The sequence below is a fragment of the Dama dama genome, chromosome 20 (genome assembly GCF_033118175.1).
Source record: "Dama dama isolate Ldn47 chromosome 20, ASM3311817v1, whole genome shotgun sequence".
Classification (NCBI taxonomy): Eukaryota; Metazoa; Chordata; class Mammalia; order Artiodactyla; family Cervidae; genus Dama; species Dama dama.
The window spans coordinates 15,135,165-15,417,060 of NC_083700.1; the positions used below are offsets into that span (position 1 = coordinate 15,135,165).

The window sequence follows — 281,896 nt, forward strand, 5'->3', positions numbered from 1 at the left end:
GGGGCAGGAGAGGACTTGGTCTGCAAACAGCATCTGCATAATGTAGAAGGTGAACAAGATGGCACTTGTGTGTGCATGTGTGTGCTTCTGCAGTGCCTATTCTCTGTGCCCCAGGTGTTTTCCTAACAGCCAGAAGAAGGTGTGTGCTAGGGTGTTCTCCTTCTAAGTCGTGATTTTTTTCTTCTTTCCTTAAAGTATTAGCAGCCCAGATTTTTGCTGCAAAATCAAGACCTGTTATTATAATGATGGTGATTTTTTTTAATTGTGCCAATGAACCTGGTCTTAATGCATTACTGCAAGCACATTAGCCAAGCCCATTACAATAATCTATTGTTGAGAGAAAAATATCCTGGCAGTACATGTATCTAGAAGTCCGCCTTCTGAATTGATGCCAAAATATGATAGATTTCCAGTTCCTTATGATGTCCAACTACTGTACATGAACTCCCACCCCACCTCCCTGCTGCCAACATAATGACGAGCTTCACTTTGATGCTCTCTGCTTTCACAGGGGCTTTAACTCTCTGCCAGACTCCCATGCACTAGGCACTCTGCTGTTTGAAATCCCATTACCTGCAACTCTGCTAACTGGCATCTCACAGATCAAAGGTATCATAATTGAGGAGACACTGCAGTGACTTCTGAACCATTTAGAAAATACTTGATTATGTTTAGAATAGCTTAACATTGGCCTTTCAGAAATGCAGAAAATATTCTGCATTTTTTCAGATGCAGATACAGTTGCCCCAAATACAGTTTATCAACAAATGACACCATAATATACTCTAATAAATCAAGATGATGTAGACAGGCTGGAATGAATAACAGATCAAAACAGGTCAAATAAAGATTGACAAGAATTAATGTAACTTAAAGTCTGGCATTTAGATTTTGAAACTACTTAACAGAAGAGTCCTGAGTAACAGTTCCCAAAAGAAAGCCATGAGTATTCTGACTGTCCTATTCAGCAATGTGGCTTCCCAGGTGGCTTAGTGGTAAAGAATCCACCTGCCAATGCAGTAGACACGGGTCAGTCCCTGGGTCAGGAAGATCCCTTGGAGGAGGAATGGCAACCCACTCCAGTATTCTTGCCTGGAAAATTCCATGGAGAGAGGAGCCTGGTGGGCTACAGTCCATGGGATCGCAAAGGGTCGGACACGACTGAGTGAGCACACACACATCCCCTCAGCAGTGTACTGTGGCCTCTGAAAAAGTCAATCCTATCCTCCCCCCCCCCCCCAATAAAAGGAGGGTGGAGAGCATATGAATAAAGGCAGCAGAATAGTTTTACTCTCTACTTTGCTCAGACCAGGTCTGTGAAGGACAGTGTCTAGTTATTGAAGCCGCATTTGCAGAGAAAAGGAACTAAGGAGGTTTGTTTTTTTTTTCCAGCAATGGCTAATGGAGGCATAATACTTGTCTTCAAATAACTTGGTGAACTGTCACACAGAAGAAACATTAAATTTAATCTTCATAGCCCCAGTGCCCAGAACCAGGAGTCATGGCTAGTCATGTCAGTGGAACACATTTCAGCTCCATATAAGGAAGAACTTTCTATAATGAGGGTGATCTAAACATTGAATTTGGATGAATCAGGAGGTACAAAAGAGGACTTCTAGAGTATGGTAATTTCTGTTCTCTGCCTGGGTGGTAGGTACTTAAGGACTTTGTTTTATTATTGTTCTGCATCTGATACATGTATACTTTCATATGCTCTTCTGTAGATGTAATATATTTTTTAAAATATTGAAAAAATACAGGTGTCTAGCAAAGCAGTGACCTCCTTATCATCATGAGGGTCCAAGAAGAGGCTGGGAGCACTGAGAGAAAGGATGTGATAGATGACCTCTGACACTCATTCCATCTCTAAGATTCTACACATATAAAATATATGTGCACAATTATTAAAGGAATGCTTTAAAAAATATTCTTAAAGTGATTACCTGTTAATTAACTAGGTCTGAGGCCTCACTCCATTTTCACTACAACTATTATTGGTGTTTGTTAGACTATGCTCTCCAAGTCTATTACAGTGATTATCACTTTTATTGGCCATTATATAATGAGAATTAGATAGATACAGTCTTTGCCCACTTAAGATGACAAACGATGTGGACAGTCATAAAGAGAATATAGTGAGAGCCGGATATGAACAGTGAATAAATACAAAAGATAGCAAAAGGTTTATATGGCAAACAGGTCAAGGTTCAGCTTGGGGAACAAATATCCTAGGGTCTTAGAAAAAAACATCCTATATAAGTTAAGACCAGGGAATCTAGCCCTCTGCTCCAGTTAACTTCAGCAGGCTTTCTGAAAGAAATGAACCTTCAGAAATAGATGGATTCTAGGAATTCCCTGGTGGTCCAGTGGTTAGGACTCCCCACTTTTGTTACTGGAGGACATGAGTTCACTCCCTGGTCCCAGAACTAGGATCCCACAAGCCATGCAGCATGATTCTGGCAATCAAACATTTGGTTAGGGCAACCTTTCTCCTAGGCTGTCAGGGGGCAAGAAAGTCAGAATAACTTAAGTGGCCATTTCCTCGTGTTAATCTTGTTCTCCTGATCTGTTCCTTCTTGATCTCTCACTACCTTCTCCACAGTGCTGATTTGACATGAAGGAACCAAGACCTAGAAAAGGGAAATGAGAGGAAGGGGTATTTGTGGATTGTGATGGACGTGGAATCGGGGAGAGTCCTTGAGTCCCTAAGTCACTGCTAAATAAACAATCAGGCTCTCTACTCCTTCTGGCTGAGCTGTGACTTTGGGCAAAGTTACTTCTGCTTTGGACTCACTTAACCTTTAATCTGGGGATCCCCACTCATATTACTGACATTAACTCCTCTAGCCTCACAACAACCTTGAGTTGATGGGAAAACTAAACCAAAACACAAAATCCTATGAGACACTTGAGTCCAATGTGGTAAAATGCAAATAATACTTAGTCAAAATTTATTCTCTTATTATCATTTCTCTTCACTTTACCGAAGAGGAAACTGAGCCACAATGAATGGGAATAAGTTAATTTTATATATACCCTTCAGTCTTTGCCCTCATCAGTGTAAATAGTTTAAAGTGTTAGCCATATCAGACTTTTTGGGACCTCGTGGACTGTAGGCAACCAGGATCCTCTGTCCATGGTATTTTCCAGGCAAGAATACTGGAGTGGGTTGCCATTCCCTTCTCCAGGGGATCTTCCTGATCCAGGGATCAAATCCAGGTCTCCTGCACTGCATGCAGATTTTTTACCGTCTGAGCCACCAGGGAAGACTGTAAATAGTCTAACGTTACAGTATTTTTCTTTCTGGAATTTCCTGTCATGATCACTTTATAAATGGGGAAACCAAGGCACAGAGTGATTGAAATGTACTGCCTCAATGTACTGTCTTCATAAGATAGTGCCTAGATGAGAAACTCAAGAACACTAATTCTCATGGCAAAATTCTTTTTCCATTAGATTCCTACCCAAGTTTGAAACATTAAATCCACTCAAAGTTTGTGAAATTAGGTGATAAGTGCTGTAAAGTTTGAGTTCTTGATACCAAGAACAGAGTAGGGTCTGGGGTGGCAACAAAAGTAATCAGGATCCTTGACTTTTATAAAGGGTTTCACAGTTGACAAGCACTCCACAGACACTGTTACACTCTGTCCTCATCAAGGACATCAATAGCATGCCCCTGTTACAGATGAGGAGGCTGAAACACAGAGGCTAGTCAGAACACAGTTCATTAGGAAGGGGCAGAAATGAGATGGAAACTCGGGTCTTCTGAATCCAAGTTTACTGAAGACACACTTTGGGGAAAAGAGGCTACCTGATTTTTCCTGGGAGAATTGGAGGACTCTGAGGGAGATTGGAAGAAGCTAGTCTCAGCAGCACATTCACAGAAAAGGAAATCATCATTATTAGGCATTTCAAATGATGACACAGAACTGCTCTGGGCACTGTGGGGACCTATCAACTGCAACTCTAACCTCTGAGGGCCTGCAATCTAAGACAAACACACTAAGAACAAATATGTACATGACATACAGATGGTATCTAACAGCAGAGCTACTACAGTGATCTACAACAAGAATAGAGAGGAAAGCCTGTGAGTGCATAAATACAAACGGGAACAATAAAGAAAAGTGAGCCAGGGGAGAAAGAAACACACACACCAATTCAGAAGGGGTTTTTTGGAAGGAAAAAAAATTTTTTGAATTCTTTTTTCCCCTCTCTTTTAAGTTAAGAAGCAATGGATTAGCTGTGTTGCAGCCAGAGTAGAGTTGAGAGTGTGAGATTTAAAACAGAAATTTATCCTCAGGCCTATAGAACAATCATAAAGATGGGTGGAAGGAGAGGTGGAAGGCAGTGAGTGGACAAAGAGGGCCTTTGAGCAAGTGGAAACTCAAGAGATATTTACCTGTCTTGACTCCCAGACTGTATCTAAGTGTTTCCACCCCCATGCTTTCAGGAAACTCAAGCTCTCCACACTTCAGGAACAAGAAATTCCAAGTTGTGAAACCTGTTTGCAGCAGATGAAGAAGGCAGCAGTGCCATGGTGGAGGAGATAGGAACCTTGGATACATGAAGCCAAGGTTCCAACATGAAGGCAAGAAGTCCCTATCTTGCCCTCAAACTCCATCTCCCCAGATTCTAACTCCACAGGAGAGGTTATCAGGGCAAAACTCACTTATCCGGATTCACAAATTGTTAGCGAGTTTTCAGTTTGCTTTAAACAGACCCAAATTGACCTGTTGAGTTTCAGGTCAGTGATCAGATTCTTAATGTAAAAACTCTGTTGAGCTCTGCTGGCATATGAACATTTCTCAACATATCAAATCAAACTCCAGCCAGGTAGAGATACCTGTTGGTCTCTGCTAATTTTTGTTAACTCAAGTCATCCTCTGGGGCCTTAATTAGCAAGAGAAGCTGCAGCAGGGGACCTGTAGGAGACTGGGCCATGTGCTTGTGCTTAGTCGCTCAGTTATGTCTGACTTTTTGTGACCTCATGGACTGCAGCCCACCAGGCGCCTCTGTCCATGGAATCCTCAAGGCAAGAATAGTAGAGTGGGTAGCCATTCCCTTCTCCAGTGGGATCTTCCTGACCCCAAGGTCGAACCTGGGTCTCCCGCACTACAGGCAATTTCTTTACCATCTTAGCCACCAGAGAAGCCCGGGGGATTGAGCTAAGAATATGCAAAGAGTCCTATACTCTGATGCTGGCTCCTTGTAGAACGTAAGATCTTTTGAGGTGAAGTGCTGGCTTATCCACGACAATTTGAGACATGAGTCAAAGGTTAGCAATTGCATACTTTCAGAGGAGGATGCTCATCCTAGTTTCTGAGTTGACACAAATACTAAGATTTGTGTGGATGGTATGAGAATTTGAGGATTTTTATGATGGTTCTTATGACTATTTTCACCAACATTTGTTTCTCTGCCGTATTTATAAAGTGCCATTTTGTTCTCTAACCACTCTACATATATTAACACATTTAATACAACCACGTGAGTAGACACTATAGGTATTATGTTCATAGAGAAGTTGAGTAACTTAGCCAAGATCACACAGCTAGTCAGTGAAGGCACTAGGACCTGCCTACAATTTACATCATTTAGCTAAATCCCTTTTTTTTCCCCCCATACTGCTCAGCTGCAGGATCTCAGTTCCCTGACCAGGGAGAGAACCTGCGCCCTGGCAGTGAAAGCCTGAATCCTAACCACTAGGCAACCAGGGAACTCCACAAATTCCAATACATTTAAAAGAATGTTTAGCCAAATCTACATATAAAGCATTGTTCTAGGTACTATGCAGAAGATACAAAGGATATATAGACAGTTCCTGAACTTAAGGGACTCACTGTATAGCTGAAAATATTGGTAAAATGTTACCAAGCCCAAGTTCATAGTGCTCACAGTATGACAGGGCAATATATCAAGAGATGAGCTGTTGGGGCAAGGAAGAGCAACTTTTATTCAGAAAGCCAGGAGACAGAGAAGATGGTGGACTAGTGTCCCAAAGAACCATCTTCCCTGAGTTAGAATTCAAGCTTCTTTTATATAAAAAAGGGATGGGGGTAAAGTCCTGATTTCAGGATGTGTTAACTTCTTCCTTCCTGCAGCCATTTCCAAGAGAGCCTAGTCAGGAGGTTTCCTATGTGCTAAAGAAAGATGCTTCAGGTTAACACTCATTACATGGCAGGCACAGTTCCCAGAGGTGGTCCACTATTTACAATTTAAGACTACAGGCAGCATTTCTTGAGTGATTAACTTGAAGAAAAGCAATAGAATACAAAGGTTAAAGCAATCTATTCTTCCCTGTTACAGTAATCTATATATGGCACTTAAATTTTTCTCATTTTATTCACCTACATAGGATTTTCTCACTAGAAAAGACCTTGTATCACCAACGCCATTCTCTTTTTAAACAGAAAAGGCAACTGTAGGCCCAGAAGGGCCCAACTTACTAGCTAATTTACAGTAACTAGAGAACAGCGAGTGGAAAGCCCAAAACTGGAAGCCAACTTTTCTAACTAATGGTGATGTTTCATGTTCTTCTTGGCATTCAGGACATAACCGTATAGTTAGAACAGCGGTACAAAACAGTTTACTCCTTTATCCAAATTGTCATTCAGTTCCATTTCTCTTCTTCACTTCTGGCACATTCTTACTGATCAATTCACTTCAACTTTACTGATCCCCATTCCTCCCTTTTTTTTTTTTTTCTTTAGGGTAAAACTAGGCCTTGACATCACTCAAACATACGGGGCAGGGATGGAGCTAATGTTGAACTGTTTGAGGTCCTTTACTATTAAAGAACCTTAAAGGAAGAACAAAAAGTGCTTTGGACAAGATGATTGTCATTGCTTGAGCAGGAACAAAAGAGAAAAAGAAAGGGGAGGTGTATTTGAATGACTTAGGGAGACGTGCAAGTTGTTTTAGAAGAGGACAAATTAAGACTAAATGCAGAGGGACAGGGATCAGCGAAGAAACATCACAATCCCCTTATGGGTGGGCGGAGGGAGTTAAAATACCGAAGCAAGGATTCACAGAAAGCCTCACGGAGTCTTTTCAAAGTATCTGAAAAGGCTCTTTCTTAAGAGGGTAAAGAACTCCCTCTGAGGTCCGCGGGTCTCTTCCCATTGTGAAGGCTCTCCTCTCTGGGAGGTCGCAGGCCCCTTTTAAGGAGAAACGGGGCGGAGGACCCCCCCACCCCACCCCGCCCAGTGGTCTCGAGGAAGCTTTCCGTCCAGTGAGAACTGCGAGGTGCCCTCCGGCGACAGGTGAGGCCCCCAGGGCACAGCCTCATCCACACCGAACCGGCGGGAAAACCCGCCGCATCCCCCTACGAGTCCCTCCGACCACAGGCCCGCCGCCCGGCCACCGGCCGCGAGCGTGCGTAACGTGCCCCCGCAGCGTGACGCACGAGCCGCGCCGGGGAAGCTGCGCGGGCTGCGCGGCGGGAGGAGCGCGCGGCGGGGGCGGGGTGCGGGCGGAAGCCGGCGTCTGCGGAAAGGAGAAAGGAAAGGGAGACGCGGCTGGGTGCGGCGGGGCGCGGCTGGGAGACCGGCGGGAGGGCGCCGCCTCCTCCCCCGCCCTCTCCGCTGAGGATGGAAGTGACGAAAGCAGCCGAGGAGGTCACTTCCTGCTGGGGTGGATGAGGAGGAGCCGGAGACGCCGCGGAGGAGACCGGACCGAAGACCGACCGTGCCGGGGAGAGGTGAGTCCCGGCCTCGCCGCCGACCCGTCCGGGCCGACCCCCAAGCTTCGGCGGGGACGGCGTCCCTGCTGCCTGGGCCGCGGGGAGAGCCACGTACTAACCTTGCTGGGCCTCCCCCTGCGCGGGGGCGGGGAAGGGAGGGGGCCCCCATGGCTTAGGGACGACAGGGACCCGGGCAGCGTTCTTGCGGCGGCTCCGCGGAGCCCCGAGACCACGGGGAGAGGAAGGCCCGGTCGGGAGGCAGGTAGATAGGAGGCTCCGGGGGCTGTGGAAGCCGGGACGCGGCACCAGGCTCTGCAAGCCTCACTCTATGGGGAATGGTCGAAATCCGAGGGAGGGCGAGGGGCCTGCCGGGCTGTGCAGAGTTAAGATGAGTGACCCTACTTCGACAGTGTGTCCTCGGAGTGAATTTGCGAAAGGCATGAAGAGGCGCCTCCGGACTCCTGGGAGGAAGGCCTTTATAGGTGAAATCGGAGAGTTGGGATGTCAGGAGAGAGCTTCCTGGGCACGTCATTGTTGCGGCGGGATTTGAACCCCAGAGTCGTCGTGAGTGAAGGCATTCCCGTGTCAGGATAAAGACCCTGCGACCTGACAGAGCAACCTAGTTGTTAACGTTCAAGGCAGCTTCCTGGAGTCTTGGGGAAATTAGTGTTTTTCCTCCCTCATTGTCACGGAGATGGAAGCAGCCAGGAGAGGAAACTCCTGCCTCAGCTCTGGGGCCTTGTTATTGTGTATCTTGTGTATGTAACTGTGTGTTTCTGTTTATGTTTGTTTTCCCCCTCCTTTGGGGCATTTATCCATCCTCATTCCTTGGTAATTTCTTAGACCGAAATTTGCTGATCTTCTAAATGTGTATGGTGAGGAGAAAAAAAATTTTTTTCAAAGGATCTAGAGGAATCCTAGGTTAGATGAAATTTCAAGATTAGGAATTTGTATCCACCCCGCCCTAGGGTCACCAAGGCACCTACATTCCCTCTAGACTCCTGCTAATGTTGGTGCTGAGGGCCTGTCATTCACCCTGGGGAACTGCCTGAGTAAGGGTAAATCTGCCTTCTCCTGCTTGCATATCTCTCTGGCTGTTTTACTCTTCTTTGCTTTTTGCTAAAGGAGTAACTGATACAGGCTGCTTGCTGCTAGGAGCAGGAAATTTATTAAGGAACTGTAAATCTGGATGGAATGAATTGAAATCACAGCCAGACTCCCTCCACTTGTTGAACAGAAGGTTCCCAAAAATGCTTGCTTCTTTTTTCCTTTCTGTTAAAGGGAGAAAATGTAAATTTTTTTCTCAGAGAAAAATTGGAGGAGTGTGAATTTTCATGTATAAAGTAACTGTACATATATGGTGTATTTACTTCCTGTATCCCAGGGTGTTTTTCAAGGAGGAAGGGGCAGTTTCTGACTGGGAGGAGTTTTCCTTTTCCCATCTCACATAATTCAGGAAAGTAAATCAAGATCAGATGTTCCTTCTTGAGTGGCAATCAGATGGATTTGGGTTTTGGGGGGAGGTTTTTTGTTTTTTTGGTTTTTTTTTTTTTTTTTTTTTTTACTCTTTAAACTGGTACATCTGGGTGAACTCAGGCTTGTGTATCTTGGCATCTAGGCCTGTCTAGTAATAGAAGACAAACTGTTTGACTTGTTCTGGCTGCCTTTTTGGACTCATTTCACCATACCCTTCCTTTTTTTACGTTTGAAGGATTGGTCAGGAGGGAGAAAGCAAATATTAAAAACAGTGTTTACTATTTGTGGTTTAAAGTCAGGTGAGAGATGAATTATGGTCTTTGAAGTTGATGACTTGAGGATCATTTCATGACTTGAGGATTAGCACTCTGGAAGTGACATGTTTGAAAGACGGTTACATAAGAAGGGAAAGATGAGGAAATGGAAGTTTGGGAAAAGGCTGTGGCAGAAAACCTTGGGAGGATAATAAACACAGAACACCTTAAAGTAATTGATGTGGCTTGTATCTCTCAGCAGGAGGGTGAAAATGAAAGCAGGCTGTAGCATCGTGGAAAAGCCAGAAGGAGGTGGAGGTGAGCAGAAGTTAATCAGTCATTTTCTGATGTACCTGGAATGTCCCTCAGTGGTTCCTTTTCTCTTCACTCGGGCTTGGTTCACAAATGCCAGACTGTGACTGACCACCTCTTGACAGGGTAGATACCGCTAGGACAGTTGTATGCTTTTTCCTATGGATGAATGTTAACAGATGTGGTCACCACACCCTTATTTCCAAGCTTTCAAGTCTCTTTCCTCTTAGAGAAACAATTCCAACCTTGGGGAAAAGGTGCTCTTTTCTAAAACATTGTCTTTCCTGTGTGTTCCCTTTGGAACTTTCATGTCCTCACAGGAAGTAGGCATGAGATTTAGTAAAGTCTGAAAGGGGAAAAGATTAGAACACCTGGCTGCTGCTGCCCAGCTCTTATCAAATTTAATGATTGCCCCAAGGAAAGGTAACTTCTGTCTGCCTTCCTCTGCGCAGTGGATTAGCCCCAGTTGACTGAAGGGTGTTCATGGCATGTTTGCACAGCACTCTAGAGATTCTGAGCGTTGGAATGTGAAGCTAGGGAAACTGGTATGTATGTTTCTAGCTCCTGACTACCTTGATCTTGCCCTTTTCATATTAAAGGGTATCAGTTTCCTGATTGGGCCTATAAAACAGAGTCGTCCCCGGGCTCCCGGCAGATCCAGCTGTGGCACTTCATTCTGGAGCTGCTGCAGAAGGAGGAGTTCCGCCATGTCATCGCCTGGCAGCAGGGAGAGTACGGGGAATTCGTCATCAAGGACCCAGACGAGGTGGCCCGCCTCTGGGGCCGCAGGAAGTGCAAACCACAGATGAATTACGACAAGCTGAGCCGGGCCCTGAGGTAGGGGAAAGAACTCCCAGATCCATTGTGTTAACAGATTGGAAAGAGGCTTAAGTAGTTTGATACATGTTAGGTAAAAAGGTATCAGGTGATGAGAGACTACACTAGTGAATAATGTGTAGCTTTACAGTGGGAGTAGAAGAGCTGTTAAATCTGGGTGGCACAGGAGAAAAGGCATATCTTTGGTTGTATGTAGGAGGGAATTCCAACGTGGCTGGCACTGGATCCTGACAGCCGATTATGCTCTGTAGTGGGCGAGAAAGTGTGGTGAAACCTGGATTGGAGCTAATTGGTAATCCAAAAGATTAGTTTAGACTTAGCTGTTGGAAATCTATTAGAATGTCTCTCCTTTCGGCTCTCCTGAAAGAAACTAGAAAAAGAGTGAAGCAGGCGCAGAAGAGGAGCGCTCAGCGCTTGGTGGGCCACACTGCTGAGGGACCCATGAGCTCAGTGGGTTGTCGGCTCGCAGGTTGCTCCAGCTTGTCTAAGGATCGGTCACTTAAGTTTTCTCAGGTTCTCGTTTCCCCTTGTCAGTCTTTATATTTCATAACCTTTTACCCCTCCAGGGCTGTGTATCATCTATGCCACTGAATATATTCAAGGTTCTGGGTACATTGAAATTCCCCTGCCTGCCTTCATTGTGTGACCCTGAATGTAGAATCTGAGCAGCAACATTGCTGGAGCCTCTCACTTCTTTTGAAAGTGAAGTAGGCCAAGCTGACTGCTGTTTTCCAGCTCAGAATGTACCATTATTTGACATGCCACCATAAAACAGTTCTACATTCCTTTGTCTATGCCTTGAGCTTAGGCCTCCAGACTAACCACATCAGGCCTCCCAAGAGATTTGTCTGCCCCCACCTGGGGAAGGCAGAAAAGAGAAATGAAGCAGTGACGTGTAGTGGAACAGGAAGGAAACGGACTAAAGAATTGAAACCATAGAGAGATAGAGAAGAAAAGTGGTTGGGGCTCGAATAGGTGTACAGGATCTCAAAGAGAGACTGTCTTTGTAAAGGACTAGAATCTTGTTGAAAATTGAATCAGAAAAGTTAGCTCTTAGGTCTCCCAGCTCTAACCTGAGGGCAAAGCTACAAAAGAATGATAGTGATGTTCACAAGTAATACTCAGAGCAAGAACTGTTGATTGTCGTGGTTACCTAAGTATATCAAAAACGGTCAGTAGCTAGAAGACGATTTGACATGCATTCTTGTTTTTCCAGATACTATTACAACAAGAGGATCCTTCATAAAACAAAAGGGAAAAGGTTTACTTATAAATTTAACTTCAACAAGCTGGTGATGCCCAACTACCCATTCATCAACATTCGGTCAAGTGGTAAGATGCAAACTCTCTTGGTGGGGAGTAAATTTTGAGTTAAAAAAGAATTTTAAAAACCCAAGTCTTAAGATTTGTCATGTTTAAGGGGTATTTAGAAACACCAAAGTAATATGATCCCCTGGATTCCCTCTGCCACGTATTCTCATTCTTCTCACAGGAAGTGATAGACTGTGCAGCACTGAGATAGACTTGGTTTATTTGGGTCTATTTTCTGCATATTATCTGTCATCTCCTAGATATTACTACATTGTCCTCTTTAGGAATAATATTCCATAGGTTTGTGTTGATCCTTAAGTTCAGGATTCAGAATTTCAACACCCAGCCCAGTGGCTCTTTCACAGACAAGAACTAGTTTCTAAAACACTTCCGATTTTCTATGAAACAACCAAGCTCACCCTTATCAAGTGAATCTCATCAAAACCACAGCATCCTTGATCACAGGAGGGGAGGTTCATATGTTTGCAGTGAAAAGCAGTGCCTTTGATCTGCACCAACAACGCCTCAGAGAACAGGACTCTGGGGTTAGTTGACCTTCTCTCCTCTGAAGTGTTGCAAGGCTTCCCCTTTAGGCTCTCCACAGGATAGCTTTCCATTACAGCTTTTCACAGAGGTTTTGGGTCTGCCTCTTAGCGAAGAAGGCAGTCTCTGATAAGGATGTTTGTTTGTTTTAAGATGCAAATCACGCCCCTGCCTAAGAAAATAGAATGTATTTTACTAATTTCTGAGCAGTCCATCAGTGCTCTGTCTTTGTGGAATTGCGTAAGGCAAAGAAATCTGCTTATGACTCTGTAGTATTACAACTTCTCAGAGAAAAGTTGGAAGAAACCTGAAAATTTAGAGCAGGGGTGTGGCTGAGAGAATATGCTGAGATCCGTGGTAGATATGTAATTACTACACACAACAAGTTAGGGCAGTTTTAGCTTGATGCTGCTATCATTACTGTTCCATCTCCCCTGTAACCACTCCCTCCTGTCCCTGGGGCATGCATTAAAAAAAAAAAAACTATTGGAATGCATCTCTCTAATTACAACCTGTTTTCTTTCCTTGTGCCTGAGGGAGAGGTGTTAGGAAATCAAACCTGTTCTAACCACTGGCATCTCGTTTCCTCTATTTTTCACTCTTGCCCCCTCCCTATGTACCTAGAGGAATTTTGACTCTAGGAGTCAGTTCTTTGCATCAGGTGGCCAAAGTATTGGAGTTTCAGCTTCAGTCCTTCCAATGAATATTCAGGGCTGATTTCCTTTAGGATTGACTGGTTGGATCTCCTTGCAGTCCAAGTGACTCTCAAGAGTCTTCAACACCACAGTTCAAAAGCATCAATTCTTCTGCCCTCAGAAGAATTTATAGTTCAACTCTCACGTCCATACATAACTACTGGAAAAACTACCATAGCTTTGACTAGACGGACCTTTGTTGGCAAAGTAATGTCTCTGCTTTTTAATATGCTGTCTAGGTTGGTCATAACTTTTCTTCCAAGGAGCAAGCCTCTTTTAATTTCATGGCTGCAGTCACCATCTGCAGTGATTTTGGAGCCCAGGAAAATAAAGTCTCTCGCTATTTCTATTATTTCCCAAACTCTCGCTGGTTCTGTATTATTTCTATGAAGTGATGGGACTGGATGCCGTGATCTTAGTTTTCTGAATGTTGAGTTTAAGCCAACTTTTTCACCTTTCTCTTTCACTTTCATCAAGAGGCTCTTTAGTTCTTCACTTTCTGCCATAAGGGTGGTGTCATCTGCATATCTGAGGTTATTAATATTTCTCCCGGCAATCTTGATTCCAGCTTGTGCTTCTTCCAGCCCGGCATTTCACATGATGTACTTTGCATATAAGTTAAATAAGCAGGGTGACAGTATACCCTTGAGGTACTCCTTTCCCGATTTGGAACCAGTCTGTTGTTCCATGTCCAGTTCTAACTGTTGCTGCTTGACCTGCATACAGATTTCTCGGGAGGCAGGTCAGGTGGTCTGGTATTCCCATCTCTTTCAGAATTTTCAGTTTGTTGTGATCCACACAGTCAAAGGCTTTGGCATAGTCAGTAAAGTAGAAGTAGATGTTTTTCTGGAACTCTCTTGCTTTTCTGATGATCCAGCAAATGTTGGCAATTTGATCTCTGGTTCCTCTGCCTTTTCTAAATCCAGCTTGAACATCTGGAAGTTCACAGTTCATGTATTGCTGAAGCCTGGCTTGGAGAATTTTGAGCATTACTTTGCTGACATGTGAGATGAGTGCAATGGTGTGGTAGTTTGAACATTCTTTGGCATTGCCTTTCTTTTGTATTGGAATGAAAACTGACCTTTTCCAATCCTGTGGCCACTGCTGAGTTTTCCAAATTTCCTAACATACTGAGTGCAGCACTTCTACAGCATCATCTTTCAGGATTTGAAATAGCTCACCTGGAATTCCGTCACTTCCACTGGCTTTGTTCGTAGTGATGCTTCCTAAGGCCCACTTGACTTCACGTTTGCATTTTTTCTATTGAAAACCCACAAATCCAGCCACTTGGATAACCTGAATTGGGACCAATGTGCTTTTCCAGGAAAAGGAAATCTAGACCGTCACTCTGTGAAGACTCTGGCCTAGCAGCCACACAGTAGTGGCCTAGAACCACCTTTTGGCCCAGAAGGCAGTTGAATCAACTTTGATTCTTAACCAAGCTCAAGATCCTGATCAGAAAATCATGGGGAAAGCAAAAAGTCCATTTCTTTTAGGGATACAACTAGTTTTTTCCATCCTGGATGCAGATAACCCCAAAGAACTAGAGTCAATAGTTCATAGAGAACTTTTACCCAAATAGACCAAACATTTCAGGTTAACTTCTAATGATGACAAAGAAATATAACATTTATTGAACATCTACTTAATGGAGATAGTTTTGCCCGGTGTTTTTGTGAGTTAACTCATGCCACTCTCACAGCTTAGTAAAGTATACGTTTTAGTATCCCTATTTCACAAATGATAACATTGAGGATGACAGCAGAGTCAAAGATTGATCAGGGTGGCTTGAATACAGTTACCTGTTGGACAGTTTCTCAGGAAACAATTCTTGAGCCATTGAGCTATTGAAATCTAGCTCATATTTAATAGATCATTCATTCCTTCCCTGGATTTGGGATTCATTCATTTGTTCAACAGATAATGTGTTAAGACTTAAAAACAAAGAAAAAGATTATGGGGGAGTTATTTCCCTCAAGGAACTTAAAATTTAGCAAGAGAGATAAGATATCAATGTGGAATGTGATAAATGCTCTAAGAAGCAGAGCTGTGTGGATTTAGATCCTGGAGGCTAGAGTGATCTTGTCTAGATGGTGGGTTGATACAATTGAGCTATTTTGAACTGTGTGTTTTTGAACATAGAAGCAATAAATTTTTTAATGTATTTTTAAGTTTTTAATATTTACATTAAAATGTATTTTTAATGGACTTATAAGAAACATTGGAAAGATACAGAAGATATGTAGTAAAAATGCTTACTTGTCAGGGTTTGGGGGCAGGGCAGACTAGTTCAAGGATGAACTTGAGACTCCTCTACCCCATCCCAGTTTTTTTAATATTTATTTTAGAAAACTTTCAAGCTACAAAAAAATTGAGGGGGAGAAAATAAAACTGCGAACACCCATATATCCTCTACCTACAATCACTAATGGATAACATTTGCTTTATCTATATATATAACTTCTAAATCTTTCAAGATTAAGTTACAGATGTGACACTTTATCCCTGTGTACTTCAGTATGTATCTCCCATGCACAAGGACATTCTCCTAATCACAATAACATTACCATACTCAGGAAATTTTAACATTGCTCTAATATTGTTATCTAATAAATAGTCCATATGCCTTTAAAAAGTTTTAGCTTCTTAAACCATGATTATTTTCTAATAAAAAATCATGTATTTTAACAAATACATGGAATTTGCTATATGCTGGTACTAGTTTAAGGACTTCACAAATATTAACTCTTGTAGTTTTCATAGCATGAGGATTAGTCTTGTTATCTGTTTTACAGGTAATGAAACTGAGACTTGGAAAGGTAAGTAAGTTACCTAGAATAACATAGCTATTAAGTGGTAGGGCCAGGGTTTAAAGCTAGGCAAGGGCCTTATTCCCATTTTGCCAAAGGGGTTCAAAAACCCATTGGTTACTTGTACTGGGCTACAAAGTAGAAGGTGCTAGAACTAAGATTCAAACCCACATTTTCCAGCCCTACTAAAGTAGGACTGCTGCACCTAGTTAAAGGGATCCAAAATGCTACCTCCAGATTGCCCTCCTTCACTCCCTCTAAATGCACTTGGAAAATGCTCTGTATTCTATCTCCATTTTTGCAAATTGACAGTGTATCTTTAGCCCATGTAGAGACTGAGATACCTGTCTTCCAGTTTGGAAAAACCAAAACAAATAACTGAATTGTTCAGGAGACAGGACCTTCTTTATCACCGCCCTTTCTCTCCGTGTTATACTTATTCAGTCCACCAGCACACAGAAAAGTGTTGGGGGAGGGGGGTGTTTTGGTTTTTTTCTTTTGCTTTTGAATAGATGTGCTCTTAATGCAAAATCAAGATCCAAGAGAATCAAAAAAGAATAGAATCATAGCCACTATAATAGGCTGGTAACAGAAATATTTTGGAGACCCCTGAGTCTGCTGAAATTATATACAGGTCCATCCCTCTGTTTTTCATGATCACACAGTTAAAATCAGTGGTTTTAGGGAAAAAACCTGCAGAACAGTTTTCTGCAGAACATCAGTTTGGGAGATGCTGCTCTGGCACAGTGTTCTTCAGACACGTGTGCCAAGAAAGCTACACAGTCTTGCACTTACCAACTGACTCCAGGGTCCTATCTGAAGATGACTCAATTGTAACAAGAATAGAAGAACACAGCTGATTGCTGGCAGTTCCTACCCACATCATATCTTGTGCACCTTTTTGTTTCTTCTCCTGTGTCGCCACACTTTCACTTATTTGGGTTTTTCTTACTTTTTCTTCTCCTTTATCCTTCCTTCAAGGTAAAAATAGCCCTCCTGACATCATCAGTGATAGAAGACACTGATACCTCCCAGGAGCCCACAGGGTCCCTGAGGCCTCACACCTCTTATGCTCTGATTATCAGAAGGACTTTTGAGGGCAGTAAAGAACTTGTGAGCCTCTGAAGTTGACTTGTGTAGCGCAGTGTTGGTTTCTGCTTAGAACTTCAGATCTCAGTCCACAAATTTGATAGACAGGTGGTAGGTATGGGACTTTCTTCCAGCCTCCTCAGTGGTTGAAAGGCATTGAAAGCAGGATGGGAATGGAGATTGTTATACAGAATTTGTATATTAGAAAATAGATTTGGAGAGATTGAAAAATATTAGACTCTCTATAAAGAAGTGGTTGTATGTCAGAAATGAGAAAAGATACACCATGAGAACCTGCCTTAACAAACATGGTCCTTTCTTGTGTCCTGTTTTTGTTCTTAAAATGTGGTCTTGCTCATGTTCATGTTTGTGAGGTACAGGGTCTTCAAGCTTTTAATGCATTGTTTACATACATATTATCCCCATTTTTGTTGTTGGTTTTAGTTTGTTTGCTTACTTTATAAGACATGGCCCAAATAACGAAAATAAGAAAAGACCATTTGCAAACCTGAGAATTGAAGCAGGTGATACACACTGTATATACACACTCTTACATTCATTCATTCAACTGATAGTTATTAAGAGCCTACTAATTATTCAGCCCTGAACTGCTGGAAATGTACTTGCAAATAAGAAATCCCTGCCTTCATGGGATTTAGGAAACAGATAAACAAGTAAATGATATTTTAGATAGTAATGAGTACTAGGAAAACAAAGTGAGTAAGAGGCTAGAGAAAGGCGGCAACTAAGTTGAATGGAGGAAGCTGAAGAGACAAACAGGTGAGCGATTCAGCCCAGCTGGAATGTTTGTTTCCTGTTGCTCTTCAACATTTTGTACTTAGCGTCAATAAAATTGCCGATCATGCATGACTGTACCTCTAAAGTGGCCTTTTGTCTCTTCCACCCTCACAGGTGTGGTTCCCCAGAGCGCGCCACCAGTGCCAACAGGCTCTTCCCGCTTCCATTTCCCACCTCTGGACACCCATTCTCCAACTAGCGATGTGCAGCCAGGGCGGTTCTCTGCTAGCTCCCTAACTGCTTCTGGCCAGGAGTCAAGTAATGGCACTGATAGAAAGGTGGAGCTTTCAGAGCTGGAGGATGGCCCAGCCGCTGACTGGCGCCGGGGCGTGGATCTCATGTCCTCCCGAAGTGCCGTGGGTGGAGGGATTGGCCATCAGAAGCGCAAGCCTGACATCATGCTTCCTTTGTTCTCCAGGCCAGGGATGTACCCTGACCCCCATAGTCCCTTCGCCGTCTCTCCGATCCCAGGCCGTGGAGGCGTCCTTAACGTCCCCATTTCACCAGCCCTCTCCCTGACTCCCACCATCTTCTCCTATAGCCCCTCACCAGGCCTGAGCCCCTTCACCAGCAGCAGTTGCTTCTCCTTCAACCCTGAAGAAATGAAACACTACCTTCATTCTCAAGCCTGTTCTGTGTTCAACTACCACCTGAGCCCACGGACATTTCCTCGTTACCCAGGCCTCATGGTCCCACCACTGCAGTGCCAGGTGCACCCTGAGGAGTCGTCACAGTTTTCTATCAAGCTGCAGCCCCCACCCGTCGGGCGCAAGAACCGGGAGAGGGTGGAGAGCAGCGAGGAGGCAGCCCCTGTCCCTGTGCCCACACTGACTCCTGTCCCGCCAAGAATTAAAGTGGAACCAGCCTTGGAAAAGGATCCCGAGAGCCTCAGGCAGTTGGCACGGGAGAAGGAGGAGCGCTCTCAAGAAGAGGGCACGGTGCCGAGCAGGACCATGGAAGAGGGGAAAAGCACCATCTTCGCCCGCCCAGCTGCACCGCCTGTGTGGCCTGCTGTGCCCATTAGCACCCCAAGTGAAGAGCCCCTGGAGGTGTCTGAAGACAGTGAGGACAGGCCTGGCAAAGAGCCTGGGGCACCTGAGAAGAAAGAAGATGCCCTGATGCCCCCCAAGCTTCGGTTGAAGCGGCGCTGGAATGATGACCCCGAAGCCCTGAGTAAGAATGGCAAGTTTCTCTGGAATGGGTCCGGACCCCGGGGCTTGGCAACAGCCGCTGCTGATGCTTAGAACTGGAAGAGGATTGGGAGCTGTTTATACTATAATCCAACACATACATGTATTTATGTAGCAAGATTTCAGGGTGGGGGGTGGGGAGGGAATTAGACTGGTTTGATCATTCTAGGGGTGTAGACTTGTATTTTTGTTTTGGGGATAGGATGGGGTGTCTTCTGTTGTAAATTAGGTGGGATGTGAACACACTTTTTCCTGGTGAGTAGGACACGGGAAGGGTATTGAACTGAAAAGAGAAAGAGTCTCTGTTTCCTATTGAGGCTTTCACTTTGACAGACTCCCAGAGGGCCAAGAAACTGTTTGGTCCCATAATAGTTCAGGTTCCAGACTTATTTCTTTTCTATTGTATTTATATATGGAAAGCCATTAATGAATTTATTTTGCTCTGAGAGACATAAAAGGGAAAGGGGTATGGTTGGGAGGTTGAGCAGTGAGAGACCATTAATACTAAATATTTTGCCTGAAATGTTTCTTTATAATTATTTCAGGGGAGGAATAAGATAATCTATCTTACTGGGGCAGGGGGATGTTCACGTGTTGCTCTTTTTCTTTTTCCCTTTGTTGTTGTTTGGCTTTTTTTTTAATATAGAATGTTTTCAGGAAACATGAAATGTACTGCCAGTTAGAGCGGGGCTGGGAAGGCACAGGCACCAAGCCTCAGCTACGTGGTTGAGACAGGAAGCCCTGCTGTGAATTTCTTGGACATTTCACCTACTTCATCTATTAAGAAGCCATGAGGAGTTGTAAACTCGTTCAGGGAAGAAAGAAGAGGACAGAAGGAAGTAACCTGATGCCTTTAAAAACAAAAACACAAAAATTATCTTTTTTTTTTTTCCACCGTGGGTTTGGGGAGCCAAACCAATGTGTGACTGAGCGAGTTGACTGAGAGACACGAGCTGAAGATGTCTCTGTTGTGTCTGCTGCTCTTAACCGTTTTCTTAAGTCAAAGCCTTAACAATGAACACACTTCAACATGATACGGGTCTGTCAGCGTAAACCTGTAAAAGGGCATGGACAACTTTTCAGATAATCCAGAAGTGTTGGAAAATGGTTAAACTTTAAGCTGGTATTAATCATCCCCACTTGATGTTATTGGGATGGGTAGCAGAAAGGCAGGATTGTGGGCTTTAAGGGCAAATTATACTTGGAGATGCAGAAGGTAGCTGGGGGTATAAGTGGATGTGTATGAGGCTGAAGGAAGAGGTGGACAGGAAACACAGAAGGCAGACAGATGCCACAAAAGCTGGTGGAAGTGAACAGTGGATGTCTGTCCTGATGTGGTGTTGCCATTCTTGCCATACCCATTCCCCTAGATCGTACTAATTCTTAAGATCAATGGACTGTCCATGAAACTCCAGGGATTGTTTCTTCATGGGAAGTTCTGTTCCATCAACTTCAAAGGAATCAGAAGGTATTGATCATATATGAAGCAAAAGGAACCTGGACTAAGGGCAGACAGAATCCGCAGCCAGCTGTGTGTGTGTGTGTGCACATGTAAGTACATAGTGCACAGAAATACCTAACATGGCTCAGATCCACGAGCAGCAGAGAGAGAAATAACTGCATATCTGGTTGGGGCAGGAACTGGGCGCAGGGATGCTTTCGAGAAATTCCTGACTCCCATCTTAGCCCAGGTGAACTATATGTACTAAGAAGCACTTGAGGGTTGTCTTTTTATGGTGGGGGTGGGGGGTCTTTTTTAAACTGGAGTGCATGCTTGAGAGAGGAGCCCAGGAAAGGTTAGAGCAGGTGAGTGAGTTATTAGATGGCTTAAGATGACTTGAGTCCATCATGCCTTTTTTTTGGCAGTTGCCCTCCCCGTTGGTTGATTTAGATTCCATGAGTGATTTGTCTTTTCCTGGAAAAAGGATTAGGAGAGTGGTCCCTAACAACTCAGGCTGCCTTTGGTTGTGTTTTTGTCGGTTCCTTTCTCCGTACCTTGACTTACCTCGAATCAGAAAAGCAAGCCCAGGCAGGTGGAAGAGGCATCTCTGCTTGGCATTGCCCAATCTAACCAGGGAGGCTGGTTGCCCACCACCTCTGTCCACTAGAGCGGAGGCGCCGGCAGGTGTCGGTATGAACTCAGGAATAGACATGAGGCCTTTAAAAAAAAAAGAGGGAGAAAAATCCATGATGCGTACCTGTAACCCCCTAGAACCCAAGTGCCAGAATTAATTCCTAGATGCTGCTTCTGTTTGAATAAAAAGTCACTGCTTTTACACTTGAAAAACACTCAAAAAATGTTCAACTCCATGAAAACTGTTTTTGGCTTTAAGAAACTGTTTGATGTTTAACTGTTTCCTTTGATTGCCATTCCACCAGTAAACTGTTGGCTGATTTGCACTGCACACTGGGGTTAGGGGAGGGTACTAAGAGCTGAACTTGGGATCGCCTGGGGCATGGACCAGGGGATGTGGAGGTCGTTGATACTTCCTGGGGCAGAGGGGTGGGAGATAGTTTTTCTCCCCTGAGTCCACTCCTGGCAGCACTTGTCACAAGCCTGGCGCAAAGCCAGGTCATTCTCTTCTGTGAACATCTCATCACTGACAGCATGTGGAAAGAGGGGGACAACACCAGGTCTATTTTCCCTCCCCATTTTTTCCAACTTTTGCTGTGCCAAATGTTTAAGAATTTGCAAATACAGATTTTGAAGTTGTATTAATCAAGAACCTGTTCTTGCAAGCCGTTTGCTTTTCTGGCTATAGAGAAGAAAATAGTCTAGAGATCTCTTCAGGGCATTCAGCCTTGCTGAGTGTTTTTATTTTCTAAGAACCGCTAAGAGTGAAAAATGAACAAGTTCCTCCAACCCCAGTTTTCAAGCTGCACTGCATTAAACCCAGCTCGCTAACAGGGAATCGTCCTCAGTGGGCCAAGAGACTTTCAGAAGCATTAAAAGAAAAACATAGTGAAGTATATCACTTCTTACCAAGCGGGTAGAGTCAGTCAGTTGGCTGTTTGTCCCTTGTTTTTTATTTATTCCATAAATATGTTTGTGTTCTTTGTTTTATAGACAGTAATGGAATATACTTTTAAATTTGGGGGGGGGAAGAACTGATCCAGTCTTTCAAAAACTGTTCGATTTTTTGTTCCTGGCGGGGGGGTGGAGGGGGGTGTTACAAAACAAAAATATTTGTTTTGAAATATTTAGGCATTCTTTGAGTTATAAAATTGTGATGCAGGGATTTTTGGAAATTCACATGTGAAAGGTGACTTCACTAGTTACCCGCTTAAGCAGAATAGTGTGTATATGTACATAATGTGTAAGTAATCTTAACTCCATTGTGCAGTGCCTTTTAGATGTTCTGCTTTCTATAAAGTCTTCAAATTTTTGCATATATATATTATATATATATGATGTAATGTTATAGAAATATATGTATAATATACATATTTTTTCCAGGGGTATCTGATAGCTCTGTATTTTGTTATGGAAGTTGAAAGAAAAAAAAAGTATTTTACCTCAGAAGTTAAAGTTAAATAAAAAAAGAAAAAAATACTTTTAAGCAATGTTTGCAGAGTGTTGGTTTTGTTGTTGACACACCAAGCCAGGGTGTTTGTGCCGGAGAATTTGCTGCGTGCATACTAGTTCACCCACCCCGACACTTTATTCCCGTTGTGCAGGGGACCAGCATAGTGAGGGTAGGTCCCTTAACAGTTTTGGAGATGGTCAATTTCCCTATGTCGATGGCTGCTGCTGGATAGAAGACCACTGAAGCCAGAGACAAGTTGGCTGGGAAATTTCACCCTCAAAATTGATTTGAGAATTCATTCAGAGTACATGCATGGCAAAGCCAGAAAGAGTAGGCCTGCTATGTATGAATCTACTCATATGAAGTCTTCAAAATAGGCAAATCCATAGAGAAAACATAGGTTAATGGTTGCTATGTAGAGTGGTAATGGGTCACATTTTCTTTTGGGGGGTGATAAAAATGTTCTGGAGTTAGTGATGATAGTTGTACAATTTGAATAGAAAACACACTGAATTAGCCACTCCTAAAGGGCTGACTTTTCTGGTATGTGAGTAATAATTGCAATAAAGGTGGTTGTATTGATTCTCTTTTTTGGCTGCAGATCTCAGAATCTTACCCAACCAGGGATTGAACCTGTACCCCCTGCGTTGGGAGCACAGTCTCAACCAGTGGACTATGAGACAGGTCCTCTGTTTTGTTTTTTAAGTATATGAAAGGCCAGTGTGAGGGAAACCTAGTATTTTCCAGAAGAGGACAAGAGTCAAGAGAAGAAGGAGGAGAACTTAAGTATGACATGACACCCGAACAAAAATGGTGCCAGGCTTTTTGTTGTTCAGTCGCCAAATTGTGTCCGACACTTTGCAACCCCATGGACTGCAGCATGCCAGGCTCCTGTGTCCTTCACTATCTTCCGGAGTTTGCTCAAATTCATGTCCATTGAGTTGCTGATGCTATCTAACCATTTCATCTTCTGACGCCCCCTTCTTTTGCCTTCAATCTTTCCCTGCATTAGTCTTTTCCAAAGAGTCAGCTCTTCACATCAAGTGGCAAACATATTGGAGCTTCAGCATCAGTCCTTGCATTGAATATTCAGGGTTGATTTCCTTTAGGATTGACTGGTTTGATCTTGCTGTCCAAGGGACTCTCGAATCCAGACTAAGTAATCTCATGTTACTCTTGAGATAGGCAAAGTGATCTAAGGAGCCCAACATTTGTAGTCACAACCAGGTGTTAAATTTGTCTTCTACGAAAGGATCCTGTGAGTTCGAGAAGGCTGGAATTTATGAGGGGTAAGGCCAAAGAGGCAAACTAGGATGGATTATGAAGGGTCTTAGGAGTCTAGAGTTTACATTTTATTCTACTAGCAGTGGTCATCCCCAATATGCAGAAGAGTTCGGGCTAGGCCAAAGAGCAGGAAGGCCAGCTTGTGAAGTGAACATCTCTGCTATCATGAGACTATTAACTCATTTTGGCAGGAAAAAGTGATGTGGCAGAGGCTGACTGGTTGACTCCCTCAATTCAGTTCAGTTCAGTTGCTCAGTCATGTCCGACTCTGCGACCCCATGAACCACAGTACGCCAGGCCTCCCTGTCCATCACCAACTCCCGGAGTTCACCCAAACCCATGTCCATTGAGTCAGTGATGCCATCCAACTATCTCATCCTCTGTCGTCCCCTTCTCCTCCTGCCCTCAATCTTCCCCATAATCAGGGTTTTTTCAAATGAGTCAGCTCTTCACATCAGGTGGCCAAAGTATTGGAAGCAACCCAAATCAAGCTGGGAATGAATGGGCTTGGATGCAGACCCTCTGAGAGAGCCTCCTGATTCCCATCCTCAGGCTGCTAAAAGCAAAGTGAGGCTTGTTAGGAGTGAAACTGGATTTAGTTTTGAGATCAGGATCCCAGGCCACCAGTTCTGCCACCCCATGTTGGCCATTCAATGCACAGAATTGTAGAGCAGTTAGTCAAATTCTGAGCGAAGAGAGGAGTGAGTGATGGTGAGCAGGGGGAAGAAGTAAGGGAAGATGGAGCTTCAGAATGAGAACACAGGCAGGGGAGGGGGTATCAGGGTGTGAGAGATGAGAAAGTGTGACTCTCAGAGCCTGTCAAGATGAGTGAGCCGGTATACCTATGGCTGATTCATGTTGGTGTATGGCAGAAACCAACATCACATTGTAAAGCAATTATTTTCCAATTTAAATAACTTTTTAAAGATGAATGAATAAGGAATTAACCCTTCAAAGTCTCCTCATCACCTCCCTGTTTACAGTCCTTAGTTTAGTTTAGAAGGCCCTTCATAATCTGGCCTCCATTTACCCTTCCGGCCTCGTCCTTAACCCCACACATGCACACACAGACTCAGCCACCCCACACGTAGCCTGAGCTGCAACCGAAACAACCAGGGCAGCGCTAAGTCATAGAGACGTTAACTGGTATGACCAGGGTTCAGGCCCCAATACCTGTGTTCTTAACCGCTCGTGCCATAAGGCCTCTTGGCCCCACTGAACTCACTGCCAGAAGAGAGACTTCTTCCCTCCACTTCACCTGACCAATTACATCTTATTCAGAATTCAACTCAGATGCCATTGCCTCCAGGGCCTTTCCTGGGCTTACCTCTGTCCTCCACCCTCACACACTGTTATCAGTGCTCTGCCAGTGTGGTTTCTCACAGGATGGTCTGGAAGCCAAGGGCTGGTACAGGGTCAGCTCATTTGTCTGCAGTGCCTAGCACACTGCCTGGAGCCTGAGGATGCTTGATGAGTGTTTACTGGCTGAACGAATAACAAGAAGTACACGAAGGAGGTTTGATTGTCTGGATAGAGAATGCTGGTTTGGAGTATTGAGAATGGGGAGGACTGCTGTCTCAGACATCCCCCCACTCCACCACCCCTACTCCTCTTGTCACAGTTTCTGCTTCCCTTCTCTCTCAGGAGCTGGGCGTGTTGACTCCCTGAGGAAGGGAGATAAACTGGAATTGGCTGAAATCCCATAGTCCCACCCCTGCCATTTTACTGACTGTAGGTCCTTGGGCAGATTATGGAGCCTCTCCATGCCTCTATCTATTTTATAGGATTGTTGTGAAGATTAAATGATACACATAAAGCATTTAGTCCTCGAGTCCTTTTTTATGATATTTATGCCTGGACTCTATATGTGGAGGCTTGTACCTTCACATCACTTCCGTTGGCCCCTCTCAGGAGAGGTGAGATACTTGGTACAGGAAGGGGGACCCTTTCAGGGCCCGAGAGCGTGCTCTTGACTACCACTTGGAAATGAATTATCCGAGGAGACACATGTGCTGAGAAAGTAAGAGACTTCACTGGGAAGGGGCGCCTGGGTGGAGAGCAGCGGGGTCAGGGAACGCAGGAGGACTCTGCCGCGTGGCTCATAGTCTCAGGTTTTATGGTCATGTGGTTAGTTTCCAGGTTGTCTCTGGCCAATCACTCTGACTCAGGGTCCTTCATGGTGGCCCGTGCATCATTCAGCCAAGATAGATTCAAGTCAGAAGGACTCTGGGAGGTTGGTAGGACATATGGACTGGAGTCTCCTTTTGATTTTTCCACAAGTCTTCGGGTTGATGGTAGCTTGTTAGTTCCACGTTCCTTACCAGGACCTCCTGTTGTAAGATAACTCATGTAAGTGCTTACTATCAGGCCTAGCCAGGATGGGCAGTTTCGGTCAGTCGTTCCCCTAACACAATGATCCCTGTTTTACAGATGAGAAAAATGAGGTCCACTGTTGGTGACCCTCCCACTGATTCAAACCTATCTCATGAGTCTGAATCCCATACTTTGCCCGCTCATGGCCTTGGATCGCTGAGGCAGGGTGAAGACCCTTTAATCAGACACACAGAATCAGGGTGCTGCAGGGGACCCCGACTTAGGCGTTTCCCCAGGCATCAGGCCTTGTATTTCAATCTGGAGGGCAGAAGGAAAGTCAGCACCCAGGGGACAGGGCATTTATCTGGACAAACAGATTCCTGGAGCTGGGCTGTGAGGACTGACCAAAGAGGGATAAAGATCAAAGATGAAAGACTTCCCCGAATTCAGGGAAGCCCCACCCTGATTCCCAGGGCCCAGGTTGAGGGGGAAGCCCCATATCTCCAATCCCAGGCTCCAAGATCTGGGAATCTGGTCTAGGCAGACAATGGGGAGGGTGCAGCCCAAACAGTGGGTGAAGACTGGGAAATGAAGGTCTAGAGCCAAGAGGCAGCAGGCCCTTGCCCCAGCATCACTTCCTATTGCCTCAGTTGTCAGGTCCTGGCTCCATCCCAGCTTCAGCCCAAGGACTGGTTTAGAACAGTCAGGACCTCACAGCCTTGGTCCCAGAGAGCTAAGGGCCCGTGAGGGAGGCGCCTCTGGCCTCTCACCCTGGGCCCTGCAGGGACCTGACCAGGGAAGAGAGGGAAAGGGGGAGGAGGATGGAGGGACTCCTCTCCCCAGGAGACAGGTCAGACTTGAAAACACAATTCTAGCTGTAAGGTCTTTTGTTCTAGGGTGTCTTTTTTGTCCTTCTGTTCCTCACCCCCACCCCCAATATTTCTCCAAGAGTAAACAGGTAGAGGGTGGGGTAGAGATGTCTTTATGATTTTGACCTTGCAGCAACTAACTAGAAGGAAAAGGGAGGGAAAACTCAGATTTGCAGCGTAGGTATCCAGAATATCACAATAAAGAAGTTTGCTTTGGTTCTCCCACTCAATTGGTTTCCCAATTCAGAAAAATCTTTATCTGCATATGTTGACATTTTGGTGACCAACTCCTCCAGCCCCCCTGTTGACAATAACAAGTAACATTTGTATGTTCTTGTCACTTGCCTTAACTTACTTGATCCACAGATTGATCCACAAAATTGTCCTCTATGGATTATTATTACTATTATTATCTCCATTCTGCTGATGAGGAAAACAAGGGTCAATGAAGTTAAGTGAATCACCCAAGATCAACACAGCTAGTAAGTAACCAAACCAGGACTCACCGCGTTTGTCCTGGTGTTTGAGAAAAAGACTCCATGCTTTCTCTCAAATACCTCCCTGCCCCTCAGTAAGGGACAAAGACTAGAAGGAAGAGGCAGGGAATCGAGCTGCTTTCAAGAGGCCCCTAGACTTCTCTAAGGGAAACATGGAATCATCGCCAGTGTGAGCTGCCCTGAGATGACCTCCAGGCCAAAGAGGGAGAGACCAAACATGTATTCAGTCATTCATTCATTCCTGAAACTGACATGATGGGCCGCATGCCCAGAGACGCAGTGGGTCCCTGCTTGCAGGAGATTCACAAGGGCTCAGTTTCCTGGGGAAAACAAGTCAACATAATGAACTGAAATACAAGGCAGATTGTGCCTAGATGACAATAGTCATTCATTTATTCAGCTAACATTTCCTGAGTGCCTGCTGGAGGCCAGACTCTGTCTTGGAATTTCGCAGTCAAATAAAGACACTCTGAGTCCACCAGGAGCCTCCAGTCCAAAGACAGGTAATTAGGAGGCTCCAGCTCCTTCTCCAGTGCTCTCCCCACAGTGCCACAGCCTTTACCTGCATTCCGCAGTGAGCTGTAACTTCCCCAGTTACCAGAGAATTTTCAGTACTGATGGGCAGGCAAGAACTCAGATATCCCCACAATACTGGGGGGTTCTCACTCTCCTCCATGCCCCTTCTGAAAAAGAAAAAAGAAAAGAAACCAAGACCCCTTCTAAACACAGGCATAGTCCCCACATGAACTGGTGCCCTTCATCAGTGGCATCCACACCACCACCCTTGGATCAGCAGGAACCAGGGTCCTCCTCCTAGCCTCCTGCCCCAGAGTCCAGCTTGGCCAGCACCTGACATGTAAGGCATGCTCTATAGATAGAGCAGGTAGGTTGTATTGCCAATAACAGTGAAGCAGGAGGCATAGCTCCCTCTCCCACAGTTAGATCAGGCTGATGGGGACGACTTGGTCCTTGCAAATCTAGTTCTCAGCCTGAAAGAGCTCCTACCTGATGGAGGAGAGGGGCGCGGGGATCCCCTTATCTGTACTCGCCCTCAGGACACAGATGTGGGCAACTGACTATCCATCTGGCTAGGGCCATGGCCCCCACCTAGGGGGTAAGGAGGTGGGAGTGGAGAAGATAGAAAATGAGTGGGGCTATAATCCATCAATCTAGAAGGACTATAGAGAGTGGATCAGTTTGGGAAGGGAGGACAGAGAATGAATGAGGGTGTATGAGATGAAGAGGGGGTCCTGGGTGTTGGGGGGGCGAGTGGCAGCCCTAGCACAGGTTGGGAGCTGGGAGGGGCAGGGGGTGATACTTTGGAGGACAGAGCACAGAGGCTGAAGTAGAAGGCAGACTTAGAGACGAATTCCCAAGGAGGTAAGGTGGGGGGAACTGAAGCAAGTGGGTGGGGGCTGCAGAAGGAGTGGGCAAGGGAGGGGGGCTGAGAGCAAGGAGCAGCCCCCCAACCTCCTGCCCATGGTATTGATCCACTAGATTACTCAATTTCACCCGTATTGATCAGGTAATTGCTTTATCTCGGGTCTCATTTGAGCTCTGCATTCTCCTGGCTTCCCCATCTCTCTCCCTCATTTTTTTTCCTATCAGCCTGACACAAGGCTTCTTAACACAGAAATATATATATACATATATGTGTATATATATATACACATATATATATATATATATGTGTGTGTATAAAGGTTTGGTTAGCCTGCCCAGGATTGGTGTTGGGGCGGGGGATGGGAGTGGATAGAAGGAGGTGAGACCAGCCTCCCCTCGGAGCCCCTAAATTCTCTTTCAAGAAATCCTTCCTGGCTGCAGATAGTGGAAATGTCTGCCCATCCCAGGGTCTCCAAGGTCCAGGTAAGAGCTGGAGGAAATAGACACCAAAGGCCCTGAGCTCAGCCTCTCTCTCCTCACCATCCCATCCACCCTGCTCCCCTAACCACAAGAGCTGGAATCCCCCAGCACCCCAGCCAGGCTCTCGGACATCACTTCAGTAAGTCTGCAGAGTCTTGCCTCTGTCTGTCCCTCTGGCTGCTGCTCACTATGTATCCTGCCACTCTACCCCTGCCCTCTCTGGAGCCCAATATATGGGTCCCTCCTGCCCATCTTCCTCACCCCCTCTGACTCTCCTTGGCCCTGGCCCAGTTCCCCACCCCTGGGGACCCAGGCATCCTACCTTCAGCTGAAGGGAAGGAAAACTAGGGAAGGAGCCTCAGTCACTCGCCAGGGAATCCACAGACAGTTCCCCCAGGGAGGCCCTAATCTGAGAGGCAACACCTCATGACTTCCTGAAGCCTCCAGTCTAAGAGAAGGGACCAGACCCATCTGAGGACAGGACTAGGAGAACCACACAAAAGATAAAAGGACAAGGTCCAGGGAGCGGAGGGAATGCTGGGAGATCCCAGACGAGATCCAGCTCTCTCCCCAGCCTCCCAAAGCTCAGCCCTGGTCAGCTCACAGACCAGCTGGGCAGAAAGGCAGTAGACACTGAAACTGTAATTTGCCAACAGTAGCATCCTGAGTGTGGGTGTGGAGTCAGTGTGGCCAAGGGGACCTGTCCACCTGCAGCGCACACCCTGGGCTCCTGGCGCCCTGGAATTCTCTGCGTGGTAGCCAGGGAGTAGCCATGGGCCTCCACCCTGGACGCACCCTCCTGAGCATAGGCCTGGGGACAGCTGTCCATCTGTGCTCTTGCACATGCCTGCTAAGTCGCTTCAGTCATGTCCGACTCTGTGCAACCCCATGGACTATAGCCTGCCAGTCTCCCCTGTCCATGGGATTCTCCAGGCAAGAACACTGGAGTGAGTTGCCATGCCCTCCTCCAGGGGAATCTTCCTGACCCAGAGATCAAACCCACGTCTCCTGCATTGGCAGGCGGGTTCTTTACCACTAGTGCCTGGCACCTGCAAATGTCAAGAGTGGGCCCAGGATGCAAAGATTCTTTGCCATGGAGCTCAATTTCCAAGACTTCCACTGAGACACTGAGTCAGGCACTGAGGTGGAACTGGGAATTCCATGGTGAGCACAATGGATAAGACTCAGACACTCCCCAGGAGCTTAGAGACGCTAGGACACTATAAACCATCTCTGCACCTGTAAGCTCTGGACCCCTCGCCCAATGCCATGCACACCAGTCAGGGCCTTGCAGGCCCACTCTGTCTCCTTTGAGGAAGGGAGCCCCCAGACAGAGAGAGACAAGGACTCAAAGCCGTGTGTCCAGACACGATCTGCCATGGGGAGGGGGGTAATCCCAACTCCGAGCCCCACAAACTCATCCCCACCCAGTGTGGAGCCAGCGGGAGAAGTAGCAGGTGTGCGAGAGGGCATGAGCCCCCACAGGGTCCATCTGGCTACATCTTACCTGACACGAGGTGGCAAGCACCAGTGTCCCCCACAGAGCCCAACACAACTCTTCACCAGAGTTTTTCCTGAGCAGAGGACAACCAATCTCTTTCCTTCCTGTCATAGTTTACAGAGTCCCTCTCTGTGCTCTGGGGAAGCTGAGTCTAACCAGCATTCCTCCTACTGCTCCCACAGTCTTTTTTTTTTTTTCCTAGTTCCTCTTCCATTCAAATGCCTCAACTTTTCCAGCTTCTCCCTCAACTCTCCTCACCCCATCTCTCTCTCATCCTTCCTTCCCTGACACCTGCACCCATTCACTTTGGCCTCCTGGTACCCAGGCTTGGAAGGAGCGTGACCCACTGTCCCAGTTTGTCTCTGACTGTCCCAGTTCTAATACTGAAAGTCCTGAGTTTGAGAGAACCTCTGTGTCCCAGGGACAGGAATGCACCCTACCTGGAAGGTAAGATACTACATGAGGCCCAGATGGGAGCAGGGTTTGGGTGCAAATAGGAAGAGGCCAGCAGCATTTTCCCACATGTCTGCAGAGACAAAGACAGACACACATACACACTATACACAGAGATACCCATAAACAGTCTCCAAAACAAAAACACAGCCCACACACCCAGAAGCAGACATTCACAGACACACAGACACACGCACTCAGACTCACACACAGACAAGCCCAGACTCATACACCCACACTCCCAGAGACAGGTGTGTGTGGACACAGATAGGCACATACAGTATACCAACAACACACAGTGGAAACACAAGAACTGACCCAAACACCCACGCACAAAAACACACGGCCATAGAGACAGACATCCACAGGGAGACGTACACTCATTTTACGACTCCTCAGAGACACACAGACACACATTCAGACACCCACAGAGAGGCAGGAAGGAGACCCAGGAGCACAAAGACGCCTTCACCTGCGCCCACGAGCTGAGCCGAGCAACAGATTCCAGACCTTTTCCCTGTTCTGCCCTGGAAATACTCACAGGGCTGGGGGTGGGGGGCAGCTCCTCCTCACCCCCCAGAGGAGAAGGTGAACCAGCCCCAAGGTCTCCATGGACCCCAGCTCGAGATTCACAGAACCAAACCAAGAGCACGCACCCCCCACCCTCCTGAAGGTCCCTCTGCCTGGGGGGTGGGGGTCCTGCCCCCGACCAGGAGCCAGGGCTGGGGACAGCTCTGAGAACAGCCTCTCTGGAGACCGGGGGTGGGCGTGGGAAGCCCTGGCTCCCTCTCTTGGGGTCGGGTGGTGGGGGTGGAGAAGTGTGAGTGAAATGGGTTTATTACTGGGAGTCTGTTGCCTCGATTGGTATCGATCCCCACATGTCACCTTCCATTGCCACTAATGGGACATGAAGAGTCGCCACCGACAGCAGCCCCCGGCAGCACGCACGAACCCACAGCTCCCCTCCCCCGTCCCCACATCCCAGAGCCGCAGCCCAGGCTGCCTCAGCCCTGCTACCAGCTGCACCTCCTCCTCCCTCCACCTCATCAACTCCTTCTCCTTGTCTTCCTCTCCTTCTGCCTCTTCTTTGTCTCCTTCTCTTTGTCTCCTTGAGTCTGATTCCAAAATCTCCCCACACCTCCTTTCCTTTCCGCCTTTATGGCCACCTGAGGACCCTATCCCCACATTCAGGGATGTCCCTTTTCCCTCCCTTCACTTCCTCTCTCCTCCCTCCTTCTGGGTCCAGAATCAGTCACCATTACTCCCCAATAAGGGTGCAATGGGTCCCAGCCAGTCTTGGGGAACAATGGGGAGTCAAGGGAATGAGCCAGTGGGAATGACCCCTCTTTCACCAACATCTGGCAAGGAGTGCTTCTCAAGGGATAATCTCCCTCTATCACACCAACCTGGCCAGACAGAACATCCTGGAACAGCCAAGTCCCCCCAAACAGACCTTCCTGGAACAGCGGGGTCCCCCACCTTCAGTCCACTGGCTGCCACGACCGCAGGACAAATCCTGGTAGAAGAACAAGGAGAGAGTGAAGATGAGGAGTCTTTTCTTCTTTTCTCTTATCCTGTTCCTCAGGGAGGAGATGGCACCACCTGCCTGTCTCTACCCCACCTGGCAAGCCCCACATCCCCTACAATGTCTGGTGAAGCCCTCCCCAGGGCCTGATCCCATCTGTGGGTCTTCAGTCCTGCCCATGTTAATGTCAGATGGTCACAAAGGCACAAATGATACCTGAAAAGACCCAGCCAGGGTGATGAGGTCTTGATACAAAGTATGTCAGACAGTGTCGATAGGCTGGGAATTTAGCCTATCGTGCTGGTTACTCAAGTATGAAAAAAAGTCACTAACTAGAACAGGAAAAGTCCACTTGAGGCGCAAATAGAGCATCCTTGGTTTTGCTGCTGGGAAAGCAGTCTGCATGCCTGAGTCTGTGCCATTAAGCCCTGGGGACTGGAAGGGGAGCTGAGGAGAGGGACTCCTCTCAGCCCCACCCTGCACCACACTCAGCCCTAAGGGACTCCTCCCCAAGTGGACCCTGGGAAACACCCGGGGCCATAAAAAGCCCCAAAGTAAAAAGGGCGGCCTCTTGTCGATTCCTGTCACCATAAAGGATGGGGTCTCCACCCCGCCTCACTTGGCCCCATTACTGTGTCGCGTCCGGGGTGTTTAGGAGGCTGGACCAGGCCACGTAGAGGTACTAGATACAAAGCTAGGGGTTTGAAGGTAGCTTCAAAAGTTGAGGCTGCTTGAACCTAGATGTCCATCGACTGATGAAGGGACAGCTCAATAAGGCAGCTCATAAAACTATTCAGCCATCAAAAGGAATGCATTTGAGTCAGTTCTAATGAGGTGGATGGACCTACAGCCTATTACACAGAGTGAAGTCAGAAAGAGAAAGATAAATATCGTATACTAACGCATCTATACGGAAACTGAAAAGATGGTACCAAAGAATTTATTTGCAGGGCAGCAATAGAGAAACAAACATAGAGGACAGACTTATGGACATGGGGAGAGGGGAGGAGAGGGTGAGATGTATGGAGAGAGTAACATGGAAACCTACATTACCATATGTAAAATAGACAGCCAACGGTAATTTGCTGTATGTCTCATGGATCTCAAACAGGGGCTCTGTATCAACCTAGAAGGGCGGGGTGGGGAGGGAGATGGGAGGGAGTTCAAGAGGGAGGGGAACGTATGTATACCTATGGCTGATTCATGTTGCAGTCTGACAGATAACAACAAAATTCTGTAAAGCATTTATCCTTCAATTGAAAAATAAATTATTTTTTTTTTAAAGTTTGAGGCTACTTTTTGCCAAGATAGGGTAGTTGGAGGGTCTAGAGTGCGGGGAGCCGGTGGGATGTTCATTTCTGGTTCACCCTGCAATCATTGGTAGGACAGCCCCCGCGTCCAGGCACTGCAGCAGGCACTTGATGCTCACAGAGATGCTCAGAAAACCAAAGGAAGCGACTTCCCTGGTGATCCAGTGATTAGGACTCCATGATCCCACAGCAAGGGGGCATGGGTTCAACCCCTAGTGGTCAATCTAAGATCCACACACCTTATTGAGCTGCCATAAAAAAAAAAAAAGAGCAAAGGAAAGGGCTGGATTTGGCCAGCGGACACCCTTCCCCAAAGGGCATCAGGCCATTTGCCTGTGTCTTGGGGAAGAAACAGAGGAGGCCCAGGGTCCCATCCTAGAAGCCAAAGTCTGTACCAAGTGCCCGGGGTTCCTAATTCCAGCCAACCTCCTCGAGGAGGCCCAGCAATCAAAATGTGCATTAGCCAGAAAGGGTGGGGGTGGTGAGGCGGACACTTTGATCAGGTTTACGGGAATACAAGAGGAAGTGGGTAGGGACAGCGTGTGGAGCAGCAGAAGAGAAAAGGTGAAACCCTAATTGTCTCAGAAGCAGCTGCTCTGATTCTCGAAAGGACTTGAAGTTAACAACATGAGGGACTTTCCTGGGAGTTGGGACGGTGGCAGGAAGTAGGAAAGCAGAAGAGCCTTGATCCTCCCTTCCTGGAGCCTGTCAGATGTGGCCCTCGCAGGAGAGCTGTGGTGGCATCAGGTGGTCCAAAAGACCCTTGGGGTCCAGGCAAGGTGGAGGTCCCAGTCCTCCCACTAAAGATTCTGCCACCACCTGCTCTTCCAATGGGGAATGCTTCTTCCTCCCCAGAATCCTCTCCTTGGCCTTGGCTTCTTCCTGCTTTGAACTCAGATCATCCTAAATCCTTAAATGAAGGAAATGGGATAGAGTGAAGGGGAGCAGGGGGCAGAGCCAGCTCTTCAGGTGGGAAAACACAGTGACACCTGAGGGAGATACCCAGAGTAAGCTGTCTTGGCACTAACCCAGGTCGTCCTGGTTGTAGCTCTCTGTTTTCTATAGCAATCAGGTTTACCTCATCCTGGCTAATATTCCTCCCTTCTCCCTGCACCCAACTCCCTGGAACAATGTTCTGGACCATCCCTCCCTTTGCAGCTTCTTTCCTTTCTGCCCTTGATGGGCTCCAGGCCCCGTCCTTCTGCCTCTCCGCCCCCGACAAGGACTCTCTCTTCGTGGCCCCCCAGCTCCTGTCTCTTCCATCAATCAACCTCTCTCTCTCACCTTTCCATCATGTTAGCTTCGGTTGATTTAACCAGAAAACAACCCCTAGAATTTAATTCCATGGCCCTCCATTCCCATCTCGATCAGCTCGAGACTGGGAGGGGCTGTGTAATGACGGGGGAGTAGCAAGGGATAGAGAGAGAAACTTGGCCTCCTAGAGTCAGGGAGAGAAAAAAAAAAAAAAAAGAAAGAAAATCATATTGATTCCCCAATGACAGCCATCAATCTTTTCCTCCCCATAGGGACTGCAGAGATTGGACACGGGCCCAACAGGCTCCAGGGTCCCCTGGTCCCCAGGACTTAAAAACAGAGGCTGCGGTCTTTGACATCCTCACTCCTCTAGTTCCCCCTGAGGTCAGTTACCTAAATTCTCCACACCCTCCCCAGTGTAAGCTGGAATCCTACTACCTTCTCTTGTTCCTGCTGTTTTAGTGGGACACCCGATGCCCCTGCAGTTCCTTTCTCCCCTCTGGTTCAGGATTTAGGTGGCAGTTCTTCTTGCTGTCTAACTGAGTAGTATTTATAAAGAAAAGGAAAGTAAAAAGTCTATTTTCTATAGCCCTAAGAGGAAAGAGACATAACAAGTGCTTTAAAACCCTTAGAGAAAAGGTGATTGGGTAAACTATCAGTTTCATGTTAGTACTTGAGACTAAGAGGAAAATTACAAATTATGACAGTTCATCCCCAGTATGGGAGCAGAGGTGGGACCTGGGACTCCAAGGGAAAAACAGGGAGTGAGGTAGTGTTAAGAGCCAGAGGTTGTGAAGAGGGGATTCTTTACCAGGCCGGGACTCATCTCCACAGGACCGTCTGTGAGAGAAGCACTGATGCAGAGGGAAGGGTAGACAGCTGGAAAGACTTCCAGGCCGTTCTGTCCCTTTTCCTAAAACTGAGGCAGGAGTAGTCCTCTCATCAGTCTCTCTGTTGGTCAGATGTTTCAGGAGCCATCTGCCCCAGAGGTGGACTGTGGATGCAAAGGACCCAGTGGAAGACATTCCCTCCCACGCCACCCCCCCACTCACACAGAGGTGGAGAGGGCGCAGGCCGTGGTACCACTGGCCCCCGAAGGGTTAAAGCTATTGTCTGAAAAACCACATCGGCTCCCCCGGGAGCTTGGAGATCCCGCTCTCATTTTAAGTAACCCTAACTCAGCGTGTGATGAGCGAGGGGTCGCTGGGCGAGGAGTGCGACTGGAAGGAGCCGCTGGACAGAGCCCGGACCGGCTGGCTGATGCCGCAAGGTAAGGGGGTCTGGGGGCCGGCCAGGGGGTCGATCCTTCTCCGCCCCCACCCTCATCCCCACCCCAGCTGGGGAGCCAGTTGTGGGGTAGCTGGGAAGGGGAGAAGAAAAGAGACACAGGCATCAGGTGAAGCTGAGAACCCGAGGGCCACGCTGAAACTGCCTGGAAGGGGCCGGGCTCCTCCACACAGACGCGGGGCAGAGCAAAGGCAGGTGTGGGGCAGGCAGGGCAGAGAGAGGGGTCGAAAGACTGCGGGTCTGGCATGGCACCAGGCTCTTCTCCTCAGATGGGGCGCAGCTGGGGTCAGATGCCGGCTCCCTGGGGCAGAGAAGACTCCTGGGATTCACGGGGCTGAGTCAGGCTCTGGGCGCTGAATGAATGAGGGTCTCAGCCATCTCCGCGCCCTGCTGTCTCTGCCTACAGGGAGTTCAGCATCTCAGCATGTCACTGCTGCCATCCCCCTGACACTGAGGGGGTGGGCATCACAGCCTGGGCATGGGAAGGAGCAGCAGGTGGCCCAGCGAGGGCAGAGTTAAGGTTGTGCTCCCATCTGAGCCAGGCTGGGATGAAGTGACATCTCTGATGGGGTGACGGGATTCTGCCCCGTCCGTCTGCTTCCCTCGCTTCCTCAGACACCTGGCTCCCTCCCAGAGAACGAGATCCAAGAAGCCTGAAATCTAAGAACTTGGGTGCCCCTTGGCAGGAGCACCCCCTCAGTGGTGGGGACAGATGTGGGCTGTGTGCAATGGGAGAGGCACTGAAGGTGATGTTCCTACGGCAGAGAGAGGTCCCGTGACTCCCAACCCCTTCCCAACTGACCAGAGGAGACGGGGAAGGGAGTGGTGCCATCTCCAGCCCCTCTCTGGCCCTGCTCAAGGGCAGCGGGGCCCCATAGGGAGAGGGTCCAGGGCACATGGATGGGGTCTTCAGCTGGGTTGAGTGGAAGTTGAAGTTAGGGCTCATGGAAAGACTGGGGATGAGGACGAGGGCTGAGGCAGAGGCTGGAAGCAACGCAGCACTCAGGGCTAGGGACTGAGTCAGAAGGCATCAGAGGCCCCCAGCTGAGGAGAGCGTCCCAGAGGCCCGCTGCCCACAGCTGCATTCCTGGTCCCTGTTACTCAGCCCCAGGGAGGTCTGCCAGCTCATCCCAGCTCAGCACTTGGCCGGGAGCTTTCACTTCCTCTGGCTGGCCTGGCTCCTCAGACACCTCAGCAGCGCCTGCTGGAGGGGATTTCTTGTCCCCTGGGTGGGGGGATGAAGGGAAGGATCAGGGGGTGTCCAGACAGGGGGATCCCCTGAGGCCCTGCTGATGGGAATGAGATGAAAGGAACTGACACTGAGTTTGTGCTGGGGGAGAGGGCAAGGGGCCACTGGAGGGCTGGCGGCGGGGAGGGAAGGAGGGAAGGGGCTGTAGAAGCCAGGTCAGGAGGCTGGGAGCCTGGGTTTGACTTGCAGCTCTGAAGCATAGGTGAGAGACAGGAGGGCAGGAGAAAGAACAAGAGGCAAGAAAAAAGAAACAATAAGGAGAGGCAGGGTCGGAGACAGGGCAGGCCGGGTGAAGGTGGGGAGGCACTCGTAAGAAGGAAAACAGGCTCAGCGGAGGCAAGAGAGACGGACCGCTTGGTTTGTAGACACGAGACAGTATGATTTGTAGACGTAAGATGTAAGGAACAGAGAAACTAAGGGAAACTGAAACAGAAAAGGATGGACCACAGAGAGTAAATAAAATGGTGGTGCTGGGGAAGTGAGGCAAGGGAAGGCTTGGCAGACGGGAAGTGGAAAGAAGGAGGAAGAAGGAGACTTGAGTGGGGAGAGGAGAGAAACTGCAAGGAAGGAGGAAACAGTTGAAAATTAAAGGTCAAACAAAGTGAAACAGAGACTTGGAGGGGCCAGACCAAGGCAGGGGTGGGTGTGGGGCTGGAAGCTGGTCTCCTGACGCCCTAATTCACATCCCCCAACCCATGGGTCCTTCTGGGATCTGGGACTTCCCCCACGACTTTTAACCGCCCTTCCTGCCAGATCTGGGGGTGGAGCATGGAGGTGTCTGGGTTTGGGTTTCTACTCCATGGAGTTACACAAACCTTTTAAATCCCATGGCCCCCAGGGACCATGGAGGCAAAAGTCAGATTCAGTCTGCAAGGGGCTGGAGGGGCTGAGGGGAAGAGGAGGTAAAGATCTGAGACCCCTGGGCATGGGGGTGGGGCGGGGAAGCTGACAACAGGAGCAGGTTGAGATGGAGCCTGGAGATGGAGCTCAGGGCTGGGGAGGAGGAAGGAAGGGCTCAGGAGAAGTAGGGTGAACCTGGCAGGAGCAGTGGCGGAGAAGGCGGTGTCTCTCACAGGCGTGGGCTGATGGCCTGAGGGAGGGAGACAGGGTTCAGCTGGCTAGATTCCCAGCCAGGAAGCATCCAGAAGGGGTCCTCTGCCCTAGAGTCTCTAGGTTTGACAGAAGGGACAAGATGTCCTTGGTGAAGGAGGACAACTATCCCAGCTCCTTCCCCAAACTCCCCAAGGTAAAAGGTGTTGGCTTTGCCCTTCCCAGGCCCCCAGCCCAGTCTTGCTCGCCCACCTAAGCTGCTTTCACTAATAGCATTAAGGAAGGTCTCAGGACTAACACTCCCTACTTGGGGCTGAGATCAAGGGGAGAGACTAGAGGCTTCTAATCAGATTGGGGATTTGGTGGAGGGCTGAGGGATACACAGTTTGCTCAGTGCTCGCCAGCAGAAAACACTACCCACCCCACCCCACCCCCAGCCCACCAGCCTGTATTTCCCTGGTTGCCCCTCTGGGCTGGTTTCTCCACTCTGCTCTTTCGGTCTCTCCTGGGGTGGTATCTGGACCTCACCTGTGTCCACAGCATCCAATTTCCACAATGCTATTTGTCTGCCTCATCCTCTCTGATTCACTCTCTTCCTCACTGACTCACTTGCCCTCTCTTTCAGCTGCCTTTGAATTTACAAACAGTTTGTCTTCCCACTGCATCAACCAAGCAGTCGCTGAGAAGACGTGGTTGTGTCCAAACAATCAGATTATGGGGACAATCCATTTTAGCCCTTTAGAAGGGCCAACAACAAAGTGTCTTTGAGGCATAAATTTCCTACTTTGCATGGAGGCAACCTTGGTCTTGAACTCTGAGGGTTTTTTAGTTCTGGGTGTGTTCCTGTCTTTCTCACTGTCACTGTATTCCACCCTGCCTGTCTGATGTCCTCTGGCTTCCTGGGGTCCCCATTGATCATCTTTCAGTCAAAGAGCCCACTCCTTAGGTTTAACTGGAACGCCTCTTTCAGGACCCCAGGGCCTCCTGCCAGCCTCGCCCCTGCTCCCAAGTTTTCTGCCCTGATTAATTACAGCTGGGAGCCTGGAGTCAGACAGACCTGTTTCCATCCGGCTCCACCACTTGCCCTGGGATCTTATGCAAGTCTCCTAATCTTTTGAACCTCAATTTCCTCAGCTTGCAAAATGAAGATAACGATACCCACCACAAAGGATCGTTGTGAAGATTCAATGAAGTAACTAACATAAGGAGAAAAAATGTCAAGCCCAATGCTAGGTGCATGATAGGGGCCCAATTCATATTTACAAGTAAACCCTTGAAAAGGTAAAATCTGCTTGGGACGTTTTGTTTGGCTCCAACCACCAGGCTAAGACTTACTCTCTATTTTATCATTGTTATCTCTGTTGCTTTTCTTAAATAAGGACCTAAAACCTACATGTGTTGCAATGGGCCCTTGCCGTTGGTCAAGGGGATTAATCATATTATTAATAATCAGAATAGTGGTAATGACAACAATAATAATTGCTTGCTCCTATAACCCATCAGGAAATACAAAGCCCTTAAGAGCAGGCTCTCTGATCATTCAAGATTGGGTTATGATCCTTTGTGATTTATGGTTCTCAATACTCATCCTCTCAGGCCATTGCACTGGTCCTGTTGTAGGGGCGGGAGGGGCTGTTCAAGGCCTGTTAGAGCTGCCCCTGCCTCGATCCCCAGCCCACGGGGCAAGAAGGAGGGAGCTGGGAGATGGGGGGAATAGGCAGAGTAGGAACACCTCCCCCCAGCCTTGGGGAGCATTGCCACCAGAATGTGGGTTACAATCAGTCCTAATGAGCTGGATGCACCTAAAGCCTATTAAACAGAGTGAAATAAGTCAGAAAGAGAAATACGGTATGTTAACGCATGTGTATGGAATCTAGAAAGATGGTACTGATGAAACTATTTACAGGGCAGCAATGGAGACGTAGACATAGAAAACAGACTTGTGGACACAGTGGAAGAAGGAGAGGGCAGGGTGAACTGACAGAGAATAGCATGTGTAAAATGTAAAATATACATCACCATGTATCAAATGGATAGCTAGTGGGCATTTCTGTGTGATACAGGGAGCTCAACCCGTGCTCTGTGACCACCCAGAAGGGTGAAAGGAGGAGGGAGATGGGAGGGAGGTTCTGGAGGGAGGAGATATGGGTATATCTGTGGCTGATTCACTCTGATATATGGCAGAAACCAGCACAATAAGGAAAGCAATTATCCTCCAATTAAAACAATTTTTTTTTTAAGTATGAGGAATTAAGGTTAAACAGCCAGAGCAATTCTTGGATGTGAAGGTAGAACTAAAACCCACTCCTCTCTGAGGGTTCCCCATGGCCAGGTCAGGGACTCCAACAGAAAAGCATGGACTAGAGGGAAGACATTTGGCAGGACTTAACCAGCAGTGAGGATTTCCACACCCAGAACCAGCAAGCTCCTCAGATATGTGAGGATCCAGGAAGGACTCTCACAAACATGGGAGAAGCCAAGGAGGAGGCTGAGGCATTTAGGAAACCCAGAGTTTGACCTACTTTGACTTAGTATTTTTAATTTTTTCTTTGAAGGAGCAGGAGAGAGGGTGTGGGTAGCCTACCTAGGTGGCTGAATATCATAAATGTTGAATTAAGGTCTTGCTTTCCACTCTTTCACTTAAGAGCTGTGTGTGCGACCCTAGAAAAGTCACTCAGCACCTCTGAGTTCCATCTCAGCTGATAACTTCCTGTGAGGTTCAAGATGTGTCAATTCCTCCGCATAGTGCAGGGCGCCCTGAGTGTCTGCTCTGTAGTGGGTTTATTGTTCCCTTCTTGCCAGATCCTAAACCTGAGATCTCAAACCCTCCAGATCAGGAAACTTTATCAGATCCAGCAGGCACGGCAGCCCTAGGCATTATATCTGCTTCCTCCAAGGGACACTCCTCCTTCGGCATCTGTCACCTCTGCACCCCCTGTTTCCCCATCCGTTCTCCTGAGGTGAGGTAGGAGAGATCCTCAAGCAGCTGGAGGTTAGACAAAGGAGGAACTTCCCAATGAGTTGCTTCCCAGGTGGCCCTAGTGGTAAAGAACCCTCCTGCCAATGCAGGAGACCTAAGAGACACGGGTTCCATCCCTGGGTTGGGAAGATCTCCTGGAGAAGGAAATGACAACCCACTCCAGTATTCTTGCCTGGAGAATCCCATGGACAGAGAAGCCTAGCAGGCTACAACTATAGAGTTACAAAGAGTTGGACACGACTAAAGCGACTTAGCATGCTTGCATCTGACTCCCAATAGATAGAGCAGGAAAAGAGTGTGGGAGAGGAGTACGGGCATGTGCTTCAGGGGAGGGGAGGAAGGAGAGAAGACCCTAGAATATCAGCTATCAGTTTAGAGACAGACAGGTGGGAAAACCTATTCACCCAGATTCAGAGTGGGCATGGACGTACTCACAGGGCACGGACCTGTCTCCCTTAATTTCTGCAGATTCTCTGCTCAGGCTGGACTGGTGACCCCTGAACACACTTGTCATCAACAGGCTGTAGGTTTGTCAGTTGGCCTACCCTGGAGCAGAGTGTTCCCTGAGACAAGGAGAGCAAGAGACCCAATGACCTCTGGGTGTGGGGGTAGAGAGGGCAGGGATGGAACTCCTTGACTTCTTTATTTTATTTTATTGAACTATAGTTGGCTTCCCTGGTGGTTCAGTCGGTAAAGAATCTGCCTGCAATGCAGGAGACCACCTACAATGCAGGTGGGGTTCGATCCCTGGGTCAGAAAGATCCCCTAGAGAAGGAAATGGCAACCCGCTCCACTATTCTTGCCTGGAGAATCTCATGGACAAACAGAAGAGCCTGGCGGCTACAGTCCCTGGGATCACAAGAGTTGGACACGAATTAGCAACTAAACCACCACCACCATAGTTGGTTAACAATGTTGTGTTCATTTCTGCTATGCAGCAAAGTGGTTCCGTTATTCATAGATACACATCCCTTTTCATATTCTTTTTCACTATGGTTTATCACAGGGTGTTGAATAGCTCCCTGTGCTCTACATTACGACCTTGTTGTTGGGATTCCTCAACTTTTCAACACCCACAGCCCCCTGATGCTGTTTTCCATGGGTTCTTGCTACTCACAGTACAGCCCACAGACCAGGAACATTGGGATCACCTAGGAGCTTGTTAGAAATGCAGAATCTCAAATTCCACCAAGTCCCACTGAATTAGAATCTGCATTTTAAAGAGATCCCCAGGCGACTCTTATGCACAGTAGAGTTTGAGAAGCACTTTTACAGATGATTTAAGTCTTAAGGCAGCAGAGTGTAGGAGAAAGTGCTGTGGAATAGGAGTGGGGCGGTGGGGAGCAGCCACACGTGGTGTAGCAAGTCACTTTCCCTCTCTGAGCCTCATCTGGCAAGTGAGCAGGCTACTCCAGATAAGCTCTCACTTGCCCCCAGACCTGACGGCCTAGGAAGTTCTAGTTGAGAACAGCGCTTGCCTCGTGCTAACTGCAGTGAAGATGGAAACTCAGAGTCCAGGTGGTGTGAGCCGGTCCCCTGCTGGTGAGCGAGTTGTCCGAAACAGTCAGGTAACCCCATGCGTCTGGCCCAGCCTGAAGCAGGCCTCTCATTCTGCCGGACCCTCCCCCCTCCCATCTCTCCTTGTCCTCTGGCCTGTTGGTTCTTCCTGCACTCGTGACATGACGGTGGAAGCCAGCCAGCCTTTCACACCATCCTCAGTTCCATCTAGAAGGCTTTGGGACAAAGACAACTCCTCTCCTCCCCTCACCTGCAACAGGCAAGTTTATCTCACTAGGGCTGGTTCCCCAGTCTTCTCCCATCTCACCAGCTACCCCTATCCCACCCCAAGCTAAATTGGGAACCAGCAAGATTTCTTCTTCCTTGTCCATGGTTCATTAACTCAACAAATATTTATGTCTGTGAGTACAAGCCCCTCGGTTAGGCTGAGATCTGGGGAGCCAGCAGTGAAAAAGACACCCAGGTTTCCTGACCACAGGGAGCTGACACTCCGAGGGGGAAGACGTAGGTTAAACACAAAGTGACATCCTTGACACATTCATCACCATTCACTGATTCTACCAAGAATCATTTCTTAAATATCCGTGAAAAGTTAGGTACTCTGCTAGGCATTTGAGACGTCTCAGTGAGTAAACACACAACAATCCCTCCTCTTCTCAAATGTAAAATTGTTCTAAGCACTATAAAGGTATGGGTCTGTCAATCTGCCACCTCCTTCCCTTCCAGGTTTAGAAAGAGCCGATTAATTACATTTTAGCTTGTCTTCTCTTGGGAAAAACCTCAATCCTGTTAAGCCCTGAGAAGAGATCTCATTCTCTGTCTAAATCCCCCAGCAGGGGGAGAATCTAGGGGGCAAGATCTAGGACCCTTTGCATTCCTCTCCATCTATTTAAGTGGCTCAGCCTCAAACCCCGAGTCCTGGGTCAGCCCCTGGCCAGTGAGGAGGTCCCCAGGGGAGGTTTGACCCAGCCTGGCCGCAGGGGAAGTGTCCTGCTCAGACCCCTCTGCCCTTGCCCAGTCTCCCCCCTCTTCTCTCTTTCCTTCCTCTTTCACTTCCTCCTCCCCTGCCTTCCTCCTTCCTTCCTGCTAAGGGGACTCTTTCCCCCCAAGGCCCGGACGCAGCCCTCGCTCCCTGGGAGTGGACCATGCACTGCAGCTGCCTGGCCAAGCACCTCCCTGCCATCTCCGCGGCTGGCAACGCCTGGATCCCAGGTGAGCCTCTGCCAGGGGTCCCAGCGGCGCCCCAGAGGAGGCCTCGGGGAGCGGTGCGGTGGTGCTGACTCCCCTCTCCACCCCAGGCCTGGCCTTCCCCGACTGGGCCTACAAGGCCGAGTCGTCCCCGGGCTCGCGGCAGATCCAGCTGTGGCACTTCATTCTGGAGCTGCTGCAGAAGGAGGAGTTCCGCCATGTCATCGCCTGGCAGCAGGGAGAATACGGGGAATTCGTCATCAAGGACCCAGATGAAGTGGCCCGCCTCTGGGGCCGCAGGAAGTGCAAACCACAGATGAATTACGACAAGCTGAGCCGGGCCCTCAGGTGAGAGGAGGCGGCCGTCGGGACCAGAGAGGGCAGAGTTCAGAGAAAAAGGCGGTGGTTTCTGGCACCCCTGTCCAATTCCCGCCCCTCCGAGGCTTGGGAAATGCTCTGGAAGGTGACAGGGTGTCTAGCGGTTATCCAAGAACAGCTAGGGGTCAATCTTGCCAACCTGGGGAGCAGGGATGTGGCTGGGTCTCTTGAAAGCATCCTCCCTGCCAACCTCCTGCTCTCATCCTTGGGATCTCCAGATATTACTACAATAAGAGGATCCTGCACAAGACCAAAGGCAAAAGGTTCACTTACAAATTCAACTTCAGCAAGCTCATCGTCGTTAACTACCCTCTATGGGAGATCCGGGCACCCCCGTCCCCCCACTTGCTGCTGGGGGCCCCTGCTCTATTTCAGCCAGCGCTGCTACCCATGCGTGTACAGAGTGAGGTAGGCACGAAAGCCGGTCCCGTCCCCAGAGCTCCACCAGGCCCTGCCTCTCCATCCAGAATGCCCCCACCCTCCTCTCTGCCTTGGGGGCCCATCAGCTTTCTATATTCTTCTCCCCCTGCATCCTAGTCCCTGAGTGTCCCAGGGGCAGAAGTGATACTCTGAATCACCCCTCCATTTTTAACAATCCCTACAATATAGCCTGTGAGAGAGGGCAACTCCTTCTGCACCAGGCGTGACTCCTTTAATGGTGGGTCACAAGGAAGGGGGTGGGGTCTCCAGAGAAGGTGCGGGACATGTGGGCAGTGCTGACTTAAGAACCATTATGAGACTATTTCATTACTTTAATGACTGGTTGTTAAACAATGTGTGCTGTGGAATACATACCAAGGAGGACCCGTTCCGCCCCCGTGCCTGCCTCTCCTCACTCCCCAGCTCCTACACAGCATGCTGTTCGCCCATCGGGCCGTGGCGGAGCAGCTGGCAGGACAGCGGACCCCTCAAGGGCCACCAGAGGCCTCTGGGAACAAGAAGGGAAGCAGCAGCAGCGCCCACCGTGAGTGCTTGCGCCTGGAGAGGGCCCAGGGAACTTTGAACAGAGGAGGGGAGAACCCTTCAGATTGAGCACTTGGAAGAGGGGGCATGAGTCAGGGGATGCATCATGTATACAGTCAAAAAACATTTAATGCACACCAGCTATTTTCTCGGAGAAGGCAATGGCAACCCACTCCAGTACTCTTTCCTGGAAAATCCCATGGATGGGGGAACCTGGTGGGCTGCCGTCTATGGGGTCACACAGAGTCAGACACGACTGAAGCGACTTAGCAGCAGCAGCAATTTATTAGGTGTGGGGATCCACGTATGAAAGACAGCCCTCAGGATGCTGAGAGACCAGTGAGGAGCAGAAACAGGAGGGTGGTCAGTGACCAGTACTGGAATTCAGGGAAGCACACGGTACTACTAGAATGCAGAGGAGTTGGGGCTTCCTGGAGGAGGCTACGCCTGAGCAGGTGAAGAAGATGGAGAAAGATGTCCAGGCAGAGGGAACAGCATTTATAAAGGAAAAAGCTGCAAATGGGTGTAGTCAAATCTGAAGATCTGCTGGTAGCTTACATGGTCAGAGTGAGGCATGTGACAGGAGCAGGGATGAGGAGGAAGAGGAGAGACATGGCTGGCAAGATGATGCTGGCAAGGGAAATGGGCATTTAGTCCCAGCCCAGAGGGCCTCAGAAGCCATGCTGAAGGGCTTGGACTTAATCCTGAAAGCAAGAGGAACCTAGAGGGAGAAACGTGTCCAGATGTTCATTTTACAAAGACAACTTGGGATGTATGTAGAGTTTGGGATGTAGGACACCTACAACTGGTGCTGGAGGCTTTTAAAGATCTAGGTAGCTGGTGATGGAGCCAGAACCAAGGCAAGGGCCTTGGTGGAGAAGGAGGCCCAACTGAAGAGAAATTGGAAAGATAAAGTTCGTTCATTCATTCATTCATTCATTCACTCATTACTTCTTTCAACAGATAGCTCATGAGCTCCTGTTGAATGTGCCAGGCCCTGTCCTAGGGCTTGGGGTGCCAATGTGAGCATATTGCCTTTATAAAGCTTGTAGGCAAGAGGGGGTTTGCAGATATTCAGTTAATAATCCAGCAAACTGACAAGTATTGGTATCTGTACCAAATGCTACAGAGAAGTTCAGGGTGCAGACAGCAGCCAGGAAGACTTGCTTGACAAAGTGACATTTGAGCTGAGACCCAGAATGTAAACCGGTGCTAGATTAGTTCAGAGGGAGAGAGGAAAGCAGAGGGCAAGCAGAGAGCACATGGTGTGCAAAGGTCCTGGGGCAGGAAAGAGGCCCTGGGAGCTCACCAGTGTGGCAGCACAGGGCGATTGAGGGGCACATGGTAAAAATGCAGGCAGGGGCCACCTCTTCCAGGGCTGTAACCTGGGAAACAGCAAAATCAGAATTTTCTGTGAAAACGATCACAGAGATCCTTGACATGTCCCTCCACTTCTGACAATTTCGTGGAACAAAGACCCTTGGCCTTAGCCCCACTCTGGTGCAGCTGGGAGTCCAGAGGTCCCACCTCCCAGAGAACTCAGAGCACCTGGCCGCAGGCCCTTACGAGCGCAGCCAAGGCTGTGGGCGGGGGGCGGCCCGAGGCCTGCCAGGACTCGCAGGGCCACAAGTCTGGCAGCCTAGAGCAAGACAGCACCTGAACACCTCCCTGTTCTTCCACTCTCACCCACCCCTTCCTCGTTCTGGGAATGCCCTGGGCACAGACCTTCTCTCTTTGAGAAACTATCAGGGGAAAAAAAAAGTATTCCCTGGCGAGCCCCAGCTTGGGGTTGTTTTGCACCTCCCTGCCCTCTGTGGGTACAGGCCCTACCCGTCCTGGGGCCCTGAGGCCTGCTCAGCAGGTTAGGTCACCAGAAGGCCAGCAGCACCCACATGGCCCACTTCTGGACTGGGATTCCAGAAGGCAGTGCCAACCCCTCACTCCGCCTTCACTCAGAACTGCTTCTGGGCAGCAGAGAGGCCAGGACTACTGAGCCAGCAGCAGGAAGCCACAGGGTTAGAGCTGGGAAGGGGAGGAGACGGGGAGGAGGACTCTTAGAACCATCTCCTCCACTTGCCTGCTCAGCTGTAGGGCTCTGAGGGAGACGCTGTCTTCAGAACCCCCAAGGGATCCAGCCTTCCTGGGGGAAAACAACAGTCCCCACTTCACCTAAGAATCCAAGGAAAGGACAATGATTCAGGAGAAGGTACATGCTGGGCTTCCCTGATGGCTCAGGTGGTCAAGAGTCCACCTGCAATGCAGGAGACCTGGGTTCAATCCCTGGGCTGGGAAGATCCCCTGGAGAAGGAACTGGCTACCCACTCTGGTACTCTGGCCTGGAGAATGCCGTGGACAGAGGAGCCTGGCGTTCTACAGTCCATGTAGGCTGCATTCCATACTTGTATGACCTTTGCTTACCTGGTGGCTCAGATGGTAAAGAATCCTCCTACAACACAGGGGACCCGGGTTCAATCCCTGGGTTGGGATGACTTCCCTAAAGGAGGAAATGGCAACCCACTCCAATATTCTTGCCTGGAGAATTTCATGGACAGAGGAGCCTGGAGGGCTACAGTCCAAGGGTCGCAAAGAGTCAGGTACGACTGAGCGACTAACATATACACGCTGGTAGGGGTGTCCATGCTTTGCCTCATGAAGAATTATCTTATCTGTTTTCCCCTTTCACAGATCCAATGTCAGAAATTTGTTCTTACCAAATAAACTGGATGAATTAAGTAATAACTAAATGATTTTTCCAGTTTTTACCAGCTATAGCCCTGCTAGTGTTACTACTACCTTGAGTTCATACTTGACCTCGCTAAGAAAAAATGTGGAACTGGGCTTAGATTTTATTTGTTTGTTTGTTTGGTTAGTTGTTTTCAATAATTTTATTTCTTTGGCTGTGCTGGGTCTTCATTGCTGTGCAGACTTTTCTCCAGTTGTGGTGAACGGGGGCTACTCTTCAGCTGTGGTGCACAGGCTTCTCATTGCGGTGGCTTCTCTTGTTGCCAAGCACAGGCTCTAGGGCACGCGGGCTTCAGTAGCTGTGGCCCATGGGCTCAGTAGCCCCAACTCCCGGGCTCTGAAGCACAGGCTCAATAGCGTGGCGCATGGTCTTAGTTGGGCTTTCCAGGTGGCTCAGTGGTAAAGAATTCACCTGCTGACACAAGAGACCCAGGTTCAATCCCTGGATCTGGAAGATCCCCTGGAGTAGGAAATGGCAACCCACTCTAGTATTCTTGCCTGGAAAATTCCATGGACAGAGGCGCTTGGAGGGTTCCAGTCTATGGGGTCTGGAGAATTGGACATGACTGAGTGTGCACACATGCACACACACAGGCTTCGTTGCTCCGCTGCATATGGGATCTGCCCAGACCAGGGATTGAATTCACGTCTCCTGCATTGGCAGGCACATTCTTCACCACTGAGCCACCAGGGAAGCTCTGGAGTTAGGTTTTTTGAACTATAGGAAGTGGTATGAAATTCTATATAATCATTCCCAGAGATCCCAGGCTAGGAACCCCTATTGAAGGATCCTGGGGAAATAGGGTAGATTTGGAAAGAATGGAAGGAGGGAGAGCTTCTTGGAGGAAGAGAGCTATGGGCCAGAGCCAGCCAGAGCAAGGGAAGGCTGGGGCTCACCCCACACACATTGGCCTCACAGCTCTGCAGGCCCCTTTGTACCCGTGACACTGCTTGATCGTAGCTGGGAGAGGAGATTTCATGGATGAAGAAACTGAGACCTGGGGATTTAATGACAAACCCAGAGCCACACAGCCAGCTCTTTGCCAGACAAGAATAGAGCTAGAGTCGTCTTCTACAGGGATGAGGAGAGAGAAGACTGGATCCACTGAATTATGGCAAAGAATATCCTCAATTCATTCAGCCAATGCCTTTTTATTGAGCACTTAATACACGCCAGGCTGGGCTGGATCCCAGGATCCAAAATAAAACAGACACAGTTCCTGCTCCCACAGTGTCGGGGACACAGGTATTAAGCAATCTCACAAATGACTCCTGATTCTGAACAACAGGCCCTGGAGGAGAGGACCAGGAAGGAGGGCGAGAGGGTTGTCCAGGGGCTTTCACCCAGGCTGGGGAGGCACGGAGGCTTCCCCAAAGAAATGACATTTATGATGAGATGTGAATCATAGAAAAAAAGAAAGTGCCCGGGTGGGGAGAGAAAGTTTCAAGCAGGAGCAAAAAGAAATAGGAAGTGGGCGGTAAAAGGGGGCATCTCCAACGGTGGACACTCACTGACTCTTTCTCTCTCTCTCCCTTTCTCCCCTTCTCTCTCTCTCTCTCTAGGACTTGGCTCTGCCCCGGTCTCCTGCCGGTTTGGCTCTTGCTGCCATCTGGGGAGCCCCCTAGACGACCCGCCCAGTTTTGCCCCCTTCACCCCTCCCCTACCATTCCCTGTCCCGTCCAACTGGCCCCGCCTCTCAGCACCCTTCTTGCCCCCTGTCGCCCCAGAGCAGCACTTCCCAGGGTCCTCCACACCAGGCACCCTGCTCCCAGGACCCATCTGTGCCCCAGCAGCCCAGCATTTTCCAGAGCTTCCACTGTTGGCCAGACTGGCGCAGGGGGCTGAGGAGAGGCTCCGACTCTGGTCCCTGAGGCCCGAGGGGCTGGAGGTAAAGCCCGAGACCACGTCGGCTCCCAGGGAGGGCTTCTCCTCAGAGAGGCAGGGAGCCAGCACTGGAGAGGAAAGCCCCGCATACCCCAGTCTGGAGAGCTTCAAAGCAGTGTGGCCCCTGGACCCTCCTTAACGGGGGAGGAAGATGTGAAGTTGCAGGGAGTCCCCCAAACTCCATCTGTCCTCTTGTCTACCTCCCTTCTGGCTTTGCACCTTCCCCTGGCTGGAAGCAGGATGATCTGAGTTGGACCCACAGGGACCGGGGCATCGCAGGGAAGGAGTATACGTGAGGCTGGGAAACCTGAGGCAGAGTGCCCCCTCACCAAACAGCTCACCACATTAAGGAGACATTCTTAATCTCAATTTTTTTCTTGTCTGAGGGAGATGAGAAAGAAGTTCCCATCATTTGAAAGACCCCATACCTGCCCGCACAAGAGGGGAAATTAAGAGTCTAAGTTGGGGAGGGGTCAGGAGGCTTGTTTTGTTCCCCAGGTCTCAGGGCAATTGCTTTCTTCCATGGGCACTTGTCCCTCACCCAGGCTAAGGTCTCCCGTCTCTCTCCTGTGCCTCCATGTGCCTCTCTCCCACCCCTCTGCTTTCTGTGACCCTGGGAGCTTCTGTCCCCTTCTTTCTCCAAGACCTAAGCAGGTGGGATCAGGAGGGACGGGCCTCCTCAGCTCCGTAACACTCCACAGCAAACCACAAATAAAATGCCCTTGGCAAACCACCCTCCTGGCTGACCACCCCCTGCTGCCCTCTATCTGGTGTGGAGCTAAAGGCCACCCAAGATTTCTGATGGGAAGAGGTGGGAGGAGGGGGTCTGGGAGGGGTCCTGAGGCCTAGTAGAAATCGATCCAGCCCGTCTCCTCCCTCTGCCACCTTCATGTCCCAGAGAGAAAGGCTGAGACTGCAGCCCCAGCTGCTCCCCAGACCAGTGGGAAACCAGCCTCAAGGAAGGAACTTCAGAGCAGAGCAGAGGTCTTCACAGAGCAACCCCAGGTCCCTGCCGTGGACTTCTAAGCAGAGTTCTAAGGGGATGAAGTAGGGTGTTGGCAGGGGTCCCCATTGAAGCATCAGGTGGCTGGGGGAAGAGGAGAGAGGGGTCTTTTGTTCAACCAAGGAAAAGCCATCAGAAAAGAAGAACGTTCCAGGAGCCAAGGCAACAGAACCATATGGCTCTGCTATCTCTAGGCTGCCAATTACAGGTTTAGGATTTATCTCTACTTCCTCCCCACGATGGAGAGCAGAAACCAAGGAGGCTCAGAGGGTGCCTTTTGTCCCTTGTTTGTCCCTGCCTCTCATCCAAAGAGTAGGGGAGCATCCTTCTCTCGGAGCTCCCTGTTCATTCTGCTTTTCACTGTCGCTCAGGCCTTATTTGTGGCAGATGCATGTCCTCATGGATGGAATGGGGAAGAAGAGACCCAGAGAAAGGTGGGGCTAAGCCCTCATCCCACAGAAAGGTTAAGATGATCAAGGAACCAGCCCCCAGGCTTCCAAGATGGAGAGAGGCTGGGAGAAAGCATCTGTGAGTGGTCTTCATCTCAGTCTCTCTCCCTTACCCCAGATGCCAAAAAGGGGGACCTCAGACTGTCTCTCCCAGGAGATCCTAGGAGCTACAGTGAAAACTGCTTCTCATTCTCACCCAAAGTCACAGGCCCATCCCCAGTCCTATGAGAAGGATGAACCCCCAGCCTGGGGCTTTCCCATCATCCTGCCCAGTTGAGGGAAACAAAGAGCTAATGTTGTCTGCTTCGACACAAGGAAATGGATCTCACTGTCACAGGGCTAGTGTCCTCTTCAGAGAGGCCAGTCTCAAGGACAGGGTCCCATAAACAGGGACCCCCGTGTGCCTTCTGCCTGACCCCTCCTCCTCTTCGATGGTTTGTTTCTATGATCCCCACGTTTCAGACAATAAAAAATGCTTTGTGGTCACTTTTCTAAAGTTTGTTTTTGGAGGAGGTGAACCCAGGAGACTGAAAGCTCAGCTTCAGAGGACATAAATTTCCAGGCGGTGCACTCTGCCATTTAGACAACAGATTCAAGTTGAGCAGAGGTTCTCAGCCTCAACACTATTTGACATTTGGGGCTGCAAAATTCTCTGTTGGTAAGGAGCTACCCTATGCATTCCTGGCCTCTAGGTACCAGTAGCACTCTCCCCATCTCCCCTCTTCTAGACCTGATGAAATGTCCCCCCAGGGGAAGAAACCGCACCCGCTTGAGAATCACTTAAGAATGGCTTCTGCAAGTCCAGATGTCCTGACTAAGATGGGACCCTGGCTCCACCAACGGCCAGAGAACTATTGATGTCCACATTGCAGGAGTGCCCTCTGGTGGCCAGAATCAAGGTTCGCGATCAGAAGGGCTTAGAGCTCCCGACGAGGAGGAATGAGTAAAGCCCGCCAGGAGCGCAGTTTGAAGTGAAGGGGTGATGAGCACCTTGGAGTCTTCTTAGGGGAGGAAGAGAGTTGCAAGATAGAAATCCCATTTGCAAGCCATGGACTATTCACAAAAGGATCCACAAATCTCATGGGAAAACAGAGGGTAGATTGTCGATTCCTCTGGTACAATCTGCAGCAGCGATCAACCCTAGACGACCCGCTCTGGCCCTCTGGGGCTGTTAGGCTTCCCCTGGGAAGATCACCAAGCAGCTACTCAACCTTCTTCTAGAAGGAGTGGGAACTGGGCTGAAACGCAGCAAAGTGAGCTCACCAACTGCCTCTGATCCAGGGTCCTGGGCTCTTCACACCAGACGCAGCGACAGAAGCACGCCTGGGTTCCAGCAGAGTTTTAGGGTGTCAGAACTCCCAGACTTCATGAACCAGACGTTAATAGCCAGAAGGGACCTTTGAGATCATCCAGTTCAACACTATAATTTTATAGGCCCAGAGAGAAGAAGGGACTTGTTCAAAATCATACATGTAGGGGAGCCAAATTTAGAATATAAATTTCCTAATTATCAGTTAATGTTCTTTCCATCTCACCATAATCACTTGGATTGAGACTTGAGGCCCTTAAAATTCCTTAGAAATAAGAGCATATTATATATTAACAGGGAAGTTTTTTAAGTTATTTCTGTGTGTTTTTTTCCTAATTGAATTATAGTTGATTTTTACACTTTTTTACATAGCTGATTTACAATGTTGTTTACAATGTTTACAAATTTAGATAATTCCATTTTATATATTCTTTATATATATATATATATATATATATATATATAATTCTTTCTCAGATTCTTTTCCATCATAGGTTATTACAAGATATTGACTATAGTTCCCTGTGCTGTATAATACATCTTGTTTGGAATCCATTTTCTATATAGTAGTGTGTATCTTTTCATCTCAAAATCCTTATTTATCCCTCACCCACCCCCTTTTCCCTTTGGTAGCCATAAGTTTGTTTTCTTTGTCTTGAGTCTATTTCTGTTTTGTAAATAAGTATTTTGTAATTTTTTCCCACTGCACCTCGCAGCGTGTGGGCCTTGGTTCCCTGACTGGGGATCGAACCCAGACCACTGCAGTGAAAGCATCGAGTCCTAACCCAGGACCACCGGGGAATCCCCAAGTCTCGTGTGATTTTTAATATGATCATAGTAGCAGACAGGTGCCTCTCTGTGTGCATTTTGGCACATGATTACATATGGTCTGGGGCTGTCCTCTACTTGCCTGATGGGTGGTAATGTCGTGTCCACATAAGGCTGGTTTTCTCAGGGTGATGCCACACATACTGTTAAAGCGAAGCTATTTGTCGCTAGAACACTTGATTAGCGTATGGAAGAGGCCTTGAAGACATAAAAGCAAAAACAAAAGCAAAGTGTTTGCTGCCCTGAATCATTGCTGGCAATGAGGATAATCCCTGTCCTCTCCCTTTTCTCCGCTAATGAAGACGTTGACCAAGACGGGAGAAAAAAATTCAAATACTGTATATGTTTATACACGCACGTATGAACACATGTATGTATAATTCAACAAACATTTCTTAAATGCTCACTGCCTGCCAAACACTGGGCTGCCCTGGTCTGAGGTGCTCTTAAGACACTTCTGTCTGTGACGGATCACAGACAGTGTGGCCGAGTCGGTGCCTTGCACAGAAGGTAGGTGACCTGGCCCCGGAGAGGAGGGTGGAGTGGTGTTGTCAGGGCTTGGCAGTCACGGTAGGTGACTGAGTACCAAGCACTTGAGAGGCAAGGTTTCTGCATACGTGCCCGACACCTAATGTAAACATAAATTTTGTTTGGTATTCAACCTACTTTAAAATACCTGAAAGTAGGCCGCTCTCACTTTCTGAAACAAACTTCATTCTCCCTATGGAATGTGTAGCTCTTTAAATAAACTTGTTTCCACTTTAATTAATTAATTAATTAAAATGCCTAAAGGTAAATCTTAAGAAGTCCTTTCTAATCTCCAAAAGTACAGGCAACATGTGTCGACTGTTTATAAAGTTATAAAAACAGACATACAATTCTGTGATCGCTTTTTTCATCAAATATTACTTCATAAACACTTCACTATGCTATGCATTTGGGAAAGATCGAGGGCAGGAGGAGAAGGGGGGCAACAGAGGATGAGATGGTTGATGGCATCACTGACTCAGTGGACATGAGTTTGAGCAAACTCAGGGAAACAATGAAGGAGGGGGAAGCCTGGCGTGCTGCAGTTCATGGGGTCACAAAAAGCCGGACACGTCTTAGCAACTGGATAATACATTTGTAATTAATGTCACTCACCTTAACCTGAGGCTGGGAAAGATTGAGGACAGGAGAAGGGGGTGACAAAGGATGATATGGCTGGACGGCATCATCAGCTCAGTGGAAATAAGTTTGAGTAATCTCCAGGAGATAGTGAAGGACAGGGAAGCCTGTGCTGCAGTCCGTGAGGTTGCAAAGCATCGGACATGACTAAGCAACTGAAGAGCAACAACAAATCTTAACCGGGGCAGACTGTCCTACCATGCTGATACAACACCGATTTTACCATTACCCTTTGGGTGACTTTTTGGGTTGTTTCTTGTTATTTGCTTTGTAAGTAAAATTGTTTCAAAACTTTTGTCCATAGTTTTAATCTTTTTTTTCCCCTTAAATTGGTTCTTTGAGATTCATTCCCAGGAGTGAAATAACTGGGTCAAGGATTATGACATTTCAATACATATTGCTCAACTGTCCTCTGAATAAAGATTATAATATTTTTAAAAGTTACATTTACACACTGCTTACCATGAGCCAACTGTGTCATAAGAGCTTCAGATACATCAGTTCATACAAAAGCCACAATAGTTTTAGGAGGTAAGTACTATTATCATCACATTTTACAGGACACCAAGGCATAACGAGGTAAAACAACCTGTCCAAGGCCACTTTTCCGGCAAGTGGCAGAGCCAGGTTCAAATCCAAGCCATCTGGCTCCATAATCCTGCCTCGAATGCTTGTCTATGATGTCAGCTGCAAAGGATGAGTTCTTCTAGACCCTGGGACCTCTCCCCGCCTTCCCCCACTTTGATTAATAAGAGCAAACTCTTGCATCGTTACTGTCTTCTTTGGTATGTTTTTAGTAAATGGTGAGGAAACTGAACATTTTTATGTTCATATGCTATTTATAACTTGGACTCTCCTGCTTTAAACCTGGGAACAAAGGCAGCCTCACTAATACAATATTTTAAAAATAGTTTGTGTGTGTGCTAAGTTACTTTAGTCATGTCCGCCTCTTTGTGATCCTATGGATCATAGCCCACCAGGCTCCTCTGCCCATGAGATTCTCCAGGCAAGGATACTGGAGTGGGTTGCCATGCCCTCCTCCAGGGCATCTTCCCGACCCAGGGATGGAACCTGTGTCTCTTATGTCTCCTGCTTTGGCAGGCAGGTTCTTTACCACTAACGCCATCTGGAAAGCAAAGCCCAAAAATAGTTTACATTATATATTATGGCTGGCAAAGGATGAAGGTAGAAAATAGGGTTAGCCAAAATGAGAGCTTTTCAGAAGGTTTTGAGGAAAGAGAGGAAGAAAATGTTCCAGGCACCAAGCAAGAGATCACTTATCTCATTTAGTGTTAATTGCTTATCATAATTACCTACAAAAGTAATTTATCTGGTCACCTGGCTGGGAGGTGTTAATTCCATTTGAAATGTTAACACTATCACTAATTAATACTGTTTTTAATTCTTTCATTGCTTTGTTCTAACCCTTTCAGAGGCTCAGATCAGTCAGAGCAACCCATCAGGTGAGCTCGGCAGTAATTACCTGAAGGGTTCACCCTGAGGAAAGCAAGCAGTGGGTGAGATTTGGTCTCTGGGCCAGAGGTTTTGCATCCAAATGGAATGAGACCCAAACAGCACAATTACCACGGACCATTGCCAGGAAATCAGAAATGAAGCCAGACAGAGCATCCATCCAACCCATCTGTTTTTCAGTTGAGGATTCAAAGGTCACCAAGAATAAGTCATCCTGGGTCACTTGGAGCCACAGACTCTCGGTATCAACTCCTATGTACTAGTAATCGATCCCATTCACTTTTCCCACCCCCAGCTTGCCACGGACTGATGGAGAAAATCCCACAACTGCAGGGCAGGGTGCTACCATGATGCTACCCTGTCCAACCTCATCTAGGCCCGCATGAATCTCCTGATGGTCCCACATCAGCTCTTAGCATCTATTCTAAATCTCCTCGTACCTATTTCCTGCTCTTTTCCTCTCATTCTACTTCACGTCCCCCTAGGGCTTCCCTCCCCTGCCCTGGTCTTTTCTTCCAGTCCTAGAAATGGATTGTCTCCCCAATCCATTGTCTCCCCAATGATGTAATCCTAACCTAACAAGGAAGGTCAGGCAGGTGTCAACTCTTGTGCCAACTCCAATTAATTGACCGGGGCCACTGCAAGGAAGCACACAGTTGAGAAGGACTCCAAGGTTGTGCTGGAGCTTAGGAAGGGAACTAGTGCCGTATTTTTCTGTGACTTTCATAGTACTAAATCTAGTGACCACACTTTGGTCCTCATCTTATCCATTCTCTTCTGCATGCAACATTGTTGACAACCCTTTGTTCCATTAGTTGCTAAGATCCATCCACTGCAACTCTCCCATCCCTATGACTGTTCCTTTTCAAACTTCTTTCTGGGCTTCTCTCTGTACCCTCACCTCCAGTGTTCTCCGGAACACCAGCCACAGCTCTGCTTAGCCTACACATGCTTCCTAGATGGCTTCAGTTTGGTCTTCTCTCCTTGTCTTAACCACCACCACATCTCCACAGCCAGCACCAACCTCTGACTCAAGCTTCAGGCTCATTGGTCCAGCTGCCCACCAAGCATCTCTGCCTGACTGTCCCATAGGCAACTCACACATATCATGCCCCAAATGGAATTCTTTGTCTCATCATCCAGTGCTGCTCCTCAATCCCTTTTACTCTCCGTTTCTAACTTTATTAATAGTTAATGATACCACAATAAAGCCAATTACACCCAAGTAGAAATTACAGAGTGTCAGGCCATGCTTTCTTCTTCCTTACTTCCTACCCCCAGTCAGCCACCAAATCCTACTAGTTCCACCTCCTAAACATTTCTCAAATCTATTCTTTTCTGGACAATGCTGCACTGACCTAGTTTAGGCCCCCACCGGCCTCTTAGAGAATCTAAGCTTTTCTCTTTCCAGTCCATAATCCATACTGCCAGGATGTTCTGTTAAAAAGCCAGTCTAATCATGTGCCTCAAAACCCTTCAGTATCTCCCCTAAAAGGAAAAAAAGGCTTCTGTACCCCCAGTGATGGTAATTTATCTGTATGATTATGTCATTTAAATAGATGTAGGCTTAGAACTAGATATAAATATATACTTACGGCACATATAACTATAAAAGTAATGGCAATTTACCAATTAAATAGAAACAAAACTATACACCCAATGCATCTTAAAATAATAACATTAATTTATTGTGACAGACGATGTCTGCTGAAACCAATTCTTGCACAAAACGTGACTGTGGAACTGATCCCTCCCGCACGGGGTCTCTGGAGTTTGGCAGGCATGGGATGACTCACTTCTCCCACCACTTCTCTCTATTGGAACTTCTGCTAGCCCTTTGTTCACTCAGCCTGCTGGGAGGACATTTGGCCTCCTGGAGGCACAAATGCATCATTTACATACTGAGTCCTCTGTTCTCATCTCATTAGCTGAGACAATTAAAGCAGGACTGCTCGATGCCAGCTCATCACAAAGAAAAAGGCGAATGCAGACACGGGAGTCGTTTGGCAATATAGGTTATTAAGCACCACCCAGATAATCCAGCACATGGTCGTCTCTCTCTCTTTTCTTTTTATATTATCTTAAAAGTTAAGACATGAAAGTTAATCTTCTCACAGAAATCCCATCCACTCCAAGTTGAGACCTAAAGAACCAAGTCCAAGTTCAGTATAGCCTGGAATCTAGGAACTAGCACCCATCAAAAACTCAGAGACACTTCTTCTGTAGCTGCTTCCCACCACCCACTTGACATCCTGCTGGCACTGAATTGCTTGTGCCTTGGGGATTTGGGTGCCTGTTTGTCCCACAGACTGAAAAGTCCTGTCTTGCCCACTGCTTAAGCTAATTCCTCCCCATCCTTTAGGATTTCGCTCAGAAGCTCATTTTGATCCCGTCAGCAGGATCAAATAGGTCTTTCCCCATCTCTGCATGCCAGTGTCTAGGGAAGACTTGGCTGTGGCAGCATGATGCAACAAATGTTGAACTAAAATCCAGGCTCCACGTGGTAGTAGAAGGAAACTCTCACTGTGCCTGGGTCATAGAACTTGCTTTGATGCTCGTTTGTGACCTTGGACATGTCATTGCATCACCTTGAGCCCCAGCTGTCCTATCTATGAAACAGGGACAATGCAGATAAACTGGCACTGGTGCAATATTACAAGGGAATTCGACGCAGCATGGTTTCAAAAGCAAAATAATGGAAGCAACCGAAATGTCCGCCTGCAGTGTTAAACCAACAAATTATAGTACATCTGTAAAATGGAATGCTGTGCGAAGACAGAAAGAAGAACCTTGTGTAGTGATGTTGAAATACCTCTGAGACATAGTAGTATGCATGGGATGTTATTATTTATCCAAAAGGGGGAAATACATACTCATGTTTACTTGATTAGGCATTTGTAAAAAATTAATTAATAGAAATCGCAATTAAATAGAGCGGGAAGACCAGAAGGGGGAGCTCTTACTCCCCGTGATAGTAGCAGAGCCCGGCAAGAAGAAAGACCCCTCTTCTTTCCTGGAAATAACTCAGCCAATGAAAAGCTATGGAGGTTTTGTTTACTATAGCTCTCCCAATTTCCTTTTCCTCTCTCTAAAAATTGTTCTCTTTCCCTTGCCATTTAGATGGCTCATCAAGGTTATGAACCCTGAATTGTAATTCTCTGCTGATCCTGAATAAATCCATCTTTGCTGCCAAATAGCTAGCAAACTCTTTGTTTTAGGTCAACTCATTTAAATGTCTGGAAAAATAAACAAGAACTAATATCAAAGGTTACTTATTTGGGGAGAAGAAAATGAGTGGCTGGAGGACAGATGAGAACATAGATTTTTCACTGCAAATATTTTATTCGTATTCATTTTTTTAGGTAAGAAGTCAATTTACTTAGAGAGAAAAAAACTCCACAGATAGGGTGTGAGCCATCGCAGAAGGTGAGTCCGGTGGCTGCAAATATTTTATACTTGCAATTCTTCTGAACTACAAGACTGGATTATTTATATTAAAAGTAAGCAAATTTTAACATAAAATCTGCCATAACTACATCATAGGATCAAGTAGGAAGATCAAATAACGATTGTAAAAGTGTGTGTTATTGTTATATAAGGTGTAAAGTAATAATGGCATTTTTGTGGTGAAACTATTACACTATCCTATAGTACTACTGATAATTATAATGACAAATATGTGGCATACCTTCCCTTCTCCAAACCCACATCCCACCAGTACATACTCATTGAGGGAGGATCAAGTTTTACTATCATTTTGCAGAAGAAAGGAGACTGGAAAAAGGGAAATGACAACGAGAATGAATAATGATCTTATACCTGCTTACAATATCCAGAGGGTCCCACACTGAAGCCTCCACCCAACAGCCTCCTAAAGGCATCCTCTTCAACAAGAGCCTGCCTCCTTCCTACCCTCCCTGTCCACACCCCAGTCTCATCCCTACCTTTTCATGGGCCCTCACAGTCAGGGGCTCTTCCACATCTAATATCAATTCCACACATCGTTTTCTCATTAGCCTAGTACACACACTGAGTCGCCTGACCTGTCACTTACTCGGACATCCTCACAGATATCTCAAGACTGCACAGCCCAAATAGCAGCCTTTCAGCAGTTTCTGCACATAGATACTGGATGCTGACTCTGAGACCCTAGACCAGCCCAGTTCCTCAGAATGAGTCTCCTTGGATGGTCTTCCTGTTTTGTGTCCCTCTTCCCTTTTGTCAAATATTTCCAAGAAACCAAAACTGGAAGGGACATATGCCAAGGTTTGCTTCTGGAGAGCAGCCAGGTAACACGCAAGTAATACCCCAGTAATGCACACAGCAAGGGTCTCCTGGGATAAGAAATTCCACACTGAGCCTTATTCCATTCAAGGTGTGCTGAAGAGACCTTAATGAAATAATGTGGTTATATGTTTATTCACTGAACAAATATTTACTGAGTGCCAAATAAGTGCCAGGCGTTGGGCTAAATGATGGCATACCAGTAAACCAACTCTCCAAAAACAAACCAAAAAAATCCCTGATTTGAAGCATTAGCCAAATTACGGGGGTGTAAATACTCCCACCATAGTCAATATCAAGCTCTATGACATCTCTGACTGTGGAATTGGGATAAAATGGGCACAACTGGTTACTCTGAGTCAGTTCAAGCTGGTCCTAGAACATCACTGGACAATAAACAAGATATATATTGACCCTACATTCATGACCTTATATTAATAGTATAACAGCAACTATCCTATGCTACTACATGCCAGCTAATATTCTAGTAACTTCATAGTTATAAACCGTTCAATTGTTACCAAAACCCTATACGGTTCGATTTTTTTAAAAGATATAGGCCTATTCAGATTGTCTATTTCTTCTTGTGTGAGTTTTGGCAGATTGGACGTTTCAAAGAACTTGTTCATTTCATCTAATTATGGGTATAGAGCTATTCATAATACTCCTTTATTAACCTTTTAATGCCCATGAGTTTTGAGATGATGTCCCCTCTTTCATTTCTGATATTAGTAACTTGTGTCATCTCACTTTTTCCTTAGTCTTGTTAGAGGTTTGTCCATTTTATTGATCATTTCAAAGGAACAGATTTTGGTTTCATTGATTTTCTTTATTGATTTCTTGTTTTTGATTTCTGCTTTAATTTTTATTTGTTTGCTTCTTCTCATTTGGAATTTAATTTGCTCCTCTTTTTCTAGTTTCCTAAAGTGGAAGCTTAGATTATTGATCTTTTAGATCTTTTGTCTTTTCTAATAAATGTATTCAATGCTATAAATTTCTCTTTAAGCACTGCTTTTGCTTCACTCCACAAATTTCAATAAATTGTATATTTAGTTCAGAATATCTTTTAATTTACCTTGACATTTCTCCTTTAACCTTTTGTTATCTACAAGTACGTTGTTAAGTTTCCAAGCATTTTGGGATTTTCCAACTATCTTTCTGTTATTGATTTCTAGCTTAATTCTATTGGTGTATGAGAGCAAATACTGTATGATTTCTATTCTTTTAAACTTGTTACGATGGGTCTTATGGCCCAGAATGTGGTCTACCTTAGTGGATGCTCCATGAGCTAGAGAAGAATATATAATCTGCTCTTGTTGGATGAAATAGTCTACAGGTGTCAATTACATCCAGTTGATTGATGATACTGTTGAATTAAACTATGTCCTTAATGATTTTATGCCTGCTGGATCTGGCCATTTCTGATGGAGGGGAATTAAAGTTTTCAACTACAACAGTGGATTCATCTACTTCTCTTTGCAGTCACACTGGGTTTTGCCTTATGTATTTTGATAGATGCATACACACAAAGATCATTACAGCTTTTTGGGATACTGACCCCTCTATCATTATGTAATGCCCTTCTTTATCCCTGATACTTTTCTTGCTCTGAAGTTGACTTTGTCTGAATTGAGTATAACTACTTTTACTTTCTTTTGATTAGTATTTGCATGGCATGTCTTTCTCCATCTATTACTTTTTAAATAAAAAATATTTTATTGTTAACAAGATATATACAACAGGAAAGTAAGTGAATCTTCTTCATTTACTTTTAACTTATATATGTCTTTATATTTATTTATTTTTTGGGGGGGTAAAAATTGTATGTGATTTATTTTTATATTAGCATGCTTTATTCATTAAGCACATAAATAGTATATAATCATATCCAAATATATATCAAATTGATACATTCAAGCATTCCATAAAACATATTCCAATTTTAGTCAATCCTCACCTTATTTTAGTTTATAAAATATTTATTATATTCTCTTACTAGCAAGAAATGAACTTATATGAACTTATGATCAAAATTATATATATTAAATACATGCAAGGGAACACATATTTTCCAAAATTTTTATATACTGTGCATAGCTACAAGGTTTTGTTTTGTTTTTCTTTTTCCATTTATTTTTATTAGTTGGAGGCTAATTACTTTACAATATTGTAGTGGTTTTTGCCATACATTGACATGAATCAGCCATGGATTTACATGTGTTCCCCATCCCGATCCCGCCTCCTGCCTCCCTCCCCATCCCATCCCTCTGGGTCTTCCCAGTGCACCAGCCCTGAGCACTTGTCTCATGCTCCCAACCTGGGCTGGTGATCTGTTTCACCCTTGATAGTATACTTATTTCAATGCTCTTCTCTCAGAACATCCCACCCTCGCCTTCTCCCACAGAGTCCAAAAGTCTGTTCTGTACATCTGTGTCTCTTTTTCTGTTTTGCATGTAGGGTTATCGTTACCATCTTTTTAAATTAAATATATATGTGTTAGTATACTGTGTTGGTCTTTATCTTTCTGGCTTACTTCACTCTGTATAATGGGCTCCAGTTTCATCCATCTCATTAGAACGGATTCGAATGAATTCTTTTTAATGGCTGAGTAATATTCCATGGTGTATATGTACCACAGCTTCCTTATCCATTCGTCTGCTGATGGGCATCTAGGTTGCTTCCATGTCCTGGCTGTTATAAACAGTGCTGTGATGAACATTGGGGTGCACGTGTCTCTTTCAGATCTGGTTTCCTTGGTGTGCATGTCTTTATATTTAAAGTGGGTTTCTTGTAGATAACATATTGGATCTTGTTCTTTGTTCCACTTTGACAATCTCTGTCTTTCTTAGCATATTTAGGTCATTGACGTTTAAAGTGATTATTAATGTAGTCAGGTTAATATCTACCATATTTGTTACTTTTCTATTTGGCATCCTTGTTCTTTGTTCCTATTTTTGTCTTCCATACTTTTTTTGCCTTTTGCGGTTTTAATTAAACATTTTATTATTATATCATTTCATTTTCTCTCTTCTCTTAGCATATCAGTTGTATTTCTTTTTCTACATTTTTTAGCTGTTGCCCTAGAGTTTGCAATATATACTTCCAACTAATCCAAGTCCACTTTCAAATATACACAGGAAGTACCTCATAATCATAATATTCCTAATCCCTCTCTCCTGTCCCTTTTATCATTACTGTCATTCATTTCTCTTATACATGAGTACATATATACATATTCTTGTGTGCACATACATGTATAATAATTGAATACATTGTTGTTGTTACTATTATTTTGAACAAAATGTTACCTGTTAGATCAATTAAGAATAAGAAAACTAAAAATTTTTATTTTACTTCACTTACTCATTCTTCAATGCTCATCCTTCTTTTTATAGATTAGAGTTTCTGACCTATATTACTTTCCTTCACTCTGAAAAACTTTTTAAAACATTTCTTCCAAGGAAAATCTAATGGCAAGAGATTTCCTTAATTTTTGTTTGTCTGAAAATGTCTTTATTTCTCTCTCTCTCTCTCTTTTTTTTTTTTTTGGCTACACGATGCAACTTGTAGGATCTCAGTCCCCCCGCCACTCTGGGGATTGAACCTGGGCCCCCTGCAGTGGAAGCATGGAGTCCTAACCACTCCTTCATTTTTAAAGGATATTTTGCAGTGTACAAAATACAAATTGTAGGCTGGTGGGTTTTTTCCGTCAACACTAAATATTTCACTCCACTCTCCCTTTGCTCACATGGTTTCTGAGGAGAAGTTTATCATTTTTATCTTTGCTCCTCTATAGGGTGGTGGTGCTCTCCACCACCCTCATCACAGCTTCAGCTTCTTTTAAGATATTTTCTTTCTTTGATTTTATGAAGCTTAATATTATATGCCCATGTGTAGTCTTTTTTGGCTCTCTGAGCTTCCTGGATCTTGGTTTAGTATCTGACATTAATTTGGAGAAATTCTTAGTCATTATTACTTCAAACATTTCTTTCTTCTTTTTCTAATATTACATGCATGTTACATTTTTTTACTTTTCCCACAGCTCTTGAACATTCTGTTCCATCTTTTTCAGCCTTTATTCTCTTTGCTTTTCTATTGTTGTATTCTCAAACTTGGAGATTCTTTCTTCAGTTAAGTTCAGTCTACTAATGAGTTAATCAGAGGTCTTCTTCATTTCTGTTACAGAAAATGTGTTTTTGATCTTTAGCATTTCTTTTTTAATTCTTTCTTCCATCTCACAGCTTACATTATCCATCAGTTCTTGCTTGTTTTCTATTTTTTTTCATTAAAGCCCTTAGCATAGTAATCATAGTTTTCAAATTCCTGGTCTGATAATTCCAACGTTCCTGTCATATCTGACTCTGGTTATGATACTTATTTGATCTTTTCAAACTGTTGTCTTTTTGTCTTTTAGTATGCCTTGTAGTTTTTTGTTGAAAGGTAAACATGAAGTCCTGGGTAAAAGAAACTGAGGAAAACAGGTCTTTAGCAGCATAGTAGTAAGGTCTGGTAGGAGGGTAGTTGTTCTATAGATTAGGTTTCTGTCTTTTAGTGAGCCTGTGCCCTTGAGCTGTGAACTTCACCAGTGTTTCTCAAGTTTTCCCCTTTCCTAAAGGGGGCTGGAGTTGGGTATTTTCCCTCCCCCCCAGATAGGTTAGGCTCTGATGAAACCCCAGTAGGATAAGTCCTGGTAAGATAGTTTCTCCTAAAGGCACACCCTATTAAGACAGATTAGAAAATACTCTTAATGTATTTAAAAATGCCTCTTTTTCTGACCCCCCAACCCTCTGCCAGAACACAAGGGGCTTTTTCTCCAGTATTCACTGTGAGGATCTGATAGAGTTCCTTGAGTCAAAACTCACAGAAATGAGTGCCCCCCTTCCACTCGTGACTGGGTACCCCTAGAGTCTTTAACTTACAGACATCCACACTGAGCCTGCAGCAATTTATCAATTACAGGTCAGGTTTTCCTACCCCAGCTCTAGTTCCAATGGAAGTTTCTGCTCATGGGTTTCTGCTCTGGTAAGACGCATCTCTTTATCTATGTATCTATTTCTTCAATTGGGTAGAGCAGCAATTTGCCTTGTGATGTCCCTTATTTGGTAGATCTAAGAACTTGGTCTTGCATTTTGTCCCGATTTTACCTTTTTTTTTTTTAATTTAAGGTGGAGTGGTGATTTTTAAGCTCCTAACATGTCACACTGTTTTTTTTTTTTTTCATCAAACAAGAGTGAGAAGGGATACGATGGGGAAAACACCTGAGGCAAGAGGGGAGCTTTACAATAGTTGCTATGACGAAGAAGGGAGGATTTGATACCTCTCAAAAACACACAAGATCACAGGAATTCATCATAAGAGACCATAAATCTGTACTGGTGTTAAATTTCATGTTTGGATGACTCCCTAGCAGTCCTCAGCAGCACAGATATAGTGTTAGAAAAGAGGCACAGGTGTGCTGCGCTTTGGTTAAAGTTTACAAGAATGCAATGCATTTGGGAGTATGGATAACTGAGTTATTGAAGTGATAGTTCATAGATCTAGAACAATTGACTAGAAAAACTGGAGGCGTGATAAGGCAGGAAGTTGTAGCCAGGGGTACTGGAAGAATCAGGTGATAATAAGGCCCATGATATGGGCATAAGAGTAAGTGGATGCAATAGAGTAAAAGGAAAAGGGGTTGAACATAAGAATGTCAAAGGACATAAAGAGCTTGAATATTGGACACTCATTATCTTGACCCTGAAACTGTGCAGGATGATGGTAGCATCCACAAAATATAGAAAGACTATGAGCAAGATTCCAGAATCTTAGATATGACCAGTTCCTTACATGTCAATTCCCCTGTAACAAATAGGAGCATATGGTCATGTAGCTAAATGGTAAGGGTCTCAAAGAGTATGGACAACTTATGATCATCTCTTGGGGCTTCTATTTTCTCCTCTAGGAAAAAAAGGGGGAGGCATTAAATTGAGTCATATTTAAGAAAGTTCACAGCTCTAAAAATCTGTGAACCCCTGAAGATGACAGCCTCGAGGTTGCTCCCAACCTCCCAATATGGTACTCACTGCCTCTGCTGCCCACACTCTGCCAGGATTCTCACATATCACTGCTCAGCGTTGGGCACTCCTCAGGCATGACCATGTGTTTCCCTGGCCTGTGGGCTAAGCTCTACCACCTCAACTCCATGGACTCAACTTGGGCGCTCCTTGCTGTCTGTGCTAACCTGGCTTACCTAGCTTGGTCCATCTGCTTAGCACAGCAACGGCTCTCTTATTAACTGTCCATCTTTGTACCCATAGCCTCCACAGCCTTCCTTCACTCAACTCCACTCAGGTAACTGGTCTTCTGCTGACTCCTTCTGTTTCTCACTGCCACCAACTTGAAGACTTGTAACACCATAAATTCTATGCTGCCAAAGGCTTCTCCCTCACCCACCTGAGAACCCCAGGACTGTCTCTTGTTTGATTAGAGTCGCCCCTTTCATCCAATGCCCATTTCACTCCAGTTAATCTCTGCTTCTCCACCTTCATTCATTTTAAAGCTGAATTTTTGCCTGCCCCACATACTCATTTTAGAACTCCCAGTTTCAGCTTCAGCCTTCAGCCTATCTCACAGCACAGCCATTCAGCCTCTCACTTCTTCTTTCTTAATATTTATTTATTTATTATTTGGCTGGTCCGGGTCTTAGTTGTGACATATGGATCTAGTTCCCCTACCAGGGATTGAACCCGAGTCCTCTGCACTGGGATCTCCACGTCTTAGCCACTGGACCTCCAGGGAAGTCCCCTACTCTGACTTCCTTTATGCTAACCTACTTTTCAGAAAAGGCTGGGTCTCTCCTCTTCTTGGAGTCCTTACGATCTTGATGGAGAATCTCTCCAGTCTGACTCCTGTGTGCTTACCAGCTGTGAGGATTAGTGAGGCATCAGAATAGTCTGGCAGCCACGCTGCACTCCCCCTACAGCCGCCATACCTGCTTCTCAGAAGCCACCCAGCAGGGAACCTCTCCTGCCAGCAGAGAGCTGCAGGCAGGAGCAGCTCCTTGTGATATTCCTCTCAAAACGCAGGTGGGGAAAGTCAGCATGTGTGTAAGTCCTTGTGCAGGACTCCCCAAAAGCTTCCAGTGAAACTCATCAAGTACATAAAGAAGCAGTCATCAGAATATGTGAGTTTTATCCATCCCATTCCACAAACTGCTGCTAGAAGTAAATTACCATATTTACCCTTTTCCTTCACCAGGTAATATTGTTGTTTCCCTGCTGTCCTATATTAAAATTGAAATCATTTAAAATATATAGGAGATGTTTTTATTCTTAACGAAGTTATTACAGAACAGTTGGAAAAGACAAAGTATAAAGATAATATAAATCACTTGTGTGATATCATGATTTACAATAATACATATTTAGTCTTGGTCCAGTTTCTGGCACAGAGCTCCTAAAACCCTTGAATATCCTAAGTGATGAGAGCAACAAGTGTGTCTTTTGTTATGTTACTGAAGCCACTTTTAGACCACACCTAAGGACAGGGGCTGGTTGCCAATGGAACCAGCCTTATGACTAGAGGAACTCTCACAATCTCCCCACTTAGCTCCCACTACCTCCAGGGAGAGGAGAGGGGCTGGAGATTGAGTTCAACCATCAATGGCCGATGACTTAATCAATCATGCCTGTGTAATAAAGACTCCATAAATCCCTGAAAAGACACGGTTTGGAGAGCTCCTGGGTTGCTGAACACATGGGTGTTTGGGGAGAGTGGCATTCAGAGAATATGGAAGCGCCAAGGCCCTTCCCACACATGTTGCCTTTGGCGTCTCCTCCATCTGGCTGTCATCTAGCAAGTAAATTGTTTTCCTAAGTTCTGTGAGCTGCTCTAGCAAATTAGTAGAATGCAAGGCACGGGGTGGGGGGTAGGGGGGGCGGGGGAGGGGAGTGGTAATGGGAACCTCTGATTTATAGCCACTTGGTCAGGAGCACAGGACTTGCAACAGGTCAGGACAACATGGACTTGTGATTTGCATCTAAAGTGGAGGGCAATCTTGTGGGACTGAGCCCTTAACCTGTGGAACCTGATGCTATCTCTGGGTAGATAGTGTCAGAATTGAAATGAATTATGGGACACTCAACGGGTGTTGGGCTTCCCAGGTTGTGTTAGTGGTAGAGAACCCACCTGCCAATGCAGGAGACATAGGAGATACAGATTCGATCCTTGAGTCAGCAAGATCCCCTGGAAGAGGACATGGCAACCCACTCCAGTATTCTTACCTGGAGAATCCCAAGGGCAGAGGAACCTGGTGGGCTACAGTCCATGGGGTCGTACAGAGTCGGACTTGACTGAAGCAACTTAGCACACACGCACACAACTGGTAATTCCTTGGTGTGCGGAACCAAGCCTACCAGTCCCCACTTTGGAATTGGGTGGCAGAAAGATAATCTGTCATCCCATCTCCTAGAAATAGGATAATATTTTGGAATACTGCCTAGCAGCTGTGTGTGCATGTTTGTAGGAATATTTGTGTGTTTCTTGTCTGTTTTAGACACTTAGGATATCTAATACTATTCCAGGATACAGCTGGACTGTAACTCAATTAATTGTTTCATATCATCAGGTATTTTTCCAACTCCTCCTTACTATAAACAATGCTGCTACAATGAACATCCTTGAGGAATTACTGGATCAAAAGACGTGAGCAATACAATGGAATATTATTCAGTCATTAAAAAGAGGGAAATCTTGCCATTTGCTATGACATGGATGAAACTCGAGGGCATTATGTAAAGTGAAATGTCAGAGAAAGACCAAACTGTGTGATTCCACGTATATATGGAGTCTAACAACACTGAACTCATAGACACAGAGAATAGAATGGCAGTTACCAGGGACTGAGGGGATGGGTAGAGGTTAGTCAAAAGGTACAAACTTGCAGATATAAGATAAATAAGCTCCAAGGATCTAACATATAGCATGGTGACTATAGTCAACAATAGTGTACAGTATACTTGACAATGTTATTATAGTAGTACTTTTATGTTCTCAACATAACAATAACAACAAAAATGTTACCATTGTGTGAAGGAAAGGATGTGTTAACTGATCTTGTTGTGGTAGACATTTCACTATATATACGTGTATCAAATCATCACATTGCACACCTTAAATTTACACAGAGTTGTGACTTCCCTGGTGGTCCAGGGGCTAAGATTCCTTGCTCCCAATGCAGGGGTCCCGGGTTCAACCCCTGGTTAGGGAACTAGATCCCACATGCTACAACTAAGAGTTTGAATATCACTTCCTGGCACAGCCAAATATATAAAAAATTAAATAAACATTTTTAATACATATATTAAACATTTCATATATATAAGGTTATATGTAAATCATAATTCAATAAATCTGAGGAAAAGAGATATGTCCTCTTTAAGACTTTTTATTCATTGTACCAAATTGTCCCCCAAAAAGTAAAAATTAATTTTTTACTTCATTCACTGAGAGTTTTTGTTTCCTGGAATCCTTCTTGCCCACAATAGATAATTTCGTTTTTCCAGTGCTTTGCCAATTTGATATTTATAAGTAAACAGAATATTCATTTGTACCCCTTGTTAGGAATTGTCTGTTTTTTTCATGTGCTTATAGGTCTATCCTATCTCAATTAAACTCACTAGTACAATCTCACTTCTTCCGCTGCACCCATCCAGCTTCCTAATTTCACTTCTTATGACTTCCCAGCAATCTGTGGCCTACACTAGTCAAGCTCATCTTTTTGCACTCTTCACACATATGACCAGCTAACATATAACAATCACCTGCTGTGTGTTAGGCAATGCACAGTGCTTTACAAGTATTAACTCATTTAATTCTCACAAACACCTTATAAGGAAGGTATTATGTTGTTGTCGTTCAATGTCTTTGCAACCCGTGAACTGCAGCACACCAGGTTTCCCTGTCCTTCACCGTCTCCCAGAGTTTGCTCAAACTCATGTCCATTGAGTCGATGATGTCACCCAACCATCTCATCCTCTGTGGCCACCTTCTCCTCCTGCCCTCAATCTTCCTAGCATCAGAGTCTTTTCAAATGAGTCAGCTCTTTGCATCAGGTGGCCAAAGTATTAACATGGACACATGGGACTTCCCTGGTGGTCCAGTGGCTAAGGCTCTGCACTCCCAATGCAGAGGGCCTGAGTTTGATCCTTGGTCAGAGAAATAGATCCTACATGCCACGGCTAAACAGCCCACATGCTGCAATGAAGACTGAAGATCCTGTGTGCCACAGATGAGACCCGGCACAGCCAAATAAATAAAGAATATATATAATAAATATACATGTGATAAAAATATATAATAAACCAAAAGTGTGGGCACCGGCATAAATAGATTAATTAACATTCCCAAGGCCCCACAGCTTGAATCTTGAATCTTGGGGCATCCAAAATTCAAATCCAGAAAACCGGCTCAAACACCCACAACAGGCTGCAATGGTAACATGACAAGTCTTCCTTTAATTCCATCAATGAGAAAATTTTTCAAATGTTAAGTATAGAGTTGGGATTTAAACTTGAAGATAAAGGGCAAGCCAGCATTTCCACATCTTGCTAAAAAGGTATAACAAGGGCTGAGTTCAGTTGTTTCAACTGAAACAACTGAAAAAACAGACAAATAGAGCATGCAATTATCTTTAAGTTCAGCCAGTGTTTGGGCTTTCCAGGTGGCTCAGTGATGAAAAAAAAAAATCTGCCTGCCAATGCAAGAGATATAAGAGACGCAGGTTCAGTCCCTGGGGTAGGAGGAATCCCTGGAGGAAGGCATGGCAACCCACTCCAGTATTCTTGCCTGGAAAATCCCAAGGACAGAGGAACTTAGCAGGCTATAGTTAATGGGGTCACAAAGAGTTGGACACTGAGTGACAAAGCGTACATACACACACACACACACACACACACACACACACACAGTAGTTACTGCATATCAGTTTTACTCAGGCACTGCCAGTCACATGCTCTATTTCCCCATATGAGTAGAATATTCTACATGGGTTAGCTCAGTAATTTAACGCCAAGCTAAATTTTGATGAAGAATATCCTATCATTGATCCACAAACTAAAATTTATGATATTTCATTTGTATTAACCTGTATTTTATAAAAAATGATTCATGAGGATAATGGACTACATGTGATCAGTTCAATTCAGCTCAGTCGCCCAGTCGTGCCTGACTCTTTGCGACCCCATGAACCACAGCATGCCAGGCCTTCCTGTCCATCACCAACTCCCGGAGTCCACCCAAACCCATGTCCATCAAGTCAGTGATGCCATCCAACCATCTCATCCTCTGTTGTCCCCTTCTCCTGCCCTCAATCTTTCCCAGCATCAGGGTCTTTTCCAATGAGTCAGCTCTTTGCATCAGGTGGCCAAAGTATTGGAGTTTCAGCTTCAACATCAGTCCTTTCAATGAAGACTCAGGATTGATCTCCTTTAGGATGGACTGGTTGGATCTAATACTGAATATATAAACTTATATAAACTTTATATATTTTGTAATATATAAAGTTTATTTTTAAATATCAAGAAATGAAGTCAATGTGTATACGTGTATATATCACATATGGCTTGTATATCATACATGTATGCTATGTACAACCTTTTAACTGGAAATAGAGTATATATTTTTAACAAAAAAGAAAATAAAATGACAAAGTTCATCATTGGAGAGGAAACATACAACACAGTTTATTACTTCTCAAAAATAGCATCCTAAGCCAGAGTCTCTTGAAAGAATTTGTATTAACTATAACATTTTAAGCAGAAATATTCAACTTTACAGTTTTTTGTTTTTTTTTTTTTTTTGAGATCTTAGGTAAGTAACTTTTTGAGATACGTTTTCTGTCAGGATAGCATGTTAAATACTGTAAAACTTTATCTGACTCTATTAAAAATGAAAGTGAAAGTGAAAGTCTCTCAGTCACGTCCGACTCTTTGCGACCCCATGGACTGTACAGTCCAAGGAATTCTCCAGGCCAGAATACTGGAGTGGGTAACCATTCCCTTATCCAGAGGATCTTCCCAACTCAGGGATTGAATCCAGGTCTCCCACATTGCAGGAGGATTCTTTACCAGCTGAGCTACAAGGGAAGCCCATAAAAATATGTAATAAAAATAAAATAAAATAAATAATATTAAAAACAATAAAAATATATAATTTAAAAAACAGACAAAAAGGTACGAAACAATGGTTCTCAAGACACTGGCAACCAGGCAATGCAGGATAGCGATTCTTGGGAAATGGAATACAAATGAGGCGAGTCCTATAGTTGCTCCAGCTTACTTCCTGGACAAAGTTTCCAGGCCAGCGTACAGGAGAGGGAGCCCAGGTGGAGTGCAGCAGTGCCCCAGAATTGAGATAAAGTGAGAGTCCTGGAGGGCCAGGTGGTTTGCCAGAGGCCAGAAAATCAGAAAGGAAAAAGCTGCATCAAATGAGGACTCCAGAGATCTGCACTGGGCCCCCTTAAAGTATACAGCTGAGTTTAGAACAGTGCATGTGTATGAGGAAATAATCCTAGATTGATGAAAGAACAACCTGAAAGGATTAGAAAGAATCCTTGAAACACACAGGCCCAGGAAAGGTGCCTGTTCCTACTGGTCAGACTGAAAGATCTCATGATTCATAGGACATCCTACAGTCAATTGGAAGATCGAGCCTCAGCAGCTAGGATGGGGGAGATCAGCTTTAGACTAAATAATGTCCTTGTTCTGCCTAACAAAGCTTAAATGTAAGAACTGAAAGGGCAAAACTGCTTCCAAGAAACTTCACTGGGTTCTATAACAAAATTTGAGAATATATATAGGAATATAAAAATATCTAGCATTCAACTAAAACTTGCCAGGTATGCAAAGAAGGGGGACATTAAGACCTATAATATCAACTGGAATATATCAATCAACTGAACCTGATCCAGAAATGACATATATGATAGAATTAGGACACAGAAATAGTTATTATAATTGTATTCTATATGTTCAAAAAATCAGAAGACGGGGCATACTAAGTATAGGTATACAAGAAACTTTAAAAAGAATGTAACTGAACTTCTTGGAATGAAAACTACAAATGTTTCACATGAAAAATACACTGGATATGACTAATGGTAAATCAGAGAAAGCAGAAGAAAAGATTAATGGATTTTTAGAAGAGCAATGGAAACCATCCAAAATGAAACATGAAGAGAAAAAAGGAAGAGTATCAGTGAGCTGTGAGACCCCTCAGTGGCCTAATATACATGTTATCTTTGAAGAAGAAGAAAGAGATGGGGAACAGACAAAAATAGCTGAAGAAATAATTAACCAAAAAAATTTCCAAATTTAACAAGAACCATAACCCACAGATCCAAGAAGCTCAGTGAACGCCAAGCACAGTTCAGTTCAGTTCAGTCGCTCAGTCGTGTCCGACTATTTGCGACCCCATGAATTGCAGCACGCCAGGCCTCCCTGTCCATCACCAACTCCCGGAGTCCACCCAAACCTATGTCCATCAAGTCGGTGATGCCATCCAACCATCTCATCCTCTGTCGTCCCCTTCTCCTCCTGCCCTCAATCTTTCCCAGCATCAGGGTCTTTTCCAATGAGTCAGCCCTTCGCATCAGGTGGCCAAAGTATTGGAATTTCAGCTTCAACATCAGTCCTCCCAATGAACACCCAGGACTGATCTCCTTTAGCATGGACTGGTTGGATCTCCTTGCAGTCCAAGGGACTCTAAACAGTCTTAGCCAACACTACAGTTCAAAAGCATCAATTCTTCGGCGCTCAGATTTCTTCTTAGTCCAACTCTCACATCCATACATGACTACTGGAAAAACCATAGCCTTGACTAGACAGATTTTTGTTGGCAAAGTAATGTCTCTGCTTTTTAATGTGCTGTCTAGGTTAGTCATAACTTTCCTTCCAAGAAGTAAGCGTCTTTTAACTTCATGGCTGCAATCACCATCTGCAGTGATTTTGGAGCCCAGAAAGATAAAATCTGCTACTGTTTCCACTGTTTCCCCATCTATTTGCCATGAAGTGATGGGACCAGATGCCATGATCTTAGTTTTCTGAATGTTGAGCTTTAAGCCAGCTTTTTCACTCTCCTCTTTCACTTTCATCAAGAGGCTCTTTAGTTCTTCTTCACTTTCTGCCATAAGAGTGATGTCATCTGAATATCTGAGGTTATTGATATTTCTCCCAGCAATCTTGATTCCAGCCTGTGCTTCATCCAGCCCAGCGTTTCTCATGATGTACTCTGCATATAAATTATATAAGCACAAGAAAGTAGAAAAAAAATTACACCAAAGACATCACCTACACCAGCACCTACACAGGAAATAACGATAAAGGAAGCATTTCAAACACAAAGAATGATACCAGATAAAATTCCAATTTACAAAAAGGAATGAAGGGCATCAGAAATAGTTACTATGTAGATAAATACATTAACTTCCATTTTAAAAAATAGTTATTTATTTGGTAGCACTGGTTTAGTTGCAGCACACAGGATCACTGATCTTCTTTATGGCAAGCTGGATCTTTAGGTGCTGTATGAAAGAACCCTTAGTTGCAGCATGTGGGATCTAGCTCCCCCATCAGGGATCAAATTCAGCCCCCTGCACTGGGAGTGCAGAGTCTTAGTCACTGGACAGGGTTGGATCCCTGTGTTGGGAAGAGCCCCTGGAGTAGAAAATGGCAACCTACTCCAGTATTCTCGCCTGGAAAACCCCACAGACAGCGGAGCCTGGCGAGCTACAGTCCAGCGGGCTGCAAAGAGTCAGATGAGACTCAGTGGCTAAGCACAAACACACGCACATCTTAGTGAACTAGAAAACAATGGGCAAACTAAACCCAAGGCTGTGAAAAGAGAGAAATAAAACAGAATTTTAAAAATAGACAAAGTCAATGAAACTTAGTCAATTTGGGCTGCTATAAAAATTATCATAGACTAGTTTAAACAACAGAAATTTATTTCTAACAATTCCAGAGACAGGAAATCTGAGACAGGAAATCCAAAATCAGAGTACTGGTATAGCCAGGTTCTGAGAAAGATCTCAAATCAAAGATCTCAACTTCAACTGTAAGGAACTAGAAAAAGAGGAGCAACTGAAATCCAAAGCAAGCAGAAGAAAGGAAACAATAAAGATCAGGACAGAAATCAACAAAACAGAAAAACAACAGAGAGAAAATTCAGTGAATCCAAAAAGCTGGTTATTTGAGAAGACTAATAAAACTACACACCTGTAGTCAGCTTGGCTGGGTCCAGTTGGAAGCAGTGGGAGGGAAGACTTAGAAAAGAGCAAGAGCAATGTGTGAAAGGTTTTGATTTGTGGTGATTGTTTCATGTATATCAAAACTTACCAAGTTATATAGATTTTAAATATGTGTAATTTATTGTATGTCAAATCTTTTAAAGGACAATTTTTTCCATTTTTAAAGCAGGCTTTGGGGACTTCCTTGGTGGTACAGTGGATAAGAACCTGCCTGCCAGTGCTGGGGATACAGGTTCAATCCCTTGTCCGGGAAGATTTCATGTGCCACAGAGCAACTAAGCCTGTGCACAACTACTGAAGCCCACGTGCCTAAAGCCTGTGCTCCACAACAAGAGAAGCCCCCGCAATGAGCAGCCAGTGTGCTGCAATGAAGAGTAGCCCCCATTCAACGAAGCTAGAGAGAGCCCGAATGCAGCAACTAAGACCCAAGACAGCCAAAAATAAAAATAAATAAATAAAACAGGCCTTGAGTAATTTTTCTATCTTCCTCTTGATATCACTCTTTTTGTATCTTACATTTGATCCTGGTTACTTTTTCTTATTGGGATAAAAAAAAATAACACACATACAGACCCAACTTCCAAAAATATTAGCCTTCAATCTAAAACTGATTTTCTTTCACACATTTTCCTTTACAACTTATCTTGGCACCTTCCCGTGTTATTCAGTTTGTCTCAGCTACTAGGGGTGTTGACGGGAGAGAGCTGGTTTCTAAGGTAACCACAGACAGGACGGTACCCCGCTTAGGAGGCTGGGGTGCACACCTAAGAGGTGACACCTCAGACAATGCAGATCTTCTCTCAGTGGGAGTCAAGGAGAGGAGCCCCTTCTCCACTGAATGCCTTGAGATCCTCAAAAGTAAAGAGCGAGCAACTTTCCAGGGGTGACTTCTGGAGGGACACTGAGAAGGGAGACAAAGAAGTGAGAACTCGAGGGTAAAATCTGCTGGTCACCGCTTAATGGAGAAAACGACTCTCTGGAGGGCTGAGGAGTTAAACCGCTGACCTCTACTTCCAGCTCCACGCTCCCCAGTTTCTCCTTCTTTCTGATAAGGTTTTGCCTATGTGTTGTTTCTGCTTTTTGCTTGTTTGTTTTGCTTTCACCAATGCCTGCAGCACACAGGCTGCAGCATAGACTTCACTGTGCTTAACAGCAGTTAAGCATAGACTCTGTGGCCAGACTGCCTGGTTCCCCAACTCTGAGACCCTGAGCAAGTTATTTCACCTCCTTGAGCCTCTGTTTCCCATCTGAAAACAAGGATGATAATAATAACCACCTCCAAAGGCCGCTGAAATGACCTAGTGGTTAACACTTGCAGTTTGTTTAGAAGAGTATTTACCCAGTAAGCACTATGTATGTTTGGGGTGTTATTATTTTTTCACATTAAAATTTTATTGGGAACTCAACAGGTTAAATGGAGAAGGCAATGGCACCCCACTCCAGTACTCTTGCTTGGAAAATCCCATGGATGGAGGAGCCTGGTAGCTGCAGTCCATGGGGTCTCGAAGAGTCGGACACAACTGAGCGACTTTACTTTCACTTTTCACTTTCATGCATTGGAAAAGGAAATGGCAACCCACTCCAGTGTTCTTGCCTGGAGAATCCCAGGGACGGCGGAGCCTGGTGGGCTGCCGTCTATGGTGTCGCAGAGAGTCGGACACGACTGAAGTGACTTAGCAGCAGCAGCAGCAGTAACAGGTTAAATGACCAGAATATTCTGAGTGACAATGAAATGATGTCTATGACAGTTTAATGTTGGTTATTCTGGCTATCCAGCAATATACTAGAGAAATCTGAATCAGCTAAAAATAAATCACAAAATTTTCTCACCCTTAGGACTAAACAACTTAATTAAGCGAAACTGTGAACATCATCTTTCCAACTGATAAAGGTTGAAGGGGGATAGAAGATCACCGACAAACCGTAGCACCATGTTTTTATTTGCTAGGCCTGTCTCCTAACAGCATCTCCGAAGGAGAATGACTGAAATCTGTCTTTCTGAGTCCATCTTTCTAAGACAATACATTTGGTTTGGACTGGGGATATCTGCGCAGGAAAAAGTTGCTTCTCTACAACTTACACTGTGAACCATTCAAGTTTCTCCACCACAGCTTCCAGCCAGCTATTCAATTAAATACCAAGTTTCTAGAATCTGTCTCTACAAAGAAAAAAAAAAAAAAGAGGTTTTTTTCTCTTTGCTTCTCACACCTAAAAATAAAGAGGTATAAACTCAAGCCTAACAATCAGACTAATGGAATTTCATGCAAATCACCTAAAACCCTTCTCTGCCATAGCTTCCTGAGGTGTAAATAAATTTAACATAACAACTAATGAACAAAACAAGAATGTTGGACAGAGACAGTTCATTTATTAACAAAGTTCTTGGGAAAAAGGTAAAATAATTATTAAGATAATATTTTTAAAAGTTTAGTCATGTTTTCCTGCCCAGCGTGCTATAGTTTATAACAGCGCTCCCCAGCCTTTTTGGTACCAGGGACTGGTTTCGCAGAAGACAATTTTCCCATAGACTGGGAGTAGAAGGGGGATGGTTTCCAGATGATTCAAGAGCATCACATTTATTATGCACTTTATTTCTGTTATTACTACATCAGCTCCACCTCAGATCATCAGGTACTAGATCCTAGAGGTTGGGAACCCCTGGTTTACAGAGCCCAGGCTTGACTTTATTTAATCCATACAACCTGCAAACATCAGATTACAAAGCTAGAAAGGGATACACCCCAGAACAAACTCAGTTCTTTGGAGTCCTAGTCTAGAGCTCTTTTCATTCACCAACAACTGCTTCCAGACTCCTACAACCTGGTTTGTCTTGGGTACAATCTAATTTTTTTTTTTTTTCCTCCCCTGAACTGAGATTTAGCAGTTCACTTACATGGCCAGCTAACTTCAGGGAGTTCTATCCTGCTAAGGTCACTCCCCACAACCCCACAGTCTTCAAGGTGGAGTAGACAAAGAGATGCATTGCTCTACAAGAGGAAAATACTTAAGCGCATTCACAGTACCATTTAACTATAGCAAAAATAACTTCTTATTTAAGCTTTGTATTAATAGGTATTATTGTTTGTCTTTAATATACAGACTGACCTAGCACTCTCACAGGATCACTACTTCTGAAGTCATCTGTCATGTGCAGTATGGGAGATGTTTCCAGGAACCAGCCATAATGCCACACATGGTTCAGGCATTCAGTTTCTTTATTACCTATGCCATTCACGGGATTAAAAATAAGCCTCTTAATTGCTACAAATGTTACAACTTTTAGTAAACTCAGGGAAAATGACCATGAAAATTCTTGTTCTGTGAGATTTATTGGTTATCTCCTGAGAGAGGCCTAAAAAGAGATACTGAACAAAGCAGGGATACACATTTTCATTTCACCAAGTTCCACCTGATAGAACATTTTACAGAGTCCTATCAGAAATGGCTGGCAAGAGTATACTATCAAGCATTTATTAAAAAAAAAAAAAACAGCAAAAACCCACTTAATCTGTCCCTTCAAGGTGAAGATGAGTCTATCAATTAGTGAGAACGTTACTGTTTTTCTAAACTCATGCCTATGGAGAAAATATTTTGAAAACCTGACTGAAATGGTTCCAAAATTGCTATTTTTAAATTTATTTTTGGCCACCCCATGTGGCGTGTGGGATCCTGGTTCTCCAACCAGGGATCAAACCCACATCCCCTGCATTGAAAGCTGCAAGTCTTAACCACTGGACTGCCAGGGAAGTCCCTGTTATTTTTTTAATGATCAAAAAGAGTGTGTTTCATCAGTAAAAATTTTGTCTGCACACTTGAAAACTAAGAAACAAAATTTTAAATGTTTAAAAAATCTAAATGATACTTTCCAAGTGGGTTTGAACCCATATGCTAAAATATAAAATGTAAAACCTTCCCATCATCCAAGAAGGACTGATTGACTTAAGCTGTAAATTTACTAGTTGAATTTCAATCAAAAGTCTTTGCATCTTGGTGAATGGGACTGGAAGATGAGTATCATAATTTAATAAATGCAATCAAGAATGTACTTCTGCTTGAGTCTACCTCTTTGACAAGTATCTTTTCCAGTCATGATTCATTCCAGTCATTAACATTCACTAAAAAATATGATTTTAAAACATACTTCATCTTTATTTTAAATAACCTTTCAATATTTCTACTCTAGAGCAAGATTTATAAGGTATGTAATAAAATATATGCAGGCTTCCTGGTGGCTCAGAGGTAAAGAATCCGCCTGCCAATCAGGAGATGTGGGTTCAATCCCTGCATTGGGAAGAGCCCCTGGAGAAGGAAATGGCTACTCACTCCAGTTTCTTGCCTGGGAAATCCCAGGGACAGAGGAGCCTGGCGGGCTACATTCCATGGGTTGCAAAAGAGTTGGACACGACTTAGGATCTAAACAACAATAAAATACATGTAAATAATTGCTTAAAAATATTACATAAAGAAGCATGATAAGAAAAATGTTTGGTGACCACTGATCTATCACTACAGAGTGTACACAATTGGGACCATTGTTTTGCAGGTAGTATAGGAAGGGAATAAACAAGGTCATTAGCAATTTGGACTGTGTTGCCTGATTCCCGGCAGAACTCCTGTCTTTGGGGGGTTTGGCTTATGGGTTGGTAGAGTTGGGGTGCAAGTCTTTCTTTTATATACCAACTTGTATCTGGTATAATTCAGGTTATTAGTTTCTTTTTCCTCTTGCTATTTGCAAACTCATCACTTCTAACAGTGATGAGTCCTGAGATCACTCAGCTTTATGGATGTGTATGGGTAAATACACATACACATGTATTTCACCCCAGAACAATCAAGGTGGTGTGGAAGGAAGAGACCACGAGCAAACACACCACCGCCCGCAGGGTATTTTACGATAGCATTCACCCAGGCGCAAAGACCAAGTTCACTTCCTAGTCCTATTAAAAAGCTTCCTTTTGGTCTTAATTATTTTTAATCATAACGCTTGGGACCTTCTGACTAATGTCATGTTACTTGGAAAGATTTAGAAACTGTGATTCTATGAGAGGAGGTTATGAAAATAGAATTGTCCCTGAAAGGATTTTCCATCGAGTTCAAAAACACTTGACCCAGACTGGTAGCAAGATGCCCAAACAATCGGGGCGGCAAGACCAGAAGGGTCTCTTCCGTGGGTCTAAGAAATGAGAAGGGCCATCGAAACGGGAGAAAACTGTTGAGAGCTCCTGGCACCCGGGCAGGAGGCCGCGACAAATGTCTGAAAAATGAGGAATGCGGCGGAGGTAAAGCGAGCGGAGGCGGGGGCGGGGTGGGAGCAGAGGTGACGACGGTGCACGCCGAAACTGGCCCACGTGGGGAGGGGGCCTAGGCGCGCCGGGCACCGCAGCAGGGGGGCCAGGGGGGCAGCAAACAAAGGTCAGGTCTTGTGAATTCAGGGCAGTAAAAAGGGGGAAAGCACCCAAGGGAAAGCAGCGAGTAGGTGGCCGCAGTGGTGACGGCGGCGGGGACTGCGCGCCGTGATTCTCGGGGTCCGGGCCGGGGTCGCCGGCGAGCCAGGCCGGGAAAAGCCGGGGATCCGGCTAAGCCCGGGATCGGTTAGGCCGCACCAAAGGGCAGGGCCGGCGACTGTGGGGCCGCGGCGGGGACCGGCCGAGGACCAGCGGCGAGGGGTCGCGGCGGGGCAGGGCGCGCAGGGAGACCGGGAGAGAGGCGGGGGGGCGGGAGCCGCGGCCGCAGCGCCCAAAGAAGGGAAGGGCGGTCGGCTTCCCGCCCCCGCCCCCTGCCGCGGCGTGAGTGCGGGGGAAAGGCCGGCGGGCAGCGCTGGGAGGAGGGGCAGGCTGCGGCCCCGCCCCCGCCGGAGCGAGGGTAGGAGAAAGGCTCGCGGGGAAGGCGGAGGGCGGGCAGCGCGGGGAGGGGGCGGCCGGCCGGGCCTGCGCCCGAGCGAGCGGCGAGCCGGGGGGGAAGGGGCCCGGAAGGAGGCGAGCGCGGCCGCGACGCCGGGAGCCGGACGCCCGCCGGTGCCGGCCTGCCGCCGCCGCCTTTCCTGCCTGCGCCCGAGCGCGGAGTCTCGCGGCTGCGGAGGCCGGAGTGCGGCGGTCGGGCGTGGGGCGAGCGGGCAAGCGGGGCCGGGAGCCGGAGGCCGCCGGCGGTCCTGCGCCAGGCGCGGTGGGCTCTTGCCTGCGAGGTTAGGCGAGGGGCGGAAAGGGAGGAAAAAGAGAGGCCGAGCGAGAGAAGCCAGGCGATCGGATTGTCCAGGAGGCTGGTGTGGAGGAATATCCCACCCCGAAGTCAAATCCACAATAATAATCCAAACTATTAATAATAAGGGGCAGTTTTCCTGGCCAGGCGAGAGGGAGAGCAGGCGAAACGGGAAGAAGCGAAAGCTTCGTTTCATGGAGGCTGAGGCTAGAGAAAATTTCGGAGCCTGGATGTGGAGGAGCAAAACAGAACTAACTCAGGAAATTGTCTTTCAGAAAAAGGCCGAACCTAGGCTGGGAATCAGGCTGGGGTAGGTGGAGAAACCTGCAAGTTTAAAGGAAAAAAAGAATATTTTCAGAGATTTGTCTCTGGTTTGTGGTATTGCTTTCATTTTAAAGGTAAAAAGCATTGCATTCAGGTGTCTTTTTTTTTTTTTTGGTGCGATTGGCTCATTTAAGAATTTCAGAACCTTTTCATCTAAAAGCTTTTTTTTTTAAGGAAATTTATAATTTTCATTTCCCAGGGTTGCACTGGACTTGTAAGGAGTGCTGTTGTGTACATACTATTGTATGATTTTATTTATTTTTTTACTGTGCAAATCAGCTGGAAGATTTTTTTCCAGGTGTCACTTTGGATTTTTTTCATCTTTTTTTTTTTTTTGGTCCTTCAGTATATCTGTTGTCGTTTTAAGCATTGGAGACCAGAGAATTATTTTTTTCTGCTTTGGAGCTTGAGGCTCTTGCCAACGTAAGGACAGCTGGAAAAACTGGATTAAAAGAATGTTTTTAATCTATATTTTGCAGTTAAGATTGATATTTTGAAGGCACATTCTTTCTGTGATTCTTTTTTTTTTTTTTTTAAAAGCCCATAGCGCTAACCTTGAAGAGATTTGTGGTTGGGTTTTTGGTTTCTAAGAAGGTCATAGTTTTTTTCTCTTTTTCTTTCGGTTTTTTTTTTTTTTTTTTTTTTTTAAGGAGGGTAGGGGAAAGGGGGGCTAAGAAAGGAGACCATGTTAACTGGTAGAAGTAGAATGGAGCTTCAGTCACCCGGGTCCTGAGAGCTGGAGGAAAAAGGATTGTCTTCAAGTTGGGAGGCCCTCCTCTCACCTTTCTTAAAAATTGCAAGCGATTCAATCCTGATCAAGACATCACAACTACAAGATTCTGAAACCGTGGAGACACCGAGAAACCATGAGTGTAAGGTTACCCCAGAGTATAGACAGGTAAGTTTGCTAATAATGTGGTTTTTCAACACTTGATTAAGGAAAGACTGGGAAAGAAGGTGTTGCATTTTGATAAAAGATTGCAAAATAAGGGTCTGGGTGGGCTGTGGGTATTGGTGGGGTCCCTGGGGACTGTCTGGGCATGTGTGTTTATGTTCCCACTGTGTGTGTCCATGTTCAAAAGGTATCTCCTGAATCAGTGTTTTTTAAATGCAAGCAGTAGACAGTGACGCAAGGAGTGGGGAAAGAGGGGGAAACGCTTTCTAGCCGCCTTTGACTTTTGCCAGGCCAGAGGCTGAATCTGAGTCCCTAACTTGCCAGCTTCGGGGTGGGAGGCGGGCACAAGCCTGGTCACGTGAGACCCCTAGGGTGATCGGGACTGGCTTTAGGTGTTGGAGCCGCGGGGGGAAGGGCCCTGGCAGGGGCGTGGGCCTCCACCGGCTGGTTGTTGTGGAATGGTGGGGCTTGGTGATGGGGTGGATCCCATTTCTAGAATGAGGAGGATGTTCTTGGCCTGAATGATGGGACAGAAACACACTTTGCACCCGTACAGTTCTGGATTTTTACCAGTGGCTGATAATGGCCTGCAGAATAGCATAGGTCAACCCTAGAATTTCTTCTTCTCCAAGCTTGGGGTTTAAATTGAAATCGGCCAACCAGCTAATGCTCTAGGTTTAATCTGCCAAGCCGTTTTTAATAAGCTTGACTCTGCAAAATGGGCCTTCCCTCTGCCTAGAGCCGGAAGGATTTGTTTTGGGCTCTTAGGCCTGATATGCAGAGGCACTGGCCGTTAGAGTCTGAGCGCAGGATGTCCCAGACCCTCTCCCCTCCCCCCCCCCCAGCCACCCCCACCAGAGTGTGCCCAGCCTCCTCATCAGTACATTACAGTTTACAACTTCGTAAGGTATCTGCCTTTTCTTTTCCTCCCCTCCTCTTCAACCCTTAGAGAACCTAGAGAGAGGGTAGTTTTGTGGGTGCTGCACACACCCTAACTGGATGGATGGGTGGTTGGCGGACTGAACAAGCAAATGAAAGAACTGGGCCTGGGGGCTGGGAATTACTGGAGAGATAGGGAAGAATATTTGCAAAGGAGCAATGAGTTGTTTTCTCCCTGTCCAGTTAACCTTTGATTATCCATGCTGATAATTTCTTTTTGGCAGTGGAATGTGGCCTGAAATGCACATAATCTCTCTCTCTCTCCCAAACACTAATCTCTGTATTGCCTCTGAGCCCCGTTTAGATTAGTTCAGCAGTCCCTAGACAGGGACCTGACTTGGCAGTGGAGAGAAGGCAGACAGCCACAAAGGACAGATAATGTACGTGACTGCTTAAACCTCCATCTCTTCCCCTTTTTGTGGCTTCTCTTTAGTTTGATTCTTGTCAAGGCAGGGAGTTGAAATGGTTACATGACTGCCCTTCTCTTTTACCCTCTTGAAATTTGGGGATTAACACACTTGGCAAAGAGATTCGGGGTGAACTGTTCCTCTGAATTCAGAGTTGTGAGAAGGTGGAAACCCAGATGTTGGGGGTGAAAGATGGAGGCAATGAAGGTTCCTGGGCTGGAGTGAGACGCTCCTCTGGGAGTTTGGACACCCTCACAATCTTCTCAGGAGGTGTATAGCATGGTTTTTCTGAGTACTTTCATAGGAATGTATCTATTTGAACCTCCCAATATTTCCGTGAGGCAGACAAGACAGAGGTTTTCATTCCCATTTTACAGAAGGGGTGATTGAGGCTCAGCGAGGATACCTGGCTAGCCCAGTGCCGTCTTCCCTGACTAGTGGCAGAAGCTGGACTCAGATGCAGGTCTTCTAAACTGGAGGCTCTTACTGTTATCCTACCCTAAGTATTGGGTTGGCCAAAAAGGTCATTCCAGTTTTTCCCTATAGTCTTATAAACCCAAAAGAACTTTTTGGCCAGCCCAGGATATTTGTCTACTAGTCCTGTGAAACAGGAGTGGGGCACAGTTTTATTCTTTCTGGCAGCAGAGTACGATGCTTTTTGGCACCCCCTTGCACTTGGGATAGTGCAGCTTTGCAGGTTGAGAGCATTCTTCACTTCCACTCCCACCCCAATTCTCTTCCTCATCAGAGGGTCAGTTCTGGGGCTTGAGTCCCCTTAAAGGTATCTCTATCTGCATTGGATCTTTACCCCTTTAGCAGCAGGTTCGTTCTGTTGGATCTTTTGACATCTCAGGTTCGATACCCCAGTGGATTTTAAATATTTCACAGTGTTACACAATTTTATGCCATACTGGAGGGATTGAGTGGAAGGATTTCAGACTGTTGAGGCAGGGACTCTCTTTTATTTATCCATTTGCTGTGTAGGGAGCCTTGTGTAAGGTACTGCGCTCTAACTGTCAGAAAATTTTAGTATATGTGCTGCCGAAGCAAGCACTGTTTCAGAAAATTTAAGTGAGAAGTTCTTGCTTACAAAGAGCATGCAGTCTTAACTTGAGAAACTGGGAAAGGTACGAGAGATATAAATAACACTCTACTATAAACTCTGTAAAGGCAGGAATTGGGTTTTCTTTGCTCAGATACATCCCTGCATGCCTGACTTAGTGCCTTCCATTGGATGAATGCTCACTAAATACTTGACATGAACGAATATCACAGTGAATAATATGTCAGCACGTACAAGTTCATCCATTTCAGATTTTTCGAGGTTCATGTGTTAATTTCAAATGTAGTCAAGGTAAGGTCAATTAGAGAAGGCTTCCTTGATGATGTGTATTTTCTAGGACATAAGCAACATGATGGAGGACCATGTCTATGAAGAGAGATTGTGGCTCAAGGAATAGAAGGCTGTGGAGAGTCTTTAATCCTCTCTTGGGGAGTGAGTGACTCCTGGTCCAAAGAAACATGAAATATTCACAGCTAATCTTGATCTTGCAGTGTTAATCAGTTGTTACTGAAAGATGGGCTGAATTGTAGCTGTTCATGTCCCTTTCAGTTTTTGTCCGTGGACAGTTTATTGCCCATTAGTGTGTTCTTCTCAAAAGTTTCTAAAAATGTGTTTGATATTGCAAGCACAGATAATAATAGTGAATTATTTTTATAGGAATGATAATGAGTTTTGCTATGCCATGTATATCCATTTCCCTAGTTCTCCATGGCAAATGTTTTTGAGATGGCCAGATGGGTTAGGAGTTTGTATCCATAAAACAGCTTTTCTCTTTGCAGAGACAATTAGCTCATGTGAGGACCAGAGCAGATGGAGAAGTACTAGATATAAGCCGAGTTCTTGGTTTGAGCCCTGGCATTCCCCTTAACTGTGTGACCGTGGGCAAATCACATGCCTCCTTTGGTTTCCTCATATGTAAGACAATAGCTCGTTTATATGAAATGCTTTCCAGTCACAAACATTTTCACATAGCTTGTCATTTGAGGATTATAATATTTATTGCATCTTTCTCATGGTGCTGTTGAAAGGAGCAAATCAAATCAGGTAATATTTCACATTGCTTTCTAAACTGTAAAGCTCTAGAAATTTTAGATGGTAAACTCAGGGATTTGATTTAGCTTTGGGCACTACTTTCTGAACTGGCCCAAAACAAATTAAGAGTGACCGAAAGATCTTTCTATTGTTTTGAAGAATTTAACCAGAGCGAACAGGCTTTTTTGTTGCAGAAGTACAGGAGGTTAGAAAGAAGGCATACTTTTCCAATGGTCAGGGTTGGGTGATGATAGTAGAATATGAGAAGGGGAAGGTTATTGAATCTCCTTCCCAGGAATTTTGATGAATGGGAGAGGCTTGAGCTACCTTGGCTTCCTTAGATGGGGATAGAAAGGATTTGTTTTATGATCTCTGGCTGTTCCTTGTTTTAGAAGCATATGACTTTCCTAATTCAGAATAAACCGAGACCCAAGCAACTGTTCCTTATCAGGGATCTGAGATTGAATGTAACTTTTCCCCAGCCTGTAGCCTTTTTTTTTTTCCCAAGAGGAGGCAAAATCTGGAGTGAGGTGTATGGAGGAGGAGGTGGAAGGAGGTAGAGGAGGGAGGAAAGAAGCTTCAGACTGAGGAATGTTTGTAGAGAAGAAAAACTAGTGGCCTAGGCTGAGGAGGAGGTGGGGGAAAACCCTTCCCACCTCAGGCTCCCTGCTCCCACTTCAGGTTCTTGTTGAGCCCTGGGAATAAGACATACAGCTGAGTTTCTACCTAGTTTAGATGTTCCCAGAGCAATAGCTTCCCTGGTGGTTCAGACGGTAAAGTGTCTGCCTGCAATGTGGGAGACCCGGGTTCAATCCTTGGGTCGGGAAGATCCCCTGGAGAAGGAAATGGCAACCCACTCCAGTACTCTTGCCTAGAAAATCCCATGGACAGAGGAGCCTGGTAGGCTACAGTCCATGGGGTCGCAAAGAGTCAGACACGACTGAGTGACTTCACTCCCAGAACAATGACAGGGATCCAGAGCTCCAAATAATAAGTCCCCTGAAATGCTGAGTCTTCTCCAAAATGTACCCTGGTGCTCTCCAGGCGTGAGATTAGAGATGGCAATGGATTTGCACATGAAACGTTTGGCGATTAATCACCATTATGAACGGGAGCAGTCTAAGCTTATCTTCATATACTCAAAAACTTTTCTGAAAGAGCACCCTTTGATGAACAAATTTATTTAGTTTTTTTTTTTTTAATAGTCAAAGTACTGTCAGAGTCCCTTTCATTGTATTTAGGAGAGTAGACCAAAAAATGTGAAAAGTTTAATGACAATGAGATCGTCAAAAATAAAAGTGATTCTGTGAAGGTCACATGGCTAGTCCCCAAATTGGTACAAAGACAAAGGAGTTCTGGAAGCTTGTAACCTCCATGGAATAGAGTTTGGAAACTTTTGGATAGTGTCCCTTACTGCTTTAAAGATCTGGGCCTCCGCTGTATGTGAAAGGGCTTTGTTAACGCTGAAGTTCCATGAAACATAAGAGGACTGGTTTTAATCTATACTAACTGAATCTGCTTCACATCTTCATAGTGGCACTACCTTTAAAAACCCATTTTATTGGTTTATTATTTTTAAAACTTAATTTCAAGATTTATCATGTGGCTTGGAAACCCGTTTCACCATGGACTGTGCATTCTTCTTTTCTCAGTCACCATCCTTGGGAAAAGACTCAAGTGGAGACTTGCTAGTGGCATCCAAGGTCACTCCTTTGCCCCATGGAGGGAAGCAGGACTGCAGAAAGTTGCAGATTCTGGTTTCAAGAGAAAAAAGTATTCATTACTTTATGAAAAGTTGTGTTAGATCCTTTGTGAAAGGAGACGTGGAGTTCTGAGAGAAGACCCCCCCACCCCAGCATCTGAGTAAATAGAGGAGTAAATTAGGATAGCCAGCCTCTCAGATTTGATTCCGTCTAGCTGTTACGTTCTTTGAGCCTCTGAAAACATAATGCCTGTGCCCTTTCTTTCAGTGAGCCAGGACTTTTTTTCAGGAACCCTATCTGCCCTCCTGAAAACCAGTGAAAAATGAAAGTTGGAAAAAAACCCAGAGAACAGAGTGGTGTGATGAAATGGGAGGGGAAATGGAAGAAGTACAGTGATGTAGAAGCATAAGGAGGGGTCAAGAAATCTGTGGCCCCCAACAAAGTTGGAGTAGGATTTGGAAGACATTTTCAAGGCCTGAAAAAAACACCTGGACTTGTGGCCCTAGAACAAATGAACAGAGTTGAGGGGAAAATCACAGAAGTCTTAAGTCTTAAGGGATCCTCTTCTTTACTCTTGACTTCAAATAGGCTATCTCTTGAGGTCGTTCAGAAGGTTGAGGGGCTCCCATTTTCACTGATCCCCTGTGGTTCCATGAGTTGAATAGTTGAACATTCTTTTGATTACCAAATTTTCCTTCAGTACATTTTTTTCTTTTGGCTGCGCTGCATGGCTTGTGGAATCTTAGTTCCCTGACCAGGGGTTGAACCCAGCCTTGACAGTAAAAGCCCCAAGTCCTAATCACTGGACCACCAGGGAATTTCCTCCTTTGCTATAATTTAAGCCCATCTTCCTGCCTTTTACTTCTGATTTCAGCACAGGCCCTAAAGTCACTTGTATCCCTCTGTCATCTTTAGTGACTTGACAAGATTCTCCTCTTTCTAAAGAATAGCAAACTAAGGGCTGTGTGAGAAAGGAGCTTCAAGAAGTGCAGAGTGAAGTGACTTCATTCAGTCTTGATTTTCAGCACTTTCTCCTCCAGCATTTAAAACTACCATAAAATGGTGCAGTGAGATCTGTAGTCACCAGTCGTGGCCTGGCATCGAATCACAGAGGAAACGAACTATCTAACAGCCTTCCAGATGATGACCTGTGATCAGAGGCACTTGCAGACAGTCAGTTGGATGGCAGATAGTTATAAAATAGCTCCATGCTCAGCTCAGTGCTTAGTGTTCTGGTAGATAATTTGCAAGAATGTGGAGCTTACATTCTTGTTGGGAAATGTAATTAATGAAGCAACATAAAACAATAAAAAGATAGTACATCGTTGCTGAATCTTGATGTATACCAAAAAGGTACATTTAGAGACAAGGAAGAAGTTGGTGCTAATGAGAACAGCCAGGGGAGGGTTAGTTAGATATTATTTAAGTCAGAGAAAGAGAGGAGGCTGTTTCAGACAAGGGGAACAACAAGAGCAAAGTTATGGTATAGAATCAAGCATGAAGGTGGCCTCAGGATGGTAAGAGTGTTGGTCTTTGCAGAGCAGAGAGAAATTAGGTTGTCAGGGTGAGTATGGTGGGAGGGTGGGGTGGGGATAAAGATACCAGATTGATGTGGTAGGAAATGAGAACCAGTGAGGTTTGTGTAATATATGATGATAAAAAGAATGTTTAAAAAAATAATTCTGATATTATGTAAATGAGAAGACAGCAAAAGATAATGTGAGAGCAAAGAAGAAGGGCAGGATTTGAAAGACATTTTGGAAGGAAAATCAACAAGGTATGGTTGTGAAGGCTGAATCAGATTTGGTTCTGAAGTTTTGGAGACTGGCTGACTGGGAGGGTAGTGCTGTTGCTTGAGATAATAAGACCATTAAAAGTCATTCCACCACCCATGGGTACCCAGCAATTCACTGAACACAGCATATCAAATGATACTTATCTTGCTAAGGCCTTTAGGTTAGGCTGTTTCTACCAAATAGTATTATTTATTTATTTACCAAATAGTTTTAAGAGTTCTTCTAGAGGAAGGGAGAGAAGGGAGTGAGTTCTTCAAGATTCCCTTAGGAAATGGGTCATGATTTGAGGAGATTAACATGTATTTGAAATCCTGATTAATTAATCATACCCCACTCACAGCAGACCAAACTCCAGGGCTCAAGGGCTGTCTCTGCAGAAACCACCCTAGTAGCATGATTATAGAGAGGACAGGACTTGAAGCTAGAAGAGCTTTGTGTGAGCCCTAGCTCAGCCGCTAACTAGCTGTGAGATCAGGACGATTTGTGTAAAAGCATTCGGTGAATTCTATAGTGCCAAACATATGGTTAGTGTTGTTGAGGCATTTGGTTTGGCAGGGACCCCAGATTGGTCTGAACTCTCCTCAGTTGCCACCGGAAGACCTGTGCTTAGGTGCTGAGACCTCTGCTGATTCTAAACAGGACTGACAGGCATGGCTCTGGGAACATACAAAACAAACACAGGACATACTAGTTAAAAATCAGATGCGGAAGGTTCTGTCCCAAGAGATCCTTTTTTTTTTTTTTTCTGGAAACTTTTGTTCAGTGTCTTTCCTTTCCAGCCCAAACTCCCCAACTTAGGATCCATGCTTTCTTCATTTCAGCCCGCGTCTCACTAATTGTAGGTCTTGTTACTGTCCCCTATGACCCCACTTTGGGTAGGCCAGCCTGTTTCCTAGACCCCATCACGTCTTTCCACATCTTTATTTGTATCTTATCTTTCTCTTCCCAACTCTCCTTAATCTTAGTTTCTTCAAGGAGGCCTTTTCTGGTTAATATCATCAAACTCTATAGTACATTTATATTATTCAACATTCCTTTTGCACATCCATATAGCAAATGAACTTTTACTACCTTTTTAAAGTTATTTGTTTATTTATTTATGACTGCACTTAGTCTTCATTGCTGCGCATGGACTTTCCCTCACTGTGGTGAGCAGGGCTACTTTCTAGTTGCAGAGCACAGGCTTCTCTTTGCAGTGGCTTCTCTTGTTGCAAAGCACTTGCTCTAGGCCACACAGGATCAGTAGTTGCAGTGCCTGGGCTTAGTTGCCCCATGGCATGTGGAATCTTCACAGAGCAGGGACGGAACCTGGGCCCCCTGCGTTGGCAAGTGGATTCCTAACCATTGTACCACCAGGAAAGGCCCTCTTACACCTTTCATATGTTGATATACTTTATGTCAAGTTCTAGCAGAATCACTAGCACATGATCACTATTATAAATAAATATTGGGTGCTTTTGCATTCTTTGCATGATTTATGTTGGTTATTGTGTCCTGTCCTGTTTCTTGGGGTTCAGAAGCAATGTCTCTTCATTTTTTCATTTTTCTGGATTGTCTTCTAGTGCCCAATAGAGTTCTCTTTATATGAGTTGCATTCCTCCCTGCAGTTACCTGGCTTGAACTGTAGTTCATTCTTGACATTTCCAGTTTCCTCCATGCCTACCCAAGGGATTTCAGGAAAGCAGCACTAAACATGGCTTCCCAGGTGGCTCCGTAGTCAAAAAAAACGTTAGTCTGCCAGTGCAGGAGACACAGGAGACGCGGGTTGGATTTCTGGAAGATCCCGTGAAAAAGGAAACGGCAACCCACTGCAGTATTCTTGCCTGGAGAATCCCATGGGCTGAGGAGCCTGGGTGGCTACAGTCCATGGGATCTTGAAGAGCTGGACATGACTGAGCGACCAGCACACGCTCAACTCTAAACATCGCTGCAAGGCATGGAGAGCAAGGATTCCATGTTCTTATTGGGTGCTAGGTCCTGGGCATTTGGGATTTCTTTTAGGGGCAGAGCAGCCTTGAGGTTGTGTGCCTCCAGCTTCTCCCAGCTCTCAGGGGATTTCCCCACTGGCCGCCTGATTTCAGAGCTGCTGTTCCCTGCAGGGGTCTGACGGCACTGGCCCGGCCTGCCTTTGTCCTGCCTGCCCCAGGCTGGCCCCATTCATTTCCCAGAGCACAGCCCTCAGAAGCTTTCCTCCAAGAGACTGCTGCTGCAGAGAAAGGCCACTGTTGTTCTGGGGGGAGGTGGCTGGAGAGACTGTAGTAAATAGCTTTGTGAATGGGACCTTGTATGAGGCTAGAACCGCAGACCCTTTTCTCCTCAGAGCCCTAGGGATGGGGGCAAAAAGCCACTAGGACTTCAGTGTGTTCACAGGAACAGGGCCTGAGGTTTAGGAATACTCATGCTCTCCCTCAGATAGCAGCATTGGTCCACTGAAGAAGTCTTCACTGGCTGGTGCCCCTCGCGGCACTAGGATTCAGCGTGCATAGGTTGCTTACCCTGCCCTCCAGGAGCCTGTGGTTTCGTAGGGGAGGCATGAGAAAACAGGAGTTGTATGATACCACCCTGAACTCTTCGGTGATACCAGTTGAGGCACATGGGAGACCATCAAGAAGCTTTGCTGGAGGAAGTGACCTTTAATTGAGGCCTGAAAATGAGAGCCAGGCTTGAGTAAGGGAAAGTCCAGGCAGAGGGAACAGCATGTCCTGAAGACAGAAGGCAAGGAAGGGCCTGGAGTGGCAGGAGCTGAAGACAGAGAGGCAGTGAGTGGTCTTGTTCATTCGTGTGTGCCTCTTTGCGACCTCATGGACAGTAGCCCACCAGGCTCCTCTGTCCATGGGATTCTCCAAGCAAGAATACTGCAGTGGGTTGTCATTTCCTCCTCCAGGGGATCTTCCCAACCCAGAGATCGAACCCATGTCTCCTGCATTGCAGCTGGATTCTTTCCTGCTGAGCCACCAGGGAAGCAGAGACTTTAGAACAATTAATTAGATGAAACAGGAGAGTAGGCAGGGAGCTAGGGCTTGGGAACCATGTAATCTTCCTTGTTATCCTGAGGGCAGTGGAGGACCATTGCGAGACAAGTAGAGAGTGACATGGTCAGATATGCTTTTAAAAAATAACAAGATCACCCCGACTGCAGTGTGGACCTTCACGTTGAAAGAATGAGAGAATAGAGAGAGGGAGGACCAATTAGGAGCCCACTGCAGTAATGTGGGCAGGAGGTGAGGGTAGCATCTACTAGGGAAGTGACGGTGGAGATGGAGAAAAATGAAGACTAAGTGGTTGGTTTTGTGAAGGAGGATTGAGGCACAGGTGGCAATCTTATTCTTGGCTTGGTCTGCTGGGTGGTACTGTTCATTCATTTTCGGCTGGGTGGGGTCTTAGTGGCAGCAGGCAGTATCTTTTGTTTTGGCCCAGGGACTCTCAAGTTGTAGCCTGCAGGCTTAGTTGCCGCGAGGCACATGGGATCTTAGTTCTGAGAACTAGGAAACCAGCGATGGAGCCTGCATTCCCTGCATTGGAAGGCGGATTCTTAACCACTGATCAAAGGAAAAGTCCCTGGGTGGTATTCTTCAGTGAAAAGGGGAACTCAAGAGGAAGAGTGTGATTGAGGGAAGGAGTCCCTTTTGGGCATGATGAGTGGCCTGTGGGTGATCACAGGGAAGGTGTTAAGCAGGCCAGCAGCTGGTGACACAGGCCTGGAGGTCAGGAAGGTGTGCGGGGCTGTGGTCATCAATGTGGACAGAATAGTGGAAGTGGGAGGTTGTCCAGGGGCAGGGTGTGGAGTGAGAAGAGCCTTGGACAGAACCCTGGGGGGCACTGCTTCAAAAGGGAGGCAGAGGCAGAGGACCCCACACAGGAGACTGGTGGGGAGTGGCCGGAGAACAGCAGTTAGGGCCGTAGGGGATCTCAGAAATGAGGGGAGGGTCAATGAGGTCAAGTGCTCCCAGGGGGCAAAGGATGGACAGGATAGAGAAGTGTCTGGATTTGGTAACTAGGAGGCTTTTCATGGCCTTGGGATGGGGGGAGGAGCCAGTTCGGAATGAGTTTAAGAGGGAAGAGGAGGTGAGGAAAGGGTGATATAGTCTGGTCAATTCTTTTATGAAATTTAGTCAGAAAGAAGAGGAAAAAATGTAGCCCATTAGTCTCCATTAAATAGGCCTTTGAGTTCCTTTTTTCCAGGTAGAACTAGGTTGTTTTTCAGTCAGAGTTTGGTGTACATCTAGAGTCAGCTGTGGTAGAAGCAGGAGGGGAGATGTGTGACAGGATTAAAGGAAAGATTAGAGTCAAGAGAAGTAGTCAGTTTTTAAGTAGGAGAGAAGACAACTGATAGAGAGGGAAGGATGGAGGTTTTAGTGCCAAGATAAGAGTGCCATAATGATGGCTCCTTTGTATTTCTGCCCTGATAGGAGTTTGTAAAGTGTTCTTGGACTGTTATCTTTTTGAGATAGTCTAGGCGAGTATTTGCATTCCTGTATTATAGGTGGGGAAACAAACTCAGGGAGGCTTTAATGACTTGTCTAAGTCTGTAAGCTAGTAAGTAATGGAGTTGGGATTTTTTAAAAAAAATCTGTGCTTACAGAGCCCTAGCCTCGTGCTCTTTCCATTTTCCTGTCCCCCTAACCAAGCTCACGGTTAAAAATGTGTACATCTTTGAGGGAACCAGACATCAGGTTTGCTCAACACAAATAAAGGGTGCCCTCCAGGAAGACTGGTTGATCAGGAACCCTCTTGAGCATTTAATCTCTTCCCGGTAAGCTTTCTTGTCCATGGCTCCCTGGTAAGACCTGAGGTTTGCATTTGCTGTTCAAGAGGAAGAAAACTTCCCTCCTTCTCTGCCTCCTGGTTGGTTAATGATGGGGAAAAAATGGCACTTAGGGGCCAGGTAAGGTCAGTGACATTGGGAAGAATAAAATCTCAGAAGTGACTCAGCATTCTTTCGCTAAGCAATGTGGCACCTTTAAGCTATTCAAGGATCTTACCTGTGTGTACCCTGTGGTACCTGGGACTTTGTAGTGAATGGATGCTCAGTAAAGTTTCACTAAATGAATAGATGTGTGTGTGCATGTGTGTGTGTGTGTGTGTGTGTATTCAGGCAAGAATACTGGAGCAGGTTGCCATTTCCTTCTTCATGGCATCTTCCCAACCCAGGGATTGAACCCGAGTCTCTAGTGCCTCCTGCCTTGGCAGGCAGATTCTTTACTACTACCCCACTTGGGAAGCCCCCTAAATGAATGGGTATGATTTTTAATTAACACCTTTGTGATGTATAACTCACCTACCATCACTACTTTAGGATATACAGTTTAGTGGGTTTTAGTATATTCACAGAGTTATGCAAACATCTCTATTATCTCAGTCCAGGAAATTTTCGTCACCCTTAAAGAAACCTCATACCCCTTAGCAGTCATTCCCCTCACCACCCCACTAGCCCTAAGCAACCATGAATCTACTTTCTGTCTTTGTAAATTTGCCTATTGTGGACTTTTCCCATACATGGAATCATATAATATGTGGCCTTTTGTGCCTGACGACTTTCACACATGATATTTTTCCAAGTTCATCCATCTATGTTGTATCATATATCACTGTTTTATTCCTTTTTATGGCCAAGAAACATTCCATTGTATGGACATACTACCTTTTGTTTATCCATTCATCAGCTCATGGGCATTTGGGCCATTTCCACTGCTTGGTTATGATGCATAATACTGCTGTGAACATTTGTATACAAGTTTTTGTGTGGATGTACCTTTTCATTTTTCTTGGGTATATACATAGGTGGGAATTGCTGGATCATATGGTATCTCAGTGTTCAGCATTTTAAGGAACTGCCAAACTATTTTCCAAAGTGGCTAAACCATTTTACATTCCCACCAACAAATTGAGAATCCAGTTTTCCCACATCTTCACCAGTGGTTGTTTTACTGTCTGTCTTTTGATGATAGCCATCCTACCAGGCGTAAAGTAGTATCTCATTGTGATTTTGATTTGCATCTGGGGGCTCAGATGGTAAAAGCATCTGCCTACAATGCAGGAAACCTGGGTTCTGTCCCTGGTATGGGAAGATCCCTTGGAGAAGGAAATGGCAACCCACTCCAGTACTCTTGCCTGGAAAATTCCATGAACAGAGGAGCCTGGCGGGCTGCAGTCCAGAGGATGACACAGAGTCAGACATGGCTGAAGCGAGTACGCATGCAGTGACTAGTGATGTTGAGCATCTTTTCGTGTGTTTGTTGGCAGTTTGCATATCTTCTTAAGAGAAATGTCTATTCAGATTCTTTGTCCATTTTTTGTTTATTTGTCTTTTTATTGTTGAGTAAGGGATAGTTTTATGCTAAGTCACTTAACCTCGCTAGACCTCACTCAGTTTGATCAGTCGTAAAATGGGAAAGTTGAATTTGATCTCTGAGATCCCCCCAACTCTCATGTTATTTAATCTGTGGAACTTCAGTCACTCTTTTAAGGTTCTGCTCACCAGATTGCAGTGTAGACTAGTTGTTAGGAGTATGAATTTTGTGTCAAGTAGACCTGGGTTTCCTGTTACTCATTCCCTCTCAGCCTCAGTTTCTTCTGTTGGAAAATAGGTTTCTTGCAAAAAATTAAGTAGTTTTCTTGCAAAAAAAATAATGCATGTAAGTGCTTAGCAAAATACCCGACATAGGTAAGAGTTACCAGGTAGTGCTAGTGGCAAAGAATCTGCCTGCCAATGCAGGAGACACAGGAAACACGGGTTCAATCCTTGGGTTGGGAAGATCCCCTAGAGAAGGAAATGGCTACCCACTCCAGTATTCTTGCCTGGAAAATCCCATGGACTGAGGAGCCTGGTGGGTTACAGTCCTTGAAGTCACAAAGAGTCAGATGCAACTGAGCACACACTCACACACATCTCCTTATTACCTCATATCTTAAAGTCTCCAGCTGGGTGAGCCAGGTCCTCATTCCTTAGGTATGACTTACCTGTCTTGATCACAGAGGCTTTGCACAAATCAGTATTGTTCAAGTTATCCACTGCTGCATAGCAAGCCACCCCAGTGACTTAACATTAATTATTTTGCTCACAGTTCTGGGGGTTGACTGGGTTGAGCTAAGCAGTTGTTCCCAATTGGGATCTCTCACCCAGGTGGAGTTATATAGGGGCCGACCTGGCCTGGGGCTTCAAAGGTCTCTTCACTGTGGCCTCTGTTTTGGGAAGACTCAGACAGCTGGGAGCCGAACAGCTGGGGCTCCTCCACTCCATGTTTTTCTCTCTCTTTTTCTCTCTCTGGAATCTCCAGATTCTCTTTCCACATGGTGGGATCAGGGTAGCCAGACTCTTAAAGAGTGACTGAAGGCTCCCAGAGCAGGCATCCCAAGACATTTGCAGAGGCTGCATCCCCCTTTATGAGCTAGCCTCAGAGGTCACTTCATGTCACTTTTGCCTTGCTCTCATGACCTGAGGGACTCACAGAGGCCTGGCCAGGATCGGGGAAGGGATATAGACTCTACTTCCTGACAGGAAGTGGCAAGGCTCTGGAAGAGCATGAAGGATGGGAAATTTTGTTGTGGTTACTTTTGAAAAATTCAATTTGCTACAGTTACTTAACTTCTTTACGGTTAATTTTTGTCCCTCCTGTCCTTCAAATACCAGTTCAGAACTTCCTTACTAGTGAAGTCTTACCTGACTAACTCCTTAATTCAGGTTTCTTCTTTTTTCTGTATCTCTCACCACATAAATGGCTGTTGATTTTTTTTTTTATGTGACATCTGCTTATCTTTTCTGTCATCTACAAATACTCCCATAGTACTTACAACTGGACTCTGTACTCTTTAAATGGTGTCAAATGAAAGTGGAAGTGAAGTCGCTCAGTCATGTCTGACTCTTGCGACCCCGTGGACTGCAGTCCACCAGGCTCCTCTGTCCATGGGATTTTCTGGGCAAGAGCACTGGAGTGGCTGCCATTTCCTTCTTCAGAAGTGGTGTCAACTAGTGCCCTACATTCTCCAGTTGGGATTTTTCCAATAACTTTAATCGGTTAGTGTTCAAGTGTTGACTGGTTCTCTCTTGGTTAAAGGTTCTTGCAGTGTTTCAGACCAACTGCTAACTTTAATCCATCTGGCTTTTCAGGGAAATCCAAATTCTGCACCCTTTTCTTCTCTCACAGGACACTACCTCCAGCCGTATGAGTGTATGGAAGAGTGGATGGGGAAGATCCGTAAAACAGCTTGGAAGGCGTCCAGTACTTTACTGGTTTTTTGAAAAGTGCTTTAACAGGCATTCTGATACACACTTACTACAGTTATTCTTCTTTATGTATGAGAACACCAAGGCCCATGGGAGTTGAGACTTGAAGTCACCACTGTAGTGAACCTAGGTCCCTGGCTCTAAATCCTGGGCTTCTTCCTCTTGCTTGAGAAGGATGTCTGGTCTGTCCGTGCTGTAACTCTCTTAATCACCCAGAGCTCCAGGGAGCCCCACAGAACTCATCTCAGAAATGTGGATTCTGGGACTCTGAGTTGTATTTTCCTCCTGTGATCTTCCTCTGCCGCCTTTATTCTTTACACCAGAGATTGAGTTGCTCGGGAGCGCTGTGACTTGGTTACTTTGGAAAGGGTGCTCCCAGTTGGGACGTGTATATGTGTGTGTCTGTGTGTGTGTGTTCCGGGAGGAGGATCTGAGACATAGTGCTTACAGGACAGGAAGCACAGAATGATAGGAAAGTAGCTAGAGAAGATAGAGAAAGAAAGTCTCTCAATTTAACTTTAACTGGTTAAGTTTAAAGTTGCCTTGTCTTCAGTCAGGAGGGTAATGTCAGATGCAAAACTGATGCTTTCTCTGCATCTGACCCTGCTGGTGATTTGCTTCTGCCTCCAAATTGATACTTGTGTCATCAGGGGCTCTTCACTAAGAGTCTGCTTCATTTCATTTCCTGTCTTGGTGATCAAATGCTTGGGGAGTTTTATTAGGCTACTTTTGGAGGAACTGGGACACAAACCAGGCAGAGGATGAGAACCACTTAATATAATAATCCTTGCAGTACGAAGCATTTACACAGTGCTTTTATTCTTGAAAGCACGTTCCATCTGTTTTTGTGCCTTAACCTCATTGTGTGCTTATGGGGAAGAGCCTAGGGCATGAGAGGGGCACCTCTCTTCAGTTGACTTAGTTTCTCTCTCCTTCTCTCCCTCCTTGGAGCTGGGTTCCCCCAGGACACATTGTTTTCATTGCTTCTTCCAGCTTTTGCAATTGCCTCCTTTCTGATATAGCTTATCTCCTGTCTTTCTCATGAATGGAGTGCCTTCCCTTCCTGGTGGTAATTAACAGGGGAGCCTGCTCATCTGTGTGGCCATCCTGTCTGTCACTATCAATCTCGTGGAGAGCCTTTTATATGAAAGCTACAAGATTAGAAAATAGATTGGCTGAGGCACAAGGATTACCAGCTCAGAGGGCTCAGGACCCGCAGCTTCAGGAGGGCGTGGAGGAGGGGTGGTGAGGAGGGCAGGGGGAGGTAACCAGCAGCAGCATGAGTCCTGCTGGAATCTGAGGCTCTTCTCCCCTCTGCCAGACTTTCCCCTCGTCTCATATCCACCAGCATTTACTCCTGCCCCATGCTGTGTGCTCGTGACTCTTCTAGATGCCTTGGGAAAGAGCACGGAGACAAGTGGTCCCTGACTTTAGGGAACCTAAAGGCTACTTGGGAAGACACCTGCAAAAGACCTCAGAGCCCTTGAGCAGCATAATACTTTACTGGAATGGGGAGTAAAGGCATCTTAGCCCACCCCCCAGGGAGCTTATTGGAGAAGGAAATGGCAACCCACTTCAGTATTCTTGCATGGAGAATCCCATGGACAGAGGAGCCTGGGAGAGGGGCTGCAGTCAACAGGGTTGCAAAGAGTCGGACATGGCTGAAATGACTTAGCACGCAAGGAGCTTACTGTCGGTAGAGATAAGGAATCTCCTCTGCTTTCTGATCTTACCTTCAAGACTTATTTGGCAGTTCACTGACTTCAAGAAGAAATGTTTATTGATCCCAAGTTGGTATGTCAGCATTGTGCTAGAGGTTATAGGGATTTAATATTTATCAACAGATATTTAACCTGAGGTATGTGTTCAAAAACTAGGAAATGAGTGATAAAGGAATAGTCACTCCAGATGCGAGAAGTGACATATTTGATGCCCTCTTTAAAAGGTTTTCTCTGTTATTAAAAATAGACTAGGTGTTCAGGAGAAAAGCAGGAAGGACTATTAAGCTATTGCAGAAATTTAGGCAGGGCATAGAAAATGGGCATAAACACTGAGTCATATTGTTTTTACTATGGCATAGATACATCTTTTTTCCCCTTAGCCAACAAACTTTGCTTTATTTTTTTTAATTAATTATTTTAATTGGAGGATAATTACTTTACATATTGTGGGTTTTGCCATATATCGACATGAATCAGCCATGGGTGCACATCTGTCCCCTCCATCCTGACCCCTCGCCCACCTCCCTCCCCACCCCGTCCCTCTGGGTTGTCCCAGAGCACCGGCTTTGAGTGCCCTGCTTCATGCACTGAACTTACACTGGTTGTCTATTTTACGTATGGTAATATACATGTTAATTGCTAGTCTCTTAAATCATCCCACCTTCAACTTCTCCCACAGAGTCCATAAGTCTGTTCTTTACATCTGTGCCTCTTTTGCTGCTATGCATATAGTATCATCATTATCCTTTTTCTAAATTCCATATATATGCGTTAATATACTGTATTGGTGTTACTCTTTCTGATTTACTTCATTCTGTATAATAGGCTCCAGTTTCATCCACCTTGTTAGAACTGACTCAAATGCAGTCCTTTTTATACCTGAGTAATATTCCATTGTGTAAATGTACCACAACTTCCTTATCCATTTGTCTGCCCATGGACATCTAGGTTGCTTCCATGTCCTAGCTTTTGTAAATAGTGCGGCAGTGAACATTGGGGTACATGTGTCTCTTTCAGTTCTGGTTTCCTTGGTGTGTATGCCCAGCAGTGGGATTGCTGGGGGTTATATTTTTTAAATTGAGGTAAAATTAACATAATATAAAATTAACCATCTAAAATGTACAGTTTAGTGGCATTAAGTACATTCATAGTGTTGTACAACCATCACTCCTCTCTAGTTCCAAAATGCTTCATTTCCCCAAAGGGAAACCCCTTACTCATTAGCAGTCATTCCCTATTCTCCTTTCTCCCCCAGTTTTCAGAGAAGGCATGGCAACCCACTCCAGTACTCTTGCCTGGAAAATCCCATGGACGGAGGAGCCTGGTGGGCTGCAGTCCATGGGGTGGCCAAGAGTCTGATATGACTGAGCAACTTCACTTTCACTTTTCACTTTGATGCATTGGAGGAGGAAATGGCAATCCACTCCACTGTTCTTGCTGGAGAATCCCAGGGACGGCGGAGCCTGGTGGGCTGCCGTCTGTGGGGTCGTACAGAGTCAGACACGACTGAAGCGACTTAGCAGCAGCAGCAGCAGCCTATGCTTCTACAGATATCTTAAAGTTGGGAACAGGACAGATTTCAATGGGGTTTTGTTTCCTTACCCCATACGTCTTATCTTTAATTATCTTTATTGGTCAAAGATGAAAAGGGAATTGTTATAAATGTACCCTAAAGTCAAGAGATAAAAGATACATTAGATGTAAAATAGGCTGGGCATCTCCCATACCTGCAGACAAGATTTTTGCGGATTAGTGAACTAGCTGATTTAATTGCTACTTCATCTAACCTTCATGACTTCACAATCCACAGCCGTTTATTTGTATCATAATAATCCCTTGTGTTTGTGCATTACTTTGCAGTTTTACAGTTTGAGTATTTTTACACATACGCCTTTTTTTTTTCTTTTAAGTAACAGCTTTATTGAAATACAATTCACATGTCATAAAATTCACCGTCAAGTGTGCAACCATCACCACTGTCTAGTACTAGACAGTTTCATCACCCCCCAAGAAAACCTCATACCCATTAGCAGTCGCTCTCCATTCCCCTCTCCCCACAGCCTCAGGCAACCACTAATCTACTTTCTATCTTTATAGATTTGCTTATTCAGGACATGTCATATAAATGGAGTCATACAATATTTGTTCTTTTGTGTCTGATTTATTTCACCTAGCGTATTTTCAGGTTTCACCTGTGTTGTAGCATTTACCAAACTTTTATTTATTTTTATGGTGAATAATGCTGTATTCCATGGTGTGTATGTGCCATCTTTTTATCTGTCACCTGCTGATGGACACGTGGGTTGTTTCCACATTTTGGTGATTGATGAGTAATACTGTTGTTAACATTGGCATACAGGTATGTTTGAGTCCCTCTTTGCCATTCTCTTGAGTACATACCTCACAGGAGAATGACTAGCCCTGTATTTAGCATTTTGAGAAACTGCTGAACTGTCTTCCAAAGTGGCTGTGCCATTCTTACATTCCCACCCGCAATCTGTGATGGTTTCTATTTCTCTGTATCCTCTCCAACACTTGTCATTATGATCTCATTGTTTTGATTTGCATTTCCTTAATGACTAATGATGTTGAGCATCTTTTCGTGTGCCTGCTCATTGTATATTTTCTTTAGAGAAGTGTCCTGTGCCAAACCAACCTTGCATTCCTGGGGTAAATCCCACTTGGTTGTGGTGTATAATCCTTTTTACATGTTGCTGAATTCTGTATACTAATATTTTGATGATAATCTTTGTACATAGAGTCGTATTTAATCTTTACAACAGCATTGTGAGATTAGGGTTCTCATGAAAAAAAACCTGAAGATTAAACTAAGCAGTTTTCCTGTGACTGTGTAGTGTCAGGACTAGAATAGGAAAGCAAGACTTCTGAATTTAGTCTAATTTTCTTACCACTGCTTTACTTTACCCACCTTTTTAGCATAGATAACCAACAGTTGTTTTCATTTTTGGTCTGATTTTTCTTTTTTGAAATCCCAACATGGTTACTCAGATTTAAAACTCCCGTTACGTGGCCACACAATTAAGACTTAATGTTAGATGCATTTTGAATGATAATAAAATATATATCATTGGTGGTTATTAATTTGATTTTAAATGTGTCCCTGTCACTGTCTCTTTTTAAATGACAAGCATTGCAGAGCAAGGATGCAGGTGTGATTCTTCTTTCTGTTTTAGTGCTCAGCATGCGCTGTGCCCAAATAAATACTCAGTAAAGGCTCCAGGACTGGAAGGATGCCCCTATGTAGCGCCCCTCTGAAAGCATCAAGAACAGCATACTCTGCTGGCCTAGAGTCTTGGTATCTTCTTGGACAGTTCTCTTCTACCTGAGCTGTGTACCCCAGTCACACCTGTCTCTCTGCCCCCTTCCTAAATAGCAGCTGGTACATCAGAGACTGTAATTGCTGAGAATTTAGTGACAGAATCTCAGCATTAGATCTTTGACTTTTTTCATCTTTTCTGATGTGTACATAAGCAAGCTGTAGCACATTTCACATTGAAGTACAAGCATTTGGAGACCCAGAAAAGCTCTTCTGGAGAGCTAAGGAGAGTGAGTGGGGAGCATGTGGGCAGACATTTACTTGTAAGTGTATAACATTGGTGGATATGTATCAATGCTTTTGAGTTCTAATTGTCTACATGTAATTGAACTGCTCTATCCATGTCATCATTGTAATTTATCCTCGCCACCTGTAAACTCCTTATTTCCTGCTCTAGTATAAAATGAGGGGAGAGGAGGAAGAAAGTTTATTTTAACCTTAGTCAGAGCCCAACATCCCTAAGAATATATCTTCTGTAAAACAGGGCCACATGTTAAATTACAAAGGGAAATGAAAATGCTTTTTGGATTATGTATTTTTGCTGATTATTTGTGCTGCCTCTCCAAATGTGGGTATTTGGGACTTGCCTGTGCATCAGTTGATTAAATAATCATTTGTTGTGTAAACAGATAAAATTGAAGAGTGTACATATTGTGATTTTCTCCTATTTTAAGTCCAGAGGCCATGCCTCATTTTAAGGTCTAGCAGCAGTGTGACACGAATACTAAACAGAAGGTCTTTGGACAGACTTGCGTTACCAGTTAGTAGAGACTGCCTGCATGTCTGTCACTGAAAAGAGCAGTGTTTAGCTTCCAGTGGGCCTGGAATGTTTCCCCCCCACTTAAATGTCTTTGTTGATGTGTTGTTGTTGTTGTTTTCATTTAATAGTTTTGTTCTGGTATATTTGATCCACAGTCAATGCACATGTTTAAGGTGTATAATTCGATGCATTTTGACATTGTGTTACATCTGTGACACTGTCCCCATAGTCAAGAAAAGGAACATACCCATCAGCCCCCAGAAGTTTCCTCATGCCCTTTTGTAATCTCATTCATTCTTTTCTCTTCTTTCCCATCCCCAGGAAACTGCCCTTGGGGAATTCTTTCACTGTAGATTAGTTCACATCTTCTGTAACTGTATAAGTGGAATTATATTTTGTCTTTCTTGCCTGACTTCTTTTCACTCAACACAATTATTTAAGGTTAATCCATGTTTTTGTATGTATCAGTAGTGTATTCTTTTTTATTGCTGAATTTTATTCCATTGTGCTGAGTTTCAATCCATTTTACGGATAATTTGTGTATCCATTCTCCTGTGATGGACATTTGGGCTACCACAGATAAAACTGCTGTGAATATTTATGTACGATCTTTGTGCCAACACCTGTTCTCGTTTTTCTTGTGTAAACTCTAGGAAAGGATTGACTGAGTTATATCTTAAGAAACTGCCAAGCAAAATAAAAGAAATTGCCAAATTGTTTTCCAAAGTGGTTTTACAATTTTACTTTCCTACTAGCAATGTATGAAAGTTCCAGTTGTTCTGTGTCTTGGCCAGCACTTGGTATGGTCAGTCTTTTTAATTTTAACCATATTAATGTGTATGTAGTAGTATCTTATTGTGGTTTTAATTTGCATATCCCTGATGACTAATGATGCTGAACATTTTTTATGTGCCTGTTTACCATGCATATGTCCTCTTTGATAAAGTGTTTGTTTAGGTCTTTTGTCCATTTCTTAATTGAGCATAATTGCTCAGTATTAACTCAATTATTAAATTGTAAGAGTTCTTTGTATATTCTAGATACAATTTCTTTGTCAGATATGCTTTTGCAGCTATCTTCTCCCAGTGACATACTTTTTCATTTTTGTAACAATGTTTTTTAAAACTTGTTTCAGATTCACATGCAGCAAAATGTCTTTGAAGAGCAAATGTTCTTAATTTTGATAAATCCAATGTATCAATTTTTTTTCTTTTATAATTTATACTCATTGCATTTATTAAGTAAATCTTTGCCAAATTCAAAGTAAGATTTTCTTCCAGAAGTTTTATGGTTCTGGCTCTTACATTAAATCTATGCCTTTTAATTATTTTCAGTAAGGTGTGAGATAAGTGTTAAGGTTATTTGTCTTTTTTGATGTATGAATGTCTGGTAGTTCTAGCACTGTTTATTGAAAGAGTATTCTTACCTCACTGAGTTGCCTTGGTACCTTTGCTGAAAATCAGCTGGTCATATATATAGTCTAGACTCTACTTTGTTCCATTAATCTGTCAGTAACACTGGTTTGGTTATCATAATTTTATAGTCTTGGTATCAGATGATACAAGTTTTGTAGCATTCTTTTATTTTCAGAGTTATCTTTTCATTTTCATGTAGATTTTAAAATCAGCTTGTCAGTTTTTACAAAAATGCCTTTTGGAATTACAGTTGAGATTGTGTTGAATCCTGTATCAGTTTGGAGGATTGGCATCTTAACAGTATTCAGTCTTTTGACCTATGAACATTGTATATTTCTCCATTTAGGTCTTAAATTTCTCTCAGCAGTGTTTTTTAGTTGTTAGTGTACAGGTGTTGCACATCTTTTGTCAGATTTATCCCTAAATATTTCGTATTTTGAATGCCATTTTAAATGGTAGTTTTTAAATATCAATTTTCAGTTAATTTTCTGTCCGTACGTACAGACACAGTTGGGCTTCCCACGTGATGCAATGGTAAAGAATCCACCTGCTGATTCAGGAGACGAAGGAGATGCAGATTTAATCCCTGGGTTGGGAAAATCTCCTAGCACAGGAGCCTGGCGGTCTGCAGTCCATGGGGTCACAAAGAGTCGTACACAGCTGAGCGACTGAGCATGCACACACAGATACCATTAATTTTTGTGTATTTTCCCTGTATCCTGCCACCTTGCTAAACTCAGTAATTCTCATAGCTTTTTTGTTAATTCCTTAACATTTTAGAACCAGCTTGTTTGATTCTAAATCATGTTTGTATATAATGAACTGGCCTCTTCATTTTTTTTTTTTTTTGGCCTCTTCATTTTTAAAAAATTTTTATCTATTCATGGCTGTGCTGGGTCTTCACTGTTGCATGTATGCTTTCCTTCTGTAGATGCAGCGAGCGGGGGCTGCTCTCTGGTTGCAGCACACACACTTCTCATTGGATGGTGTCTCTCATTGCAGAGCACAGGCTTTAGGGCTCCTGGGCTTCCATAGTTGTGACACATGGACTTAGTTGCCTGGCGGCATGTGGGATCTTCCCAGACTAGGGATTGAACCCATGTCCCCTGCATTGACAGGCAGATTCTTAACCACTGGTCCACCAGGGAAGTCCTGTCTCTTTATTTCTGTGTATTTTTTGAGTTTTGGAGGAAATTCAGGATTTTATAACTTTTTGCTAGACATGTGAAGCAGATGTTGGATTCTCCCTCCTTAGGAATTCTTTAAAAATAAAAAGGAGATCATTAAATCCTCCTATCCATTCCTTTATTCATTCAGTGAACATTTAGTATCCACTGTGTATCAGTCAATATCTAGTGACTAACAGAAGAGACGGAAGTATAAATAAGTAATTTTTTTTTAATTATTTGTTTGGCTGCACTGGGTCTTAGTTGCAGCATATGGGATCTAATTCCCTGACCAGGAATTGAACCTTAGCCCTCTGCGTTTGCAGGCTACAGTCTTAACCACTGGACTACTAGGGAAGTCCCCCTAAACAAGTAATTTTAATTTAATAAATAAGTATAGTAAGTGCCATAGAAGTTATGATACAGGAACTTCAATGCGAGGTGGTTCAGAATCAGGGGAAAGAATGAACGATCTCTACAGGCCTGCTGCTCTGGATGGGTATGATTGACAAAAGAATACTCAGAGATCACTGATAGGAAGACATTTAAGCTACACTCTCCTGAAAAATTAGATACCTCCCCATCCTGATTGTTAGTTCCAGTTCGCCCTCCGTATCCTTGGTTTTTGTGTCCATGGGTTCAACCAATGTTGGATCAAAATTATTCAAAAAAATAAAATTCCAGGAAGTTCCAAAAAGTAAAACTTGAATTTTCTGTGCACCATCAATAATTTGCATAGCATTTACATTATATAAGGTATTATAAGTAAGGTAGGGATGATTTAAAGGATGTGGGAGGATGTCAGGGATTATATGCAGATACTCTGTTGTTATATATTAGGGACTTGAGCTCTCATGGATTTTGGTGTCTGCCAGTGTGGGTAGCAGGTGGAAGGGCCCTGGAATTAATCCCCCATAGATACCGAAGTACGACTGTACTTACTTTATTGAGAGTCTGAACGGACTGCATCTTTATCAATAGTTCTTTTTCTCTTTCTTCTTTTTTTTAATCTTAACATGAAGGCAACAATCTTTGCTTCCAGCCTCAAATCTCACTGACTAGGAGCAATGGGAGTAGAAATATTTGATACCATGTTATTCTTTTATTTATTTACTTTGGTGTGCTGGGCCTTTCTTGCTGCCCAGGCTCTTTGTGTAGTTGCCGCAGTTCCGGGCCCCTCTCTGGCTGCATTGCGCTGACCTCTCATTGTGGTGGCTTCTCCTGGAGAGCACAGGCCCTGGACACAGGGGCTTCAGTCGTTGTGGCTCCCTGATTCTAGAGCATGGGCTCGGTAGTTCTGGCACATGGGCCTAGTGGTGCCATGGCATGTGGGATCTTCCCCGACCAGGGATGAACCTGTGTCTGCTGCATTGGCAGGCAGATTCTTTACCACTGAGCCACCGGGGAAGCCCAATATCATGTTATTCTTAATACTAAATTATGCTGTGTATTTAGGAAACCTATGGTTCAGTACTGTTGTCCCATTTCTGCAGTTTTGTTTTTTTAAAAGCATTTTAGCATGTATCCTATTATTTTTTTAAATTCTCATAGCAACTCCTGAGGTCTTTGCATTTCTCCTGTCATATGCATTGAAGGGGAACTATGCTTCTGACTTTGTAGCCCCAGCATATTTCCCAGAATCTGGTGAGTGGGAGGTGCTAAATAGACACTGGTGTGTGTGTGTGTGTGTGTGTGTTAGCATAATTTCTCTTCAGCATAGTTGTCATGCTTTGGACTCCTCTAAATAATATAGGATTATTCCCTTTTTACAGATAAGGAAAATTTTCCAGGTCACCAGAGAGTACTTTGCAGGTACTTTTTCTTTTTGGTAGACAATTTAGTATTTTATTGGTTTGCAAAGTGATATAATTTAAGAAATACTAATAGCATTTTTCATTTTAGAGGTGAGAAATTGTGCTTGTTATCATAGAGGAGGACTGAAAACACAGATCTGCATTCCTTACTTGTTTCCAAAACCTCGGTAGTTATGATCTCCTTCTTCCTATCACCTTATTGCAGAAGGAATCTCTCACTTTCCTGAACTGAAAATTCCCAGAGGGCAGGGACCAATATAGGAGAGTGACTGGCACACGGTAGGAACTGAGTAAACTTTGTTGACTGAGTGTGTACAGCTCATGATGGAAATACACCCATCAGACCAATGCGCTAATAATGTGGTGGCCAGTTTCCCATCCCTGTGCTTCTCCTTCCGGGCTAAGCAGGGAGCTGCAGACACATGTGCTGCGTGTGTGAAGGCCCTCTGTGAGCTCGTGGTTGTTAACAGACACACCCCGTGCCTTACGGAGGGCTGCAGTGCAGGTGTGACAGAGGCCTTGCTGCAGGAGTGAACAAGACACGCCCTGCCTCGTGTATCTCACTATTACCCGAGTGCAGCGTGAGTGCAGTGGCGGGGTGTGCACTGCGAGATAGGCGCTCAGAGTGAAGATAACTGACCCAGTCAAGGCAGCGGAGTGAAGCTGCTTGTTTGTTTGTTTGTTTGTTTAAAGATAACTAACACAGTGTTTGTTGTGAACCAGGCACCGTTCTGAGCAATTTGCACATAATAACTCCTTTACTCCTCATAACAACCCTGCAAGTTAGGTACTGTCAGTGTCCCCATTTTACACTGAGGTAAGGAGCTATAAAGTTAAGGTCACACAGTTGGTAAGTAGGGGAACTGGGATTCAAATCCAGGCACTGTGGCTCTGGAGTCTGTGCTCCTAAGCACAGTGCCATTTGGTCTCTTGTAAGTCCTAAAGCAAAGGGGGGGAAGGAATGAGAATTATAAACATTGGTATCGAGTGGGCAGGATTTCTTGTTGAACTGCATATGTGGTTAGAGAGAAGGAAGAGTCAGGATTGATTGCTGGAGTATTTACATCAGGTGAACGAGAGAAGACAGGAGGAGGAAAGAGATGGGATGTACAGAGATGAGGGTTTCCATGCGTTGAGTTTGAGTGTCTGTAGGTCATGGTGTCTCCCAGAAAGTTACATGTGAAAATCAGAAACTTGAGAGAGTCTGAGGGCTGAAAACAAGCTTCGGGAAGTCATCAGTGTTACAGGGGCTGGTTAAAAGCACTGGGATAGACACTGTCCCCTGTGAAGAGCGCGGCAGGCCCACACGAGAGAGATCAGCAATGTCAGGGACATGGAGAAGTCCAGTGAGATGAGATCTAGAAAAGACAGCCTTCAAACTTTCAGTTATGGGACTACTAACAGTTCAGGGTCAGCAGTCTCACTGAAAACAATCTCATCAGCGTCTGGAGGCAGAAGTCAGATTACAGTGGGTTGAACAGTAAGTGGGAGGTGAAAACGTGAAGAGAGTATGTGTAGACTGCTCTGTACTTTCCAGAAGTCTGGATGTGGAAGGAAATTACTTGGTAAAAGCTGAAGGAGCTTTAGGGTAGAGGAAATACTTTTTCTTCAGGTTAAGGGAGCTTTGCATAAATTTATAGGTTGAGATCGTAGAGCCAATAGAATTAGAGGAATGCTGAAGATTTAGGAGAGGAGGAGGGCCTGAGGAAGCAGAGAGGAATGGCGTGAGGGGCCTCGTGAGAGGGTCTCGACTAGTGGAAAGTCGCTAAGAGGTGTGTGAGTGCCGATTGAGGAGCTCACAAGTAGAAGTAGGATACTGAAGAAGATCTCTAAGGACTGGTTATTTCCGTGAGGTAAGAGGGGAAACAGTCTAATGACAGAGTGAGGGCAGACGTCAAATATGGAACTTGGGAGAGCCATACATGTTTGCAGTGTTGGTGGAAGGGATGTGAAATAGAGAATTGGCCGAGGCTAGTGAAGCCCTGGCTGGAGGCACTAAAGGCCTGGCAGAGGCTGGAGACCTGGGGTCTGCACTCGGGACCACATGGCAGTGTAGGCTTTTTCCCAGCTGAGTGCCCCTGACTGGCAGCAGGAGCAGAGGCCGCAGACAGGAGCTTTGCGACAGCGCTGGTTTGCCGGACAGATCTGAAGGACGCGTGGGGCTTCAAAGGACTCAGGATTGTGACTTTAGGTGATCAGCTGCAGAAGAGAAGCCAAGAGGCAACTGCCACCTGGAAGGAAGATAGGAGGGTCTGGTGAGGTCACTCAGAGTTGAAAGAGCAGACCTAGCAGGACTGAAAGTGAGCGAGAGTGAGGGAAACTGGCGTTTGTGTCTTCGAAGATGGAAGTATTCTGAACATTGTCAGGATCCAAAGTGTGTAGTTCTGGGATTGATCGAGGAGGTGGAGTGGAGACGAAAATCATAGAAATTAAGGGATAAAAAGAAAGTATGTTCAAGGAATTCAGTGTGTTGTAAAGAGACCTATAGACAGAGCTTTGCTCTATAGAATAAGAGGTGCTCCAATAGAGGGAGGGAGAGTGTGAGCGACTGCTGGGGAAGAGACAGGGAAATGCTTCACCACAGTATTCGTGTGTGTTTGATCTGAAGCTTGAGGAAGGAGCAGGAGTTTGCTAGACATACAAGCAGTGAGCATGGTGAACACGGCTGTGCTACTTGAAGCAGCAGAGGGAAAACCGAAGTGACTGTGCCTGTGAAACAGCCCACCCCTCGGACAAGGCTCCTCCTCTGTGTGGGTTGGGATGGTGTGTGCAGGGAGTTGGAACCAGACCCAAGTGTAGGTGATGGGAGGGAAGTGGGATTCAGCCCTGGAAATAAACACGATTCTCTAGTGTAGAGCTACCACGGCCCGTGGTCCAGGCCTGCAGTCAGTTATAGGTAGGTGTTCAGCACGAGATAGCAGAGCATAGGATGAGGAGTCCACATGAATTTAAACCTGTGAAGTCCACATTCCCCCTCCCATGTCACTGTCCCATCAACCCCCCAAAATGGCACCCTTATCTGAATGAAGGCCCTCAATGACTTTGCATCAGACAAGGAAGGAGAATCTGACTTGTGTCTTATGTTGCTTTTCTCCATGAAAGCTAGTGGTGCTTCTTCATACACATTAGGCACTGAATAAATTTTGTTGAATGAATGGCTCAAAAATGATGATGGTGGTGATGATAGTGATGATTGTAACTAAAACTTGAATAGCATTTACCATATACCAGGCACTGTTCTAAATAGTGTTTAATAGTTAACAACAATACTGTGAAGTAGGTTCTCTTTTTTACCCAGGTTCAACATAGATAATTGGGCAAAAGTATCAAACTGATAACTAGACAGAGAAACTGGTTTACTTTGGATATATGAAGGATAGGTGTCCATCTGGAGTAGAGTATGAGAGGAAAGTAAGCAACTCATCGTGTGAGTGTTCTAGGAAAGATCTTTTCTTCTAATAAGTGAAACCAGGAAAAGATAAGGGTGGGTGGCTCTTTGGTTTTTTGGTTTATGTTATTGAGATATATTTCACATCCTGTAAATTTGCCCTTTTAAAATATACAATTAATTGGTTTTTAGTACCTTGACAGAATTGTAAGACCATCACAACAGTCTTATTCTAGAATCTTTCAGTACCCCAAAAAGCACCTCTTTGCATTCGTTAACAGGCATTCCCCTCTCCTGCTCCCAACCCTTCACCCTAGCTCCAAGAAGCCATCAATCTGCTTGTTTTTTCTGAAGATTTCACATAAATGGAATCATAGAATGTGAGGTCTTTCGTGTGACTGGCTTCAAGCGTGTTCATCCATGTTGTAGCGTGTGTCTACTTCATTCCCCTTGTCATCGCTAGTTAACATGTCATTGTATGGATACACCCGCTTTGTTCACCTACTTACCAGCTGATGGACATCTGGCTTGTTTCCTCTTTTCGACTTTTATGAATACTGATGCTATGAACATTTGCGTACAGCTTTCTGTGTAAGTATATGTTTTCAGTTCTCTTGGGTATATACACCTAGGAGTGGGATTGCTGGGTCATATGGTATTTCTGTGTTTAGTATTTTGAAGACCTGCTAAGCAGTGTTTCAAAGTGGCTGCACTGTTTTACATTCTCACCAGCAATATCTGAGGGCTTCAGTTTCTCCACATCCTCACCAGCGCTTGTTATTTGCCATTATTTTGGCTCTAGCCACCAGAGTGAGTGTGAATTATTGTAGTTTTGATTTGCATTTCTTTAATGACTAATGATATTGAACATCTTTTTTTGTGCTTATTGGCCATTTGTATATTTTCTTTAGAGAGCTGTCTATTCAGATTTTTTGCCCATTTTTTTAAATTGGGTTGTCTGATCTTTGGTGGGATTTCCTCATAGCTCAGTTGGTAAAGAATCTGCCTGCTTTGCAGGAGACCCGGCTTTGACTCCTGGGTGGGAAAGATCTCCTGGAAAAGGAAATGGCAATCCACTCCAGTGTGCTTGCCTAGAAAATGCCATGGATAGAGGAGCCTGGGGGCCTACAGTCTGTGGGATCACAAGAGTTGGACACAACTTATAGTCAGACATGATTTTTTTTAATTGTTGGTTTATATGAGTTTTTAAAAAATAAATTCTGGTTACAAGTCCCTTATCAGATACATGATTTGCAAATATTTCTTACCCATTCTGTGGATTGCATTTTTACTTTCTTGTTGTTGTCCCTTGAAGCACAGGTTTTTAATTTTGATGAAGACCAATTTATTGTTTCTGTTGTTGCTTATGCTTTCAATTTTACATCTAAGAAATCATTGCCTAACTCAGGATCACAAAGATATACTCCTGTTTTCTTCTGACAGCTTTATAGTTTTAGCTCTTATGTTTAAGTCAGTGATTCATTTTGTGTTAATTTTTGTGTTCAATGTGAAGTAGGGATCCAACTTCATTCTTTTGCATGTGGATTTCCAATTCGAGCACCGTTTATTGAAAAGACTGTTCTTTCTCCATTGAATGGTTCTGGCACCCTTGTCAAAAGTCAGTTGACTGTAAATATGAAGATATAGTTTGGGATTCTCTATTTTGTTTACCTGTATGTCTGTCTGTATGCTGGTCCCATTCTGACTTGTTTACTATGGATTTTGAAATTGGGAAATATGAATCCTCCAACGTTTTCAAGGCTTCCCTGATAGCTCAGTTGTTAAAGAATCCACCTGCAATGCAAGAGACCTCAGTTTGATTTGGTTCCTGGGTCGGGAAGATCTGCTGGAGAAGGGATGGGCTACCCACTCTAGTATTCTTGGGCCTCCCTTGTGGCTCAGCTGGTAAGGAATTCGCCTGCAATGCAGGAGACCTGGGTTCGATCCCTGGGTTGGGAAGATCCTGTGGAGAAGGGAAAGGCTATCCACTCCAGTATTTTGGCCTGGAGAATTCCATGGACTGTGTAGTCCATGGAAAGAGTCAGACACAACTGAGCGGCTATCACTTTCACTTTCAACTTTTTCAAGATTGTTTTAGCTGTTTATTTATTTTCATGTGAATTTTAGGATCAGCTTGTGGAGTTCTGCAAAAAAAAAAAAAAGAAGACTTGGCACTTGGATAGGGATTATACCAATTATATACATCAATTTGCAGAGTATTGCCATTTTAACAATCTTAAATCTTTTAACCCACAAACATGGATATCTTTTCACTTAGTTTCCTTCAGTGATGTTTTGTAGTTTTCACTATACAAGTCTTCCACTTCTTTTGTTAAATTTATTCCCAGGTATTTTATTTTTGGCTATTATTAAAAAGGAAATGTTTTCTTAATTTCATTTTTATATTGTTCATTGCTAGTGTATAGATATATAAATGTTTTATATCAACTTTGTATCCTGTGACCATTTATTCTGTTAGTTTTTTGTGGATTCTGTATCATTTTCTATATACAGGATCACATAGTCTGTGAAGAGAAATAGTTTTACTTATTTCTTATCAATCTGAATGCCTTTTATTTCTTTTTCTTGCCTGATCGCCCTGGCTAGAACTCCCCATTCAGTGTTGAAAAGAAGTGGTGAGAGCAGGTATCTTTGTCTTGCTCCTGATCTTGGGGCAAAGGCAGTTGATCTTTCACCTTTGAGCATGATATTAGCAGTGGTTTATTTGTTTACTTTTGAGGGAAGGGTGAGATAGAATTTAATAGGTGCTCCAGGCAGCAAGTTCATGTTGGGAGAAGGTAAGAGAGGTTCAGAGTGAGAGTCAGCCATTGAATACTGAACTGGGGGGATGGCATGCTTTCATAATGAAATGAAATGGCTCAGAGCTGGACTACTTGGTATGTTGCAGACTTTGCATCCAGATAAGACTAGCTTCACCCTCGTAAAAGTTTTCCACCAGCTAGCTTAGACTAGCTGATGAATTTGCATTGATAAGGAGTCCCCTTGTGTTTAGGTCAAATCATGGTTCGCTTGGGTTTAGAAGCTAGGAGAAACAGAAGGAGGGTGCTTATCCCTTCTGGCTGCCCTTTTAAGAGCTTAGTGCAACACCAATGACCTCAGGATTGCTCTTCTTGAAGAGCCCTGTCTTCCAATCACTGTATTTCTTACTCAGTGCTTTTGTATACAGTTGGCTCTTTGTGGATTTGCTCTTAACTTTTCTTTTGCCTTAAGTCTCTTTTGCCTTTGTCTTCCTAACTCCTCAAGATTGTAAATTTCCCAAGGATAGAAATCATGCCTCTACCTTCATAATAATGCCTCAGATGTGTAACTCACTTCTGTGTACCAATAAGTAGTTATTAACTATTGATAAAGATAAATATGATCATAAATACAAAGATTTCTGAACTGTTGGGAAGTTGTTGATAGACAGGGAAGCCTGGCGTGCTGCAGTCCATGGGGTCACAAAGACTTGGACACGACTGAGTGACTGAACTGAACTGGGGAAGCATACTAAGTAAACCATTTTATACTTGATAAGAAAACTTTTGGAAAAATGAAGAGGTTACCTGAAAGTCATGATTTTAAAGTTTAATATACACCCACTTGAGTTCTTATGTATGTGCAGGAGTGTTAGTTCTAAACTGCCCCAAGAATTTTTTTCAGTTCATTCCTACTTGCCTATAGGTGACATACCAGGCAGTCTGACTTTTCACTTCCTGTGGACTTGGTCTTTACTCCCACTCCTGAATGCAACTTTGTGACTCAGTAGCAACTGTGAGGAAAAGCCTTTGAAAGTTAAGCAGTGCCTTGCCTGTTGTTTCTTTCCCACTTTGCAAAGGAGTGAAGCTACAGAGTAGCTCTCATTGTATCTCTCCCAGAGGTAAAGCCATCAGCTCCAAGCAAGAGTGAGAAGCTCTGCAGAGTTGAATAAATGATGAGGTAGAGACACTGAGCCCATTTTTGCAGCTTCTCCCAGTGTTATCATCTCCAAAGTGGCCAACACTCCTACATTGATGTGCAAACACATTCCAAGGCCTTGGGGTAATAGAAAAATCACCAACCTGGGATAGGAGCCCTGTCACTAGAGGACCCTGAAAATTCACTTAAAGGCTTCTTACTCAGCATAGGCTGCCATAGCAAATACCATAGACTGGATGACTTAATGGAGATTTATTTTCTCACAGTTGTGAAGGCTCAAAGTCCAGGACCAGGTTGCCACCATGTTGGGCTCCGGTGAGGGCCCTCTTCCTGGCTTGCAGACTGCCAGCCTCTGGCTGTGTGCTCACGTGACCTTTCCTTTGTGTGTGTGCGCACAGAGAGCAGCTCTCTGGTGTCTTATCGCCTGAGGGCACAAATACCGTTACGAGGGCCCCACCCTCATGACCTCCTTGAACCCTCTTTACCTCCCAAAGGTGCATCTCCAAATACCATTACACCAAGTGTTAGGGCTTCAATATAATGGTTTTGGGGGGAATACAGACATTCAGTTCATAACAAAAGTTCTGATCCTTAGTCTTCTTGTCTGTGAAATAAGGATGTTGAGATTCTTTCCAGCCCCTTAACATTTATGATTCTGTGAGAAGTGCATTTGCATTATCTATTTTTTAAATTATATTTAATGCCCCCTGCTACATTCTCTCAGGCAACTAAGAATTGAATGGGTTTAGATTCAAATGGAGTTAGGTTTATTCTTTAATAAGTATTTTTTGAGCATCTGAGCATCTCCTTGGTACCAGGAACTATTGTAAGCACTGAGACTATAGCAGTGAACAAAAGAGACAAAAATCCTTGCTTTCCTGGAGCTTACATTCTAGGTGAATTAAATAAAAAATAAAACAATAGTGTGTTAGGTAATAATTGCTAAATAGAAAAAATAGGAAGTTATCAGAAACCTGGGGTTACAGTTTTAGATACAGTGGTTGGAGAAGACTGCCTTACATGGTATATGAATCAAGAAGGAAGAGACTGTGTTTAATTCTGCATGGCCAGGACTTCCCTGGTGGTCCAGTGGTTAAGACTGCATGCTTCCAGTGCAGGGGGCCCAGGTTTGATCCCTGGTCAGGGAACTAAGATCCCACATGCTGCACGGTGAGGCCAAAAAAAAAAAAAAAAAAACCAAAAAAACAATTAATTCGGCACAGCCACATTGGAAAGTGAGACCTTCCTCCGGAAAGCTCCGTAATCCAGAAATCCTGCAGCAAACCTGGTTGTTGATTGCCAGCTACCCAGTTCTCTCTCCACTAACCCTTCTCCCCACCACTCCGTCATCCTGTTTTGTGCCAGACACTCTGCACTAATTAATGATTTCACAGCACTTTTCTAAATCTCAACCCAAAGACTGTAATAAGAAGTTCCATTTAACACCCCTGCTGTCAAGAGACAGGGAGAATCTGGCAGGCTTAGAATCTGTACCAACTCCTGAGCTAGTTTGAAGTTTAAATAGGTCCACAACTCCTTTCTCTCCCTTTCTGAATGCTTTTTCTCTTGTGCTTTCATCTTTCCTCTCCTTTTTCCACATCTTTCCAGTAGCCTTCGATCCCAAGTCTTTTCATTCTGTCCACTCTTGCTTTACTCTTCCCTTTCTTTTGTGACTTCCCTACTTCCTCCCCTTCTTCACCTTGTTCATCTCATGTCTGCGCTTATTCCAGCTCTAACTCTTCCTTTCTGCCCTGTATTCCTTTCCATCCTCTCATTCCCCCCGTGTCTTGTGATATGTGCAGAGATCAGGCTAACACAAGGTGAGGAGATCTCTCCTTTCTCCACGGAATAAGTCACATCTTAGCCTGTCTGTTAGCTTCCCTTAACTGCTGCTGAGCGCACAGAACCCCTTAGGGGAGAAATCCTAACACAGGTTGGTTAGGATTTAGAGGGCTGCTAGTCTGGGCCAGGCTGGCCCTGCAGGAACCCCATCCTCACTAAGCCTGTGGCACAGGCCTCATGCTACAGGTCTTGGGTTGCCACTTCATCCTCTGGCTCTGGCCCTTGGCACATTTACCATTAGTGGATGATGGGGATGGTTTCACATTATCAGTCAAATCACTAAAGGCCCAGCATGATCCGGGCAAGAAGGTACCTGTAGGAGGTGAAGCCATTCATTGGTCACTGCCATCTTTTCATGGCCTTTCTGACCTGACACCTATCCAAGTGCCTCTTGACTTCCCCTGTGTTACCAGGACCGGAGTGTTGAATCTCATTCCAAAGCAGCCTTCTGCACCGGAAGGCAAGCAGGATCAGAGAGCTGTCTCCTCCTTGCCCTCAGAAGCTTTTTCTCTAAGCCTTGGAAGGAGTGACAGAGAAACAAAATCCTACCATTTCTACTCTGTGGTTGTAGTGCTTTTGATGGGATGGATCCTTGCTCCCTCCCTCTCTCCCTCCCTCAGTCCAACTTTGTCTTCAAATCAGAATCACCCCCAGAATTAGAAGGAATCTTGGCAGGCGTCTGATGAATCCGACCCTCTGATTCTTAGCCCATGTGGCTGTGTGGCTCCATCTTGAATGTCTCTAGTTTCTCTTTGGCTATCTGGTCCCTTAGATTTGTGACTTGTGTCAGTGGCCGTTTGTCAGCTGGTTTGCTGAACAAATGGATCGAACAGTGCTTTGTAGAATCCTATATTTCGCAGTGGATGCAGTGTGTGTGCATGTGTTTCTGTGTGTGTACATATGTGCCTGTGCAAAAAAAAAAAAAAAATCTATTTTATTCAGGTGGCCAACAAGGGGGGAAAGAATGCAAAGATATTTCAGAAGTGGAAAACACGTTCTTTCCTCACAAGGAATTTACAGCTTAGTTGGGGAAACCAGGGATGTGGAAGTATATTGATTTAAGAATACTTAGAAAAAGAGTGTCAAAACAAGTGCCATTTAATGCACAAATCAGGTCTTTGTAGAATGAATTCCAGAGACGTGTTCATCTTTGGCCATGCTGGGTATGTCAAATATATCCTAAATGGTTTGAATGGCTATTTGTTTTTCACTGAGGTTGTTGTAAGTAACTAACCAGTAATACAGAGTGAATTTATGAGGACTGAGGTTGTGCCTGCCTAGGGGGAGAGGCTGGTTAGGAGAGGCTAAATCAAGGAAAGCTTCTTGGGGTTAATATGTTTTAATTAAGATTTTGATGGGTGGAATTGGGTCGGTACCGGTCTGCTTTGGGGCTTTTCTCAGTTTGCTCTGTCAACCACAGTTCTGGGGGCTCTGGACTGGCCTCAGGAAACAGCCGTGACAGCCTTCAGGCCTGGGCCCTGAGCCGTAACTGTTCAAAAGCCTTCCAGGATGTTGAAGTCCACTGCCTGTCTGGGATGTTACCCCATCCCTATCCTCTGCCCGATCCAACATTCACTTTACCTGCTGAGAGTTCCTGCAGGTGATTCTGGAGAACTCAGACTCACTGGAAACCTTCAGCGTGGTGGGGACAGGAGGTGCGGACAGCCCTAAGACCACTGGGAGCATTCTCTTCCGTACTGGTGTATCCAGAGCAATCATCAGAGCTTAGCTGAGCAAATCTACTGCCAAGCAACAGACAGTGGACCCTGGAATGGAGAAGAAAGGTACCACATACAGTGCCCTTTTACTGGAGTTTGAAATAATCAGGACATCAGTCCCATGCTTCAGGGTAGAACAGCAGCATATTTAGGAAAGAAGGCAAGATCTGGCATTCTTTCCTGTTTGCCATGATTAGGAGGTAGTCTGGGAGGGGTAGATGTCCTACAAGACTCTTCTAGGATCTTAGAAATAAGAGAGTTCTAGATCCCTTTGGCCTTCTAATGTCATCTTTTCTCCATCCCATCTCCAGCCAAGATTGTTCCATCTGGAGAGACTGAGGTTACTGTTTGCTATTCCACAAGATCCCCTTCATTTTCACATTTGGGAGGGTCTCATCCCAGCATCATCCTTCCCAATGTCACCTTTGTGGGAAATAAGGGGTGGGATGAAGGGAGGGGCCTCAAGAGTGCTTCTCTTTCTGTGAAAATTACTTCAACTTTTGTTGCCATTCAGCATTAGTTACATCCATGAGATGGCTTCTTTCCCCCCTAACCCCACCCTTCTTTGGTTTCCTGGAAATGGAGCAGGGCTGGAAGAAAGAAAGGATGGAAATTCCCATTGCATCTCTTCACTGAGCAGTGGTTGAGATGGGATTTGGATGAGGGGGATGGGAGAGGCAGAGAGATGGAGTCAGCCCTGGAGGGAGAGGCCAAGAGACTGCTGAGCCGATGGTATGGGCCTAATTACTCCTCTGCCTTGAGCTTGCCTGTAATTGTGGTTTCTGGGAGCCAGCGCGTCCTGGAAATCTGCTGGAACAGCAGAGATTTGGGGTTTCCGCCTGGGATGGAGTTGAATTTTCCACTTGGAACAACTTGCCCAGCACTCGTTTTTGGTTGGGGGGCAGGGTGAGTCCCTAAAGCTCCAAAGGGGCAATTAGGATAGTCTTAAGGACCCCAAGGCCTTCGTTTGGAATTGAGAGAGGTGTATTCTGAAATTCTGGACATTTTTGAAAAGTTTAGAGAGGCAGCAGATAGCCAGATCTGGTGAAGAGCTCTATGCTTAAAGTTAGGAGATAGACTCTGTTCCTGACCTTGGGTAAGGGACTTAATGCCTCTAGACCTTAGTTTTCCCATCTGTCGTTTGATTTGAACATCTGTCTTTTTTTTACAGGAATTTTCCTAAATAACAGATGAGGAAATGCTAGACTAACATTATAAGGGAGCAACTTAAGTCCCTTTCCCTATGGTGGCGGTAATAGTAATATCTAATGCACATTTGGGGTATTTATTGTGTGCCCTGTGCTGAATGCTTTAATGAATAGCACCGTATAATCTCACAACAATCCAGCAAAGTAGTTCCTAACCTCTGCTACAGATGGGAAAACTTGAGGTTGAGATTAAATATCTTGCCTGAGGTCATAGAGCCAGTGTCAGCGTCAAGATTATCAACCCAGGGATCTGATTGCCAAACTTGTGTGTTTGGCCGGCAGAGGTATAAATGGTAATCCACATTGTGTTTTACACTTGTGCCAGGAAAAACCCAGAGCCAGCCGGGCTTAGTGAGGGCTAAGCTATTGGACTTGGAGGCTGGGAATCTGAGTTCCAGGACTGGCGTGAGCCATCATTAACCCTGGGACCTCAGGCAAGTCCTTTATCTTCTCTGAACTGCAGCTTCCTCATCTGGAAAATACCTATGTTCAGAGCTCTAGGAATCAGATGAAATACCACTTAGCTCTACACCTGCCACCCAGCATATGCTTAATGTTGGCAGGATCTAAGTTCATATATATGAAAAATAAGCAGCCAATCTCTGTCATCTCGAATCTGTGGTCTGAGATTTCAGGGGAATATTGATGCAAGTTAAGGATAGATCTATGGCAAAAGCAAAGTTATGGTTGCCAAAAGCAGGGGAGGGATAAATTAGGAGTTTAGGATTAGCAGATACAAACTATATAAAATAGATAAACAACAAGGTCCTACGGTAAGCATGGGGAACTATAGTGAATATCTTGTAATAAACCATAATGGAAAGGAACATGAGACAGGATATCTATATCTGAATCACTTTGCTGTATGTTGTTGTGTCTTGACTCTTTGTGGCCCCAGGGATTGCAGCAGGTCAGGCTCGTGTCCTCCACTATCTCCTGGGAGTTTGCTCAAATTCATGTCCACTGAGTCGGTGATGATATCTAACCATCTCATTCATCCTGTGCTGCCCTCTTCTCATTTTGCCCTCAACCTTTCTCAACATCAGGATCTTTTCCAGTGAGGTGACTCTCCACATCAGGTGGCCAAATATTGGAGCTTCAGCATCAGTCCTTCCAGTGAATATTCAGGGTTGATTTCCTTTAGGATTGACTGATTTGATCTTGCAGTCCAAAGGACTCTCAAGGGTCTTCACCAGCATCACAATTGGAAAGCATTGATTCTTCGGCACTCAGCCTTCTTTATGGACCAACTCTTACATCCGTACATGACTGCTGGAAAAGTTACAGCTTTGACTATACAGACCTTGGTCTGCAAAGTGATGTCTCTGCTTTTAACCTGTGTCTAGGTTTGTCATAGCTTTCCTTCCAAGGAACAAACGTCTTTTAACTTCATGGCTGCGGTCACCGTCCACAGTGATTTTGGAGCCCAAGAAAAGAATCTGTCACTGCTTCCACTTTTTCCCCTTCTGTTTGCCATGAAGTGATGGGACCAGATGCCGTGATCTTAGTTTTTTTTTTTTAATATTGAGTTTTAAGCCAGCTTTTTCATTCTCCTCTTTCACTCTCGTCAGAGGAACGCCTCTTCACTTTCTGCCATTAGAGCGATCTCGTCTTCATATCTGAGGTTGTTATTTCTCCCGGCAGTCTTGATTCCAGCTTGTGCTCCATCCAGCCCCGCATTTCGCATGATGTCCTCCGCATAGAGGTTAAATAAGCAGGTGACAGTATACAGCTTTGTTGTACTTCTTTCCCACTTTGGAACCAGTCAGTTGTTCCATGTCTGATTCTAACTGTTGCTTCTTGACCCTCATGTAGGTTTCTCAGGAGACAGGTAAAGTGCTCTGGTATTCTCGTCTCTTTAAGAATTTTCCAGTTTATTATGATCCACACAGTCAAAGGCTTTAGCATAGTCCGTGAAGCAGAAGTAGATGTTTTTCTGGAACTCCTTTGCTTTGTCCGTGATCCAACAAATGTTGGCAGTTTGCTCTCTGGTTCCTCGGCCTCTTTGAAACCTAGCTTATAACTTTGCTGTGTGGCAGAAAGTGAAAGTGTTAGTTGCTCAGTTGTATCCCACTCTTTGCAAACCCATGGACTGGAACCTGTCGGGCTGCTCTGTCCGTGGGATTCTCCAGGCAAGAATCCTGGAGTGGGTTGCCAAGTCTCTTCTCTGGGGGATCTTTCCAGCCCAGGGGTCAAGTCTGCCTCTCTTGTGTCTTCTGCATTGACAGTCAGGTTTTTTACCACTAGCGCTAGTAGTCACATTGTAAATCAGCTATGCTTCAGTTTTTTTTTAAAGGATGGATCTATAGCAAAGAAAAATGGGTGGTTAGAACTCTTCCTAACCTAAGAGAGCAGAGCATTAGCAGAGAACGGTTTTTGAAGTTAAACCATTTGGGTTCAAATACTAGCTCCATCTCACTCACTGGGTACATGAAATTAAGCAAGTTACTTAACCCCTCTGTACCTCAGCTTCTTACTGTAAAACTGCCACATTAATAGTACCAATTCATGGGGTGATGGTGAAAATTAAATAAAGTAAATAAGAATGGCTGATATTTATTGATCGTTCTTACTGAGACCAGGCCCTGGCCTAAGCATTTTAATTTTACATGTTTTAAATAATTTAAGCCTAACAACAGTTCCAAGAGCTAGGTCCCATCACTATCCCCATTTTAAGGATGAAGAACCCAAGGCACAGAGAGGTTAAGTAACTTGTCAGGTCACATAGCTAACAGGTGGCAGAACCAACATTTACATCTGGGCGAGGGGCTTAGAGCCTGCAGTCCTAATCATGCTGTCTTGTCTCAGTAAGTGCTTGAGAAACATGCTGGCCGTCATCATTGTAGCCATCATTGAGTATCAGTCAGTTACTTCACAGTATTTGCGAAGTATGTGTTTAGTACCATGCTAGATATTGTGGGCTCTGTCAACAAAGAATGTAACAGGATTTCTGCTCTTAAGTTTATTATCTATTTGGAGGGAGACATGATGAATATGGATGAAAGAACCTGAAAACAGTCAGGCACTAAGTGATAGAGTATGGACTGAAAAAGCAGCAGAAATGAATTTAGTAATGAAAAAGGTCATTGGAGAAGTGGCACTGCTAATAAGAAAACTTCCTAGAGAAGGTCGTGCTTGACTTCAGCCGTGGAAAATTGGGCCAGAGGCAAGGGTGCTGGGGCACTGGAGTTCGTTACGAGTTAGAACTTCAAGGTCAGTCATTCACCATTCAACACAGTTGAATGTGTTATATATGCCTGTATAAGATCAACACAAGCACTCAGTTGCCATTGTTTCTCTCTTAATCAATCCAGGTTGAATTCCTAAAGATTATGCTTTGGAGACTGGCAATTTCCAAGTTGAAATACTGTTACTGCTGCTGCTCGAGGTGGTCCCTTGTTGATATCATAAGCCCTCATTATAATACGATTTGTGCCTGGATAGAATAAGAGTGTGCTTTCCAGTCCCTGGAAAGGAGCTGCAGGGACCATCTGGTTCATCCATTCCTTTCTCCATCACTCCCCTCTACACATGCACACACATACCACCACACTCTTTGCTTATAAGGAAACTAAGGCTTAGAACTAGGATTATAATCCAAAGATTCAAACCCTCAGGACATTTTATTAAAATCCTTTATACTGCCTGATAGTAAACTGAGTCAAATTATGTGCTCTGAAATGTAGCTGCACAGAACAGATACTTAGCATTTCTGCTTACCCACAGAGGGGTTACAGTTCCATCTCCCAGCGCCAGTTATTTTTGCTTCTGGTGTGGTGGTGGTTTGGCCAAGCTGCGTGGCTTACAGGATCTTAGTTCCGTGACCAGGGATCAAGCCCAGGCCCCCAGCAGTGGAAGCACAGAGTACTACTGCTGGACCACCAGGGAATTGCCAATAATTCTTGTTTTCTTAGTATATCTTTCACTGTTGTGCAGCCCCCCACCCCCACCCCAGTATGAAAGGTTTCATTCTGTAGGAAAGGGTATAAGAGACAGCATTTACTGGAAATGGTAGCAGCCCTTGCTCTAAAAACCCTTGTCTTGGGGACTTTGTTGATGGTCCAGTGGCTAAAATTTTGTGCTCCCAACGCAGAGGGTCTGGGGTCTGATCCCTGGTTGGGGAACTGGATCCCATATGCTGCAACTAAGAAATTTGCATGGCACAACTAAAGATTCGGCATGCCTCAACTAAGACCCAATGCAGCTAAATAAACTAAAAGATAAAAAGCTGTGTCTTCCCACAAAATGGTCTGGCATCTCCCCCCAACAGAAAAGACAGCGGCTCGTTTCCTCTCTTGACATGTACGAGCTAGACCTGCAGACTCGAGAAGTGCCCGTCCAGCTGGGCAGAGCCAGGAGAGAGTTCTTTTGGTTTGTGGCCTGTCCATTCTGCCTCCTATTAGGCAGGCATATGCCTGAGTTGGTTGCTTGGAGTTATCTTAGGCCAAGTTTATGTTTTAATAGCAGTGGCTTGTCCAGCCATCCCAGTCTCATCAGTTGTATGACGGGAGAGAGTAAGGGTCAGAGAGGTCCAAAGTGGATCAGCTGGCAGTAAAACTGCGAGGAGAGTGACAGGGGGTCTGGCTACTGGGGAAGTTGACTCGAAGTTTCTCTGGCTGGCTTTCTGTCAGCTTCCTAACCAACTATGCCTGTAAAGTGTCCTTTGTAGAGCTCAGGTTATTGGTTGAGGGGTCCAGGACAGGTGACTGGAGATGAAGTGCTAAAGAAACTAAAAAGAAGACAATGAGATCTTCTTTGAGAACAAGTATTTTATTAGGAAAAAACACAGAATACTTGAGTTCCCTTTTAAAGTAGTATGGAGGCAAGGATCTATGTGTTTATATTGTTGTCATTCAGTCGCCAAGTTGTGTCCAATTCTTTGTGACCTAACGGACTATATGTAGTGCACCAGGCCTCCCTGTCCCTCACCATCTCTTGGAGTTTGCCTGGGCTCGTATCCATTGAATCGTTGATGCCATCCAGCCACCTTACCTGTGTTGCCCTCTTCTCCTTCTGCCCTCAGTCTTCCCCAGCATCAGGGTCTTTTCTAATGAGCTGACTCTGCATCAAATGGCCAAGGTATTGGACTTTCAGCATCAGTCCTTCCAATGAATAATATTCAGGGTTGATTTCCTTTAGGATTGACTGGTTTGATCTCCTTGCTGTTCAAGGGACTCTTGTGTGTTTATAGCACAAGTCAAATGCTTAAGGGCTGGCAGGATTCAAGAGTTAGTTGAGGAAAAGGTTCTGGAAGGAGGGGAGTTCCCAGGCAGTTTTTAGAAGGAGGAACAGGAATTTGTAGGGAACCTGTTGAAGGCTGGAGAGGAACCTCCCCCACCCACCCGTCTGTCTTCCTGAAGTCACTAGCTAAGCATGTGGAGGTGATGTTCTGTGATGGTCTCAGCCTGTGATGGTCTGGGTCCTCTGCCCCCATTACAGTTGGTAGCTTAGATGCGGTGACTAGGTCTGCACGCTCCTGCAGCACCTCAGCGGGAGGAAAGGACGCCCGCCTCCTTGAGGAAGGCAGCGGCTTGCACAGAAGAGCACAGGCACTGCCGTCGGTTCAGGTGACCCTGCTAGTCACTCATTTCATGGTTTGACCTCAGCAGTTTTAAAATCAAAGACCAACTTTTATCTGCCACCAAGTACTTTCCTATCAATTGTGTTTTGAGCTCAGGAAAGTGAAACCACTAGTTTAAAGCCCACCTTAACAAACGTGAATCTTCTGAGACAAATGACCAAAAAAAAAAAATGTAAGCAAAATGGAGACTTCTTGGGTTGGCTGTTTTTCTGGGCTATTTGTTTTATGATTTGTCCTTCTTGTGCCAACAATAAAAAATTGACTCAAATAACAATTCTATTTTTATGATGTATTAAGCAAGGTACCCCTTGCTTTAAGAAAACCCAGTCTTTTGAAAGTATTATCATCACCTTCAGGAGGATTTACTTCAGAACACATTTGCTTATCTTTCTAGGAAAATTTTAGGTAAAACAAGATATACCTGTAGAGTGATTTTTGGTTTACAAATAACTTAGTTATCACAGTTCCCTGTGAGAAGTGCAGAGTGTGGTCCTCCCGCTTTATCAGTGTGAGAGCTGAAACTTAGAGGTGTCGTGTGGCTTGTCCACAGAGTAGGCGTGATGTAGGTGAGGAAGAAACTTCATTCCTCTTTTCCACGCCACCCTCCTAAGCCTTGAGCCTCATGACAGGTGCTTACTCTCTATCTTGTGAATTCTAGGCTTTGCTTTTTATTCCTTTGCTTTTGTTAAAACTGGGAAAGCAGTAAAAAATATTCTTAGCCATCTCGTGGGCCTTACCAGTACAGTTCCCGAAGTGTTTCATGATGATTGCTGGTGAGGGTGTCTACCATTTTTTTCCCAGTCAGATGAATTTAGTTCTACCTGAGCTCCCTCTGCTACGAAGACCTGATATGCCAGAAAAGCACTGTGAGAGACAAAGAATTACATAATGTTAGTGCAAGAAAGGACGAGAGGTAATGTGGCCCAGCTCCTTCATTGCAGGACATTGATCAGGCCAACTTAAGCTCATGTCCTCACGATACCATTTAATACCTGTGTGTCTTTCAAACTGTTTAACGTCTCTGAATCTCATTTTCTCATCTGTTAAGAAAAATAACAATGTCTACCTCACCAGGTTATTGTGAGGATTAAATGAATACCTGTAACATATTAGGTGCTTATTCTATATAATTTTCTTCTCAATTTTCAAGGGTAAACCAAAAAAAAAAAAAAAAAAATAGAGCAGATTTGATCTAGAACTCACATGTCTAGACTGTCAGTCCTGCCTTCACAATACCTTGGCCTGCTCCCTCCCTGCTACTGTGGCAGTTTCACTGATTTCTTCTCTTGTGCCTCTGCCCTAAACACATGCACACGCTGGATCTTCCAGAGTCTTGTTTTGGTTATTATCTGGAGTTTCACAGCTAGTAAATGGCAGCATTGGTGCTGGGATCCAGGTCTCCTGGGTTTTCTCTTTCTGTCCTGAAGCACATTATTTTCATCAGAAGTAACATTGAAGGATACTTAGACAAAAGCAAATGAATGTGAACTAAATAAAATAGCGGTAGTTTCTTTGCTTCAGAGGAAATCTGTGAGATGGTTGCCCCTGAATTAGATAACTCAAAATTTGTTTATTTTGTGTTAAGTCTCAGGATATGATGGCTTTGATAGTAACTTACTAATTATGTTTGACTTAGGGTCTTACAAATGACAAGAATAGCGATCATTTTTTGAACATTGCTGTGTGCCAGGCATTGTGGTAGAGACCTCACATACATGACACCAGTGCTTACAACAGGCCTGCAGACAGGTAGCTGGTATTCCCATTTTGTAGGTGAGAAAACTGAGTTTCACAGGAAGTAATTCTCCCTCAGCCACACAAGTGATCAGCAGCAGCCAGAACACATACCCCTCTTGTTTAACTCCACACTCCCCCCACACCGTTCCTCAGTATCAGTGTGAATTCCTGGGCATAACCCAAGCGCTGAGTTTCCTCTGAAGGATATGTGACAAATTAGAGACATCAGTTGTGTGCGTATACCTGTGCTGGTAGAGCCTGGGAGGCTAGTGGGGTGTTGGGTCCTGAGTGAAGAGAAGCGTGCCCAGCCAGGTCGTGAGGCACTGTCCTCTGCTCAGCACTGCCATGGCCACCCCCGGAGTGGGTCCCCTGCTTCCTCCCAGGGGCTCCAGAGACTCTGCGGCGCACCCCCAGGGCCTCACAGTCCAGCAGACGCGGAGAAGGGGCAGCACTCGTGTACACAGAGCTTAGGTTAGAGGGGGACCGTGGGCTCTGAGGGACAGAGAACTCTAGGAGGGGTGCCTCTGGGCAGGCTTCTAGTTGCCTTTGGCTGGTCTGATGGATAGGAGGCCCTCCCGCGGGGGAGAAGGCACCGTGGGGTACAGCCGTGGCCAGAGGAGGCTGGACCAGTGCTGTCCAGTAGGAGTAGAATGCAAGCACTTGTGGCACTGAAAATTGTTAGGAGCTACCTAAAAAACAGTAGAGAGAAACTGGTGAATTCATTTTAATGTGTATTTCATTTAACTCAATATATTCAAAATATGTTATTTCAACACGCAGTCAATATAAAAATTATTACTATTTTACGTTCCCTTTTGTGTGTGTGTGTGTAGTCAGTCTGAAATCATCTGTGTTTTGCGCTGCCAGGATCTCAGTTCAGCCTGGTCACATCTCAGGTGCCCTGCAGCCCCGTGTGACTCGGGCTCCCCGAGTCACAGCGCAGGGCTGGAAGGCGCTCCTGAGGTCAGCTGCCGCAGCCCTTGCAGTGTCCGTCCGTCTCCTGCCCTTGCTACTGAATCCCAGCAGCTGGGCTCCATTCAGGTGCACATCGTGTCTGCCCCATCCAGGCTCTGGGCCTCCAGCCTTCCCGCTTCTCATCCACTCTAGTCCCTGCAGTCAGACCTGAGTTTTTAGAGGCTAGATCTTACCCTGTTAGTCCTTGCAGAAAGCCCTCAGCAGCTCCCCTCTGTAAAGAATAAAATCCATAACTGACCCTAACCTTTTCCTCTGCCCTTACACTTCCTAACATGAGTGTGTTGTTCTAGTTTCCAAAGGCTTTGATGTTCCTTGTGTGCTGCATGCAAAGTTGCTTCAGTTGTGTCTGACTCTGCAACCCTTTGGACTGTAGCCCGCCAGGCTCCTCTGTCCATGGGGATTCTCCAGGCAAGAATACTGGAGTGGGTTGCCATGCCCTTCTCCAGGGGATCTTCTTGACCCAGGGATTGAACCTGCATCTCTTACATCTCCTGCCTTGGCAGGCAGTTTTTTTACCACTCGAGCCACCTTATCTCGTTGAATTCTCACAGCAGCTCTCTGAGATAGGTAGAGCAAGGCACATGCATTTTACGCACGGTAACGTAAGTTTCCATGTGACTCTCTCCATACGTCTCACCCTCTCCTCCCCCTCCCCATGCCTGTAAGTCTGTTCTGTGTCTGTCTCTCCATTGTTGCCCTGTAAATAAATTTTTCAGTACCGTTTTTCTAGATTCTGTATGTATGTGTTAGAATACAGTATTTATCGTTCTCTTTCTGACTCACTTCAATCTGTATAATAGGTTCTAGGTTCATCCACCTCATTAGAACTGACTCAAACGTGTTCCTTTTTATGGCTGAGTAAAATTCCATTGTGTATATATGCTACAACTTCTTTATCCATTCATCTGTCAATGGACATCTAGGTTGCTTCCATGTTCTAGCTATTGTAAATAGTGCTGCAGTGAACAATGGGGTACATAACATACGTTTCCTTGTTTGGTGGATGCTTCTCTGCCTGTGTACAAAGTTGAATTCTGGGAATCTGGGAGATTGGAAGACTTAGGGAGCTTAACCAGTTCTTACAGCCAGGTTGATGTCACTCCCTCCTGTAAGTCCGTAGAGAGGCTGACACCTTCCTACTTCATTCAGCTTTGTTTTGAAACTATGACACTGAATTTAACCCTAACAAACATGTGTTATGAGGTTACTCAGAGCTCTTCCTTTTGATGATGTGTGTGTGTGTGTACAGTATTTTGATGTCTAGAAGATTCCTTTGCGTGTATTGTCTGGCTTCATCCTCCAACGTGTATTTATTAAAAGTCTACTATGCACTGTGTTCTGAAGCTGCTGTGTGCTCTAGAGAATAAGAGACAATGAAGTTTATCATTAAGTGAGGAAAGTAGGTATTAAACAATCAGGAAAACACCCAAATAACTAGTTACTATTGAGTTAGGCATTGCAACGGGAAATTTCGGAGGAGATTCAGCTTATTGAGTATCAGAGAAAACTTTACTGAAAAGAAGCATTTGTTTACAGAGAACCATGAAGAAAGTGTGAGTTAGCCTGGCCGAGGTGGGTGAGGAGGCCCCTGGGTTTGGAACATAGTAAGCAAGACGGGTGTGGGTCGGGGTGCTGAGTGACAGGAGATGAGGACCCGCTAGGCCCACGCGACGGGCTTGGAGCTTCATACAAGGACAATGGGAAACCACTGAAGGGGGGTGTGCGTCCTAAATTATCTTTTGAAGAAACCCCTCCCCGCGTGTGTAGGGAATGGTTGGCTTCTAGAGGAGTGGAGGCTGGAGGAGATGTGAGGAGACCAGTGTTCTTCTACCAGCGTGTGTCAGGAAGGGGCAGAAGTAGGTGGATTCCAAAAATAATGGTGAAGGAGTGAAGTGTTAGTCACTCAGTTGTCTGTGCCTCTTTGTGACCCCATAGACTGTAGCCCCCCAAGCTCCTCAGCCCATGGAATTCTCCAGGCAAGAATACTGAAGTGGGTTGCCACTTCCTTCTCCAGGGGATCTTCCGGACCCAGGGATCGAACCCAGGTCTCCCACATTACAGGCAGATTCTTTTCCGTCTGAGCCACCAGGGAAGCCCAGCATGTGTCAGGAAGGAGCAAAAGTAGGTGGATTCCAAAAATAATGGTAGGTCATATCAGTAGGACTTCATGGTTGATTAGATTTGAGAGAGTGTCAGAGATAGCTCAGGTTTTTGGCTTGAGCAACTGTTGTCCTGTCTCCTGAGGAGGAACCATTTGCCCAGGAGCCAGGGTTAGGCTTAAACTGGGGAGATTGATTTCAGTGTGAACATTTTAGCCTCGAGGGATTGGTAACAGGGATTTGGTCCTCCCAGCCACCCTTTGAGGAAAATGTCATTATCCACATTTGTTATTGAGAAACTGAGGCATGGAAGGTCGGGTGACTTGCCTGAGACTACACAGCCAGGAAAAGGCTGAGTTGAAGCTGGAGCCCGTAGTTTACCCCTGAGGCTGTGCTTTCCAGACCTTACCATACGGGCCGCATGCTAAGTCTGAAATGGGGAACCAAGCTCGCCAGCCCTATCACACCCCAGTTCTCTGTCTCCCTCCTCCACACACACTGTCTACCAAGTGATCTACTTTGATTATTGAACCTGTCCCCAGATCTCTTGTTCTCCAAGAATCCTTCTAAAAGTGGAAAGGAGAGCTTTCCTGACCCTGCCTAGAATCGGAACACATCAGGAGTCATTTCCACTTCTCCGTGTGTTGTTCACTCATTCACTCTTGCCTATTCCCCTGACCTCTGACACATATTGAGTGTAGGTCACCCAAGCTGGACCTGGGCAGAAAACGCAACAGAACTGTTTGCAGAGAACTCTGCACTTCCAAAAACTTAACCAGCATTACATCTTTGACCCTCACCTCAGCCTTGGGAGAAAGAAAGGACGTGTATATTCCTTAAGCACACATTTTGGATCATGTGTCCTCCATGCACTGGACACTGTGCTGGACCTTGGCTGGTGATACAAGGTTGAGTAAAATGTCGTCCTTCTCAAGGGGTTTAAGATCTAATAGAGAAAACAGAGGTCATGGTACAATGAGTGTGTGTGTGTGCGCTCGGTCGCTCAGTTGTATCTGACTCTTTGTGATCCCACGGACTGTAGCCCGTCAGGCTCCTCTGTCCATGGGGAAATCAACTCTGAATATTTGTTGGAAGGACTGATACTGAAGCTGCAATATTTTGGCCACCTGATTCAAAGAACCATCTTGTGGGAAAAGACCCTGGTGGTGGAAAAGATTGAAGGCAAAAGGAGAAGGGACTGACAGAGGATGAGAAGGTTGGATGGCATCACTGACTCAGTGGACATGAGTTTGAGAAGACTCTGGGAGATGTTGAAGGACAGGGAACAACGAAACACAGGGAAAACAGATGATAGACTCAGAAGTTAAGGGACTTGTTTTGGGAGTTCCTCCAAGTTATGGTCCTCTGAATAAGGAATCAGTTGAAGTAGAAACAGTATTCACACCACAGACCTGCTGAGTTGAGTTCCTAGGGTTGGAGCCTCACGTAACGCATATGCTGCTCATCAGCTAGTAAGTAATCCACTTGAGATGTGAGCCTTCTCTGACTACATTGCCATTTTTCTCCATTTTTCTGCCCTCTCCTTTTACAGAAGGATTGACATGTGAGAAAGTCAAGTGGGTGGTGGCCCACAGTGAATTAGAGACAGAATTGGAATTAGCACCTGAACTTCCCTGATTTCCAAGCCCAGCCCTTTTTTGCAATATCATTTAAAGTCTTAACTTTGCCCTCTGGTTCTGATTGAAACTGCTGCTTTTATTTGATCTGTACCCTTTTCTACCTCTAAATGTCTTCAGTTATGTAAGCTCTTAGTGAGCATTTGTGTCGTATTCTGCCAGGACGTGTTGTCTGCACACTGGCCTTTTTTCTGTACTATAGGCATGTTTCCAGTCTCAGACCATAGGGAAAGTTCTACCCAGAGGCAGAATCCTTAGAAAGTTAGGGTGCCAGGAAGCTGCCTAAAGCTCCACCCTGGCAGATAAGGGAGGCCAGACCAGTAAGACCAGGTCAGGGTTCAGAGAGTGTGGACTTTATCTAGAACTAAGGTCCTGGCAGGGTAGCTCTTTCCTGGTTTACTGTTCCTCACTTTGGGTAGGGATTCAAGAAGATTACTTTGCCCCAAACGCAGAACACCTAGGTCAGCCTATGTATAGTGTGCCCTTTATATCTGTCATGTGTTATATCTTTATATACATATATTTATATATGTATATTGTACCTATATCATGTATATATCTTGTCACACGTATTGGTCTGCACATGTGAGGCGTATATATGTATGTTTATACATTGTATGCACGTGTGCATGTAAAAAAGGAAAGACCAATTGGATCTGCATATAGACATAGCTTTTGGTTTAGGAACACAGACCTTGCAGTCAGATCAACTTTATGCTCATTTTAACTCTGCTTACTTAAGCTCTCTGTTCCCTCATCTGAGAATGGAGATGTGCTACCTGCCTCACCAGGCTTTTTATGTTTATTAAATAAGATAATGTATGTCAGATGTTTAGCACAGTACCTGGTAGGTAATAGAAACTTAATTATTATCACAGAACAGGGATATTCTCAGCCGTGTGCTCGTTCTCACATTTGTGGTGGGATGGGGATGAGGATGAAGAGACCAGCAATCTTCCACTGGAAGAGGGTGGTACCACCCAGCTTCAGCCAGTTGTCACTGCGTAAGACTCAAGACCCAGTGGTGCCAGACTTCAGCCTTTTCAAGAAAAAATAGAAACCTGTATTTTTAATGATGAAATTGCCTGATTTTTAAAGTTTTTAGCAGTTAATTTTAAACATATATATATATATATATATATATATATATAGTTCAGTCATTAAGTCATGTTTGATTCTTTTTCACCCAACGGACTGTAGCGTGCCAGTCTCCTCTGTCCTCCACAATTTTCCGAAATTTGCTCAAATTTATGTCCATTGAGTCGGTGATGCTATCTCACCATCTCATTCATCCTCTGCTGATGGTTTCTTTTGCCTTCACAGTTTCCCAGCCATCAGGGTCTTTTCTAGTGCGTCGGTGCTTCACATCAGGTGGCCAAAGTATTGGAGCTTCAGCATCAGTCCTTCTGATGAATATTCAGGGTTGATTTCCTTTAGTATTGACTGATTGGACTTCTTGCAGTACAAAGAACTCTCAAGAGTCTTAATTGGAAAGCATCAATTCTTCGGTGCTCAGCCTTCTTTATGGACTAGCTCTCCCATCCATATATGACTACTGGAAAAACCATAGCTTTGACTGTATGGACCTTGGTCTGCAAAGTGACATCTTTGCTTTCTAGATGTGCTGTCTAGGTTTATCATAGCTTTCCTTCCAAGGAGCAAGTGTCTTTTAATTTCCTGGCTGTGTCACAGTCCACAGTGATTTTGGAGTCCAAGAAAAGAAAATCTCACTGCTTCCACTTTTTCCCCTTCTATTTGCCATAAAGTGATGGGACTGGATGCCCTGATCTTGAGTTTTTTTCAGTGTTGAATTTCAAGTCATCTTTTTCACTCTCCTCTTTCATCCTCATCAAGAGGTTTTTTAGTTCTTCTTCATTTTCTGCCATTAGAGTGGTATCATCTGCATATCTGTTTTGTTGATATTCCTCCTGGCAATCTTGATTCCACCTTGTGAGTCATCCAGCCTGGTGACTTCACATGATGTGCTCTGCATGGAAGTTAAATAACCAGGGTAACAATTTTCAGCCTTGTCGTACTCCTTTCCCAATTTTGAACCAGTCAGTTGTTCCACGTCTGCTTCCACCTGTTGCTTCTTGACCCTTGTACAGGTTTCTCAAGAGTTACGAAAGGTGGTCTAATACTCCCATCTCTTTAAGAATTTTCCAGTTGATTGTGATCCACACAGTCAAAGGCTTTAGCAGTCAATGAAGCAGAAGTAGCTGTTTTTCTGTAACTCCCTTGCTTTCTCCGTGATCCAACGAATGTTGGCAATTTGATCTCTGGTTCCTCCGCCTCTTCAAAGCCCAAATTGCACATCTGTAAGTTCTCAGTTCACATATTGGTGAAGCCTAGCTTGAAGGATTTTAAGCATAACCTTGCTAACCTTGCTAACATGTGAAATGAGCACAATTGTATGATAGTTTAAACGTTCTTTGCCGTTGCCCTTCTTTGGGATTGAAATGAAGACTGACCTTTTCCAGTCCTGTGGCCACTGCGGTGGTGGTGGTGGTTTTGACTCTTGCAGCCCAGTGGACTGTGGCCACCAGGCCCTTCAGTCCATGGGATTTCCCAGGCAAGAATACTGGACTGGGTTGCCGTTTGCTTCTCCAGGGGATCTTTCCAACCCAGGGATCGAGCTCACGTCTCCCACATTGCAGGCGAATTCTTTACAGCTGAGTTACCAAAGAAGCCTAGTGGCTACTGCTGAATTTTCTAAATTTGTTGGCATGTTGAGTGCAGCACTTCAACAGCATCGTCATTTAGGATTTGAAATAGCTCAGCTGTAATTCTGTCACTCCACCAGCTTTGTTCATAGTGATGCGTCCTAAGGCCCACGTGACTTTGCACTCCAGGATGTCTGGCTTTAGGTGAGTGATCATACATTCATGGTTATCCAGGTCATTAAGATCTTTTTTTCACTTCTCCTCTTTGCTCAGCTATTTGTAAAGCCTTCTCAGACAACCACTTTAACCTTCTTTCATTTCTTTTTCTTTGGGATGGTTTTGGTCACTGCTTACTGTACAGTGTTATGCACCTCCGTCCATAGTTCTTCAGGCACTCCGTCTACCACATTTAATCCCTTGAACACACACACACACACACACACACACACACATCCACACACAAATACCATAGGCCAGCAGAATGATATGTGGGCTGGTCACCGCCCTTCAGCTTTGCTGTCTGGAAGATCACCAGCCCTTTTCTTGCTTCATCACACACCCTCTAGGCTCGGACAAGGAGGCTGTTTCTCCTTGTTTTTACAGAGCACCCGTCCTGTTTCTGGTGCTGGGGAGCATACTGGGAAGGACACCCTGTAACCTTTGCCCTCTGGCAGCGCTCACACACCAGATGCTCGGGAGCAGGGAGGAACATCTGTGTCAGAAAGTGGGTTGCATTGTAAAGAAAAGGATGAGGAAATGGAAGATTTCTGGGAACTGATAGGGAGTTTCTTTGAAGGTCTACTAAATGAAAAAAGCAAAATGTAAAAAGTGTAGGATACTACCTGTTATGGAAACAAGAAAGGAAAATAAGAATATTTGTATGTGTTTGTTTAGTTTTTACAAGAAGAAGCATAGAAAACCGAAAAACAAATGGAGGTGGTTACCTGGGGAGGAGTGGGATGAAGGGACAAGAACACTTCTGAGTGTACCTTTCAGATTGCATTTCAAGTTTTCAGCCATGTAAATGTTTGACAGATTTAAAAAATAAATAACCCTGAAGAAGCAAACCCTAAAGTTAAGTGCAGATACAAACAGAAACCAAGGACTTCCCCGACAGTACAGTGGCTAAGACTCCATGCTTACCCTGCAGGGGATGCAGTTCTGAGCCCTGCTCAGGGAACTAACATCCTGCATGCTACATAGTGCAGCGAAAAAAGAGAAAAAGAACGAAACCTAAGTGCATTTCAAATTGATAGCATAAAAAATTCATCCAGAGTGACTTTCACAAATAGTACTGGCTATATATACCTAGTGGGATACAGTCTAAGGACAAAGAGAATTGCAAGGAAACTCTAACCTCTGCCTAGTTTGCCGTTACTGCTGTTACTGGGATAGTAACTCTGGAAACAATCTTTGCTGTGTAAATGGGGTAGAGCAGATAATTATATTGTAATAAATATATAAATATATTACTGTTGTTTGTGAACAAGAGTCTCATTGTGGGAAAAGAAAGATAAAATATGGAGTTGCGGAAGATGGGAAAGAACCCTGTAGTGTTGGAGTCAAACAAGATTTCCTTGTAAACTCACAATTTCTTAATATTTCCTGGCTCTGTCCATTGAACGGGCTGGGAAGCAGTCGCAGCTTAGCAACAATGAGCACTTAGCACCCAGTCTTGTTTCTACACACATTCCCTACTAAAAGGAGCCAGGGCTCCTCAAAAAAATGTTTGAGCCCCAGTCTGGCACAGCGAACGTACAAGGTGAGCCTGGAGTGGTTTTTTTCCTGTTTGTTTCTTGTGTGCCAGAAAATAAGGCAGATGGTGACACTTTAAAGGACACAGGAGCTGGCTTGTAGAAGCTCCCACCAGCCAAACTGAGACAACTTTAACATTTTTTAAAAAGCAGTAGTGGATTATAATGCATTTTGCATTGGAGGGAAAAAATTCGTGAGTTCATAGCACTGTTTCAGAAAAGGGATAAAATGACCTTCTTTACAAGACTGACCGCTAATAGATGTAGACAGAATGATAGACTTAGCAGAGTGTCATTTTGCAGCCACCGGTGCGGTAAGTGGTTCAGGCAGGGACCTTTTGGACTGTCGCCCGCCAGGCTCCTCTGTCCATGGTATTCTCCAGGCAAGATATACTGGAGTGAGTTGCCATGCCCTCCTCCCGGGAACCTTCCCAACCCAAGAATCAAACCCGAATCTCCTGTGTCTCCTGCGTTGGCAGGCCGGTTTTTACCTACTGAGGCATCAGTCAGTCCCCCGGGATCACCAGTGGGTAATAAAACTGTTGGGTGGGAAGCTGCTGGACGATAGGATATTCCTACAGTCTCAAAATATCACTTCACAGATTTCCCATTAATTTAAGTGGGAAAATATAGTTTTACCATTGAGAAATCTTAGGAGCACCATCTTACCTAAGTAATCAAACCTAACCTCACCAGAAATGGGCGAGCTGTGTCACATCAGTTATCTAACACTCTTTTAAAATGTTTAATTTGAACCTAATCCTAAAGAGACAGACAAATCTATTGCAGGCCATTCAATAAGGCAACTGGCCTGAACTCTTCTGTATGTCAGTGTTAGGAGAGACCAACAAAAGTAGGTTGGGGTAGGGGGAAATATTCTAGATTAAATGACTCTAAAAGCCATGAATAAATGCAGTTCTAAGATCTATGACTGGATCCTGTATCGAGGCAGTTGGGAACAACTATATAGGAGATTAATGAAAGAATTAGGGAAATTTGAATACAGACTATATACTAGATAATATATCAAAGTTAAACTCATTGGATGTGCTGTTGGCATTGTGGTTATATAGAATTTTAGGGGTCCTGGGATATATGCTGACATAGTTAGGGTAAAATGTCATGACATCTGCAACTTTCAAATTGGGAAAAGTGTATAATCATAAAAAGATAAAGCAAGTGTGACAAATGTTAATTGGTGAATCTAGATGAGGGGTGTGTAAGTATTCATCATGCTGCTCATTTAACTTTAATATATAGGTTTGAGATTTTTCCCAAAAGACATTGGGGTAAAACAAATGCTCGCTGCAGTGGCCGTAGAAGGCTTCATAGAATCAGTGCCATTTGACCAGAGCCTTGACAAAGGAGAAATGAAGAGGAGAAGGGATGGAGGCCGCGGTAAAGCAGAGGCAAGAATGAGTGCAGCATCTTTTAAGATCCAATAGAGGCAGGACAGAGTGAACAATAAGAGTGAATTTGAAAAGGTACTTGGATCCACTTGATGAAAAGCCTTTAATAGTAGGTAACACACGTATCTGATCATATAGAGAATAATAAGGTAAATCCTAAGTTCTTGATCGAGGGGACCCAAAGAAATAGTGTTTGGGAAAGTTAGTCCATCATGATAGAATACTGGAAGAACTGGAAAGTGAAAACAAGAGCTGTTTTTTTCTTCTTCTTCTTCCTTTTTTTTTTTGGTAATTTGAGACAGTGGACATATGGCTTAAAGTGATGGATAGCAATGATGATGAAAAGGAAGGAACAATTCTGGGAAAACATAAAAGGACTTAGCAGTCTCTGTAACTGACTGGATAAATACAGGGCTTAATGAGAAGTTGGATCAGAAGATCTGTCTCAGTGATGCCATTTAGAAGGCCACAGATTTGAGGGAACTTCTCTACTTTCCTGGGCCTCTGATGTTCCCATCGGATTTAGGCTGATTGGAGTCTGATCTCTGCTGCTAAATTTTGATGGGATTGTCACCAGGAAGGGGGAGAGCCTGCATCATAGTCTTGATCTGCTAATACAAGTATTTCTTCCTCCTCTAATTCAGTGGTAGTTTTTCTTCCTTTAAGCTCTAAAAGAGGGAAAAAAAAAACCTGCACCTGTTACAATTATGTTGTAATCCCCCTTGTCCTCCATTGTCTGCGCTCTATGCTGTGATTTTTTTTTTTTTTTTTTTTTTTTTTGAGAGGAAGTTTCCATGGCTGCTGAAATGATCCTTGTCTTTGCCCCAACAGCCCTTTACAGCCAGGTACATAAACCTTGGCCTAGTGTGCCCTTAGGTATGTTGAACAGTCATAACCCAGCCCAGATGCAAAACCAAACCAGGTTTAAGTTACCAGACCGTTCCTTCTAAGCTTTAATGTGGGCATAGGAAACCAGTCTATCACAGAGCCAGGCAGAACAAGGCAAGGAGGAAGCCCAGGCTGTCCTAGGATGGGATGGGTTTTCTCCTAAGGTAGTGAGCAGGGAGGAGTTCAGGCCCGTTCTGGGTAACCCAGTGGTGGGATGTGATGGATCTGGCCAAAGACAGCAGACGAGCAGCCGGAATAAAAGACCTTTAAAAGTTTATTCTGTAGCACAGGGAACTACATTCAGTATCCTGAGATGAACCATAATGGAAAAGAAGCTTTTAAAAAGGAAAGCATATATATGTACAACAGAATCACTTTTCTGTACAGCAGAAATCAGCAAAACTTGGTAAATCAATGATACCACAATTTCAAAAATTGATTAAAAAGTTGACTTAAAATTATTTTTAAAAAAAAAGTTTATTCTGCGAACCCCTCGCTGATGCGGGAAGTAGTTCTGCCCCGCAGCATTTGTACCGAAGCTCTATATGTTTACCTCATCCATTACCTGCAAGTGACTGTCTCATTCATTTTTGTACCTCTAGTGCCAACGTAGTACATAAAGCAGCACCGTCCAATAGAATTTTTTCAGCGAAGGAACTGTTTTATTGTGCACTCTTCTATAAGGTGGCCACTAGCTGTAGTACAACTGAGAGACTGAATTGTAAATTTCGTTTTAAATTTACGTATCTGTGTGGCTAGTGGCTATTGTATTAAATAACACAGGTTTGGATTCTAAGACTTTGCCTCCCCCATTTTATTGAGAGATAATTGACATATAGCACTACCTAATTTTAAGATGGACAGCATAAGGACTTTGACACCCATGTATTGCAAAATAATTACCACAGAGGACTTCTCTGGTGGTCTTGTGGCTAAGATGCCATACTCCAAATTCAGGGGGCCTAGGTTCAACCCTGGTCAGGGAACTAGATGCCCCATGCAGCAACTAAGACCACCCTTCTGCACAGCCACAATTAAATAAAACAATTACCACAGTGAGTTTAGCTATCATTCATAGATTCTAGGACATTTACTTAATGATGAGCTAAGTTGAATCTTCACCTTGGATGAGGAGGTGGAGGGCAGGGCGGGGCAGGATAGACTGGAATAATTTGAAGACAGCCAGAGGTTGTAGCTTCTGGGAGTTGGCTGCCTTGTCTGGTTGACAGATGTAGTAATGGGGAGTAGAGTAGAAAGAACATCTAGGAAGAAGGAGCAGTATGTGCCACCAGCATGAGGCACAGGAGCCAGAAGCCGTGGCAAGTGAAAGAGCAGGGACGAGCAGGGACCAAACCCAGGACGGAGCACTTGCCATGTCAGGCATGGGAGTGCTGATCAGCAAGGCACCGTGCCTTGATGGCCCTCACAGCCCCGGAGGCAAACGAACAAGCGGTTCTACTGGGTACTCACACTGCAGTTAGCATAGGTGCTGGGAGCTGTGGAGATGGTGGCAGGGTTGGCTGGTAGTACTTCCCGTTCACTGCTGTATCGAGTGACCTTTCTCCTGGGTGCAGTGGTGAAACTCTAAAAGGTTTGAATCAGCAGCAAGGTGCAGGTGAATCTGCAGTTTAGTAAGCTGGATCTACTGTACTTGGCCAGTTTCCACCCCTGGGTTCTCCTTAGCTTGCTAGGGGTTTTTCTTTTAAACCAAACACTGTCTCCAGTGTCTTGTCTGGTTTATGTCTTGTTTTGTTTTCCTTTCTTCCTCTTCTCCTGCGTCACTCTCTCCTGGGCCCCACGCTCTCTTCTTCCTTGGTGTCCTTCTGTCTCTGATCCAAAGATCAGCTGGTAAAAAGCAGTCTCACCTGTCCAGGTAAGTGGGGTGCCTGGGTGAGGGGGGAGGAACCCCCCTTTTATATGTAAAAGTTATGTACTTGTATTTATTAGTTGAATAGTTAATACCTTCACATGACTTAGAGTTTAAATGCTAACAAATGAGAAGATAATGGAAAGATTGCAACTCCATCCCTTTGTCCCGGCACAGTTTCTCCCTCAGAGGTAGTCAATGATATATGTTTCTTTTGTACCCTTCCAGAGATATTTTGCACGTTTTATATATATGTAAACAAGCACATAAGCAAATCATTTTCTTCTCTCCTACCATCTACATAATTCTGCATCATGTTTTTTTCAATCAATGTTTCTTGGAGACCATTCCTTATCATATATAAAGAGACCCCTCATTCTTTTATAGACTGAAGGCTGTGTTATTATATTGATATCCTGCAGTTTGTTTAACCAGTCACCCACTGCAAACACTTAGAGTCTTCGCAGTGTTTTGCCTCTGCACAAGGGCCTCCATGAAGACCCTTTTACATAGTCATATGCTGGATATGGCTAGGAGACGCCCTCCGGAGGGGCAGCAACTATTGATTAGGAACTGGCAGCTCAGACACTTTTCTAAAAAGGAGAGGCATAGTAAAGATCTGAGCTTCTCCTGTTCCTGCAAGGCCCTGTTACTAGTTCTGGTTTGGTGATCCCTGGTACTTTGAGACTTTAGGGCTGTAATAGTTTCTAAGCAGGATGCCCTAAGCTGACTGTAGGAATGGGATTGGAATACTACCATCAAACAGACCCAATTTCTGTTCTCCGTGGTACACACAAAATAAATGGAATCTCAGAAGCTTGGGTCATCATTCTACTCCGCCTTTCTAGAAAAGGGTTCAAATTGCCAGTTATCCAACAGGTGAAGTTGCCAGTTAGCCAACTAAAGGCCTGGTCACCCTCCTAGAGACACTTGTTTTGGAGAGGGATGAAGAGACGAAGCTAAAGTGAGGGCGAGTGTCCCTGCTACCGCCCCTTCCGTCCTGTGCTGTGTCCTACAGGCCTGTGTGTGTTTTTGACCCTCCATCCTTGGCTTGCAGTCTCCCCTTCTTTGCAAATCATCACCTAAAACTAACTAGCCGTTTGTTTTTTCCTGTCTTTTTCTCGCATTCATTTTCTCCGCTGCGTCCGTTCTGTTCCATCAGCCCCATTGCAGCCTGGTAAGACCCACCACGCGTGTGTCTCTGCACACCCTGTCTTGCTATTGTCTCTTTGTCGCCTGTCTCCAGGAAGGGCTATTTCCCTTGATGCCTTGCTGGGTATTAAAGAGATCATGTTTGCTCTGCCAGCCTAGCTTTCCAGATAGCTGGTACTGCCCACGGTATAGATGTGGCCAGTCTCCCACCAGAGGGAGCGGGGTGCAGAGTGAGAGGGTCAGTCTCTCGTTACCCAAGACTCAGGGCCCCTGTCGACAGAGCCTCCTTCTGCTGAAAGGGTGGTCCCTCCCTGCTCAGCTTGTTGTGCTTTTCTTACTCTTTCTCCAGGTTGAGTAGCCTGTCTTTGGGAGATTCGGCACCTGAACGCAAATCCCCTTCTCACCACCGCCAGCCCTCTGACACATCTGAGACAGCAGGTAACCTTCTCAGGGCATCAGCACATGGGCACAGAGGTGTTCACCCATACAGACAGATCTGCATACCCTAGATATAAGACAGCTTAGCCTTTGTATTGAGCTCGTAATGTGCGCAAGGCGTTGTGTTATGTGTTTTTACCAGTTGTCTTAGTCCTTTTATCAATGGTAGAAAGTAGATTTTATTATCCCTATTTTACAGATGAGGGAGCTGACACACAGAGTGATTAAAAAATTTTCCAAGTGTGCAGACTTGTAAGAGACAAAACCAGGACCTGAAGCCAGCGGGGTTTTAGCACTGGAACGCGTGCTTTCTCCATTACAGGAAACAGTAACACATACCTGCCCAGTGTAAAGTAACTAATACATGCCCACAGGGGTGGAGTCTGTGGGCAGTTACAGCCTGTCTTTCTTTTTTCCTACATTCTGTGTGTGATCGTACATGTGGCAGAGGGGTTTTCTCTAGTCGTTTATCCTTCCCTGAATTATGGCACAGGGCCAGCCCCTCAGTTGCCCCCATGAGTTATCCGTCTCTGCAGAGTCAGCACGCACAGGCGTCCCACCTTCTGTAGTCACTGAACGTGGTTTATGGAGAACTTCCGGGTCGTGTAGGCTTCTGTCCCAGGGTTGCAGCTCTGAGACATTAGTCTTCAGCCTGGAGTTGGCCAGGCCCCTTTTTTGGCCAGTCCCACCCAAACAAGCCTCAAGAGAGAGACAAACATCTCAACACCTCAGAGAATGGAATTTCTCGTATAGAATACAGAGTAGGTGACGGGGTTTTGTTGATTGCTGCGGAAGGCATGCATTGCAAGCGTGTGTTTGGACAGGCTGTCTGGGGATCCGCAAGGGCTCTTTGGAGGAGGAAACGCACTAGGGCGCTGCTTGTTTGGCCTTGGCTTTTGTGCACTGACTCCCAGAGACAGACCCAGTTCAACCCCCTTCTCCTTCTCCCCTCTTGCCAGGTCTTGTTCAACGCTGCGTCATCATCCAAAAGGACCAGCATGGCTTCGGCTTCACAGTTAGCGGGGATCGCATCGTTCTAGTGCAGTCTGTGCGGCCTGGTGAGTGTTGTGTCTCCCTCGCCAACAGTGGACAGTTCTTACAAAGTCACCGTGGATGTGACAGTGCCGTAGGACTTGGAGAACTTGCATGTGCTTTTGCTAGAGGCCTGGGCGTCCTGCAGCATGCATGGTCCGTTCTAGAACTGGTTCCCTGGGCGCATCTGGGGAGGCCTTGACAATACTAAGCATTTCTAGGGATCACACCCCGGGCTTGAGTCCCTGTTGGAAGTGTGGAAAAGGCAAAATAGCCCTCAGGTCATCAGGCAGGTGCCTGACTGCCCTCGAGGGGAGCTCCTCGTCCCAGGTTGGAAGATACCGTGGAGAAATCGAAGACCCACTTTCTTCTCCTCACCTTCACATGACCTTGCTCCAGGCACAGATGGTTACTGTGCTGCAGCAGTTCACAGTTGAGGCAGGCACTCTGTCCAGATGTCTTTGCAGATACGATTACACTAAGTAATAAATGACTGAAAGATGTATGTTGGACAGTACACAAGAAGAAAGGGTACTTGGGAGGTTGTGTTGGGGTAGTTTGTTCGAAGCATAGTATCTCCCTTCTTATTAGTTTGGGGAGCCTTCTTAAGAAGGAACTCGGATTTCAGGAGTAGTTTGAAAGATGGCCATAGAGAACACATTGACGAGATGGGAATTTGGTGGGAAGGGAGTAGAGAGTGGGAGGGCACTGTAAGCAAATCAGTTGTGTATGGAAAAGCTTCAGGTATTTCAGAGCTCTGTAATGTCCGGTGGTAGAATCACTGTTGTAAAGTGACCCAGATTGAAGACTATGAACAGGAAGGAGATGGGAGTGGCGAAGAATATGAGGCAAGTATCTCTAAAGGGAGTGAACATCGTTGTAGCAAATGGGATTGGGCCTGGCAGCATGGTACATCCCAGGCAGGAAGAAGAGTACAAGAAAGGGGTAGGTAACCAGCCAGCGTTTTCCTGCTAAGTGCAGTGCAAAATGGGAAGGATATGTGCTTTACTTAATTTTGGAAGAAATACTTGGAATTTATTTATGTGAAAGGTGAAAAGAGAATTTCAAATTCATGACCAAAATGAGGTATGTGGGCCATATGAGGATATAAATAATTAGCGCTCCTTATGTCTGGGGGTTAACTTTTATCAGGGGGAGGTTTGTTTTTCATATCCTAGGGTAGAACTCTGAAAAGAAACTTCTTCTTTGCTCCCATATTCTCTCAAGGTTCCTGAACTAGGGTGAGAGAGAGCGAATGGGACTGTAACTTGTACTTTGCCTCTGTGATCTCTTTGATGCAGAATGTATGAGGACCCCCTCCAGTGAATTACGAGTTCAGGGCTCCTCCAGTTTTCACCCCCCTTAGGTCTGAGCAGAGTCAGACTCAGCGAGGAAGGACAAAAGGATGGCTTGCAGTGAGATACGAGTTCTGGAAAATGCGTGTGTGAGTGTGTGCTTTGGGCAGGAGAGGAGGAGACCTCATTTGGATTGGCATCGAATTCACAAAAGTCACAACGCAGCTGTTATTATCTTTTCCAGATTGTAGGCTTCTCAGCTCACTGTTTCTCGAAGTGTAGTCCCTGCTCTGCTCAATCAGAATCACCTAGGCCCTTAGGATGATTGAAATCCTCATTCCAGGGCCCAAGTCCTAAAGTACTGGATCACTCTCTGACAAGAGGGCCAAGGAAGATGCTTCCTGACAAATTCTTCTGGTGATTCTCATGCTTACTGAAGTCTATAATTTCTTCTCTAATTCCTTTACCCTGAAAAGTTAAAAAAATTTTTAAATCACTAAGTTATTAGTGTTTCATGCATTCAGGCAAAATCACTCTTCCTCTCCACCTTTAATTTCTAGATGACAGTGTAAAAGAGAGTTTCAAGCTAGTACTTTTCCCACAAATAGCACACTTTAGATTGGGTAGTCTGGGTCCCAATACAGAAAAGCCAAATTGGAATGTAGTCATCACTGTAATTTCTCTTTTTGGACTAGAAACATATAGATGTACTTCGTGGGAGTTTTGTTTTGATCAGACAAATGCAACTTACGGATTTAGTGACCATCGGGGCAAATTTACAAAAAACAAATGCTTCCCACGAACTTTTCAGCATAGGTGTTTCCTATGCTGTCTGAGTACTACCTAGCTCATTTAAAACTACACTTTGCCCTCCACATCCGCGAGTTTCAAATCTGAGAATTCTACTTCCATAGATTCAACCAACTGCGGCTCAGAATTTCCATCTGCAGTTAGTTCAATCATTGGATGTGAAACCGGAAGGTATTGCACTATGCCATTTTAGGTAAGGTACTTGAGCATCTGCAGGAGGTCCTAGAATTAATCCCCAGTGGATACCCAGGGACGACTATACATGGTGGTCAGAACCGCTGTGGCTGCAGAACCATTTTTTAACAGAAGATAGAGCAGTGATCGTTACCTTCCTTAATGCTGGGAACACCCAGAATGTCTTTATGAACCTCTCAGGGCTTAGGGACCATGATTTGAAAACTCTTGTTGCAATTCTTTTCTCATATTCCTCTTAATAATTACTTCAACAGTTATTTAATACAGTAAACTCGTTCTTCCCACTGGATAAAAGAAATAAACTCTAATTTGACCTTGTAACATATCCAGACACATTCAGATAAAGCACACACTGCTCTCCCCGGAGTCTGGCCCTGCCTCTCTGTCAGTGTGGCCTGGCTCTCAGAGGAGAAGTCTGCTTCTGAGCCAGGTGGTGAAAAGAACAGCAGATGTGACCTCGGACAGTCCAGTCTAGCTCAAAGGTAGTTGTGGCACTGGGGCAGAATAGGATACATACCCAGCATGTGAAATGCTTAACACAGAGGGGAGAAGAGATTGGAGGGGGAAGGTGATTTGGCAGGTTCATGGGTGGAGATTCAGTGACCTCTGGAAAGGTGGTGGTCTCCACTGACCAGGCCTTCTGCTTCCTTACAGGAGGTGCAGCCATGAAAGCTGGTGTGAAAGAAGGTGACCGGATCATCAAAGTGAGTGAAATTCCCTCTCTGGGCGACCCTCCTCCCCCCCGGTGGGGGAGTGGGGGTGCGGGGTCACTTCTGGCCCTGGCCTGTCCTGTACACTTGCGTTTTCATAGCATCTGTCGTCAGCCGCTGACTGAGAGGGTGGTCCCATGAGAATGAGTAGTATACTGTGACAGAGAGCGGGGACTAAGATAGCTGGGTTCCATGTTCTAGGCCCTCCTTGACTGTGACTAAGTTCTACAACAAGTTTTACTATACTAAAGAGCCCTGATAAATGGCTCCCTAAAGAAGTGGCTTTGACCTAGGAAAACGATCCCCTAGGCTTCCACTGCCACGCCTCAGTCATGTCATTTGTCCCCCACAGGTAAACGGCACCATGGTGACCAACAGCTCACACCTGGAGGTGGTGAAGCTCATCAAATGTGAGTTGGAGAGAGGTGACAATGAAAGAAAGTTGGGGAGCAGATGCGCTGGGGGCACGGGGGAAGCAGGCCTGTCGGCCCAGAAGGGCTCCTCTGTAGACGGGAGGCGGCTGGAGTCTTTAATCTTGGCCTGATCTTCATAGACTGCCATGGTTCCCTACTGTCCTTTCAGGGGGAGACGCTATTAATCTCTCATCCGACATGTTTATTTTTCTACCCATCTTTGCACTGCCTTTTCATCATGTTCTACTAAGACCAAGTCTCACTCAAATACCACTCACTCCCCTCTCCCAGTCCTGGGAAACAAGGGACTGAGTGGGCAGCTCCCAAGTAGTGGTGGGTGGGGTTTTGGTTGAGGTCTCTGCCTGAGGAAAGAGAAGGAAAGGAGCCTGTGCTGATGCAGGATGGAAGGACGGGAACTAGAGAACAGGTGGGGCATTAAAAGCGAGGAGAACTTTACCTATAGAATTATAAGCTTAATGGAAGGAGAAGGGAGAACTCCCTGCTCTGTACCTGGGTGTCTGCTGTTGCAAACAGGACCACTTGAGCAGCCCTCTGTTTGTCTTCCTCCAGCTGGTGCCTATGTTGCTCTCACCCTCCTGGGCTCTTCGCCCTCATCCGTTGGTGTCTGTGGACCCCAGCAGGACCCAGCCCCAGCAGGAGCTCCCCGAGTCACCCCGGTGATCCCCCCACCACCACCTCCTCCACCTCTGCCACCTCCACAGCGCATCACAGGACCCAGACCTCTGCAGGTAACCGTCCTCCTGCTCCTCTCCTCATTCTGGTGTCCCTTTGAAGAGCTGCCCATTGGAATGGAAGCAGGTTAAATCGAATGGCATGCCAGTAGGAAGAGACAAGAAAAAGAACTATATGAAGGCCATCAAAAAGTGGAACAAAATGAGAACTGCATTAAAAGGGCATTTCATGCCTTAGTGTCCTCTTTCCATGTAAGTGCATATGCGGTTTATCAGGCAGCAGCATGCAGTGTGTTTCCTATGTGCGTGCAGGACTCTAAGGAGGCCCTTTGAGAATGTTCCTCTCCATCGGGGCGAGGGTGCACACCTCCAGGCATGGTCAGAGGAGTCTGTAAAGACTGTTAACAGTCACTGTTGCAAAGGTGTGGAATAAGTCAAGGAGTAAAGGAGAGGCTTCCTGGGGAAAAAGATGGCCTGGAGGAATGAAATATGGAGCTCAGTCTATAGGGGAGAATCAGGAAAGAGCAAGACTAGTAGGGGGAGAACCCAAGGACCAATATAACCTGTGTAAGGAGTTTAAAAGGACTAGAGGCAGAAAGTAATAGGGAGCAGGATTTTCTGATTGGAAGGAAGACTGACCAGCAAGTCCTGGAAGACTTTAGAGAGCAATTTGATACCAGATGTGATTACAGTCAGGGTTTCTAGGAAGTTAGGAGTGAAATCAAAATAAGATTTTATGTTTATTGAATTCCAGTGAGATAGTGTTATACAAAACATTCTTACAGCCCAGGCTATCCCGTCATAGCTTCCTTTGCCTAGGAATCATCTGGTAGAGGAGAAGAAAGCTATTGATTTGGTCCCCAACTCTCACTCCTATCATGTTTTCCACTCTTAGGATCCCGAATTTCAAAAACATGCCACCCAGATCCTTAGGAATATGCTGAGACAGGAGGAAAAAGAGCTACAGGTAAGGTCACTGCTGAGGGTAGACTGGCCATTGCCTTCATGAAATAATACTTTATCAAAGCAATCTACCAAAGTGTACAACTTAATTTGCAGGCCATACACTATCACAGGAAAACCTTAATGTCAAACCTCAGGACCTCTAAAGAATTGTCATAGGCCAGTGGAATTTGTTAAAGCAGAATTTGATGCAGAGAGACTTCCAGGCCTGGGCAATGATGTGCAGGGAGAACAAGAAGTTTAATCTGGCTGGAAGGAAATGACCGGATTCCGATAATAGCTGTGGCTTACAGCGAGCTCCTGGCCCCTTCATTTCAGTTCTGTTATGCCCACTGTATGTAAAGCATTGTTTAATTCCTAAAAGATTAGATAGTTCTTGCCCTCAACATGTTTACAATATCATGGGGAAAATTCATATTACAGTAGGAAAAAGAGTGGGAGGGACAAGGAAGAGAGCAGATTATTGTTATTAATTAATAATGGGAGATGTGAGGGAAACTTCACTGAGAAGATTGTGTTTCAGCTGGGCCTTGAAGCGTAGGGCCTCAATAAGCAAAAGAGATGGGGAAGAGAATGCTGAGAATGGACAGCATAGCTCCCAGGCACCAAGACATGAAAATATACTCATTTACTTAACAAACATTAAGTTCCTGCTGTGTGCCAGATACTGTGTGTGCTGCAGTGGAGGTGGGGACCAGTGCTAGGGACAAAGGTTAGAATGGCTATAAAGTTAAGTGAGAGATGAACCTTTCCTTTAAGGAGTTTATAATCTAGTAGAATATCAATGGATGAATGAAGGAAGAATTGCATTGCAGTATAATAAGTGCTGATACTGATATTTTGACACATGTCATAGAGTAATCAAGATAGTGTGGTACTGGTATAAGGATAGACCTGTAAATCAGTGAAATAGAATTCAGAGTCCAGAGATTAACCCATCCATCTGTGGTCAGTTGGTTTTTGAAAAAGTGTCAAGATAGTTCAGTGAAGAAAGAATAGTCTTTTCAACAAATGGTTCTGGGACAACAGGATATCTGTGCAAAGAATGAGTTTGGATTCTTACTTCACACAGTAAATAAATTTAAACACAGTAATAAAATTTAAGTCAAAATGGATCAAAGACTTAAGAGTGAAAACTATTTTTAAGAACTATGAAACTCTTGGTAGAAAACATGGGTGTTTATTCCTTGATAAACCACTTGGACTAGACAGTGCTTTCTTAGCTGTGACACCAAAAGCGTAAATAACCAAAAAAAAAAAAAAAACTGAGAAGATAAATTAGACTTCATCAAAATTGAAAGCTTTTGTGCGTCAAAGGACACTAAAGTAAAACAACAACCACAGAATAGGAGAGAATATTTGCAGTTCATATAGATCACAGTTCATTTCAGTTCAGTCGCTCAATTGTGTCCAACTCTTTGCGGCCCCATGGACTGCAGCACGCCGGGCCTCCCTGTCCATCACCAAATCCTGGAGTTTACCCAAATTCACGTCCATTGAGTCAGTGATGCCATCCAACCATCTCATCCTCTGTTGTCCCCTTCTCCCGCCTTAATCTTTCCCAGCATCAGGGTCTTTTCAATGAGCCAGTTCTTTGCATCAGGTGGCCAAAGTGTTGGGAGTTTCAGCTTCAGCATTAGTCCTTCCAGTGAACGCTCAGGACTGATCTCCTTTAGGATGGACTGGTTGGGTCTCCTTGCAGTCCAAGGGACTCTCAAGAGGCTTCTCCAACACCACAGTTCAAAAGCATCAATTCTTCTGTGCTCAGCTTTCTTTATAGTCCAACTCTCACATCCATACATGACCACTGGAAAAACCATAGCCTTGACTAGATGGACCTTTGTTGGCAAAGTAATGTCTCTGCTTTTAAATATGCTGTCTAGGTTGGTCATAACTTCCCTTCCAAGGGGTAAGCGTCTTTTAATTTCATGGCTGCAGTCATCATCTGCAGTGATTTTAGAGCCCAAAAGAATAGTCAGCCACTGTTTCCACTGTTTCCCCATCTATTTGCCATGAACATATAGGTCTAGTACCTGAATATGTAATAGATACTTAAAAATCAACCCAGTTTAAAAGTTAGCTAAGGATTTGAATAGACAGTCCAATAAAGAAGACATACAAATGGCCAGTAAATACGTGAAAAGATGCTCAGTATCACTAGTCATTAGAAAGAGGCCAGCCAATACTTTGAGATACCACTGCACACCCACTTGGATGGCCAGAGCCAAAATAACAGTCGTTGGTGAAAATGTGGAGAAATTGGAGAAATTTTTTTTTTTTGAAATGTTTGTTTACATTTTGTCTACATATTCACTGTCCTGCTCTACTCCCACCGTTGATGCGAAAATGTAAAACGGTGCAGCCAGTTTGGCAATTCTTCAAAATGTTAAACACAGAAATATGATCTGTCAACTCCACGAACCTAAGTATATACCCAAGAGAGTTCAAAGCATAGAACCTCTTATGTGAACATTCATAATAGCATTTATTAATTGCATAATAGCCAGAAGGTGGAAACCACCCAGATTCTCATTAACTGATGTGTAGATGAACAAAATATGTTCTCTCCATAAAATGGGATATTATTCAGCCATATAAAAGAGTGAGGGACTAATGCATGCTTTGATATGGAAGAATCCTGAAAACGTACCAGGTGAGAGAAGCCAGACACCAAAGGCCACATATTGTATGATTCCGTTTATGTGCAAATCCAGAAGAGGTAAATCCATAAAAACAGAAAATAAATCAGTGGTTGCCAGGAGATGGAGGAAGGGAGAAATTGGGAGTGACTGCTTTCTTGTAGGGTTGAAGGAAGCGTTCTGGAATTAGTGGAGATGTTTGTACAGCTCTGTGCATATAGTAAAAATCACTGGATTATATACTTTAAAATGGTGAGTTTATGTGAATTATATGTCAATAATAATTTTTAAATTATTTAAATTATAAAAAGAAGGAATAATTAATTACACAATGATCAGAGAAGGTTCATGAGACGACATTTCAGTTGCGCTCAGTCTGTTTCACTCTGGAAAGTGCTTTGGGCCTTCAGTAACATGATGAGCTTGAAGTTTATTCTGAAAGCAATGGGAATTGATCCAAGGATTTGAGTAGGGGAGTGATCATATCCTCAAATCTGTGTTCTTTAGAAAAGTGTAATAAGTGGATTGACACATAAGGAAACCTTCTCGGAGGCTGTTACAGTACATGAGAAGTGTATCAACTAGAAGGGAGAAGTAAAGGAGAAGGAAGAAAAGATAGCCCCAAGTTTGGGTGCTTGGATAGAGGGTGACACCATTGACGGAGTGAGACAGAGGAGAGAAGGGTTAGGGGAAAGAAATGGCGGTCGGCTTTGGCTGTACTGAGTTTAAAGCAGCCATGGGAGGTTCAGGTAAAAAGACCACCCTCCAGGCACATGGAGATAACAAGGATGAGCCTCAGAAGAAAAGATTGGATTTTGAAATGTTGATAGAGATCCGGGTATCCTCAGCATACAGGTGGCAGTTGAAATTTGGGACTAGATGATATCACCAAGGACAGAGAAGAGAGAGCTGAGGGTGGAATTCCAGAGCTTCTGTGCTTCTGTGGCACACTGCATCAACCTGTAAACAGTCGCTGCTGTATTGTGTTTTAATCATTTGCTTGTCCTCCTCTATTGGCCTGAGTTCCTGAGGGCCGGGACCATGCCTACGTTGGCATATTCCTCCAGCGCAGCTGGAACGGGGCCTGGCGTGTGTCAGCTCTGTCGATGCTTGCAGAGCTGAAGGCTCACCTAGATTTAAGAGAGGAGGCAGGGGTAAATCTACAGCTGGGGGAGGGGTGTGACCCAAGTCAGTGTCAAGATGAGAAGTCAGAGGAGGACAGCATTTTGAGGAGGTGGGTATTTACAGAGCTCTGGAGAGATGAGGACTAGGAAGAAATCACTGGATTTCAGAAGAGCATGGTGATGGGAGGAACTAAACTGTGTCTATTGGTGAGTGACTAGAAGACTAAGAAGCCTGGGCTCTACAGAGAGACTCCTGTTTGGAAGCATGTTGGCTGTAAAAGGAGGGAGAAAAGAATGAGGCAGTGGCTTGAAGACTAATCAGAGTTGATGGAGAAGGTTTTGGTGTAGTAGTATGTTTTGTTTTAGGACAGGAAACTTGAGCCTTTTTATAGGATGAAGGGAAGGAGCCATTGGAATAAGGAAACTTTGAGGATATGTAAATGATGCCTAAGAGGAGCCCTGAGGCTGTTGGAGGCACTACCCTTGTACAGGATTTAGACAGAGTTTCTCTTCTAAGGCAGAGGGTAAGGGTAGCTGCGGATGCTTTGAAATGGAGTGAAGTTGGGAACATTTACCAGATGATAGTATCTGCAGAGACTAAGAGGAGGGCTGAGGGCTTGAGAGGCATGGAGAAGATGAAACAGCAAGTATGAGGGGTCACAGGGAGGTTCCAGATGAGCTTGGAGAAAATGTGCACCCAATGTCTATGTAACTATTTAACCCACCAGCTTCATTGAGCATTTCCTATTGTAGTAAAATAATACTAGCTGCTGTGCATTCAGTCAAGTAGTTACGCACCAGACCTTCTGCTCAGCACTTTACATACATAATCTCATTCATAGCCTACATCCATCCCCAGAGGCAGGTACCACATCTCCATTTGATCTATGAGGACGTAGTCAAACTTGCCCACGTCTACACAGCTAGTAAGTAGAGGTGCCAGTGTTCAGAGGCAGGCCTCCCTGACTGCAGAGCCCAAGCTGTGTGCTAAAAGGATGCTAGATGAGTGTCAGTGGTTCCCAGCTACAGGGCTGGGGGACGGGGGTGCTGGCTTCCTCGGTCCAAGCTTCTTTGTCTCAACTCCCATGGTTCTCGCTGTATGTTTCCTCCTTAGCGTTTTCTGTGTGTGCTGTCTGGCCGGTCACTTAAATATCTGAGTCTTGAGCTGCGGTCAAGGAAGACCTCACTTAGCACGTAGGCCTTAAGGCCAGGTCAGGTCAGGCCCGGCCTCTGTGTCCCGTCTTCCCTGCTGTCGTTGCCCCCTGTGTTCCCTTTCTCTCCACGTGGCCTCCTCCGGGATGGCACACAGCTCCTCCGAGGCAGAGATCTCCTTTCTCTCCCCTTTGTTTTGGGGTAACTGCCTGCTCTCCCCCGTGAGTCGTCCGTTCTCTACTAACCGCTCCTCTGCCTTTTCCCTCCTTGTCCCCCTCGCCCCCGCCCACCGCGCCCCCAGCGTATCTGTGAGGTGTATAGCCGGAACCCCGCCAGCCTGCTGGAAGAGCAGATCGAAGGCGCCCGGCGGCGAGTCACTCAGTTACAGCTGAAGATCCAGCAGGAGACTGGTGGCTTAGTGGTGAGTGATGGTAGGCTTAGCTCTAGAACGGCTCGTGCAGGTGGCCGGAGGGGAGTGTGAAGGAGAAGGCTAGGACAGAGGCTTCCCGGGTCACACAGGACCCGGGGCGGAACCAGTGCGTGCTAGTGTTTCACAAAGAAACAGAGGTCGGCGGGTCTTCATTTAGCACCGCGGAGACTGGCCACTGTCCTGACACTTGGGACCCCATGGAAAGGGATGGCCTGTTTCTTGCCCTCCAGCAGCTTATAGTTGCAATGGAAATGGAAAGAAATATGCAGTAAATCAGACTGTCAGCTTTAACTTGCTGATTATCCATCCCCTGCTGGGTAGTTGCCTCATAGCTGAGGTATATTCCAACACTAATTTTACTCATTATTCATCCGGTAGCTTTTCCTGTCACCTCGCCCTCCAGTAATAGGTCTTCTCAAAGTAACGCAAGCACTTTTAAAGGTCAGCCTAAGTAAAGGGACCCCAGGCAGTTGAGAGGGATCTGTAGCAGCAGCTAACCACACTGCAGGAAATCCTCGGGAGGAGACGCCTCCTTATCTGCCCTAGTCAGGGACTTGACGCTTCATTAGTGCCCTGGTTCTGTCCATCAGGCCTTCATTCTTTGGGCAAATAGGAGGTAACTCTCCAGACACTTTAAGATCTCCAAGAACAATATTTGCCAAAATCAATAGAAATTATTTGAGGATTATCTACTTTCTTTTTCAGACCATCCAGATCAAAAAAGTCTGGGAAACACAAGCCAAACAGATTTAAACTTTTACTTTCTGAAGAATTTCTCAGTATCACATGGTTGATAGAAGCTCAGGTTTAGGATTCAGACCATCTGGATTCACCTCTCAGCTATAGGGCTCACCAGCTTTAAGACTCTTGGGCAAGTGACTCAGTGATTCCCTGGAAGGGGACTTCCCTGACAGTCCAGTGGTTAAGAGTTCACCTCCCAATGCAGGGAGGGCACAGGTTCAACCCCAGGTCAGGGAGTTAGAATCCCAGATGCCCCAAAACATGAAACAGAAGCAGTACTGTAACAAATTCAGTAAAGGCCTTAAAAAATAAAAATAAGAATCCCTGGGAGCCTTGGTGTCCTCATTTATGAAATGGAGATACGGCAGATCTGCCTGATGGTGTTGCTGTCAGAATTAAAGGGTGCCCTCAGCACGGGGCTAGTGTCTGTCTGCTGCTGCCACTGCCTTTGTGCTCATTGTGCTGTGTAAGTGATGAGTCTGAAACGCTCAGCTTGGAATCTGGGGGTCTGAGCGTCAACCCTTGCTTTATAGTTTGCCTGCTGTGTAGCTTGGGCAAGTTGCTTAAGGTCTCTGGGCTTCTGTTTGCTCATTTATAACATGGGAGTACCATACCTGCCTCCGAGTTATTAAAAAAAACAAAAACTAAATGAGATGTAGACAAGAGTGCTTCATAAACAGTAAAGCATCAGCAACATTGTTCCCTCCACAGTGGCTCGTCAGCCCCAGGCCAATGCCTGTCAGTCTTCAAAGATGTTTAGAGGCAGAGCTTTGCATCTGCGGGAGCTTTTCATACTCCTTGATGGTTCGGAAGTTCTTTCAGTGATGAGCCCAACTGAGGCAGTAGATGCTTTGAGGTCCAGGGTGAGAAATCAAGTAAGTTTTTAGAATTTTACCACTAGTAAAGCTCCCTTTTCACCATTAGGGGTCACCATTCTCCTTAAATTGTACACATGAAGCAATAGCTCTTCTAACTGGGCATTTGTAAGGCAGTGAAGAAGAGGCCACTAACTGTAAGCAGATGTCGTCTGCTGAGACTGAGGGAAGGGTTGATTGGAGGAAAACAGTAGGGGGAGAGGTTCACAGCATTTGCCCTCCCTCCAGACCTCTCTTCTTTTTAGGACATACTTCCAGTATATGGTGACACCAGCCAGAGATCGTCAGAAGGTGAGTCCCCTCAGCATCCCTTTTTGCTCTGGCACATTTCTGGTTCACATTTCTTAACTATCGTCCCCTCCCTTTGGAGCACATTCAGGGGGGGAAATACAGTCCCTGCCTCCAAGAAATAGAGTAATAAGAGAAAGCAGTCTAAGTGACAGGGAAACGAATGTACAACCAACAGCCCTGGATAGATAAGTGCCGAGGAGATGCTAGAATGATGGTGGTCCAGACAACAGCATGCCTGCCAGCACCTGGCAGCTCGGAGCTCAAGAGATGCTGTCATAAGAAGAAATGGATGGGAACCAGAAGAGGGTAGGGATGAGCTGAGGGCTAGGACTTGTTGGGAGGTAGAGCTATGGAGGATTACTCTAGAAGGTGACACAGCCTGGGCACAGGTGTGCGGATAGGTGAAAGCTAGGTGTCTAAAGTCTCAGGAAAGCTAGAGGGAAACTGGGAAAGACAGGCCGGTGGCAGCTTCGCCCCCCTGCCCTGGGCACAGGTTTCCAGAATAAAGGCCCTTCTCTCCCCCAGGCCACAGCTCCTTCCTCACCGTGTAAACTTTCCTTCCCAGGCCGACTCTCTCTGGATTCCCAGGAAGGGGATAGTGGCTTGGACTCCGGCACAGAACGCTTTCCTTCCCTCAGCGAGGTGAGTGCCAAGGCCGGGGGCAGCCCCGTTTAAAACCATGCATTCAGTGTCCCTTCTCTGGACATCGGTAGGTTCTCTGCTCACCACATGCACCGAGGCCTATAGCCTGTCATCTGGGCCCTCTGCTGTAGTTCTAGTTCCAAGGGTTTTAGTCATTCTGTTCTGAGTTCTAAAGAAAAAGCGGGGAGGGGTGGCGGTGCGGGGGTGGGGAATGCATCCTACATGCAAGATCATCAAATCTGGCTTCTATTTTATCATAGTCATATCTGTTATATAGAGTCGGGTGGAGAGAGAGGCTGTCACATTAATCATAGCAAGCCTTGTTTCAGTGTAAGAGAACAGAGACAGAAATTCTGTACAACAGTGACTGAACCAAAAACACATCTGCACCTGGCTGCAGATAGCATCATCTTAGAGTAATACAGCGAACCCGGCCTAATCGGAAGTGGTGGCTTCTCTGTCTTAGTCATAGATCTTTTACTTGAACAGCTCGTCTTCTCTGGAGTGGTCAGAAGAGCTTCAGGCTTTGGCCTCAAAGGTGGTCTTCTAGGTGTTCTCAGTCTGCATATATTAATTGCAGATATGAACTGGGAATATAAAAATTAGAGTGAATAGAAGAAGTAATAGCAGTGTTATCAAAATATTTACTTAGCCAGCTTAATGAAATAAGTAAGTAATTGAAAACATGTTTACAACCTGATTTTAAATAAGGGTTGGAATTTTATTTCTTTACTGCTCCTGCCCCTTTGTGGGAATATGATGAATGTATGTGGAAGGCTCAGTATGTTGGAAAGACACCAAGGGCGAGGAGGGTCCTAAAGAATCCACAGTAGATGTACTCCTGTGAGCTCCACGTCTGGAAGCAGTGGGGCCTGGTGGGCAGTGGGGTGAGGCTGCCTGGGGAATACGGTGTTGCTAACTATCCGATCTTCAGCAGGTCCTGGAGCCTCTCCAAGTCTAAGTTTCTTTGTGCGAGAAGTGGGAGGAATAATAGCTTCTACCTCAGAGGGCTGTTGTAAGCATTAAATGATGTAATACACAACCAAGGGCTAGTATAATGCCAGGCACAGAGTAAGCACTAAATTTTTATTAGCTGATGAGCAGAGCCCTGAGGGTCTTCTGGGCGAGTTTCTGCCTCACAGAGTTCTCTGTTCCTCTAGTCCTTGGTGAATCGGAACTCGGTCCTGTCAGACCCTGGGCCGGACAGTCCTCGGACCTCCCCCGTGACCATGGCCCGGCTGGCGCAGCGCCACCGGCGGCAGGGCTCAGATGCACCAGCCCCCCCCAGCAGTGACCAGGTGGGTGACCAGAGCCACTCCGGGCTTTCTCCTTTCCCTGTTTGTAGTACTGGGCTCCCCCCACGTGGCCTTGGACTATCAGACTGAGCCCTGTTTAGAGGTAGTGAAGGAAGAACATGGTATAAATACATACACGGGAGAACGGCTGTCTTGAGTTGTTGGGTGAAGAGTCAGTGAATACATCTGTGGGGAAGTGATGTCCAAGGAGCAGATTGCTGCTCTTTATTTTAATGTCTGTATAGAATAGGAAATAGATTTGTTCAGTGTTTCTCCAGAATAGTAATTTTCAACCTTCTGTTTCTTGAGCAAAGTTCCTTTCTTGAACACAATCTTATTATTTGGCCCCCTAACATAGAAAACACATTAAAGCTCACTACCTGGAACTTTTCCTAATCAACCACCCCACTTTGGCCCCCCGACCTTAGGAGTTCTTCTCTGGAGCCCTAAGATTCTGCAAAACATGACTTGAAAGCTACTACTTTCAGGGGTAGTAGGTCCAGAGGGAGATTTCAGGGAGACAGGTTTTGGCTCCATACAAAAAGCTTGCAAAGAATCTGCGCTGTAAGACAATGGAATGGTCTGACTTGAGAGCCAGGGAATTGGATGTCACTGTTCAGGCAGAAGCTTAGTCATTCCCTGTTAAAGACACTGGCAAGAAAACTCTGAGTTTTATAAAGCCTCTTAAAATTCCGTAAAGGTTCTTAAAATTCATCTGCTACCACCATAATTTTTTTCCATATCCTCATACTAGCTGTATAATGTTACTTAATATTTTTCTCTATGCTAACTTTTTAAAACTTCAGTTTATTTTTAAAGGAAATCTGCCATTACCTTATGTTAAAACAAACATCATACACCATTTGATGCTCTAGTTCTCCATGGAGAATAGAGTTTAGTTACTTTCAGGTCTTGGAGGGGGGAAAAGCAGGGAAGTGGATTGCATATGTGTTAAAATGCTTAGTGCATCAGGTGCTGTGCTATTTCCTTTAGGAAAAAAAATTCTCGTTTAATTGTCACCACCAGAAAAGGAGACAGGCATGAGAATCTCTATTCAGTGAGAAACTGAGACAGAGAAAGGCTGAGGGACCATCTAGACTCAGCCTGCTGTTGGCAGCATCGGACTAGAATTTGGTGTCCTGAGCCCCAGTGCAGAACTGCCTCCTGTCCTGGACACTCTGATGACTTCTCCCACTTCTGCACACCCCACCCCCACTTAGCAGTACTGCAGGGCCAAGGCAAGGAGGTCAGGCGCACATCCTGTTCTTAATTTACTTTAGGTGGCTGCTAGGAGCAGGTGTGGAATAATTGGTCTCAGAGTCCTTTTCCTCCTTCTTTGAGCTTGTTTCAACTTGGAAAACTATTTAAATTGTTATTTTTCAGTGATAAGAGCACATATAGTATATTTCCAGTTTCTTAATAACAATTTATGTTAGTAAGAACACAGGTGCAAACCTATACCATCCATGAAACTGCCAGCAGCTTGGGGGTAGAATCATAGGGAATTCAAACTTTGTTATATAATTCTGCAGTATTTGATTTTCTTAGGAAATGGCAGTTCACTCCAGTATTCTTGCCTGGAGAATCCCATGGACAGAGGAGCCTGGCAGGTTATAATCCATGGGGTCACAGAGTCAGACATGAATGAGCAACAGAGCACACACACACACACAGAGCTACCCTCTAAGTGGGTTCAGGATGAGCTACTCAGCCCCTGCTTTCCTTGGAAGAGGCTGACAAGGTCTTACATCAAATCCCCAGCAGTTTTCACACAACCTGAGTACCGCTGCCATAGAAACCCCAGGTGGCACTAGTGGTAAAGAACCCACCTGCCAATGCAGGAGACATAGGAGACACAGGTTCCATCCCTGGTTCAGGAAGATCCCCCGGAAGAGGGCATGGCAACCCTCTCCAGTATTCTTGCCTGGAGAATCCCATGGACAGAGGAGCCTGGCGGGCTGTGGTCCATAGGGTTGCAAAGAGTCGGACACGGCTGAAACAACTCAGCATGCATGCACACATGGTAAACATTCTGCTTTTGCAATCAGAAAAACTGTAAGGTTTGTAAAGACTTAAAAAAAAAATAAATCCTTCCCCCAAACACGCAAAAAACTACTGCTTTCAGATTTCACTGGAGAGCCAAGTAGAGCCAGAAGTGGTCATCCAGCACCCCCTGGTCACCCCCTGGACCTCAGGGGAGTGAGTATCGGGGAGAGGAGAATACTCAGGGTGTGTCTGAGGAATACAGGTCCAGCACATGAGGCCTGAGTCTGCACCTTCAAACATGCCATTATAATTGGGTGCTAGACTCTGATCTCTAGGTGTATCCTGAGTCTCTCGTGTTCTATACTCAGTCATTCTGAGGGCAGAGTCTGTAAATACCCAGGAGGACAAAAATGAGTGAGGAGTATTGGCGAGAAACTGTCAGGAGAAGTCCCTCAAGAAGGTGGAATAGGAAGGTATCTTAGACCTGAGAAAAAGGAGGCGTGAGAATTGCCTACTCTAGACGGGTTCCAGAACACAGCCCTCGCTGGGGAATCACTGAATATGAGGGGGAATAAACTGAGTGAAAAGTATAGTTGGGAGGAGAGTTTTGAGAGCTCAAGTCACCTTTAGGAGAAAGCCTAAAGTGAAGCATGTGAGAAGTGTGCACAGTGTGAAATCTCTCATAGACCTAATTGGTAGTGCCAGAGGGGAGGCTAGAAAACCCATGCTGAGAAGCTTGCGATTTAGACAGGATGTGGGGGTTTACCACAGGTTATTGAACCGGCCGGGGAAATGATGGCAGTGGTGTTGGAAAAGGATCAGCTCCATCCCCTTTCACTCAGGGAGGCGGAGAGGGACCACAGGGCTCTCCTCCGGCAGAGGCGGCGGGCACCCGGTAACTGTGGAGGAGCGTGTGGAAGGCGCTGGGTTTGGAGGCTGTGTGTTTGGGGTGGGGGGCGCTGCTGAGGAGAACAGCAAAGCCCCCAGCCCACCGGTCCAGCGGGAGCACCGGGTTCATTCTTTGCAGGCTGACACTCCCTCCTCAGATCTTTCACAAACAGGAAGTGAGCACTTTCTCTCACTTCCCATCTTCATACGTCATGTGACCAGGCTGCTCTGAGTCTGCCCTGCCCCACCCAGGAACAGTTGCCTTCCTGCAAGTGAAAGTCATTGATTCTGCCCTCTGAGGTTTGGGGGGGTTGGTGAGGTGCCAGTGTGGAGCAGCCCCGTGTGGCTCTCCTTGTCAGCACTGTGCTGGCCCTGAGCAGACTCCACCGCGGAGGCCAGATTCCTGTCCTCTGCCCTCTCACGCCTGCAACTTGACTCTCTCCCCCAGGGTGCAGATCAGAGCCCAAAACCTTTAATTATTGGCCCAGAGGAAGATTATGACCCGGGTTATTTCAACAACGAGGTAACAGTTTCCTGATTGTTCTCCTTTCATCATTCTCTGTCATACCCGCTGCTCTGGACTGGCACCAGCCGGGAGGGAGCATCGGGGAGGGAGCACGCTTACCAGGCAGGGACCCCAGGAGCTGAGCTGGCGCAGGCGGTGCCCTCCCTCTGCCCCCAGCCCTGTCCGTGCTTCTGCCTTCCAGAGCGACATCATATTCCAGGACTTTGAGAAACTTAAGTCACGGCCAGCCCACCTGGGGGTTTTTCTACGGTACATCTTCTCTCAGGCGGACCCCAGTCCCCTGGTAAGTTGCAAGTGTCTGTCTCAGGTGAATGCCTGCTTGTGCTTGGCCTCTGGCCCTGTGCTCTAGATATGGTCAGTCAGGTCCACGGACATGATCAGGCATCACGAAGACAAACAAAATAGAAAAGAAGGTGCAACCTAGGTGAAACGGATTCTTGCTGCTGGCTGTATCGATAGCACACGGGGGAGGAGGAAGGGCTAGACTAAGAAAGCTGTCATTCTGAATCTGCTTGGATGGTCTTTCTGGGTTTTTGGAATGAAGGTGGATACAGATGAATCGTGAGGGGTTTAAAGAGCAGCCCTTGTAAATACACAGTGTTGCCATAAGAAAGCTTGGCATTCAGGCAAGGTGATAAAATGTCGTCAGTCTGAAGGTGATGACAAAGAGGATCGATCATGAAAGGTGGAGATCAGGGTTCCCGGTGACAGTGCTTTGAGCCAGCAGCCTTCCCAGTTTCTGTCATTCTGCTCAGCTGCTCATAAAGGAAGGGAGAGGAAGGAGAGAGACTGCTGTCGTGTTCTCCAGGATAAGCTTCTTGCCCTTGGCATGCACTGCTGTCTTTCCTTTCCGGGGCTATCTCTGTTAGAAGCCAGAGTCAGCATCTGTCTGCTCAGCAGGTGTTCCGTGAACACCCATGTGTATGTCCCGAGCGCTGGTATCTCAGGAGCATTCCTGAATGAAGATGAGGTACAACACAAAGAGAAACACAGGCCCTTAAAAACATCAGATGAACAAGTACGAGACAGAATGTCACGTGTGGAGAGGAGTCAGAATTGGGGACTGATCGTGTTGGGGCGGGGGGGGGTGGCGTGTGCATACCAAGGACTGGGGTTGATCAACCACAGGTTTCTGAAACACTTTGAGCCAGGGCTTCTCAACCTCATCACCACTGACCTTTTGGGGTGCTGGGGTGTGCATTGCAGGATCTTAGCTGCATCACTGTACCCCACCCAATAGATGCCAGTATCAGATGTAACAGTCAAAAATGCCACCAGACATTACTAGGTGTCTCCTGGAGGGCAAAAAGACTCCGGGCTGAGAATCACCACTCTAACCCATTTTCTCTCTCCTAGCTTTTTTACTTGTGTGCAGAAGTTTATCAGCAAACAAACCCCAAGGATTCCCGAAGCTTGGGGAAAGACATCTGGAATATTTTCCTAGAGAAAAATGCGGTAAGGCAGTCATAAATTGGATTACAGTTTTACTATATTGTTTCGAACCCTCAGAGGCAGAGGAAAGACTAAGCAAAACATTCAGGCCAAATTTAGACAGGTTCTTAAAGAGGATTCCTGGGTTCTCCTAGCTCTGGTCTCTAAAGTTTGATTGCCTCTTGTACCTCTTTTGTTCCACATCTGGCAAGATAGAACACACACTGCCTCTCTGAAATGTTTAGAGGAGACAAGAACTTGCACTGTGTCCTAATTGATCTCCTCTGGATCAGTGCCCTGGTTTCCTTCAACTCTCCTTGCCTTGCTCATCCCTGGGATGAAGACATCAGATGATAGAAATCAGTGAGCCAAGAGGCGAGCCCAGATTTCTGAAGCTCAGCCTGACTTTCTCTTACTACCCAAAGGCAGGGTTCAGAGGGAGGGGACCCCAGAGTGTCTGGGGCGGATGAGCACTCTGCCTGTGGACATAGCTCCCAAGGATGTGTCGGGGTTACCTGGTGGCAGTACCCTGGCCTGCAGAGGGTAATTCCCATCTTGGACTTTCTAATCTGATCAACTAAAGTAATTCCAAAATGACTTTGTTCATCTGGCAGTAAGCTACTAGGACTAATGAGATTGGGAAATAAACTGTTTTTCCTCAAGATTTTTATTTTTGTCCCCTTCAGCGGGTTTTGAGTAAGGAGGTTAGAGCTGCCAGTTGTTCTCTGTCGGTTGTTAGGGAACCGCCTGAGGATAGAGTTGTCAGGCCTGGTAGAGCAGAGGCAGGCAGCGTGCTCATGGGAAGACTTGGTAACAGAGGCCAGCTCTCCTTTGGGAGTGAAAGAAACGGGGGACTGTCAGATCGCCTCATAAAGAGTTCTCCGTCGCGGCTAAACTAGTCCCAGGTCACTTTCTCGGACCTTTCCATTCCACGCACCCTGATGTCCCTGAGATAAGAGTGGGAACTTTCAGGTGCCGCCCTCAGACTATGGCCCTAGCTTGCCTTGCCACCTTGGAGTCCACTTCTCAAATCGCTAACCTGGAATTCAGTGGGCGGGAGGGGAGTGGAGGGCGTGGTCGTGCAGGGCGGGTGGGGTGCAGGTGATGTTCCGGGGCCCCCCGCCCCTGCATGGCACCTCCCCGCTCCGCTCAGGTGTATGTGGACCTCACCACTTCTGCCCCCTCCTTCTTTCAGCCTCTGAGAGTGAAGGTCCCAGAAATGTTACAGGCAGAAATTGGTAAGTTGGCTCCTTGGTCAGTTCGTGTCCTTTTGGGTCCGTCTTGTGCCCCCTCAGGATGGGGGGCGGGGAAAGGAGGGGACACACACAGTCCCTGCCTTGGGCAGCTGTTCTCAGATAGGGGGAAATAGGGACAGTTCCTCCTCGCAGTAGTCCATGGACAAGCGCAAATAGAGGACACACCCTGCCTGGGAACTTGTCATGGGGAGTCACGGCTTGATCAGGAGACCAAGGTCTTTTCTCCCAGCCTTCCACGTGACCTCTCTGGGCCTCAGTTGGCTCAACTGTGCCAAGAGGAAATTGGATTACTAGACCTGGTCACTCATCAGGATCCCTTGGGGAATTCTTTCTTAAAAACACAGAAACCAGGGCCTCACTCCACCCCACCTGCAGAGTCAGAGTCTCTGGAGTGTTTTTGTTCTTTTGATTTGCTGTGTTTGAGTTCCTTCAGTAACACAGTGAGGAGCCAGTGCACGGGGTGGTTGCTCTGCTCCCTCCTCACTCAAGTCTGAGTAGAAGAGCTGAGGGATACCTGTGGCGAGGATGTCAGTCTGAGAGGCGAATCCCAGGAGCTTTCTAGAGGGTAGGAGTTGGAAGCTGCCCTCCAAAAGAGGCACTTTTCAGGCCCAGATGACAGGAAGCTTGTGGGCACAGGCAGAGGGCAGATGTAGGGACAGGAAAGGCACTGTCCAGTCTCTGGTGCGGACTTGGGGCATCCTTGCCTTTTTCATCTTTGCTAGCTGGGCCTGGGGCCATGGGGGAAGACTGAGCCTCTTAGAGGTTTGCGCTAGATGTCAGAGCACAGCGTCTGGACACATCCAGAGAGGAGCTTTAATGTTTCCCCACTTAATGAGTGTGGAACACCCTGAAAATGCTTTTGTCCTTGAGGCTTGGACATCAGGATTCCAGTCCTGAGTTGAGGAGAGACCTGGTAGGTCCAGGCCTCACTTGCCATAGTTAACAGGGGGACAGACACCAGCTTGCCCTCAGGACCACAGGGAGCTAAGAGACTTGGAGGTCCTGAGCCGATGTAACCTCATCCTCCCCAACACTCGCTCCCCTTGCCATCTTCCCTCTGCCCCACCACAGACCTGCGCCTGCGAAGCAGTGAGGATGTGCGTGCGGCTCTCTGTGAGGCTCAGGAGGCAGCCATGCCGGAGATCCAGGAGCAGATCCACGACTACAGGTGTCCGGCGCCCACCCTCCTGCTCCCTCCCTGCCCGCCCCCCCCCCCCCGCCCGTTTTCTTTCCCCTGATGTGTGTATGCGCCTCACTCCCTGTCCAGTGTTGGGCGTTGGTATACATTTGTTTCTCTCTCTCTGTCTGGCTCAGAACAAAGCGCACCCTGGGGCTAGGCAGCCTGTACGGTGAAAACGACCTACTGGAGCTGGATGGGGACCCTCTCCGTGAGCGCCAGGTGGCCGAGAAGCAGCTGGCTGCCCTAGGAGACATCCTGTGAGTCTCAGCACACTCCCACCCCAAGACACGCTGCACAGATTGATGTGGTTCATGGGTCTGTTTCCCAGCCTCTCCCCCTCTTCCACTTCTTGCCTGACCCGTCTTCCCCTGGAAGATGGGGAGAGTCCCACACCCCTGCTTCATGTCCCAGGCTGGGGCTTCTGACAGTAATCCAGTGGTCGTGACAAACCACAGGCTCCAGGAATGCAGGGAGCTTTCTGCTCCCTTCGGAGCCTCTCCCTGACAGTTCTCCCTTCTTGCTCAACGGTCATATCTGGCGCTGAGTGTTGAGAGCTAAGCTGTGATTCTCCAGGGGATGAAGTTCCTTCAGGAGGCAGATGGCTCATGGGAAATTGAACCATTCTTAGCTGAGTACACCAGAGTACTGAGCTAACTGAACTTAGGCACTTCTGGAACACCTGCTGTGGTTGTCTCTTTCCCGTCCTGTTTTCTGAACATGTCCCAGGCTCCTGGAATGACTTTGTGAGGACGTTCCCAGGCGTAGACATAGATTTTCACCCCGCTACTGCTTCTCCAGTCAGTAGCTGTGTGGCTTGTTTTGTTTTGGTCATACCACGGGCATGCAGGGTCTTCATTCCTGGATCAGAGATCTCACCTGTGGCCCCTACAGTGGAGGTGCTGAATCTTAACAACTGGACCGTCAGGGAATTCTGAGTAGTTGTATGGCCTTGATCAAGCCATTTCATCTACCTTGAAAGTTCTAGTCATTCAGTTGAGTCCTACTCTTTGAGACTCCATGGACTCCAGGATCCGCTGTGCATGGGTATTCTCCAGGCAAGAATACCAGAGTGGGTAGCCATGCCCTTCTCCAGGGGATCTTCCCAACCCAGGGATCAAATCTCAGTCTCCTGCATTGCAGACAGATTCCTTACCATCTGAGCCACCAGGTCTCATCTCAAATGACAAAAGTTGGGTTAGATGATCTCTGCTGATATTTCAGTTCAGCAAATATTCATGGAGTCCCCACTGGTGCTAAGCACTGTTCTAGGCTCCTGGGATACGTTAGTAAACAAACAGCAGTGCTTCTGGAGCTATGCTATTGTGGGAAGATAATGCAGTGTCTAATAAATAAGTAAACTGTACCTAGTGCAGGCTGAGGGAGGTCAGGAGCACCTAAGCCAGTGGGTTACGATTTCAAATAAAGCCTTATCCAGGAAGTTACATTTAGGCGACTGAAGAAAAGGGGGACATCATCCTTGGAAACGTCTTGGGGGATGAGCATCCCAGGCAGAGGGAACAGCCAGGGCATGTTTGGGGAACAGTAGGAGGTGAGTGTGACCAGAGCAGATTGAGAAACTCAGTGCTGACGTCAGAGGTAACTGGAGGTGCAGCCTCGCAGAGCCTGGGAACTGTTGTATCCTCTGGTTTTTCTGTCAGTGAACAAGGAGCCACTGGAGTTGAGACTCGAGTGTGGGTGGAGGGCGGTGGGAGAGCATGGTGGGGTTCCAAACAGGGAAGTCAGTTACCGTAGCTCACACAGTAGGGCTCAGGCCAGAGCCTTGGTGATGGAGGCTGTAGAAAGAGGTCAGCTCCAAGTATGTTTTGACAGTAGAACCAACAGGAGAAATTTCCTAGAAAATGATGCATAGCATGTGAGAGAAAGAAAAACCAGGGACGACTCCATAGTTCTTACCTAAACGACTAAAAGGAGAAACGTGTCATCAGTCGAGTTAGGGACAGCTGTATGGGGGACAGTTTAGTGGTAGAAAGTTGGGGGCTCAGTTTTGCAAGTGTCAGAAATCTCACGTCTTTTTAGGCATCAGACTGGAGATTTGAATAGGCAGCTGAGTGTATGAACCTGGCATTTGACAAGAGGTCCGGGTTGGAGATGAGACTAGATGAAGTCCCACGGGGCGGGCACAGTCTGAAAACTACCCTATGACCCTCAGCCTGAGTCTTTCTGGGCCTTAGTTTCCCTAACAACAGCCAGATGATGGTTGTCACCCCAATGACACAGGGGTGGAGGCAAAACATAGCCCAGCCTGTTCTGAGATCGTCAGCACCACAGAATTGTATGAAATTATTACTGACAGCACAGGTACCCTACTTACAGTGGCTTCTATTTAAAAGAACTAAGCCTTTGCCTCATTAAATGGATATATAATACTGACTCATGGGTTATTTTGAGTATAAATATTATACATGTAAATAGCTTAGAATAGTGCCTGGCCCATAGTGAGCACACAGATACTAGTTGCTGTTGTCATTTATCTCTTTTAAATGGGTTCCTGTGAATCAAGTTTCAAGGTATTATCTCTGCTCCCTCACTTTCTTTCCTTTTGCCTCAGTGCCAGCCCAGCCCTTCTCATTTAGTCCTAGGTGGACGCAGAGAGGAGCCTCTTCCTCCATAATAGCTGCAGAGGCTGAAACAGACACCAAGCAAGAGGCTGTGTTTGCCACAGTCCCCCTTCCTTTTAGCCAGAAGGATACCATCATCGTCACTCTGCTAACTGAGTCCCTCAGAGGAGTGAGAACCCTCGCCTCCTGAGCCCTAAGCTGGCTCCAGAGCTGAGAACAGGGGTCTGAGTCTGACCTTTCATCACCCTGCTCCCCTCCCAGACACCCTCCCTTCCTCTAGAAAAGGACTTACCCTCCTCCCGTCTTGCACAGGCAGACGAGCCTCTGCCTTTGCGGTCTGAGTCATTTGTTCTCTCTTTTGTTCCAGGTCCAAATACGAGGAAGACAGGAGGTGAGTGAGTCTGTATGGTTTCGAGGTGGAAGGAGTGGGGCTGAGCTACTGTACTGGGTGGTGCATCTCTGCCAAGCACAGGGGACTCCCTAGCGTCAGAGCTTAGTTCCCACGTGTCTGTGTAACATAACACAGGGGGTCACAAGGTCCAGGCCTGGCTGCCGGGAACGTGGGACTGCTCCTCAGTGTGAGGACACCAGGCTGCCATCACGCCCATTCCTGGCCTCCTCTTTTCCACCCGCATCAGCCCTGGCTCTGCCTCCCCACTTCTTTCTCATAAACCGCCGAGAGAGGGAGCGGTGACAGGATCAGCCTGAGTTAGCAGTACCTACAGAGAGGAGCTGGGATACAACACACTTACTCCGCGGACACTTTTTTTCCCTTGCAGCCTTTGTTTCTCAGCAGCCAGTGTTAGAATGAGTGTGCATTCCTTGAGCATACACACACTTCATAAGGGAGAGAAGATGGGGATAGAAGTCTGTTTCAGAGAGGAGGAAAGCCAGGGCTGAAACATTTGCTTCATTGAATCCACAAAGTGGTTAATCTCTCCAGTGCATTGAGAGACAGATACATTTTTAAACACGGAACTCTGGACAGTTTCATTTCTGGCAGTTGGAAGCAACTTGACAGATCCTTTCTATCCTTTCCTCCTTGTACTTGGGGTGGGTGGTGGCAAAGGCCGTTTACCGCACTTGCCGGGGCCAGGTGGCTTTTCTTCCCATCCTTCTGCCATCCCAGCCCCAAGTATGTGCCTGAGGACCTCAGCTGTGGGCTTCCACCCTCCTCCAGGCATGCCTGTGGCTTATTTGCTTTTGTTTTGATGAACTGATGCGTCCTTCCACTTGCCCACTCTCCCTTGGTCAGGAAGAGTTCTGCATAGGAAAAGAATTCTGACTTCTTCTGGGAGTCATGCAAGTCAAAACACCACCGCCACCCCACCCTCACACACAGCCTGCCTGCAGAGTCCCAGCCCTTCCACCTGCTTCCGATTCACCGCCTGTTCCTCTCTTACAGTGGCCCCATGGGCTTCGCCCTCAATACCTACATGAGCCATGCGGGCATCCGTCTTCGAGAAACACGACCCCTCAACACGGCTGAAAAGGCCCAGTCTGCTCCTGACAAAGACAAGTGGCTACCCTTCTTCCCAAAAACCAAGAAGGTGACAGAGCTCCCCCAGACAGGAGCATCTCTTGGCGAGATCCCTGCACTGAGGCAGCCGGGAGAGCCCTCTCCGGTTGCCTGGCTCGTCCTGCTGCCTTTGGACACAGAGTCATTGAGAATCACCAGACTAGATCTCTGTCTCCCTCCCTCCAGTCCCTGGCCAGAAGCAAATGTGCTAGTTAGGGTACAAGCATGAGTCCTCCACCAGCTGCTTGTTTAGAGCCAGTCTTAAGGGAAGTGGCCAGGTGATCAGTGACCCAGTCTGGCTCCCAAGGCCTTCTACAAACCCTAGTGTTTCTTGTCTCAGCAGAGCAGCAATTCCAAGAAAGACAAGGATGCCTTGGAGGACAAGAAACGAAACCCCATTCTCAAGTACATCGGGAAGCCCAAAACCTCTTCCCAGAGCAGTGAGTATTCGGGGAGCAAAGCCTTGGGCAGGGGCCTCCGGCCCTTCAAGGCCAGTATGTTGGCAGGGGGCCTTCCTGTGCTTCTGGGAGCCAGAGGCCCGAACTCCAAGGTCAGCTTCCTCTTGGCGCTCCTGCCTCCTTGCCACACCCAGCACGGGCTCCTGAGGTGCAGGGAACTGCTTCAGAGCCACAGAGGTCGTGCCAGTGCCTGGGTCTAGGAGCTCAGAGATACCGAGCAGCCATGCAGAGGAGTGTCCCCCACCCCCCTTGGAAAGCTGCCCTGTTGATAGTCAGGGCCTCTTTCATCTTCACCCATGGACTTGTCTGTCCTCCTGAGGGCCTGTGTGTTGGGAGCAATCATAGGCCCTTGATGGAGGGTTTCAATGACTGTTAAGCTGAACTGAGTGAAAAGGGGGCAGGTTGGGGACCCAGAGGCTCCCCCCATGCCATCAGAAACCCAGACCTCCATGGGTTTCCCAGCTGTGTGTCGTTTGTCTAGACGTTGCTGCTGGCGCTCCCAGTTACTATCTTAAGATCCCCATGTTAGTCTTGGAAATCTGGGAAGGACCGTGGTGCAGGCCTCCTGCCTTTCCTGAAATCGCTGCCTGAGGGAGGTGGGGAGGAGGGGACTCTCCTGGATCAGTCCTGATTTTTGCCACTACCTTTCATTTTCCCAGCTTGATGTAATTTTTATTTTGACTCTTGAAACATTAATTTGATTTTTCATGGTTTGCTTTTGTTTTTGTTTGTTTTCTTTTAGCATTTTATATTCCCTTGTCCCCTGTGGAAGGTAAAAGGACCATTTTATTTGGGTTTTCCCTTTCATTAGCATTGAGTTTACATTTTCCAAGTCCTATCTGCCCTCCCCCTCTCCTTCATCTCCCATTCTGCCCATCCTTCCTCCCTTTCCTCCCTCCATTGCTCTCATGTGCCCCTCCATGCTGCTGAAGCTCCCCTGGGCACAGGAGTCTACTGCCCGATGCAGGGTGGGAGGGGCCGGGCCGCTGCCCCCCAGGCACAGCTCCTCCTCGGGTGCTGGCAGAAGCCAGCTTCTAGGGCCTCCGAGATGTTCCACGACCCAAGGCCTTTCTCGTTCTGTCCCCTCTGTGTGGATGCAGCTGCAAAGTCCAGGACTCTGTAAATGAGGGAAACTCTCACACACTGAAATGTCCTGCACAAGCTCCTCAGGTCTTTGTTTTCAACTGATGTAATAAAATCCTCATTTTTTTAATGCTACGTGGGGTTTTTTGTTTGTTTGCTTTTTAGCTAATAATGGGTCTTCAGCAGGTTTGCCTTGAGGTATTTTAATTTGTCATCTCCTTTGCTTAAGCCCTTCTTTGCAGCACTTGCATCTCTTCTGACTCTTAAAACCTTGCCAGTGTCACTGCAGCATTTAAAAAGAATGACCTTAATGTATGTATATTGGAGGACCTAATATCTTCTAAAATCTGTGTATTTTTAAAAATAAATACATTTATAATTGGCATTAACCCAAAGAAACTTAGAACCTGGAGCTGTACAGGTTCCTTTCCCATCCGTGAAGTCCATATGCTTAGAATTAATTAAGTGATTAATATTTTCTAGGTTCTATAGTAAATCAGAGGGGGAGAGAGCAGTGAGATGCAATCAGAAGTTTTAATAAATTGCTATAATTCACTTTATATAAATAAATGACAATTTAAAATAATGATTTTCAAAGTTATTTTTAAAGTTAAATCCCTAGCCTTGTTACGTTTTAAACAATAAAAATAAAGAATTATTGGGACGGGGGAGGGGGGAGTCTGTAAAACAATGGAAAAAATGAAAGAATGGCCTTGAAACCCAGACTTTTATTTCTTAGCACGTACTTCCTCCCATCCACCCTCCTTGAGGTGGGCATGAGGTAAGCAGCATGCCTAAGACCTGCCCCAGCTGCTTGCTTTGAGTCAGCCTGAGAGGGGCCAGGAACACCCAGGGCAGAGTTGCTGATCCCAGGAGCAGGATAAGGATGCTGGGTATTCACCATCTCTTTGAGTCACATCTTTCTATTGTCATCTCATGATTTGATTTGATGTTCTCAAGTTCCCAAGACATCAGACAAATCTGTATGCGCATCTAAAACCAAACACCCACCAAAGCTAGAAAACCTCATTTACTGAGAACCTTGCCATTTATGATCACCAGCTATTAGCTTGGTTTAGTTAACGTATCTGATTGTTAGTGACATATAATTCACTTTTACTTTGTTTCATTGTTATTCAGAGAATGGAGGAAGGAGAGCAAAGGCTGCTGGTAAAAACTTTGCTCTTTTAAAAAATGCGTTCCTTTCTATGTGTTTTTTCCCCTGTTACTCTGGGTTATTCAGTTATACCAAATCTCAGGGCCACACCTGTTCCTTGTCTGGGGTGTAAGCTAGGGTGTAACTATATCCCCAGAACTGGGCCTTTTCCAAGTGGCCCAGGGGAGGGGGAACAATGGGCTCTGCCCAGAGTTGCTGTGTTCTAGGACATTCCCAGGCTTCTGCATCATCCTCCAGCCAGGGATGCTCCGGGCTATGGCTGCACAGCTGCCCCTGGCTCCTGCAGTTGCCCCAGGGCCCAGATGCACATTCGATCTGGGACAGGCAGCTCTGACTCTAAATCTCTAAAATGAGAGTGATGGTAACAGCCTCGGCTCCTACCACATATACACAGCCACCTATTTTGCAGTTTTAGAAAAGCATTACCTGTATAAAGGATGTGGAATGGTGAGCTTTGAAGAGCCCAGTTAAATGTTTTTCTGTTTCTTCTGGCTTGGAAATTTTCTTACAAATCTCAGGTTTAGATTCACGGGGAGATTTATAAATTTGTCTATGTTGATGGCAGAGTCTCTGGTTAGTACAGATAGGATCAGGGTCTGGCACCCAGGGATATTTGTCTTGTCTTCTGCATCCCACTTATCCTTTCTGTTGGTCCAGGCAGAGTAGCATCTTTAGCCCATCTCTTGTTCTGACAGCCTGGACCTGGAGCTTAGCTAATCCTCTTTGAAGATGGGAACCACTGAGCCCCAAGCCTGAGCTTGCTTCTCCCGGGTCTCCATGTGGTATCGCCTATGCCTTTTTACTCTTACCTGCCCTCTCTACTTGGAACAGAGACAGCTCTCTTTTGTCTTAGCTTTGAATGCCAGAGAGTGACATCTGTCCTTCTAAGGCCCACTCCCCACCCACCACTGGTAATGAGGTGTCTGATTCTTTAATGATGGAGATGAAGAGGCAGGGGTGGAGGCAGAAAGAACAGGAAGGCAAGTCAAGGAAAAACAGAATAGTGAACTCTAAAAGTAGTATAAATTTGAAAAGTGCTTGGTATAATTTGGCAACCTGGCCAAATTACAGGTAGATATATTTTTGGTCTTCCTGGCTATTTTTAAGCTTGTATATGGCTCTTGGGAGAAACCTAGAAACAATCCTTAAGCATGGGAGTCATTGTAATAAAGAATGTGCAAACCAAAAGAAATATCCAGCACAAATGTATTTCCAAAGCCACTCATTTTGCACCTGAAGAAAGAGTAGCCCCAGAAAGGTGGGGGGACTGTGCGTGCTACACCCCACAGTGGAAGAGCCAGAGCTCAAACCATGTCTCCTGGCCCTCAGCCCCATGCTGTTCTCACCCATGCTTATTCATCACTGTCTTCTGGGCTCAAGGGGAGCGAGGGCCCTGAGGAGTCGTCCCTGAACCGAAAGCAGAGTATCTTTCATTATCCTTCTGTTTCCAGTCAAACCCGGCAACGTGAGGAACATCATTCAGCACTTTGAGAACAACCAGCAGTACGATGCCCCGGAACCAGGGACCCAGCGCCTCTCAACAGGAAGCTTTCCCGAGGACCTGCTGGAGAGCAACAGGTAACAGTGGCTGGATGGGGCCTGCTGGCTGCCCAGAGAGGGGAGCGCTGGCAGGGTCAGAGCAGGGCTCGGTGCCAGCTACTTCACCCCCCACAATATTGTAAGGTTCCTGCTGTAGCGCTCTCTCCCTTTCCCCCAACCTTCCTGCCTGGGTGTCTTCAGAAGAAGACGTACTGTGTGCTGGTGGTCAGGTAAGCAGGCGAGAGAGCAGGGCCCCTGACCTTCCAGCAGGAATCATGTGCCTTTAAAATTCCTTTGGATTCACTCCCTGGCCACTCAGCGGCCTCCACACTAAGAATGAACTAGATTGTGTTATAAAGCAACTAGTCAAGGAAACCCTAAATGACACAGCTAGAGAAGAGTCCAGGTTGGGGGTAGGGGGTAGAGGGGGCTGGTGAAGGGAAATCTTGGAAAATAAGGAAGTTGGGTTAAGACAGTCTTTGGTTGCCCATGAAGAAGAGAGCTAAAGATGAGGTTCTGTTGGGTGCTATAAAAGCAGTTAGCATAATGGGCATCAGATGTCCACCTCACCAAAGAGATACAAAGGCCATTGATTCAAAATGAACTGTTCTTCTAGAAGAACAAGGGGAGCGGAGGCTGTGGTACTGCGCACGTTCTCCATCTTTGGCCGGGTTCTAAGCAGAACCCTTCTCTGGCACTGACACGTACTCTTGCACTTGCTCTTGACTATGACGTGACAACCATCAAGTTAGGGCTCACATTCTACAGCCAGCACTTAAAGTAAAAACTGCCTGTAGTCAGAAACATCCTTGCACCTTCCTTAAGTCACACCTGAGATATAATCAATGTGGTCTGTGTGTACAAAACTAGTTCTTGTGTACACTGCTGAGCTGGACTATACACAGGCCCAAAGGCATGAGTCAGCCTGCACAATCAAACCATTCATTTTACCCCTGAAATAGCTAGTTATCAGAATTCCTGCTTGTGTGCAGGGTTACTCTGTTCTGTTTATACTAAACCTTTATAAGCTTAATATATGTTAAAAGGTTTTGCCATAGTGAGAGTTAACAAAGATTTAGGCAAGATAAAGGTTAGATTTGTGCGGGGGTCAGAGGCTGAGATCTCCTGGAGAAAGAATCGGCAACCCCCTCCAGTATTCCTCCCTGGGGAAGTTGCCTGGACAGAGGGGCCTGGCGGGCTACAGTCCATGGGGTTGCAAAGAGTCGGACAGAACTTAGCAACTAAACAACAAAACAACAACAGAGGTTGAGTTCTAATATTATTGAGTAAATTAATACAAACTATATGATTGCTGAGGTAGGTGTGATCTTATAGATGTATCAAATATACAATTATAAGGTATATTGTCAGCACTTTGAGGAAATATTTGAGACCATTGGTAAACGTATTCTTAAAGTTGTTAGGTAAATTTGCCCTGAGACATTCGTGAGGATTCTAAATCCACTCTTAGCAGAAGCGTTTGGATTTGACGATTATAAATTCACCGACAGTCTTGGAAGAAATGACATCGGCAGCATAGTGTGACAGAGGTTTTTGTAGAAACTAACAGGTATAAGAAGCCCCCAATTCTAGACAGCAGTAACCTAGGAACTTTTGGCTAGAGAAGGGTTGCATGCCTCCCTTCTTCATGGGATCATTACTCACTTCTGGGTACTTGAAAGAATCCCCAGGAACCTCATTGCACAAGGTTTGATGCGATGCTAAAGTGACCCATTGTGGGGCACCGGTGCAAGTGTTTTGAGGTAATCTGTGTTGGAATTGTTCTAACAGGCTTCAGGGAGTGAGTTCAGTAGGGGATCAGCTGACAGTATGGGTTCTAACCCTGCAGACAAACCCCTGGGACCCAGAGGGGAGCAGCATTTGGATCCTTTGGCAGTTCAGAGACTGATGAATGGAGACCAAGCCATTTGGCGGCTCCTCTGCAGCAGTCTGCTGTGCTATAAGAGCTCTCCAGACTCCCCAGGCCTTCTGTGGTCCTAGATGCAGAGCAGGAAATAGATTAGCAGTAATGTCAGCAGAGAACCAGCCCAGCAGGGCCATGGGGGGAGGCACCATCCTGGGGCAGCTAGGGGTCAGAGATGCCAGCTGTCACAGGGCTGATGCCCTGCAGGACTTGAAAAAGAGCAGCACCCGGTCGTCAGCATCTCAAGCCCCACAGACCCTCAGCAGCCAAGAATGGCAGGCCAGGGAGCATGCCCATCAGTAAGCATGCCCCTGAAGTACCCTTCCAAGCTGCTCTGCTCTGAGGGGACTGGAGGCCTAGAAAGGATGCTCTCAGGATAAGAACAGAAGAAATCCACAATCCACATGACAGCTGGAGGGGTGGGGTATAGACTTTTCTGACAGGCAGTATGGAGAATGCTAAAGAGTATGTGCAGGGGGTGCTTGTACTTCCCTCTTAGAAGATCTTGTAAAAGGAGAGCTCCGCCTCGAGCAGAGTCCACAGTGGGCACCGACCCGTTCCAGAGCAGAGGGCCAGGTGGGCCGGCCAGGAGATGGCGGGGTCAGGGAGGGTAGGACCTCATGGTTCCTAGTGATGGACTTTGGTGTCCACAGCAGCCTGATGGGGACTCAGGGTCTTTGGCATCCAGGCACCCCACAAGTCTGATTCTATTAAGTCCAGGACTTTAGCTTCCTCTTGGGATCCCTTTCTGAACAGTCAGGAGGAAGATGAAGGCTTCCCTGGTGGCTCAGTGGTAAAGTATCTGCCTGCCAGTGCGAGACACGGGTTCGATCCCTGGTCTGGGAAGATTGTACATGCCGCGGAGCAGCTAAGCCCGCCGGCCACCACTGTTGAGCCTGTGTCCTAGAGCCTGGGAACCACAGGTGCTGAGCCCAAGTCTGAAGCTTCTGAGGCTTGCATGCCCCAGAGCCCGTGCTCTTCAAGAGAAGCCACCACAATAAGAAGCCCACGCACATCGCAACTAGAGAAAAGCCCGCATAGTAATGGAGACCCAGCACCGCCAAAAAATAAATAGATAAAATTTTTTTAAAAAGAGGAAGATGAGAGGCTCTGTCCATCAAGCCAAGCTGGGGAGAGGAAGGAGCCTGTGGTAAAAGCGGTTTGTCACTGAGCAGCGTCTGCCACAGGGAGTTCGGGCACGTTGGGTGTGGTGTTTGGCGTGGAAGCCTCCCCTGCCGAGGCAGGCCCTGAGAGGGAGGAGCAGGTCAGAGCTGGTCGGGTGTGAGACCCCAAGGTGTCTTGCTGTTCCATCCAGTTCACGCTCAGAGATTCGCCTGGGCCGCTCTGAAAGCCTGAAGGGCCGGGAGGAGATGAAGCGGTCCCGGAAGGCGGAGAACGTGCCCCGCTCTCGCAGCGACGTGGACATGGACGCCGCGGCGGAGGCCGCCCGCCTCCACCAGTCAGCCTCCTCATCTGCCTCCAGCCTCTCCACCAGGTGGGCGGGGCTCGGGGAGGGCTCCGCCCACTGGCATCTTGCGGGCCAGGCAGCCCAGGGTGGCTGAGAGCTGACCTTCTCTCCACAGGTCTCTTGAGAACCCAACACCTCCCTTCACCCCCAAAATGGGCCGCAGGTGAGTGATAGGTGCAGCAGCAGTCTCTGTTAGGTGTCCCTGACCCAGCCGAGCCTTCTGCTGGCCTGTTGGTGGAGCAGCCCCTCTTCCTGGCCCCCTGGTTTCCCAGGGCCCAGGACAGGCAGCTTGGGCAGGAGAGTGGGGGACACACCCCACATTTGACCTCTTCCTCCTGAGACACTGAGCCGCCACCTCGTTTCCCTCAGGAGTATCGAGTCCCCCAGCTTGGGGTTCTGCACAGACGCCCTCCTCCCCAACCTGCTAGAAGACGATCTGGGCCAGCTGTCTGACCTGGAGCCGGAGCCAGATGCCCAGAACTGGCAGCACACAGTGGGCAAGGACGTGGTGGCCAGGCTGAGCCAGAGGGAGATTGACCGGCAGGAGGTCATCAATGGTGAGACCAGCTGCCTCTCCCCGCTTCCACACTGACTCGTGTGGTAACAGGTGCAGGGCACCTTGGACACAAAGGGTGGTAGAGAAGAGAGGGTGGGACCTTAGGGGCATGGCCGGCCCATGCTGTGATTCCTGTGAGGACCACCTCCATTCTGGCCTTCAGGAGAGGTCCCAGTAGATCCTTGCTGATGGCTGTCCTGCTGTCCTTCTGCCCCTCCTTGTCCTTTCACCTGCTCAGAGCTGTTCGTGACCGAAGCGTCCCATCTGCGCACACTCCGGGTCCTGGACCTGATCTTCTACCAGCGGATGAAGAAGGAGGGCCTACTGCCCCGCGAGGAGCTGGCCCGGCTCTTCCCCAACCTGCCTGAGCTCATCGAGATCCACAGTGAGGAGCCCCCCGCCCGCCCCCTCCCCTGGCCAGACTTCAGATTTCTGCCCACATGCCAGGACCCCCGAGCACATAGCCCCTGCCCATACTCTTTGGGGGGAGAACCTGATGCCCAACCTGAAGCCAGCATTCCAGCTCCCCCATGAGTGAAGTGGCTCCCAGACCTTGCCCCCACAGCATGACCCTCAGAGCCCTCTTCCCCCGTCACCAAGGGCCTGGCCTTGCAGCTCAACCCCAGGTGCTTCTGTCTTCTCTCCTTGCCCCAGATTCCTGGTGTGAAGCTATGAGGAAGCTCCGGGAGGAGGGCCCCATTATTAAAGAAGTCAGTGACCTCATGCTGGCTCGGGTATGGCTGCCCAGGCCCCAGGGAGGCCTTGGAGGAAGAGGGGAAGAGGTTCCAGGCAGGGGTGTGAGGTGGGCTGTGTGGTGTCCCTTCTCCCTGTCAGTTTGACGGCCCTGCCCGGGAGGAGCTCCAGCAGGTGGCCGCACAGTTCTGCTCCTATCAGTCCATCGCCCTGGAGCTGATCAAGACCAGGCAGCGCAAGGAGAGCCGGTTCCAGCTCTTCATGCAGGTACGTGTGGCCTCTGCTTGTCGCCGCCAAAACCAGCCAGTCCAGTCTTAACTCAGTCAGGCTGAGGGGGAGAGCTTACCAGGTCCACCCACCATCTCTCAGACTACCCACTGGCCCCCAGCTCCAGGCACCCTGGCCTCTTCTCTCTGCCAGGGTTGGTGACCAGCACCTCTGCTCCATCCACACCCTCCCCAGGCCCCCTCTTCAGAAACACTGACATATACCCGCTCTCAAGACAGAGACACCAGACTTGCCATCAGATGGCTCTGCTTACCTCCTGCTGCCTGTATTTACTCAGATGGATCTCAGTTTGTTTGTCTATAAAGTGGGAGTAATCCCTGTTTTATGTGGCTTGACCATATCCCTTTCTTGGGCTGTGGTCTCCCTACCCCACCAGCTTTTTCCTAAATATCAAAGTGAGAAGCTGCCACCACCGTTTCTGAGTGACTCTCTGGAATTGGGACCTATTTAGCATTTGTCCTGTCCTGTGGCCCAGAGCCCACAGGCCAGCTCCTGACCCGGGGTGCATCTCCCTCTGTGTGTCCTTCCATGTAGGAGGCCGAGAGCCACCCTCAGTGCCGGCGACTGCAGCTCCGAGACCTCATCATCTCCGAGATGCAGCGTCTCACCAAGTACCCGCTGCTGCTGGAGAACATCATCAAGCACACGGAGGGTAGGACCCGGACGCCTGGCCTGGGGAGGCAGCAGCCCGCGGCCCAGAGCCTGGTCCTGGCACAGCCCTGCTTGTGACCTTAGCAAGTCACTTGACCTCTCTGGTCCTGAGGGTCTTCATCCTTGTGTTCTTGCGGTCAGTCTCAGAGAAGACAACCATTGTAATGCACTTTGGCAGTAAATGAGGTGCTCAGCACAGGAGGAGGTTCAGGCTGCCCCCGGCCTGTGTGGGGCCTCTGTGCAGATGGGAGCGGAGCCTCTGATGATGTGGGGTTGGCACACGGGGTACCGTGGCTCCTCTGAGGGGCGTGGTTCCGCACCAGAGTTGTGACTGGATTTTAGTCCCATTCATGCCCCCTGCTGGACGTCTCTGGGGGCGTTGCAATGCACAAAAGGCAGCCGTGCATGGTGAGTTACTCCAGAGGAGTACGGGACCAGGCTGAATAGGGGGTCTAGCCCTGTCGTCACTGTCCCTGGGATCCTGAGCACCTTTCACCACCCTCAAGTTGGAGACGTTGGTGTCAGTGTGGAGAAGTGGGAAGGACCCACACCCCCCTGTTCTTAGAGGGAGGCGCCATTGCTCCCTCGGTCCCCATCCGTGTCCCCACACCTGTAGGGCCAGTTGTAGTCTAGACAGGAATTCCTAAGAGCCATCAGTGTCTGCAGAGCAGAGGTCTGAAGACCGTGGATCCTCAGAATATGTCGTCCTTATGTTTGAGGTCCAGGTTAGGCAGGGTGGCATGTCCCCACCCACCCCCGTGATGTGTGACTGGCTGGCCCCGGTAGCCAGCTCCTGTCAGGCTCTGGCAGACTCGTCTGGCAGGAGCCCTAAAAACCCCTCGTTACCCCGTGGGCAGGCGGCACCTCTGAGCACGAGAAGCTCTGCCGGGCCCGGGACCAGTGCCGGGAAATTCTCAAGTATGTGAACGAAGCAGTGAAGCAGACGGAGAACCGGCACCGCCTGGAAGGCTACCAGAAGCGCCTGGACACCACCTCCCTGGAGAGGGCCAGCAACCCCCTGGCCGCAGAGTTCAAGGTCAGAGCCCCACAGGCACACGTGCTTCTCGGGCCTCCTTAAGAGCAGCAGTCCACCCAGGACCTGGAGCGTACTGGGGGAGGAGACCTGTGCCCATGTGTATAAGGACGTGTGATGAGGGCCCCGGAATGACACAGCAACGGTGGCTGTTGCCGCCTTGTCCCTGGACAGACAAGGGCAGACAGCCCGACTACAGAGGCCGGGTGTGAGAACTCAGCCTGCAAGAGCAGGAGGTGGGGATGGACTCGAGGTAACAGTGAAGGCCATTTGGGAGGAAATAAAGCTGAAGGGACGGGCAGGACCCTCTTAGGAGGATCAACAGTGTGTGGTAGGGGGTAGAGAACCCCCCGCCAGGGCCACCAGTGTATCCCCCAGCACAGCACGTGGCTTGTGACTTTGCAGTTGCCTTTTTACTTGTCTGCATCCCCCACAAGAGTGTGAGGGCAAGGGACTGGTTCTTGTTCACACCACTGATGCCCAGCACCTTAGCATAGAGTCTAGGTTCTCAGATGCTTGTTGAATGAATGGTGTCTCTCTCACAGAGTTTGGATCTTACAACCAGAAAGATGATCCATGAGGGGCCTCTAACCTGGAGGATCAGCAAGGATAAGACCTTGGGTAAGCGCCAGGGGCCTGGGACCAAGAGGGAATCTAGGGCATCACCCGGGCTCTTCCTCTCTGGATCATCAGCTCAGTACCTGGTGCTCTCAAGGGCGGTAAGGTAGCTGGGAGGCAGCTCCAAGCACCACTGGGGTTGAGAGCTCAGGGCACCTTAAGCACAGCATGGGAGAAAGGACCAAAAACCAAGCAGTTGGAGGTCAGCAGACTCCAGGGCTCCCCAGACCCTGAGGACGACCATCCAGGAGCCTCTGGTATCCCAGGTGTTGGTGAGGGCTGAGCAGGCAGTGGGGAACCCCTCACAGACATCACCCTCCTCCAGACCTCCACGTGCTGCTCCTGGAGGACCTCCTGGTGCTGCTGCAGAAGCAGGACGAGAAGCTGCTGCTCAAGTGCCACAGCAAGACGGCCGTGGGCTCCGTGGACAGCAAGCAGACCTTCAGCCCTGTGCTCAAGCTCAACGCCGTGCTCGTCCGCTCGGTGGCCACAGGTACCCGTGAGGAGACGGTCCCAGCGGGCCCGGGTCCCAGGCCATGCGCCCTGCTACTCCTGTCCAGTGAGCGCTGGGTGATGAACTTACTGGCCTGCCCGTGTGACTTTCCTTCCACCCAGACTCATCTAAACAGGAAGATGTGGTTCAGTCTGGGGTGGGATGGGGACTAAGGTGGACAGCCTGGTGCAGGCCGGATGGGATGTGAGCACTTAGGGTGGACTGAGGATGAGGAAGCAGAACTGGGCAGAGAGCAGTAGGACATGCCTTCCTGCTGCAGGAGGGACAGGCAGAGTTCACACCCACAGTCCAGAGCCCAGTCCAGTGCTCGGAGCACTTTAGTGAGAAGCGGAGCATGTACCAGAAGGGCTCTGGGCTCGCTTTCTTCAACTGTATCATGGGGAGTGATGCCTGTCTCTTAGGGGACGGTGAAAAGGGAGGATGGGTGTGATGTAGTTTTGTAACCCTCAGCCCTCACTGTGAGGAAAGTGAGAGATAATGACTATGAAGATGGCATTAGAGGAACCAGAATGGCCTCTTGTCCTTCCTGTAAGTGGAATCCAATGACTTCGGTCCAACTAGTGCTGCATTCTGCATCTGGTTGAGGGTCAGGGTTTCAAGTCCACACTTTGTCACCCAACCCAGGCTGCAGTCATGCCCCTGCCACCCCCAGTACAGACCCTTCTGCTTCTCTGTCCTGCACAGATAAACGGGCCTTCTTCATCATCTGTACCTCTGAGTTGGGCCCACCCCAGATCTACGAGCTGGTGGCTTTGACATCATCGGACAAGAACACGTGAGGATTGCTGGGAAGCGAGGCAGTCCTGCGTAACTGCCATCCCCGTGGGACCAGGGCGGTGTGTGAGGACTTGGACAGTGAGACCAGGACTGGGCCCAGAGTGGCTAGAGGATGGGGCCTTGGCGCAGAAGAGGGAGATAAGACAGATGCAGAGAGGCTTTCGGGATCACCATTCCTGACCCCATGAGCAGCCTGTCCAAGGAAGGAGGCGTTACCAGCAGTCTTCCAGCCAGTCCGCTGCTCCTCTCCTTTCTCTGGCCACACTTCCTTCCCCTGGGTTCTTCTCTTCCTCCATCAAGTGTTTTAAATGCCCACACTCTTCAGAGGTGTTTGCCTCCAGAACTGTCATCTCCACCCCCCGGCATCCACCCGCCCATATTCCCGGCAGTAGCCAGCCTCAGTAGTAGCCTGTCTGACCCAGAGGCCAGAGACAGATTGGGTCAGACAGTTTCTCGGGGCTTTCATCTGTGAATGTGGATAGTGCTGCCTCTTGGGAGCTAGGTTGAGAGAGAACAGATACAGAGTGCAGAGCACAGAGCCTAACAGAGGGTTGGTGTTCAGCAGTTGGTAGCTGTGAGGAATATAAACCTGCCCCAAGCGGGGCAGCCAGTCAGAACTGCACAGGAGGCGGGACCCCCGCTGGGCAGAGGGTCCTCAGGGCAGGTTCTGGCAAAGGGCTTCGCAGCCCTGGCTCGGGGTGGGTTGGGGAGACACTGTGCTCCTCTGTCCTGTTCTCACCAGCAGACCTCTCTTTTCCTGCTGAGCAACAGGTGGATGGAGCTTTTAGAAGAGGCTGTTCGGAATGCCACCAGGCTCCCCGGAGTTGCCCCAGCACCCACTCACCCCCCGCGCCCAGGCCCCCAGGAGCCAGCCGACCAGAGCCCCACACCCAGCAGGTGGGCAGCCCTCCGGGCCCGTCACTGTCCCCGCTCCAGGGCAGTCATTTGCTGCTTCTGAGCACTTCACTCCTGGGTTTGGGCAGCCTCAGCTGACAGATGTTAGCAGGCAGATGGAGTAAGGTCCGCCCACACCTCCACCTTCTGGCCCTGCGTGTTCTTCCCCCCATTCCCCTGCTCAGACTGTGCCTGAATTGTGAGGGCGAGGGGGTAGAATCAGGACCAAGACAAGCTTGGCCAGCACCCACCCTCCTCTCCAGGTTGCTAACCAGACAGCAGGTCTGAAATCTAAACCACTGCCTTCTTGGGCCCTGCTCCTTCATTGTCCATGTGAACTCAGGAGGCCAGAGTGGAATTTCATGACGTGGCCACCTCCCAGCTGGCAGAGAGCCAGAACTCCAAGCGGGCGGGCCTCCCTCACCCTGACTGTTCTCCCCGCAGGGCAGGACCGGATGACTCCGAGGTGTTCCACGGTGAACCGGAGCCTGAGGCAGCCCCTGCAGGTAAGGCCCTGAGCTGTCCCGGGGGGGCCGACCCAGTTCGTTTCCCTTAGGCACAGGTAAGGAGGTGGCTGGGGGTGATGGGAGACAGCCATAAAGGGTCATAAGAACAGAGAAAAACAGAATGAGGAAGTTGGTCTGGAAGAGGGCAGAGAACAGGCTCAAGTGAACAGAGCTTCCCACCGGAGGAGGAAGCGGGGGCAGGCGGGTAGAGTCTGGGGGCTCCTAATGGAGAACGAGATGCCCTTAGAGATGTGCTGGGACAGGAATCCTGAGGGTGGGGGTGGGGAGTGGAGCTCAGAGGGCTGCAGAGACAGTCACTAGGATGGGTTCGACAGGGGCACAAGGGTCCCAGACAGAACTCTCGGTGAGTTTTTAATGTGAAGTAACTTAGCCTCGAGTTTAGAGAGAAATCTCTGTGGGTAGGCTCCCTGGCTGGGTCTGTTTTCTGTTTCCTTCCACTTGAATGCTTCTCCTAACGCCCACCCCACTTCAAGTCTTTGTGCAGATAGATTGTCAGCTTTGCACCAAGTTACCTTCTTTGACCACTCGGTTTAATACCAGCATTCCTGATCTCCCATATCCCCGCGTATGGTTTTTTCTTTCCTATCGCACTTCTTAGCTAATTCATGTAGTTAATTTACTTATTTTCTTTTTCTCTGTTTGTCAATTAGAATTTAAGTTCCACAGGGCAGGGATCTCTGTTTTTTTTCTACTGATGTGTGCTAGGAGCCTGGGACGGTGCCTGGCCATGATTGAGGCTCAGTAAACATTGTGGAATGAATCAGCCAGTGTTCCCAGCCCCTTGAACCCAAAGCTGGACCTGGGATTAGCCCATCCATGCCCTCCCTCTTCCCCTGCTTACACTGTCCTCCCATCTGAAACAGGCATGGGGTGCCAGCAGAGGGCCAAAGGGAAGCACTCGGCCCTGCTGGCAGATGCTGAGCAGGAGGGCAGCGTGGAGGACGAGGAGCTGGGAGCTCTGCCTCACCCTTCTGCCTCGCTGAATAGCGAGTACAGGGGAAGCAGGACCAGGGACCCCATCCTCCTGCCCCTCCCGGGCCCTCTGTTCATGGAAGGACTCGCCGATGCAGCCCTGGAGGACGGTGAGTGCCTCCTGGCCCTGACTGCCAGCCCCTAGTGCCCCAGCGGCTTGGCTGGTGTCGACAGGCAGATACTCTACTCGGCCTGCTCAGAGGCTCTACCTGAGTTGTGCTCCAGGAGAGAAGGATGCAGAGAGACCGTTGTTGTTCCTGTCCCCCCGCCCCGGCCTTCACCCCATCCCCCAGCTGGTTGGCCAGGGCCCCCCAGCTCCACGCTGCGACTGCAGAGGCAGTGTCACCAGGTCGGGGGTGGGAGAAGGGAGCCGCAGCCCCCACCTCCTCTGCACCCCGCCCCCCGCCATGGCCAGGTGCGTGGTCCTGTGTCCAGGAAGCCATCACCTGCTTCCCCTCCAGTGGAGAACCTGCGGCACCTGATCCTGTGGAGCCTGCTGCCTGCTCACCCCGCGGACCCACGAGCTGCCGGGGAGCCCGAGGATGACCTGACCCCTACACCCTCCGTCATCAGCATCACTTCGCACCCCTGGGACCCAGGCTCCCCGGGGCGAGCTCCCACTGGGGCCGAGGGGGATGATGCCCCACTCTCGGGGCCAGAGTGGAGCCAGCCAGCGCAGGAGGACATGGCTCTGCGTTCTCTGGAACAGCTGCCCCCAAGGACCAGGAATTCTGGGGTCTGGGAATCTCCCAAGCTAGACAAGAATCCGGAGGAAGAAGCTTCGAGCACAGAGGGCACAGGAAGCTACAAGGTTGTAAGAAAAGGTAAAGTACGTTGGGATGCCCCTGGGGGGCGCACTGAGTCTTCAGCTGGCTGCTTCCTTCCTGCCCCGTCTGGAAGCCTTGTGTGCAGAGGCTTGTCCGGATCCCGGGGAAGGAGACATGCTGACATCATGTAATGGCTTTGGGGTCAGACAGCCGAGGTACAGGGTCCTAGTTCCGTTACTTAATATCCCTGTGACCCTGGGAGAAATTCTGAAGCCCCTCTGGACTTCATTCTACGTTATGAGGATATCACTGTGGCACAAGTCAGCTGCCAATAAGTTTCTGCTAGCGTTCTTCACTGCTCTTGCAGTCCTAAGAAGTGGGGCTTTTCTCAGAATCTTCATCCCCAGAAAGACACGGGCAGAGGGCTGCAGCCGGTGGCTCCAGAGAGCAGCAAGGAAGGCACTGATGTGTGGGACGGAGGCGGGGTGGGTCTGGAGGCAGAGCCAAGAGGAGGGGCTGCAGGACAAGGCTGGGAGCCGTGTGGAGACAGGGGGTCCCTGGTGAATGAGCAGGGAGCTAGGACGGCCCCGGTTTAAGACAGGAAAAGCCAAGACTGGCTGGGACTGGGGCTCAGGGCAGGTTTGGCCAGAGCCCAGACGACAGAGCAAAGAGTCAGGGCAGCCTGGTCTGAGGAGTACAGCAGGGGAGGAAGTGAAGCACAGGGTACTCGGGCGGTGGGAGGGCGTCCACACCAGTGCCAGGGGGTCTCCTTTCCTCCCCCAGTGCCCAGCTCTGCCTCCTTTTCCAGGAGCATTTTTCTCTCCACCTGCCCGAGGTCTGCGCTCTCTCCTGGGTTTCTGGGACCTGACCTTCCTTCTCTCTCCTCTGGTGAATTGGTGAATTGGTGGAGCAGTTCTCTGTGGCTCTGCGGGGTGTAATCATGTGTGATCTTGTGTTCACTGTGTTCTTCCCTTTTTCTTTTTCTTCACCCCGCCCCACACCCACCTCTTCTTTCTCCGTCGTCTTCCTGCTCCGGCGCCCTCCCCTCTCCTCCTGTCTCTTCTCTGCTCTCCCTGGTGGTGGTGTTGGTGCAGCGGAGGTGGCAGGCAGCAAGGCGGTCCCTGCACTGCCAGAGAGTGGCCAGTCAGAGCCTGAGCCACCCGAAGTGGAAGGCGGAGCAAAGGCTACGGGTAACGACCCTCTCCCTGGAGCCAGACAGGCAGGGCTGGAGTGGGAGCCCTTGAGGGCAGAGCTGGGCTTCTGGTGTTAGACCCTGGCCGGCAGTCATGGGGACACGCCCCCCAACTGGAATCAGGGAGAGTAGGCCGTGGGCCTAAAGGTGGCAGGCAGACCTGTGCCAGCTCCTCGCCGAGAGCTGCGCAGGCCCCTTCCGGAGCGGTGGAGTGAAGCGGCTGTGCTTCGTCACAGGAGGCGGGGGAGGGGAGCGCAGTGTCCCTAGCCTGACGTTCTGAGCCACCTCTCCCGCACACCAGCCACCACACCCGTCAGGGTCACTGTGGAGAAGGGCTTGTGAGGGCTTCCAGGCTCCTGGACATATTCCTGTGCTGACTGTCCTGTCAGGGACCCTCGGCATCCTTCTCTAGCTGTCCCTGACCCCCTCTGATGAGTTCAGGTATCGCAAAGATCACCAAGTAATTGGCTATTGGGGAGGGGGCTGTGTTGAAGTTCAGCAGAGCCTGAGATGGGGCAGAAGGAGGCACCCACCCACCTCTTTCAGAAGCATCTAAAGCCAGCTCACCCCCCTCTTCACCCTTCCTTCAGGGAATGGGGGCCACTGTGGTTTCCCAGAAGAAACACAACCACCCTGCCCCTTCTTCTTTAACCTCCACCACTAGCTCCTTAGTCTCCCCCCTGGTGTGGGCCCCACTGGGCAATACCAGCATCTCGAAGGTTCTCAAGGTGAAGGGTTTTGGGAGACTGGTAGGCAGCTTGGGGCCAACCTGCTCTGAGCTCATCCGCAAGATGGCTTTCCTGGGCCCATGGGTCAGCCTGGGAGACATTGGGGGAGCAGAAGACGGCTCAGGCTTCTCTGTTTGCCTCCTAATCTCTCTGTCTTGCTGGGGACAGGGAACTGCTTTTACGTCAGCATGCCAGCAGGACCCCCTGACTCGAGTACTGATCCATCAGGAGCACACGTGAGCCCTTCCCAGCCTGACGGCCTCCCTGCCTGGCAGACAGAGCCTCAGCCCCCACTTCAGGGAGGCCATGGAGATCAGAAGCGCCCCGGCCGCTCTCCCCCAAGTCTGGCCCTCAGGGACGTGGGCATGATCTTCCGCACCATCGAGCAGCTTACCCTCAAGCTCAATCGGCTCAAGGTAAGGGCTCGGGCCGCCAGAGGCACAGGCTGTCCCCCGAGACCCATCACCCACAAGAGTTGTCTCCGCAGGAGCCCTATATCCTGGCCTGGGGCTCTGCTCTCAGCCCGCCCCACCACCCTCAAGCACAGCCTCTTCCCCAGAGGGGCTGGAGAGCAGATGTCCCTCTGCTACTCTTCCAGGACATGGAGCTGGCCCACAGAGAGCTGCTCAGGTCCCTCGGGGGTCAGTCATCTGGCGGCACCACACCTGTGGGCAGTTTCCACACAGAGGCAGCTAGATGGATAGAAAGCTCCCTCTCCCCTCCAGCCAAGGAGCCCCTGGCCTCTGACTCCATGGACAGCCGCGAACTGGGGCCCTGTCCTGAGGATGGTGAGTGAGGTCCTCTGGGGTTGGCAGGGGCAGGGGCAGGGCGGAGGGCGCGTGGAGAAGGCCTTCGGCTCCTGAGGAAACATCACCACAGGGCTATGAGAAGATGGGGGAGTTCTGAGAAGGGGTCTCATTTTTTTTCCCCTCAAGTACAACTTATTCACTCATTTCCTCAGCTTCAGGAGGAGGAAGCTCCCCTAAAAGTGGGAACCTTAGAACTGAACCCTCTTTTTTCTTGGATTCTGGAGATAACCAACCAGAAAGAACCTAGTCTCACATCCAAAACCCGTCCTTAATAAGTGGTTCAGAAGTAGATTGTGTGGGCTGGGGCCACTGCTGTGCTTCTGCTCAGGCAGGCAGACCCATACCTACACATGGGTTTGGGGGCCAACAAAACAGAAGTGGGATTCAGCAGACAGCCCCTTTCAGGCCCCACAAGAAACTCTGAGGTTTCTGGTGGCGGAGAACGCCTATCACGGAAGGATGGCACTGAAGAGCTGCTCTCACAGGCTTGAGGACTGCCCAGGAGAAACATGGGGGGAGGGTCATCTTCTCAGAGGCCAGCTCCTCACCACCATCCCCACTCCCCACAGGCCCCACTGCGCTGGAAGACGGCACGGCAGACACAGCCACGTCCCCAGGACCGTAGCTGTCGGAACCACTGACTCCTCACATCCCCACTCCTCCGCTAGGGACTGGCCTGAGGCAGGGCACGGGGTGGGGAGACCCCAGACCTCCTCCCCATGGTGAGCGGTTGAGGAGAAGGCTCCAGCCGGGGCCCCCGGGGGAGATCCCCAGGGAGATCCGCATGTTGCTTGGTCTGCTCAGATTGGAGTCAAGTTTCAATGTCTTTTCCCTTCCCTTCGGCCCACCCCGTCAAGGCCTCCTGTCTCCTAAGCATGCAGACTGCATCTGAAAGGCCCCCCTCGCCCCCGCGCACAGTGCGCGCCTGTATGTGTGGGTGCCCTCAGACAAGCCAGTGTGAGTGTAAGGAGGCAGCTCCGGTGTAAATGCACTTTCTTCCTCCCCTCCCTTCTCCACAGGACCCCCAGGCTGGGGTGGGTGTCTCCTCCTCTCCTCTCTTTGTCACTTTGGTTTCCTATAAATATGTATGTATTGTATGTGTATCTTTGCTATTGTAAATAACTTCACCCTTTTTTGTTTCTGGTCCTGGAGCACTGGAGGCAGTTACAGAGGGGCTGCTAAGGGAACAGGAGGTTCACTTGGATCTCCTAGTTCGCGGCCCAGCTCCAGGATCAGGGCCCAGAGGTGGAGGCGTCCCTGAGGCCTCCAGCTTCCAGCCTCCTTGGCCCGGTGCTGAGCTCCTCCCTCCCTCCCAGGACTTCTCATCTTCAGGGGAATTTCTTACCCCACCTGTGTCCACCCTTCCCCACCCTCTCCCTGTAGAAAACCAGTGTATCAGGTACAGAGCTGAAAACTGGGCGCCAGGAGAGGGGTAGGGGGTTGAATGCTGGAGTCCCTAAACTAACCTAGGACCACCCCCAGGGGCTACCACAGCCTTGGCCCCCATTACCACATCCACCCCACCCCCCACTGACTAATAGAATATACACACTGTGCTAGGTGTATATATACATATATATATATAAATATATATATATAATATATAAAATATAGATATGGAAATGACTGTTTTGCTGTTAAAATAATGTATACTCTTATTTTCTTCCTTTCATGGTTAAGTTTTTTTTTTTTTTTTTTTAAGAAAAGTTAAATATTCTTCAACTGTGGTGGTATATGTGTGATTCTTGGAACCACTGTAATCAAAGATACTGTAGTTGTTCCCTCTGAGACTGGTTAGCATTGGATAGAAGGAACGGAACGCAGCCCCCAGACCCAGGCCTCACCATATTCCCTCCCGAAGCTCCAGGGTGCACTTGCTGAACTTCAGTTGGGGAAACCAAGTGATACAGCCCCCTGCGGCTAAGACATACAAAGACACTTATCTCACTTTAAACACACACGCAAAGGAGCAGCGGTCCCAGAGGCAAGAGCCCTCACGGGCTGCCCTCAGTGAGCCGTAGGACTTACGGGCAACACACAGGGGAGGGTCATCTCTGAGGCCTGGCCAGATGCCATCGGAGGCCTCGAGCAAGCTCTGACACCCTCCGGAAGCAGCTCCTCAGACACGGCCACGTCCCCAGGACTGTAACCATTCAGACCTCCTCTCTTGGCTGTCATTGTTGGACTAAGGGACCCATTCTCTTTCCCCTCTGTTTTACGTCCTAAACCCAGCATAATGCTCAGTGCTGACCTTGGGAGCTTACAGTCTGGTTGGGCATCAGAATGAATACATGAGCCATTCTTGATAAAGTGTAGGGATGAGTACTTCGGCTGTAAGGCTCCACTGAAGCTTTAGAAGGCCTCAGGCAGGGGGAACAGGAGAGGCTGGGGTGACGGGACATCGCCAAGCACCTGGGGATTCAACGAGCTGCTCCTGCACCCTGCTCCGTGCAGTAGCTCAGTGGCCAGCTGCCAAGAGGCCAAGCAGCAGTGCTGGCGGATGCAGGCAGGGAGGGGACTGTGGGGGCCACAGAGCCTCACAGAGAGGCACAGCGAGCAGATCTCTGTTGAGGCAACGGAAACGGGAGTGGGGGTCGAGAGGACGTGACCAGGTTAGATGTGCTCAGAGGTGAAGGGACTTTTCTCAGGCACTCCCGGAAGAGTGAATGTCAGCTCCCCAGAAGCCAGCCCCTGGGCTCTGGAGGCATGATCAGGCCATCTCAGTGGGGGGTAGCACTGCAGGGTGAAGAGTCAGGGCCCCCACCTCTCCTGCCCCCGGCACCAGCTGGGTGGCTCTGGTTTCAGGTTGCTGACGGCAGTAGGCAGTGTCATCGAGGTTCACGTTTAGTGCTTTGTCTTTGCTACAAACATGATGAGATTCGGCACCCTCTCCAAATAATGCAGCGTACTAGCTCAGCATGTTTTCACAAGCTGAGCCCTTGCCTCTCCTCCAAACTAGTCCAGAACAGGAAGGGGTCTGAGAAGGTGGAATGGTGGAGCCTGCACGCCGTGCTTCTGTCCCACCCATTCTTCCCCTCTGCTGTGCCTGTCGGCTACTCTCCCAAGACTCTTCCTTCTGCCTCTTGAGTCCAGAGACACTGCAAACCCTGGCATATCACGTGTCCTCTGGTGGGGTAGGAGGGGGTGACTGTAGGCTGGGCAAGCGAGAACTAGGTCCTGAGGAGGTGGGAGAGCAATGCCCCTGGCCGGTCACAACCAGAGGAGCTGAGATCACCCCCCCAGCAGAAAAAGCGATTAGGCCATTTCTGGCCATATTAACACACTTTCAACAGGCATAAAGTCCAAATATTCTGAATAGTTCTGGGACAAAGCTTTCAGACAAACTCAAGAAGTACAGCAATAGACTTTGTTAATGATCTGAGCTTTCCCCAGGGAGGTCCAGCCCACACATGGAAAGGAGGTACTTCCATGGCCCAGAATCTCTGGGAGAAAGCAGGGGGCAGGGGCTAGGTGCAAGAAGCCACGGGCTCCTCTTCTTTGTGCTTGGATTTATTGATGGGGTCCCTTGGCAGCATCAGCTCCTGGATCATAGTGTACGCAGGACATTGTGGGGAGAAGCAGTTTTTCTGAAAGAAGAAAAGACACGCTGATAGCTAACAAAAGCAATGAAGATGAATCACCCGAGGAAAAATCATCTCCTAGGACAAGGTGGGTTAGGGCCTGGGGGGCACGGATAAAAAGGCAAAAAGGAGCCTGACTGCCGATCTCACAGGATGAAGGCTGTGTTGTGATAAAAGGACAGGGAAACTAGAGGGCCTGCCTTGAAAATGGAGAGAGAGAGCAGGAGAGATTGAAGGGGACTCACCGCCAGGGACAGCCACAGCAGCCCCATGGGGCCCTTGCACGCGCTCTTAGATTTGGCGAACTGCGCCTGGTACTGCACCACGGTGAGGAAGGCCTCTAGCCCCACCTCTGTGATGCGGTTTCCTGTTGGAAGGAGTAGACGAGGTGGCCTCTGAGCGCCAAGCACCGCCTTGCCGACACCCTACTATCCCCTTGCTCCTCCAGCTCACTCTCCTGGACTAACACCCAACCTGGTCCTTCATCCCAACTCTCCTTTTTGTCTCACTTCCCTCAGTCTCTCATCTTGCTCCTCTGCTAATTGCCTGACCCAGAGCCCAAACCTGCCCCCGCCCCAAAGCCCCATGCAAGAGGGCCTTCACATGCCACCCAACCACTGGAGAACCAGGTTCTGCTCCACGGAGCGGCATGCAGGCGACCCTGTGGCCGCCTGGGGCCCAGCTAGCCTGCTGAGGGAAGCAGGGGGCACTGGCAAACGTACGGAGAAGATTGAGGTGCAAGAGGACCTTGTTCCCAGGCATGAAAACTTTGCCATCGCGGTGCTCCACGGGCTCCAGGAGAGGGTTGACCATCTCAGTAGCTTCCCCAACCAGCTGCTAAGGCAGAATACTAATTGCAGCAGAGGAGAGGGGAGCTGGTCAACAGGCCATTCATTCATTCATTCAACATACATGTTTTGAGGGCCGGTTATAGTCCAGGCTTTGTCCCGAGTGCTGGAGATACAAAGATAAATTAAGCCCATACCCTCAAGAAGCAGCTCTGTGCGGGGAAGCCAGAGAGTTGAGGCTAATGAAGTATGGTGTTGGAGCTGACAGAGGGAAGCAGAACTGGGGGGGCCACAGGGGAGGGACAGCTAGCCAGGCTTGGGAGCAGTCTATCCTGGAGGAGATGGCCTGGGAGCTGGTGGTGTGTGGTCCTTATCAGATGGGGGAAAGTGCCAACAGGTGCAGAGGTGTGAAATAGCATTGGCATTCAAGTTCAGTATTTCCTAACGGAGAGCAATGAGGATGAGGGACTGCAGGGAGATGATGCTGAAGGCAGGATGACAGGAAAATGCAATCATCCTGGGGAGAAACAGCAGCCTGGATCAAGGCTGAGGCAGGGACCGAAAACCAGCACTGAGAGGCAACCCTTGCTCACTTTCTCCACCTGACTTCCCCGTTTTGTAAGATCTTATCTTGGGTCCTAGAAAAGACTCCTAAAAGGGGAGGGGCCGGTCCCTGCCTAGGGTGGGGAGGTCTTGGAACACAGGCATACCTCGGAGATGTGGGTTCGGTTCCAATAAAGTGGCTTCCCAGTGCATATAAAAGTTATGTTTATATTACAGTTAAATGTGCAATGGCATCATGTCTTTAAAAAGCAAGGTATATACCTTAATTTTAAAATACTCTTGCTTAAAAAAAAAAAAAGGCTAACCATCATCTGAGCCTTCAGAGAATCAGGGTAGTAATATCAAAGATCACTGATGACCATAACAACTGTAATAATAATGACAAAACTTGAAATACTGAGAGAAGTATCGAAAGGTAGCCCAGAGACACAAAGTGAGCAAGGGCTATTGGGGGAAAAAAAAAAAAAAAAAGGCACCAAAAGACTTGCTTAATGCAGGGTTGCCACAAGCCTTCAATTTGTTTAAAAAAAAAAAAAAAAAAATGCAGTATCTGAATCGCAGTGAAGCAAAGCACAATGCCCCGATGTATGACTGTGTAAGTGCACATAGCCCTTGGGCAGCTGACTTCACTGTGGGGGGCGGGTGCTATGGAGTCAGCAGTCCAGGAAGGTTTTCAAAGCAAGGGACAAGTTGGTCCACGTTGAAAGAGAAGGGAGGCTGCAAGGGCAAAGGGGAGAGGGTCTCAAGGTGCTGCACACAGGGCGAGGGCAGCACCACGGCTAGGAGAACAGCCTGCCTCCCCGGGGAGCTGCTGGCAGGGCCAAAGAACGGGCTCTCTTCCCTCTGCAACTGCACAAGCCGTGGGTGTGGTGGAGATGAACGGATGGCATTTTGGGAAGCAGATTGAGTTGAGGCAAGGATCAAAAGTGGGGCTCCTAATAGGAGGGGAGGGGGCACTGAGCTCTGGCCCCCTGCAAGCCCAGGCTGGGATAGGAAGCAGGCAGGACAGAGAGCACAATGCCAGGTGAAGTGGCTGCTGCCACAGTACAGGACTGGAGGCTCCATCCCAGGAGGGGCTGGGCGCCTGGACCCCAGGGACGTGCGCCCCACCCCACTTCTCCCAGCCTACCTCAGACTCCATGAGGATGCTGCGCTTCTCTTTGCTCCCAGTCTTGGCCCCCTTTCCCTTGCTTAGTTTCTGCTCAGGGATGGTTACCTCTGGAGTGGGAAGAGGAGCCAGAATGCACAGGGCAGACCTCTGACACCACCCAGTTTCCCCAGAGAGAAAGGCTGGGGCAAGGAAGGGGTCTCCTCACACTGTGGGTTTGGGTGCAGTAGAAATAGAGCTGGAGGGGGATTCCTCCTCTGAGAGCGGAGCCACAGGGGTCCGGCCCAGGGAAATGGTGTGGAGCGCAGTGAGTGGGGCTGGCTGGGGTTTCCAACAGCACCCACGAGAAGACTAGCTCAGGGCAGGCTCCTCATCCTGCCCGGGGCTCCTCCTTCGTCCACGCCAAGCGACCTGCAGGCGGGTGCCAGCACTTACTCCCCTTGCCTGCCTTTGCGGAGTCTTCTTTCTTAGGGGTTCCTTGTGTAGGTGACTGCCCAGGCCCTGACTTCTCCTCTTTCTTCACCACTTCCTATGGAGGATGTAAGAAGAGAGATGAGAGTCCTACCTCCCTGGGGGATGGGAAGCAGATGTGAGAAGAGGTCGGCACTAGGACCCTGGGCCTGAGATGGACCTTCAAAGGCCTTCCAGCCTCCACCCCACTCGTTTAGCAAGGAAGCTTCCTCCCCTATTCCTCCAGCGCCCAAGACTCTGCTGCCTCCAGCACACCTACCCCCGACTTCTCCTTTTTCTTGCCCAGACCCTTGGGTGTCTTCACTGTCTGCGTCTTGTCCTTCTCCACCAATGCTAAACTGCTGACCCCCATCAGCTGATTCTTGTCACGCTCTGTTTTGGAGTCACCGTGCCGAGAGGTGGAAGGCTGTGCTCACAAATGGGAGGGGATGGAAGAGGAAGAAGCCAGTGCCCCTTCCCTAGTGAGGGGTGAGGGGAAACCTTGTGCCTGGGTGGCAGTCAGGCTGGCAGCACCCCCATCCCAACCTCCCCGCCTAAATGCTACCATCATTTGTTTGGGACTCTTACGGGGCATTTTGGGAAGAAATAGCAGAGGGATCCAGGGATGAGCGTGGGAGTGGGAGGGTGGGGAGGGTAGGAAAGGCATTTCGACTCATAGAGGGAGAAAACTGTAGCTAACATATTTTAAACTAAGTGCCAGGCACTTTTCCAAGTGCATTAGCTGAATCAACTCATTTAATCCTCTCAACAATCCTATGAGGTAGACACAGTTATCACCATTTTACAGATGAGGAAACTGGGGCCTGACAGGTTCAGTCACACGACCAAGGTCCCAAGCTGTTTTGTGAATGAGCCAGATTCCAAGTCCCTGCGGTCTATAAATCTAGTCCTTTCTCTTAACCAACACACACTGCTGTCAGCGGAGTGGCTCTGCGGTTGGAGATCAAACTTTTGTTAGATGTGTGCTGAGGTCGGAGAGAAAAACGGTCACAACACAGGGAGAGAAGACGGATTAGGACAGGACCAGCCGTCTGAAAGCGGCCGACCTGGGAAGCGGTTCAGCTCTCCGGCTCGGGACGCTCCTCACCGATTGCGAGCGCTCCTGCGAGCCTTTCTCCAGCAGGAGGCGCCGGCGCTCCACCACCTCGATATGCGTCAGCTCGAAGGGGCGCAAGACCTGGGGCGGGGCGGCACCTCGCCATCAGCCGTCCGGGGAGCGGGGGCTGGGAGCAGGGGTCTCTCCCCGGCGCCGCCCATCCCGCACACCCACCTCAGCCAGCTTCAGGGCGCCCTTGTCCTGGATGCGGTTGTGGGCCAGGGACAGCCAGAGCAGGGAGCGATTGAGCCGGAGGCCCTGCGGGGGCGGGGAGGGGCAGTGAGCCAGCCGGCTGGCCCCGGGCGCCGCAGCTCGCGTGGGACCCTGCCCGCTGCGCACGCACATCCGCGATGTAGCCCGCGCCCTCGTCCCCGATGTGGTTGAAGCCCAGGTTGAGCGAGACCAGGGTCCGGTTGCAGCTGTGCAGCGTGGACAGAGCCTGGCCCAGGAGCCGCGCCCCGTGGTCGTCGATGTTGTTGTTCCGCAGAGACAAGTGGGCGATCCTGGGCAACGGGAGGGAGAAGGCGGGTCACGGGAAACCTGGGATCCTGGGCGGTTCCGGTAACCTCGGAAAACTTGCGGGCATGAGGAGGGCCGTTCAGGTCTGAGGGTGGAGGAATTGAGGGTCCTTGGGGAGGTGCTAGAGGGACAAGGCAGAGTGGGAACTAAGGATGACTTGGGGTGGGGAACGAGCCCAGAGAAAGGGCGTGAGGGAAAGGAGTCTCACGTGCTGTCTGCTGCCATGAGCTTGTGGTAGGACTGCTCCGGCAGCGGGTTCCCCTCCAGAGACACCTTCCTGAGGGTGGGGGAGAGCTGAGACCCAGGAGGCACCACTGAGGCCAGGGGAGGGGAGGGGACAAAGAGGGAGGGTGGGGCTCTGGCCAGCAGCTTGGGAACATGCCCCACCCCCCAACTCCCTGACCCAGGAAATTATCTGTGACCCTTCTCCAGACTAGAAATCCACAAGTGTGCCCTGTGAAGGGGTTACTCTCCAGAGTTAGTGACGGGAGCCTCTAAGATGGTACAGGAGCCTCTCAGATGACCCCAGTGATCCCCACTGCTTGGTATCCAAGCCCCGGTGTAATCCTCTCCCCTTGAGTGTGGCTGGACCTACTGACTCACTTCTAATGAATAAGCAAAGGGCAAAGCGATGAGAGGTCACTTTCAAGTTTAGGTTACACAAAGGCTGTGGTTTCCAACTGGGGAGCTCTCTGGTACTAGCTGCTGGGTGGTGAGAGCACCCAGATGACCTAGGGAAAGGCTCACAAGTGGAGGCACTGCAGCCAGTCAGCTGCCATGTAAGTGAGCTTGGCTGCCGATGCTCCACCACCACCACCCCACACCCCGCAAAATGAGGCAACCCCAGCCAACAGCCTTACTGCAACCCCACTGAGACCCTGAGCCAAAGGTGCCGGCTAACCTACACCTGGATTTAACTCACAGAAACTGTGAGATAATAAACGTCTGTTGTTTTAAGCCACCAGAATTTGCAGTAACTTGTTACACATCAATAATTACCCAGTACATGACCCCTCCACAGGGCAGTGGCTTCTCCAACAGTATTGACAGGTTGGAGGTCTTTTTCCAAGTCACAACAAACATGGAACTAATGGCTATAAACTTCTCTGTTAAAAAATTTCTCCCATGGGAAAAAAAAAATTCTTTCATGCTATCTGCCCAACATTTCAGCCTGGTTCATCTAGCATCTGAACCTAATTGCATTTATTTTTTATTATTTTATTATGTTGACCTGACTTATTTTTACATATTAAGATGAATTCAATAGTTTTTTTTTTTTTCCTGCTGGCTAAATTGTTTCTAATTACCCTGATAGAATGACCAAAGAGCTCCAGCTGAAGGAGACAAAAGCCCTGCCCTCCAGAAGCATCCCTTCCATCTATGGAAGACAAGTGGGGAGGCCAGCCAGTGATGGTGGGAGGGTCTGTAAAGCAGAAGTCAAGGGTGCCCGGGGAGCCTCAATAAAGAGCAGCCAAATCAGCTGTGTTCTTTCTACAACAACCACGCCTGTGGTCATTACTTCACACTTTGCGCTGACTCCCTCCTACACAGGAATGCCCCTTCCGGTTCCCTGCATGGCCTCGTCCTATTCCTCCTTCAAGGCTCAGCTTAGTACCGCCTCCTCCAGGCAGCCTTCCATGTCTCCCATAAAACATCCACCACTACAGTCCCCACACTGCCCTGCAATATTCATTGCTATGCCCTTTTCCCTCCCTCACAGGACTGCTAGTTCCTGTAGGAGAAGAACCAGTTCTGGTTCAGCGTCAGAGCCCAGACAGTGAGGAACCAGGGAGAGAGTGGATGGTGGCAGGACTGATGGACAGGAGATGAAATAAGGCCCCAAAGATAGGCTCTTTAGGTCCTGGTGTAGACAGAAAAGGGGACCCCACTGCTTGTCAGATGGGAATTTCAAAACCCCCACAGACACTAGCAGCACCCGCTTTCCACAGGGATGCCAGCCCAGGCCACAGGAGCTGGAACTTGTCCCCCTTGTTCCCAAACTGCTCCCTCCCAACCACCCAGCCAGCCTGTCTACCCAGGTCTCCTCCCCGCTTGCCTGTTCCCCTCTGCTGACCTGAGCGTGGATGAGCAGAGAGGCAGGAGGGCGATGAAGGTAGTCAGGGTCTTATCAGTCAGCCCCACCTTCCACAAGCTGGAAAGGGTGGGAAGCACGGAATCGCAGCTAGAGCATCACCTCCTTCCCATGTGTCCTCCCCAGCCCCCTTGATACCCCAGCCACACCCTTCCTCATTGCCTGCTCCCCCCACCCAACTCCCCAGGGTCTTCCATGCCGCTTCCGTTCTATCTTCCAGGCCGCTAGGAGCCTGCCGCCCCCACTGGCCTCCTGCCCCTCGCCCAGCCCCGGTCCCCTACCCCCATGTCCCCTCACTTGATGGCCTGCAGCTGGCTGAGGGAGGGCAGACACTTCGAGAAGATACCCAGGATCCGCTCCTCAACCTTCCAACCTGCGAAAGGGAGAGAAGGAAGGCACCTCGGGCCGGAGGGGTACGGTGGGGTGGGGGCCGGCGGGTGGGAGGGGCAGTGCGCAAAGGAGGCCTCACCGCGAATGTAAATTTCCCTCACGGACTTGTCCTCGGGCTCCAGCTCCACCTGGATGGTGGGCCGGAAGTACACGTATTTGCTCTCCAGGCTGTTGAGGCTGCAGGACCCCGACAGCCGCTGATCATCTGGAAGGCAGGGAGGGGTGCAAGGAGCCAGGGAAGGAGGGAGAGGACAGAGCCACAGCCCCGGGCCCCACGATCCGGCCAACCTACGGATGCCAGAGAGGGCGGGACAGCGCCCACGGAGAGTCAGGAGAGCCCCCGCAACAATCCCCCACACCCGCCTCCCCACTCAGCCCGCTCAGTCACACGCACAAAGCCCGCCCGCCGTGCGATGGGAGGCTGAGGATGGACGCGGCGGCCCTGGCAGACCACCCTGGCGGCTCCAGTCACTCACCTAATGTGGGCTTTTCCGACGTGGAGGCCGAGGGGGCGAAGGTCAGCTGCGGGCGGGGGCGGGTGACCACTCTGGGGAAGTCCGTGTAGCCCCGCCGCGTGCAGAGCTCAGCGAAGTCCACCTCGAGGACGCCGGTGCACTGGTACTCCTCTGCGGGGGCGGGGACGAGAGGGGGCGGGGAGGGCCGAGCCGCGCCGAGCTCGCCGACTGGAGCCCAAGGCCGCCACCAGAGGGCAGCAGAGCCCAGAGGACGCCTCACCCGGCCCCGCGTCCCCTGCTGCCTGGGATCCGCGCCCAGCTCCGCGTTCCCACGCTCGCCTGCGCGGGGCTTCTGGCCTCGGGGCGGCCAGGAGCCCCTCCATAGAGGCAGACGTCCTTACGGCCATTCTTAGCATGTAAGATGCGTTGTAAAGACCGACACTGAAAACGCTTGACGGGAAAAGTGGGAAATCAAGGCCTGGAAGAAAGGGGACTGACTACAGGGCTTGGAATGTCGACAAGGCGGGTGCCTCTTTTCTGTGCCGGCTCCTCCACCCACCCCGTGGGTCAAGGCCGCTTCCACTCCAGCTCTCCGCTCCCTGCGGCTGGGGGGAGGGGACCTCTGCCTCCCGAGTCCGGCCACCTCCCCTGTTCCTTCCTTGAGGGGACTGCCCAGGGTCACACGAGGAAAGAAGGCCCAGGCCTGATGTGAGAAAAGGAAGGAACCCACAAGGACCTCTCCGTCTCCCCACCCCACTTCCCCACCCCTACTCCCACGACCTGACGGGTAGACTGAGGCCAAGCAGGGCAGTAGGCTTTATTTATTTAAGAAACATGGATAGAGCCCCTACTCCTGTCCCACACTGTTCTAAGTGCTTTGGAAATCTTAACTCATTCAGGAGTTGTAGAAATGCAAGCAGATGCCCAGCACTTCCCATCCTGAGGGGTCTGCAGGCCTGAAGTGTCTGTACCCAAAGATGCCTGCTCTTCCCTGCTCCTACATGGGCCTCCCAGCAAGAAGTGGTTCCTTGAGATGGGAAGGGGTGTCCCAGCAAAGGGGAGACTCTGGAGGCAGAGGGTAGGCTTGATGCTGGCCTGCGGGGCAGCCTGGAGACCCCACAGCAACATCACCCAGGCCACAGGCTGCAGGGGCTGTGCCCAGAGAAGAGAATTCCTGCAGCTGACAGAGGGGATGCTGCCCGCAGGGTGTGGGCCGCTGGGAGATTGTGCGCTCAGCCCCTTGTGCAGCTGACTCCTGCATGGGGCCTGCTTTCCCAGGCTCTTCTCTCTGCTGGGAGAACCCCTCCATCCTTCCTCGCTTCACTCACACCATCTTCTCTAAACAGAGACTCTCAAACTTTAACATCTGTCTGTAAGAATCATCAGGAAAGCCTGTTAAGAATTTCCTGAGCCCCATCCCTCCTGGATTCTGATCCCATAGTCTAAACAGAGTCCATGAATTTGCATTTCCAACAAGCTCACTGTGCGTGTCCAACTCTTTGTGACCCCATGGACTGTAGCTCACTAGGCTCCTCTGTCCATGGGGATTCTCCAGGCAAGAGTACTGGAGTGGGTTGTCACACCCTCCTTCAGGGGATCTTCCTGACCCAGGGATTGAACCCACATCTTCTATGTCTCCTGCATTGGCAGGTGGATTTTTTACCCACTGAGCCACCCAGGAAGCCCTAACAAGTTCACAGATGATCCCAAAGATGGACCAAGGAGGGCACCTGAGAACCCCGTTCTAGAACAGCATGCCCCCAGTGATGGAAATATTCCACATCTGGGCTTTAGCTAGCAGCCACTCAGTGGGCAGCACAGCCCTGAAAGGGCCTTGCTCCTACTTTCCTCCCCTCTCACACTCCCTCCTCACGCTCACTGTGACCTTACCTCATAGCTTCTTGAAGCCACCAGATGGGATTTTCTCTAAATCTGTAAACCTTTCTACATCTGCCTTCACTCGTCACCCTATTTGAACCCTGCCACAGGGCACCTGCTGAAGCTTCTGTGACCATGTGGCCTTGTCCTGTTATCACTCCCTTTCTGTCTGACCTCTCTGGCTCCTCTGTCAGCTCCTCCTCCTCTAAGGTCCCTGAGGTTGGGTTCTGAGCTCCACTCCCTCCCTCCCCAGGGGAATCTCTTTTATCCCCAGGGTTTAAATGCACCCAAACATCAGCGGCTCCCAATTCACATCTCCAGACCTGACATCATCTCACTGCTCCAGACCCTTCCATCCAGCTGCTCAGCCAACATCAGCCCTTGGAAATCTCTCACATGCTCTTCCTTCATGCATGCCTGTCTCCATGGATGGCCCTTTAACCCATCCCACGTCCAGTACAGAAACATGGAATCATTCTTGCTACTTCCCTCACTTCCCCTCCCCCCACCATCCACTACTTCACCAACTGTTTCTACCATGGAAGTATTTTTCCAAGAAGCCTAACCCAGCTCCCTCATTACCTTCCTCCAGCTACAACTGTCCCTCACCTGGGCTATTAAAATACCTCGTAACTCAAAAAAAAAAAAACAAAAAAAAACTCACCTCCCTACCCCCATTCTCTCCCTCTGCTACTCCATTTCCCACACACCAGCCAGAGTGGGGGGGGTGGTGTGTGTGTGTGTGTGTGTGTGTGTGTGTGTGTGTGTGTGTGTGTGTGTGTGTGTGTGTGTGTGTGATGTAGCTGGGTTCATATCTATAGGAGATTCTAAACTGTCTTGTTTTTCCTTCTAGAAAATGCTCTTTCTCCAGCTCCTATAGCTCCACTCCCACAGCCACCAGCACTGACAAGGAGATGGCACCTGACCAAGGTCTGATATCAGAGCGTTTTCTCCAAGTTGTTTTTCTGTGAGTCCAGAGATCACAAGCTCCTGTCTGTCTTCAATGCAAAGCTGGTGGTTTGAATCAAGAAAGCTTCCAATCAATTCCCCTTTGTGGATAATTAGTTTGGGTTGGGGTTCTATCACTTGCAACATAAAAAGCCACACTCATATGCATATTTTTCCAATGATGTTCGTTTCCTAGAGAATGTAATTTCCATTCCAGCTGGACTGTGTCCATCTCATTCTGTCTCTATCGGACCTGGCTACAGAGCAGACATCAAAAGAGTAATTGTTGGAATAAGTGAATATCTATAAAACTCAAAGTCACTCTTGGCAGTGCCCCTGCATCTTCCCATCACTCCCTGGAACCTCTTCTCTCATACAGATTAGCACATCTTATTCTATTTGTCAGCATCCCAAACCAGTGTGGGTTCTTTAAGATCAAGTTCAATACAAACATCTGCCAAGCTGAGTTGTAGGAACTGTACTGGGACTGAAACTGTGATTCATATCCCAGGATGGAGGAGGGCACTTGGAATGGGTGTGCAATGTATGTTTGTTGAGTAAACAAGTGAATTTGCAGTTTATAAAAATACTTTCTCACCATCAACTCCATTGTGCCTCCTCACAATAGGCAGGGCAGGACTCCATAGTACAGAGAAGAGACAAGCCTATTAACACGTGAACACCCAATAATGTGACCACTTACAACACTCTTACCACGTGCCAGGAGCTATTTACATTCACATAGGGAACTTCCGCGGGTGGAATTCGTTTCCACACAGCACTCCTTAGCACTAGAAATTCTATTATTATTTGCTAGTATGTATTTGCTAGTATTTGCTAGTATATTATTACTACCTCGCCCGCTAGTGCCTGACCCAACGACGACGCCCCATCCAATCTGGCTGATCCGAGGGACGAGTGGCTGGTGGGAGTGCGTGGAGCCTAGAGGCCTAACCCCGCAACCCTGTCACCAACGTACCAGGGTTTTTGGGCTCCTCCTCGCCCACCGGCGGCAGGACGGTCGCCGGCTTCTCCTTAGCCCCGCGATCCCCCTTCTTGGTCACTGCACCCGATGATTTCTGGATCCCGGGACGCGGGGCCCTGGGTGAGGTCGCGGGTGGTGCGCTTGCCTCGCCCGACATGCCTCTGCCGTCCGCAGCGATTCTGGGGACCCTCACGGGGGCGAGGACGCAGGACCAGACTCTGTGGGGCTTGCCCTGGAGGTGGCTGAATCAAGGGTCTCTACTTCCGCCTGCACCAGCCGGACCCGCCTGCGGTGGCGTCGCCTCCGCGTCCCTCTCCACGACAACCGCGCGAGGAGGGCCGGCCCGCGGGCAAAGGGCAACCGCGGAGCGCACGCGAGGCCGCCAGGGGGCACCACAGAGTCACTAGCAGGAGGCGGGGCCCGGAGGGCGGAGCCACGGAGGAGGACGCCCGGGAAGGGCGGAGTCAGGGCAGAGCGGGCCCGACTGAGCTGCAGGGGGTCACAGGAGCAGAGCAGCCCCCCGCGGACACAGTGAGAAAGGAGAAGAACCTGGGCGGGGCCGTGGAGGACGGAGACGAGTGGATCCCGGACTGGACCCGGCAGGACCAAAGGAGGGGGCGGGGCTAGGGCGAGATCAAGGCGGAGAGGTGGGGCTGGGGAGGCGGGCTAGAGACCATCCACAGCCATCCGCGAAAGTGAGCTCGGGGAAGCCGGGCGTCAGCTCAGTGTATTAGGGATCATGGCTGTCGGAGGAACCTAGGAAAGAGTCCGGGCAGGGACAGATCGTCTCCGGGGTCCGCCCTCCTCTCCTCTAAGGAGAGGGCCCCTGGTGGAAGAGTCCCAGAGAGACCCGCAGAATTGGCGCGTTGGCGTGGCTCTTGATTTGTAATCTCGACCCCATATATTTAGCTTCCTGGAGGTCTGGGGACTTAAGTTGATCGACTGAGTTAACGAGGCGGGTCACGCTTCCTAGAAAGTTGGATTCAAAGTCCTCAGGTAGCCTAGACCCTGCTGGGCCCCCGTCTGAGTATACCCTCTCCCTGTCCCCTCTGCTCTCCTGCCCACTCCATTCCATCCCCCTCCCCCACCCCCACTCCCAGACCTTCCCACCTTTGAGCCTTTGTGCTCTTCCCCTGTAGAGAGTCTACCCTTTGGGAAAGGCTTCGACCTGCCCAGGCTTATAGCTCTCAGAGCAGCAATTTGCCCATCTATCTTAGCATGTGCCAGTATTTACCATTGGTACCTTTAATTCACTCAGCCACTCAGCCTTTGGGGGAACATTTATTGAGTGCCTACTATGTGCCAAGGGGAACCAATGTTGAACATAAACACGGGATTCCTGCTTTCGGGGAACTTACAGTCTGGTGGGGAAGGCAGAGAAGAATCAAATAATCACATTAAAAACCAACACATTAGAGAGGTGCCTGGCACCCTGTTGGCCTTTTGCAGGCATCTGGTGCATAAATACATCTGCCATCAATGCCATGAAAGAGAAAACGGGATGTGGAATACAAGCAGGAGGTACCAGGTGAGTGGGGGAGGAAGAGCATCCCAGATGTGCTAAGTCCCTGTCATAGGAAGCCGTGTGGCTGAGAGAAGGACACAGAGGCCAGTGTAACTGAAGCAGAGAGACAGGGAACACAGTTCAGAGTAAGGCTGAAGAGACAGACAGGCCAGGCCAGCAAAGCCTTTAAAGCCTTGGACAATTTTGACTGTAGCCCAAGAGCAATGGGCCATCAATGGAGACTTTCAGGCAGAAGTAACCTAATCAGCTTGTGTTTTGAGCAGTTGATTGGAGGGAGGACCAGATGAATGCAGGGATGCCAATCAGGCTATTTCTAGATTTAACTGGGTTTGGGCTGCCTCTCCATTATAGTGAGTGCCCCAAGTCAGGACCAGTGCCTGGTACCCCTCTGAAACCACACACACACACATACAAACACACCCCCCTACACACACACACACACACACCCATACATAAACACACACGCACTGAGCCTAGGCTAGGAGTACACAGAAAATTTACCCAATATACATTTTTTACATTGATTTGAAATCAGTTATCCAGCAACATTGAACCCACCAGTTTATGTACACAGGGCCCGAGGGGCCTTGGGAAGCACTGGGTTGGGGAACAGGAACACAGACTTCTTGCTGACTGTGTTCCCATGACAGAACCTGGGAGCCAGGCTCCCATCTCCTCTCCATTCACGTCTTCTATTAAACATGTTCATGTTCACGGCCGGCCAGTCCCCTCCCTGCTCCTGGCAGGGTACAGTGGGCTCTGTCCTCAGCCTTGAGCAGCAAAGAACAGGTATGCTGACTTCTGCACACCATCTCGGCTCCTCAGCGGTCCTGGCGCCGAACTGGGGGTGAGGGGGGATGCCGAACCGGAGGCAAGTCGTAGTGTACAGGGATGTGGCTGTTCTTGGGAGAGTCATAGTGTCCAGGAGGCAGGCCCGGTGGCAGTGGGGGCTGGGACCCCTCAGAGTCTCGGTCTGGGGACAGAGAGGGGAGCCGACAGAGGGAGGGAGGTGACTCCTCCCCTTCCCACCACTCTCCTCCCCTCTCCAGCGTCTTCTGCCCAAAGCCAGATGAATAGTGCCTGGCTATCTGCCACTTTGTGCAGCTCCTTAGCTGCCAGTGGGGGAGGCCACCTCAACCTGCCCACCTCATAAAATAGGAAGACACTCTGTCACCTGCCTTGTTCCCAGCTTTTCTGGGTATCAAGTTTACAGCTCAGGTGCTGTAAAACCACCATTTCAAATCCTTAGCGCTGTGAGGTGGGTACCGCCACCTACAGACTCTAAGAGGCAGTATGACTTCCCAAATACCACCCTTGGTTTAAGCTTAAGTCTAAACCCCAAAGAAGGCTTTCCTGATAGCTCAGTGGTAAAGAATCTATCTGCCAACGCAGGAGATGTGGGTTCGATCCCTGGGTGGGGAAGATCCCCTGGAGAAGGAAATGCAACCCACTCCAGTATTCTCCCCTGGGAACTCCCATGGACAGAGGAGCCTGGTGGCTACAGTCCACAGGCTTGCAAAGAGTCGCACACGACTTAGCGACTAAACAACTGACCCCAAAGACCTTGCTCTTGCTACCACTTCCTGCCACCTCCACATTCTTGTCCCCTGTCCCTTCTCTTTTCCCAGATCCCTTGTCCCTGTTCTGTCTGCTCCAGTGGAAAAGGAGGGCTCACCATGGACCAGAGGGCTGGGCTGCTCATAGGTACCACTGTCTCTCTGTGGCTGGGGGTGTCGCCGTCTCTGGCTGTCCGGGAGCTGAGGAAGCTGCCTGGGGGGAGACCCTGAGGAAGGGCCTTTCATCTCCACGTAGCTGCTCTCCCGGGGGCTCCCTAGCAGGCTGGGCAGGTCCCGGATGGTGGCATAGGGGTTTTCACTGCTCAGGGAAGCCATGCTGGCCCCCAGCCCCTCTTCAGAGATGGGTCCTAAAGATGGGGGAAAGAAGTCAGGCTCAGTGGAGGCACTGGCTCCTAAACCCCAGGGCAGCCCCCTCCCAGCCCCGCCGCCGTGCGCTCACCTTTACTGTAGAATGGACCGGGGCCGTTAGTGTTGCTGTAGCTACAGCTGTAGCTTCGGTCCAGGTGGCTGCTACCTAACCAGGAGAAAGCAACCCGCAATCAGGCCCCTGGTCCGCACCCCAGGGTCCCCTCCTTTAGAACTGCCCGGAACCCCTTCCACAGACATGCGCGCTCAGATGGAGCCGGATGCTGGGCTGCACACATCCACCCTCACCAGAGGCCTTGGCCCCCAGGCTTCTACCTCTGTCCAGAGGCCCTGGCGGGGGCTCCCGGCGGTGCTTCCAGTCTGCAGGTAGCGTGGCATGGTTATCAAGTCCGTGGGCTCCACCTGGTCGCTCAGAGGCCTGGAGGCTGGCAAAGAGCTGACTGCCTGGAACCTGGCAGGGGAGGGTGGGACAGGGAGGGGAACACGCAGAGCTGGAGCTCTCCGGAGACCCGGAGCTGCACCCACCGGGCGCCCGCGGTGCACGCCCACCCTGGCACTGACCTTCTTAGCGGGCGGGGGGTTCGGCGAGCACTGTGACAGGGTGTGGTAGCTGGGGTTGGAGTAGTAGTGACTGTAGCTCGGGGGGACATCTGCACAACAGACACGGGTGCGGGGTGGCCTGCCGGGTCAGACACAGGCCTGGGCCCAAGACAGCCGTTCGTCCCAGGAGATCCGTAATCAGCCTCGCTGACCCCGCTTCCCATCTCCTAGGTCCAGGGAGGGATGCAGAAGCCCCGCATCCCATCTGCCCTGTGCCGAAGAGTCAGCCACGCCCATGAGCCCCGCCCCCGGGCTGGCTCACCTGGCATGACATACTCAGAGCCGTCCAGTCGCCCGCTGCTGTAGGCCACGGCCAGGTGCCGGTGCTCCTTGCCTTTCTGCCAGTGACGGTAGCCAATGAACAGCGCCACCAGGGCCACCACCAGGGATCCCAGCACTGCGATGCCAACCACTGCCCCGAGCGAGTTATAGGCCACTGGAGAGGTGGGCATCATGGTGAACGGCTCCTGGCTCCCTATGTGGGATGGAGTGGTTGCTCAGGACAGTGTCTTGGCCCTGTTGGTGAGCTTGGGATGATGCATGGATGGGAGAGGCCCCAGTAGGAAGGTAGGGTGATACAAGAGTACCACCTAGCAGAGACCTGGACAGGTACCTATGTCCTGGTTCCCTGGGGACAGTGCAGAGGCAGGGGCTAGATGAGAACTCACCGATCCTGCAGGGGGCACCACTGTACCCTGGAGGACACACACAGGCCCCAGTCTCCGGGTGGCACCTCTCTCCGGGACCACACTGGCATGGTTGGGAGCAGTTGGCACCAAACATCCCTGGAGAACAGCCTGGGAGAAAGTGGAAGAGGAGATCAGAGGGGCAAGGGAATGGCAGTCCCCTCCTCGGGCTAGGGCTGGCAGTCGGGGCATGGAGTTGCCCTTCTATTGGTACCTTCCAAGCAGAGATGTCCGGTCCAGCCCGGGGGACAGAAACAACTCCCATCCTGGGGGTGGCAGGTCCCACCATGGCGACACTGGCAGAGCTGGGCACAGTTGGCTCCCCAGTGTCCCAAAGGGCATGCTGCGGGAGACAAGGTTGGAGCCTGTCTGGCGGTCAGGATCAGCGTCTCCTGGGTGAATTCTCAGTCCCCAGCATCGCTGAAGCCTTCCAGTCAGCTTTGGTCTCCCCAGAGACACCAAAGCTTAGAACGGTATCTACACACTGATGACTCACAAATGCTTATCTGTAGCCGTGTCTCTAGCCTGATTTTCAGACCCACGTGCCCAGCTGCCTGCCTAACCTCTGCACCTGCCTGTCTAACAGCCTTTCAAAATAATGTGATCAGGGCCAGACAACCAAAAGCTTCCAAACTACCCTACATCGCTTAGCTCTGGACTTTTTTTTTTTTTAATATAAGAGAGAAGTAAATGCTCACACTATTCAAGGCATTATTTTTGTGTATATGATACTAGCAGATAATCTAATAGTAGTTATCGAATTCTATGGAAAAAGTCATCTCCAAAATCACTTCCCTCTACCCTGCCCGTCTTTTTCATGGTAACTGCTTCTCATTTTCCCTTTTCAAAATTTGCTTTATTCAGTTTTTTGGACTAATCTTTTCCATGATGTTCTTCATATGTTTATGTGGGAAAGAGGCCATTATAAATAAACAAAAAATAAATTGGTGATGCAAAAAAAAAAAAAAAAGTCCAAAACTGAGCTTATGGTTTTCCCATTTTTCCCATGCAGAAGGGCAGGGAACTTTTTTTCCCTGACCTGTTCATTGCTGCATCCTGAGCATCTAGAACAATACCCAGCATGTAGGTGATGCCCAATAAATATTTGCTTATTGTGTTTATATCAATGGCTGGATCAAGGTGGGTCCAGAGGCTTTTATACCCAGGCTCAGGGGAATGGAAAGCTCTCGGTCCTCAGCCCATCCCCTCGGCATGCACTCAGACACACAGGCCGCCACATACGTTGAGAGCAGTCAGGGCCGGTCCAGCCAGCCAGGCAGTAGCAGGTCCCATTCGAAGGGTGGCAGGAGGAATGGTTGGCACACTTGCAGAGCACACAGCGTTTGCCATAGCGGCCTGGCTGACAGGCTGGGGGAAAGGGGCTCGTGGTGACTGGGAGCAGGGGCCAACCCTCAGTCAGCCCTTGACTCCACCCTCTCCCTGCCTCCTTCCCGCTGTGGTAACCAGCCCATAGACTGGAGTCAGCACAGGAGACCAAGGGGGCTAGAGTGGGGGCTTCTGGCATCTGACACTGGACTGAAAGGCAGGGGGAGGGGAGGGAGCCTCACATTTCTGGCAGGAGGGGCCTCGGAATCCGGGTGCACAAACGCAATTGCCGTTCTTGGGGATGCAGGTGCCCCCGTTCTTGCAGGTACAGGTGTTGCTACAGTTGGCTCCCCAGAAGCCCTCAGGGCAGGGCTGGTGGCAGCGGGTACCTGTGAGAGGGGTAGGATGAGCCTGGCCTGTGTCCCCTCTCCTCATCCATAACGATTCTCTGCACACATGTCCTGTGGGATACATTCCCCCCACCCCACGGTAAGCCTGGGGCCCGCCCACCATAAGGCTCACCTGTCCACCCAGCCTGGCACTGGCAGTGTCCGTGAACAGGATCGCAGCCGTCAGCATGGTCACAGTCACAGCGACTGGCACAGCCTTCACCAAACTGCCCCTTCTTAGAGACGGACGGGGGGTAGGACCGGCCAGTAAGCTGGGGGATGTGGTGCCCTCCCCTCCACCCAGGCAGGCAGGCGGTTGCACACTTACCGGGCAGGGGAGCTGGCAGTGGGCCCCATGCCACCCAGGGGTACAGGTACAGGCTCCAGTCTGGGGGCTGCAGGCTGCCTCATGGGCACACTGGCAGCTGGCGTTGCAACCGAAGCCCCAGGTTCCCGGCGGGCAGGGCACAGAGCAGTTACCACGCTGCCAACCTGGAAGAGGGGCTTGTAGGTAGGCATGGGGACCCAGCTGCCCTCCTGAGCAAGCACACGCTGGGCAACGACTGTGCCAGACTCAGCTACCGGCACGGGGTGGGGATGGGGGCGCTCACGGCCCCGTAGGAGATGTCAGACAGAAGGCTGAATGACCGTCGGGGATGCACCACCCCCTTCTGGGTCTTGGTTGCCTCTTCTGCCAAAAGAAGGGGGTTGGCAGCAAACCCAAATGCTTACAGAGGCCCCATTAAGTAACTAAATGTGTTCTCCAGGTCATGGGTAAGACAATAGGGAGGAGTGGGGACTGGAGACTGAGACGTTTGTTAATATGATGGAGAGCTAGTCAAACAAAACACGTGTGTCAGAACCCAGCCCTAAAGACTGCCCACGGGCCACCGCTGGTAGATCTCCTGGCGCCGGCATTCTGTGATTCTGTATGACTGAGGATGAGGAATGTTCAGCGAAGAGATGCCTCTGGCCTGGGCCTTTAAGGACAATTGGGATTTTTGTGGTTGAAACAAAAGCAAAGTGGATATTCCAGGAAGGAAGTAGCCTGGCTACTTTCCCGCCGTCCAGCTGCTGCCCAGTGATTCCGCCCATACCCTGCAGCCTCTCCCCTACCCTTGGCCGGCCCCTGCGCTTGGACTCTCCCTTCGTCCCAGGACCCCGCCCCCAAATCGCCCTTCCGGGAGACCCCAACCCAGTACCTTCCTTGCAGACGCAGGCGCCGTCGATGGGCGAGCAGGCGATGGCATTTTCGCAGGAACAGCGTGCGGAGCAGTTGACTCCGTAGGTGTCAGGGGGGCAGAGGCTGGCGCAGTGCGGTCCCTGAAAGTGGGGGGTGGGTGGGCGCACTAATGAGAGGGGCGGGCGGACTCCCTGGGCCTCTTCCGCACCTCCCTCGCGGCGGGGCTCGCCTCACCGTGTAGCCGGGCGCGCACCGGCAGAGGCCGCTGTCGGGCTGGCAGACGCCGCCGTGAAGGCAGAGGCAGTGCTCCTGGCAGCCCGGCCCGTGCGTGTCCTGCGGGCAGCTCTCGTTGCAGTGGAGGCCCGCCCAGCCCGGCAGGCACGAGCACTCCCCGCTCATCGGGTGGCAGCTGCGGGCGGAGGCGCGGGCGCGGGGCGGTCTGAGCTGGCGTCCGCAGCCGACCTCCCACCGCCCCACCCCCGCCTCCGCGTGGTGGGAGCCGAGCATCGCCGGGTGTAGGGGGTAATCAGGGAGGCTCCGCGCCGTTCCGAGGGCGGTCCCCCACACCCCCGTCCCCGAGGCCCCGCCCGGTCCCCTCTGCCACATCTGTGTCCCGCCCCCGCCCAGGATATGCCCCCGGTGCTTTTCGTGACTCCTGTGGCTTCAGCACTGAAGGCCTCTCCCACTGGCCTCCTGACCCCTTGACCGCAGCGTCCCACGGCCTACCTGAGGCTGTGTTCCGGGTCGCAGGTGCAGGGCTCCTGGCAGCTGAGGCCGTAGAGGCCGTCGGGGCAGAGGCGCTCGGCGCAGCGGTCCCCGGTGAAGCCGTGTTCGCACAGACACGCGCCATTGGCCGGGAAGCAGCGGGCGCCCGGGGCGCAGTCGCACGTCTCAGCGCAGTCCTGCCCGAAGCGGCCCACGGGGCACTCCTCGCGGCACCTGGGCGCCTCGGGGGAGTGAGCCTGGCAGACGCCATCCCCAGACGCACCCGCACCCCTCACTCACGCCAGGGCTCCCACCACTCACCGGTCCCCCGTGTATCCCGGAGCACAGCGACACTGCCCGGTGAATCGGTCGCAGAGGCCTCCGTTGTGACAGCGACATTCCTGGGAGCAGTTGGGTCCATGGAAGCCCTCGGGGCAGGGCAGGGAGCAGATGGTGCCCTGTGGGGGGTGAGAGGTCAACAGACCCCCAGGAGCCCAGCCCCCTCCCCATCGCCGGAGGACCCACCGATACCCTATAGCCCCAAAAACTCAAACCTCTCCAGGGCCCCCACAGCCTACTCCCCTCACACACATCCCCCTCTGAAGCCCTGGCGAGAACCACCCACAGAATTCATACCCACAGGCCCCACTCTTCATACCGTCCAGCCAGGTGGGCAGCTGCAGGAATCCTGGGAGGCCTGGAAGACTCCCCCGTTTTGGCAAGGAGGAGCGCTGGGGCAGGAGAAGCCAGCACTCCGGGGCGAACAGGACACCTCGCAGCTGCCGGGCAGAGGGGGTGAGGTCAGTCTGTAAACAAGTGGCACCTACGGAATTCCCCCTTTGCCTCCCAGGGTTCAGTGAGCCACACCCACCCGGCCCCGCGGTGTCTCATCCCCCTTCCCTGCTGGGTAGGGCAGGGATCAAAAGCTTCCAGGACTGGAAATGGCAGGGACACACAGCCCCCTCAAGTGGGACAGAGTGAAGAGCCATGGGTGGTCTGTCTGCTCTCCCCATGCTCTCCATTCCACCTTTGCGCATGCTGGTCTCTCTCTGGGGGCTCATCCCAAGGGCTCAACTCTGGAGCTCCTCCATGAAGCTGGATCTTTGATCTCCAACTAGATGGATGGTCTCCCTCCTGTGACTCCCCAGCCGCCCCTGCACCATGCCTTGCAATAGGTTCTCTGTGACTGTCTCAGCCCCACTTGGGGACATACTTTTACACACACTCTGGCTCATGTTATCTTCACAGCAACCCTTTGAGATAGACAATACTGCTCCCATTTCATAGAAAACAAACTCGTGAAGAGACAGTAATGTAGTCAAGGTTGCTCCACCAGGGAACAGCAAAGCTGGGACCAGGATCTCAGCCTCTTGGTTCCACCCCCAAATTGAGGATCCTGAGTCCCCTGGTATCCCCATATATGCCCGTGCATCCTGTGTCTGCCAGCCCGTTAGTGTGTGTTCCTCCCGTTACATACCTGGGCCCAGTTCTCTCTGGGGGGCAGAGGCAGGCTCCGGTCTCGGGGTTACAGGGTGCCCCGTGGCACTGGCAGCTGAACTGGCAGGCAGGGCCATAGCGGCCAGTGGAGCAGGGCTGAAGGCAGTGCGGGGGCTGCAGGCCAGAGGGACAGGAGCATGCCCCACTCTTGAGGTCACAGGAGCTGCCGTTGCCGCAGTTGCAGGGCTGGTCACACTTCGGCCCCCACACTCCTGGGGCACAAGCTGGGGGATGAGAGGGTGGAAGGGGGTCACCGGGGTCTTGCCCCTCCCCAGCTCCAGTTAGTTCTTGTCTCTCTCTCCTGGCCCCCACACATGCCCCCATGCCTGGCTTTGGCCCATCCCCTGCACCACACCCCCAGAAGAGGCAGCTGGCTGCAGTGGGACTCTGCTGGGTGGCTGCCCGGGGTCCTCAGCATCTGTGCCCGGTAGGGAGGGTGTGCCTCCCTGGAGGCACAGAAGGACCCGCTCTGCAGCCACCAGCCACTCACCGCTGGAGCAGTCGTCACCCCGCCAGTCTTGCACACATTGGCACCGATTGGGTGCCACACAGCGGCCATGGACACACTCCTGAGCACAGAGCGCTGGGGCAGAGACGGGGTTGGGAGTGAGCCGATGCTTCCATTCCTGCCCTACCCACCTTTTGTCCTCTGAAGCCCAGCCCCAGCTTCCTCCCATACCAGGGACCTGGAGTTAGCCTGCCAAGCAGCATTTCAGCCTCTCAGACGCAGAAAGACTGAGAGTAAGCAACTCAGGTCGGAGCATGCCAAGACGAGATTCTGGACTCCCTAGCTGCTTTCTGTGAAGTTTTCAAAGCAGCTTGTTGGGAAATGAGGGTGGGGGTGAGGCTCCTCCTCACACAGGAGCCAGATATGGATGCTGTCCAGAGGGGGAGGGGGATGGCCAGGCTGGGTAGGAGTCTCTGCAGGGGGTTGGTGATGGTCCAAGCTGAGGAAAGGGGAGAGAGAGGGAGCAGGCTCCACTCTGGAGATTTCAGGGTGCCGGGGACAGGGGACAGGAGAGACTGGACAGCGACAAGTCAAAACAGATAGGGACAGGCAGAGTCAGAGAGAGAAGTGGACCCCGAGCCCGGGGACACAGTGACAAAGAGACCCAGGTGGCCCCAAGACAGAGATGCAGAGCCTGAGACAGCTGACGGACTTGGACAGAGGGAGTGGGAGGGATGTGGGGTCAGCTAGAGACAGAGGCCTGAAGTGGCAGCTTTGTCCCTCGAGACAGACAGGGCCGGAGAGGCGGAGGAGCAGCCCCCCCGGTGGGGGTGGGGAAGGACTGGGTGGCCCAGGCTCTTGCCGCTGCCCAGCCCCCCCCAGCACTCACGGACACAGGCGCCGTGGCTCTCATAGAAGCCCCGGCAGCACCGCAGGCGCAGCCGGTGTTCCGTCTTCACCACCTGGCGGTACACGGTCCGGTAGACAACTCTGGGGGAGACCCAGGGGTGGCCCTCAGTCTCCCCTGCAGAGGCCCCGGCTTCCACCCCACAGCCTGGCCACAGGCTGGCCCTGGGAGGGCCTTGGGCACCTCCCAACACTCTACACTGGGGGAGCAGAGAAAGAACATTTTCTCTTTGCCCCCCACACAGCCGCACACCCACACCACACACCACACCTGCACACCCAAACATACACACCCCACACACCGCGCCTTGAGCCCAGATGCTTCCTCTGAATTTTGAAGGTTCTGAGAGAAGGATGGGGGTGCAGAGGCCCAGGGCCTGGGCCAAGGCAGCTACTCTGGCAGCCCACCCGCCCATGGCGGGGGCCGGGTACTCACGTGGGCCGGGGGCAGCTGTGCGGGCTCTCCCAGGGCCGGTCGCAGGGCTCCGAGGGGAGCAGGCTGAAGGGGCGGGAGTGCGACTCCTTGGTCGTGGTGGTGAAACTGTAAGACAGGGATCAGGGTCGGGGCCCAGGGCAGGGAGAGACTGAGGCGGCACCCAGGGGCAGGGGTGTGGGGGCCGGACCACAGTGCGGAATAGTTAGGTTTGCCCCTCCAAGCCGAGGATGGAGCCCCATCCTGTCGTCCTTCGATCTAGAGGGATCCTCCCCGAGTTGGAATATTCCTGGGAATATGCCATTCCAGCCTTCCGTTCTCCACCCCTGCCACCTGGCCTCCTTATCCCTATATGGGGAGACTGAGCTAGAACTGACTTCTGGGCCCAGAGGATGGTGATGGGTTGAAGCATGTCCAGCCAAATCTGGCCTTGCTCCCCAGCCCCGTCCCCTTTGTTCTCCCTGGGCGAGACCCTCTGCTTGCCCCACAGTGAATAGCTCCTACCCTGTACTTTGTCCTGCAGCCAGCCTCACACAGGGACCAAGGAACTGGGATAAAGAGAGGACAGGGTCAGAGCTGAGATGGAGAATGAAACGATCAAGATGGGGATAGAGTCAGAGCATCCCATCGAGGGAGCAGAGGTAATAGATGCAGAAATAGGAAGGAGGTGAGGCTGGAGAGAGGGAGGTGATGAGGAAGGAGGAGCCCCAGGGGGGAGAGTAAGGGGCAGGGGGCTTGGCGCCCTCAGGGTGCAGCAGGGGCCCTCTCTCACCTTTCCCAGAAGCTGCAGGTGTTGGGGTCCTTGGGGTTGAGGGTGGCAGCCAGCCCCAGCTCCAGGGCCAGGAGAAGGAGGGCCCGCAGGGGTGGTGACATTGCAGGGGCCTGTGATGGGGCCAGGTGCGGAGCAGGTGAGGGGCACTGTGGCCACAGACCTGGAGGAGCAAGTCTCTGCAGAGACGGAGCCAGGCTGACAGAGGAGATGAGGCTGCTGCCTCTGGCCCTCTGAGCCCTGCTCCCCGGGCTCCAGGTCTTACTCCTGACCGGGTGAAGCACCGCCATGCTTCTGAGTCTTTCTTGCATGGTTTCCTCTGTCTGGACATCCTCCTCTCATTCTTCACCTTGAGCACTCAACTTTCAAGGTCTAGCCCAAGTATCACCCCTCTTTCCTTGCCCTGCTCCTCAACTTCCACTGGCAGACAGCCCCCACCCATTCTTTCAGGGACCCCCAACACCATTTACCCACAGACTGCTGTTCCAGTGCCTGTTCCCTGACCATGACTTCTGGAGGCAGGGACCTGTGCGTGAATGCCCAGCCCCCAGCCCAGTCCCTACCCAGGGTACCTGGGTATTATGCCAAGGTTCCCTGGGGGCTCAGACAGGAAAGAATCTGCCTGCAATGCAGGAGACCTGGGTTCGATCCCTGGATTGGGAAGATCCCCTGGAGGAGGGCACGGCAATGCACTCCTGTATTCTTGCCTGGAGAATCCCCATGGACAGAGGAGCCTGGCAGGCTATGGTCCAGGGGGTCGCAAAGAGCTGGACACGACTGAGCGACTGAGCACAACTCAGTGAAATAGGAGTCGATGAAGGGAAGTTATAAGAGAAGCCGGCCTGGGCTCAGTTAGGGAAGGAACTTTCCAACAGTTGAAGCAGTTCTGTGACAGAACCAGCAGTGGTGAGCTCCCTGTCCCTGAAGGTAGGCAGGCAGAGGCCAACACCACCCAGTCTGGGGGCTTCCTATTGGGGAGGAGTAGGACTGGGTCCCAGTGACCCTGAAAAAGGCCCCTCCCACCACTGCTGCGCTGACACAGCTCCTACTGTCTCCTGAGAACCAGTGGTGACTTCTCTTCCCGGCTTCTTGATCAGTGCTGTCACGTTAGTAGTTTGAAACCAAGCACCGGGGGGTTATTTACACCACGGACATCTGCAAACACCACAAGCCGGGGCCAGCACCCCTCCCCACCAGAGCCGGTTGTTAAAGCCGTGCTAGCACACCCCTGCACCCAACGCTCGGCACGTCACGGAGGAGGTCCCCAACCCGACCTCAGACTTAAGAAGCAGCCCCCCAGCTCCCTCTGACCACCCACCCGCCATCTGGAAATGAGCTCCTCCCCGCCTCCTCCACGCCTGGCCTCGCCCGGTGGGTGGGAAGCGGCTCAGGACCTCAGAGGAGTCTGTTCAGGCTCCTGCGCTCAGGAGCAGCTGAGCCCCTCGAGCAGCCACCCCCGCCGTCGGTTTCAGATTCTCTGTTCAGTGTTCCTAAAACTTGCCCTGGCTCCCTCCTCTACACCTCCCTGAAGCACCCACATCTGCTTATAATTTTCCCGGGAAGAGAGAAAGGTCATGGTAGCTGGCCCCTTCCCCCTGAGTATCTCTGGAATGCCTGCCGCCAGCCCCACCCCAGGCCCCCCACCCACACACTCCCGGGTCCGTAGCAGCAGCCGATCTCAGCTCCCATCAAGGCAGCGCTTCTAGGGATGCTCCCCACCATGCATTCTGCCCCACCAGTAAACCCTCCAGCGGTCTGCTCACCACTCTCTCAACTACAGGGCTGGCCCACCTCTCCTCCCCAGGTTTCCTCATCCTGCCACAAATGTCCACCCACACCCTCCAGTCTTGCAGAGCTGTAAGGCCCTCCCAGGTCTCTGGTTAGGGGCCCCATCACAGCTCCCCCGGGGCAGATCTCCCACCTCTGGTCCTCTCTGTGTTCTTCCCAGCCATCCTCAGTCCCCAAGTAACTCACCAGGGCTCTATGGCATCCTGGGGCCTGAGAAACTCAGGTGAGCCAGGGACAGGGTGTCACAGTCCTCAGGCCCCAGGGCCGGGGGCCATCCAGAGAGGATCCTGGGGGTCCCGGTGCTCAGGATATGGAGCCTGAAGACAGGAAATAGAGCCCAGCTAGAAGGTGTGCAGGCGGGGAGGGCAGCAGGGAGCAATGATCGTGGGCTGAGCATGGGGTGGCTCCATCCTCCCACCACCCTGAACTCCGAAGGTAGGATGGAGAGAGCTGGGGGAGGTCCAGAAGCCTCCTTCCCAGCCCTCTCTGAGGGGCTGAGGGAGGGACCCAGCCTGGCCTCAGAGAGCCAGGCCGCAGTCAAGAGTTTCCTTCAGGTGACCCCACAGTCTGGCCCCCCACCCACACAGCCCCCCCAGCTCCCTCCCCAACAGATTTGGCTCCTTCTCCCAAGGTTCCAAAACTACACCAGCTCTCCTCTGTCTGGTCCCAGCTGATCTTCTCCCCACTTCTCCCTCGAGTATGCATGGCAGCAAACCCAGGGACAGGGCCCCGGACCCTCCACACATCTCCCCTGTTCACCCGGCAGTTGGTCCATACTCCCCTCTTCCTGGAGCCTGGCCTGGGGTCCCGTCCTCCAACTGGACCCCAGTCTGCCTGGATGGAGTGTCATCACCATTGTTCCCGGGTGAGCCTCATCTCCAGCCATTCAGGGATGTCCCACTCCACCCCCAGGCTTCCCATGGCCTGGATCCATCCCCAGAGCTCAAGGCTGCAGTGAGGTGGAAAAGACCTGCAGCACGAAGGCCCCAGGAGCTGGAGTGGGGTGGGGGCTGCCCTCCCAGAGAGAGAAAGTCCTCCTTTCATCTACATCAGCCCCCTCCCACCGGCCACCTCCTCTTAACCAACTTCCAGAGCAAACTGTTCAGGGGAGCATGCGGCGGTTTAGTCGCTAAGTCGTGTCTGACTCTTGGGACCCCATGGACCATAGCCCACCAGGCTCCTCTGTCCATGGGATTTCCAGGCAACAATACTGGAGCGGGTTACCATTTCCTTTTCCAGGGGATCTTCTCCTGCATTGCAGGCGGATTCTTTACCGACTGAGCCACCAGGGAAGCATGAGGGGGGCTTAACCCTAACCCTAGGGGGTTGACTCTAATAGCGAGAGGGGTGGGGTGATTCCCTTTTCCCAAAGGGCCTCAGGGCAGGACTGGAGTGCAGAGGAGGCCCCAGCTGGTCAGTGGTGGGGCTGGAAGCCAGGATGGAGTGGGTGAGATCAGTGGGTGGTCCGCAGGGAGAGGAGAGATGGGATGGGGATCCTGGCAGGGAGGAGCAGGGTTTGGCCTCACCAGCCTCAGCCCCTGAGGAGGGAACACAGGCCAGACCAGGAGCCCCCACCTGGCGCCTTAGGCTTGTTTACATCTGAGCCTTTGTCCCTGAGGGGCTGGGGAACCTGAGACCCCGGCCCACCCTCCCCCAGCACCTCCAAGCCCAGCGGCACTGGGGTCCATGTGCCCCTTCAAGGGGTTTAAATCAGACAACTACCGGCTTCCCATCTGACCCCAGGGCCCACACTGTAAGCTCCCTTCTTCTTCCCATACAGATAACGCCCCCAGCTCCCTTTCTCCACTTTACCTCTGGACTGAGGGACCCACACACCTTTCCTCACAACTGGAATAACAATGTGACCCCATGTATCATTTACCATGTTGGCACAAGCAGTGTGCTGAACAGTTTATATGGATCATCTCGGGTAAAGCTTATGTCAACCCACAGTGGTGAGGAGGGCATGGCAACCCACTTCAGTATTATTGCCTGGAGAATCCCATGAACAGAGGGGCCTGGGAGGCTATAGTCCATGGGGTCACAAAGAGTCAGACACAACTGAAGTGACTTATCACGCATGCAGCCCATGGTGGTAGCTATTGTTATTCACTTTACAGATGAGGAAATAGGGAAGGACAGGGTACATCCCCTGCCCAAGGCCACATGGACAGCAATGTCAGAGCTGGGATCCAAACCCAGACCAGCAGAGTTCTCCCCCTGCGTGCGGTTCCAGTCTCTCCCGAGCCCAGGCGGGAATCCCAGGGGCTTTGCATCTCTTTTTAATAGCCTTGGTTATGGTGAGGGGGTGCCTGGCAGGGGCTGGACAGGGGAAGGGGATTGGAGGGGGGGCGATGCCGCAAGAACTCGATCAGAGGCGTGGGAACCAGGATGTGTTTACAGTCAAGAATGAGCTGACACTTCTCTCTCCTCCACCTCGAGATGCAAAGCAGCTGGGCGCCTGGCCAGGCCTCCCAGTCCCCAGTCCCGCCTGCGAGGGCCCCCCAGCATCCCTGCCCTGTCTCAGCCTCCAGGCCCACGCAGGGCCCAACCCAGCTTGTCCTCCCCTGCTCCTCTATTTCGCCTGATCCCCTCTGGTGGGGAGCCCTTCCACCCTCACTGTGTTATAGCCTCTGCTGGGAGGAGGGGAATGGGTCTGGGGCCTCTGGGAGGGGAGTGGAGCTCCTAGTGGACCGGAGATGGTCCATTTCTATAGAAGACAGAGAGCAAGAGTGGGGCTGATGGAAGTGAGACAGCAGGAGGGACTTCCCCACCAGCTCCCTTCCAGCTGCTCTTCTCTGGGAGGTGATGCAGCGAAAGATACCCTCTGAACTCTGCAGCCCCCGCCACTCCTGTTCAAACCTGGGTTCGAATCCCAGCTCTCAGCTCCCTCATCTCTAAAGCGGGGAGGGTAATAGTACTTCTCTTCACAGGTTGTCATGCAGAGCCATAAATGAGTTAATACAGACAAAGAGCTAAGAGAACTACAAAAGAAGCTCAATGAATAACCACTGTTTGCTAGAGCATCCTTAGACCCAGTACTCCTGCACCCAGAGCGGCCCCTTCCCCACTCCACTTGGCACTGTCATACTCTTTGAGCATCAATTCCAGGAAAAACTGTTTCTCTTTTTTATCTTTTTTTGCTGAAGAACCCCTAGGATGATCCGGGAATGGGGATGGGGCCTTAGATGCTGACAAAGAGAAAGGATGTGGGGAGGGGAGGGGATCACGCTTCCCCCGAGAACCCTATCCCCCAGAATGACGGGCTGCCCGCCAGGTACATCTTCAAGCCAAAAGCGGTTGATGAGGCAGGACGCCTGAGTTCTGTTTCCCCCCCGCCCCAGCTCTCAGCTTGAGCACCCACTCCAGCTCTTTTTCTTGGCTCCACTAGCCCCCCTTCTCTCTTCTCTGTCTCTCTCTTCCCCCTTCCCATCTTGGAGGCCAAAGTTTCTAGTACTTACAAGCTGTACAACCTCAGGCACATCACTTGAGCCCTGTGAGCCTCCTTTTCCTCATCTGTAAAATGGGAGAACAGCTCCGCATCTCCCAGAGTTCAGTGGGAGTTGGAACTGCTGGTTCCAACAACCATCCTAGAACAGAGCCTCAGGCCACAGGCTGCTCAGTGGACCATGCAAGAACAGAATCCCCAAGTTCTGGCTCTCTGCCTCTTTCTTTTTGCCTTTTCTTCATCAGAAACTCTCCGTTTCTGAAACAGAAACTTTCTGTTGTTTTTTTCTTTCTCCACTCTCCGTTTCTGAAACAGAAACTTTCTGTTGTTTTTTTCTTTCTCCGTCACTTTCTTGGTCTCTTTCTGCCTCTCTCCTTCCTTTTCTGTATCAAAGCTACCATGTACAGTTGTTCACTGTATGTTCACTGCGCTAGGGAATCTGCCTTCAGGTGTGGAGTGGAGGCTGACGCCAGCCACGATCCACACACTGAGCCCTCATGTCTTAGCATGGTGCCAAGGTTGCCTTGCCCTGTAGCTCTCTTGTCTTTCAGGATCTCCCCCACGTCTGTCTGTTCTCTGTACACTTTCCTGACCTCTCTTTGCCTTGGAGACAGGATGGCTTGGTCCTTCCCACTCAGCAGAGAGATCCGAGTCCAAAGACTTCCATCCCCTCCCCACGCAGCGATGCCCTCTGACCCAGCTCTGCCAGCAGCCTAGACTGCTCTGCTCCACATGCCACTCAGAACATCCGTGTGCACACTCGTACACGCATGCACAAAGCCCCTCCTACATCCAGCCAAGCCAGGCCTCCGGCACGCCAGGCATGCCTGCCGGATGGAGGGACAGGAAGCCTGCACACTCGTGCTCCAAAGGCTGGGCGGGAAGGGAGCAGGGGTGAGGGGCCGCTCTTGTGTTCTCTGTGGCTCAGGAAACAGAAGCTAGAGGGTCCTCAGCCCGACCTGTTTACTCATCAGGAAATAGAGAAACTGCAGGAGTTCTGATTCACCAAACATTCACCACATGCCTGCTGGAGGCTGGAGCCAGTCCAGACCCTCACCATCACCCATAGGTGTAGTGACTGTCACCCCTGGGTCAGAGAAGAGACCGGGGAGGTTCTCTGGTAGAAAGACTTGCCCAAGGGCCAACAGATCAGCAGAGGTGCAGCAGGATTCGAATCTGCTTTTAAAGAACAAAGCAGTGGAGCCGGGGGCGGGGGGGGGGGGTGGTGGGGGGAGGTGACCCCCCGGGATGACCCAGACCAGGGAGTCGCTCCCCTGCTCATCACCACCCCCAGATAACCCCAGAAAGTGCACCTCTGCTCTGGCCACTGCCTCTCTCTAACGCCTCTGTGGCTCCCCAGCACCCTCAGAAACGGCGCCCAGGGCCCAGGTGGCCAGCCCCTGCTCCTGGGCTCCCATCGCACTGGACGTGTCTCTCACCACACAGCCACCTCTGCCCAGGCCGCCTCTGGAATATCCAGGTCCTATCCCTCCTTCCAAGCCAGCCTCCTCCAGGAAGCCCCCTCAGTGACGCCACACCTCCCCTGTTCCTCCCTTTCCTGGGACCTTCCTCCAGGCTCTTAGCACATTCACCACTGTGGCCCACCGGAGCCCTGGGGTGCTCCCCAATTCTTCCCTGAGGCCAGCTTCAAGCTGGACATGGACCAGTCCCCAGGGGCCCAGCACTCCTCAAACTCCAGCCAAGGAGACCAGTGTGCTTCCTCTGGGGCCAGGTGGGACTAACCTAGGTCAAGCCAGGAGTTCACAGCCTCCAGAAGCCCTGCAGTCTGATGACCTGATGAGGTAATGGGGACCCCGGCTGCCAGCTTGTGAGTGAGGCTGGCTTCCCCGCCAGACTGGGACAGCCTCTAATTCCATTCCTGTCTGAGGCTCTAAGGGTGGCCGGGCTGTCCCCCGAATGTTCCCTCATGGCTCCCATCCCGCGGTCATTATATTCTTATTAAAGGCTGTCTTCCCCACTGGAATGAGCTCCATAGGGTCAGGGCACTTCTCTGCCTGCCTCAGCATCCAGTCCCCAGCTCTGGCCAGCACCTACAGGCACACATCCAGGGTGTGCGGCACCCAGTGGGCGCTAAGTGAGTGTTGTGTGGAGTGGATGGACTGATAAACTCTAAATCCTTTTTGACTTGGGTAAGCCTGACCTTACTTGGTGGGAAATGGGGGACAGGGAGAGGCTGCGGCTTGCTCCTGGCTCACCAGACACCAGGGCCTCCCTTCCAGGGCCTTTAAGACCCAACATTGGTAAGTTGGTGGAAGGTGGAGTTCAGAAAGAACTTCCCAACATTACAAAGTGAAGGGCAGCTCCAGACCTGCCCTCCTGAAGGCAGCGGGCAGGAATTCCTCAGGGCTGGCCTCCAAGTTCCTCTGGGATGAGGGCATGGGAGTCCAGGGCACTGAGTCACCTGGAGAGGAGGGGTGTGTCCTTCTCCTGCACTTCCCCTCAGGGACGACGCCCACCCCGCGCTGTCTATCCACACACCTCCTTCTGCACAGAGCAGGGCGCAGATGCTACTATGTGGGGGCCGGCTGGGAGGCCCAGGCGGGAGAGGAACTCAGAAGGCTCCATGGCCCAGCGCCCAGGGCCCAGTGCTAGAGCCCTCGATCTTGCCACGTGTGGGTGCTGTGACACCGGCGACCATCCCTATACGGTGAGCTGGGTCTTTTCTGTTCATTCGCTCAGTAACCCTAGAAGGAAGTTGCTATTATACTGCCTATTTTGTAGATGCAGTAATCCCGCTTTCACTGCCCAGGGACAGGGTTCAATCCCTCGGTGGGGAACTAAGGTCCCACAAGCCATGCAATCCCCCAAGAAACAAATCCCAAAGAGGGTAGGTAATTTTCCCAAGGGCACACAGCCAGTCAAGGGCAGGGTGGGTATGTGGACCAGGTCCATCAAGCGCCAAAGACAAGGGTGCCCCTTGTAGGTCCTTCTTTCCCTGTGATTTCTCTTTGGTCTTTGGACTCTGTCTCCCCTTCTGTTTCTACCTCCTCTACCTCCTTCTTGTTCTTTTTCTCAGTCTCTGCTCTGTTTTTCCAAATATGCTGTGTTTTTCCAAATATTTCTGCCTGTGTTTTTTTTCATCTGTTGGTCTCTGCTTCCACATTTCTGATTCTCTTTATCTCTGTCTTTGTCTTTCTCTCTCTCCTTCCCTGTCTCCTCTTGCTCCTCCTGCTAGCTTCTCTCTGATAGGTTAGGTGACCGGACTGGTACCAACACGGTTCCCAGAGCTAGGATGGGCCCCAGGGCCCCTCATGCACCCTGGGAAGGGTCTTTTTCAAGGCTTCCAAGGCTACTCAAAGGAGAAGTTCAGAACACCGTGGTGGAGGACTCTCTCTAGCGACGTGTGTTGGTGGCAGGGAGGCAGACAGCAGCCCAGCGACCAGGTTTCCGAACCGTGGACGGAGCTGCCTGGAGAGCTAGTTTCCTCTTCTGGGAAAGTCTGATAGGGAATGGAAGGGGGGGCAGTGGGTAGTGGAGAAACAGATGCCAACCCTCAGCTTCACCTCTTGGTGAAGACAGGAAGACAGAGGGGAGCCTGGCCAAACCAGCTCCTAGGTGGCAGGGAGGGTAGCCCCAACTGCAATGGCAGGTTTGCTGGGTAGGCTTTAGGAAACCGCAAAAACGGGAGAGACAGCAGCAGGGGACAGATGGCTAGAGAGAGGAGAGCGGTCCCACACCCTGGCCCCCATGTGCCCACCCCAGGGACTATCACATGGATTGGGATGGAGTGGGATTCAGTCAGCTCCCTGACCCCCTAGGCCCAGCTTAAGGCCCGGGTTGAGAGCTGACCCCTTGCCCAATCCTGCCTGGAACCGAGGTCTGGCTGAGCCTGGGAGCCTGGGAAACTCGGGCCAGCACAAGCTGTTCCCATCCCCGGGGACCAGGGTCACAGCCCAGTCTCGGGAAAGGCCACTCATAAAAGGCCAGAGCAGGACAGCTAAAAGTTCCCTACTGGAGGCTGGAGATGCGGCCCCCTCTGGGAACCCCCCACCCTCCTCCCCCTCACACACACCAGCCCACAGGGCTTTCTGAGGATCCACATGCCTGAGATCTTTGGCCAACTCCCTACTCCCCAAACCAGCAAAGCTGTGAGCCCCAGGGACCTGCAAGCCTGGGTCCCTTCCCTCCATACTCCTCAAACATTTCTCCTGGTGGGGAGAGGAGGGACCCCGTAATAAACACGGAGCAGGCACAGTTCTAAGCAGGAGACATGTTTTTGCTCTCTAAACCTCACAACAATCCCATAAGGCAGGCAACTGTATCTTATCATTCCCCTTTTAGAAATGAGAAACCAAGACACAGGTCCTACAAAGGGGACAAGTCGAGATTCCATCCTGGGCAGCCTTGACTCCAACGTGGGTGCCCTTAACACTAGGCATCCTTCAGCCAAGAAGAGGGCTTGGTAACAGCTTCTCTCTCCAGCCCTCAGAGGGGGCCAGTGGGGTGGTGGCTGCCCCTGGACTCACCAAGTCCCGTACAAGGGGCTGGGAAGTGGCCTCATTTGCATGTCATTTACATGCAATTTTATTATGAATGGCAACCCCCAATCCCCTTTGGCCCATCTCCACTGCCCCATCCCCTTCAGGTCTCTCTTTCCCCCCAACACACTCCACCCAGAGGTCCCCCAGGGCAGAGTGGTCGCAGGACCAGGGCGGGGCCATCACTCACCTGCCTCGCGACCTTATTTCTCCGTTTGCCTAGGATGGGGAACGCCCGGGTGGGCCCAGAGGAGGACAGGGTCCCTGCGTGGTCCCTGCGTGGAGCCCTAGCCAGACTGCGGGAGCGGCGGGGAGGCCGAACGTTGTGGATCGCTGGGCTGGGAGGGGCGCGGAGGGGCGGGGGGCAGGAAGGGGGTGGGAACTCGGGCCCTCGCCAAGGCAGGAAGTTTTGACAAGGAAACCGGGAGTCGGGGGAGGGGAGATCCAGAGTGCCCGGGGAGCGAGGCTGTGTAGGGGTGGGACCTCGGAGGCCAAGTGGCGGCGAGGCCGACATGGCAGCCTGGATCGGGTGCAGAGAGGGGACGAGCACGGGACAAGAGCAGGGGTCCCGGCCCGAGTCCCTCCTCGGCTCTTCACCAGCTGTGCGGCCAGAGGGTACTTTGCCTCTCTGGCCTCAGCTTTCCCGTCTGTAAAGTGGGGTGGCGGAGGGAAATTAATGAGATCGTCCACGTCGGGCACCTTCCCAGTGCGGCCCAACAATTATCTTATTACAGGCACTACCTGGGGATCGACCGGCGCGTCCCAGACTGGGGGAGCCGCGACGGGAAAATGTCTCTCCTCTTCTCCGGCCTGAGGAGGGTGTGATCCTGGGAAGCAGAGTTCCGCGGAGTCTCCGCCTCTGCCCGCCCCCTCGGTCCAGAGCCCCGGCGCTCCGCTGCACCGCGCGCGGCGGACTCTGCGCAGCGGACTCTGAGCAGACCCGGCACGAGCCGGGCGCCACCTGGCGGCCAGCGCCCGCCTCCGCACAGCCCGCGACTCCCCGACCCGGGAGAAGTGCATCGCAGCCGAGGTGGACAACCTGAATCTCACCCTTCTTAGGGCACTTTTCCCTTCTCAGCCTCTGAGAGGGCAGAGGCAATTTTCGCTAACAACTAATATTTGTTTTCAACGTCGTTAGATCTTTAGGTATTGGTTCATTTAATCCTTAACTCGAGATCGCTTCTATTTACATGATGATGTTCATGAAATTAGGACACCAGCAAGTGGCAAAAACAGGATTTGAACTAAGTTCTTTGGTCCGTCTCATTACAGGGCTCTCTCTACAAACCCCGCCCGGGACAGAAAAAGGTACAATAGTTCAGGAAAAGCAAGAAAAGTACATTCCTCTTTGGCAACTTCAACTTTATTGAGGTAATATAACTGACATACAAGTTCTCAAAATACCCACTTAAAAGTGTTCCACCAGAGGAATCGGGTGGAGAGGGAGGTGGGAGCGGGGATCGGGATGGGGAATACGTGTAAATCCATGGCTGATTCATATCAATGTATGACAAAACCCACTGAAAAAAAAAAAGTGTTCGATGAAGTTCTTTTACATTTTTACGGTGGTAAAATATGTATAATATAAATTTTATCATTTTAACCATTTTTAAGTGTTCAGTTCAATGGCATGAAGTGCATTCATATTGTTCAACCATCACCACCAGCCACTTCCATAATTTTTTCATCATCCCAAACTGAAATTGTGTACCCGTATAACTATAACTTCTCATTCCTCCTCCCCAGCCCCTCCATTCTACTTTCCGCTTCCATGAATTTGATTCGGTACTTCATATAAGTGGAATCATACATTATTTGTCCCTACAATATGTATCTGGCTTGTTCACTTAGTTCAATGTCTTAGTTTGAAGCTGTTTTGTTTTGGGGGTTTTTTATTTGTTTTTGTTTTGTTTTGGCATGCCATGGGGCTTGTGGCATCTTAGTTCCCTGACCAGGAATTGAGCCCAGGCCATTGGCCAGGGCTGTGAAAGCACTGAATCCTAACCATCAGGACTTTCCCAGGGGAAAGTTTGATTAGTTTTGACAAATGTGTCATCTGTCAAAAACTTTAAAAAACAAAAAAACATTTTCCTCTCTCCAAAACTTTCCTTGTGCTCCTTTGCAGATAATGTTCCACCTGCTATTCCATCCTCACTCCCCAAAGCCAGCCCTATGAAATTTCCAATCTGCTGTCACTGTAGATTTTTTTGGTCTAGAATTTCATATAAATGGACTTACACAATATGTACTCATTCATGTCTGGCTTCTTTCATTTACCATAAATCTTTTGTTCCTTGCTTACCACTGAGTGATATTCCATTGTATAGATATATCACAATTTGTGTCTACACCAGTTGATAGGCATTGAGTTTTTTTCCAGTTTTAGGCTATTATGAATAAAGCTACTATGAACAATTATACACAAGTCTTGTGTGAACATGTTTTCATTTATTTCTGTAACTATTTAGAAGTGGGATTGCTGGGTTGTAACAATTATGAATACTTCATGTTTCAAGCCCTTTGTCAAAAATATGTATTGAGAATACTCTCTATTCTGAGAGAAAAGCTCGTGTTGTTTAGTTTGGTGCTTCGAGTGATGGGAGGTGAAGGGAAGGCTCGGATTGGACAGTGCTGCTCGCGTTGGGGAAAGAAGGCAAGGTTGGATGTTGCTTCTCCTGACTCCAGTGTTACCAAAAGTCTCCAGCAGGGGACAGCAGAAACCAGAGGACAGATCCTGGGTCCGGAGGCCAAAGACCATAGAGTGGCAGTATGTCCGAGGCCAGAGGGGCTTTGAAGGTCACTTGATGGATCACTTTCATGGGGTAAATGGGGAGACCGAAGGCTAGAGAGGAAGAATGTGGGCTCCTCCCTCCTTGACCTGGCTCTCTTGTGTGGTGACCCAAGGATGAAAGAGCAGATAACCAAGAAGAGTCTTGGAATACAGAAATGGAAAAACCAGACCCTTATCATCTTTCCCTCCCCTATGTTGTAACTATTAACGGAACAATATAACCTGTCTCCCCTCCTACCCTATAGGGAGGAGGTATTTGCCTTACTCTTCCCCCCACCCAGTGTACCTTCCTCATCTAATCAGCAAATGACACGCCAGACCCCACTCCTTGTACCCTGGGTATAAAAGTGGATTAAGGGTCCCCATTCATTGTCGGTTCTCCCTTGAGCTGGCCCGCTGTTCTAACAGCGTCTCCCACCCTAATAAATTTTATCTCCCTCTCATTCTGTCTCATGTCTGGAAAATTCTTTTCCAACATGCACCCAGACCATGACAACTTGTTCTCATCTTTTCACATTCAGCTCATCTGTCCTTTCTCTGGGAGCCCTTCCAGCTTCTCCGCATCCCACTCCTGTATATGAAAGCTTAACTTACCTCTCTTTTGCTAAACGCTTAGTTCTTCAAGTACTGGGGCCAGGTTGATACCGTCTTTGGGATCTCAGGGCCTGGTACAAACTAAGTACTCAATAAACTTTGAGTGAATGGCTGCCACCCTGTGCAACGATCTTCCAAGTCTCTGCACCAACTCTGCCTCCTGGGCCCAGCCCTGTAGCTAGAAGGATAGAAGTTCCCCTGTTGCCTCCCTGGAAGGTACAAGGGAGTCTACCTTTACCCTTTTGTTCAATAGCACCAGTTTTGTGTTTACCTGTTGTTGGGCTGCATCCCACAGGCCTGCAAGCCCTGTAATTTCCCAGCCTCAAGACCAAAGAAAGAGACCAGAGTTATTGATAAAGACATCAGTGGTTTAATAGATGGGGGATCTTACACATCTGAAGCAAGGTCCTGGAGGCACTGGGGAGGTGGGGGTGGTTTCAGTTAGAGAGGAACTGACGTCAGGTTGGTTCATGGGTTAGCAGGGTAGCCAGCAGTGGGGCTCCCCCTTTTGATAAACTACCACAGTGAAGACAGTTCTGACCTAAAGGTTAGAACAGTCACTAGCTGGGGCCAGGGATGAGTATGTAGCCATTTACTGATTAGGCTCTATGATTAAGAGGGAAGGTCAGTCATAGGAGAGGATGTAGGTGAAGCAGGGACTGGTCAAACAGGGGATGTACAGAGAGCAACAGAATAGCCATCTTGGGTGGCCTGATACTGGTGTCCAGTGCCCAGAATACAGAGGAAATGACATCATGATGATGCTGAAGGCAACCACTAACTTTTATTAAACAAACCCTACTGATTACTAGGCACACTTAAAAGACCTTTTCATTTAATAACTTATTAAGAGGACAAAAGTTTCTCCCCTCAGAGAGCTCACATGCTAATCCAGGAGTGAATTATTCCTTCATTCATTCATGAATAAAGATTAGGTGAGCACTTATTATGCACAGGCATAGGGTCTAGAGAAATGAACAAGACAGGCAAAAACCTCTGCCTAAATATGAAAGGGAATAAAATGAAGCTTTCATTCTAGTAGTAGTGCCAGTGAGGAGCTGATAAACAAAATCAGTAAAATCATGATGCATCAGAGGACAATAAGTGTTATTACAAATAATAAAAGAAAAACAAAACAGGAAGAGTGATAGGGAGTACTGGGGGTACAGCTTTTTGGAAAGGTGGTCAGGAAAGTCCTCACTGAAGAGGTATCCTCCAGGTGAAACCCTAAATGAGGTGAGGGAGGGAACCATGCAGATTTCTGGGGTAAGGGCATGCCGGACAGGGGAAGAGCATGTGCAAAGGCCCTGGGGCCAGAGCTCTGTTCACGGACCAGCTAGAAGACTGGAACCTAGGGAGCAGCAGGGAGCCTGCTGGGAGTTGTTGAGGACAGAGGAGACTAGAGGTCAAATCTGCAGGGCCTTGTAGGTTGTAGTAAAGCTGTTAGTTTTTCTCTGTGTAAGGCAGAGGTTATGAGACAGGAAGGACATGATTCAACTCAGACTTTTGTGTTTAAAAAAAAAAAAAAGGCAGTAAGGGGCATGGCTGGAAGCAGGGAAACTGGGGGGGCCCTGGCGCTGATCCAAGGAGCAGTGTGACGGCACGGATGGGCAGAGGTGCCAAGGAGTGTGTGAGCTCGGAGCGCAGTCGCAAGTGCCAAGAGAGGGCACGGGCGCCTCTTCCCTCCAGGGTGGGCAGGGATTGCTGAAGCATTCCAGAGGCCTTAAAAGAGATGGAAAGGGCTAGAGAGGGCTCCTTGATCCAGCTTGGAGAGGGGCTGAGAGCTGACTCTGGGCTGGTCCCACGGTCACCTGGACCTACAACTCACCTCAGGCCGCTCCCTGTCTCAGCCACAGCCACACAGAGGTGCTCCAGGACCCACAGACACAGGGAGGGAAGGGGCCTGCGGTTCTGCCCCAAACGCAGCCCATGGGAGCGGAGGGGTCTGCGAAATCCTCTCGGGAAAACCCAAAAGGAGAAAGTACAGCAGGCTCTTGCTGCTCTCCCTGCCTGTCCAACCAAGCTCGTCCTAAACGGTTGGCAGTGACGCTGAGGACAGCAGTGAGGACGCCCCCCTTACAGGGCATGTGCCCAGCTGACACTTTCCCTCTCCTTTCTGGATGTCAGTGGAGGGGAGGCTGAAATACAAGCTGTGGCACACACACCCCACCCATTGCCTGCCTTCCGGCCTGAACTTCCCTCCTTATTTCAGGCTCCCATGTTCCTCCCTGGGTAGTCTCTGACTTGAATCTGCCCAAAAGCCCCCACCCCTGTACTCCTCCTCCCAGCCCTGCCTACAGCCCGCCCGCCAGGCTGCCTGGCACTGAAGCTCCGTCCTTCCTCCCTCCACTCTAGCTGTAATCACAGCTCAGCCCAGACCGACCCCCCTCCTGTGAATAATTGGGGCTGATTTAGGGGCTATCAGGGGAGAGAGGGGGGGCTAATGGAGTTCGTGGGGGGCCGCCCTGGTGATGAGGGGAAGGTTGAGAGGCAATTAGCAGGGCTGACAGCCTCGGGAATCACCTAACGTGCACGCCTGCCTGCAATAAGGGCTAGTGGAGGGGTGGGGGCGGGGGACTGCTCCACCCCCACATCCAGGGGTGGACTTGGACTTGAGAAGGGAGCTGGGCTCTCCATCAGCAGGAGGTTGGAGGACAGACAGCAGAAGGGACTTCCAGAAAAACAAGAGCAAGGGAGGTGGGGGGGTACCATGGGGAGGGAGGGAGGCTGATGGGATGAGCCAGGAGCTCCTGGTCCTCCATTGCGCCCCACTTCCCAACACACACACACACACACACAGGGCCCAGGCTGAATCCTATCCGTCGCTGGGGACCAGCTCCTGATTAATACCAACATTAGCCCTGAACACTCTCCCCTCCTGGCCCCCCTGTCATTAATTACCTCCTCTCCCAGCCTAGCACAAGGGAAGCCAGCTCCTCCGGGGGAGAAGGAACAGTCTGACCCCCTGCCCAAGAAGCCACTCCTGCCCCCTCCTCCCTGCTGCTGGAGAAGAGAAGAAGAGAGGAATCTGGAGGGAGGGACGGACGGAAGGGAGGGAGGGAGGGAGACTGTGCCCTTCTGTCCCCAGCATCCCTACACTGTCCTCTCATCCCAGGGAGTCGAGGTTTCGTCCCCACCTCTGCAGCTGGCTGGCCAGAAGCTGAAAGACCTCCGGCTGGAAGAGAGACCCCCTAGACGAGGTGGACAGTCAGATCCCTGAGCTCCCTGCCCAGCTACATGCTTGGTGTTTCCAGGTCAGGAGCAAGACTCTGCACAGATGTGGGCGGAGAGTCCAGCTGACACAAACCTTCACACAGGGACTGCCACACACAAACACATCTGACACACTGGGACCAAAGTCACATGGGTGGGAAGGGTCAACACCCGCTGTGGGGGGGACTGCCCACCACCACACACAGAATCACACCAGGAGCGTCCAGTTAGCTGCTTGGCTCGGGGCAGGTAACGCGTCAGAACATCCGAGTGTCAACGGAGGAGGCTTTGCCTCAGATGAAAGTGTATGAGCCTCAGGAGAAGGGATCCCAGCCTTCTCCTCCCTCCCTCCCTCCCTCTCTATCTCTTACACATGCACACACACACACACACACACACACATCTTAAAGCAAAGGGTAGTGAATTGAAACTAAGCCCACATCTACCCCAGCTGTCCAGCCCAGGGCACCAAACCCTAACTCCCCTCTCAGCCCTTGCCCCCCAGGTTGTCTCTGAGTGTCTTCATTTGAGAAACCCCAGGCAGCCCGGTTCCCACTCAAGGATAAGGGGTGGGGTGGCTTCATGAGATTTTTTCTGAGCCCCTCCCAACACCCCCGTGAGCCCCGTTATAAGACCAAGTGAGCCTGGAGACTCAACAATCGATATCCCTCAAAGATGAAGATGCTAATAACTTTATCCCCTCTTGTCCTCCAACTCCCACCTACATTAGCTCTGACCACAGGCCCCAGGCAGCTGGGACCTGCAGTGGGCGGGCCTGGAGCTGAGTAACCCTTTCAGATCCAGGTGGGAAGCAGGAGGGCAGACCGCAGAAAGGACTTCCTGACACTCAGGATCAGGAGGCCACAGGGATAACAGATAGAAAGCCTCAGAAGCATGTTTCCCACTCTTGGTTGTATACACTGGAGACTCAACTCAGAGTCTGGGAGGATTCATGGCCTCAGAAGCACCCTACAGAGATGCCAAGGTCCGAGTAATCCCTGAGGGCTGCCCAGAGGAGGTAAGCCAGGAGGACAGTTCCCACTTGGGAGTAGACAGAGTAGTGAATGGGGGCTGCTCTGGCCCTGCTCTCCCTGCAGACCTGGCACTCATCCTTCACCAGGGCTGGAGACCCACAGCCCATGGAGTTTCGGGGGAAGAGAGAAGCCCCTTCCTCCCTCACACACTTCACAGCCAGGCTGCATCTGTCTTTAAAGCTGCTGCAGCTGGAGGGGGTGGTTGGGATCAAGGGACAAGAGCTCCTTTTTGGTAAGCATTATCCCCCAAAGGGCTCCCCAGTGCCAGTGGTAAAGAACCCACCTGCCAATGTAGGAAACATAAGAGACGCAGGTTCGAGCCTTGGGTCAGGAAGATCCCCTGGAGAAGGAAATGGCAACCCACTCCAGTAGTCTTGCCTGGAGAATCCCATGGACGGAGGAGCCTGGCGGGCTACAGTCCAAGGGGTCGCAATGAGTCAGACTTGACTGAGCGACTGAGCGCTCAGGCACGCATGTCCCCCCAAAACATTCTTCCTGCCAGCCTGGCCTATCACACCCCAAAGACCAGGGCCAGGCCTAGGACTGGGGGTGCTCAAAACCTGTCACAGGACAGAGAAAAGGAGGTGGAAAAGGAGGAAGAAGGGTGGGAAAGGGAAGAATGAAAACAGCAAACATTTACAGAGCACCTACCACCCACCGGTCAGGCGCCACTGGAAGAGGTTTACTCCTGAGACTTGTTTGAACCTCATGATGAGCCTAGGAGATTAGTGCTGTTATCACCTGCATTTTGTAGAGGCGAACACTAAGACACAGAAAGACTGAGTAAATTACTCAGCATCACCCAGCTGGTAGGTGCAGAACCCGGCATTCTGGCAGCAGAGTCTCAAGCTTAACCTTCAGGGAACCAAGCCCTGGAAAAAGAGGAAGGGACCCAGCTGAGTGGAAGGGGAGCTGAAGAGCCTCTTAGTCCAAGGCACGCTTAGAGGCAGGGCTCAGAATAAATCACACTGCCCCGGAACTCTGGCCCGAACCTGGCGCGCTCTTGCTTGTTTCTCTGTGTCCTGAGCGCGCAACTCTTGTTTCCTTGCGTGGCCCCAGGCTGCCTCTCTGTCTCCTTGGGCCTCTTTGCCCCTGTGTGAGCTCCACCAGCTTCTCTGGCCCCGTCTTGTCTCTGCTCCAGGCTCCAGGTCTCTTTTCTCCCCGCTGCCACAGAGCCAAAGCTGCTCAAACTTTCCATCTTAGCACTGGAGTCCATCAGAGATGGGCTGGGGGTCGGGGGCCAGAGAGAAACGGTCTGGGAGGGGACTGATGCTTAGCGCCACGGAGTCACCTCACTCCTCCTAGAGGGGAGGCTGAACTGCCTGGTGGTTCAGCCTGGCTAGACTGAAAGTGGGTCTTTCTGAGGCCTGGCTCCTCCTGGGACTGTCAGCCTTTCTCTCATCGAGCAGGTCACTTTAGGAATTGGGCAAGACAGGATTTCTCCAGCTGGTACTTAGAGAGTCCTTGGCCTATGGAGTCCGGAATTTTCTCTAGGATCTCTCTTCAACTTGGGGGTTCAAGGGGACCCAGGACAGGACATTCCCAACCCAGGCTGCCCCAGCACTCTGCCGGCACTGTTCCTGGAAGCCTAAACAGATGCTCTGCTCTCCTGTCGGGAATCTAGCCCCTGAGGGAGCAGGCAGGAAGGAGGCAGAGGCTGGTTAGGAAAGCTGGAAGTCTTGGACCCCTGGGTTCTGTGGCGAGCCCACCCCACCCCCCGGGGGAGCGCCTGGGGAGCCACATTGGCTGCTGCATCACTGTTTTCTTCTCTCGGTGGAGGATTTGGCAGAAGCCTCCTTAGAGAAGGGAGTTCTGGGTTCTTTCCTCCATGCTGGGTGTTCTTGCAGGACCCATCACCTCATCTGAGCCTCTGTCTCCCAACCGATTCAGTTCTCCCTGAGAGGGAGGGGTAGAGGGGGGAACCACAAGAGATCCGGGGGACTCAGGTGGCTGTCCCCGTCCCAGGTCCCCATGGGGTCCTCAGGGCCCCACTGCACTGATCCCCCTGTAGGCGTTCATCTCATCTGGGGCTCAGCCCTTGGTGTGTGGGTGGCAGGGGCAGGGGTGGGCAGTGAATGGACTCGGCACAGTCAGGAGGCGATTAACAGGGGAAGGGCGCATGTCATGACACAGTGGGTGGAGGGGAGCACCATTAAATACAATGGGATCCAACAATTGGGGGAGGGGGAGCTGTGTGCATGTGCACCCGTGTTTGCAGGTACACACGTGACCGTGTGGAGTAGGCAGGTGTGGCTGTCAAAGCGCTCATGGGTGAGTCCATCAGTGAAGGGGAGGGACTAGGCGGGGCTCTTAGGCCATGAAGCTGGCAGTGCTGGTGTGAGCTCCCTCCTCACCACCCAGGACAGGGCCCCAGACCCCAACTGCCCAAAGGGGTCAGAGTGACTGGCTTCACTGGCTTCAGCACCTGTTCCCAGACCGATAAAAGCTATTCAGTGCCCCCTCCCACACCCTCACAGAAATTTCCCTTTCTTGTCTTAACCTTGTTCCCAGAACCCCTCACCTCACCTGCCCAGCTTTCCCAGCAACACCTCCAGTTGTGGTACTAAAAGCCTCTGATGCTCTTAACCTTGGAAATGCTCCACATGTCCTGGCAGGTCCCTTCTGCTACCTGACCTCCATCCCCTCTGCTTCAGTGATGCTCAATGCGAGTCAACCCCAGGCCACCTACGACTCTACCGGCAGAGTCTCCAAGGCTGGAAGTGTGTCCTACCTCCCTCCTCGGCCCGGAAGAGAGGCTCAAGGGGCAGAGGAGGTGGGGGAGATGGGAGTGTGGATGAGCTGGAAGGCGTCCCCCACCAAGAGGTCATGCTATTCTCCAGGACTGTCTGATTCAGCTACGTGTCCCACCTATGTCTGTTTAAGCCACTCATCTGCACCTCTGTCTCTCCACTTGTGTCCATCCAGCGGTATGTCTCTTTCCCCTTCTCTGTCTGCACCTTCTCTGCAGTCTCTTGGCCTGTCTCCACGTCTGTAGGTCCTCTCCCTTTTTTATTCTGCATGGTCTCTCTCTTCGCACTGTCTCTGGGCTCACCCGTTGGATCTGATCCTCCGACCCTGTCTCTCCCAGCATAGTCCAACCTCCTCTCCTCCCAATCACTTCTGCTTAAGCCCTCCCTCCCCGGGAGTGGTGCCTCACCAGCCCCACCCAGCCCAGGACGTGAGAAGGGGGCTTTTGAACTTGGCCTTCAGGGACCAGACCCCCCCCATCAATCAACCTGCAGCCTTGGGTCAGACCTCCATTAGCACTAACCAGCCTGGACAAGAGGCAGACACCATCGGGCTAGGCCTCGGGGTGATAAGACCCAGATTGAATCACCGGGGGGGTGGGGTGGGGAGCCGGACACCCAGGGACAAGAGCCAGCCATGCTGTCGGCCCCGAGGAGCCATGGAGAGCGTGGGTTATTGCAGGAGCTGGGCAGGTGATTGGAAGTGATGGGGCTGGAGCGGGGGGTGGGGATTGCTTCTCCCTGCTCCTGGGCAAGGAAGATGGGGACAGGGCCCAGGTCCCGGGGTGGGGGACTTCACCCGGCCTCGGAGTTGACAGAAGCCTCAGGCCACTCAGTAAGACCAGTGGTGTTCCAAGGGACAGAGGGACAGGGAGAGCATACCTCCTCCCTCAGGCAGAATGGAACGGGGAGATGGCCCACCTGGTCCTCAGGAAATAGCCACCTTGCTCAATCCCTGGCCTCCAGGTATGGATCTCAAAGCACTTAGAGCCAAGAAGAGTGACAAAGTGGAAGGAAGAAGGGGTCCTGCTTCCCTCAACCACTCCTTTATCCTACACCTGCCCTGTCCCAGCCACACGTACACACACACACACACGTGCATACATGCACCCATATATGCAAGCTCTCCCCACCTCTCTTTCTTTCTTAACCATTTGTTTTACTGTGTGCTTGCTCTGTTCAGGGAACTCCAATACAAGGAAGACTCACCCCAGCAATGCTTCCGTCCTGTCCACCACCCCATCTAACTTCAATCCCTCCCACTGCAGCCTTCCTGAATGAGATACAGAGACAGGCAATTAGGGTCTGAAGGTCTAGGAAACTTGACCCAAGGCTCCTTCACCACCACGCAGACAAGATGGCCATGGTACTAGGAGGCAAACCACAGCCCCAAGACAGAGGTGACAGCTGCATGCAGTAGGGGTGGGTGGCTGGGGTTCACCAGAGTGGGGGAGGATCCCACAGAGTCATCCCCTTACCTGAGCCCCAATGACCCCCTCCCAGAAGGACGTCCCAAGAATTGGCAAGAGACACAACCAAGGGATAATAAATATAATTGCTATGACGGAACCCTGCCTAGAGAAGCAGGAACATCCTGCACTCCCAGACCCCACCTGTCCCCTCCCGCATGCTGAGGGTGAGTTAGATGCTTTGAGATCACCCTGGGGCTGCTGGGAACCATGGCAGTTGCTGAGGGCAGGCTGCAGTACTCCGCATTTGGCTACCCAGCCCCAGGCCCTAGGCCAGCCTCCTAGCCCAGGACATCCAAGTAGACAGGAGGCGCCTGGGCTAGGGCTTGCAGCCGGGCATGCACATCCTTGATGCTGTGGCGTTGTTGGGGCTCCCGCTGCCAGCAGCCCCGCATAATGGCGTAGACCTCCGGCGGGCAGGCACGCGGCCGCTCCAGCTCACGTCCCTGCGTGATGCACTCGATTGCCTGGGGCCACCAGAGGGAGAGAGGGGAGGGCACACTGGGCTAAGGGCAGGAGAGTGAGGCCAGACCCAGCACTGCTTCTGCCTCACTAAGGCTCCCAAGGCAGGTCATACAATATGTCTGGGCCTCATGGCTCCTAATCATCTAAAAGGATGCAGTGAAGCCTAAGATTCCTTTCCAGTCTGACTCTGAGCAGTGACAGGGATTAGAGCTAGAGAGACCCTGTGAAGGCTGGACTAGGGTAGAATTGCATCCCAAAGGGCTGGAATCAGACCCTCAGAAGACTTGCCAGGTGGGTTGAGGAAGGAGAGAGGCCAAGGCATTTGCCAAACCATCAGCTAAGTGTTGAGGGCTGACTGGAAGAAGCGAAGGGTTCTCCATCTCTCAGCACCAGAGGGCAAAAAGAAAATAGAGCAGGGTTGCAGGTAAAGGACTTGAAAAGTGTGTGGCTTGCATTTTAAGGTAGAGGGCAACGCCACTTTTTCCCTCTTCTGTGGGGACCTAGCTCCTCTGACAAGAAACTGCAGTGAGAAAGCTCAAAGTTTGACTCCAGGAAGGACTGCTAGAGAAGCTGACAGATCCAAAGGAGAGAATGTGGCAGGGAGATGGTTGAAGGGCCTGGAGCCTCTTCATCCCCCGCTTCTTCCCTCCCTCCCCATTAGAGGACTTGGGTTATGGGCGGCACTAATTCCATTCCTTCTCTCAGTGCTTGAGAAAATTAAAATCTATAACCCTCTCCCCCACCCCACCAGCCTCCAGGGAGCAGACTGCATTAGGAGGAGAAATGGAAACTGACAGCTGCAAGCCAAGGAGGGGGTGAGGGGAGCTGCTCCGGGAGAGGGAACACCTGGGGCCTGCTCTGGCTGCGTCCAATCCGGGGGGCACGGGGAGGTGGGGACTGTCCTTATGACAGTCTAACCTCCAGCCTTCCTGCTGCAGTGTCGGGTGCGCTCCTGCTATGCTCCTCTTTCCATGCCTCTCCCTTTCACTCGGATAATGCCTACTAGGTCTACAAAATGCGGCGAGGGATGGGGGTCTGGGCTCCACTTATAAAATGCTTTGAGGTTCTCCCAGGAGCCGGTTAAAATAGGAGGAGTACGAGAATAGGGTTGGGGTGGAGGAAGCAGAGCCGGCAGGAGGCCGGATGAATGCCCGGCGGCGGTGGGATGAGGGGCAGAAGCGGGCAGAATTCCCTAAACCAGGGACCCGAAGGGACAGGGGAGGGGTGGCCGGCAGGCAGCGACCTGCGGAGCGGTACTGACCTCGGTGTTGGAGAGCTGGTACCAGGGTTGCTTGCCGTAGGTGAAGATCTCCCAGAGCACCACGCCGAAGCTCCAGACGTCGCTCTCGGTGGTGAACTTGCGGTAGAGGATGCTCTCGGGCGGCATCCAGCGAATGGGCAGCATGGTGCGGCCTCCCACCTGCCGGCGGGCCGGCCGACGCCGCGTCACCTCCAGGGGGCGCCCGCCCCGCGGACAGCCTCTCCCGGCGCAGACCCGCCCCCAGCCCCGTCATTAAAAATAAATAGAAGTGGCTCTCCCTCCCAGGGCTAAGAGGAAAAAACCGATGGTGGCACGTCCGTCCGGGACAGTGGAGACAGACCCTCCTCCACTGCGGGCCAAGGGAATAGGAGGAGGGTTAAAAAACCAGAATCAGAGAGTCTCAGACCCCACACCGCCCGAGGAAGAGGACGGCGTGCCCAGCAAGGGCAGGCCCTCTTAGGGGGACGCGGCCACGGCGTCTACAGTTTGGAGGCTGGGGGAGGGGTTGGGATGAAAGACCCTTACGCGGTAGTAGTCGGTGCTGTAGATATCCCGGCTCATGCCGAAATCGCCGATCTTAACCACTAGTCCCTGACCCACCAGGCAGTTGCGTGTGGCCAGGTCCCGATGCACGAAGTGCAGACCTGCCAGGTACACCATGCCCGCAGCGACCTGGCTAGCCACGGCCAGCAGCTGCCCCAGGCCCAGGGGTCCCGGAGCCACGTCCTCCCCGCCAGCCAGCAGCTTGGCATCAGGCCCGTGGGACCTTCGAGAAAGAGTGAGGGAGAAGCGGTGGGCTAGGAGGAGAGAACCTCGGAGGAGCCTGAGAGAATGTTGGGGGTGGGGAGCTGGGGGAAATGGGGGAGGGGCTCAGGGAAGGTAGGAAGGAGAGAACACGCGAAGCAGGTGTCTGGAAGGGCTTGGATGGAGGCCGGCTGGTGTGCCCACCTCCAGAGCATCCACTAATGCCCACATTTCCCAAGTGCACGCCTTCCTCTCAGGCAGCCACCTTGAACTCCAACCTCAGCATCTAGCGGCCCATGGGCTCCTACACCTCTTGCCCAGCTACATGTCCGACTAAACTCCTGCCAAGATGCTCAGCATCCTCCCCCAGGGGTGCCCCTGCCTCCTGGAAGGGAATGTCCCTCACCCAGGCTGTGAGCCTGGAACCTGGGAGTCCTCCATTCCTGTCTCTCTCACCTTCGCCCTTAGTACTCAGCCATTCCTGTGGGATCTGCCTTCCCACGGTTTCCAGGATGCCCTCCTCCTCCCCACACCTACCCCTCCAGACCATTCCCCAAATATTCCTTCTTCTGAGGCTGTCTGAGCTGGTGGTTTTGTCAGTATTGCCCTTTTTCCTATTGGCCAACTTTCTCCTCATCCATTTATTTCTTCGTTTATTCCAGACATCTGGTAAACATCTCCAGTGTGCCAGGCACCAGAGCTACAGTGGAGGGTGGGATGCAAATAGGTTACAGCAGTGCAGTGTGAGGGGCATCTGGGGGCACTCAGGGCAGGGACGGAAGAAGTGAGGGAAGGCTTCCCAGAGGAAGAGACATCTCAACTGAGACTCAAGCCCTTAGGAAGGGAGGTTGATAAACCACTCGAAGGGATGGGAGAGAGGAGTGGGTTATGCAGCTGGGAAAGGAGGCCTGGTGCACCAGGCAGATAGAAACCCGGAGGCGAGGAGAAACAGACGGCCCCTCCTAGGGGAAGTCTTCCAGACTCGTCTAGCTTTCATGATTCCCTCCTTTGGTTTCCTCGTGCTCCGTCCACCATATAAAGCTGCTCTCCCCACATCCTGGGCCCCACATGGGTCCTTGCTGGTATCTGGTCCCTAGCACGGAGCCCACACCATGTCTGGTGAGCAAGGGGAAGGGCTTCTCTCTGGCCTCCTCTTGACCTGGATTCCTCTGAGCCAATCCACCTCCACACATAACCTCGAGTCTGACCTCACCTCCCTCCTGCTCCACATCCTCCCCGGGCTCCTCCCCATCCTCAAGATAAGCTCAGACTCTGGGGTCTTTTCCAGCTGAATTCTGCAGCCTGGCTACGTAAATGACCCAGCACTCTCAGTGGGGATGTTTAGAGACCAAATCACAACCATCAACTGTACAAAGACACTCATCCAGAACCACAGTCCCCCGTTGTTCCTCTTACTGGTGGGGAAACTGAGCCCAGAGAGGGAAGTTACTTGGCAAGGAAGGCTCAGTTAACAAGTCACAGTTGATCCTAAACCCTGGCCCTTTCTGCTCCATCCTGCTCCAACCTCGGGAAGGTGGCGGGGGGGGGGGGGCAAGAGGGGGTGGTGTCCACCTCGTCAGAGAAGAATTCAGCAATGGAACACGTGACCATCACACATCCAGATCATTTGTTACTTATGTGCCTTTGGGCAAGTCGCTGAATCTCTCTAAGCTTCATCTGAGAAATGGGTACATTTCTAGAAGTTTAAGTTATTAAACCTATCAGAGTTGTTCTGTCTCAAGTCAAAGAAAGGAAATTTGGGAGAATTTTCCTCAAGTACAAACTGCCATATATGCTAGGTGACTATGAAAAATAAATATACATTTAGATTATTACAAATATGTAGGTAAAGCACATCCAGTCATAAAAAAAGGAATTGTAAAATATGTAACATAGCGCCTGGAACATGGCAAGCACCTGATAAATGTTTGTTATTGCTGTTATCATCGTGATTCAAACTGCCACCTCCTATGGACCTGGCTTCTGTGTGCCACCCAGCAGTGCACGCACACTCTCCGCAAAGCCCAGCCATCCTGCAGCTTCAGCTCATGGCTTCGCTAATGCAGTCTCCCTGACACTGTCACTCTGCCCTCCACACGGACTCTCCCCTCATTCACACATCTGCCTCAGAGCTCCTTGGGGACAGGAGCTGTGCCTTCCTGCTCCTTCCTGGTGCTCCCCCTACAGTTCAGCAGACAAGCCAGGATGTGCTTGTAGGGAAGGGATGACAGGCCATGGGCCAGGGGCCGTCGTACCGGAGGAAGCGGTTGAGGTCACCGTGCCGCATGTATTCAAAGACCATGAGCAGCGGGCGGCCCTCAGTGCAGACGCCGAAGAAGCGCACAATATGCTGGTGCTGAAGCATGGTGAGCAGCTCAGCCTCGCGCTGGAAGTCCTGCCGGGCGCTCTCGGACACCTCCTTCAGCGCCTGGATGGCAGGGGCCGGGACATCCCTGGATGGGGGCCCAGTCTTGACCACCCCGCATCCCAGCTGGCTCAGCATCCACCCCCAAGTCGTGAACTATGCCAGGTCCCAGCCTCTCCCCTCTCCCCCATCTTGAGCACCCTGTCCTGGCATGACAGGGCTCTGGGAGGTGGGCCCTGGACCAGCAACACTTCGTGGCCAGGGTCTTACCTTGACGGCCACTAGCATCTTGTCCTTCTCGGGCAGCAGGTTGTGGCACTCGGCAAGGAAGACCTTCCCAAAGGCACCCTCACCCAGCTCCCACTTGAGCACGATATCTCGGCGCTTGATGTGATGAACACCTGGGGGTGGGGGCTTGCAGGATCAGCCAAGACCCCCAGTCTTGGAAGAGGGACGGGACAGGGGCAAGGACAGGACTGTCCAGCAGGGTTGTGCTTGGCAGAGGGGGCGCCCGGCAAGAGGGAGGGTCACACTGAAAGTGAGCCTTCGCCAAGTCCCATGACATGATGGGGACATGGGTGGTGGGGGGCTGGGAGGAAAGGCTTGTTCAGGCCTGCGGTGGGCCTGACACACAGGAACCTCTTCACATGCACACACATGTACAAACACACACACACACACACAGGCTCGCCCCCACCCTTGCCCCAGCCCCTCACAGGCATCACTGAAGTATTGTGGGTTCTCAATGATGTGGCCTTGGAGCCCAGAGCCTTTGCCCTCGGTGGGAGACAAGGAGCTGCCACCCAGAGTCATGAAATGCAGGGACATGGCCAATCCATCCTCCGGAGCCAGCACAGCGGGGCCTGGGAAGGACACAGTCATGTGGAGAGGTCACAGCCCAAACACACACCCTGGCTCCTGCCAGGTTGCAGGGTGCCAGGTGACCCCATGTCCTAACTTGCATGGGAAGAACCAAGGAGCTAGGAGGCAAGACAGTCACAGGGGGGAAGGGGAGGCACTCCAGCCATTCTCTGTCTGGCTCCTGTCCAATCCCAGGCCCTGTGGGCCACCAGAGAACTCCCCCACTGCCCCCACCCCCCACAGAGCTCAGACCTCCCAGATCCACTTAGTGTTTGACTACAATCCAGCCACCAATTAGCAGCTGCTACTTCTGAAACTACCCTGGCTTCAGCCCCGACACACTCACACTCACGAGTCCTCATATACCCCAAACACCCACTCTGTAGAACCCCATATGTGCCCAGGCCCCCACACAGGACAGAGTCGGGAAGAACCAGGAGGAAATAAAGCCAGGAAGAGAGACTGATAGCCCCTCCGCAGCCCCTCTACTCACGGTTGATCCCAAACTTGTTCCTGCGTCCACATTTGTTGAGCACAAGAAATGTTGTAGAAAGGAAGAGGCAGGCAAAAACGGCTAGGCCCACAGCCATCGAGACCTGGGGGTACGGGGTGGTTGGATCTAGGGGTCATCCTGAACCCTCAGAGCTCCCCACTGGTAAGCTACTTCTCCATCCTGCATAGACGCCCAGAGCCAGGCCCCCACACCTGCCTTCTCCTCCCCTGGGCCCCCGAGTCATGGCTGTGAAGGTGTTGATGGAGCTCAGGCCAGACTCTACTGCTCTCTGTGCTCTGACTGGAAATGACATACAGAGGAGCCTCCAGCCCAGCCTCCTAGCCCTAAATCCTGGACAAGCTTCCACTTCCCATGCTCACCCCAAAAGAAGTCTCATCCTTCTCCACTGGGTCTCCGGAAGTGCTGTTGGTGTCTATGGGGACACAGGGTAGAAAGGCTGTGTCACAGGTTGTATCTCCTCCACAAACTCCCCACTCTGGTCCCGGCTGAACCCTCAAGGGTCAGGTTAACTGTGCCCCCTGCCCCAGCGGCAGCTCCCAGCTCCAGGGACCAGACAGAACCTGCCCTCCGGCCTGGACTACTCACCCACTGGCGAGAAGGAGACTGCAGCAGGAGGGAGGAGAGAGAGCAATCACATGGAGGAAAAGAGCAGTGAGTCCCCTTCCCCCTCTGGACTCATCCCTTCGTGGGTGGGAGTGGGAGGGGGAGGCGGAGCTGCTCCAGCTGGGCCAGGAATGCCCTGGTTCATGGCTCTCTCTTCAGCCAGCACTAGTGAACGGAATAACTCAGGGATGCAGAACTTCTGGGGCTGGGGAAGGCAGGGGCAAGGAAGCCAGCACAGAGCTGGACACCAGAACTCCAGGCCACTTTCTCTCGGGGACCAGACCCTCCAACTTCCAGGGTCAGGATCACAGTGGGAAGTGGGCCAGGCCTCTCCGGACACCTGGATCTGCACCCGGTTGGGGCCCAGGGAATGGGAGCAGGGTTCAGGGTGGCCCTCACACCAGGAATGGGGTCCTCAGGGTTGAATTCGAAAGGGTTGTCCATGAAGGAGGCCATGACCCACGCGGCGGCCTGGCCCAAGGGGTTGGTCGCCAGCAGCGTGTAGTTGCCGTTGTTGACGTGAGTGGGCTGGTTGAGGCGCAGGCAGCCGTGGCGCACCGTCTCGTTGGCTGCCAGCTCCAGGAACTCGGTGAAGATGAAGCTGGTCTCGTTGAGCACAGAGCCATTGAAGAGCCAGCGCAGAGAGGGCGCTGGCTGCCCATCCACCGAGAAGGGGATGCACCAGTGGTGCTGCTCCACGGCTCTTTGCAGATGCACGCTGGCCGGGACTGTGGGCCGGGGGGTGACAGTGAGAGTCAGGAGGTGTCCCTGGGGAGGCTGAGGGTGGACAGTCAAAAGGGGGCAAGCCTAAGAGGAACTGGTCAGCGGCCTCCAAGAAACTCACAAGGAGAGATGTTTTGAAGAAAGCTGGCAGTAAGTCTTAAATAAATCAGGCAGCAGGTGTATACGATTCTGAAGCTTAGAGAATTTAAGTGGTGGGTTTAAAGTAAATAAGTAACAGTCCTGGAGAAGTAGGGTTACAGCTTATGGAAATTAGACATGGAGTCTTTCAGATGAGGGAATCCAGAAAAATTTAGTGTAGTCAAGTTTAAGGGGATCTGGACGGGGCCTAAAAGATCAAACAAGCAAATATATATATATATATAATTTTTAAACTTTTCCGAAAAAAATGGGTTTGAAATAGACCCAACCTGAAAGAAGCAAAAGACCTTCAATATAGAAAAAAGTATATATATACATATATATATGTATATACGCACATACACACACACACACACACGGGGTTTCTCAGTGGAAAAGAACTGGGTAAAACACTACTGCTAAAGAATCCACCTGCCAATGCAGGGGACGTAAGAGACACAGGTTCGATCCCTGGGTTGGGAAGTTCCCCTGGAGAAGGAAATGCCAACCCATTCCAGTATTCTTGCCTGGAAAATCCCATGGACAGAGGAGTATATATACACAATTGACACTGGAATTCCAGCCAGCATTCATTCAGTGGAATACTATTCAGCAGTGAAATAAATGAACTAATTGTTACTCCAGTTAACATGAATGAATCTTCCAAATATAATGTAGAACAGAAGAAATTGGACACAAAATAATACATGAGGTATGATTCCATTTATATAGTGTACAGGAACAGACAAAACTCAGCCATGCTGATAGGGAAGCATATGTGTGTAAAATTATTTTTAAAAGCAAGGAGATGATTGTCACAAAAGTCAGAATGGGGTGGAAGAGAAGGATGGGGTTCTGAATGGGGAGAAGGGGGTATCTTCTGAAGTGTCTGTAAGCTGAATTATAGTTTAAAGTGTATATATTTTTATGTACATATCTATGTATATTATGTTTCCCAAGAAAAGAAGAAAAACTTATACAATGTAGAAGATTTTAAATAATTTGTTGGCAGACCTAGAGAAATTAGGCAGTGAGCCTAAAGAGAAACTTGCATGGAGAATTTCTTCTTTTAAAACTAGGAAGTAGGGCAAAAGTCCTACAGAAGAATGAACTTGAAGAAATACAGGGGAGCAGAGAGAACGGATGTAGCTGGTGTTGAGGGCCTCAGGTAGCAAGACTTGGGCAGGGGGCCAAAAAGGAATCCCTCTCCATCCCTCTGGCCTTGATGAGCCCCCAGGACTTCCCTCAAAGGATCAGGTTTTCATGGGACTCTCGAAACAGCTGGGAGGGAGTAGCTTTGGACACACATACATCCCACTCCTTTCCTGCAGCCCCTGACCCTCACATCCTCTTTTCAGGGAAGCAGGGGTGGGGGTGGGCGCAAAGGCAGTCACTGGCACTCACAGGAGACATTGACTTGGACGGAGACTTCAGCCCGGCCCACATCGTTCTCCGCCCAGCACGTCACGTTCTTCCTATTGAGGTCACTGGTGACATTGGCCAGGGTCAGCCCCAAGGACGGCAGACTCCCAAATTTCTGGGTCAGAGAAAAGAGGGGAAAATCAAGAAGAGCTTCAGCTGGCTTGGGGCTGGAGGCAGCTGGGCAGGGGGCTGGGGCTGGGGGTGCAGAGCTGATGTCTTTGGGGAACCCCTCTGGCTCCAGGTGGAAAAGAGAGGGAGGGACGGGAAGGGAAGAGGTGTGGGAAAGAATATGGCAGAGAATGGCCCTCCTTCAGAGCCTGTTTGCACCTTCTCATGGATCACTGATTTAATGATCTGAAAAATCCAGAACACAACCAATAACCTCAAAATAGGTGCAAAGTTTCCCAAACCATAAAACCACCCATCTGAACAGCTGAATAGACGTCACAAATTCCAAGTATAGAAATATACACAACCAACTGGAAAACCAGCTAGGACCTCACCACCTACTCATTCTTGTTTAACGCATAATTCTAAGAAATTTAGTCTCAGCCCAAGGAAAATCAGAAACAAAGAGATGGTGCTGATAACAGGGCAGAAGTTAGAAGCAACAGTAGAACCAAAATGAATGCCTTTGGCAGATGGAAAAAGAGTGAAGTTAGAGAGAAGCTAAGTGACTTGGTTCTGAATCATCATCAAAAGATTGATTCAGGTTCACATTCTCTTCCTGAGACACCACGGAGGTTATATGGCCCTAAGACAATTTTTGATCTTTCTGAACCAAGATTTTCTTATTTTGTAATCCGAGGAGGTAGACAAAATGATCTTCTGACATTTTAGAAAGCTATTTTGATAAAATGATGAAAATAAATGAAGTAGTGGACAAATCTGATTTTTCTGGAAATTTCGTGAACATGGAATCCCTTGAATACATGCCAGGGAAGGTGAAGTTTCTCTGGGCTTCCATTGGAATATATGAGTTCAAAGATTCCAGAAGAGCTGTCCAGCCTCTTGTGCAAGCCCTGAGTTCCAGCCACTTGAAGGGGAAGCCCTGCCCTAAGCTTCTCTCAGCTGTTCCATCTCCTCTAAATCACCCTGGAATATCATATCCCATAAACTCTTCCCTTTGAGCTGTTCTGCCACTCTCCTGATGGTGACCTGATGGGACCAGCCTCCCCTCCCCTCTGTTTAAGCTAGGGGATGGCTTTTCTACAGGAAGTCTCTAGAAGACAGAAGTGAAGCTCCCAAAGAGAACAGCAAAAATCTGGAATTTCCCCAAACATATAGCTTATCAAAGGTCTCTCCACAGATGGTCATGGCTGGCCTCTTGCTTCTGCCTTGTCCCCTTTTCCATTACTCAATCTTGGAGGCTCTGATCTATGGGACAGGTGGGACCACTCGGTGGTCAGTGGTCCCCCTACCATGTCTAGACCTCCTGCTCAGGACTCCAGTGGTTCCTCCTTCAATATTGTCCAGGTTATTGTTGTTGTTTAGTCGCTATGTCTGACTCTTTGTGACCCCATGGACTGTAGCCCTCCAGGTCCCCTCTGTCTGTGGGATTTCTCGGGCAAGAGTACTGGAGGGGGTTGTCATTCCATTCTCCAGGGGATCTCCCAGACCCAGGGATTGAATCCGCGTCTCCTGCTTGGCAGGTGGATTCTTTACCACTGAGCCATTTGGGAAGCCCAAGGGACCACCAGCAATTCTGGGGTTGATTCCCTTTCCAAAGGGAGGGCCTCCAAGCTAGACACCACACCCTGCTTTCACTGGCCCGACTTCTTCCAGGGACTGGACTCTGTGTGTCTACCCATGCGGGGTCACCTTTTGGATGGGCACAGCCCAATGTCAACCCCTGCTGACCTTGTCCATGAAACCTCCTGAGTCAGTTATGGCTACTCTTGGCTGCCTGTTGCCAGCCTAAGGACAAAGGGCAGGATCTGGGAAGATGCCCAAACTGGATAAGAGAGCTAGAGGCCAGCAAGTGCCCAGAGGCCAGCAGAACATCTGAAGGCCATCATGTCCATCTCCTCAGTTGACAGATAAAACCAAAATGCAGGCGGATTGGGGGATTTTTCCAAAAGTCACTCCAAGAATTAATTAGTGAGAAAGCTGAAACCAGAACTGTGCCTCCCTTACTAATATGCTCATCACACACCCAAGAGGATGCTGCTTCTGGATTTTCTAGAAAATGACTGGAAGGCCCTGAAGAACTGGCCTCAGTACAGGACCACAAATGTTGCTCCCTCTCCTTGGTTCTCAGTGTCCTTATCTAGAAAGGTGGATTGGAGAGCTGGTGTGTTGGGTTCCCCGGGTCAACTCCAATATGGGAGGGCTCTGTGACCCTCTCTCTTTGCAGCCAGCGTATCTTCCCAGAGTGGGGACCTAAGTTCTAGCTGATCAGTGGAGCCTGGGATCCCTGCTGGACCAAGGTCTGCCCTGAGGGCATGGGGTGTGCCTATAGCTACCCAGTAGCACAGGCCTGAGTCCCAAGGGTCTAAAGCATCTCGGTCCATCTCTCATCCTTTATGTGCTTCTTATTTGCTCTTTTTTTCCCTGTCTTTGTTCCCTGTGCTCAGGTGCATCAGGAGGGGGGCCTGGGGTGGGGGGGACAGTGGAGGGCCTCTCACCATCACCGTGGCTGACCCCTCCAGCTCCGTGAGGATCCAGTCAGCCTGCTCCAAGTTCTGCCCCTCCACCTGGCACTGCAGCAACACGTCGGCCCCCACCTCCACGGAGGCATTGGACATCTGGATCTTCAGCGTGGGCTCACCTGGTGCCCGAGGGGTGTCAGAGCTGGGAGGGGCCTCCGAGTCCTGCCTGGGGACACTGGTCCTCCCCCAGCCCTCCCCAGTGACCCTGCCCCTGCCCCTCGACCTTCAGTCTCCCCCAGCTCTCTCCCCCAGGCCCCCCTTTCAGGGCCCGCCCGCTGAGCCCTGCCCAATGCCCTCTCCCCAGGTGTGCCCCTCTTTCCCAGCCCCTCACACCACCTGCAGCACCTACCGCAGCTGGTGTTGGATATGAGGGCAAGGGGCCCCTGCCCAGAACACTGCAGTTTCTGCTCCCGAACGCCTCCCCGCCCCTCCTCCTCCCAGCGCTGCAGCCAGAGCAGGGCACAGGAGCAGCGCAGAGGGTTCCCCGACAGGACTCTGGTGGGTGTGGGGGAAGAGAGAGAGTGGGGGGGAAGGGCAGATGTGAAGGAAGGTCTACAGCAAGAGGGAGTGCAGTTAGATAGCAGGGTGGACTGTCTAGAGGTGAAGGAGTGGGGACATGGGAGAAGTTCCTCTCATGAACCCTCTTCACGAGACAGTGAAAGAAACAGAATGCCAAACATCAAAGACAGCCAGCTACAGGCTATACAGAATTGCCCCACCCAGGCTCCCCAGGGTGGCAAGCCAGGTGAGGTAGGGTGGCAAGGAGGGAAGGGCATTCACTGCTTTCCAGAGTGACCCAAAGGCCTTAGGCACCTACCAAACACATCCCACTGCTGTCCACCCACCCCACGAGCTTGGTGTGCTAGGAATGTGGGCAGATATGCCCTTGTGCACCAGCCCAGAGAACCATGCCAGCCCCTGGCCCTGAGAACACACAGCTCTCCACGCCCCCCCACCCCAAATGTGCCCAGAGCAATAATCCCCACAGTGGCTGCAGGGACCCACAGCCTCTGCTTTGATGGGGCAGGGGGGTGGTTCACAGACACGCATGTGGACAGCCAGACATGCCATCCCCACAGAGAACCCCCTACCCCCCAACAGTTCCATGCAGACATAGTGACATACCTTCACAGAGACATACAGGCACTCGAAGGCCCACACAGAACACACACGCGCACGCACACACACACACATACTCACACACATGAGCGCGCACACACGCATGCACACACGCGCGCACACACACGCACACTTGCTGCCCTTGCCCCTGCAAGCTCCCACACTCACAGTTCCTGTAAGGAGAGGCCCTGGACCGTTTTCCAGGAGAGAGACTCCAGAGCGTTGAAGGAGAGATTCCTGCAGGAGTTGAGACAGAGCAGACAGACCCCTTGAGCGACCCGACCTCGCTCCGACCTGATGTGAGCGAGGGGAGGAGCCAGGAGGCCGCTGACATCTGGCTCCCCCACCCCGGCCCTGGCAACTACAGCTAGCCCGTGGGCGGGGCATTGGGGTGGGGGCACTGGTCAGGCTTTTTGAGTCCCATCTTCTCCCTGGGACAACAAGGGTTAACCCCACTTAACCCCCTCGCAGACCCCAGGGAGGAGGGGGTCTGAAGGAACAGCTGCTCCCCCTCCCTCACCCTTGGCCCCAGCTGGCAAAGTGCTGAGGCCCCAGCTGGGGGCAGGGGCTCCATCTGTGCTCCCACTGAGCCCAGGACGGGGCCAGAGGAGGGGGGGAGGACGGCTCCCACACTCGCTTACCCTCTGCCGGATGCCTCGGAACTCAGGGTCCTTCCCCAGGTCCCCTCCCCACGCCTCCTTCCTTCCCCTCCTCAAGGACTGAGGAAAGGGACCCCAGGCCCCCAGCCCCAGCGAGGGGCCGGCTCCAGGACTCTGTGTCCTGCACGGGGCTGCCACACTGGGACCTTCGGCTGCCGAGGGGCCTGCCCTGACCCTTCTCCTTGCCTAGCTGTCTTTTGCTCTGTGGGGGCTGAGTTGGAGAGTAGCCACTACTCAGGGATCATCAGCAAGACCCATTTTTAATGCCAGGCAGAGCTGAGTGTACTTCTGTCCTGCCACTTACAGTTATATGACCTCAGCCCAAAATGTAACCTGGCTGATTCTCTGAATCCTCATCTACAAAATGGGAATGACACTCCCTCTCTCACCAGGCTAACGGTGAAGATTCACTGACAATAAGTATTGTGAGGTGTCACTGAGTAAGCATCTTTAACTGAAGCCCCCACACCTAGTCAGGGAGGTACCATCACCTTATCCTGTCGTTGTTAAATCACAGGACACAACCGAGAGTTTAGAGTCCCCAGCACTTCATGAGTCACAGGCTCCCACCGCACTTCCCATCTCCCCACCTGCCCGAGGTGGGAAGGAGGAAATGAACTCCTACCTTCAGGAGGCCAGAGGATGCTTTATCAGGGACTCGAAAGGTCTTTGGAGGTCTCTCCTGCCCACGCCCCCTTCTCTACAAAAGGGGTACCTGTGACCCCCAGGGGAGTGTGCCAAGTGACTGATCTGATCCCCCAGCTCCCAGGACATCCCAGGGGCCAGGAAATGGTTGGGAGACAGATTCCCAGTCAACATCCAGGGTCCCGCTCCTGATCCTTGCCCCCTTTGGACTGCTGTGTGTCTGAACCCCAGGAAGAAAACCGAGGCAGGCACCTATGAGGTGTCCTGCAGCATAAAGCATGGAAGCGAGACAGCAAGGACCTTCTAGTTGGCAGGGGTGAGAGCTGAGAGGATCACCATCCCTGAAGTGGATGAGAAAAAGGCCCAGGAGAATGGGTGGGATGCCTTCCCTGACCAGGCTGGGGCCATCCTCAGAACAGTGCCCTGGGGAGGGCCAAGCCCATTAGCCGCCCAAGCCTAGGTGTCTCCTCAGCCCGCCCTGCCCGGCCCCGGTCACTCACAGTCGACCGAGCCGCGGAGTGAAATGGAAGGCATCCGGCGCCACAAAACGGAGACCACTCTTCACGATGGTGCTGGGGAGGGCACAGCAGGGTCAACACTGAGGGGAGCAGTTACCTGGGCCCCCGCTCTCCACCCATGCCATGCCAGTCTCTAGTGCTGGGCCCTCTCTACACCCCCCCCAAACACTTCCTCGGCAACCCTGGACCCCTGAGGCCACCAAGCTCTCTGACCAGCCAGCCCCTCTGTCCTCAGCCACCCAGGCCCGCCCAGGCCCCTAGCACCATTGGTCCTAGCACCCCCCCGACCCTCTGGTCCCCCAGGCCCTGTGCGGAGGCCCTCACAGTTTCCTCAGCTCCCCCAGGCCCCTCAGGTCACTGAGCTTCAGCTGCTGCAGATGCTGCTGGTTCTCGATGTAGCTGTGGGGAGAGGGGATGGGAATCACAGGGGCCAGGCCCACACTCGAGTCCCCAGACCCACCTGCCTCCCTCCCGACCACATGCACCCACATTCACCCACAGGCATCCAGTCACACAGAGACCTGTTTACACATGCACACGTGCACAGGCAGGCCACACACATGCATCCACATACGCACGGAGACCCACGGCCTCACCCAGTCGCACAGTCCCATGCCCACGTCCTCACACTATCACACATGCATGCCCTCACACATTCAAGCACACACACGCAGAGAGATGTGTAAAGATATACACAGAGACGCACCTCCTCACATACACCAACATATGCATGCGTGAACCCACAGATGTCCCCATGTGCATGCTTACACTCTCCCATATAGACACACATAGCCACATAGCTCACGCAGGCACACACATGTACATGCATGTGAGAATGTGTGGGCATTACTCACATGCATAGACACACATGAGTCCATTCGCAGCCTGGCGTCCTGCATTTAAACACAGAGCCTCTCCTGCCTATGCTCAACAATGGGGGGTCATGCTCAAACACTCGCTTCCACGAGGGGCCTCTGCTCATCACTGTCACTGACCCTCCCAGCACAAAGGAAGGCCTGGGGCCATGAAAATACGCACTCCCAAACACACCGGCTCAGAGACCACTGTCTGGGCTCACCCATACTCCTGGGCATGCGTTCGAGAGTACGCGCACACACACATACACACACACACACACATACCACCCTCTCCCCCTCAAAGCCACTGGCCCCTCCCCACACTCCAGTATAAACCCCTCCATTCTCTGTCCCCCAACCCTGGCATCTTTCAGCAAAGCAAGTGACAGGCATACAGGCTGTCCGTCAAGGACCCTTGAGCCCCTCCCTGCCCCAGGAGGGACCCAGGGAGGAGAAAGGGGCCATGAGAGAAGGGAGTCAGAGTTGGGAATGGTGAAGAGGCATCGACTGGCTGTCTCACGCAGTGAGAGAGCAATGGGAAGGCTGGGGGGCAGGGGGTGTGCAGAAAAACAAAGACAGCGAAACACAGACACCTAGGAAGAGGAACTGACAGGAAGAGACTGGCAGAGAGACAGAGACAGACAAGGAGAAAGACAGATAAGAAAAGGGAGACGGAGAGACAGAGAGATAAGCACAGAGAGCCAGAGAAAGCAAGATAGGGAGAAGAGAAAGAAACAAGTAAAAGCAGGCATGCAGGGCTGGGGGATTTCTGCTGCCCTGGGGCCTGCCCAGCTTCTGGATCTCACACGCCAGGGAGTTCCTGAGAAGTCAGCTGTCCTTGCAGGGGCACCTTATGTCCCTCCCCCCCAGTACCCCCCACCCCGGCCACACACACAGGGGCTCCTGACTCACTGCCTGTTCTCAGAACTCTCTCCCTCTGCCCTGTGCTTCCCTCAACCTGTGGGAACCAGGACCAGCCTGAATGACCACACCCCAACACATACACACACTGCCAGTCCTTCCCAGACTTGGCCCCTGGAGGACACCCAGGTGTCAGGTCATCAGTCCCCTGAGGTCTAGGGAGTAAATTCCAGTGACTCTGAGAGTTGGTCCCTAACCTACCCACTCACCCCCCAGCTCCTGCCAAGAAAGCCCAGAGGTGTAGGGACCTCAGGAGGGGGTTAGAGACCCAGGGAGGGAGTGAGAAAGTAGGGTGGCCGAGTATGTGCAAACTGTCAGGCACCGTGCTCAAAGCTGCCTCATTCGTTTGGATTCATAATCAATCTGTCTATTCGAGTCCATTATCTCCTCGTTAGCTCTGCGGGTGAAGGAGGAGGAGGGGACCTTGCAGATGGAGGCAGGGGTTAGACTGCTGCCCCACCCAGAGGGACAGCTCCACTCACACCCTGCATGGCTTCCAGCCCCCAGCCTCCACCTGGCCCACTCCCCACTCCCACTTCCCCTCTGCTGGACCCACTAGGGGCTTGAAAGGGAATCAGGAAAAGAGAGTGCTGATGGGGAACACTCAAGAGCCTAGACCCTGCTTTGAAGACCCAGAGTGATAAATGCACAGGACTGGGGGTGGCAGTCTGGACTTCAGGCCTCCCTCCCATCATGCAGAAACCTAGGTCCAGACCAAGACAAGGCCATCTCTCCTCCTGGCCTCCCTAGGGCCATTAGGGAGCGAGATTGAGTACCTTCCCGTTAATTACCACAAGATACCCGAGTAACTCAGTGCCAATTATCGTAGGCTGCTCAAGTCACTTCCAGACATTGATGGCCCCTGCCACAGATACCTTTCAGGCTATTATTGCATGAGGCCAGGGTTCCTTGCCCACTGTCTAACCCCAGGCCTAATAGGAGGAGGATATTCTAGCAGGTCCTTTCTTCTTCTAGAAGTCTTGCTGGCCCCACCAGCCACATAGAATACTCAAGTATTTTCCAGACACCATCATATGATGCTTGAGTATCTCTAAGTCAATTATTATAGAATACTCCCATAGGTTTCACCAGCTGCTAAAAAGTACTTGAGTATTTTGTAACCAATTAATGCAGGATGTCAGAGTACTGCAAATGTTGGCGATTCCTCCCAGTTTCAGGTCTGGAAGGGAGGAGAATCTCTCAGCAAGGGCCCTGTCTCCCTACCTAAAGTAGGGAGAAAAGGTGGTGAAGGAGATGGGGATGGGGAGAGGGGAGCTTGGAGGGGCTCTCATTTCCTACCTTCAAATCAAGCCGTGGTGGGGAGGAGAGATGGTGGAAATGGGGATAGGAGAGCTCAACCACCAAGCTATGGCCCCTCAGCGCCTCCCACCTATTTCAGTTCAATTTCCAATTCAAGAGAGAAGAGCTGACTTTGCCTGGTCATGACAAGGAAGGGGGTAAGGGTGGATATGTCCCTGGGAAAGGAAAATGGTAAGGTACCAAACTGGGGGTGGGGACTGTTCTCTGCAGATAATCACCTCCTGTATAGGGCAGAGGGTGGGCTCCTGGCTGAGCTCCACAAAGCGGTTTCTAGAAGGCTGGGCTCTCTCGGATCTGGTCCGCAGAGAGCCCCTCCTTCCTCTCCTCGAAGCTAGCACCTAAGCTGCTCTTAGCCCAGCGTCCAGACAGTAACTGCGGAGGCTGTCAGGGCAGCAGAGGAAAACTAAGGCACAGCCGAGACTTGCGTGTTATCAGTCTTCCGCCGCACCCGCCCCTCCTGATATAGCACGCAAGCCATGAGTCCGCGCCCACGGGGCACGGCTTTGCCCGCCTCTCCCCGCGCCCCCTGGCTCGCCAGACACTCACAGCTCCGTCAGGTTCTCGGCGCCTGGCAGGTGGCGGAGGTTATCCAGGGTCCCCGGCCGGGTGCAGCGCAGCCCCGAAGGGCCGTGGGGGCAGCAGACATCGGGGCAGGATGCAGCGCCCGCAGATGCCAGCATCAACCAGGCCAGCAGGCTTCCCGGCCCCGTAGCCCGGAGGTGCCCGCCAGGTTGCCCGCCCCGTCCGCCTCGCAGCATCGCGACGGCGCCTGCCTCGCCGCGGCCGGGCAGCCGTCTGTGCGCTTGCAGCAGCCGCTGCCGGGCCTCCCGCGACATGTGCGCTGGGCGGTGTTAAAGACCAGCCGCCAGGAAAGGGCGGAGCCAGAGGCCCCCGCCCGGCCTCGCCCCGCCCCTTCTGTCTCCAACCCCGCCCTCTCCTCTTCTAAGCCGCGAACTCTGCCCCGACCCTTTCCCGAGCCCCCCTGCGCCAGCCTACTCCCCCAAGGTCTCCCCAGCTCCAGTAGATGCGGAGGGGCAGCCTCAGAAAGCCTCAGAGGTGTCTGCTGGGAATGGGGAGACTGGGAAGTTGATACATTATTTTTCCCAGCCTAAAGCCGCTGCATTTAGCGGGGAGGGGAGATGACTGAGCTTGGAAACGGCGGTAGCCCAGGTCATCCTAGCCAGCCCCCGGCCTCAGACCTCACTACGCATGGTGCGCGTACCTGAGGAAGTGCATGTCACTTGGGATAAATTAGGGGAAATACTCTTAAACCCTAGAAAGAAATGGGGAGGGGCTCCCAAGGAACCAAACGCAGGGTCTGGAGAAGGAAAAACAGAAGAGACAGAAAGGGATGGTGTCGCCCCCAAACAGCCGGAGAATGGAGACTCGGGAACGGAGACGCCGATTTCCAGGAGAGACCACAGGGTGGCGCTGGCAGCCCGCGCGCAAGGGGTGAGCTCCGCCGGAGTTGGGTGGGTCGGGGCGCGGTCTGCAGCCCCCCACTGGGCTGCGCCTGGCGACCCAGCGTCAGCCACTGACCCGGGCCAGCCAGCACTGGCCCCCAGGCAGGGTAGGGCCAAGCTGGGCTGGGCAGGCATCGATCGCCGCTCTGACAAGACCATCGATTTCCGCGCGGAGAAATTAATAGATCTTCTCTTAGCTCCTCGGACTCGGGAGCCGCCCGCGGGCGGAGCTGGGGACACGTCGGTCCAGGGAGGCCGTGCACCCTGGTCCCCAGCACCAGCCAGAGGGTGGGTCCCAGCCCCTTCGCCCTGCGGGCCTCATGCCTGGGAAAGGGGAAGGAAGAGGGGTCCTGGGGAAGGGACTCTAAAGGAACCCACGAAGGAATCCCTCCGAGGGGAGAGTTTTCCCCACCAGGGCCCCATAACATATCTTCCCCCCAATTCCCCATGACAGAGACAGAGACCGACCCACCGAGCAGCCCGAATTCAGGAAGGTGACGAGACAGAGGAGGAGCCCACGGGGTGATTGCCCTTTCCACGACGATTTTGGTTGGAACCAAGGGACTTAACTGGGACAGAGCCTAGCGCCAAAAGCCTCCTAAGGAGGCTGCGAGGGCCTCGGAGAAGCGAGGGGCTTGGCTATTCCGGAGACGGGACGTATAACCGCCAGGTTTCAAGCTCAGTTAGTTACCCCGCAGGTGTCAAGGCAGCGGGTGGCAGAACTCAGAACCACCCGTTCCCCGGGGGTGGGGGCTGCTTCCTGCCGCTTGGGCTAGCCGTGCGCCCCACCTGGGAGAAGTCCTCAGGGGCGGGGGTGGAGGGACCCACGGCAGCTGCAGAGGGGTTGGGGGGAGCTCTGTTCTAGGCCTACCATCCCCCGGTATTTTGGCCTTATTTCCCCAACAGACCTGTCCACCCTTGAGTTGTCAGGCTAAATATTTTGGCTTGACGGGAGAGGCCGAGAGAGCCGAGAGGTCCCAGTAAACCAATCCGTTGGGTCTGGGGCGGGGAAGCGGGAACTGGGCGCGGCCCCTGCGTGCCGCCCTGGGAGATACCGCTGCAGCGCGGCCAGCTGGCGCTGGGGATCCGAGTGCGCCCAGAGGGATCCGGGGAGACTCCCCCCGGAGAGTCCCGCGCAACCCGGGACCCCCACTGCTCTCCTCGGCCTGTTCCCCAGGCTTCTGCCCCCGCCCTCGGGGTTGACCAGGCCTCTGGCGCTGTCTTTTGCTCAGCACCCCGTATGACTTTTTTCCCCTGGAAGCCTGAGTCTCCCGGTTGCTGTCTGCATCTCCGTCCCCATCTCTCTGTCTCCGGGTTCACACTGAGTCTCTGGCTCCAGTGGCCTGTCACTGTCTGTGTCTCTGTGGCTCTCATTACTTCTTTTCTGTCTCCTGCCATCTCTATGCAGGATCCTTTGTCGTTCTGCCCCTTCCCTTCCCTTCCCCTTCCCTCTGAAGCCTGCATCTCTGTGTCCCTTAGGACCCGTCAGACCCTTCTCCCTGGAGCCATCTGGACGGGAGCCAGGACTGGGCACCAGACAGGACCAGGACAATGGCAGTGCCCAGTCTGTGGCCATGGGTAGCCTCCCTGCTTGCAATCCTCCTCTCCTTGGGATTTGGCCTGGACACGAGAGAAGGTGAGTCCCCAGCCCTGTCTCCTGGAGCCCCATCTCCCTCCCAGCAGACTGGGAGGCCAAACACTGAATTTCCTCCCAGAACGCATCTATTTCCCTACTGTGACATGAAGACTGGGGGTAGCTCTCAGAAGGACTTCCCACCAGGGAAAGAGGTCATTTCTAGAACCACTGAATGGGAAAGGGGGTCAGGATGAGAAGGAGCTGAGAACTAGGCACCATTAAGTAACTGAAGCCACTGTGCAGACAGGAAACTGAAGCTCAGAGAACTGAAAGGTCAAGCTAGACTGATGGCCTGAACTCCTGCCTCTGGGTCCTGTCCTGGGTCCCCCACTTTGAGGGCCCATCCATTGGGCTAGGGGGCTGCTTTAAATTGTCCCCAGGCTAAACACTGTGTAGTTTGGGGGGATGGGACCACGTAGACGAAGTGGCTCTCGTGGGAGTGCTGGGGACTTGGCAGGGAGAGGAAAAAATGCTGAGAGTGGAAGATTCAGAGGCGGAAGGAGTAAGAGATGACCTTCTCCCCAAACCCACTGTTCCCTCCCAGACTGAGGGAGCTCAGGAATCCGGGGCTCTGTGCCTCAGGGGTCACGTGATGCCCTCAGACTGGGGGCTTCCAGGGGCAGAGCAGAGTCTCCCCTTCCTGTAGAGACAGAGGGGTGATGTGAATGGGTTGGGGTACGGAGTCCCCAGAAGACTCCTGGTTCCAGAGGCACTGCCTGCAAGGCCCAGCCCCACCGCCTGCACCCCTCCCCTCCTCCACTGCTGCCCCAGCACAGGGCATAGCAGATGCCAGCCAGGAGCATGCCCCTGGGATGTGGGAGAGGGAGGTGTTTGGTCAGGGGACCCAGATGTCTGGTTCCCAGTGAAGCTCTGCACAGGGCCATGTCTGGAGTGGAGGCAGGCAGGGGTTAACCTGTGAAGGTCGCTAGATTTGTTTTTCCAAATGACTCCCATCAGGGGAGCCCTAGAGAGGCCAGGGCATGATGGGAAGTGGCATGTGGGCTCCTGAAAGAACCCCCCATCTGCCTGCAGAGCCTGATTGGCCTTTGCCTAGAGGGAAGAGAAGTGTTTTCTCATCCCCTCTCTTTGTGTGTGTGCATGTGTACCTCCAAGTGCTCAGACACACAGTTGCCGGGTAGAGCTGAGCACAGGGTCCGTTAACGACAACAGGCAGAAGGCATGAAGTAAGCCCCAGGGAGCCAGCCCAGCCTGCCCACCCCCTTTAAAACATCAGGGGATGGACCGGGGTATCCAAGATGCCTGCCATGTTGCTTGAGGGCTGGGTAGGACGGGAGGGAGCGGACGCTGGAGACGTTAGCAGGACTTGACTAGCAAACCAGAAGATTCAGACCTGAATTTTCTGAGTGAGGACCATGGAAAGTATCCTTGGGAGAAGTGAGTGCAGGAACCAGGTATCCAACCTATTAGGGGAATGTCCTAGGTGACTTGGGGAAAGAAAGAAAAATGGGGCCAGGGCCCTGGGACCTGAAAAATCCAAACACACCCAGTTCCCTGAGGGAGGAATAGACTTGGGATCCAGATGCCATCGATTCAACTCACAACCCCTGAGTGCCCAGTGCTTCCTGCCCTGAACTGGGCAGTATGGTGACTGACAAGGGCCCCAACCACAGGAGAGTCCCTCCTTGGAAGTGGTGACAGAGACAGAAAGCAGTGTTGGCGGCCATACCCCAGGTGATCTGGTGTGAGGGCTGAGCCTGAAGGGGAAGTGATTAACTCAGGGTCGGGGGTCAGGGAAGGGGGGCTTCACCTGAGGCTCTCAGGACAAGAACTGAGGGGTTAACAGGCCAAGGAACTAAGGTATCATCAACGTCCTGAAGTGTCAGGCTGAAGAATTTAAACTTGAACTTTTGGCAATGGGGAGCCATGGAATATTCCTTTGAGAGTAAACAGATGCTGGGACCAAGGTTCTAGCTTCCTTAGACCTGGGAGAGAAGGGGAGTGTATGAAGCTCAGACTATTGCTTCTCAGTCACAGAATTCATTCATTCATTCCTTCATCAAATATTTACTGAGCACCAATTTTGCACCAAGCACTATATCAGGCACCAAGGACACAGCAATGAATTACATGATGATCCCTGCCCTTCTAGAGCTTACAATAAACAAAATAAATAAGTAAATTGTATATTAGCCAGTGCTAAGCATTTGAAGAAAAACTAAGTAGGAAAGGGAGTAGGAGGTAATAGGGTGATCAGAGAAGTCCTTACTGAGAAAGTGACATCTGAGCAAAGACTTCAAAAAGGTGAAGAGCCTTTGAGAGGGAAGAGGGTTCTAGCCAGAGGGAGCAGAAGGTGCAAAGACCCCAAGGCAGCAGCTTGGCAGGCTTGTTTGAGAAACCACAAGACAGCCGGTGTCTCTGAAGAAGAGAGAAAAAGGGGATAAAGTGGGAGAAGTGCAGAGGCCCTGTAGGCTGTGGTAAGGACTTCAGCTTTTCACCCGTGAGATGGAGGCCACTGGGGTGTTGTGAGCAGTAGAGGACTGTGCTCCAACTTGTGTGATGTGTTTCCACTCTGGCTGTGGATTGGAGGATAGAAGAGAGAGGGGAGAGGGCGGAAGTGGGGAGACCATTTAGGAAGCTATTACTGTAAAATCAGGAGAAGATGATGGTGAAAGCAGTGAAGGTGGTTCTGGCATATTTTAAAGGTGGAGCTCATGGGGTGTGGGGGTTAGAGAAGGAAAGGAATCACGGAGGCTTTCACTTTGGAGTCTGACTGCAAGAAGGAAGTTGCAGTCAACTGAGAAGGGGACGTGAGTTTGGGGGGGAAGGTCGGGGGCTCACTTTTTCCCAGGTGGGCTCCTCTGGTGGGGATCCTCTAAGCTGTAGATGAAGCCTCTGAGGCCCAGAGAGGAGGTTCCCCCCCACACCCACAGCAGAGCCTGACTCTGCCTTAATGTCCCCTCCCAGTGTGGTTCCCTCCTCCCCAGCTGCCAGGGCAGGATGGGGTGCTTGGCCCAAGCTGTACTGATGGCTACCTGCCACTTGTACCCACAGTGTGCCCCAGCCTGGACATCCGCTCAGAGGTGGCAGAGCTGCGGCGGCTGGAAAACTGCAGTGTGGTGGAGGGCCACCTGCAGATCCTGCTCATGTTCACAGCCACCGGCGAGGACTTCCGTGGCCTCAGCTTCCCGCGCCTCACCCAGGTCACTGACTACCTGCTGCTCTTCCGGGTCTATGGCCTGGAGAGCCTGCGTGACCTCTTCCCCAACCTGGCGGTCATCCGCGGTGCCCGCCTCTTCCTGGGCTACGCGCTGGTCATCTTCGAGATGCCACACATGCGGGACGTGGGGCTGCCGGCGCTGGGGGCCGTGCTGCGTGGGGCTGTGCGTGTGGAGAAGAACCAGGAGCTCTGCCATCTCTCCACCATTGACTGGGGTCTGCTGCAGCCTTCGCCTGGTGCCAACCACATTGTGGGCAACAAGCTGGGCGAGGAGTGTGCCGATGTGTGCCCCGGCCTGCTGGGCGCCACCGGTGAGCCCTGTGCCAGGACCACCTTCAGCGGGCACGCCGACTACAGGTGCTGGACCTCAAGTCACTGCCAGAAAGGTGGGCACTGGCGCAGAATAGGGCCAGGGAGCACAGGGAGGGCAGAGGCAGATGGCGCCGAGCAACCATAAGATGGTATGTGTCAGTGCTTTGCTGACACTAACTCTCATGCATCCCATGAGGGAGGTACTGTCTTTGTTCCAGTTTTGCAGATGAGGAAACTGAGGTTCAGAAAAGTTAAATAACTGACGTAGCATCAGGTAGTCAAGGGGCAGGCACAAGACAGTATCAGGTAGTCATAGAGACAGTAAAAGAAAGTATAAGTTGAATATGAGGAGAAGAGGAGCATGAATGGATGCAAGGCAGCTGCACAAGAGGCAGTATGAGGCAGAGGTCAAGAGCAAAGCCGACTGTCCTGGGTTTGAATCTCAGCTTTACTACTTACTGGCTATGTTCATTTCGCCTCTGTGTGCCTCAATTTCCTCATTTGTAAAATGATCGTAGCATTGTGATGAGGAACGAACTGTTCTTACAACAGTGCCTGGACCATGGTAGCTAGTTCTGTTTCTGCTACAAACGGCCATAGTCCAGGCTGGCAGTACTGAAATGGGGAGGTTGGGAGCTGGGTGGAAGAAGAAGAAAGGAGGAGGTGACAGATGAAGAACAGGACAGGTGACGACAAATACATGATGTGGGATCTTTTTTAGGAGGTAAGGTGCCTGGAGGGGAAGCAGAAGGAAAGAGTGGAGAAAAGGAAGGGTGGAATAAGGCAGGGATGGTTGGAGGAGGAGGTGAAGGTTATAGAGGAGGGAAAGGGAAACTTGAGAGGTTGGGAGCAGATCTGGGGTCCCCAAGCTGGGGTTCCTTCCGTGCAGCCCCTGGAGGTCAGCTCTGTTCACCCCAGTGCCTCAGCATCAGGGCAGAAGAGTAACCAGATCCCTGCTGTATCCACTGTGCCCCCACCCCCGCTGTCTCCCTGTTGGCTGTAAACACAGCTGCTGCATGTCCTCTCTCGTGTATAGTGTCAACACGCCCTGGCTGACCCCTGCCACACGCATCGCTCCCAGAGACACATCCAGCTGCCACTGTGCAAAGGAGCCAGGCTCCTGGCACCCAGCCCCAACCCCTGCACGTCTGCTCGGGGCTACCTTCCACCCAGGACAGAGACTGAAGAGGGAGGAGGGATGGGCAGAGGCCTGGATCGAATGACCAGGGATGGCCCCCTCTCCCACACACTCCCAGGTCCACCTTGCCCTAGTCCTCACTCCTCAAGAGAAGCTGGCTGGTTCACCTTGGCCCCATGCCCAGCAATGATCTGGGCACCAGGCCTAGACAGGACAGCAGGGTGGGGAGCAGGAGCCCTGATGGACAAGGTCACTGCTTGGTCCTGAGTTCCAATACCCCTGGCTAGGCACTGTGGGAGGTGGAGAGTCACAGAGAGGGGCCATGGTCCGTATCTTCAAGAGTCCCCATCTGAGGAAGAGTTGGCAACCAGTGTCATCTGAATTGAACAGATCTGGGTGCAGACCAAGAGTGTTAGCCCTTGGGGAGAGGGTGGGGCAGGACCAAGGAGGTGCAGATAAGGTCTAACTCAGCACTCTGCCCGAAGTGTGCCCCTGTCCCCGTGGGCTGGCCTGCACAGTCAGGGGCGAGTGCTGCCACACCGAATGCCTGGGAGGCTGTAGCCGGCCGGAAGACCCCCGTGCCTGTGTCGCCTGCCGCCACCTCTACTTCCGGGGTGCCTGCCACCGGGCCTGCCCGCCAGGCACCTACCAGCATGAGTCCTGGCGCTGTGTCACAGCGGAGCGCTGTGCCAGCCTGCGCTCTGTGCCTGGCCGTGCCTCCACCTTCGGCATCCACCAGGGTAGTTGTCTGGCCCAGTGCCCTCCAGGCTTCACCCGTAATGACAGCAGGTGAGTGTTGGGTGGGTGGGGGGGCACCCCTGGACCAGTGAGGAGGCCCACACTGGTCCAGGGCTCATGCCACATCCTCTGCTTGCCCCTACTAGCATATTCTGCCACAAATGCGAGGGGCTGTGCCCCAAAGAGTGCAAAGTGGGCACCAAGACCATCGACTCTGTCCAGGCAGCACAGGATCTGGTGGGCTGCACCCACGTGGAAGGGAGCCTCATCCTCAACCTTCGTCAAGGCTGTTAGTGCCTTCCTCAAAGCCACACCCTTCCTCCTGTCCACACCCCTTACAATGACCCAGCTAAAGCACCACGTTCCATCATCCTGGGTCCCTGCCCTGAGGGCCCCCTTCCCTGGGCTCCCAGTCAGCTCCCCCACAATGGACCTATCACTTTCCTTGCCCCTGCTCTAGTCCTGTCTTCCCCATCCCCAGATAACCTGGAGCCGGAGCTGCAGCGAAGTCTGGGACTAGTAGAGACCATCACTGGCTTCCTCAAAATCAAGCACTCCTTCGCCCTCGTGTCCCTAGGCTTTTTCAAGAACCTCAAACTTATCCGGGGGGACACCATGGTGGATGGGTAAGGGATCAGAAATAGTTTCCTCTATCATATCTCCTCCCCAACATTCCCAAAACTGTAGTCAAGTGTGTGGGAACCAGCTCTGCTACTTACTAACCATGTTAACTAGGTTAACTTCTCTGGTCCTCAACTTTCTCATCCATAAAATGGGGTTAACATAACACTACTTATTTCTTAGGGCTGTTTAGAATATTACTGAAGCTGTTATGTATAAAGCACTTAAAACAGCCTGAAACAAAATATATACAATTACACAAAATTATATTTACATATCACCCTATATGGATTGCCTATAATTGTTGTCATCTGATCCTCTTAGCTGCAGAGCAAACTGCCTGGGTTTGAAACCCATTCCTACCTCTACCAGTCGAAGCTTACCCTTAATGTAGCCAGGATTTTTCAAAATAATGTTTTAAATTATCATCCAGCCAAGTGGTTTCTCGCGTACCCCCCGGGGTGTCCCCACTCCAGCTGGAAAGGCATAGCCCCAAGCTGAGTCTCACTCCGCCCTGTGTCCCCAAAGCCAGGACAGAGCCTGGCACAGAGCGGGTGCTCAGTTAATGTGAGATGCAGGAAGGAAGAAGGTGGAAAAACTGTTGACCCCATTTCACTGATGAGAAAGACACAGAACGTGGGTGACTTGCTGGACGTCACACTCCTGGTCAGTGGCACAGAGTGGGTGTGTACTAATGCCCCACGGGTACCGGTGTGGGTGGGCGGCTATGCGCCCCTCCTCCCCTGTGCCCCCAGCGCAGCCCCTTCAGGAAGAGCCCGTAAGACACACCCTTCCTCATCCCTTGCCCCCACCGGCCGTGCAGAGCAAGGTCCCCTGGCCTCCCCCAGGAACTACACCTTGTACGTGCTGGATAACCAGAACCTACAGCAGCTGGGTTCCTGGGTGGCTGCAGGGCTCACCATTCCTGTGGGCAAGATATACTTCGCCTTCAACCCACGCCTCTGCCTGGAGCACATCTACCGCTTGGAGGAGGTGACTGGCACGAAGGGACGGCAAAACAAGGCTGAGATCAACCCCCGCACCAACGGAGACCGAGCTGCCTGTAAGGCCCGACACCCCAAGCCCTGGCGCCTTGGCAGGGAGAGGGGGGACCTCAAGGAACACTCAGACACACACACACACACACACACACACACACACACACACAAACACACCAGACACGCTCCCGGGTGGAGGGGAGGCTTGAAGGGAACGATAGGATAAGTTCTCTTCGGAGGCCACGTCAGGGGTAGGATGCTGTGGGGTCAGGGCGGGGGCTTGGGAGTAGGCGGCTCAAGCAGGTGCTCTCAACATGGTCAAAAGCAGGTGTTCGCCTTTTCCCCACCCAGGCCAGACTCGCACTCTGCGCTTTGTGTCCAACGTGACGGAGGCCCATCGCATCTTGCTGCGATGGGAGCGCTACGAACCGCTTGAGGCTCGCGACCTACTCAGCTTCATCGTGTACTACAAGGAGTCGTGAGTGGCGGGGGCGGGGCCAGAGAGGGGCAAGGTTAGTGGGTGGGGGCAGCGAGGGGCGGGGTCACTGGGCGGGGCGGGGCGGGGCCAGAGCGGGTTGGAGGTCAGAGCCTGACCAGGCCAATCTGTTGACCGTATGTAGGTGAGGGCAGAGCCCTGCGGGGCTGTGGAAAGCCAGAAAGCCAGGAACCCCGAGTCTCACTCCCTTGTAAGGCTCACGTCTGGCTCTCCCTTCACCTTCTTCATTCCTCCGTGCCCCAGTTTTATAAGAGAGGATCGTCAGGATTTCTGAAAGCCCAGGAGAGGCGCCCTGCTGGGAAGACTTGGATAATTAAAGCTCAATTCACTATGCTAATGTTTTGTACTGACCACATGCTCCTGCCCCAGCAGCGGTTTGGGAAGTACCCACTAATTTGGCCAGTTTTATCCACATCTTTGCCAGCATTTCATTAAAGCCTGAGGAAGGGCGGTAGCAGGGACAACCAAGAACCAACTGCTCTTTTCTTTGGAGAGAATGTACCGACCATAGCAGGATGGATAGTGGTTAGACCACAGGAAGGACTTCTCCAAAAGCATGGCTAGGATCAAAAATAGAAATCTTTAGAAGAGAGATGGAGTGAAGAGTACTGTCGCCCTTTATGGTAGATGGAAGATGGGAGCTACCTGGTTTGGAATAATTTCCTGTGAATTAAAATGCAGAGATCTGGAGAAGGAAATGGGAACCAACTCTGGTATTCTTGCCTGGAAAAGTCCATGGACAGAGGAGCCTGGCAGGCTGAAGTCCATGGGATTACATGACTGAGCATGTGTGCACGAAGGTGGAGGGAGATGGGTTGGTAGCAATAAAGTGGTAGAACTAAAAAAAAATTATTTTAAATAAAATAAAATGCAGAGATCTTAGTTGCTCACTAGCACAGGGCCTAAGGGAACCCAGGTGGCACAGTGGTAAAGAATCTACCTGCCAAGCAGGAGACACAGGTTTGATCCCTGGGTCGGGAAAATCCCCCAGACTAAGAAACAGCAACCCACTCCAATATTTTTGCCTGGAAAAGTCCATGGACAGAGGAGCCTAGTGGGCTACAGTCCACAGTCCATGGGGTTACAGAGAGTCAGAACATAGCTGAGCAACTTAGTACACACACACAAGCACACAGGGCCTGGCCTGGGAGTGGGGGAAAGAAATCTACTCACAGGGCCAAGGCTCTCCTAGGCCTCAGTAGAAGATGAAGGACTCTAGTATGACTAACTGGACAGTTTGTTAAAAACAGATTCCTGAGCCCCACCCCCAAAGATTCTGATTCCATTAGTCCTGGGCAGGGCCTGTAAATCTGCATTTCTAACAAGCTCCCAGGTAATGCTGAATCTTCTGGTCCACATATTGAGGAGTGCTAACATGGAGCGCAACGTAAACCCACCCCCCCAACCTCTGGCTTGTGCAGCTCACATTCTGCATGCCTGTACATGGCCGTCATTGGACTCAAAGGGCAGACAGTCTTAGAGGTTTTTCAGGAAACTCCCCTGGCATCTGCCTTGCAGTGTGGCTATAGCTGTGCTTCCTTAGAGATATATACTGTGGGGTGTGTGTGTGTGTGTGTGTGTGTCTGTGTGTGTGTGTTAGTTGCTCAGTTGTGTCTGACTCTTTGCAACCCCATGGACTATAGCCTGCCAGGTTTCCCTGTCCATGAAAATCTCCAGGCAAGAATACTAGAGAGGGTAGCCATTCCTTTCTCCAAGGGATCTTCCCAACCCAGGGATGGAACCCAGGGATGGAACCCAGGTCTCCCACACTGCAGGAGGATTCTTATTGTCTGAGCCACCAGGGAAGCCCTATGTACTGTGGATCAGGGCTCAATTTCAGCTCTGAGCAGATCCGCTCAGTGAGTGAGTCATGCCAACAGGGCACCTGGCCCAAAGGGCAGATCCACATCTGCTTCTGAATGCCCTTGCACACACTGGGAGAAGAATGACAGTGACAGTCTTGGAGTGATTCAGAGAAGAGGGGGCAGGGCTAAATGAGCTGCCCCTCAACGCCAGGGATGGGTTTTTCAGCCCATTCCAGAATGCCACAGAGTACATCGGTCCAGATGCCTGTGGGGCCCAGAGCTGGAACCTACTGGATGTGGAGCTGCCCCTCAGCCGCACCCAGGAGCCGGGGGTGACCCTGACCCCGCTCAAGCCCTGGACACAGTATGCTGTGTTTGTACGGGCCATCACACTGACCACAGCGGAGGACAGCCCCCACCAAGGAGCCCAAAGCCCTATCGTCTACCTCCGAACCTTACCTGCAGGTAGGCTGAAGCCTTTGAGTGGGATGGGAGCTAGATGCCTGGACCCTGGTGAGAATGGAAGACCATGGGCACCAGAAATAGAGAAGCTGGGTCACTGAACACCCGGCCTGCAGAGGCTGGGCGGCCGGACCCCAGAGAGAAGGGCCCATTACCAGACAGTGTTTAAAAGGGGGCTCTGCAGTCCCTCAGTTGTACCCTCCTCCCACCCTCAGCGCCCACAGTGCCCCAGGACGTCATCTCCACGTCCAATTCCTCCTCCCACCTGCTGGTGCGCTGGAAGCCACCGATCCAGCGCAACGGAAACATCACCTACTACCTGGTGCTGTGGCAACGTCTGGCAGAGGACAGCGACCTCTACCTCAATGACTACTGCCACCGCGGTGCGCAGGGAGGAGGCGCGGGCCGGAGGGGTTGGGGTGTCGGGCTGCGGGCGCTGCCGGTCTAACTACTTCCTTCCCCGCCGCCCCTCCAGGCTTGCGGCTGCCCACCAGCAACAACGACCCCCGCTTCGACCGAGAAGACGGGGAACTCGAGGCCGACAGGGAGCCTGGCTGCTGCCCTTGCCAGCACCCACCTCCTGGGCAGGTCCTACCACCGCTGGAGGCACAGGAGGCATCTTTCCAGAAGAAGTTTGAAAACTTTCTACACAACGCCATCACCATTCCCAAGTGAGTCTCGGCGCGAGAAAGGCGGGCGGGAGTCCAGGGGGCTGATGGGCGGGGCTTGTGAGGGGAGGGGAGGGGTGGGTGGGTTGTGGGCGGGGCCTGAGGTGGTGGGTGGGCTTGAAGGCGATGCGCCCCTGCAGAGCGCACTGAGGCGCGTTCCAGGCAAGCCTGACAGGGCCCTCTCTGGTCTTCCCAGATCCCCTTGGAAGGTGACATCCATCAATAAGAGCCCTCAAAGGTGAGCGGGGGCGGAGCAGGGGCCGAGAGGCGCGGCTCCCGAGGCGGGGCCATGGCTCTGACTTGCGCCCTCTCTAGGGACTCAGGGAGGAGCCGCCGGGCAGCCGAGGCCCTCCGGCTTGGGGGAAACAGCTCGGATTTCAAGATCCAAGAGGACAAAGTGCCCCGGGAGCGAGCGGTGCTGAGTGGCCTGCGCCACTTCACAGAGTACCGGATCGACATCCATGCCTGCAACCACGCGGCACACACCGTGGGCTGCAGCGCGGCCACCTTCGTCTTTGCACGCACCATGCCCCACAGTAGGTGACCCTCCCCCAGCTCTACCCCGCCCACACGCCGACCCCCAGGACCCTATCTAATCAGGGCTCTAACTAGCCAGTTTGCCAGCCTCCCACCTCCCTGCCCCCTCCAACCTCAGGGCATCTCCCCGCTCACTCCTGCCAGTCCCCATAATCCCAGAGTTTCCTGGAACCTCCCAGTTTAGCCCCCTCGCGTTTGAACACGAAGGTGAGAAGAAATAATTGTAGTCGGGTTGCCTGATGGCCTCTCCTGCAGGAGAGGCTGATGGTATCCCAGGAAAAGTGGCCTGGGAGGCAGCCAGCAAGAGCAGTGTTCTCCTCCGCTGGCTGGAGCCACCGGACCCCAACGGACTCATTCTCAAGTACGAAATCAAGTACCGCCGCCTGGGAGAGGTAGGCACCCCAGGAGACACCCTAACCTAGCCCCAGTCTGTCCCTCCATCCTCTTCCCAGCCAGCTATTCTGTGCTGCCCTCAGGAGGCCACAGTGCTGTGTGTGTCCCGCCTGCGATATGCCAAATTTGGGGGTGTCCACCTGGCCCTGCTGCCTCCTGGAAACTACTCTGCCAGAGTTCGGGCAACCTCACTGGCTGGCAACGGCTCCTGGACAGACAGTGTCGCTTTCTACATCCCTGGCCCGGGTATGCAGGCCTCTGTCTCAGACCTGTATTCCCAAACAGCCCCACCTGGGCCCCCACCCACATCTCCCATTGTGGAAACCACAGGCCTCCCCACCTTCCACCCCATCCGCCCCGCATCCTCATCTCCCACTGTGTCCTTGACTTCACCATCTTTTTACAATTATTACTGTTTTTTTCTTTGTTTCTGACTCCTCCATCTTTGACCCTCTGCTGTCTCCTGGCCACCAGAGGAGGAAGACTCCGGGGGGCTGCATGTCCTTCTCACCGTCACCCCTGTGGGGCTCATGCTGCTCATCATTCTTGCTGCTCTTGGTTTCTTCTACAGCAAGAAGAGGTGATGACAAGTCCCACTGATTCCCAACCCCCTTCTTCTCTGAGCCCTCATCATAACATAAGTGCCATCAGATGGTAGTAGATGAGACAGCAAAAAGGACTTCCTTAGAAACAGTAACTCTTCCCCTGGGCACATTGACATACCTGGAGGAAAGAGACATACTTTTTAATTAGGGTGACCAACTTGTCCACATTTGCCCGGGACTTTCCTGATTTTAGTAGTAACAGTCCCAAATTCTGGGAAACCCCTCAGTCTGGGCATCCTGGAACTGTTGGTCACCACACTCTCAGCCTGAGAGCTAATGAAACTGGTCCAATCATAGCAGAGAAAGAAGCAGGAAATCTCAGGATGTGTCCTGGGCTCCTTGATGTCAGATCCTCCTGGAGCTGAATATGAGGGGGAACTGAGGACAGGACTTTGATTAGCTGGTTTTGAGGACTAGCTGAGGAAGCCAGAGCTTCGCTACTTTTGTCCTCCCTATTCCCAGCCTGTCAGACCCCAGATCCCAGGACTAGGACCAAGACTAGCTTGGGAAGTCCTTGGGGCTCCCCAGGGGTCACCCTGACCAGAGCTAAGATAGGATCAGTAACTTCCTTCCTCCTTGGAATATCCCTCTTCCTTGTCCTCTGACATGGCTCCTTCCTTCCCGAGGACCCTTCCAGGCTGACCCCCCTCACCTCCCATTGCAGAAACAGCACCCTGTATGCCTCTGTGAATCCGGAATACTTCAGCGCCTCTCACAGTAGGTCTGAGGGTGACTGGACAGGTGGTGTGGGAAAGGGAGACCGGAGGGGAGAAGAGACAGACTTCCAGGCCACCTCGGAGAAGGCCGCCTTGGAACCTGAGCCCTTCAGAAGAGAAGAGGGTGTGTGGGGGTGTGGCAGAGAGCAGTATCCTTGCTTGTGACCCCCCACTTCCTCTCAGTGTATATCCCTGATGAGTGGGAGGTGCCTCGGGAGCAGATCTCCATAATCCGAGAACTGGGCCAGGGCTCTTTCGGGATGGTATACGAGGGGCTGGCACAAGGACTTGAGGTTGGAGAGGAGCCCACGCCGGTGGCCCTGAAGACCGTGAATGAGCTGGCCAGCCCACGAGAACGCATTGAGTTCCTCAAGGAAGCCTCTGTCATGAAGGCATTCAAGTGTCACCATGTGGTAAGGAAAGGCCAAGTCCAATGTCAGAGTCAAAATTAGGATGAAGGTCATATGGTTAGAGGGAAAAGACCAGAGACGAGGTCAGGGCACCATCACGTCCACGACTGGGACTGTGGTTAGGATCCTGACTGGAGTAAAAGTCATGGTAGGGCTATAATAGGATCATGGCTAGGGCTGAGATCAGTCATGGTTGGTTAATACTGAGTGTTCAGAGCATTATTAGGAGGGTGACTGAAATCAAGGTCAGAATTGAGCCAATCATGAAGACTGAGATGATAGATACAATTAAGGTCATGGATTAGGGAGACTTCCCTAGTGGTCCAGTGGCTGAGATTCCACGCTCTCAATGCAGGGGGCCCAGGTTTGATCCCTAGTCAGGTAACTAGATCCCAGATGCCACAACTAAAGATCCTGTATGCCATCAACTTAAAAAAAATCCCATGTGCCACAACTAAGACCCAGTGGCAACCAAATAAATATATTTTATTTTTAAAAAGATCATGGGTTAGGGTCAAGGTCATTGTTAGGTCAAGATGAGGGTTATGGTCATGGCTAGGGTTAGGAGGGTTGGTGTCTGAGTCAGGTTGTGGTCACAGCATAACAAGGTTTTGGCCGGGTGGGTCAAAGGGAGCTGGGTAGACCTGCAACCAGGCTCTTTCTCCATGCCAGGTTCGTCTCCTGGGTGTGGTGTCCCAGGGCCAGCCAACTCTGGTCATCATGGAGTTAATGACCCGAGGGGACCTCAAGAGCCATCTTCGATCTCTGCGGCCCGAGGCAGAGGTGGGGCCCAGGAAGCTTCTGGGTGAGGGGCTGGGTGAGGAATTAGAAAGGACTTGGGGAGTTGAAGGCATAATCCTTGTGCAGAGTACAGCCTCAAGTTCCTGCTTCACCAGCCCATCTCTTGGTTCTAGAACAACCCTGGGCTCCCACGGCCAGCACTGGGAGATATGATCCAGATGGCTGGTGAGATCGCGGATGGCATGGCCTACCTTGCTGCCAACAAGTTTGTGCATCGAGACTTGGCGGCCCGGAACTGCATGGTGTCCCAGGACTTCACCGTCAAGATTGGGGGTACGGAGGGGGCCAGGCAGGTGGGGGCAGCCTGGGTAGAGAGACTCCCCAAGCAAAGCATGAGAAGACCCAGGCCTGTCCCACTGCTCTGTCCCTGATCACCCCCTGAGCTGCATCTCAGTCTCTCAGTCTCTCCGTCTGAGGACAGCAGGATTTGGATGGGATGGTCTTTGAGGTCCTTGGAGCCCTTACATTCCAGGATTCTTGGAGACTGCGGAGGTGGCGGGGGTTGGGAGAGGTACTCCTGGGGCAGGAGCTGGTGAATGGCTCTGCTGCCCCACACCCCGTCCACCCTCACTTTCCAGACTTCGGGATGACTCGAGATGTGTATGAGACAGACTACTACCGCAAGGGCGGGAAGGGGCTGCTGCCTGTGCGCTGGATGGCCCCCGAGTCCCTCAAAGATGGAATCTTCACCACCCACTCTGACGTCTGGTGGGGCCCGGCTGGAGCAGGGGGCTCAGGGGTGTGGAGGCAGGGTCTGGGATGCACTCCCGAGGGTGTGCTGAGCTGCATGAAGCATGCGGGGCTCAGGCCCTCCTCCCTGTCCTCCCAGGTCCTTTGGCGTGGTGCTCTGGGAGATCGTGACCCTGGCTGAACAACCCTACCAGGGCCTATCCAATGAGCAGGTGCTCAAGTTCGTCATGGACGGTGGAGTCCTGGAAGAGCTGGAGAGCTGTCCCATTCAGCTGTGAGTCACCCTTGCCTGGCCCTGCCTCGACCCTGCCCTGCCCGCATCTGCCCCACCCCTGGGAGTCTCTGGTCCCCAGCTCTGAGCCCTCCAACTTGAAATCCCCACTGCAACCCCCATTTACTCCCCTGTGACCTGAGCAGGCTTCCCTGGTGGCTCAGTCGTTAAAGAATCCGCCTGCAGTGCAGGAGACCTGGGTTCGATCCCTGGATTGGGAAGATCCCCTGGAGGAGGGCATGGCAACCCACTCCAGTATTCTTGCCTGGAGAATCCCATGGACGGAGGAGCCTGGCGGGCTGCAGTTCATGGGGTCGCAAAGAGTTGGACACGACTGAGCAGCTAAACACAGCACAGACCTGAGCAGACATGCTCCCCCCACGACCCCCTCCGCGACCCCCTCCGCCACACTGACTGACCCTCTCAATGCAGGAGGCAGGAGGCGTGCACGCCTCTGACACGGCCCCCTGCCTCCACCAGGCAGGAGCTGATGCGGCGCTGCTGGCAGCAGAACCCGCGCCTGCGTCCCACCTTTACCCACATCCTGGACAGCATACAGGAGGAGCTGAGGCCCTCCTTCCGCCTCCTCTCCTTCTATCACAGCCCAGAATGCCGGGGCGCCCGGGCCTCCCTGCCGCCCGCCGATGCAGAGCCTGACTCCCCCCAAACCCCAAAAGAGGCCTCCTCAGACTTCAGCCCCCAGAATGGGGGTCCAGGACATTGAGGGGCACCCCGTTCCCTGGCTGATTGGCCTCCCATGGACAGAGAGAGGAAGGGACCTAAGCTTTGCAGCCATGAGAGGCTGAGACGTTCACACCCCAGCCCCGTGCTGAGACAGCCGAAGGAGACCCAGAGCAGGAGCAGGGCAGGTTGAGGGGTGACAGGGAGACCACAGCTGAGTCACGGCAGGAAAGGTTTTCTCAGGAGAAAGTAAACAAGGCCACAGCAGGAGCGGAGATTAGACGGTGGACAAGCCGTTCTGAGTGAGAGCCTGCTCAGACTAGAAGGAGAGGCCAGCCTGCTCTGAAGGCAGGGTCTGGGGACCCCACCGTCGGTTTTGGAGCTCCTGTGGACCTCTGGGGCCATCAACATGCTAGAAACCAGACAAGCCGCCAGACTCGGGCCTGGAAGCCTCTCTGTCTGTGTTTGGGATGCTGGGGCTGAGCGTCCAGATGACCACTCTTTGTACCACTGTGTCTCACCCCCTCCCCCTGCCCCATGCCATAGCACGTGTGGGGAGAACGCAGGGCCCTGGCTGAGTGGGTTCCCAGCCTGGCCTGGAGGCCTGCCCTCTCCCCGACCTCCCCTTTGCCTCACCCAGGGACCCCAAGCTTGGTGCTCCCCCTTCCTCTTCTCCAGGGCCTTCCCTCGGTGCAGACTCACCCCTTCTCCCAGGCCCTTCCCCTCAATCCCCCTCCTACCCTGGGATTATTAAGGCTTTAAGAGCCTTGCTTCCTCCCTGCCCTTACTCCTGCCCCCCACCCCTGCCTCTCATGGGAAGACTGGAGAAGGCACAATAAAGGCCGAGGTCTGTCTGTACCCTGGTCCCGGGCAGCCCATTATCTCTCCATCTATATGGTCTTAACACTGGATGAACTTCCTCCCTCCCTCCTTGGGGACTTGAGGTGGTGACCCTGAGGCTGTGATACAGGATAAATACACTGCTGTCAAACACCACCTCCATGAGGACCTGAGCAGCCGGGGTTGCCATGGCAGTGAAGCAGGACAATCCTGCTATTATCTGCAGCTCAGGCGGCCAGAAGTGGTTGAGCCCGGCAGGGGAACCTTTGTATCTGGGCTCCCAGCCTCACCAGCCCGTCCCCCACACCTCATCTTTAGGTCATCTCTCGCTGTTTCCACTGGATAGACATTTCCTGGGGTCTCCCACGACAGACGTGAGGTGGGCAGAACGTGGGATGGGGGAGGAGGGGTCTTTATGACATTACCAGTCCAGGCTGGATGCCCCCCTGCCAGGGCAGGGAACACGTCAGAGCAGAGTCTATGTGTCTGGCTCCCTACTGTTATGCCATCCCATGAGCAGAGATGCCCTGGAGGCATGTTAAAGGAACATTTGGGAGTTGGTTTCCAGGCTCTTACGCCAGTGCCATCAGGGCATCTGAAGGGGAGGAGTTGCAGATGAATGACTTAAAACCTTGCTGAAGGGAGTGCTAGCAGAAGGGGCTGGGCCTGACTCAAGGCTTTTTAGGATCCTGCACCAGTGTTTCCTGCATCCAGGCCCCTGCAGCTAGAGCTCCCAAGCCGCATGCTGCCACACACACAGCAGGTCTAGGGAGAGTTATACTTCTAAGCGCTTGCTCACTCCAGCAGCTGTCCTGCAAACCACAGCTCCTTAAGGCATGAGTGGAGTGGGTATGAGTCTGTGCAAGGCCGTCTCTATAGAACAACCACAACTCACCATGCACTATCCTGACATGGGCAGCAAGGACCACGCATCCCACTGCACCCCTGCCCTGCCTGTCATTGGTGACTAAGGCAACAGTGACCCCTAATGGTTGCTGGCAGAATCACAGCTTAGGAAGAAAAGCGGGGAAGGTTGTTCTCTCCTCCCCTGAGATGCTGGTCTCAGAGACGATACTAATGAGTACAAGGGAGGAGAGACTCCACACAGGAATCTTGGATCCAAGACCTGCACACTCACACAGATCACACAGGTAACCCCGAGCTTGCACAGGCCCTGAGGTCAGCAATGGAGTCAAGCCCCCTCCCCACTACCCACGTCCCCTCACCTCCACAGGATGGAGCAGGGCATGCTCAGGAAGTGCTGGCCATCTGAATGGGGAGGGGTTTAAAGAAGGGATTGGGAAAAAAATAAAGAAGGGATTGGGAGCTGAAGAAAAGAGGGCTTCAGGAAAAAAGTGTCTGTGCTTTACCTCCAAAGACGAGTAGCTGGTGACTGACCCAAAAGAATGTTTGGGAGAAGGATGTAAGGATACTGGAAGACAAACTCGGCTGCCCTCTGTACCCTGGGAAAGAAACGGATGTATATTGTAAATAACTAGACTCCAATAAAATTTAAAAAAAAAAAAAACCTGGATGTAATAAGGTAGCAAGAAGGATGGCAGTTAGATTTCAGAAGGGACTTCTCAACTATACAGAGAAGCTTTGTGGGGGGAGGAAGTGTCTCCTCTCTCAGAGACAGCTAGAGACAGACAATAGGTTGACGGGGCTAGGGAGAGTGACAAACACATGCCACAGAAGCAGAAGGATGAATGTAGTGACTAAAAGTGTCCAGAAACACCCTTGATTTTCTCCTCTCCCCCAGACTCAGACAGAACTTCAGTAAAAACGCAACTGGCTAGGAAGGGAAGAGAATGGAGTGGAGACAGATTAGCATAAAATAATGAAATGTTTGGGACCTCCCTGGTGGTCCAGGGGTTAAGAATCTGCCTTCCAATGCAGGGGATGCGGGTTCAGTCTCTGGTCCAGGAATGAAGAGCCCACATGCTGTGGAGTAACTAAGCCCATGTGCCGCAACTAGAGAGCCTGCGCTCTGCAGGGACAGATCCGGCATGCGGCAACTAAGACCTAACACAAGCAAATAAATAGAGTGGGAGTGAAGTCGCTCAGTCGTGTCCGACTCTTTGTGACCCCATGGACTGTAGCCTATCAGGCTCCTCCATCCATGGGATTTTCCAGGCAAGAGTACTGGAGTGGGCTGCCATTTCCTTCTCCAGGGGATCTTCCCAACCCAGGGATCAAACCCAGGTCTCCTGCATTGCTGACAGACGCCTTACCATCTGAGCCACCAGGGAAGCCCTCAAATAAATAAATAAATATCTAAAAAAAAGAATGACATGTTTACCACCTACCCCTTTGGAACTGTTCTTATGTCCTCTTAACAAGTCCCTCACTTGAGCAAAGGGATGCTGGAGGCTATGGGTCTCCCACCCCCTCCAAGCTCAGGATGACTGATGCATCTTCGTGGGGTAGGAGATGGGAGCCTTCTACAGTGAGGGACCCAGAGGCCTGGGACAGGAGGTCTGAGATCAAGTGATTGAGGGTCAGGAGAGCCGTGCCACTGGATCAGGCCTAGGTGGGGGCAGGACAAGTTGGGTGACAGCTCCTCTTCCTCTAGGCTCTGGGCATAGAGCAGTAGACTGCGGCCAGGGTGGCTACTGGGTGTCATCACAGAGGAGGAAGAGCAGAGTTCGGGGACAGGAAGGCCAGCATCCTGCTCCTGCTCCCAGGTCAGCCCCAAACCCCATGCTCCCTCCAAGTCCTAGGGAACTTGGATGGCAGGGCACTGGGTCTTAGATGCCCAGCCAGGGGGCAAATCTGGAGTAGAAGCTTGAACCTGCCCCTCGGCCTAGTGTCAGCAACGCTGTGGAAGCCCCTCCCCTGGTCCAGCAGTTGCCTCTCTTCCTCTCCAACCTTCAGTTGTGACAGACGACAGGGGAGATGTTAGTCACAGCTGCTGCCCACAGCAAGAGGCTTCCAGCCAGAGGCTTCAATGCACACCCCCTCAGGCCCTCAGCACCCACCCCCAGGGGCAGAAAGGGGAGTCTGGGGTCCTCTCACCCCTGTAAGGCTGGTGGGAGGTGTGCTGGCACCTCCTGCCAACTCTTGATCTTTGCCCGGGAGTTAGAGGGCTTGAACACCCGGGGCTTCTCCTGGTCACCTTCCATGAATGGGAGCCCCTCTGGGTCACTCACCTAAAGACACTACTAGTGAGTGGACACTCGGGTGGTATTATCTGTCCCTAGAGAGTGAGGGAAGTGACTGAATGCATGCCGAATCAGGAATCCAGGCTGGTAGGGCTGGGATGGAGTCAGAAGGGAGGCACTTGGTGAGCCCAGGAGCTTGAGATCAAGTGCTTAGGTACCCTGATGCTGGCTGAAGGAAGGCACTACAAAGGGGCCGCAGAGCTGAGAGTTTTGATGTCCTTGCTGTGGAAAGGAGGCCTAAGGGCCAATGGTCAGGCATTCCCAGTGGGTGTGGTGAGAGCGGGTGTGCCCATCCAGCCCGGATATCTGGGTCACCAAACTCAGGGACACCTGCCCTTCTCCAAAGCCAGGAGATGAGGCCCCTGCCCAGGATGGTCTTGGAGTGAGCAGGCCAGGAGCTTCTCTTCCCATCTTCAGTCCTGCTACAGAAGGGAGACAGGAGAGGTGGGGGGAGGGCCCGGTCAGTGGTGGGTGGGCAGAGGGAGGCACTCCCCGGATAAAGGTGTCAACTGAAATCCTAGGACAGAGAAGGGGGCACAAAATTCCTTCCACCTCCATCCCCAGTGGCTGCAGCTCTCAAACACCACAGCCATGGTCAGATGTCGGGCAGAGGGCGAGCAGGAAAGGATGAGGTGCTAGGAAGGGAGTGAGGGGAGAGAGCCAGGCAAAGGCAGGGGGTGTGGGAGAGGAGACCCAGGGCAACAGGGAGACAGAAGTTCAGAACCTCTCCACACACGTGCATTGGCGGCTCTGCAGACACTCCATCCCTCGGCTCTCTGTGAGTCTGCCCACTCCTTCCCACTCATAAGCAACAACAGGGAACCGTGGTGTTTAGTCATATCTGGAGGTGAAGGGGCTTCACATCCTGAGGGAACAGAGGGGGCCGCCTAGGTTCCCGCCCTCTCAGATTGTGTCAAGTTGGTCCTCAGGCAGCACTGGACAGAAGGGAAGTGGGCAGCGGTGCAGGGGGAAAGGGGAAGGCTGGTGGCAGGGAAGACCCTCTGAGACTATGCAGGGAGACTCTCAAGCAAATGAGACAGAGGCCCCTTCCTCTCTGAGGGGCAGAGAAAGGAGAGCAGGTGACAGAAGGACTGAGGTTGGCAGCTGGGCCAGGCAGAAGGACGCAGAGATAGAGGGGTCTAGCCAGCATCCATCTCCTCAGATGGGAACTGGAAACTGACTCCTGCCCAAAGCAGGAAGGATGCAGGTAGGACGATAGAGTCTTCTGGGGAGCAGGGTCGGGGGAGGCCCACGTGCCAAGGAGGCAGAGGTGGCCTGTTTTGGAAGCAGAATTACGTAAGGGAGAGACCTCCCTCAGGAAGGCCAAGGGCTGAAATAAGATAATGGATGCCAAGTGCTTTGTAAGCTATAGAGCACTATACAAGCGATTGTTGTTGTTATCTAATTGTGATGTCATTTAAAAAGATGCTGCAGAAGTACATTTAGGGCCATGGAAAGATGGCCGTGATGCACTGAAGAATGGCAAGAGGAGGTTTCAAGTAATATAAATGCGATTTTTTGCATTTACATGTACAAACCCAGAGAAGTATCTGAACGCGTAAGCATTCATCTGGGAGATGAGGTTATGTGTGATTTATACCTTCTTTTTGCTTATCTGTATTTTCCCTTTATGTTTTTTAAAGAACATACATAATTTATGTCATGACAAACAAGCAGTTTGCTTTGCAAGGAATGAGACTTCCTCCAACTTGGGCTCAGGAAGGGTAGAGCCCCTGGCTCTGTCCTCTCAGCCTGGTTGGGCACTTCAGGGTCTGACCCATACATATTCTCCAAGAACATTTTTCCTCCATGCTGTAGGCTGGGCCAAAGTCAGTTTTCATGAATTTAGGATTGGCAGTTTGTTTTTATAACCTCACGATGTTTCTGGCTGGGAAGATATAAAACAGGGGGAGGCAGAGGAAGCAGAGATTCCCAGCAACTTTGGGCCCACCCAAAGGGAGGGCTTGCTGTGTCTATAGGGCCACCTCCCCCCCACACCCCTGCCGGATCAGCCTTTGCTTACAGTGGCTTCCAGGTGGTGGCAGCCTGGGTTCCCACACCCCCTCACTCCTCAGCCCTACCCACGCACCACGCTAACACCCAAGCGTGGCTTCCTTCTGTATCCCCCCCTGCCCTCGGCCCAGCCTCTCCTCCCTATCACCGTGTGGACCTTCACACCCCTGGAGTCCTCCTCCCCACACACTTTTCCCCACTGGACTCACCTCCTCTCTTTCCCAGCCTCACCATATCCTCCTCCCTCCTGTGAATCCCTCCCCCCGAGCTACTCAGAATAGTATCTAACATCGATAATTTCTTCTGCTGGCAGAGCTTTCGGTTTCCAAAGCGTATGGAAAGTCCACTTTAGAGAAGATGGCATCAGTGATCTGAGAGGCAAAATGACTTGTCTAAGATCACATCGTCAGTTTCTGGAAGTCCAGCCCCTTCCGCCGCCCACCATCCCTCCAGGGCTGGGAGGAAAGTGATTTGTCCTCTCTTGTCCTTCAGTCCATGCTTTATCTCAAACCTTCCCTGGCATGTCAACCTTCCGATTCGAGCTGCAACTTGCCTTTCCAGCATCACAATCCGCCCCAACCTAAAATAAACGCCAAGCTCTGATCAGTCTAGACTCTTCCCTGTCCCCCAGCTTGCACATGCTGCCCCCAGCATCATGATCCATCCCAATCTAAAATAAACTCCAAGCTCTGATCAGTCTAGACTCTTCCCTGTCCCCCAGCTTGCACATGCTGCCCGTCACCCAACCTGTGCTCTACGGGGACTTGCCTCTGCGTCTGCCCCACCCCTTCCCCATCTGGGGCTCCCTTACCACGCCCTTTCTGAACTCCACATGATCCACAGGGCACTGGATACAGGCTGCCATATATAGCCACGGTGTTAGCGTCAGGGCTCCCCTTAGGAAAACGGAAACCTCACTAGGTATTTCCACAGAGAGTATTGAATGTAAGGGATTGGCTTTACTGGTGTGGGAGGACTGAAAAGCAAAATGGGAACACTTAAGTAACACAGAGAAAACAGCAGAAGGAAGCTCCCACCCCTGGCTTGGGAGAACAAGTGGGTGACGTTGGGGTTGTCAGAGGCTAGAATCTCAGGGAAGGGATCCCTCTGGAGGTGGGTTTCAGATCTTGGAGGAAGTAATGTTACCCAGTTGCTGCTGGAGCAACATTGAAAGGAAGCAAATGGAAGAAGCAAGTCCTCCCCTCTCTCCTTGTAGCCAGCCTCCCTGTTGGCAGAACCTAGTAAGAGCCCACTGGAAAATATGCTCTGCAAAATATAGTTTGAAGAGTCAGCCCGAGCCTCGCAGAGCAAAATATAGCAGGGAGGCATTAGAACTGAGAGATGATAGGTAAGTGATCATGATGGCCTTTATTTATTACGATTATTATAACTAAAATGTATTGAGCACTCTCTACATATCTACACTTGACATGCACGCTAACATAAAGAATAACCTGGTAGGCTTCACTATATCACTGACATTGGACAAATGAGGGCACTGAGTCTTCCAAAAGTTAAATAACTTGTTCAAAGACCTACAACTGATTAATGACAGAGCTGGGATTCAAATCAGATCCATCCACACTTAAAAAAAAAAAAAAGATCTCTATCTTTATTTCCTGAAGAGTCCCTAAATGTCTTTTTTTTTTTTTTTTGCCACACTGCTCAGCATGCAGGACCTTCCTCTACCAGGGATCAAACTCATACTCCCTGCAGTGGAAGCAACCCCTGCACCATCAAGGACGTCCCATCGTCCCCACATCATCCTGTTGTCT

General features: G+C 49.6%; 7 protein-coding genes across 27 annotated transcripts; 4 read left to right on the forward strand and 3 right to left on the reverse strand.

Annotated features, from left to right (window-relative positions):
- Positions 1-7,563: 7,563 nt before the first annotated feature.
- ETV3 (ETS variant transcription factor 3) lies at positions 7,564-22,563 on the forward strand. 5 transcript variants are annotated; one of them, XM_061120502.1, is made up of 7 exons: positions 7,564-7,702; positions 9,674-9,732; positions 10,326-10,563; positions 11,780-11,895; positions 15,908-15,931; positions 17,924-18,982; positions 19,646-22,563. In XM_061120502.1, exons 2-7 carry the CDS (start codon positions 9,687-9,689, stop codon positions 19,663-19,665), a joined length of 1,503 nt encoding a protein of 500 aa, XP_060976485.1. In that variant the 5' UTR covers positions 7,564-7,702; positions 9,674-9,686; the 3' UTR covers positions 19,666-22,563. The 5 variants fall into 5 exon arrangements, with proteins under 5 accessions (XP_060976485.1, XP_060976481.1, XP_060976484.1 ...); XM_061120500.1 differs by adding an exon at positions 8,095-8,248 and having other exon boundaries at positions 7,593-7,702; positions 9,677-9,732; positions 17,924-22,563; XM_061120498.1 differs by having other exon boundaries at positions 7,565-7,702; positions 17,924-22,563.
- A 22,035-nt stretch (positions 22,564-44,598) lies between these two features.
- On the forward strand, positions 44,599-50,965 carry ETV3L (ETS variant transcription factor 3 like). Its single transcript, XM_061119844.1, has 5 exons — positions 44,599-44,691; positions 44,778-45,015; positions 45,264-45,453; positions 45,889-46,009; positions 50,314-50,965. The coding sequence occupies exons 1-5, from the start codon at positions 44,625-44,627 to the stop codon at positions 50,772-50,774; spliced, it is 1,077 nt and encodes a 358-aa protein (XP_060975827.1). The 5' UTR covers positions 44,599-44,624; the 3' UTR covers positions 50,775-50,965.
- Positions 50,966-82,538: 31,573 nt separating this feature from the next.
- On the forward strand, positions 82,539-190,507 carry ARHGEF11 (Rho guanine nucleotide exchange factor 11). 12 transcript variants are annotated; one of them, XM_061120510.1, is made up of 42 exons: positions 82,539-83,851; positions 141,883-141,915; positions 143,411-143,499; positions 144,459-144,557; positions 147,486-147,535; positions 147,894-147,951; positions 148,525-148,703; positions 149,542-149,613; positions 154,826-154,945; positions 156,816-156,861; positions 157,427-157,503; positions 158,664-158,801; positions 162,121-162,195; positions 162,380-162,481; positions 163,555-163,653; positions 164,825-164,867; positions 165,957-166,053; positions 166,200-166,322; positions 169,012-169,035; positions 170,050-170,194; positions 170,504-170,603; positions 171,364-171,393; positions 174,333-174,459; positions 177,660-177,839; positions 177,928-177,975; positions 178,182-178,369; positions 178,607-178,753; positions 179,023-179,102; positions 179,203-179,328; positions 179,884-180,001; positions 180,858-181,036; positions 181,579-181,654; positions 181,977-182,144; positions 182,850-182,940; positions 183,714-183,839; positions 184,281-184,342; positions 185,227-185,445; positions 185,797-186,159; positions 187,197-187,292; positions 188,191-188,438; positions 188,748-188,810; positions 189,401-190,507. In XM_061120510.1, the coding sequence occupies exons 1-42, from the start codon at positions 83,820-83,822 to the stop codon at positions 189,470-189,472; spliced, it is 4,608 nt and encodes a 1,535-aa protein (XP_060976493.1). In that variant the 5' UTR covers positions 82,539-83,819; the 3' UTR covers positions 189,473-190,507. The 12 variants fall into 12 exon arrangements, with proteins under 12 accessions (XP_060976493.1, XP_060976486.1, XP_060976487.1 ...); XM_061120503.1 differs by having other exon boundaries at positions 82,540-83,851; positions 188,621-188,810; positions 189,401-190,506; XM_061120504.1 differs by having other exon boundaries at positions 82,540-83,851; positions 170,507-170,603; positions 188,621-188,810; positions 189,401-190,506.
- A 1,555-nt stretch (positions 190,508-192,062) lies between these two features.
- On the reverse strand, positions 192,063-203,990 carry LRRC71 (leucine rich repeat containing 71). Of its 2 annotated transcripts, none has more exons than XM_061120517.1 (15): positions 203,701-203,990; positions 199,917-200,066; positions 199,520-199,645; positions 199,348-199,423; positions 199,033-199,110; positions 197,167-197,235; positions 196,783-196,942; positions 196,614-196,697; positions 196,431-196,520; positions 195,603-195,749; positions 195,308-195,401; positions 194,894-194,982; positions 193,135-193,246; positions 192,658-192,779; positions 192,063-192,418 (listed from the first exon to the last, which is right to left on the reverse strand). In XM_061120517.1, the coding sequence occupies exons 1-15, from the start codon at positions 203,861-203,863 to the stop codon at positions 192,299-192,301; spliced, it is 1,680 nt and encodes a 559-aa protein (XP_060976500.1). In that variant the 5' UTR covers positions 203,864-203,990; the 3' UTR covers positions 192,063-192,298. The 2 variants fall into 2 exon arrangements, with proteins under 2 accessions (XP_060976500.1, XP_060976499.1); XM_061120516.1 differs by having other exon boundaries at positions 193,135-193,249.
- Positions 203,991-204,974: 984 nt separating this feature from the next.
- On the reverse strand, positions 204,975-226,180 carry PEAR1 (platelet endothelial aggregation receptor 1). 4 transcript variants are annotated; one of them, XM_061120518.1, is made up of 25 exons: positions 226,042-226,180; positions 218,091-218,221; positions 216,120-216,229; positions 215,351-215,455; positions 214,898-214,998; positions 214,051-214,143; positions 213,541-213,784; positions 212,722-212,842; positions 212,385-212,521; positions 212,085-212,297; positions 211,593-211,767; positions 211,378-211,498; positions 211,060-211,155; positions 210,504-210,667; positions 210,309-210,411; positions 210,029-210,175; positions 209,703-209,828; positions 208,675-208,803; positions 208,443-208,571; positions 208,037-208,249; positions 207,736-207,824; positions 207,490-207,625; positions 207,248-207,322; positions 206,907-207,155; positions 204,975-206,204 (listed from the first exon to the last, which is right to left on the reverse strand). In XM_061120518.1, exons 3-25 carry the CDS (start codon positions 216,218-216,220, stop codon positions 206,053-206,055), a joined length of 3,219 nt encoding a protein of 1,072 aa, XP_060976501.1. In that variant the 5' UTR covers positions 216,221-216,229; positions 218,091-218,221; positions 226,042-226,180; the 3' UTR covers positions 204,975-206,052. The 4 variants fall into 4 exon arrangements, with proteins under 4 accessions (XP_060976501.1, XP_060976503.1, XP_060976502.1 ...); XM_061120520.1 differs by having other exon boundaries at positions 216,120-216,279; XM_061120519.1 differs by having other exon boundaries at positions 216,120-216,314.
- Positions 226,181-237,980: 11,800 nt separating this feature from the next.
- NTRK1 (neurotrophic receptor tyrosine kinase 1) lies at positions 237,981-256,243 on the reverse strand. 2 transcript variants are annotated; one of them, XM_061119845.1, is made up of 17 exons: positions 256,032-256,243; positions 252,712-252,786; positions 252,370-252,441; positions 250,734-250,802; positions 249,796-249,941; positions 249,423-249,565; positions 246,778-246,910; positions 244,914-245,240; positions 244,495-244,512; positions 244,269-244,321; positions 243,889-243,991; positions 243,251-243,397; positions 242,805-242,935; positions 242,425-242,597; positions 239,951-240,191; positions 239,426-239,584; positions 237,981-238,166 (listed from the first exon to the last, which is right to left on the reverse strand). In XM_061119845.1, exons 1-17 carry the CDS (start codon positions 256,241-256,243, stop codon positions 237,981-237,983), a joined length of 2,388 nt encoding a protein of 795 aa, XP_060975828.1. The 2 variants fall into 2 exon arrangements, with proteins under 2 accessions (XP_060975828.1, XP_060975829.1); XM_061119846.1 differs by lacking the exon at positions 244,495-244,512.
- Positions 256,244-256,836: 593 nt separating this feature from the next.
- Positions 256,837-275,024, forward strand: INSRR (insulin receptor related receptor). The gene is given in 24 exon segments (XM_061168411.1): positions 256,837-256,937; positions 257,051-257,236; positions 261,530-261,591; positions 261,594-262,148; positions 263,698-264,001; positions 264,097-264,239; positions 264,432-264,576; positions 265,420-265,634; positions 265,921-266,047; positions 268,097-268,335; positions 268,548-268,715; positions 268,808-269,003; positions 269,197-269,238; positions 269,316-269,536; positions 269,793-269,929; positions 270,014-270,176; positions 270,405-270,510; positions 271,200-271,252; positions 271,435-271,664; positions 272,334-272,444; positions 272,576-272,735; positions 273,041-273,170; positions 273,292-273,426; positions 273,904-275,024. Coding segments are annotated over 24 exon segments (4,173 nt in total). The 3' UTR covers positions 274,148-275,024.
- The last annotated feature ends 6,872 nt before the right edge of the window (positions 275,025-281,896 follow it).

What these genes read in the sequence shown, in the direction of transcription:
- ETV3 (XM_061120498.1), top strand. Translation starts at nt 9,687, where the DNA reads ATGAAAGCAGGCTGTAGCATCGTGGAAAAGCCAGAAGGAGGTGGAG. An exon ending in AAAGCCAGAAGGAGGTGGAG is followed by an intron (nt 9,733 to 10,325) that starts GTGAGCAGAAGT and finishes TTCATATTAAAG; the next exon opens with GGTATCAGTTTCCTGATTGG. An exon ending in AAGCTGAGCCGGGCCCTGAG is followed by an intron (nt 10,564 to 11,779) that starts GTAGGGGAAAGA and finishes TTGTTTTTCCAG; the next exon opens with ATACTATTACAACAAGAGGA.
- NTRK1 (XM_061119845.1), bottom strand. Translation starts at nt 256,243, where the DNA reads ATGCTGCGAGGCGGACGGGGCGGGCAACCTGGCGGGCACCTCCGGGCT. An exon ending in GCCGAGAACCTGACGGAGCT is followed by an intron (nt 252,787 to 256,031) that starts GTGAGTGTCTGG and finishes CTCTCCCCACAG; the next exon opens with CTACATCGAGAACCAGCAGC. An exon ending in ACAGCACCGACTACTACCGC is followed by an intron (nt 239,585 to 239,950) that starts GTAAGGGTCTTT and finishes GCCCGCCGGCAG; the next exon opens with GTGGGAGGCCGCACCATGCT.
- LRRC71 (XM_061120516.1), bottom strand. Translation starts at nt 203,863, where the DNA reads ATGTCGGGCGAGGCAAGCGCACCACCCGCGACCTCACCCAGGGCCCCG. An exon ending in CGCAGGAGCGCTCGCAATCG is followed by an intron (nt 195,750 to 196,430) that starts GTGAGGAGCGTC and finishes TTGTGAGCACAG; the next exon opens with CCTTCCACCTCTCGGCACGG. An exon ending in CGCAAAGGCAGGCAAGGGGA is followed by an intron (nt 194,983 to 195,307) that starts GTAAGTGCTGGC and finishes TTCCCACTCCAG; the next exon opens with AGGTAACCATCCCTGAGCAG.
- PEAR1 (XM_061120518.1), bottom strand. Translation starts at nt 216,220, where the DNA reads ATGTCACCACCCCTGCGGGCCCTCCTTCTCCTGGCCCTGGAGCTGGGG. An exon ending in GTGCCAGGCTGGGTGGACAG is followed by an intron (nt 210,176 to 210,308) that starts GTGAGCCTTATG and finishes CCCCTCTCACAG; the next exon opens with GTACCCGCTGCCACCAGCCC. An exon ending in TGGTGCCCCCTGCAGGATCG is followed by an intron (nt 208,250 to 208,442) that starts GTGAGTTCTCAT and finishes CATCCCACATAG; the next exon opens with GGAGCCAGGAGCCGTTCACC.
- ARHGEF11 (XM_061120503.1), top strand. Translation starts at nt 83,820, where the DNA reads ATGAGTGTAAGGTTACCCCAGAGTATAGACAG. An exon ending in TGAGCTCATCGAGATCCACA is followed by an intron (nt 178,754 to 179,022) that starts GTGAGGAGCCCC and finishes TCCTTGCCCCAG; the next exon opens with ATTCCTGGTGTGAAGCTATG. An exon ending in TCAAGCTCAATCGGCTCAAG is followed by an intron (nt 188,439 to 188,620) that starts GTAAGGGCTCGG and finishes CTACTCTTCCAG; the next exon opens with GACATGGAGCTGGCCCACAG.
- ETV3L (XM_061119844.1), top strand. Translation starts at nt 44,625, where the DNA reads ATGCACTGCAGCTGCCTGGCCAAGCACCTCCCTGCCATCTCCGCGGCT. An exon ending in TGGCAACGCCTGGATCCCAG is followed by an intron (nt 44,692 to 44,777) that starts GTGAGCCTCTGC and finishes TCTCCACCCCAG; the next exon opens with GCCTGGCCTTCCCCGACTGG. An exon ending in AAGCAGCAGCAGCGCCCACC is followed by an intron (nt 46,010 to 50,313) that starts GTGAGTGCTTGC and finishes CTCTCTCTCTAG; the next exon opens with GACTTGGCTCTGCCCCGGTC.